The sequence below is a fragment of the Poecile atricapillus genome, chromosome 2, assembly GCF_030490865.1.
Source record: "Poecile atricapillus isolate bPoeAtr1 chromosome 2, bPoeAtr1.hap1, whole genome shotgun sequence".
Taxonomy (NCBI): domain Eukaryota; kingdom Metazoa; phylum Chordata; class Aves; order Passeriformes; family Paridae; genus Poecile; species Poecile atricapillus.
Window position 1 is genome coordinate 16,836,193 of NC_081250.1, and position 202,307 is coordinate 17,038,499.

General features: G+C 39.9%; 2 protein-coding genes across 4 annotated transcripts; both read right to left on the reverse strand.

Annotated features, from left to right (window-relative positions):
- Window positions 1–4,190: 4,190 nt before the first annotated feature.
- GAD2 (glutamate decarboxylase 2) lies at window positions 4,191–45,913 on the reverse strand. Of its 3 annotated transcripts, XM_058833302.1 has the most exons (16): window positions 45,239–45,913; window positions 44,917–44,976; window positions 44,619–44,771; window positions 43,388–43,621; window positions 38,513–38,603; window positions 37,568–37,680; window positions 33,661–33,776; window positions 22,432–22,511; window positions 19,268–19,322; window positions 17,725–17,841; window positions 16,548–16,612; window positions 12,701–12,779; window positions 10,869–11,018; window positions 9,064–9,171; window positions 7,385–7,474; window positions 4,191–6,799 (listed from the first exon to the last, which is right to left on the reverse strand). In XM_058833302.1, the coding sequence occupies exons 1-16, from the start codon at window positions 45,312–45,314 to the stop codon at window positions 6,626–6,628; spliced, it is 1,761 nt and encodes a 586-aa protein (XP_058689285.1). In that variant the 5' UTR covers window positions 45,315–45,913; the 3' UTR covers window positions 4,191–6,625. The 3 variants fall into 3 exon arrangements, with proteins under 3 accessions (XP_058689285.1, XP_058689286.1, XP_058689287.1); XM_058833303.1 differs by lacking the exons at window positions 37,568–37,680; window positions 43,388–43,621; window positions 44,619–44,771; window positions 44,917–44,976; window positions 45,239–45,913 and having other exon boundaries at window positions 38,513–38,606; XM_058833304.1 differs by lacking the exons at window positions 33,661–33,776; window positions 43,388–43,621; window positions 44,619–44,771; window positions 44,917–44,976; window positions 45,239–45,913 and having other exon boundaries at window positions 38,513–38,551.
- Window positions 45,914–46,924: 1,011 nt separating this feature from the next.
- MYO3A (myosin IIIA) lies at window positions 46,925–161,032 on the reverse strand. The gene is made up of 36 exons (XM_058832214.1): window positions 160,811–161,032; window positions 152,730–152,912; window positions 147,721–147,855; window positions 130,288–130,392; window positions 129,442–129,541; window positions 116,176–116,252; window positions 114,794–114,939; window positions 113,005–113,070; window positions 112,452–112,607; window positions 102,700–102,799; window positions 100,292–100,408; window positions 99,411–99,515; window positions 99,247–99,330; window positions 98,286–98,488; window positions 96,412–96,510; window positions 96,197–96,311; window positions 92,745–92,871; window positions 91,781–91,991; window positions 89,805–89,952; window positions 82,396–82,549; window positions 81,042–81,130; window positions 79,230–79,357; window positions 78,955–79,112; window positions 76,800–76,879; window positions 76,103–76,180; window positions 72,991–73,196; window positions 70,778–70,889; window positions 69,963–70,125; window positions 69,237–69,323; window positions 65,987–66,110; window positions 64,271–65,189; window positions 63,487–63,625; window positions 54,632–54,741; window positions 52,062–52,102; window positions 50,174–50,314; window positions 46,925–48,314 (listed from the first exon to the last, which is right to left on the reverse strand). The coding sequence occupies exons 2-36, from the start codon at window positions 152,895–152,897 to the stop codon at window positions 48,200–48,202; spliced, it is 5,106 nt and encodes a 1,701-aa protein (XP_058688197.1). The 5' UTR covers window positions 152,898–152,912; window positions 160,811–161,032; the 3' UTR covers window positions 46,925–48,199.
- Between the last annotated feature and the right edge of the window lie 41,275 nt (window positions 161,033–202,307).

The window sequence follows — 202,307 nt, forward strand, 5'->3', positions numbered from 1 at the left end:
TGGCTCGTTCTAAAAACAAGCCTGGGAGCAAGTGAGGCTGCCTACAATGTGAGCAAAGAGGATGCTTTCTGTGCAGGAAATATGAAGGCTAGTGATCAATAGCTGCAATTTATTTAAGAGTTACTGCCATTAAATTGCTTTCAAGCACTGTAATACATCAGTAATTTCAGCTGTGTTACAACTGAGGCATCTATAATCAGCTCCAATCACTGGAAGGCTTTTTGAGTTTGATTATTTTTATCCCTTCTTTCATAATGACTATAGCTAAACTAGCAGAAGAAAAGAAAGTGATTGCAAATTGTCATCTGTGGAAGACAAAGTCTGTCACAGTGGCCAAAAAAGGCAGGCTGTTTCAGAACCAATGGCAAAGTGGTGAAATGATCCATGCATTCCTCTCGGGTGTCAGTGTCATGTCAACAATACATGATTTCCTTGTAGATCTTTCTGAGACACCAGCTCATAAAAACATGAAATAAGAAAAATGGCAAAGGGAGAAATGAACCAACACAAACTGAACCATGATATGCACAAACAAGGCCCTAAATGTGTGCCTGAACTGACAAGTTTGACCACTACCAAAAATTGTATGTATTTTGTGTATCACTTCAATATGATTATTTCTCTCAACTACTGACTTGTATGGAAATTTTAACAAATGTGAGATGTAATCTTTTTGGTTAAGCAAGGGAAACACTTCTGTAGTAGTCAGTATTGCAACTCAATTGTATTAAAGGTAAAAGGACAGAGTGAGATACAGGCACTTGCACTATATCATAACATTGCCATTTGTCATTTGCTGTTGGATATGAACTCCTGAGGCAGCTTATTGGGTCTATAGTCTTAAAACAGGAAACAATTTTTTTTTTAATCCAAAGTTATTACAGAAAATAACACAATGATAAGCTTCTAGTCTAAAAGCTTCTAGTCTAAAAATTTATTTTAAGGCATCTATTCAGAGCTGCCATGAATCTCATTGAGTAGTAGGATCTTACTTATGGCGCTCTGCATTTTATTAATGCTCTGCTCATTTGCATCACTATTAATACAGTTTAATTTTCAATCTCACAAATTTAATATAGATAGACTTATCTGGAGTAGCAGCCCAAACTGTTGGTGCAAAAGCCAAAAACCATAGGATAAAGGATGTGGATTGATAACTCATTTCTATGTGTTCTGATCCCAGAAGGGACATAGGTGCCTGCTACAGAAGGAAGGTGCACAGTCCCACCTGCCCCAGGAATCCTCTCCGCAGTTGTCCTTGTGTCTCTGAGCTTTCTGCAGCCAGGAGGGTTTATCATGCTGGTGAAATATGCTGGTGGAAGTCATGCATCTGGGAACTGGTGAAAAGAAACTACCTACTTCTGAAAGTCAGCTTCACTGAAAGAGGAATCCAGACAGAGAATTGCCTAAAAGCTTCATAAAAGCTTCATATTTTATTTCCAGCATCTCTCTTGGTCAGATGGAAATACTGGTGAAAGAGAAAAAAATCATCATATGAGACAAACTCCTGAGAAAAGTTCTGTGCCCAAGTCCTTTCCATGCTTCTATTTTCAGTGCAGTACAAGCAGCAGTGGCTCATCTGAATGGTGAAATTAGCTGGAGCTGTTTGGCAGGGACTGCTGTGGAGTCACTTTCCATGGTGGGCATTGTCTCCCAGCAAAGGAGCACCTGGGGAGCTCTGCTGGGCAGTCCTGGTGTGTGCAGTCCCCAACCACATGGCCCCATCCCTCTTTACAGACTGCCTTTAAAGAGCTGTGGGCTGCAGCTAACTCTTTTAACACAAACCATTTCCTTTTGGCTTCTCAGAGCAACAAAACATGTTTGCATTAAATCCCCAGCATCTCTTTTTCCAGAACCACTTTCATTACAGGCAGAGGAGGATGGGTAGGAAAATAGAAGTCCATCATGCAGGGAGTGTGTAAGTGGGAGAAAATGGAAATTTACCGATAAGGATTATATAAAATAATAACATTTTCCAGGGTAATGAGACAAATTAAGTACATCTACTCTTGTACTCCCTGTCCCACTTGTTAGCTTAATGTTTGTGCCTTTCTGTTGCTATATAATTAAAATCTGACATGGTTTTAATGTCCAGTGTAGGTCAGATGTCAGTAACACACTAGATCCTGTTACTTGTAATGCAGAATCTAGTGTTTTAGAGACAATTCCTTTCTATGGAAGGTGTGGAGTCCTTTAGAAATTCACATACTGCAGAGCAGTACATTGAACTTGCCCTTCCTGATCGTTGGTCACAGACCTATGGAAAATTATTCCAAGGAATTACAGGTCACAGGTTAAGAGTGAGTACTCTAGAGGACTGGGATTAAGCAATCTGGGTTAACATCATGGAAGTTAGATATTTGAATGCTTTTGGAATTCTCAGCATCAGGCATCAGCTGGAGTGAGAATGTGCACAGGGAGAGCTGTAGTAGAGTAGTGGGAGAATGGGAGGTTTCCATCTTTGCTTGACGTGTGACTTTTCTGGAGAAAACAGCCTTTGCTCTCTTCATGAAATGGGAATTTATGGAACAGGGTTTTATTCATCTTCATTTGCAATGCAAGAATTTCAGCAGCAAGGCTTTTATTCCATTACAAAAATAGGTAGATATTCCTTTTCTTCTAATCAGACACAATTTCTTGCTCCAAAGTACAGTGTAAAATCTATACACCTGCATCCTACAGTGCTGTAATGAACAGTGCCATGACCTGTAGGTGCTGTGTCTTTTCACTGAAAAGCAAAGTCAGGTCTGTAATTCTTCCAGCTGCAGCACTTTGCTTTCCCTTGATGGCTGAATTAGTCCCAGTAGTTAGGTTGGTCAAGTAGAAACATGATGGTTCAGACAGTGTAGGACTCAGACATTAGCACATTACAGACAGAGTTTTGTGGCTTTGTATGTGGCTTGCTCTCTATCTAGAATTTCTTCTTGGCAGTTAGCTTGGCTAAGTCAGATAAAAGATACACATTTTCTTGAGCTCTGTCTTGCTTTGTTCATTCCTTAGCCATGCTGACACATTAAACCTGCCTTCCTTGGAGATGTAGGCTGTTGGGTAGACAAGGGGTTCTCTCTGGGTACTGCCTGGAGACCATTTGCAGAATGAGCAGCTTCCACAAAGACCCAAAGTCATCAAGAGCCAATGACCACATCAGGCATGTCCTTTGGTGGTCTACCTTGTGTTATCAGATTAAAAACTCAGCTGGGCTGACAACTTCTTCAGCCTCTCATCTGCCCCTCAGCCACTCTCATATATACAGCACCCAGGCCAAGGATATGCAGAAGCTGCATGAGAGCCCACCTACACTGTTTTTTTTTCTGCATTAATACCCTGAAAACCATTAACTACTGGGTACTGAGGCAAGTCAGTCACTTCTACAAGCCCAAGCTTCCTCCACTCCTGTGAGGGGAGTGCTCAAAAAGGCTAAACCAGTGCTCCCCTTCCCAATGCCAAATAGAGAGCTTCACTGGCATAAGGACGGTAATTTATCCCCACAAGTTCTCCCTCTATCTCCTTAGAGATCTCCTAGCTGGGTTCTGTGCAGGTATTCAGCACAGGTGTTAATCTTAAATTCTGCTAGAGACTTAGAGAAATGATAGAAAAAAATCCTATTTCAGGCATGAACTCTCAGACTGCTGTGGCTTTAACAGTGTAGTTTTATTTCTCTGCTGGCTGGTATTGCACTGGGCAGCACTGCAGAGGGTGGAAGCAAAACACAGCAGATTGGTGGCAGATTTTGAAGGGTAGTGGCCTTGGGCCAGGAGAGACGAAAAGATTAAAATTGTAAGTTTTTGTATTGGTTGTTTTGTCTTTTTCACTTCATAGCCATTTTAAATTGTTGCTGTTGTATAGTCTGTGCTGTCCTGGCAAGTGCCCTGACTGCTTTCACTGCTGTCCTAACACTGATTTGGATCTATGGTTAATTCGGGGATAAGTACTTGTGAAATAAAAAGACAAAACAGAGCATAAAAAAACTGAGGCTGTCTGAGGAGAAAAAACAACTAAATCTGACTTGTAAAGGTAGGGTACAGGAATACCAGATGGCAGATTTACCCTTGTATGCTGCATATTGCCTCTAAGAAAGGTCTGGGAGTACTGTCTTAGAAAAGGCCTGGTGGTGGAGTTGGTATTTTTATGATACAGTAGTGAACGGAAAAAATCTTGTAATGAAAAAATCCAGCAGGAGACATAAAATGTTCCAATTAAACATTCTCTTTATTGGGGCCTTGCTCCAAAATGGCACAAGTGATAAACACTTAGAATGCTCATCAGTGCTGCTAATGAAAAGACCCAGAGTCACATGTTACACTTTTATTTGGATTTAGATCAACACCACAGATAAGATACTTTGGTCAAACACAAGAACAGATTGCTATGCCGCTCCTTCCTGGCTGCAATAAGTACAGTAATGTGTAAAAAAAAAATGCTGGTTCTCCTGGAACACCAAATGTGAATCTTGGATTGGCACATACATCTAATAAATATGCTGTTTGCACTTAGCACTTTAAAACGTAATTGCACATGCAAGATGTAACCAGGCTACTGATCACCTTCATCATTGTCCCTGTCCTATTTTTACTTTTTAAGTTCTTTGCTTGCCTTTTTCCCAGCAAGAAAAAAGAATACAATTTGCTGTTCTACTCAGTATTTCAGTGATTAATCTGCTGATTTTGACACGTTTAGCAGAGGTCACATTGAGACCTTCCTGATAGAATTGGTATCTCCTCTACAGCTTGGCTTGAAACACTAGCAGGTAGCAATGGAAATCCACTGAAGTGAGGTGTGGGGCGTGCCCAGAAGCTGACGAGGAGAGGTTAACACCAAGCAAAGATACAGTAGAGGGACAGGCGTGAATGCAGTTCTTACAATATCGAGTCAATACTACTACCACACAAATAATGACATCTCAATAATATATTGTACAAGCTTATACAGCAACACATGTTGATTTGCAACATTGTACAGTTTAAATCTAAAGTGCACAGCCTCAATCTGAGGTGACAAAACAGTACTATCAATATAATAAAGGCAACACAATTACAGACACTATTTATTTCCTTACTTCATGTCCTCATATTACATTGAATCAATACTCCATTAATCTATTTTAGATGAAATTAAACCCACATTGCACTTCATTTTTTGTCTTCAAGTATTTTAGAGACAGCAAAACCATATTGCTTTACAAACACAAGTTGGCCATTTAGGCAAAGTTAAAACCAAAACTTTAGTAGGGTTATAAGTAGACAGGTCTAAGCTGCAGAACTCTTACCAACACTTCCAGATGTTGGGGGGAGAAAGGATAACTTTAAGTTTCCATGCCAGAGACACCTCTAAAGCTAAGGAATGATGCAGCAAATAATTTCTGCAAGAGCTGTGCCCATGGTTTCTAAAAGGGTTGTGAGGCTCTGTAGGGGTTGTTCTTTGGCAGATGTAGCCATATCTTGACTTCACTGTAGACAAGGATGGAGTCCAGCACTGTGAAAATCCTTTTCAAAAACTTTGTACTTCAACTCCATTCCTGTCACTTGGATTACTAGTCACATTTAATTTAGGCCTTGTCTTGAAGACCTGTACATCTGTAAGAAGTCTTCACCTTCCTAATGGAGCTGTGAGGTTTTCAATGTAGTTTGGGACTGCTGAGAGCAGAAATAGTTAGAAGTAAGAAATTATTAATTAATATTACTCAGACATGGCCTTTCTTTTTTTAAAATAGGCTTTTAAAACACAGAACACAGAAACCATCCAAACACAACCTTATTTCAGTCTTGGTTAGCACTGTATATTGATTGTGCGTCTGCTCAGGCCACATGGGAAACATAACTAGGAATAATAGCATCTTATTGTTGTACTGTAATTGATCTTATTAAGTGGTTGTAAGAGCTGCAGTCCTCTTGAGGTTTTTCAGTAACCAAACCTGGAGATGTACAATCCATATGACATAGAGAAAAAATGTATCACGTGGGCTTGTCTTTTAAAATAATCAATAATAATTATTTGAGGCACCTCCATCAAAAGAAAAGGAATCCCAGTTGATTTTCAGCTTCTGTCCTTGCAGTTTTATAACCCATATAAAATAAAAATATATAGTTTACAAAATAGGATTTATTATATATATATATATATTTCCTTTTGTAAAACTATACTTATTTAAATACATTTGAAATGCTGCTATAGGTAAATTAGAAATTCTGTTCTAATACTACGAAAAAGGCAAAATCCTTTCACTTTTAAACATACAGCATGTATATTCTGCATCTCACCACCCCTTCCCACTTCCCCCAATCTGATTTTGTCGTAATTTTGGGCAACTTTGGCATCATTCAGTCTGATTGCTTTTAATTTAAAGTAATTACTGAGTTAAAATTTGGGGTAAAATTTTAAGTATCTTCTGGTCTTCCTTATTTGTTTCAATAAAGCTTTTTTGTGCAGCTAATTATTAAGGAGGCATTCTAAAACTCAGCAAAGGACTTTTAAGGAGCCATGTTTCTTGATTTTAAACTGTACTCTATTCCAACGCCACAATATAGAAATAGATTTACTTTGGAACAAACTACAAATACATTCGCACAGTTTGTGACAACTTAATTGTCTACTTAGAGGTCCAGGAACAGACTTTCACACCCAGTTATTATAAATCTTGTCCCAGGCGCTCTATTTCATCAATCAGGAAATCAATGTCTTGGTGAGTGGCTGCAGGGTTGGAGATGACCATCCGGAAGAAGTTCACTTTGTCTCCCAGGGGCTGATAGCTCACCATGGTTGTGCCATACTCCATCATCCTGGCTTTTATCACTGGTGCCACCTGCAGAGCAACAAAAAGTAGGGGATGATGATAATGAGTATTATTATTGTCATTATTATCATTATTTTCATTACTATCATCACCCTCATTATTATTAAAACAGACTATACTTCCTTTTTTTATAGCGGATGGAGAGCTACAAGCAGCTGAAATGAAATTACATCCAATATTAGTAAAAACATTAACCTCCAGTAAGGAATAAATGTCACATTGAAAAGGCATTCAATTTATCCCCTTTCTCTGTCCTGCTCTTTAAATGACTGTGGAAATTTCCCTCTGCTAGTTCCTCAATATTGCTGACAGGGACACAGTAGCTGTGCTGTAGTCTTGTTGAGCTTTTGCTGCCCTTGCTGGGCTTGGTGACTCTGGTCCATAGTGGCTTCAGTACATAAACACAGAGCAAATACGTGCTCTGGAGATCAGGCAAAGCCAGGGAATACCACACCTGGTGACCAGAGCAAGGTGGTGCCACACTGACTTGCAGTAAAATGACCATGGAAGTATCCTTTGCCAGAACCTCACCCTTCTCTGTGCCCTGGGAGATCATTCTGGGGATTGCCTGCCTGCAAAGGTTTCATTGCTCACCTTCATCAGGCGGCTCGTTCTCTCTTCGCTGTCCTCTATTCCACGCAAGCTGGGAGGTATGTACCAGAAGCAGACATTTGTGTGCTGAGGCTAAGCACAGAATAATAATAGTTTATGTTGTAAGAAATGCTCATAATATCTCAATTACAATTAAGTTCATGCCTTCCCTCCCTCTCATACATCATCTTGTGACAGCAGTCAATGGTTTTCATTATTGTGGTCCACTGAGAGTCATCATCGTTATTAATGCAGAAAAGATAATTTTAAGCGATTTATTCCCAGGGTGTCAGATGCAGAAACACATCATCCAGCTGGGCAAATGCATTTATGCCTTTCTGAAACGCATCTGGATTTTGCACCTCCTGTCCCCTCCAGGGGCTTGAAGGGATCGTGTGGCTAAGGCAAGAGTCTATTACAGATAATTTAGAGGTAAGGACTGTGTCATTTACTTTTATTACATGACAGAATAATATAAAATCTGATTCTGTAAACAGGAGCCACAGGTGGTGCATAAGACAGTCTAAGATTTTCTTATATTTAATGAAATTTATTACTTCTCAGTTTGATTCTGCTAGCTGCTATATTAATATGCATGCACCACAGCATCTTAGCTCATTTAACATCTATGGGAGCACTAAGCAGAAAGGCATAAAGTAAGACCTAGCTGACATGTTGTGCATTTTTCCAATCTCCCAACAACTGCCTGACTTGCTATGTTCTTTGCTGGATGCTAAATGTGTGTTACAGCAACTCCTCCTGCTGCCAGTTCCTTCACTCATCATCAGACCCAGTGGACCAAATTCAGTGATGACATGGGAGGTGGAGGAAATAAATTCCATAGTGGTATGTGGATATGAGCCTGTAATCTCTGAAGAAACATAGGGATGTTCATCCTTGTTCTCTTTTACAGACAGAACAACAGCTAACTTTGTAACAGAGGTTTCTACCAGGCCTGTCCCCAGTCCTCACAGCTGGAGAGGCTGCCCCACAGCAATGGCTGAGCACAGCAGAGGTACAGCCACCCAAACCAGGCTGCACTGCCTTGCCCTGGCCATTGTGCTCCTGCCAAGCTCCTGGTATCCAGGAATCCCATCTCAGCTGGAGTCTCTCCACATAACATGCCTAGTGGTATCTAGACCCCGGACAGAGGTGCTACCTCTGACCCATGAGCCAGCTGGGCTCCCAAGCAACACCAGCCCCTGCCCTGCTGACTGCACCCCATCACAGCAGGGACCTCAGTGCAGATGGTCCCTTAAGGTCACCTTGACTGCCACCTAAGAATGCTGATAAAACAGCTCTGTACAACTGTCCTGTCCTTTCAGTGTCTGGGGTACCATACCCGCACTCCTAACAGACCCTGCTATTTGGAAACTGCAACTTGTTTTTATAACTCAAGAGCCTGGTTTTCATTGTGCCTCGGTGTGTTGTGTTAGGCTGAGAGCCTGGTGTTTTGTTTCAGCAGGGTTAAACTGAGCAAACTGAACACTTATGCACAGCTGCCTCACCTCCATTGTTCCTGCATTCCATGAGGTAGAGAGGAACTGGCACAACAAGAGGTTTTGTTACAAGGATCCCTACTTTCTGTCTCATGCTGTTTGATTTGACCTGATGGTAGCATCCCAATTGGTAATGAACCAGACACTGTTGACCAACTAAGAAAAATATATAGCACTACATACCTTTCCATCAAATACCATTTCATACCCTTCTCTGTTCTTTATTTTATTGTATAGGTATTCAGCAAGTTCCAAGCACTTATCAATTTGTGCTTCAAATCCTGTGGTTCCCTTTACAAAGAGATGAAGAAAAGCAGTTATGTAAATACCTGCTCTGTGAATTAAAAGGGAAAAAGGACCATGCAATACTTGCCAATACATTAGCACAAGTCACCTCTCAAAAGTCTCAGTGAGATCAGTTAAGGATCTGATTCTGTGTGTTGAAGGGCAGTCCGATAAGCAGAGCTCATTTGTCTCTAGCTCTTGCCACTGACATCCCTATAGCCAACTCTGCAAAATAAGCATCAGGTACTTGCTCGGTTCTCAGGAATATTTTGCTGAGAACATGAAAAGCATCTCAAAGGGTGCCTTTGGTAGATTTTGCAGAGAGGCTGAGGATGGTTTTGGATGGCACAGTGTGGGGTCTTCAGGAGGTGTTGAGTTCCACACACAGGGAGTCTCCCACTATTTTCAGGATAGGGGATTTTAATTTACTGGGGAATTTCCAAGAATATTTTTTTCTTTTTTAGTTAGGCACAGAATGGGTAGACACACTTTTAGAGCCCAGGCTTATGCATGTGAAAATGCACACTTTGTTCAGATACTACCTCTGTAGTATTCTCTTTTCTAACAGATACCATACAAACGCAGAAGCTGTGTTTTTAAGGGCTGCAGAAAAGCCCACTTTTTCATCTCTGGCAGAAGTCATAATCCTCTCTGTGACATGATAATTTTTTCTGCAATCACCAACTGTGATGCCTCAGACAAAGGATGCAGCTTCAAGAGGCAGGAAAGGGAATAAACAGCTGGAATAAAATCTTTAAGAAACACACATCCTATTTTGTAATGTTAATATTACAAGCAGAGTGTGAGAAGAGAAAAAGCAGTACAAGGCATATTGAAAAAATGGGCTTTAGCAGAAATGTCTCTGAGTAATGGATGCATGTCCCTGCTAAATCTGTTCTGGCAGTGCAGAACTGACTTAAAAGTCCATGTCATTATCCCTCTGTGTAGAGATTTCAAAACAGAGTAGAGGTAGCCCTGGGAGAAAGGCTTGGAGTAAAAGAGACATGTGGCTAAAATTGCCTGCTCTGCAGAGCCCAGTTAGCACAACAGCTATTGCATCCTCCTTTGCAGACTCCCACACCTCCTCCGAGGTTTAATGAAGCACATGAGAATCTTTAGGCTTTCTGGAAATGAAAACAGTGATGTCATCTCCTGTGAACCAACCTTCGGCAACCTGATATAATAGATTCAATAAATACATGCAAGAACTTATTTAGCAATATAGATAAAGTTATCATTAGAGCTGGTGTTTACAGAATTCCCAGTGAAGAGTTTTTGATGAGTTTTCCTCTACTCCTTCTAAAGATTACTTCATATCTACTGCATGCAATGAAACTAGGTATTCGTCTTGATTTGCCACATATAATTTCTGAATATAATTAAAACATTTGTTTATTTCCAGAAATCTTTGTAACAACATTCCTAGGTATATGATTTATTCTGTTAGCCTCCTACAGTTACACAAGGCAAATGCTATGCAAAGCCATACAGTTCAAGTTTCAAAATCATGTGTGCTGCTTTGAAGCTCTGTCGTTAAAAGTATAAAACCCCCAGAAAATAATAATGTTCTTTCTTTCATGTTATATATGTGGAATTCAGGTCAGGTATTTTCTAAAATTGTGATTACAGAAAAAAACCAAACCCTCAAGTGTATCTGGTGTGCATTATTTTAATACAAACAAATGTGCAGCAGGCAGTCCTACCTTTGCCCTCCACATCAGCCATAGCTTGAAGACATCAACATGCCGTCCACACTGCAAAGCCTTGTCTCCCGTGTCGTAAGACAGGTCGTAGTGCTTGTCTTGTTGAAAGAGGTAGGAAGCATGCATTTGATTGCAACTCTGCATCAATCCCTTATGGACACAAAGACACAAGCACAGGGATGTTGGCACAGATTTGACTACTGCTCTTAGGGTTGCTTTGGGTGAAAAATTACAAACATCCAAAATCAGTCGAATATATGTCTAAGTGCAAAAGGAAGATCAAAAGCACAAAACTAGACTTAGATGCTCAATGGACTAATCCCTATCAGTGCCCAAGATGCCTTGGTACCTGATCCAGCAATGTATAATCCACTCCGACATCCAAATAATTTTTTAAAAAAGCTGTACATTGTGCTTCCTAGCATTCTTAAGCTTAATTTCGTTTCTGGATCTTGCCTTTTATTCTTTGTTCTGGTTCCTTTTCCTCCTTTCCTCTGAAGGCTTCTTTTCTGAGTCACACCAAGACAACTGGTGACTAATCCAAAGAGTATCACAGCACTTTTCAATTGCTTTGGTCTCTAAAATTCTTATTTTTATTGTTTTCTTTCTTTGTAGGAACAGTTCTTTTCTTCAAAGCCCTCAGCCGTAGATTGGATGCTTAAGCTGTATAGAAAGCTTTGAACAGGCAGAAGAGCATATGGCCTTTAAAAACCCAGCTAGAGTTATTTCTGGGCTGCAACATACCGTTCTAAGAGGTAACTTTGTGGGAGGGACAGAAGCCAACAAGGTGACGAAACCTGGCCTCATGAAAGCATGAGGTTTCCTTTTTAGCTTTTTAAGTATAATGCAGAGAGACACATTCTGGCTCTAGTTAAGATCTCAAACAAGTTTATGGTATACCTTAGGGCTGTTGCCTAAAATGGCAATTTCCAGTCCAAGAAGAATCATAACATGACTGTTTATCATCAAATCTAATCTTTATGTGTAACTCAAAACTGAGATAGCAAAATGAAAGGGGGGGAAAAAGAATTGACTTTCTCCTAATCTGAACCATCTGTTCTCACTAGAAGTCAAGGATGGTACTGACTTCAGCCAGGCAGGCTTTGTCTTGGGGAACTGACCCAGAGGGCAAATAAAAGCCAGTTTCTCTCTTCCTAAATGCAATCACTTTGTATACAATCTGTTGTACAGCTGTTAGCAAAACAGCAACCAGCTTTTTGATAGCTGGTCTATTAAGTGGTGGCTGTACGGCAGCTGTCCCAGTAAGTGACGGTTATGTGAAAATTACAGGCTTGAAGGGTAATTCAAATTCTAGCACTAAATGAAATGTCTACTTTTTATTTCAAGAGCATTTACTGTTCCATTTTTACTTCCATGTGCCCCCAAGTGGATATATAGATCAAAGCTGGGTAGGAATATCATGAAAGTCTAGAAAGTGTAATGATGCCTCGATTCTGGACCAAATGTTGTGCTGCATGAAAACCATGACTTTCACCCCAGGAGGACCAGAGTTTGCCTGCAGTTACATCTTACGCTACACAGCAACTAGTGGGGTTACACAGTTATGCAGCCACAACTTAACTATGGACACTTAGAATGGAAAGTCACAAAATTCTACAGATATTGCCATTGATTGCCTCATTTTTGCTAGACATCTGCTTTAATTCCTTTTGCAGTCATGGCTGAAGCACAAAAATAGAGGTCTTTTCTCAGTTCCTGCTATAATCCTCATCACCTTAGCAAATATCACCTACAGCACAGTTATGAAGAAAATATACAGGATTTTCAGAAGTGCCAGAAAGAAGCAGAGAAGCACGTATATTGTGACATACCTCTTCTCTTACTAGCAGGGCTGAACACTGTAGTGGGACGCCCATCATCTTGTGAGGGTTCCAGGTTACTGAGTTAGCTCTGGAACAGAAAACCACATGAAACTCAGACATTGTACTGTGTGATGAAACCCCAGAAGCATTTAGAAATTATTAGAATACTAAACATGTAGCAATATTCACTTTTTTCTTTTTCTGAGCAAGCAAAGCTGAAAATTATCATGGCTGATATTAGGAAAGCAATGCCTTCACAGGGGACCTAATCCAGTCCAGTTGGCTTTTGGATGACAATCCTGGCAATTTACCACAGGGTAATTGCTCTATCCACTAAATTTAATCAGTATTAAACTTTCTGGGGAGTCATCTATACTTACATAGGGCAAACTTCCTAAAAGAACAAACTTGACTGATGAACTTTCTAAAACTGCACAGTCAATTAAAGATGCAGATAGGAAGCTGGCAACCTAGCAGATCTCCCTCCCTCTGATTCCAGTTTCAGCAAGATTTTAATAATTAGCTCACATAGGCATTTAAAATAGTTCCTTGAAATACTTTTGGGTATCACTAGGTCTCTGAGTAACCTGGAAAACACAGCCCAAAGTAATGTTTCTTGTTGCTCTGATGATAGCAAATGTTCATAGCTCCTTAATTTTTGCTTGGTTACAGCAATTCACACAACTACAGTAATAAGCATGGAAATGACCCATCTTGCCAGAAAAGAGTCTGATCGTGCCTCCCTCCAGGACACATGTGCTGGAAAAATTGCTGTCAACCTAGGTTTTGGGAACAAACAGAGAGCTGACACAACATGGTCTAGAGAGGAGGCATTTGGGACCGCAGTAAGGGCTGAATGGAAGATTATCCGGTTGTTTATTATTTCCATTTTGTGTTATATTTGACTGGCTATTTTATAATTACTATTGTTACATATGATGAATTAGTTATAAATGTATATATTTGCATCCTATCTGGCTAGCTGTCAAGGACACATTATGCACACGATTTCAACTAGTGCAGTGATTTGTATTTTGATGGTATAAGTCAGTCAGCTGAGGCATGTGAAAACTTGAAGGACCCAGGACACACTTGCAGGTAACACTGATATCACCAGAGGTGAGAATGTTAGAATCTAGCAGTGTTTTCCTTTCTGAGACTTGGAGACAGTGCTACAGGTTTATGCACCTCCGGCCAAATGGCTTCCACTCTTTCAAAGCAAGCAACTTCAAAATTCACATGGACATCAGGCAGTACTTCTGTGCTTTCTTCTTTGCTATTTAAATGGTACTGTGCAAGTGCCTGATGCAAAATCTGTAGGGAACAGTCTTCCACAGGCAACATCTGGCCACTTGGCTTGGCTTTTTGAGTATCTGGCAGCTTTTAATCAGCTCAGTCAGTCATCTGATTACAACACCAAAGCTAATGGTTCTGAACATCCACTCAGGTCTATGAACTTCCCTTGATATGATACTTCTAAATTTTTTTTGTGCCTATGCAAAATCAGACAGAAATTCTTTAAGAGACCTCTAAAAAACAATAGTGGTATGCATTTTCTCAAGTAAAAAGGTTACTTATTGATGTGAATTATCTGTCTGAAACATTTAATTTGTCCTACAGTCACCTTTTTACCTAATTAGATACCAATTTCACACAGAAAAATAATGAATTATGTAAAATAAAAATCCATACTTTTTCATTTTTTATCATTAATTTTCAACTTCTGTCATTAGTATATGTTTGAAGAAATTGCTGACCAAGACAAACAGTGAGATAAAAAAATCTCTAAGAATTCACAGATGTTTTTTAAAAGCATCTCATATTTGCCCAAATAACTGAGCACCAAGGACCTATGTGATTTTTTGGCTATGGGTCAAAGATAGAAAAAAGAGAAATGTTTTTCCTTTACAGATTTCAAATGGATGACAGGAGAGATTCATGAGTGGCAGAATTTGGTCCTAAGCCAGCATTAAATACAGACTCATGCAATCACTGACCAGCCACAGCCCCTGGAAGGATGCCCAGAGCCTCTAAGGAGCACTCACTCACTGCACACATGCTTTTCTCATGCAGCTGTCACCCCCTGCCTGAGCCTCTGGACGGGGACACCAGGCTGGAACTCCTGATGTTGGCCAGACCTATCTGCTCCACACACTGGGGCTTGTGTTTCCTTCAGAGTGCCTTCCAGCACCTTGGAATCTGCCATGGGAAGACTGGAGGGCATGGTAAGGACAGTCCTGCAACTCGTCCTCCTGTGACAGGAATATTTCTGCTGGACTGACTGTTACCAGAAGGATGTGAGTACTCAGAACAGTGTGCTGCAGTAAATGTTCCCTCTCCTATCAAACAAGAGTAACAGCTTCAGTTTGCTTCTACCCAGACCTGTGATGACTCCGTTATCTACCATGAAACAGAAGGTCCATGAAAGATCTGCTCTAAAAGTTCCCACACTTGAGATCTGGACAAACTGAAACAAGCCACTGTGTCCAGAAAGCAGAGGAACAGCATTCAAAGTAACAGATTTCCTTAATTCACTTCCTAACATACTGAGATGGTGCTTATCAAAACACTTAATAAAATCCAGTGGAGTTCTGGATCTAAAGCATGTTATGCAGAAAATGCTCCAAAGCAAATTTAACCTGAACTTCTCATTCCAGCACAATTTGGACAGTCATTTGGGAGCCAAATCCTTTGTTTCACACTCTGCCCTCACAGGCAACGATGTACATTTTTACTTGCTGGATATTTGGATATATATCCTTTTAATGCATGATATGTAAGTCTGGAGTGCTGTAGGCAGTCTTAAATGAAATTCATAGAATCACTGGCTGCTTTCCAAATTTTGCATGAGAGATGTATGAGAAAAGAACTGAATCATCAAGGTATCCTCCTAATCTCCAGGATCAGGATGAGGAAGTTTGTAATTTTAATTGGCAAGGAACAGCAACTTGATTTAGTGATAAAGAAGGAGGAAGGGAGTAATGATTTACTCTCAAACATGAGCTTTAGTAAGCACAGAAATGCAAGTGACTCCATCTATCCCAGCATACTCCCTCTGGAAAGGGGACTAAATGGGTTACTGGGAAGAACACAAAACAGGGCAAGAACCCATGAACTTTCTCTAAATACCCTCTAAGCTTCCACTCATTTGTGGCTCACAGAAATCCTGAATGTTTTTTGTCTTTCCTTGAATGTAGTTAAACCTCAACATCCTATAGAAAGGATTTCCAGGGCTTAACTAAAACTTACTTTCTGAGTAAGCAGCAATTTTTAAGTTTAAGATCAGTCCTTCCAGCCTGGACTAGCATCACGTATGTTCACCTCCATTATCTGCAAAGTTTAGGAGCTCATGACTACAACTGTGTATATGTCCAGGCACAGATTTACTGAAGACATCAACAACAAAGTGTGGAGAGGGTTAGTCTCTCCAGCAGAGACAGAGCAGGACATCTGTCCTAACTGCAGGTGCACCCATGTTTTATACTTAAAGTTTCATACTTCAGTGTACAAGACCTACAAGATTCACTTCCTAGAGAAATTAAATTGCTAATTCATGTTTGATGCTGAATTAGAAGATGCTGCAGAAACTGCTCTGGACCTGTATATGTAGGCTGTGAGAACAGAGAAACAAGCATGGAATATCTGCTGTTTGTACTTCAAAACAAATTGCCACACTACTGTAACACAAAGGCACTCTGCAATGCTGCTTCAACCGGAAGGGCAGTTTATATGATTTCTCCCAGCTGTATCTCAGAGATAACATTGATCCTTAATTTTTACAGGCATTGCTGTGGTAATCACTCATATGTTAAAATGCATTTAATAAATGTCTTTTATTGATACTAAAAAATCATACCTTTCAATGCCATTTAACTTCCATTTATGTTTCCTCGACATCAGGAGCCCACCACCCCATGCTCCCTGGAAGGCAAGACACATTATCTTAATGAGAGCTCTGCTTTCCTCTGTGATGACATCTGTGCGTTCCCATCAGTTTGGGGCACTTTTTATACCGCTGATGTGACACATTCCAAAATGATCAGGCAGATGAGGCCTGAGGCATGAGCTGTGCTAACAATTTTCTTCCAGTAGTCTGGAAGCAGTGGTTAATAGCCCCTAATCCAGGCACTCACCCTTATCATCTGCAAACCCCTCACTTGTCCCTCTGACACCGGCACATCGCACATTGGGCTGCCCCCCCGCTGTAATTAATGACTTGCAGATCTGCTCCCGGGTCAGCTGCCTTTTCTCTTGGAGTCACTACATTATAATAACAAACCAGACTGGGATCTCAGCTGCTTTGGGGGATTTCCACCATATTTTGGACCTACTACTGCTCGTCCTCTACTCATTTGTCTTCCTCATAGAGATCTGGGACAAGCAGGCATTTCATGCAACTGAGAAGTATTTAAGGTAAATACAAATTCTTCCTTTGAATGGACTGATTTTGGCTGACACAGTAATACAAAATCAAGACTCCCAAACCTATGGGAAGTCAATTACCAAGCCTTTTTGGAGAAAGGATTTGCAAAAATGACACAGAAGATATTCTAGGGCTGAAAGATGATCCTTCAGAAAGATTTCTTGGCAAGAGCCTGGATAAAGCTAAGTAGCCAATCTGATAAATTTCCCTAGCACTTGCATTAACCTGATCAGCAATTTGCAGTACTTTATTCCAGAAAATGTATCCTTTTCCTTATGTATTTATTTTGCAGCTGCTGCTGAAGCTGAGCCAGTGCTCAATACACTTCTTACGTGTTTCTTTATTAATGGCATTTAAAGATAAAGCTGAAAGCCAAAAGCACTCAAACTAGGTCATCTTAAGTGTCCCAGTTGCTACAAGTACAACTACAGTCACGGTTCCTAAAATATCACCCTGACCTGAGCCTCTCAGAGTGGGAAGTCAGTGCTTGGAAGCTAGACTTAATTACAGGCACTAAATACAATGGGTTTTGTAGAAGATGACACTCTCCAAAATGAAAAAATTAATGTTAATACACCTTGTAATCCAGCCCTCCACGTATGATACTTACATCCACATGCATCCAGATTTTGTACTTCTTGCAGATGTCCGCAATAGCTATGAGAGGATCAAACGCCCCATACACTGTTGTCCCAGCTGTGGCACTCACCAGAAAAGGAACAAATCCCTGCAAGAAAGCAGAGAGATGTTATGCATGCTCAGAGTGCTGCAGCCCCCTCATCCCACAGCAGCCCCAGCTCTCCTTGTGCTGCCCCCACAGTGACCCCAGCAAGTGTTCCCCTTGCTATCTTATGCCGGTTTTCTCCACGTTTAGATGCCAGCGATATTATAGTTTCTACCTTAAGGTGGCAGCAAACTTCCAAACCAGTATCCTCCATTTATTAGGGTGCATGAGACAGGTAAGGGTTCAACAGAACAATTCTGCTTCACACCACCTGCTTGAAACAAAAAACGTCTGCACTGCAGGATGTCACATAAACAAACCTGAACCAGGCACCACGGTGAGAGAAGCATTTCTGGTGGACTGTGCCCTGGGCTACACTGAAATTATCCCAGTGAGTGTCTGGTAACGTGGTGCCCCAGTTTTGTCAGTGGGAACATCGTGTCTGAGGGTGTCTCCTGGGGCAGTGTGGGGCTCACCACCAGCCCCATCCCTCACGCAGAGCAGGGAGACAGCCCTTCAAAGGTAGAAGCAGCAGCCTCCACAGAGCCCAGGGACTATTTCTTGGATTCCCTCAGCTAAATGCCGTGCCTCACAGCAGAGCACTCAGCAGCCATCACTTCTGCACTATGACATCTGGGGTCTGCTAGAATTTATACCAGTATTTAATTTTAATTTCATTTTTAGTTACATTGAGTTCATAAGGAGTACTTAGAGGTCAAGAGTGGCTACTTTTTTTTTTGCAGAACTGGGGTTCAAACCATCAAGAAAGTCCAAACTTTCTTCTGCAACATTCAGTAGTTTTGTGTGTCACTCTACTGTCATTTTGCCTTATTTTTTTATCTACTGTATTGCTTTTCTTGGAAAAAATGTGCTTTCAATGAAGATTTGTGTTATTAATCAGGTTTTGTTGCAGTGTGTCTAGTAAACATAAATGCTGAAAGCACAGGGCTGTGTTCATTGCATACTTTAATCTGATGCTTTAATTCTAGCATCTCTTAGTGAACAAATATAATAGCATGTGCACTTTTAGAGATATGTGGATTTTAGTTTACCTTCCATTGATTTGGTGAGTCTATGAAAAGTATTTTCAATGCATTAGAATTAAACAAATTCTCCAAAATTATTACTCTGATTTTGACAATATTTAGCTGAGAAGCTGCATCATACATAGCCTGATAATATAAAAGAGGAGGATGTTATGCAAAACATCATATAAAAAGAAAGCCAAATAACTCATGGATTATAAAGTAGCTCTAAACATATTTTTCTCAGCAATTCTTGCCTCATTAATTGGCAGGCTACATTTCTAAGAAATAAATCAAAACTTAATGGGCAAGCCTGTGTTGTTTTACCAGGGAAAACAAACAACTGGCTTTACCATTCTTTGGGTTTCTGTCTTCTTTGGAAGCAAGAAAGCTGGTAAACTTACTTTCTGTTTGGCTTCAACAATTCTTCTTTCAAGGTCTGATGGGATCATTTTCCCTCTGGAGCAAGAGAGAGTTATATCAGTAATTTGATCTTGAAATCAACTTTTGCTGTTACTTCTTCACTTAATAGGATACCCAAAGGAGCAAAACAACTTTTTTGCCCAAGAGTTATGCTGCACTGAAGGGCATGGAAAGACTCTGTCCATTAGTCTGAGCTGTCAATATATTTGCATCAACATGGTGATGGTAACTGAAGAAGTATGTTGTGGCCACCCCATTAAAGACTGATGCTGCTCCTTGGAGCATCTTGGTCCTGTCTGAAGTTACAGTCCTGGGAATAAGCTTCAGTCTCCCAGGGAGAGGCTCAGCCCAGCATCCCAAGAAATTCACCAGGTTCCAAATCCCATGGTTATCTCTCGGCAGGCACAGAAAACGCCAGCTGAGCTGCATGGCCTTGAGTGGTGCAACTCAGCTGTGCTGTCAGCAGCTGTCTCTGTGTTCCCTTCCCAGGGATGAACTCGTTTCAGGGTGACTTTTCCACAGTTTAGTGAATTACACGTTTGCATTTGCTGGAAACAGGGTGTGAGAAGCTGCCTGTCTAAACTCACTAAATGCACTGTCAGGCTCTTTGCATTGATGGTACTTGCAACACCTCCACTATGAACCATCTACTTCAGGCTCAGATTCAGTTTTGTATGGCTTGAAGGCTAATTTAGGAAATCCTATAAAGTATTTAGGTGCAAGATAAAACAGAGCTGATACTGAATATTAAGGCTATGGTTTTCTTTCCTTTAGACACAATCAAGTCTATAAAAGAAGAGGTACTATGAATACCAGCACTACAAACATGATAGATTCCCATGTTACAGAAATAAAGTCTTCACTGGCTTTGAATATTGGACATTTACCTTGATATAAATTTCTAAAGACTTTTTCAGATTTTTTTTCCACTAGGCCCTCATATCCCACTGTTATAAAAAAAACAACTTTAATTAAAGCTCAAAATGAAGTTACATGGAAACTAATAAACCCACTAGTTTTAGTTTCATTTTGCATAGAAACACTTGAACTGTTTTCATGACATTTGGATGCATGTCCTTTTTAAAAATTATTAATTTATTGTAATAAGATGCTATTGGTTTTTTAAGTTTTCATCCTCACATAGCTTACAATAACACGGTATTTATTTTAGTAGAAACAGGTTTGTTTCTGAAACTGCTGAATTTTTTTGCAAAATCTCTCCTGCATATTCAAAGCACTAAAATACTGAAAGAATAACTAAAAATAAAAAGCTCTAAAAATCTAAAAATTAACCCTGATTTTTCTTGCAGAAGTACAAAGAAGGTCTAGAGAGTATTCAGCTTCTTGTGAGCTCCTCCCAGAGACATGTACATGTTCAGAGAAAAGCAGTAGTAGTCTTATCCTCAAAAACTGTTCCTGGGATCATTAGAGGAATAAAGAAAATAAAACCATGTCAAAAGAGGGCAATGAGTACCTCCTCAAAACATAATTTAGATGCTGATTTTTAATAGTTTCTGATTTAGTGAGCTTGTGCATAGAAACATACACAGAACTGGGCAGATGCTTTCACTGGCCGAATTGTTTTACCAAAGCAAGTGATTATCCAGCCCCAGTCACATCAAGTAGATGCAGGAATTCATGGCCAGGAGAGTGCAATACCCAAGCAATGTCAAGGTTTACCAGCTAAACAAGGCAAACTAGGCAGGTGTGGGTCAGAATGGGAAAGAGCCACCAGGAACTATGCTTGGTCATATTGAAAACTTCAAAGAGATATCAACGTGCTCCTTCACCCTTCCACAGGCCCACATCTTCACAGAGGGTCTTCTCAACCACATCAGCCCACATCCTGAGTAAACAATCTGCTCTGTCCCTGCTCTGTCTGCTATGTCCCCATGGTGTCTGTGAGACACACAGGAATCCTGCTGTTTACTTCAGTGTGGGCAGGCCAGCCATTGTGGTCTTCACAGAAAACCATCATGCTGAACTTGCAGAAGAAGAAAAGGAAGACACGGCTTCATTGATCCACATCCATCTCTAGTGAATAGAAACAACCGGGCATTTGTTTTGATATTTGTTGGTTGTTCTGACGTCATTAAATCCTCTTCAAAGTGTGTTCAGTCTTTTGTTAATAAAGAGATAATAGGTTCATAAGTCAATACACAGGCACTGTGATTAGCACTGTAAATTGCTTACTTGATGCTTGTTTTTTAATGCGGGAGCAGAGTATTTTGATAGCCGCAAAACCTTCCATTTCTGTTAGAGACATAATTAATTCAATACCTTGTAACAATGAGGGACTCAAATAGCATTTGCTATTGGAAAGACTCTCAATAGAAGCAATAAGAATTTTTCTAGTAATTTTTTGTCCCACAAAAAGTGTTTTCCCTAAACCAGGAAATTTTTATCAGAACATGTTGATTTTGTTAATATACATTTTCCTCAAAATGAGTTTTCACAGAGAATCGAACCCTTCTGGTTGGGTGAGTTAAACAGGAAGTTATCTACCACCCTTTTTCAAAGCCTGTGTGAGCTGCAGATTAGTTGCCTCCTGTGCTGTTGGTTTCCAGGGACCACCATCCTCCTTAGCCTATGCTTCCCACAATGCTGCAAAGACCCTTCTCTTCACATCCTATCACAAACATGTCCCTATCAAGGGCACTGACAGCAATGCAATCCAGATGAGAAAGATGGTGGGGGCATAAAGTAATAGAATTATATTAGCAAATGCTCCTAAATATTTTATTCCTATAAAAGGCCCACTTCGGCTCATTTTAATGGATCAAAATGTGAGAGTCTGATTTGATCAAAACAAGCTTCCTCCTGGTTTCTTAGCACAAAATGTAAAGAATGATATTTGTTTGATATCCTGTTTCACATCAGAATGAAAGAAAAAAAAATATCAGAAACCTCTGAGGAAAAGAACTTTTAAGATTTTTTATGAACTCCAAAACCAGACACATAAAAAAGCTACTAACAGTGCCAGTTCCTCAAGTGGGATAAATTAGTGTACAGCTGCTGAAGATGACAGTGCTATGACAAATTATACCAACTGCTGACCACATCCTGCACATTCCCTCTGAGGTGAGCACCTGATGATCCTCTGTTATGCACCACAAAAAAAGCTGTATTTGATGTATTTACTTACCTTTCATCACATCTAATCAAAATCACACTATCTGTACCAATACCCAAAGCCGCAGCTCCTTTCTTCACAGAAAAGTGACTCTGAAAAAATACATTCATTATTATTTATTTGTTTTATTATTTATTATCTAATTTAATATAAAACACTACCCTCTTTCAAACCCTTCAGCAAGAAGTCCCACGAGGCAGTAATTACACTCAGAGCCCTTTTGGAAACTGATCACTGTAATTTGAGGCTTCAAAGCAGGTCACTACCATCAACTAGAGAAACAGCAATCACTCTAATCTGGGTTTACCCTGGAATATTGCATATACAATTGTGGTCAATGCTGGACCTTGATGCATACCTGCAGCTTCTATTGCTTGTACAGATTCAGCTATGAGTTTGTTTTACTGAAACAAAATAGTCTTCCCTAGTGAATTCATTTAGTTTGTGATGTTCAGAGTAATGTGCTACAATGTCTCTTCTGCCCAAATAATATACTGAGAGAAATGAAAATAGGAAGACTAATTGTGATCTCATGCCAGTGAAAGCCAGTAATAACTCCTGCTAACAAACAGAGCTACTAAAGTTTAAAATCATAATAGGGCTATTATTATTATTATTATTATTATTATTAGACTATTAGTTAATCTGTATGTATTCCAAAATAGAATATGGAAGTTACATACTGGAGTGCATGTCGGCCTATTTTTCTCTTGCTCATAGGACTTAACTCCCAAGCCAGTATTGGTGTATAATTCTAAATTAAATCCCAGTGATTATGATAATGCAACAGTTTTATATCAAATTATAGCCCCAATAATCTGATTTTGTATTAACTCAAACCCAGCTGTTAACAATATTGTCCAAAGTAATTTTAACTACAGATTATTAAACATTAAAAAAATGGAAATTCTTTAGCTACTACACTACCATTAGCTTAGGATGTAACACTATAAAAGAGATACAGAAGATAAAAACCTAACAAGGATTTTTAGTGTCCAGAATGCTAAAGAAGAAATGAAGACCTAGTTTTCAGATCACAAAGTAAAGAAGTAATCACTACTGCTTTGTCAAGGGAGTATTTGTGAGCAGCAGAGAGCAGTAGGGAAAGAGACTGGCACAATGGTTACACAGGTGGACTTCACTTGAAGGCCACGAGAGCACAGACTGACTGCATACTGAAGGGTTATATACATAATGAACACATTGAAAGTTACAGTAGTTCTAAACCAACTTGATGAAAGAGAAAGAAGAGTAGAACTGCAATATGTACATCCAACCTCAAAACATCTGTTTTAAAAATTGCTCAGGCAGTAGTTTTCATTGAGTCTTGACTGCTATGGTTAAGATCACTATGCTTAACAGTTTCCAGTACAGATTCCTTTTTTCATATGCCTGGATTCTCACCATTTTGGCTGAAATTCTTAATGGTTTCATGATGTCTGCTGGCTTTTTCAATATCCAGAGATTTTGAAGAAGTTCAGATTGCTCTTAAGTCATGTTTCACTGATGATGTATGGATAATTTGAAAATACTTCCTCAGGTAAATATTAATACTACGTTTAATTTTTAAAAGCACTGGATTAGTACAGCTTTTCCCTGTGGGCTATGGCTGCAGTGTAGGAACAAGGTGTAATTGAGCAGCCACTGAATATGTTGCCTAGATGTAAAATCAGTTTTTGAAGTCCTAGCACAGCAAACCACCCCAGTCCCTGAACTAAGCTCCCTCTGAAATGTAAACATACACACATTGGACTGACTCTTACATAAACTGATGATAAATGAAATGCATGCTCATCACTTAGATAAGCCACAGGGGATTTGTGCCTATGCTTAAGTCTTCTGCTGTCCTTGACTCTGTTCCTTGCAGGTAGCCTAACCAAGCTGACATCATCAAGCATGCTTCCTCTGCATTGTGAAACAGGCACCTCCAGGCAAGATTCATCCAGCATAAGGGTAAATTTGGGGTGAGTGCTAAATGACATCAGGTGAAGTTTCTTCTCTCTGAACCAAGTGCTGTGGTATCTGCTGTGAGACTGGGAAGTGTACAGCACCTGCAGCCACCAGCTCCAGACACTGCAGATGTTTAACACCCAGACATCATCCAGCCCATTAAGGCCACTTCATCTTGGAGTTTGCTCTGTAGTTTTTCTAGCTGGGAGTCACAAGGTACTAGGAAGTGTTTAAACACTGAACATCACAGCTCAGCCATCACACTGACATTTTTCATGGCATGTTACTTATTTCACAAAACTGAATTTTTTAACAAATGTATTTCTTTAAGTTTCACTAAATTCAGTGGACTTTTCCCCAGCACAAATGCATGAAGGCTTGGATTGTGACCAATCCACAAACCTCCAAACATCCAAGATACAAAAGTCTGTTTCCAACCCTGTGGGCCTCCCTGAGCCCCATGGGGCAGCAGTGCAGCTTTGTGAGAGCAGAGAGGAGAAGAGGCTGTGAAATGGCTATTGGCAGGAGGAGGCTTATAAAAAATTCCGAAGTTCAGGAAAGTATCTTGGAGCTTTGCAAAAATTGAAAACAGAGCAAAAATATTGCCAGCATAATGACAGTTCACTGATATGCTATATGAAGACAGAATTGAATTTATATACTTTAGAAAATTTAATGGTATTTACTCATGTATTACACAAACTGATGTGCAAATACTGGGTGGTGTAAATATATAAATACAGGTAGAGATTTAGGAGTGAAGAGTCACAGATACATTTCACTGGGGTTTGAGTCCATGACATTACATTCATTAATTTTGCTCCTTACTCCATACTAGTTAAAATTAAGATTTACTGTTGCAATTTGGTTTTCTACTAGAAAACAGAACTATTCAAAGCACCTTAAAAAAAGAAAAGACAGATTTAAATGGTCTACTATGAGGAAGGAAATTCAACCCATGTGCTCAAAGGCATCTACTGGAATATGGCCAAGCTCAGCTGCCTTGCTAAGAAGTCTCATGGCACTGCTAAAAGGGCACTGGAGGAAAAAAATGAATGTAGTGCTGATAGCTCAGCTGCCTGAAGGCTTTTTAAAGACTGAAGGGAATTCAGTGGTCAGGAACCAAAACTAGTTTACAGATAAATTGGGAAGAAATACAGAAGTCTGTGCACAGAAGACCAAATGCAATTACAATTTCTAAACAAACTCTGAATATGAAATGGTTCAATCTGTGTATACAGTCACACATATATGACTGCTGTCATGTTTTCATGTTTTAGGACAACACCACTGGAATTACTCCAAGCGCTTGAGAGGCTCTGAAAGACCAAGGATGAAAGAAATATAGAAAAAATATAGTTGTAAGACCAAAGAAAACTTTCACAATGATATGTATTAAACTTTGGTTTAATATTCCTAAAATGGTGCCAAAAGTTTGGTTGCTTGTGTAATATAATGGTCAACACAGAGAACTATAAAGGTCAAAGAGATGAAAAGGTTTGCAGAAATAAACCTGATCAGACAGAACTATTCACAGATGATTTAACTGGGCTAACAAGAAAGGACATTAAATGTGACCCCTTTGTAAATACCAGGGCTACAGACTTTTCAGACACACCAAAAAGGGAGCTTGAACACCATCTTTCACAAGTTACACAGATCTGAAGCCTTATGGTGGGAGAACCAGGGAACAAAAGGAGGACAGGTGCAGGCTGCCTGATGCCAGTCCTGAAGGAAACACCAGGCTTGGAGACACTGGAAGGTTCAGAGTTTCATCACTGTCCTGGGCTTGCAGACAGAGGAGGACACACAGGTGGGAATGGGCTGTCACTTTGGCTTCCTGGCTTCCTCCTTCCCTCTCTTCATGCACTGCAAAGGGTGCATGGAAGACTGCAAATACATACCCAAAAGAGAAGAACCTAATTTCTGAATGGAAAGAAATGTGGTAAAATTCAGTGGTGAAGGAGAAGGTATGGATATTAGTGACTAGGAGTGTATTGATGGTCAGAAAAAAAACTGGTGATTCTGAGTCAGGGGAATTTTCCCTTTATCTAAAATTTCAAATGCTGTTAGGTATAGAATTGCTCCCCAGGCAGCCATTTTTACATGGTTAGCTTTGTAAGGTAGACACAGTGTAAATGTACTACATGTGCAATAATGAATAGGCCCTCTGAAAAATGGAAGAATTAGAATAATTAAAAATGCTATGATGCTGAAAAGTACAGCATTGTTATGCAAAGTGCTTCAATATACAGATGCTTCTATTTTGCTAAATTACTTGCTCATCATCTGGCATGGCTGAAGCTGTCATGAAGAACCATCCTAATGCCATGAGCCCCATAGGGCATGGCTGTTTTTTCAGATTGCTGTTTCTCCTTGCTTACATAAATCCAGAATGGAATGAGCTTTTTGTGGAGGTGGCTTATCAGTAACCAGTTCCCAAATGCTGAGCAAGCTAAGACATGCTGCAGCTGAAACTCCCCTGTGGTCAGTCACTGGCAGCCTGGTGCCCAGGAGATCCAGACCCCTAGCCTCACCCCATCATCTCTTCACCAGTAAAGAAGATGAACACACTTTCTTCTTCACCTCTCCTGGGCTTTAAGCATTGTGCAATTCCAGGATGTGTAGGCTGGGCTATTTCTCTCAATAATCTAAAATTGCGTGGCTAGTCCAGGCTTCTTGTTTGGGCTCCCACAAAAGTGGGGAAAAAAAGGTACGTCCAGAAGGCATTGATCTTTAAGGCTTTGGCATCTGCTTTAGACTTGAGTTGTCTTCTGCAGATCTTGATCTTTTTTATTAGCCATAAAAAGTGTATAGACTAACTCAGATTAAATGTTTACACTTTAGGTGATTAACGTTAAGCAACATGAATCCTATCTTTATCATCTAATTTCAAGCTACAGCTTCTCCTTCAATTACCTACAAAAAGAGCATACTGTGTCCTATCCAAATTTTAAATACACTGTAATGAGAGATATATTTGCTATGGTTTCATTTACCTATTGCTGTTCAGTTTTTAAAGTTAATTGTTAGTATCAGGAGAAAAATGAGGATCTTAATGTTTCTGAACATTCTAGTGTGTACATCTTTGGCATTTTTGAAACACACAACTTCATGCTGCTTTTCTAATCAGAAAGCCTAATTTGGTTTTTTTTCTAGTGCAGATAGTTTTGCAGCATTGCATGCGATAAGAATGATGCACAAAGTTCAGGAGTATACTGTGGCAGTGTAAAAGCCACAAGGTATTGACCAGATGAAGGATTAGACCCAAATGAGGATTTTCTCCTTTAGGATACATTGCACTAGAACACTACTTCTCTAGAAAATGCTTTGAATACTGCTACCTGAATTAAGTTTTTCCTCAAATAAGACCAAATTTTCACTGTTTCCCCCTGGCTCCAAATACTATAAAATATAATTTTATAGTTATTATGCAGAAAGTAATTCAAAGAAAAAATGTGAGAACCTGTCAGTTTGATTTTAAGTTTCCTTAGGTGGAAACAAATCTAATTCCTACTTACTCTGTATGCCCAGAGTGTAATTTACAGCTTTGTAATCTATGCTACCAAATACAGAATATGAATTCCAGGCTCCTCAAATCCTTCTCTGGAAGCAGCACCTCACACAACACCCCTTGGACTGCCTCTGGCAGGCAGCACTTCTGCAAAGTGTCTCCTAAATTGCAGGGACAGAGGGCAACATTATGTATCATGGAAATGGTAGACTAGAGATCAGATTTTCATTCATTCTACACATAAACACCCAAAATTTTCCATAGCCTGTGTGAAATGGTCTATCAAGCTACAGACAAGAAGTCACTTTTTAATTTCCTTCTGCATCAGCACCAGGAAGCTTCATAGCAGGCTTCTGAAACTGTTCAGATAAAAACTTCCCAAAGCCACTCTACTCCCACAGATATTGGAATAATTTGATTCCTGCAACTAATGGGGCTTATCCACAAAGGGAAAGCAGCATGCACAAAGCTGAAGAAGTGATTTATTTCTAACTGTCTCCTCTGATCAAGCTGCTGTGTGGATGCTGGATGCACTATTGCTCCCCTACCAGCCCAGACAAGCCACCTCTCACAGTGCTCACCCAGAGGATGAGGCTTCTCCAAGTGTGTCCAGCTGTCTACAATGCTGACACCTGAATAGACAACAGACCTCCCCTTCAGGCAGTACATGCCAGAGCTGCACTGGTAGTGAAGTCTTCAGCAGCAGCTATTTCAACACAAGAGCAGTGCAGATGGAGAAATGCCAGAGGCAAGGAGAGCCTCTTCTGTGTCCTCTGTGGTCTCTAACTCGGTGAAAAGGTCCCTTAGTGCCAGATCAGACTCAATCACCTGCCAGTTCTTAACTCTGCATCTTGTTTTCTAAACCTAAGACAAGGAATAGTGTTGATATTCCTTCACTGAGCATCTGACAAGATATTCCTTCTTAGGGGGCTTCTAGATGAGTGGGAAAGTAAGAAAGCTGTTGTGAACTACATAAGAACAGTCTTGCTGGGTTGGAGAACAGAGTCTAAGATGAAAAAAAAATCTGTCTTTCCAATTATGACCAGCCTTTTTTTTCATTCTCTGAATTGTGGATTAAGCCCACACAGTCCCTAATTAATCAAGTCCACAGAAATTCTGCAATTTTAGCTCTTTCAGGTATTTTCTACTATCAATGAAAAGGGCCAAAGGGTGTTTTGTGACTTGAACCCACCTAGTTGTCTACAGCTAAACTTCCCATTTGCACACTTTTCCTCCTCAGGGCAGCATGACTGTCTTTTTGCCTGCTAGGTGTAATCCCTGCTCCATACTATTTCCAGCTACTATTGGATACTCTTTAAGACAGTGGTGGCTGGGCAGGTCAAAATCGCAATAGGGAATGGATTAAAATTTAACAGGTCTTTCCTCGTAGACAAATGGAACAACTAAAATATTCTGAGAAGGCAGAATATCCCTTTCAGCAGTTTTCTTCATGCTGAAAAAGGGATGGACTCCTCTGAACAGTTACAGCAGCCTAAAGCTGATATGCTGGAACACAGGAGGAGGCCTTCACTTTATATTTTTCATTGTGTTTGAAATGATAGACTGAAATAGGTTTTTACAACTGGCATCCATCACTTTTTCCCCTCTGAATCAAGGTCTCTTGCATCATGCGCAGTCCAGAACAACTGCCCTGAAGGACATCACTGCTCCTGCACCCGTGCAAATGAAAGAAGACTGATGATGTCCTGATGAATAGAGGACTGAATTAAATCCTGAATACAAGTGCATCTCAGTGAAATTAAACCTGAGGAAAACCCACCCAAGTAGTTGCAGGGTATTTCACCACCACTGGTGAAACAGAAACAAACAGAAGCAGAGTGTGCTAAGTTGTGGCTTGGGAAAGATTTGCTGTCTGGGAACGTGCACAGTTGGAATGATCACATAACCGATTTTAGGCACCAAATGTAGGTTGCCTGTATGAGGAAGGTCTTTATGGTCAGTGAACAGAAGTAGGTGAAACCCTCCCAAAGGTGATTTAGAACATTTAAATTAAGGAATATTTAGGTTCCTAATTTGGATGCTCTGAGTTTCTCTCCAGAGGTGCTTCTCTTCACTGGTTGTACAGAGTGAGGCTCCTAATTTTGGAACATGATGCACTCCTAAATTAGGGAGGTAATTACTTAAAAGCTGTGAATTACTCCTCCCTTCCCTTCTCCCCCACTGGCAGCTGAACCTATCATGGCATTAGACTGAGCCAGATTCTGATTACAGTAGTAGTGGTGGCAACTGTGACACAACTTCATTCATTTATAGTACAGGAAGCTCTAGACTGGTAGTAATGAAAACACAGTCTTATCTGGGAGGCTGAAATTCTTTACTGAGAATTGCTGATATTGAAATCTTTGCATCTGACTGAAAATTTCAAAACCAAAATCTCTGAGTTTCTAAACACATACAGTTACTTTAAACTTTGTTTACTCTCACACCATGCATGCAGATCATGGGGCAATGATACTATGGATCTGTTGCTCCAGCTAGATCCCTACAAATCTATTGGGCCTGAATTCTCAAAAAGCCAGCTGAAGTCATCACAAAGCCTCTATCACTGATTTTTGAGTGGTCTTGGGAATCTGGAGAGAGCCCAGCTGACTGGAAGCTGGGGAACGTCATCCCAATTTCCAAGAAGGGCAAGAAGGAGGACCACAGAAACTACAGGCCTGTTAGTTCCACTTCAGTATTCACAGAAAAGATTATTCTGGAAGGTACTGAAACACACGACTCGGACAACAATGCAGTTATTAGTCAGAGCCAGCCTTCATGAGGCAAAGTCCTGCTTGTCAAACCTGATTTCCTTCTACCACAGGGTAACCCACCAAGCTGATCTAGGAAAGCCAGCAGATGTAACCATTTTGAACCTCAGCAAAGCTTTTGATACTGTCTCTCACAGCACCCTGGACAAAGCATCCAGCTCACAGCTGGATAACCCTGTTACACCATGGGTGAGCAACTGGATCCAGGTTGGGCACAAAGGGTTACAGTGAATGGGGTGACATCTAGCTGGTGGCCTGTCACAATCAGGACTCCTACAGGACTCCATCCTTACCTCCATGCTCTTTAACACCTTCATTAATGACATAGACACAGGACTGGAAGGGATACTACGTAAGTTTGCTGATGACACTAAACTGGGGAGAGCGATCAACTCCCTCAAGGGCAGAGAGGACCTGCAGAGAGACCTTGAAAAATTAAGAGGACTGGGCAATCACCAACCATATGAAGTTCTACAAGGGCAAGAACCAGATTCTGCACCTGGAGATGGAGCATGGTTGTATGTAGAGAATGGGGAATGAGAGGCTGGAGAGCAGTGCCATGTAAAGGGACCTGGGGGTCATGGGGGCATCAGACACAGCATGGCCAGCTGGGCAAAGGAGGGGATTGTCCCTCTCTGCTCTGAGCTGGGACAGCCTCACCCTGAGGCCTGTGTGCAGTTTTGGGTGCCACAATATAAAAAAACACTGAGCTGTCAGAGGGTGTCCAAGGAAAGCCCCGAGGATGGTGAAGGGTCTGGAGGGTAAGCTGTATGAGGAGTCACTGAGGTCACTTGGTCTGTTCAGCCTGGATGAGACTGAGGGGAGACCTTGCTGTGGTCTTCAACAGCCTTATCAGGGGAGGCAGAGGGGCAGGTACTGATTTCTTCACTCTTGTGATCAGTGACAGGCCACTACAGAAGGCACAAAGCTGAGTCAAGGGAGGCTCAAGTTTAGTATCTGGAAAAGATCCTTCACCCAGAAAGTGGTTGAGCACTGTAACAGGCTTTCTAGTGAGGTGATCACCAGCACCAAGCCTGACAGTTCAAGAAGCTTTTGGACAATGCTCTCAGGCACATGGTGTGATTATTGATTGGGGTGTCCTGCACAGGGCCAGGAAATGGACTTGATCCTGATTGATCCCTACCAGCTCGGGGTGTTCTATGATTCTACAGTCTGCTTGTTCCATGGCCATTGTCATTCAAGAGCATCCAACTTGACAGAGAGAAACCTCAGTCAGGGCAAGGACTCTAAAAGTAGGTAGCTCATCAGAATGATGTAATAAATGAGACAAAGGACATTTGCATATCTTGAGTCTGTTCAGGTCCTGCATGACACTTCATACCTTAAAAAGGATTGTATTTCTAGGCCTCTGTAATTTCTGTAACAGCTTCTGCTATTTTGAGGGTTAAACCATGATCCCATATCCCTTGGGCAATTAAGGGTTAAAGGGTCCTGTCTTTACATGGTGAAGTTTTTTAACTTCTCTAGAAGATGGGAATATACTTTTTAAAAAGCTTGATTGAGGAAGGGACAAAACTGCAATTTCAAGATACTTTTGAAATTTAATGCATTTCAGATGCTGTCCTATGAATTCTCTAGTATATTTGATTTTTGAATGTTTAATTTGTTAAGGGAACTGCTTCTTCCCTGGCATGAAAACACAATTATTAAAGCTCATTTCATTATTTTGAGACTGATAGCACAATTTGGGTCATTGTTTAACACTCCATCGCTATGAAAACAATGAAATTCTCTAATGATTAATAGGATTTGTTACTTTAAATAATCATGCTGAACCTTATTTGCACGACTTAGGCTTGTTACTTCCATATGAATAATGTATCTCTAGCTGTACATCCAGCTTTGAAAAGTTGTTACTCATCTGCAGACTGTCCTCTTTAACTGCTATGGGGACAATAATTCTGCAATGTGGACCCCAGAGCTGTGTATCACATCTCATCCCATCCTACAGCTATGAAAGGCATCCTCTGAGAGATTTCCTCCTGCACTTTTGTGATCAATTTTTAGGGTGTTTTGTTCTTCACACTTGTACAGAATGGACGCAATTCTATGGTAAGTCAAAATAGGCACCAGGAGGACATTGTTACCTAACACGGACAGTATCCTGCTTAGCCTCAGCCACAAATGAGTCTTTTCTGGCTGAGCCCACACAGCTGGAGAGAAATTTAGAAGTGGACGATGAAGCCTGAGAACAGCTCACAGCCCCTCCTGGGAATAAACATTCCTCTTTCCCTTCCTCCTGCACCCACATTCTCCACTCTAAGATGCAAGGAGTTTTAAATGGTAAAGTCAAAAACAACACCCCAACAGAGACTTCTGTATGGCTGTACAAAGAGCAAAGAACTCTCTCACAAGGACTACTCCTTTTTCTCTTGTGGCCACCTCCCCTCATCTCCAGCACTGCCAGGTCTCAGCAGTGCCTGTGATGAACCCCCCTGTGCTGAAGCTTTTGCTCACAGGCAGAAACTCACAGCGAAGCCCACTTGCCCATCAAATACTGCAGCTGCTCTGCTGTACACACACAGAGAGCATTGCCATATGACTGTCTTCATGTATGTTATCACCTTCTCATTAAATATCAGCAGGAGTGGTTTCAGATGGAAAGATTTTGACTCAAAAGGATTTTCTGTTGCCCCAGAATGACCCAAACAGATGACATTCCTGGCAGAAAGTGCTGAAGCCAAATGACGAGCTCTCCTCCTTTGATGTGGTCCTTACCACTCACATCAACATTTATATAGACACAAGTAAGAGCAAATAAATGGCAGTGGTTTGTAGAGACTGTTCTGCCTGGATTTCAGCCACAGAGAAGTGCAGAGATCATCCCTCTACAGATCAAAAAATCAAGCCTCTTCCCATGTTCTTATTCCCAGTGAAGGAGTAACAAAAATGAAGACAGTTGTCAACAAATTCCTGTTCAGCTATTTTCTTCATCATAAATTCACTCAAGCAGATGTAACAGATAGGAAAAAAACAAACACATACATGTTCTGATGTGAAGGCAACCAGTCTGGGAATAGCTGCCATTCCTTTTTCTTTAACTTCTGGGAACATCTTGAAACGTGCAATCAACATAGCATACATGTTAGATATGGCACCACCTGGAGTCCACAGTAATACACTGTTACTTTTTCTATTCATTGTAGTATCATTTCAGAACAAAGAAATCTTGCTATAGTTTTTCTAACTGTAATTCTAATGCCTCTGCCTCATGGCAGAAACACAGATTTTTCTTCCTGATGCTTCTCACAGCTGGTCTGTGTAATAACAAGATCTACTACACACAAATAACAGTTTATGCAAAAAGTACCACTGCAAAAAATGACTGGTGCTTCCTTTCACCCTCATTCTCACTACCATATCTCCTTCAGTCCCCGGTCTTAGCTTTCCATGTGTCATCAAAACATAATCCCCAAACTATTCCATCTCCTAAGCAGATGCCCCTACAAGGCAACTTCCCAAGGGATTTCCAAGTGCCACATCATTTGTGCTCTCCTTTCCTATATCAGGGTGGTGTTTCATGCCCCAGCTGTGAGCAAACCCACCCACTGAGACCCAAAAGCCATTATCTTCTGCATAACTGGGGTGGAAGGAAGGAAGAGAAAAGAAAAAATGGTCAGTCTAACAAATATTTTTCATTTTAACCATCCTCTGATGGGAACAAGGGGAGAAGGTTAAATGTCCCTAACACCTGCCTTAAAATCACTGGCAAACATTCACTTAAAATAGCCATTTCAAGATGGGTATTTAACCCACTTCAAGATGGGTATCAGATCTACAGCTCTGCAGTGGTCTGTTTTTCCTTTTTGAGATCTTTTACAAACTGAGTCTCTTTGTCTACAGTGGAGCAATGTTTGGCTTTATATTAATGTAGCATGAGCACTATGGGAATATAATGCAATACCTGAGGTAAAAGCTGAGAACTTTTACATTTGTATGTACACAAACACACACACAGACAGACATGAAATCAATCAGGTTTATCCTGTATATATATATAAAATATATATATAATATATATGTATATATATATAATATATACGTATATATATACCACAGAGATTGATTATATATCCATGTTTATGCACATATATTTATGTAAAGCAAAGGTTTCGAATGAACAGGTTGAAATGCTGGTGAGGTAGAGTTCAGCTATTACAACATTCATCCATCTAAAAATGGAGTGAAGAGCTCAAGACGTGCACAAGACGTGCACCTCCAGAGGATGGTTCAGCTCATCCTACAGCAGCTGTCTGTGGTAGGCAGAACTTGCCCTGCAGACGCATCCCCCACTCTCCCTCAAATACACAGGAGCTGCTGTAACTAGCCCAGGGTAGACACCCAATGCTTGGCCAGCCAAAGTGAGATAAGATAAAATCCCCCCTTTGAACAGATGAAGGAAGCGCTGTTGGATATCTCTGCTGGAAAATTTAACACTGTTTTGACTTTTGTAAGATTTGTTTTAATCTCACTGGAGATGTATACTGTTTCACAGCCCACACAAGCTGTGCCCTTCATTTCTAATCAGTATCCTAGCTCTGTTCTTGCAGTGAGGCTGCCCTGCTGTGGGCTTTCCCTGACCTCACTGGCCCTCCTGTGAATCCAAGGGAAAATGCCACAGGAAAACGGCATTGCTGCCACACAGGTCGGTACAGATTGGGGTTTTTCTTCCCCTTTCAACTATCTTGAGAGATACGAACGTATTTCTACACCTCTCTTCAGAAATGACTAAACAAGAAATGGAGAGATTAAGAGGAAATGCTCAGGTATCTGTCCCTAAAAAATGTAGATGCCATGCAAGAACTACTATTGATGATATAGATGACTGATCTATGTTGAAGTAATTTGGCCTATCTTGTCCAAAGTAATTGGCTCAGTGTCAAAAGAATAGACTGAAATGTTAAGTTTCTTCAATACCAGGGTTTCCTATTAGTATTTACTACTCAGTCATTTAACCTTATTAATATGCCTGCATTTTGCTTTTAATTTCGTAATTGTGTTCACATCCACAGTTAATTTCAGCTAAAAAAACACTCCTACAGAATCTGGAGAAAATAATCAGATTTTATGCTTCACATGTATTGATATTTGTTGCACATTTAATTGCAGAGAATGCAGAGAGAAAGAACCTTTTCTTTGCAGCAGTAAGGTCTTCAGCTAAAGCCATGAAGTGAGAAGACAGCACAGAAATTATTTTGATTATCGCCTGAAAAGCAGAACCTGCACACTGAATATTGCTGCCTTAAGAGAGAAAATGACAATGATTCACTTTGCACAGACCAGAAATTGCAGAGAAAGAAAGAATGAGAGGGGGCAGCCCTACAAATGGCAGCGCAGGTAGCTGCCTGCCAGAGACCCTGTCCCCACACAGGTTTCAGCTCGATGAAGTGAGCTCTGACACACCAGCAACACCCTGGTCCCATGCCAAGCAGCACTTCTGCAGCCCCGGCAGGGCCAGCAGTTCCTCCTGAGGCACACACCTTTCCTGACTCACACTATCTCTACCTAGGTTTGCCAAACTCGGGCAGATCTGGCACATGCACTCGAGGCTTTCACCCAGCCCGGTGCCACGCCCAGCCCTGCCCTCCAGAGCTGGCTGGACAGCACTGCTATTGCTCTTCTCTCACCCTGCAGGTCCCTGACCAGCCCAGTGGGAAGGTGAGGAACCAAGAGCAGCTGTACCCACTCAGGTCAGGGTTGGTAACCAACCACTGGTCAGTTGGTCCTGGGCTCATGATACACACTCAGATGCCTGGTGTGATGGAGGCCAAGGTACTCAGGGGGACCTCTAAGGACCACAATAAAAGCTGTCAGAGCTTTTGCTCTCAGTGCTTTTTGAGTAAGAACTCATGAAAAATCAATGTCAATTCTTCTCATTTATTTTTCTAAATCTGTGGAAAGAGCCAGAAAAAAACTCCCACATCACTTCCACCACGTACATTCTGATGTGAGGAGCTGAAGATGAGCCTTGCCTGACCTTCATGGGCCCAGAGAGCTGAATGTCCTAGGCTGTTATCAGTGAGGCCTTTCCTCTACTCAAGAGTGCACTCTTCCTCTCTCCATTAGGTCAATCAACTTCCCCTCCAGAAAGGCTCCTTCTGCAATAGCTAACAGTCTGTTCTCTTTTGACAAGCCAAGATATTGTACCCAATGTAAATTCCTTCAGTATTTCTCAGTTTTGTAAGATAGGCCAAAATTTTTCAGCAATGAAATTACAGTCAGAGAAGAGGTGACAAAGAGTATAAATCAAAAGACTAAGTGGAATGATTAAAAAAATAAAAAAAGTCTTAACAATGTTTGTCAATGATTTTCCTACACTAACTTTTTTGCCTTACTGACTTGCCCTGAAGGAACCAGGTTTCTAAGCCTTTAAGCACTCAGATTAACTAGCCACCCAAGTACCCCACTGAGAAAAACAGGTCAGCTTCACATGGAAAGCTAACAGCATGCTCTAATGCTGGCAGGGTCTTACTGACTCTACTAAAATTGCTGGAAGGGATGCTATGTCTTTCCCTGTTTCCTCCAATTTCCCCTGCGGTGATGGAGAGCTTTGTTGCATTTCTTCCCTCCGTTATTAACACAACAGTCTTTCTATTTCATGGAATCCATAAGAAGTGGGGGCAAAGCAAAACTGCAAGGCAAATGTCTCTTCTCATTATGCTTCCATGTGCCATTACAGCTGCTAATCATGCAGTGCAATTTGCTCAAACAGACCCTCATAATCACATCCCTGAAATTCATAAACATGCAATAGTTTATCTCAAAGAGGCCACTGGTGTTTACTAGCAAGTGTCCTCTCTAACATGCATATTTAATTATATTTACTCTTCAGCTATAGGGGATGTCATATACCACAGTCTGAAAAATAGAGAAAGCTTGAAATGTCATGTACCAGGTGAAAATATCCCATCGCCACAGCCCCCTGGCCAGCCAACCATCTCTCTCATTTTCCTTAGTGTGACATATTCCAAAAGTACAAACACTGGAGCAATTTCATAGGTGAACCTGAAATGTAGTAATGTCCATATTTAATGCTTTCATCTACAACACTAACACATCTTTTTCCAATATTACATTACATTATAGCCACAATATACTGTATGTTATGCTAAGTAGAGTTCTGTTTCACAATACTTTTCACAGTCTTCCTTCTGATTGGACATCAAATGTCTAGAAGGAGAAATGCAGGGAGTGCTTGAGAATCCATTTCCACCCACTTCAGTGAATATAATCTTGTCCACTTCTTCCAGGTTCAAGGCTTTGCCCTTTATCCAAGAGATGCTGGGCACAGCCCCTTTGCCGTGCACAAACCCGTGTACATGTCTAGAGGCACATGTCAGCAGTCCTATCCATAATGGCCAGACAGTGCGTGAAGCTAAGCAAGTACACAAAAATGCTTCCTGATCCCAAAGTGAAAAAACCCCCACACTTTAAATTCTGCATCTCTTTCTTAAAGAAAGCAATGGCTTTGCCTACTCTGGGTATGGATTGTACATAACCCCTCTACATGAATGCAACTGCTCATTCAGCACCCCTTGCATTCTATGTATTTATGCAGGCAAAATGTTAATCTGTATATATTTTTGTATGCTTTTGGGCGGTAGCACAACCAACACCATATCACAATGATGAAATTTTATAAATGACAGCCTACAAGATGACATTGAAAGTGTTTCTATAAATAACTGTTGTAACCATTTAAAAAGCAGGTATTTTTTTGCCTAGCAATTTTAACATAAAATTATTCTTTCACTCAGATACAGCAACTAGTATTTTAGAGTATAACTGTGAAATTATACTAAATATCTATATATTAAATAAAAAATCTTCTACTTACATATTAGTATTTGCTGCTGATGTCAGCCAGTCTGCCGCCAATCCAACCATGTCCAATCCAGTTGAAAGTTGATTAAAATATCTAGGGTGCCCTGCATAGGATGGAAAATGTTATCAAAAGGCTGATGGCTCTGAATGAAACTATTTAGTGCTGAACAGTATATTTACCTCCATATTTCTATAGAGAAGGAAGCTCTTTCAAGGTATGAAACAAAGCAAACGGCAGTAAATACATTTCTTGAAAAAGGCAGGATAATTTCTCTTCTTTCTCATTCCAAAGTCAGTAAAATCAGAGTAATTATACTCAAGGCAGAATAATGAATTCCAACATTCCCTATTATCCTTTCAATATGCCTTGAAAATTAGCACATTGCTGCCTCACAAAAATAGCTGTTTGCTCCCGTTAGTGTGTCACATGTTGTCACTGGATATGGTTTTGCCTGACTAGGTTTGAAAGGCACACATGAGACAGCATCTGAAAAGCTTGCCAGGACATATAACATCAGTGATGAATGGCTAATGATTGTAATAGACAGGGCGAAATGAGAAAATGGAGTATTTTGGTGACTGCTTTGCACATGACTCAATAGATGATGATTGTACGAAGATGGCAGGGAAGGTGGTGGTCCTTGTAATTTCTTCACTGTCAGAGTGCAATTACAAATAGCCTGGCTACTTGCAATTGTGATTTTAATCAAACGCCACGAAAACCAGCACTGCTGCCCCAGCAAAATGATGCACAGGACTACATTCAGTGAACTGTAAGTCTCTTTACTTGGTTAATCTAATTGACTGCTGTTTTTTTTTTTCTAAAATCCTCCTAGAGATTTTCCTTAAAAATGTGCCTAGAGCCATTAAACACGGGAAGCATTAAAATTCCATTTTTTCTAGTTACTTCCCACAAACCCCTGATAAGTGGCATAATTACTGGTACAAATTATGGATGGTCCACAATTACTTAAATGCCATCCAACTCAAAGGAAGGCAGTCTGTGCTTGGAAAACACCTGTCCTGACCCTTAGACGATGTACTGTTATTGCCATCAGAGAAAACAAAAGATAGAGCAAGATGATTGAGGAAATGCAAACCCAGCACTGAGAGAAAACTTATCTTTGGTCTCCTGTGGCCTCTTATCAGGCATGGACACATGGCTGGCAGAGCAGCATGGGGAATTACTCCCCAGCTCCCACCCTGCAGCACACAAAGGCAGAGTAATCAAGCTGAGCAGGCAGACCAGAGCTGAGGATATGGGGCAGGGGAAAAACATGCGAATTCCACTTGCCTGTGCCCTTAACCTGAGACCAGCTCTGTGCAATTGCCATCCAGCCTGATCACATTTTGCATGGAGCTTCCCCCTCTCACTGACAGCAATTGCCACCCTTCCCTGGTCTGTGCTGCCAAAGACAGACAGCCAAAGCCCCTGAGCACTGAGGAACAATGCTCAGACCCAGCAGAATGAACTGGATTTTGCTTCCTGCTCTTCACGTTCTTGAGTGGGGTTGGTGGACCTGAGACACACACACCCCATCACCACCACCACAGCCTCAGCCATCCTGCTCCAGGGCCTCTGCCTGCAGAACACTGCACCTCCCCTGACGGAGGGATTTTGAAGGAGATTTCCATATTTATAGCTTAGGTTCTACATCACAGCTGGATGACAAACTTCACCTGAAAGCAACAGAAAATTAAAGCTAATAGCATTCAGTGAATCACGTCTATAGAAGACTCAAAGAAGGTTACAAAAATTCCTGTTTTGGAAATCCACACTGCAAAGCTGGGGAATACCAGAATTTGTATCTGCAGCTGCAGTGCTTCAGCGGTTCTCTGTCAGCCCGGCACTCCACCCCAGGCGACAGCCCTGTTGTCACTGCTTGTTTCTTCTAGCAAACCTCCCAGCACACCACCTGCTTTGGGAGCCGCCGTAGGAACAGGCCCGGGTGCAAGCGGGGGTCGGGCAGCTGCACCCTGGAGCAGGCGAGGTGGAGGGAGCAGCGCTGCAGCGAGAGATGTCAGGACAGAGAGAGCAGCAGCTGCTGCTGTTGGGAGAGCCCCCAGCACCCACACCTGTGACACAGCCCCCTCCACTCCGGGCCCTTCCTTTCTGCAGCGCGGCCGTAACACGGAGGGGCAGGGAATGTACTGCCCCAACCTGACCCCTGCCCCAGCTGCAGGGGTTTGTTTGTCTGTCCATGTGACACCTCAATACTTGAGCAAGCTCTCTTCCCTTGGCTAGATGGCCGTCAAAAACTGAGGCTTTGCTGGCACCACTGGCCAGGTAAGAAGAGTTTGCGAGAGGTGCTCAAAAAGCTCTACCCGGGTGCCTCCACCTGCAATACACATCCTTTGTCGAAGCTGATCCTGGACAAAGAGGTACTGGAAAAGAGACTGTGACAGGATGAAGAGGTGGTTGAGAGGTGAAAATAGGAGATTATGTCTTGATGGTTTGTTTAGCAAAACACAGAGCATTCACACATATCCCAGAGTAAATCAGGAAATGACAGCCAAGAACCAGGGCCAAGGCACAGGGATACCCGAGGCCTGGCTTTCCCTGCTGAGGGCGTGCCTCTGCCCCACACACCCTCTCAAACACACTCCCACCTGCACCGCTTTGAGGCACGGGCATGCCCAGCCTCAACACCCGGCCTGCACAGCCCCCGCAGGGAAGGGACAAGAAGGCTGGGCTCGGCCAGGCAGCACGGATGGAGGCACGGCTGGCAGCACCGAGGCCGGCCCTGCTCGCAGCCTCCCTGCCTGCACGGCCCGCACCAGGGCCTGCCAGCGAGCAAGGCTGGGCCACAGCCGGCTCCTCGCACCCTTCCTGGAGTTTCCAGGCCGTTTTTAAACGCTCGTATTTCAATTGCCCTGTCCATTTTCAATTGTACAGCACACAGTAACTGAGTTTCAGACCCATCTTTCCCTGCATTCGCAGACACTGCCTTTTACATCCTCTCAGCAAGAATTCCCTCTCTGCTGGTAAGGGGGCAGGAAGCGCGGCTTCCCCGGGCGCCCCAGCGAGCCGTGGCATGCAGGCAACACCTGGGAGCAACCCACACCTGCCCCTCGGCCGGAAAATCAGCCATCTGCCTCCTCGAATCCCTGGACCTGGCTATCCAGCTGTGAGGCTAATCTATGCAACACAATTTATTTTTCAATCAGCCTCCCGGGCCCCTGCAGCCAAACGCCGCCCAGGAGGGGCCGTGTCGGAGGGGCTTCTGCGGCAGGAGCGGAGGCAGACGCTGCCGCCAGAAACCTCACCATACTGTCCTTCCTCGGAGGCAATTCTGGTGTTTTACTCCGAAGCACAAGCCGACGGGCTCCAGGTGGAAATCCCATGCATTTCGTGAACCCCTTCCCAGGGCGCTGAGGAGCAGCAGCAGCCAAGCGGCTCTGCACCCTCTGAGCTGAACCCCGCCATGCCACCACATTTCACAAAACACCCCAGCACCCGTTTTCACACTTCAAAAACATTATTTTCATTAAAACAAACTATACATTTCCAAGACGTGAGCCTCTGATATTTATAGAGAGGAAGAGAAACGGTAACATTGTTTTAAAGGGTCTTTTTTGGATGCAAAAAATTCAATAGGTCTCCGTTATGAAAATAAGCTATAACAAAAAAACTATTAATGAAAATCACCTAAGAAACCCTCTTTTTTGATTTCCCAGAATCAAAGATCCTGGATTCTACATCATTCTGTGCAAACACATTTCCTATGCCCTATCCAGACACATCACGACTGATCGACTTTGTTCGTCTGGGTATCATTTACCTAACTATTTAATCCAATATTTTACAAACATCTTGACAGCACCCTACCCACGCATCAAAGCATGCGGATGGTCATTTCCACCCCTAAACGAGGAAGATCCCTCAGAATCTTTACCGGGATCGGTCTGTTCTGTTCTCAAAACCTGAGATTTTTTTGTTTTCCACTCAACCTCTAGTCACAAAGAGCCTTTTGTCTCTTTCAATAATTTCTTCACAATTATTTTAAAGCAATTTCTCAGTAATTCAAATTCCCACTAAGAGCTCCCCGGACTCGCCATTATTTTCCAATGACAGCCGTAATTGCGGCTCCGCTTTCTGCCTGCTCCGCCGCAGTTTATTTCAGGCGGCCGCGGTGCGGAGCCGGGCTCTTCCCCAGCCTGGGAGAGCCCCATGCTGCCTTCCCTTCACGAAGCCCACAGGGAGGCACAACTAACGGGGTATCCCAGGCAGGCAGGAGTCAACCCATCCCTGCTTTTCCCAGTGAAAAACAACAAATGGCTGTTAAAACAAATCGGACTGTGGTTTTATTGCTTCAGCCTAAAGTTGAAACTAAATCCTCGATATTTCTGTGTAAGGTTCTGCTGAATTCTGTTTAGGTTTTAGTCCTGCAGGCGAAGTGACAGACACGGCAAATGGCCGCTCAGAGCTCGAATTTACAGGCCGTTTACTACGATTTCGGCTGTTAAATGGGCTGGTCCCTGCTGCTCCCACGCGGAGACTCCCCTCTGCTCCGCTCCCACCGCACCCCGCTCTGCAGGGAACAAGAGGCCATCGCCGGGGCATCACATGTGAAATGGATGAAAAGGAAGGGCAGAAAGTGGTGAAGGTGGTGCGAAGTCTGCTCAGTGGCACACTCAGCAACTCCGATGCACAGACGCATTAATTTTAAATCGGAAAGGGTGTGCGAGGCTGCACTGACAACTACAGAGAAGGAGTTGCTGGAATGTTTCATAATTTTGGAAAACGATTTCTGTCTCTGCTAGAAATTGCTTGGAGCTGACAAAATACAGTTGCTGCTTCAACCTTTAACGTTTCAAGCGAAATTGAAATGACACCTTTAATCAATGGATGAGACCATACAAGGTAGAAAATGAGCATTGCTATTACCTGTTTTAATTGCATACTTCAGAGTTGTTCTGCAGTTCAATAAAATTTCTTCCAAGGTCTGTGGCTGGTCTGCCAGCTCCCAGTTATATTCCTGGAGCAGCTCATTTGGATAATGGAAATCAATAACTTTTGTTGATCTATCAAAACTTTTCACCACATACTGAAGTAAAATGTCCACAACGTCTTGTAAGAAAGACATAGTAGTTATTTCTCCATTGCATGTCGGCAGAAGATCTGGGAATGGAGAAATTTAAAAGTTAACTTCGTTTTGTAACCACATGCATAGATTTTGAACAAAGCCTTCTCCCATTTATGTTTACAAAATCTTTACACCACAGCCAATAAAAATAGGTTTTGTTTTCATTTAATAAGCAAATTGGAAAGGTTGTATTTCAAGGAATGTTCTGAGAGATAACAAGATTTAATATCCCATCTAAATTGGCCAATTCTGTCCACAGTATGTTTCAGACCAATTTTTAGGACAGTGAGAGCAGGGAAACAAGAAAAAAGGAAAAACGAATCTCGTAGGAAATAAAGATTGAGCAACAAATGCTACGAGCAGCACCCTAAATGCCGACACAACACCTAAAATCTGTCATTTGCCTTGCAATAAAATACCTTCGTGCTGACTCTCTTATGCAAGCGACTTGTTGATAATTTAATGCCTTTTTCTGAGGCAATGCTGCACGGGCTCTCGGTGTACACAAAGCTTTTGTTTAAGAGCGATGGCTCAGTCAAAGCCAGACTGTATTGGAAGCCCCTAATTTGGGATCCCGGGCTGCAAACGGGAGAGCTCCTGGCTAGCGCACGTCGGCGGGGAGCTGGGATATACTCACCGTCGGAGACGGTACCTCCAAGGTCAGAAAAGATGAAGTGGAAAAATATCTCGAATTAAAGCAAATGAGTAGGAGAGCGCTCTATCTCCCTCCTCCCCTCCAACCTTAATTACACCGCAGATCTTCAATGAGAAGGTCGATGCTGTCAGTGCTCCTTAGAAAGAAAATGCTGCGGGCTCCTGTACGCAGGATTTTTTGTTTGAGTGATTTTTCGGAGATCTGAGAAATGCCCGACGGGGGCCAGGGTTGAGGGCGCAGAGCTCCGCCGCGCACCGCCAGGCACCGCCGGACCCCCCACGCCCCCGCGCAATGCGGGCGGAGGCAATTTCCCGACCGAACCGCTGGTTTTTTCTTGTTAGTTTTAGAGAAGCAGCGTGCCCCGGGTGCGCCGTTACCTGTTGAGTGCAGAAAGGCGTAATTCACATCCGCTTTTTGGCAACCGCAGGGTTTTTTGTCGCAGGTGCAGGTCGGCCTTGGCTCCGCTACCCCCGGGGCTGCTGCCCTGGCGCCAGTTTCCACGGGCTTCTCGGCATCGCCGTAGAGCAGGGCTTGACAGCGACACGAACACACGACCTCATTACTGGGGCACCGACCCTCGTCTCCCGCCCTCCCGGCCCGGGGCAGGTCCCGCGGCGCTCCGCGGGCGCGCAGCCGCGCCCCCGCCGCGGGCTACCGGGGTCTCCCTGCCCTTACCGCAGAGTTTGTTTCCGATCCCTCCCGTGAACTTCTGGGCAACCTGACACCAAGCTCTGGCTGTAAGAGAAAATCGGGCGGAGGGTCCGTGGGGACGGCCGTGGGCTGGGAGCGCCTCGCCCGACCCCCCGGCCCCGCTCCCCAGGAACCCCCTGCCCCGCAGAGCCCCCCGGCGCTGGTCCGGGCTCGCCGTCGGTCCCTGCCGCCCGCACCGCTTCGTCCCGCCGGTCGAGCTGTCACAAAGGGGGCTCCGGCGACCGGGCAGCGCTGTCACGGCGGCTCCGTCGGGCCGGTCCCGTTCGGCCGCTCGGCTTCCCCCTACCTGTGCCGGGAGCCTCGGCGGCTGCGGAGCTCTCCTCGGCTCCGAAGGGCCAGAAGCCGGAGCCGGGGCTTGCCATGGCGGAGGCGAACCGGCGGGGCGGGCGAGGAGCGGCGATCTGCAGCCCAGGCGGCCTGAGCGAGTGTGCGTGAGTGTGAGTGTGCGGTGTGTAAGTGCGCGCGGCTGCGCCAGGCGGCGGCAGGCGAAGGGGCGGGAGCGCCCCGGGCACGCGTGGGTGGGAGCGTCTCCCGTGGGCGCCCCCGGGGCGCGCTCCGCCGAGCTCCGCCGAGCTGCCTCGGCCGGGCCCCGCAGGGGCTGCTGCCCGGGACGGGGCGGGCGGGCGGCTCCGCGGGAAGAGGTGCCCGCTGAGGCGGCCGGCGGCGACGGCGTCTGCTGTTCTAAGGGGCGTCCGCACTCTGCAGCGGAGGAGCGAGGGGTAGCGGTGGGAGGGCGATAACACTCGGGGCAGACCCGAACTATAGGCGCTGCTTGAGCTGGGGCTGCAGCTGCCTTGGGGGAGGGTGAAGACGAGCGACGGTGCCTGTGCCGTCTTCACCCTACCGACGGTCCATTCGGCCGGAGAGCGCTGAGCGGAGTGGAATGGTAGTTTTCCAAGTCTTGGCGCGGGCAGCCGCGGTGGTCCAGCCTGGTACCTCGAGGGGAAGGTTGGCACTACGGGGAAGCGTCCTTAGTCCTTTTAAGATACGAAGGGAAATCCCCCCCACCAGTTTTGCATCGGGGCATCTCCGCACGTGCTAGCAGGGCACTCCTGGGCGGTGGCGCCGAGGACGGGACAGCCCGTGCCGCCGGCGGTCCCGCGGTGGGGAAGAGCCAGCCCCCAGCCCCCGCCGTCCCCTCGGCCCGGCCCACGGCCACCGCCGGGCCGCCGCGGGGAAGGCACTGCTGGAGGGGCCCGAACGGGGCTGGGCTCCCGCTGTCCCTCATGCTCCCGGGCGGCCAAGGGCGTCCTGGCTCGTACGGACGAGCGGGAGGAGCCTTGCGCGACGCCGGGGCTGCCCCCGCGCGTCCCCGGAGCCCCGGGGCGCTTCCGAGGACCTCCCGAAACATTCCGAGTCGGGGACCCTGGTGGAACAGCCATCCTCACTGCAGCCCGGCTGCCAGACGGGAAGAGCACGAGAACAACTGTCCCCATTTTCTTCAAGACGTCTCTGAAAGCTCCCTTTTCCACCCAGCCGGGACTCCGCGGGAGCCTTTCCCTGCCGCGGTTGCCTCTCCTCTGGCACAGGAGGGATTTCAAGCCCTGGCCTTGGAGGAAGGCAGGCGGGACCACATCATGTCAGGATGTGGCTCTGTCGTGACCGCTGGTCATGCAGGGCCCCACGCTGCTCGCAGCCAGGCCCTGAGCTCAGCTCGGGGCACCTCTCTGCTTTCTGCAGACACCCACATGGTTATGAGGAGTGTCCCGCCATGAGACCTCACAGAAATGCTTGAGAACACTGCTGTGGTGGGAAAGCAGAAGAAAACCACTCCAGGCTCCCTTCGTGTGAAATGACAGTCTGTTCCAGTTGCCGCATCACACTGGCTTGCACGTAGACAATAACTCCAGCTTTCCACGGCCAGAGGCTGCTGTGAGCCCTTCCCTGCATTGCTCACTTATGCCCCAGCCCACAGTGTTGTGTCGGTGCTGGGTGTAATTCAGACACAACCAACAGTATTACTGCTTTGTACGTTTTTATTTACTTTACCATTTTAATTAATACATGACAAAGCAACTTTACAACATTTCAAAATTTCGACAATTTATAGCAAATTTTACATTGCAGTACAATTTATTCGGGTGCACAGCCTTGTAACTAGTTACAGATCAGGAAATGGTGGTTATCTGTCTCTGGGGAAAAGGCCGAATGTGCGCGGTGAACGGACAAAACCCAGCCCCTGTGGCTGACTGCTGCCGCCAGTTGTCACATTTAGGAGAGCTGAGGAAGGGAGTAGGATCAGGCCTTTATGCTGGCATCATGAAATTTGCCTTGTCTTGCTTTGCAGCTGGGAACATGCAATTATGAATCCTGAAAAAAAGCGCTGCAATTATCTGTGTGATTTCTGTGAAATAAGGTCTTCTGAATAAGGAATTGGGGAAATTTGACCACTGCGGCTATTGCTTTTATTTTCATTTAATTTCTAGTGGAACTGATTAAGAATGATCATTACATTTCAGCAGCAATCAACCAGAGAGTGTATTTATATTCCTTTCTTGGTACCTCAGAGATTAAAGTTCCTAAAAATCTACTGCAAATGAGAACAAAGCAAACGTGATTTAAAAGTTCATCACTTAGTCACAAAGCTCAGAGGCAGAGAAGAGGGCTGGATATACTTCCAATAAATGGACATCTCCAACATAAAGAATATATACACAATATTGATCTTTAAAACTGGCTACTACCTTTACAGTAAAGTCAATAATGAAATAAACTGCCATAGTATGCTATCCAGTTAATTGTATACATTAATTTTCATTAGAGGGACACTTGCCACAAACAGGTCATCCCAAAATTTAGGCAATGTAAACTAAAATAAGCAGAAATTCCCCCATGATGCTCTTGTAATTTTTTTCCTGTAAAACAATTTATTAGAAACAATAACTAAGGTTTTCTGAAGGTGCAGATGGAAATTTGAAAGCTTAATTAGGGAACTATAAAGTAAACTATTATTTTGATTGGATGAGTGATGGAAAAAAAATAAATATGCTGAGGAAAGTAAACTAGATTTAAGCTGTTTAATAATTTTAGAATGTAGCAATGGTTTTTATATTAGGGTAGAATACTATATGTGACTGACAGTGTCCCTTTGCAATGGTGTTGGGCTGTAAACCACAGTAATTCATATTCACATGAAAACACACATAAAACATTGAAGATTAAAAAAAAAAAAGGAAACACATGGTATAAAATGATAAAAAAAATTATGCTAATAAAAGCCAAATGGCAGCAGGAACAGCAGAAGCAGCTAGAACTGCTGGATAAGGCGCCGGCGCTGTGAGGTCTTCCGCAGCAGTCGTCTGTAGTCATAGGGATTATCTTCGGCTTTGCTCTCTTCCAGGGGTCTTTCTGCAACCCTCGACCTAGGGATTATGCAGAGAAGTGTTTCAGAAATTAAAGTAAAAACATTTACCTTGGCAAACACTCCTAATCGACTGATTAACCTCCACCCTTGTGGTGGAAAACAAAAGGAGAAAGAAAAAAAATCAGCTGACTTTGCTAGGCCTCTTCCTGTGCTGCACAAAACAGGCACCTCGAAACAAACACATTATATGCTAGAAGCAGATGAACACAGAAGAACAACATGTTCTTCTATGAAGGGGACATAATGAAAGGACATAAAAACATTGAGAGCATGAGGATGCATTGCAGTAGCATTTGCCTGATAGTTACTGCATCAGATTTTCAGCTGGCATAAATTTGTTTGCTCTCTATTTAACCTGCCAGTGGTCTTCACTGTAAGCGTCCATCTCATTTTATTTTATTTTCAGATGGAAAGATGCATTTGGATGCCACCTCTGACAGGCTGGAATAGTGACCTGGCATCAGCTGTTACTATGGAGCAAGATTAAACATAAAAGACAGTTAGTTAAAAAGTAAATTACTCTGAAATAATTACAGAAATTTCTAATGTTCTACACTTAAGGTGCCCCCACCACTTGTCCTATACCAATGTCAAAGGTAAACCGCTAAATAAAAAGTGCTCAATGCTTCACTTCCGTAGATTGAAATGGTTGTGCAATCTTTATATCCTGGTGACCCTATTCAAGAGATACTGAAGTGCAGAAATACTCATTAATTGCATTCATCTGCCCTCTGACGTAACTGTAAACTTAGAAGTTAGACATACTTTGTTTCACTATGGCTACTTAGGCTGCAATCAGAACAGCAAACAGTAAAGGGTAAGAAATTCCTTTTAGTAAGCTCAGTAGCAAACTTTTGACTCACCTAAACCAGACCTCAGGGTGACAGATTTGGTGAAATTAGTCACCTTAGAAATGCAATATTTTCTAATGGTTGTAAACTATATGGTGACTGCCTGATATTATTACTTTTAATTACACATCTTCAGTTTCCTGAAACTAATTTAGATCCTGCATGAAAAAAAGGCCAGACATTAAATAGGTAAGGCGCACAAAACATTCTACATAGTAAATGTTCTACAAACATCTCCTCTGTTACTAGAGATACATTTTCAAATTCAGCACTCCTCCCAGGCTTAGAGTTTCCCTTAAGACTTTGACCTAGACAGTATTCCAAGCTTTTCTTACATTTAGGAACATGCAAGAAGATAGAATTATATTAAGATATATAGATGTGTGTTTGCATGTTCAGTGTGTTGAGTGCATTGGCAAGAGTGAGAATATGAATTTCCTTATCCTGGCAGTGGTCACCCTTTATAAAGTCTATGTGGGAAGAGAGGAGGTCGAGCGAACCCTCCCTTTGGGGTTTTTCTCCTGGCTGTCCACCTTGGTGAGGTGCTTGCAGGCTACAGACACCTGTGCTGCCACAGGTCAGCAGGAGAAGGATGCAGTCAAGCTGGAGTTTTACCTGCAGAAAGTCTTAGCACATGTCCACCTTGTTTAAAACCTAACTAATCAGAAATACAGTTTTTAGGTTCTGCTTCAGTTTAATTTTATTTCAGAACCGAGATGCAGAATGTCTGTCCATATGGCCCTTGGGAAACCAAAAACTGGCAGGTAGCTGAACACCAATCACACTGGCATTTGTCCCTCTTGCATGGGGATTAGCTCAGATATTCCCATTTTGAGACGGGAAATTTTAGCTATATGTTTTGCAGGATAATTTGGCAAAATTTTATGTCTAAAATAATAGTTTTATGTGTAATTTGAAAGTGCATTTCTTTACATTTTATTAATATTTTGAATGTGTCAACAAGGATAATATTTATTTTCTCCTATTACTATTTTGTATGAATTACCGCTCAGTAGTTCGTAAAATGGAAGTCCTGCGCTCAACTGGGTATCTCTTCCTTCTTGTGGTAGTACTGCTGTCCTTGGAGGTGGAGTCAGTAGATGAAATTTCTTGGTAGTAGATATCTAAATCTAGCACTTTGCTCAGACTGTAAATAAATAAGAACACTAAGTTAAGAGTTTAACTTTTCAATATTTTTTTCGACATGCAAACCCAAGGCAGCCAAATACCATTATTAGTTCTGTTTATGAGTTGAAGATCTAAGCAGAAATATATATAGGCACAAAAAATCAGTCTCTGAAGTATGACTGCTGTACAGTGTAGATACTGAGAATTTTGAAATGCTAAATACTTTTATATATTCATAAAGGAGACACAGATTACTAAAATTGTTTGGGCTTGCCATTAGACTCAGTGGAGAGGCATTTTTATGGTATAATTAATCTGGTCTATTTCAGATATCTCTTTGAGCAAGAGATGAATCATTTTCCTAAAGATGACTATTTTTTTTTTCTCAAAGTACAAGAAGAGAGTCTAAAGCAACTAGTTCAGATACAGGTGTCAATAATGCAGATATATCTTATTTTGTTAGGTGAATGCTGTCCAAGGTATTACACATACAGAAAAAAATCAATCCCAACATCCATTTTAGTATGGCAAAGGAAAGAAATAATATCCTGAAAAAGAAACTGAATAGACAAGTTCAGAATTCAATCATTGTTAGAAACCAGAATTAATTGCTTTCACTTGCTATGTTCCACTAATACAGAGTCAGCACATGAAAGAAGATGCAGTCAGGGAACAGGTTAACTAAATTTACAAGGAGTGAAACCTAACTGAGGCAAATGAGAAAAAAAACACTAGATTTTGCTGTTAACATTAGATTTTGGTGTTTTAGTTATTTTTTTCCTCCTAGACTGGACTCGTTAGGTGTGAATTTTTTTTAGGATCCAAATAACACAAGAAAAAAAGCTGAAAGAGACCCAACATGGGGGACATGGGCATAAGGTCAATCCTTTAAGCTGCAGTATAATCAAGTGCATTTTAAATTGCGGTTGAATGAAGCTCAATGCTGTGAGCACATTTTATACAGATGTAATGTCATGCAACATCCTCTAAGATACATATTTTAACCATGGAGTTTGTATTCTGCAACTTCAGCCAAGGATAGTGCAGAGATCCCATTCATCTGGCAGCTATGAGCAGGCTGCCATCGCACACATGGTGCCACAGCAGTGCCACTGAGGGGGCAGCAGAAAAGCCTCAGTATAGAAACACAAATAAAACAAAGCTATGATGTATGTCAGGAACTGTGAACCAGGTCTGCAGCACACATAAGGATCTAAGATACAGAAGGACAGAATATACCCATTGCTTCCTTCTTTTCTGCAGAGATCCATCAAAATAGGTTAGTTACATTGGGAAGAAAACACATCTGGTTCAAATTTCAAGGGCTACTCTTCTTTAGCTGTTATTCATAGTTATTGTTTTAATTTTTTATTGTCTATTTCCAGACACTCATATATTTTTAGGAGAAAATTTTGACAGTCTTTGTATTTTTGCTGACTAAAAAAGAACTGGTTGCCCATTTGCTTTGACTAGAATTTTAAGCACCTTCAATTATTTTCTGTGTCAGAACTATCTTTGATGTGAACCTTATCTTATTATAATGCCTGTGTTACCATGGTAAAGGACCATGTTTTAGGAAAACTGAATGGCTGAATTCTATAATGGATTTTAGTCAATGAAAATTGCGTTTTAACTTTGTATACATGTCCCCCTGTGAATCACCGAATTACCATTCTTTTTTCAATGCTTTATTCTCCTGGTTGAAGCACAGCTAAAAACTATTCTAAAATACTGGAGTGACAATAGTGAGATAATGAAAAAATTACCTTTCTTTTCTTGGTTTCCGTTTTTCATCTTGTATTGATTTCTAAGAAAATAAAAAGTAATTAAATACTAAAAGCAAAGCTTATGCAAACACACAATTCATCAGTGTTAGACAGGAGAGTGCTGTATATTCTTCAGTAAAAGAAATTATAGAAAATGAGGAAATGTCCCAGGAAAATGTCTTTTAAGAGCCTTTGAGACTGAGAATGAGATTAGCATTTTTGCTCCCAAATTTGTTGCCATACTGTTAAAAAAAGCCAAAGTAATGATGATCAGAACAGAAAAAGGATATCTAAAACTTCCAAATAGCTATGGCTGTTTTAATAAAGTTGACAACACTGTCTCACTGAGGCAAATTTGCTGTGATGCATGAGAATTTCCATGAATAAAAGCAATGCAATGGGAAGAGGCATAATCCTCATTAATGCCAATGTAGTCTTCACACAGGTTTAGTAGGATAAAATGGACAAAGGCCTCATTTAAAAACAGTATAACAGGTGACAAAAGAGCCTTTAGGATACAAGATTTCTAAAAATGCAGAGGAGAGGAGATTCATAGGGAATGTGAATAATTTCTTATCTCTAATAGAATTCTATCCCTACAGCCAAAACAATGCTATGTTGCAACACCCAATGCATCATACTTTAAAGGCGATGTTTTTTAGTGCAGATTGTGGTCTTAATTGTGTTTCTTGCAAATGTGTGAAAATGTATTAGAACTAGGGACTGTAAAGTCATTGAGAATCAGAAATCCTGGTGGACTTCAGTATGCAGGCAAATGGACATGACTTATAATTCCAAAATGATAGGCTGATTTAAAGAAATATACCCCAAAATAAAATTCTTGTGCCTTATATGAACAATGGGCTATTGTCAGGCTTCATTTATACCTGTATACCCCTTCAGGTCATCTGATATGCAAGGAGATATGTGAGAATGTAAAGTGTCTAATTAATGTCTGTAGCATGATGTGAGAGAAATATCTGATTTTGCAAAAGATAGAGAATTTTTTTTTTTTTAAATGCACTCATATTGTGTTTCTTCACTTTCATCTGATCTGGGCTTCATAATAATCTGTGAATGCCTGAAGGTCACAGATTTTTAATAAGGTAGAAAATCCGTAATAGCTGGGAAAGCCGACTGCCCTCTAAAGCTGACTACTACCTAAAGTTAAAGCTTAATAACTTACCCAGGGTCTAAGAATTTAACAGCTAGTAGGTCTCCTTTCTAAGCTTCAGTGGATAGATATTTACACTGAACCTTTCCCTGACCAGTGAACTTCATGTCAGGAAGACGGGTTTCTGTTTTTCACAACTTCTTGAAAATACAGTTCATTGAAGGTAATATTGATTAATACCTTGAAAAGCTGCTGCTAAAAAAATTGATTAAATATCTCCTGGCACTACTATAGTTTTTGTTTGCACTGATGCCATGGCTGTTTTCTGGTATGGAGCTGGCCATGTAAAAAATTAGCTCTCAGAAAATACTATTTTCATGACCCTATAGTCTTAGTTTCCTAGATAGGCATTTACTTCAGAACTGCCCTTCTCAGACATTTCTGAATACAGATTCTGTGTCATGCCTTTAATTTCAGTCCTTCATCTCACCAAGTTTGCTTTCACAAAACAAATTTTATTTGTACATGCAAATTTATTTTTAAGAGTGTAATTTCTTTTCAGAATATCACCATTCCAAAGCTGTGTTATTTCAAAGCCCCAGAATAAAACATGGCTGTATTTTTATATTTTTTTTTGGTATGCCAGACACAACCATCCCTACAGGCCCTGGTGACACCTTCTGTTGAAAGGAGAAGCAATTGCTACGGTTAGTTTATTAGCTGGGTTCTCACCGGCTGTTAAAATAGGTCACTAAGATACAGGCACCTCGAGCAAATCAGTTTAATTGCTTTTTTTGTTGGAAGTGCTTTCTGAGCTGCTTTTACATTTTCACTCTTTCTGCTTACTTTCTTGCCTTTTTTCCTATATTTAAGGGCACTGAAGTCAAGAGGGGAAAGCAGCACTCTGTATCTGAACTTGGACCAAAGGCTATATATAGAGACACTCAAATCCATTAGTCTCCTGAGCTGTTGGTATTTGCCAATGCCTTCATAATCACAATCTGACACATTTATAAAGGAAGTTACAGTGTGCATACTAATACAACTTATTTTAGTATTTGCTCTCTCTGCAAGATCAAGCACTAATTTAGATGCTCAAAATAGCTCCAAACAAACCTGTGCCTCTCCCTGGTTCTCTCCTGTGACTTACAAAGAAACTATGGAGACAGGGCACTTGATTTGGGTATTGAAAGTGAAAATGCTATTTATGCACATAATGAAAGCATGCATGTTTAGGTAAAAAAAAGTAAATACTGGTCTGACACAGTTCCCCAGTCGGGGTAACACTTCCATTTCAAGTCTCATTTGAAATGTGAAGTTTGTGGCCTGCCTGCTTTCAGGAGGACAAAGGTTTTATGCTGCATTAGAAAAGAATAATGGGAATTGGGCTATTAGAAAAATAGTTTAGGTGTGAATTACCTGACAGTTTTAGCCCAGGAAATCTTTTTAAACTCACATGTATTAGAGTGTAGTAGGTGGAGTCTTCTGGATTATTTAATGTCTTGGGCTTCCGTGGCCTTCTGGGGGGTCTCTGCATTGGGCGAGAGTCTTCTACTTTGGCCACGACTGTAAAAAAGCAGAAGATAACAATGCTTATTTCTTCACAGAGCTGGAGGCTTTTGGAAAAAAAAAGGAGAGAATTTCACCAAAGAGAGAAAAAATCCACATAGCCACTTTTACTGCTTGCAGTAATTCAAGTAAGCAACTTGTTTGAACATTTTCTTCAGCAGAGAATGGATTTATCCACTTGAGTCCTGACTGCCCACAGGGACAAATGCCACATAATGAATGCCAGGCTGGAACAGCCTGGAGGTCTCCCTGGCACAGGTCTCGCCTTCTGAAAAGGGCTGGTGCTCCACATTCAGAAAAGGGCTCTGAAGGGTAATGGCTACTGTGAGGCCACTGCCTCGTAATGGGGACATGTGTGGCAGGCGTGATGCTCTTTTCAGACTCAAGTCTATCTTTAAGGTGGTGAATGAGGGAATTAGCATTATGCCTCTGTTTCAGAGGTTGTCCTCTAATTATCACAGTGAAAATTTTCCCCCAGGTGTCCTGCTGAGGCTTTTCATTTCAAGCCAGATTATGTGCCACTGGGCAACACAGCATAAACACAGCATGGGTGTCCATCACATCCAATGTGTATATGTTAGTGTACTCAAATTCTGGTCTCTATTTCTACAAAAACTTTCTGCAAACATGTGAAAAATGCCTTCACTTTCTAATAGAAATGAAATCAAGATTTTAACACAAAATGGAACTACTGTCCCCTGGCAGTCTCCCAGTTCAGAGTTAGATACTGACTTGCAGATTACATTGGCTGGCACATAAAGAACTAGAAAAATATCTTGGGTATTTGCTTGTTGAAAATCTATATGCCATTCTCACAGTGCTATGATACAGGGCTGCTTGGGTTCATAGGTTGTTTGGCACAGAGACAACACAGAGTGCAGGGTGGCTAAAGACCACAGAACCTGCCCTGGAGGTAAAAGAGACCACAAATGTACAGCCTGATGAGCCTGGTCTCCTTCCCTTCAGCTTCAGCTCTAGGAAAAGTTAATGGTGACAGCAATTCCTTCATGATGAAGGAGAAGGGAGTTGCACAGCTGCAGAACACGAGTGGCAGAGGTGGGTCATAGAGACACATATGGGGTGGTGAATGAAGGCATAGCACAGTGAACCGAGTGTTTAAGGTATCTTGCATTATCCAGTGAGGTTTGATATTGCCTCTGTCCCACCATAGATAATATACTAAGGACCGTGCATAAGAAAAAACATCTCCTTATTCATAAATGAATATAGTGTGAGGTTGGACTGGGGATCTAGATCCCAATGAATGACTAAAGTGTGCTTTGCTGATATAATCCACTTCCACATGAAGTGACTTGAACACCATTTTGCTCCCCTATGACCATCAGAAACCCTTTTACATGATAAAAATAAAAACTTTCCCATGTACAGCAGACATCTTTTTAATTAAGCAGGTAGCACAATAATTTAAAATGAGAAATGATCAGTAATACATCAGTGTTGACTCCTGCAAAATTAGCTGTTTAAGTTTTTTGTTATGCGTGATAAATAAAGGCTTGTAAAGGTCATGGGTATACAGAGGAGCCAGAATGAATAATGTTAATTTAAATTGTAGTTGGATAATGATTACATTTACTGTTTTACTTTCTTATCTGAAATGCAGACTGCTGCTTCTTCTGTAATGAATGAACAAGTATCTTTTTAACATTTTGCACCTAAGAGAACAATGGTGTTTTTCTAAGTGAGGTTACAGAAAATCCATGTAAACAATGAATTTTAGATGCAATAAATTAATTTCAGTAACCTGTGTTAAATATAAGTGACATTCCTTGATTTCAATAGGTACAGCAGGCTTGACTTGGCTCTTAATGTGGGCTGTTGCTACCTTGCTGCATTTCAAATGGGCCACCTGGAGTTATCTGACTTTCCATTTGTTTGAGAGAGAGGCATATCTTCCCTATTCTATTTTTAAACACAACAGGAGTCCAAAGTGGAAACACTACCTTAAAAAAAACCCCTTAAAATTCAGTGCAGTTGAATAGAAACACCTAATGCCCTGTCTGTAGGACATTTTCAAAAATTTCATCTGAGATCCTGACTGCACAAAAATCTGAAAAAAGAAATTAAGCCAGTTTGGGGGGGCTCTAGGAAAATCTCAATGAAAAGGCTGTCATTATGCTTGAGGATTTTTTATTGTCCCCTAAGAATTCATCACTGCATAAGCTGTTACATTATTTAATTCATCAATGTCAAACAGATAAAGCATTATTGTGCTCCAGATTACAATTATTCCAACTGGAATTACTTGTATACTTCTCGTGTGTGTGCTCAGCAAAGAAGACTGCTTCATACATTCAAAAAATACCATTTTGACAATGATAAAAGTTTCAGTAAAAAAATTGCTTTTCATCTCAGCTCTTGTGTTGTACATATGTATAAGCTGTGCAAAAGAATTGAGGGGAAACAAATACCATGTTGGGGCAGCCAGCCTTCTAAGCTTGGACCTCCATCATTCTTTTTTAAAACTGAATTTAGGGCTGAAAATGCATTTCTGAGTTTTGCCTCCAAATTACACAGTAAGGTTTTGCTTTCTTTGTTTCATGAAAAAGTGAAGCTGTGATTTCCTTTTGCACTTAGATTTGCATGTTCACTGCTACCAAAATTCAGCAAATGTGGTAGTTACTTGTATTGGATAATACAAAGTAAAATTTGCTTTTTTATTAGCTTCTGATAAATACAAAAATAACTTAGTAAAATTGAAGGTTGGAGGTGCAAATTAAACACACAAATCTGATAAATGGTGAGTTTGATGTGTTTGTTTTCCAGATGGCCTATACCTTTCTGCAGCAGGCAAGGAAGCAGAAAGGAGGAGTGAAATAATTCACTTATTAACAGGGCAATTATGTTGCTTCTGTTTTCCATTATAAAGAAAAGGTTTTTATTGAAGACCAGTCTCTCCATAGTAAATTCTCTTCTAGCTTATTTTTCCTTAAGACTTCAAGTATCTGTAGCAAGATCTGTCCATGTGCTTTCTATGTGAAAGGAAAACTGATGTTTCCCCTCTAACAGTCATTGACATTTTACAACACTGGTACAAAAACCATTCACACAGCAGCTGTTGACCACTTTGGAAGTGCCAGGTTGGCACTACCATCCCTGTCCTACTAAAAGGGTAAATAAGATGCACAAAGACACATGGAGACTTGCTTAAGGTAACATCCTAGTTAGTCATTAGCAGACCTAAGGACTGTGCTGGGATTCCCATCTCTGCTGCCAGCCCACACCTTGCTGTTGTATCCACCTGAAGAGGGGCTGTCAGAGGTGCTGGGACAATGCCTTAGGAGCAATGCAGAGGAGAAACTGGAAACTTTGACGCAACACAGACATTCCCTAAAGGGTTTACCAGGAGGAAGACAGATTAAATAACAGGTTGAAATGGGGGGGGATTTTCCTCCTCAGACTTCCCAAGTGTATCTAGTCAGTACTTGGTTAGTAAAGGGAAAAAAAAAAAAAAAAGAGGTTAAACCAGTGATTATAGTAAAAGTTCTTCTCCATAGAATAAATGAAATACAAAGCTAATGGCCAGGAAAGGCATGTGAACAGTGTGGCTGCCAGATAACATTCAAGAAGGTTTAATGAATTAAGAAAAATTCTTTATTCATATCAGTATCTCAGCTAGCTCATTTGGCACTACCAGAAAGGTTCCTACCCAAGTTGCAGACACACTCAATTCTACAACAAATTAATACTGTCATACTCAGCCCTCACTGAAAGCTCCAAATAGGCTGAAATGCGTATTCAATATGTATGTGTATCCTGAACACCACCACAAACTACAGGAACTGAGGAGAGCTGCATGTGCTTGAAACGTTCAAGGATGAGCAAGAAATGTTTGAATAAAGATGAGTCAGTATCAACAGCCCTTTAGGTTGAACTGTCTGTACATTCTGACACACAATGATAAGCTTGGAAGACAGCAATCTCGAGGAATCAACATCCGTGGAGGCTAATGTAAATTAACTATGACTTACAACAGATTTTATACTGAAGACTGGAGAAATAGTGTGGTTAAAACTGTGATAAATATCTAAAGGACCAAAGGTCTCTATTTATTAAGCCACCTGGAGAAACAGACAAAGCCATCTTCAGGTCACTTAAGTGAAATGTTACATGCTTGATTTAGAGGTGTTACACATCTTATGGAGACAGAAGTATAAAGCCAGGCTCAGAATTAAGCAGGAAGGAAAACAAGATGAAAAGAAGTAATTTTATAGGTTTTTTAGAGGGAGTTGAAAGTAATCAGTAAAAATGGAAATACAGCAACTGGAATTCCAGGACTTGATAATGAGAAGCTAACAAGTATTACTGCTTACAACATTTATGTGCATACCTTTTTACTGTTCTAATTGTACACAGCATGAGGATGTAACTAAGTTTGGAATTTGCACCAAGAAAAGCACTGCTCTTCTACATTCTGATTAGTAATTTTGAGGTATTTTTAATTCATTGGATGTTTAACATAGCCAGATTTGGGAATTATGACTGATGGCTGCAAATTCTTAGTAATCTGGAAAAAACCCAGAGGGATTACTCTGGCACACATGTAGAAGTAAAAACTGCAAGAGACTGAGAACTTTCAGACTGTGTACAGCAGAGGCTGACAGTGTTTGATCTTTCACACCTAAGTCCCACAGCCCCATTGAATGAAGCAGTTTCAGTCTCTGGCTGACACTAATTCAGAATCACAGAATAATAAACATTGGAATAGACCTCTAAGATCAAGTCCAGACTGGACCATCTTTCCAGATGGACCATGGCATGGTCCTTAAACACCTCCAAGGATGGTGACTCCACCACTTCCTTGAGAAATCCATTCCAACACTTAACTGATGTCCAGCCTGAACCTCCCCTGGTACAGCTTGAGGCCTTGTCCTCTCATCCTGTCGCTGATTCCTGGGAGAAGAGGCCAACTCCCAGCTGGCTGCACCCTCCTGTCAGGCAGTTGTAGAGAGTGATAAGGTCACCCCTGAGCCTCCTTTTCTCCAGACTGAACACCCCCAGCTCCCTCAGCTGCTCCTCATTGGACTTTTGCTCCAGGCCCTTTACCAGCTTTGTTGCCCTTCCCTAGACTTGCTCCAGCACCCCTCACCTTCTCCTAGTCTGGTGACCTGGGATTACTGCTTTTTAAGAGGATATTTAAGGAAAAGGGCTGCATTCATGACCTCCCAGATATTATGCTCTGCCATGGATCTGAGCAACTCCCAACACAGACCTTCTACATCCTGGCTGTGTGGTGCCCAAAGGACCACTCCTGTAGCCCAGAACCACCAGCCAGCACTGCTTGCCTACCCTGTTTTTATTCCAGTCCCATGCCTTAGTGCTCCCTGGCTGACTACTCACTTGCAAAGAAGAAAGTCTGGCTGGTGAATACTGCTCTGCTCACCCAGGGCTACACAAGCTCCCTCCTCCTTGCAAAGGCCTGCCCATTAAATTCCCGTAAATAGTGCCTTGACAGCAGGAGGAATCCTGGATGAAAACCCTGCTTGTCTTATTGCCTCGTTTAGTTGAAAATGTCCTCAGCTGCATCAGGGTTCCTCTGACCAAGTAAATTTCATTCTAAATATAGAAAATTCTCTTCCTGAGATTTTGTACTTGAACTGTCATTTAATAAGTAGAGGGATGAGCACTATGATTCATCTGGGAAAAAAAGAAAAAAAAAATCCTCCCATAATGATCAAATTCCCCTCACTTCAGGCTTTGATCTCAAAAAACTTGACAGCAGTCATTTGTGCATCTGTTCTGACACCACAGCAACCCAAGGCTCACTAGCACTCCAAGGGTGCAGTTCTTGGGTGCAGCTATTACATTTGGCTGAAAGCATGTAAGAAACAAATATAACCTACTCAGACATTCCAGCCACAGAGAATTTTGTTTAATCCAGGAACCTTGTGCAGCTTGCTTTATGCATTTTATAAATACGAAGAAATTAATTTAAGAACAACTTACTTAACCTTGTGGATTTAAGATTAAATTAACCTTTTGCTCAGATGTTCTTTGAACTGCAAGCTTTGAATTTTTATTAAAACCAAACAAACAAGCAAACCATTTTAAAAATGTGAGCATTTGTCACAGTATGCCATCAGCTGTCCCTCAGTTCCTCCCCTTCTGTGAGTAGCAAATGCAATAAAATATTTTATCAGAGGATGTGGTAAGTTGTGTTATTGTACAATGGCCACCTACCCACAGAAAAAGGCAGCCAATCTCTCTTATCTAGTTATAAAATACAATTCACATGCTATAGTTGTAAAACAACATATAAAACTAGTGAAGCTAATGAAAAAGTGTAAATAAATGTAAATGACCGACATAATTACAAATAGGTAAATACCACATGATTTGAAGAACACCTAAAGCTCAACAATCCCTGCCTTCAAAAGAATAGGACAGGAAAAGCAGCCACAGAGGGAAAGCTGCAGTAAAAGCATATCTTCTGTAAATGAGTGTTTATAAATCCTACTGTAACACATAATGCAGGCAGGTAGACAGGAAGGTTCCTCCCTGCTAATAAGGCAGTGGATCACCTCATCTACTTGCTTCACTTTAGCATGACCATCTGCAGGACCTTACCTCAAATCTTTTGGGGGTTGTAGATATTTTACTATATTGCATAGAGAAAGAAAATATGATACCCAGAGTGTTGGCAACTCCTATGTTTTAGACAGTACAGCTTAAGTGAACTGAACACAGGCATATTGTTACTTAAATATTCTCTGCATCTAGTTAGATCATGTTTGCTATAATAAACATCTACTTAAGACAATGAAGCTTTGTGATAAAGCCAGTTTCCAAATTTCTTAAAGGCAGACTGTGGAATTACTGCAGTATACTGTTTTCAGTATCTTGTGCATTGGTCATAGCTGCAAAAGAAACAGTTTTCCTGTCATGTGAATTATGTTAAAGTGTAGAAAAAGAATGTTCACATTCCACACCAAGAAAGGTTTTTCAGTGGACAGGTTAGCACACTTTACCACTGGAAAACTTCACTGTGACACCACAGGGTTTTACAGGAGCATGACATTTTCAGAGATAAAGGGAAGTGAAGTGGCTGACTGGTCATCCCTTTAGGCAGGGTTGGATGCACAGGTGAAAAACCCTGGGAAGCTTTTATCTCCTGTAAAGCTACTTAAATTAGTAGTAGTGTGAAGGGTAGACTTCACTGCATTTTGCACATGGCAGGAACACACTGGTACATTTTCCCCTGGTTCACTCGAGCAAGTGATGAGATCTTTAATAAAACAGGGATTTGTATATTCTCTTTTCCCCTTTATCTACCTCTTTTCTCTAGCTTCTGTTGAAAAATGTGTTAGAACCAAGAGATATTTTCCAAAGCATTTATTTTTAATTGCTCAGGTTTACCTTGTCAAAAAATCAGCAGTATTTAGTGGAGAGCTCAACATGAGACCATTAATGACAATCACAAACCTCTCTCTGTCTTTAACGAAAGGTCATGGCACTTAGTTTTCCATTTCCCATTTCTTTTCTCTTGCAGACTTTGGTATTGGAAACAGTCAGAACTACCCAGATTACCTACCAGCAGCCAGTTTACACTTAGAGGTGTAAACACCAAGCCCTCATTTAAGCAGCCTGCCCATTTGAGAGGACTCCAAAGCAGGATTGAAGTACTTTTAAGATCTTCTCAATGTAGTCATGGGAACAGAAAGAAATTTCATCACACATGACAACTGAATCCACAATGTTATAATGAAAATAGCACAACTAGCTCTGGGCAGTGAGAGACAGTCCTAGATGTTTTCCCAGCTCTTCCCCAGAGGCAGTGCAGTGAGCTCACACAAGTCCTGCCACACAAATGGAGACACAGCCAGTTATCTGCCACATCTGCACTCATCTTCCTCCACATCTGCAGCCCATGACATGAGCTGAGAAAATTCCTTGTTACATCTATTCCAACAGAAGGGGTCTGAGCAGCCCAGTCAGTTCTTCGGGGTCCTTTTGGTGTAGCACAGGTCTTAATGATCTGCATGCTCAGAATCCCATGTCCTCTTTATTCTCCCAGTACTCTTCCCCACTGCCACCCAAGCTGCTCCAAGCATATTTGCATTTTGGCAACCTTCACTGCCCATGTTAACTGGAATATAAATATCTCTGGAGTGTATTTCTAGAGATCATGCCCTTTTAAGTGCGTGAGTTAAATGAATGCTGAGTATTAATAAAACTTTACATGAAAACTTAAGGACAAATCTACCAACATGGGTAGGAATTACAGGTTTTTAATAACCTCAGCTGAATCTGTGGATAGATAAAAATTCACTCAGTGTATATATCATAAACTTTAGTAAATTGTTTGACATATCACTTAAAAAACTGTTTTGTTTTGAAAGCATAGTCCCATAGCCTACCAATAGCACACAGAGTTGAGTGACACCTGAGTTAACAAGAGCCAATATTGAATTTTTACCAAATAAAAGTATTCCTAGAGATTGTGTGTCTAGGTCTCACAAAGGTTCATTCAGCAATCTAAGCAGCAGTGAAACAAAATACCAAGAAAAATGGTAAATACATAAATCCCAACCAGATTTGGGTATTTCTCTGGAAACTGCATTCCAGACATATACTGATATGGAGCTTAGTACAAATATATACAGCCAGAGTAATATGAGCAGCTGGAATGATCTCATCTACTCGTTCCCTGACCTGACCAGGAGTAGTTTCTTGTCAGTCCTGTTTACAAATGAAAATTCTGCCAACAGTAAGGTTAAACATTACCTGACTGACAAACATGAGAAGAAAGCCGGCCATTAGCTTGCTTATCTTTGGACATCATCACAGGTCTCAGCTGATGGGACAATATCATTTCATTCAGTTTTTGCTGCAATGCTAAGTAATCTTCAGATAATTTTGATATCTGAAAAATATATTTTTACATTATTATAGAAATAAGTATACACATTCCAAGGTAATCAAAGGTAAAATAGCAGACTAGAGAATTAATTTAAAAGGTATTGCTCCAATGACTGCAGTGCACACCTCTACCACATTTACTTCCTCATCTCTTGAAAAAAATGAAGATGGGAAAAAGAAGACACATAGGAAACTCAACACTGCAGTCCAGGCCTACAGCTACTTCTTATTCACACACGTGGGCACATGGTGCCTTGCAGATGCAAGATTGATTCTACAGCTGTAGGCATACTTCTCTGCACATGTGCAAGTCTCTGACATTGGCAGAGCAACTTTAGCTTCATTTACAGGGACATTTCACAAGTGTACTGAATTAGGGACCTTGATGGGTAAACAAACATTTGAAAGGAAAAGCTTCTGCATTTAACTTAAATCAGATTAACATTATTTTTGCCAGTGCTCTTTGATTTCTCCTCCTTTCAGAAAGGCTATTTTCTCTTGCAAACCAAAATATGCATTTTTATACACATTACAAAATCTCTGTTTAGAGAGCAAAACCTTGGTGCCATAGAAGTCAGTAAAATAACTTTGCCATTCTGTCATTGCTCAGAGTATTATACTCCACATACATTGCTTACAAGCTTCTTACCTGTCGTGAAAAGGCTGCCAAATCACAGGCCTCTTTCTCTGAATCTCCCTTCAGTGTATTAGAGTCTTCAGCCTCTGTGCTGGTGCTTTCCCTACCTTTTGTTGTTTGGGGATTGTTATTTTGAATGTGTATTGCTTCTGTTAGCTCCTTTACTGTTTTCTCTTGACTTTTGCAAGGTAGTTTCCCTTCTTTTCTGAGCTGTCCCCTCCTTCTGTAACCTCGGTAATTGCTCTGAATTACCACAGCTGCCTTCTCTTTGTCTTCTGAACCTTGTTTTTCTGCCTCAGCTTGCTTCCATGAGCCTCTTCTTAGTGACTCTTTTCTTGTGATTCCTTTACCTCCTGTAGGCATCACTGCTTCATGCTTTAGGTGATTTCTTTCCACATCCCTGTCAGTCCTGGGCTGGACCACAGCAGATTCTTGAGTTTGCCAGTCTGCACCAAGTGTGTCTTGATTATCTTGCTCTTGCTGGAGTCTAGGTTCAGCTGAGGTTTTGACAGAAGATTTGCTGGGTAACTCTTCTAGAGAGTCCTGTTCTTCACCTTCACTAACCTCTTCTACTGCCAGGTTCTGCTTCACAGAAGCTGCCTCTCCTTCAGTAGATGTTTGCTGTTGCTCCTCTACATTCCCCATGTCACTGCACCTACAGCACTTGGTGTCAGTGACAGCATCAGGTTCATCTTGAGTCTCCTCGCTTGCCACTTCTTCCAGTATATCATTTTGAGCTGGCTGCAGTTGTGCTTCAAGGAATTCCACAGCAGATAATTCGTCCTCTGCTATGGCAGCTGCTTCTTCTTCTGTTCTAGGGAGGGCACTCTCCACTTCAGCTGGACTTTCCTCAGGATCTTGAAGTTCTTCATAATTTTCCTTCTTGTTAATGGCTGCTGCATCTTCAATTTCTTGCTTTCTAAGTGATTCCCTGAATGGAACAAAGTTTTTTGCAAAAAATACAGCTGAAGGAGATGAAGAATAGAGACAACTTTACAATTACTTTTGGCAGTCTTTGTGTACTGACTGGAAATTTGATACATTGCAACATGGGAAAGATTTAGTGCATATAGCTGAAACTAAAGATAGCTATTATTATTATTATTATTATTAGTAGTAGTAGTAGTAGTAGTAGTTGTATCTCTTAAAGTGGAAAGGGATGATATTATTATCATCAGCATCACTGTCTCTTAAGTTAAAAGGGACATCCCTTTAATTGCCAGGAAGACAATCTAGGTTGTGTGAGAGTTATTAAAACAGTAAAGAATTAATTTAAATGTTAGCAAAAACATAAGGCATAAACCTTTTAGCATCTCAAATACACACAACCCTAAAGGTATTCTGTGTTTCCTCTGTCATCACTTTTGCTTATCTCAAACAGTGACTTAAAGTGAGAAGTTCCTTGCAGATATCTATCTCACTCTTGTCTGAACATTTTTTATTATGAACTAATTCCAAAAAGGAGACTCTTCTATAGATTACATTTCTATGATTCTATAGATTAACATTACAGGTAGTACAGTATTGTTAATCTTTCTTCTAAATGTGCCTTTATTCCTTGGGCTTGAAAAGCTGAGAAAATAGACTACTGCCATTAAAAACCTTCACATAAATATACATACATATCTAGAATAATCCTAATTTGCTTCACTCTTATAATGTTGTTATTCAGTACTGTAATTACTGGAAAGGGACACATTTGAGTGACGTAAGAGAAAATAACACTACCTTCTGCTTTTGAAGACCTTCCTCTCCTTATATCCCCTGTAGTGAGACTGAATTGTTATTGCTGCTTTGTTTCTTGTTTCAGTTAGTTCTTTTCTCTTCTTCCTGAGTAAGTATCCTCTGGCAACTGATACAAATTGTAATGCAAAATAACCTTAGGCAACAAGCAATGGGTGTCACATACATTTCAGACAGTCAAATACTAACAGCATTAAACAAAAGCTAATAAGGAAATACAGACCAGGGTGCCTATTATGCTGATGTTTCATCTGAAATAATTCCCATAAAACCTTTTTGAGATTTCAGAAAGCTGTACCCATTCTACATGAGGATACAACAAGCTCTTTCTTCATACTTTGTTGGACTAAAGAAAATATAGGAAGATGCAGAATAAAACAGAAGCACAGAGCAATAGAAGTAATTCTAGAACAGCGCTCTGAGGTTAATGTACCTGTTTTGCCTGATTCAGGCAATTGATTTGACTCTGTCTTTCATTTCCATGGCAAATGCCTGATTATCAGTCTGTAGAGATTACCAGGCTGTCAACTGGCACAGGGCTGGAATTAGCTGAACGTTCAATAGATCAGAGAGAAACTGAGAATTTCATAGCCCGGCAGTTACAGAGGACTTAGCTCATGTTCCTTCTGCAAAGACTCATTATTCAAAATGAAAAGGCTCAGCAGGAAAGATGTGCTAAGCTCCACAGTAACCAGGTTCACTGTGGCAGAGAAACTCCCTGCTTGTGCTTTGTGGAAGGCACAAGCTTAATTTTCTGGTCTGAACCAGAAATAAGGACTCAAACATGGGCCTTCCCTGAGCCATGTAGGTGCTGACAGGTCCCTGGGCCTTGATGCAGTTGCCAGCACATTGGTATCTGGTGCCATCTGAAGTGCTCCAGGACAGCGAGGCATGCACATGGAGCTGGCAGAAAGAACAGGACAGATGGGGCTTTCTGGACAGGAAAAGTTGGGTATACCAGGTGAAAGAAAGCTGGAGGCCAGACAAGATAACCAGGGCACCTCGAATGACACTAGATACCAGTATGAGGGCAAATGAGCTGAGCATTTGCTGATTTTGAATAAAATTATTCAAATCCTAGGCTCTACTGACTACTGAGCAGTTTAGATCCCCAGATCACATTTAGGCATCTACACTGAAGTGTCTTACTCAGAAACTGAATTGCATTCAGAATGTTGCTTCAAAAGTTTTTGAACTTGCAAATAATTTTCTAATGGGAACTGGCACAGTCTCCCAGCATAGTGCTGTGATTTGGACAAAACTGCAGTTCCAGGGATTCAGCACAATCTGCTAATCCCTGGCAAAATAAAAAAAACCACAAAAGTGTTTTTTCACAAAGTGTTTTGTCAAAATATTTCTGTTGAACTCTAATTCCAAATGCAGTACCAAGAGTATGGGGACAGTGGATTAAGGTGATTTAAATACCCTGCGGATATGGTAGATATGGGACTCTTTCTTCAACTCTGCTGAGAGTGTTTTGCATCACAGTGAAAAGAGAAAACTCTTGAAAATAAGAAGGGAGCATTAGCAGTCTGTTCCAACACATTCATAAAACTTAGTGCTAAGTTTTATGTGCTTTAGCATTCCCCACTCAGACCAGTTTGGGCTCCACTAGGTGCAGTCAATCAGTGTAAGAAGCACCATATAAAAAGGGCATAAATTACAACTTGATAACTGGATATAAGATAAAGAAACACAAATATTAGGAAGTGGCACAATTGGATTTTATATTGCAGTCTGACAGGGTCTTGGAAAAATGGAAATTGTAAACCACTTGGAATACTTCTTGAGTTTCTTGGATTTCTGAGCCAATTCTCTTTCCATTTTCATATAAACGTAACTCAACGGGAGTTGAAACAAATCAAGTCATCAATGTTATCAATGGACATACCAATATAAGTTGCATCTGGTCTTTTTAGACTGTTTTGGTTCACTTCTGAGGTTTTCTGAGAAGTTTGTTATGAGATAGCTGCTGTCTAAGCTTTGTTTTCAAACTGGAAGAGGAGTTTGTATTGTTTAGAAATAAATGGGGGAAAATGGAGAGAGCTAAGTAAAAATTGACTTAATTTTAGTTTTGGTTTCTTGTGCACTGAAAAAGTTGAAACTGCAGACATGACAGAGAAGTTGGACAAAAAGAAACATTCGGGACATCAACAGAGTGAAGAGGTAAATTTATCCTTTTGCATTTGCTAAACATCCTAATATAATTGACAAGGTTTAGATATGTAATAATTGATGGCACATTATTGGATTTTATGCTGGTTTTAGATTGTTTTCCACATTGATGAAGTTCTACCAACTCCAGTGAAGTGATCTTCAGTACAAACAGTGCAATTAACAGAACATCTGACAATGACTAAAACCAACACTGGTGGTGGTATATACTCAAGAAGGTGCATCTGAGACTGTTTAAATCTAGATAGCCTGGGTACTGGCAACATTAGTTTATATCTGGGTTGCTACCTTTGTAATTACTGAAAATGCTGTGCAGATTTGTGCCAGCTGTTTCTACAGAATCATAAAATCATAGAATGCTTTGTGTTGGAAGGGATCCTAAAGATCATCTACTTCCAACCCCACTGCCATGGGCAGGGACACCTTCCACTAGACCAGGTTGCTCATCCAACCTGGCCTTCAGTCCTGTATCTCTCCAGCTGCACTGCTCCTGATTTCAGAGCTGCCTAGACTGTCTAGCTTGGGGATGTCTCTGCAGGGACAGGAAAGCCCAAAGTACAGGGAGGAAAAAGGGATGTCCCATAGCAACACCTGGGCCTAGGGTCATTATGGCTGCAAAAAGAGAAACAAAGCAATGGCAAAAAAGACAAAGAGATCTGAGTGAATTTACAGCTTGCAGTCTTCCCAAACATGACCATCACTGATACGTAACAAACCTTATTCCTAATTGACCCATACACACATGATATGCAGTGTCATGTGGGCTTCAACAATAGCCATAGCTGGGCAGCTGCAGTACTTCAATATCTGACTAGGAGTGACAAGGTCTGCGATGGCATTTGAGCATCCCACCTCACAGCAGACCAAAATGCCTGAACCACTCTGAGGTACAGGTAACAGAATACACTGACCCATTTCAACCTCTGTGCATAGACATGTAATTGGTAAGTTATACCTCAGAACATGCAAATGAGCATAGCCAATCAGTGTAGTGACAATCTGAGTCAACATACCGTGTAGAGATATCACATTAAAAGCCAAGAAAGCAAACAATTCTTACTTGCTTGAAATTTGGTAATATATTCTTCCACTTTTTTATTGTGCTTTGCATTTTTGTATTCTTTACGAGCAACAAACCCCCTGTAAGCTGAAAAGAGATGTTAAAAACTAGGTAACCTGCTAGGTACAAAAAAGAATAAAAATATTATGGAATTAGAGACCTCTATTAAAATATTCATAAATATTTTGCAGGCTTTATCTTTCAAAAACATGGCAAACAAGCACAAATAGTAAATCTACATAAAAATACATGTTCTGGTAAGTAAAGTTATTATGAAATAAATGAATATAAACCACAAGATAATCGGAAAGCAAAATAAGATTATGTTTGAAAGTATTAAAAAATTCAGTTGATGCCTCCATCAACAGGGTAATTTGCCTTATTATCTAGGACAGTTAATATATTTTATTTTCATTATTATATTATACAACCTTGTCAGTGCATGCCAGAATATTATTAAGAGTATCATCTATGCAATCACACCCTTCTATTCTTAAAATTGCCTTTTAAATGTAACACTGATAAATGTAATTTCAGTAAAGAGATTGTCATAACCTGGTCAAAAGAAATTTTTCTTCATAACAACAGATATGACCAAGTATAAGGTATTTTGTCAAATGTAACAGCAGGAAAGGAGTAAAATCCACATTCAGCATGCACATTCATCTATCAGCTGTACACATGCACTAGCTTTAAGCAAAATGTTAAATGTTTTAAAGCTATTACCTGACTGTATTTTAATAGCACTTTGTTCCCTTTGTTCCTTTATCTTTTTGTACCTCCTTGAACCCAGCCACCCTCTGACATAAGCTTGAATCAAAATAATCATGTCAACTGTCTCCTTCCGCATTAAATTCAGCTGCTCCACGTGATAGTATTTGAGGAATACCTTAAAAAGAGAAACAAAAGTTTTGGTTACCTTCCCAACCCTTTATTCACTCAATCCATTTACCATCAAAAAGAATTACAAGTTGGTTTCAAATGATGAACAGACCCTTCAGCTGTAGTACCCTAAGGGCCATTCTTAGAGATAGTACTTTCATTGTTTGGGATATTAGTTTACCTTACTCTTCTCTTCAGCATCTTTAGTCAGTCCCTGCTTATTAATTTTTTATGGCAAGATTTTTAAAAGTTCCAGTGCAAACTTTCAGTCTGTAATTATAAATCTGTTTTCAAAACTACAAGGCTGACAGTTTTGTTAACCTCACAAATCTCATGTATATTACATAAATGTGATCCAAATCTGGAACCTTCAGTTTCTCAGTTTCCGAATTTTAAACCTAAAGCATGATTAATTTAGTAAATTGCTTCTATCAAGCATGAAACTCACATAAGTCCTGAAAAATCAGTCCAGCACAAGAGTCCCCAAGACATTCCTGTTACAACAGGCAGGACTTTGCTTAAACACTATTAAGGACTTTGCTTTTTAAAAAGAATAGAGACCAAGAGCTACTCCAACCAAATGAGTGAGAAAACAAATTGTTTAATATGGTAACAATGGCATACTGGAATGATGAAGATACAGTATAGTAAAAAATTACTTTAGTTTTTCCAAGAACCCAGTTGTCAAGGTGGGCTTTTTCCAAGATAGCAGCACAGGTCTCTGGGCTGACTGGAGGATCATCATTTGTTTTGTAACAGATGAGGTAATACCTAAAGACAAATGCATGATTATTTATTTGATTAATGGAGGGTAATACATGCAAATACATTTAAACCATTCTTTTAAGTAATAAAAACAATTACATGAAAGAAAACATAGCACTGAAAAAATCTGAACAGCATATGAAAGAAAGTGCAGTTATTTATACACAGTACTCAGAAACTCAATCAAAAGTGGATGAGTGACATATTGCACACCCTGGAGGATTTTTTAATTCTATACCAACACCAGAAGGTTTTTAAAAAGAATTCAACCCAAGTAGAGTAGCACACCATTTCTTTCTACACTCGGAGAAAGGGATTTCAATGTCAATATAAAAATAAAATAAATATATTTTTAAAGTTTTTCTGCTTAAATTATATTATTTCATATTTAGAAATGTCATGAAAATTTCCTGTCTTATCTCATGTGCTGGACCATCTACCTTTGAGATATTTAATATGATCTAAAATGCATCCCAGCTCTTGTTAGCTCCTTGGAATCAGTTTTGCATATCCTTTTGGAACATGTAAGTGCCACTGTGACACATCATCTGTAAGCATTTAATCTGGCAAACTCATTACTCAAAATTAATTCTGACTAGGAAAAGAGGTCACGATGCTCACTCATAAAAATTACCTGTGATACACCAGCTCAGCTGCTGGATAGAAAATACTTGTTTGTTCCAGGACTTTCCAAAATGCTCTATAACAAAATGAACCAGATCTATCTTGGATTTTTTAATTTAAGAAAATTACATGAATTATGTGTGCTTCCTGACAGTACATTCTGCTTTTTTTCTTGTTATTCAGCCTTTAAACACAAAGCCTGGGTTTACCAGCTTTAAATGATGATAACAGTTTGCCCATGGAAAAATAAAAAAAGAGACAATGTCAATTTCTTCATTATCGCCTACAGTTCCTTTTTTTTTTTTTTTTTCTTTTTGTAAAACACAATTGGCTTATTTTTATTATAACCAAATAATGGTGCCATTATCTCAGGTCTACCTGTAACTCTCAACTAGTAAAAAAAACCCAAACTCAAAATAAGATATATATTTAATAAAAATCCTTTTTCCTTTGAGGGCCATCTCCTCAGTGCCAGAGATCTTCACAGCCCCACTGTAATCAGGGCCATGCTCTCTAGAAAGCTACCTCATTGTGTTCACTGCTTTTATCTATCTTACCTGAACAGTTGAGGGTTTTTTAATATAAAAAGCTGCCACCAAAAGCTACAGCACATCTTGTAGTAGTAACTATAATTTCTCATGCTGCACTCTTTCAAAAGCTTTCTTTCAAAACAGCAACAGTTCAGGCATTATTTTTTCAAGAAACAGGGCTATAAAAACATGCCTTTGCTGTTCCCCTCTATCTCATGCACCTGCAGCACTCTGCTGCTAGCTCTCTGTTTCTAGTGCACTATTTCTTTTAAGTACTTCTGTCTGAATAGGTGGTGCTTGCTTCTTCCCAGTTTCCATCTCCATTCCACACATCTTTGTACTGATCGAGGCAAATACTCAGGGTCTTTATTTGTAAGAAAAGTACAGATTTTTTGGGCTGGAGGAAGAAGGTAGTTAAAGGAATAATAAAATCCCAGAGAGTTCATTAGTCTGCTTCTTAACAAGACTAATACTTAGGAATTATATTTTAAACAACACTATGCACTCAATGAACTTTTCAGCTCTAGACTAGGAATCCCAAATTATCTACCCTGCACAAGCAGATGCTGCACAGTGCTGAAGGTTGGGAGCTAAAGGAACTGTGGTGCTCCTTGGATTTGTGGCTGCAAATTCTTGGCTTTAATTTGAAGTAACACATTTCTAAAATTCAAGTCCTTGAAGAAACTTGCAGAGTATAAGCAAGTAAATTTTTACCCAAATGCTCAGAGAGCCTGAAAAACCATTCTGAGATTCATTATCTTTTCCTACTCATTGAAAACAGGTCACTAATCTTGTGCCTGAATAACTCTTGGTCATCCAGTCTATAACCTTCTTTGTCATAGGAAATGTCTTTGTATTTTTTTTCAAAGACCATGCCAAAAACACTGCTAGTGCTTAACAAGGACTGGACAGCAACTGTAGGAGAGAAAAGAGGTTCTTCACATTGATGTTACCGTTTTATGAAGTTAGCAAAGAGTATACGATGTGAATAACCCTGTCTTCGAATCCGTGCTGTCTCCAGAATTCCTGTGTAACGCAGCTGAACCAACACTTTTTCTTTGTCGAACTTGTTTGCCTGCCGGTCATTGTTTGGCTTGATGCACCTGACAAAATGAGGCTGGCCAACGACCATTTTGGATAACAAATCCATCAGAGAATACTGCAAAAAAGTAACAAGAGATCTGTCACCAGGATACTTATGAAAATTGTATATAGGTCCATGTGTAGTTGAAATTTTATTTCATATTATCAGAATCATGTCCAAAACCATTTCTATTTCATTAAGCTGGTACTTTAAGAGTAGATGAAGTAAATTACCCAAATTCTAGCTTTTCTAAACTACTAGTGTATACTACTTGAGAGAAACACTGATTCCAAATAAATGTACCAAATTTCATCCAGGACATTCTCACAGATTTCCATGATGTCCAACAGATGACAGAGCACTTACACTCCTTACATTTATTTGCTTATCTCGGAGCTTTGTTAGGCAATTACAGCCATTTTTCCCTTTATTGAAGACTCTTGTTCACCCAGAGAGTAAATCCTCCATCTATGGATGGAAAGTGGAAGAGAAGGAAGGCAATAAATATTACAATTCCTTCATTAGACTGGAGGAAGCTAAGGCTACCCCAGAAAAAGGGCTGGTTGAACTGCTCTGATCTGGTGTGTCCTGTTCATTGTATAGACTGATGGTGATACAGTAACCACCCTGCCAAGAGCAAACTTCCGAGGCAGGCAAAGCTAGAAGATCACAATTCCAAAGTTGCATTTTTCCCAGCTCACCAGAGTACCAGGCTAGAAGAGGGGATGCAGCCTGTAGCTCCCCATGCCAGCAGAGGGGAATCTGACTGTAAACAACCTTGACTGGTGTTTTGAAAAATTGCTTCATGGGAGGAACTTATTAAAACACAAATGAAGAGGCTCATTCCTCAAGATTCAACCTGACTCAACAGAAAGAAGCAGCCAGGAGGTAATGCAGCTCAGCAGTACGTTGGTTACATGAAACCAGTGCAGGACGTCAAGAGCCATATGTTTCCTATTAAAATGTGCAATTCCATTCTGGACAGAAGCTGCACCACGCAGCAAAGTGCTTAATTAGCTCCATCACCAGTGTGCCAAGTGAACACAAACAAGTAGGACACGCTAATGGATATCTTTTTTTCCATGCAGTCTGAGGTGGCATATGCTTTCCTCAGTCACCCATAGATTTCTGTGTGTGAGCAAACCAGTGGGGCTGAAGGTGAATTGTCATTTAACAGCATTAGCTATCCTGATCTGAGCAAGGATTTCCACTACAGAAAATAGTATCAGAAAAGTGCAAACATAATTAACTTATTTGCAGCCTCGGATGCTAGAAGTGCTGATAATGCACTGAATCATAGACATTAATTTGAATGAGATTCAGTATTTTTTTTTCCATCTAGAATATTCGAACAGTATACAGCTTTGTATCAACCTAAACTGAAATTATCCTTCACAGGATATCAGAATTATCCACAAAGCTGTGCCACAGTATCTAAAAAAGAGAGATCTGGCTCCTCATTGTTCTGAAATAGATGTAAGTGAACTCCCATGGGTTATAAAATCATACAATATACTGACTTGGAAGGAACTCATCGGGATCATCAAGTCTAACTCCTGGCCCTGTGCAGGACACTGCAAGAATCACACCATGTGCCTGAGAGTATTGTCCAAACACTCCTGGAACTCTGTCAGGCTTGGTGCTGTGACCATTTCCCTGGAGAGCCAGTTCCAGGGCCCAATCACCCTCTGGGTGAAGAGTATTTTCTTGATATCCAACATAAACCTCCCCTGACTCAGCTTCATACCCTTCCCTTATGGCCTGGTCATGAGAGTGAAGAGAACAGTGCCTGACCCTCCTCTTCCTGTTGAAGGTCACAATGAGGTCTCTCCTCAGTCTCCTCCAGGCTGGACAGAAGCTGCTTCTCATGTGGCTCCCCTCCAGACCCTTCCCCATCCTCATGGACCTCCTTTGGATGCTCTTCTCTGATTTCATGTCTTTCTTACATTGTGGCACCCAGAACTGCCCTCAACACTCGAGGTGAGGCCGCCCCAGCGCAGAGCGGAGCAGGACAATCCCCTCCTTTGCCCAGCTGGCCATGCTGTGCCTGATGTCCCCCAGGACAGGGCTGGCCCTCCTGGCTGCCAGGGCACTGCTGGCTCATGTGCAACTTGCCATGGAGCAGGACCCCCAGATCCGTTTCCATGGCACTGCTCTCCAGCCTCTCATTACCCATTCTCTGCACACAACCAGGGCTGCCCCACCCCAGGTGCAGGTTTTGGCCATTGACTTTCTGAAATGTCATATGGTCATATGGGTGGTGATTGCCCAGCCCTCTCATTTGTTGAGGTGTCTCTGCAGGGAGCCCTCAAGGGAGTCGACAGCTCCTCCACTTTAGTGTCCTCAGCAAACTTACTCGGTATTCCTTTGAGCTGTGTGCCCAATTCATCATGAACATCTCCTCAGCCACTTTATGGTTTGCTGGGAGAGATGACTAAACAAGAGTTGGAAATTCAGAGCAGAACCAACTCTGCACCACTTCAGAGGAAAGGATGCTCTTCACTGCTATTTTCTATTTTAGGACCAGCAGCACAGGCAGTGCTTGGGAAGGTCCAGAGCACTGCTGAGGGAGCCACAAGGATGAGCTCTGGGCAGCCTCTGTGCAGTGACCATCAAGAACTTCCTCTGCTTCAAATTAACTTTGCCCTCTTTCTTAAACTCTTAAAGAAGTGCTATACCACTAATGTCCAATATCCCTTTATGTCCCTTTATCTTCCTTGGTGGAAAAACAAGCAAGTGAAAGATTAATATTGATCATCATACACCATCACGACATGTGACTATGCAACCAAGTACAGTTAAAGATGAAACATCGCAATCTCCTCAAGATATTTGTACTGCACAGACTGCTGCACCATATATGCAGTTCACAAACTCTAAATGGATCACCATGGACACAACAGCTGCATTTCAAGAAGTAAAAGAATATAAAAAAATTTGTTCTGCTCTAGAAATATTTTTTAAAAGATCTGATATCTTACTCTAAAATAAGAAGCAACTGTCTGTGTTTTCATGCTGGTTGTTTCTCTTGGATGATGTCCAGTATCTCCTGCTTCATTCTATAAAGATGAAGAAAAAAAAAATTATATTTTTCGTCTCTAGTTAGCCTGCAGTGCCCTTTCCAGTGCCCTAAGAAAGCATCCCTCAGAGAACATAAATAATTAAGAAAGTATTCTAAACAGCAAAAGTTACAGCATGATCACAAGCACAAATCAGTTACACCAATACTTTGCTACACAATACACAAACATTCACACACACAAAGGGCACAAGTTGGTAACAGAGCATCTAATAACTGCCACAAATAACTGGACAATGTCTGAGTCCTGTCTATTATTTCATCATCACTGTTAATTTCATAGATCTCTAAGGAACATGGCTATACTCCACACCAATATTTTACTTTCTCTTTTCACTAAAATACAGCTGGGAAATAGTACTTTTCCCCCCTGAAGTTGTTATAAAACTATAGCCAGAAAGAAGGGAAATGTTAGGTTTTACCTCACGGAAGGAATATGAATTGCACAACACAAAGATATCCAGCTAAACAGAAAAGAAAATAGAAGAGGGAGAAAAACCAAGGAAGGGGTTACTTGCTTACTTTCAATACCAAAACAACTACTGCCTATCTAGTTTAAATTAGGCTTCAATGCAGAATCACAAAATCAGTTTTCTTACCTTTGTATGACTGATTGACTTTTGGGAGGTCCACATTTGATAACTGATTGTGGTTTTGCTTTTGGTGTGTGCCAGATTACCTATGGGAAGATGAAAGAAAGTAACCTGCCAAAGTGCTTCCATCTCATCTAAACTAAGAAAAATCCTGAACCACCTTATTCACACCCCAGTGCAACTATATGATTATAAAGGTGACTTTTTCAGAGCATGTCCTCGTTTCCCTTTTAACCCTTGGGTTGGAATCAGCTCTGAAGAAGTTGCATGAACACAGAATGTGATTTTTTTCTCCTTCAGCTCATACATCATCTACTAGATAAAAAAATAAACAAGCAGACTGCTGTAAGAAGATAAGATCTTAGAGCATCCATGTGGTTTTACCCTAAGAATATTATTGTACTCTTCTAGTTCTAATGCTACATATAAGTTAAAGAAAAATGTGCTAATACCCTTCTCTGGCCCTGAGGAAAAGTGATGTGGCATGACTCAAGATTATACACCTAAACTCTACTCTTCACTACTCTTTCACCCCCTGGTGAAAATAAGGTTGTATCTTTCCACAGAACTTGCTGGAAACCATCACTGGCCTGTCCTTTCTCTGAAGTGTGGCTGGGTATTCCTGGGAGGAGAGTAGCTTACGTGGACCAAAACGGTCCCAAAACAGAATGAGCAGCCCTGTGGGAAGGCTTCAGCTACTGTTCACTGGCTATGTTTGGTTTACTAGCACAGACAAAATCTTAAGGCTCTAACTCTGGAATTCTAAGTCAAGAAATACTTTCATTATGATGACTTTGATGGACTAGGTGCATTGGCATGCTTTACACAGACACTGGTCTTTTCAAGGAATAATGAAAATTCTGCTGAGCTTTCCATCATGTCTCTCTGTGTTGATAAACTCTAACCATTGCTGCATGCTGCCACTGCCTCTGCTAATAACATAACACCTCTGGGATCTCCCTCTCCACTGGGAGAGCCTATCTCTCTCTCTCTGTGCTCAGCTACTATCAGAAAGAGGTGGATAAGAGTTGGAATAACAGCTGCAAATATGTGTCATGGTAATGCATCTGGTATTATGTGATGATATCAAGGCCTAAACCTCCCTGGGGTTCAGCTGAATGTCACAGGGGGGAAGGAAAGAGAGGATTACTCACAGCTAACTTCAGCTATCTGATAGTGAGGTGTCTACAGGATCCCTGCTCTATTCAGTGGAGACACCTCCACAGAAGATTTTTCCCATCCCAAGAGAAATAACTGAGATAGGAAAGATGGGCTGGACTTTGGGTAAACCTCTACAATTACTCTGATTTTAGATAAATAACATGATCAGAAACCTAACTTTTAGTTGGCAATAGCTCGATGGTCTGAGTTCGTTTTGAAATGCTACACGCAGTGTTTCACAATATTTAACAAGAAGACTTCAGAGTTATCTTGCAAAACACTAGGACTTGGGATCAGTTCTTGGAACCATCTGGATGCTTACTTGGACTCTATGGAAATTATAGTTTAGTGTATTAGCAGATATCAACAAGTCAAAAAGTTCAGGCAAGGGCATTGAGCTCTGTGCTCTCCCAGGAACACACACTTAAAATTAAGATTCCAAGACCAAATTTTGCATTTTATTAGAAAAGCTTCCTTTGTAAAGAACAGAAGCCTTGCCAAAACCTCAGCTTCTGTAAGTTATGATAACATTTTTATTTCCATTAGGCTCTTCCAATTTAGCTTTTCTGTTCTGCTAGAAATAGGTCTCTCATGTAGTTGTACAAGAAAGTAATGTTGTAAAGTACTTACTGTATGGCATCAATGCCATCACACAGGGAGTACTACAACACAATAACAAACTTGGTTGTAAGGAGACTTACCCATCATCCTGCAGTGGAAGGTAGGACACTTTCCAAGGACATAGTTCAAATAAGGTGCAATTTAGGAGTAATTTCTGTAGAGCCAGTTCTATTCCTCCACCTCTACTTATGAATTTCTTGAGGAGGAGCTTACTACAAGGACCTCATCAGTTACCTACTGTAAAGGACTCTAAGACTGAAAATAGAGGAGTGTCTTCCCAGTCTTTGCAGTAGCCCCACTCTTTGTTCTCTACCACTTAGAGATAAATTGCACTGAGGCAATTTATATATGCCCTGTCCAAAAGAGGCCAGTGACTTACCTGATCCTTCCTGTTCAGTCTTCAACTCAAGAGATGCACACCACTCTCTTCTTGTTCCCCTACCCTGAAAGAAGTCTCTGCCACTTCCCTGGCACTTGACCAGACCAATCCCTCCCCTGCAGCTTGAGATGGCTGCAGCTCCATTCAGTATAGATTCCATGGTTGGAATGTGAAGCCACAAAATGTATAATGTCACCAGTGAGTGGTCATATGAAACCTAGAAGTGGTCATCATGAAGGCTGGAGAAAGCTAAGATCACCACAACAGCAATACCTGTTTTTGTGAGAGGGTGAGTTACCAGCTGTCGCGTCAGGTTGTTTTCAGATGATCGCAGTAGCAGCACAATATCAGCTGGCAGAGTATCTCTATTTTTGGCTAGGAATCCACTTGCATTATACAGAACCTGTTTAAAAAGTGCATTTATACATCTTCTTGGGTTTTGAAAAGTAATTGCAAATTTAAGCTTTCTGGAATAGGGCTTTTATTACATCAAGATCAAGTTTTTCAGCCATCAGGCTCACTCTCATTTCTAGTATTTTTTTTTTTTAATCACTGAAAGTTCTACTTTTTCAATACTGAGATATGATGTAAATCACTAAAAGCAAATCGATCATTCCAAAGTAGCTTGAGACTATTTATTTTTCCTAATGCAGGTAGTATTTTTAACCTGTGTTATCACCAGGACAAGTGTATTGCAGTCCTCCTTTACACCTCTACATGTGCTAATGCACAATTAACAATAAATAACTTGATTTCAACCACATCACACAGGATTACTCATATGATTGTACAATCTTTCTGTGCTATTCATATTATGCTATACTGGACCCAGGAATTAACACTCTTCCTAGGGATCTGTGTATTAATTGTAGAGGAAGTTTACAGAATCACAAACTGCATATTGGCAATTGAAATCTCTAAAAATTCCAAGAATGTTGTACCTAATTCAAAATGTAACTTCAGGGTTCTATCTCGATGGTCTAAGGGATTCACAAAAAAACTTGATCTGTCAAGAAGGGTAGCAGATACTGGGACACATGAATTAGAAAAATCCATCACAAAACAACTCAGCAACAGTCTTAAATTATGAAAAAGACATATAAAGGAAGATTTTTCTCCAGTTCCACAGCAAACTGGACTAGGGGTAATAAATTTACGTGGCAGCAATAGAAACATATGTTAGATAGCAGAAGAAACTTCCTAATGAAAGACTTTGTTGAATACTGATGGGGCATTGGTGTAATTCCCCGTCTTCAGTGGCTGGTAACACGAATGGTAGAGGGAGACCTGGCTTTCCACTCCTTGCAGTGAGTTTTGTTATGCTGGTCATATCAGCTGGATATGAGGTTCAGAGGAGTTACAAGAGGCTCTTTGTAGCTGGCTGTCCTACATAAGGGGTAAGGTATCAGCTGGTAGGCAGTATTTGTCTCTTCTCAGGCCAGCTGCTCCAGCACTGCACAGACCCAAGATGGTTTCCTGTGTGAGACATCAGTGCTCACTCTATACCCTTTAAAAGAGCTCAGGAGGTGGGAGCTCCTGCTTTCCCAAGGCAAGGTGACCAGTGTCATCCTGCTGCAGTGTAGCAGCAGCTCCTCCTGTGTTTGCACAGCACAGGCAGCCAGGCACCCTGTGTGGGAATGAAGGATGCTGCTCACTGAAGGCAGCAGGGCCTGCACTCTCTGCCTGGCTGATGACAAAGTACAGAACCAAGAAAGGCTGATGGTGTGTGGGAGGTAGTAGAAAGAATGGAGCTGGGTCCTGGTTAGAAACAGTGGGAACAAGCATGATGCAGGACTTTGAAGAACTAAGGGGAAGAGCACTGAGGTGCATTATATACCAGTTATGTTTTGGGTCTTCTATAATACAGTCAGTTCATTTACCTGGTGACATTTAAGAAAAAACACACTCCTGGTATTGATTTTTTTTTAAATGAGAGATAATAACTTTTCAATTTACTTTTGATATGTAAGGCACTGCCAACATTCTCACATCTGGACTGAAGAGACAACCGTTGAGAACCAGCCCAGGTGATCTCTTCTACTTCCAACCATTCCACAATCCCCAACAAGTATCATCAGGTGTCTTACCTTTCCTGCATAATGATAAATTCCAAAGGTTAGATCTACTCTTTTGGGTCTCCAAAAATATTTTGATTTCAAATTATCTTCAAATTTTTCTGAAAGGAAACACACAGTTTCTCTTACTGGAATTACTGTACAATCATTTTCTTCTGAAGCTGTATCCCTCCAGGGATATTTCCTGATTTCTCAGCCAATGCAGAGACAAAAAACAAACAAAACAGACACTGATGTTTTCAAGGACAGAGATACCATAATGGTCTTGTAACAAAAGACCATTAGGATAGAGAATATGGGAGCTCTTGGACAAGTTACCTACTTTGTTCCAATTTTTTAATGTGTGACTTCAAAAAATCATGGAATCTTAGAATCATTAAGGTGGGAAAAGATACTTAAGATCATTGAGTCCAACCCTTAACCCAGCACCACTCTGTTCACCACTAAGCCATGTCCCCAGGTGCCACACCCACATGTGTTTTGAACACTTTCAGGGCTTGCCTTTCCAAGATTTTGATCTAAATATATGAAACAATGCAGAAATCTTCCCTAAGGATCCCTTGAGGAGTTGTGAGGAAATATTTCCTGATTGATTCAGTGCTTCTGTACTGTAGACTAGAAAGCATGAGGATAAAAGAACAACAAGCTCATATAATTGCTTTAACATGGCATTGTTACTGGATATTATTATGTTTTCTGATTGGGTGTTGGCTAAAACTCTAATCCGACACTTTGCACATTCAAAAATGAGTAAAACCAGGATTTATTTGCACAGAAGTACCACTGAAATAATGAAGTCCATGGTAATTGCAGGTACTCAACAGCACTGAAATATTCAGGGTCTGAATTACAATGACTTTAGGTGGTTTAATTTTAATTTGTGAATAGAAAACACTCAGAAAGCATAGTTTGCTGAAAGGCACTGAAGCATATTTGCAGTCATTATTCTTAAAAAGTATTAAATTTCTTGCTCAGATACTGCTCATCAAAAATATCAGAGCTGAACACGACTGCACTTTGCAAACAGTGTTCTTGTCTATGAACCTCGAGTTTTAACTCAGCTTGATCTTTACTTTTCATGCTCTGCAGCAAAAAATTCCTGAAGGCAGGAGAACTTGAAACCTGGATCAGAAACTGGTATTATGTGATGCTATCAAGGCCTAAACCTCCCTGGGGTACATAATTTGTACTCTTGATGTTTCCCTATGAACTTGAAGGACACAACCATCCCAGCCTGCATGTCTCCCTCAAACACACTGTGACACTGAAATGGGGGCTCACTAAAAGCAGAACTAGCACATTGTCTGAACTGTACAAGCCAAACACAAGCCAAGCTGTAAAACTGTGGAATGAACCTTATACTTACCCACAAGTGTCTGATCTGTTGCTTGTGGGAATCGACTTTCCTCATCCAGCAGAGACAATAAACCCATTGGCTTCTGCAGGAACATATCTAGGAGGGGCCTGTTGTCCTCATATTCTATAACTCTTGCATCAACACCTTCATAAAGGTATTCATTCTGCAACAAGAACCAGAAGGCATGCTTTGTGTGTATATACAGAAGCACTTCAGGAAATAATTCACAAACTGTCAATTGTAGCAAATTAAAGCTACATGAGAAAGCATGCCTCAGGGCTAAAGACATCAAGGTTTTGCAGAAACAAATGTCAGCTGGGATTTTGGTTCTGAACATGTAAGTTCAATACTCCTATGGCATATTTGGTAAAGTAAGGCACATTACAGGAATAGCAAAAATTAAAGAAACAGAGTTGAAGATGATAAAGTATATTGCTTGCAAATAGAGACCTCAGGGTCGATTTTTCCCTGGTCTGAAATGTAGAAAATTTCTTAACCATTTAGACCTACATTTACATTCCCAATTCATTGCTCAGATCCAAGTGATGGCTAAGATTTGTGACTAACTTGAGTTACAAAAGTGACTAGTACAAAAGGTTCCAGTGGTTTTACTTGTTTGATCACCCTCCTCAAACACCTGGAAAAATTCTTAGGTGGAGAAGAAAGGTGCACATACTTTGTAAAAATTAAAGAATTGTATACATACTTCCGAAGAACTAAATAAATTACCTCAGATTTGCCTCTAACACATTTTCACTCATTTTAAGGAACTAGAGAAAGGTATTCCCCAAGATTTAAAAACAACAGGAAAACTGGAGGGATGGACTTCTTTGTTTGCTTTTTTTGGTTGGTTTGGTCTGGCTGGTTTCCTCCTGAAGACTACAAATATCTCTGGATTCCTCCCAGACTAAGAAAAAACAAATAACAAATGTGTCCACAGTGTGTTGTGATGGTTTTGTCTTGAATATAATTTAGATTATAGCTGGAGAACACAAGAATGACCTTCCTTAATCCTTTAGCAAGGCAGAGGACAGCTGTAGCTTTACCAATAGAAGGTTGCTCTAGGGACTGCCACCCCCCCGTTATTTTTTGCTTGCATTAGGTAAAGCAATAGCAGTTTTCTACCACACAATGCTCCTGGTTGTGCCAGGGCTGTCTCCAGTCCTGTGCAGGCTGTAATGTGAAACACAGACCTTTTGATCTACTTTAAAAAATCATCCCTCTGCCAAAGGAAAGGACTTTATAAGTGTTGTATTCATGTATGGTGTTAACATTACAGTTTTGCTATCCTGAATTCATTGTGAGTGTCACAAAAATGAATGATGGCTAATATTAATGAGTTCAAAGACCTCTAGCCTTGGAAGACCTCTCCTTATGTGTCATTCACTTGAGTCTGAATGAGTGAAGAAGGCAACACATTGAGCATTTAAAAAAGAAACTTCTTTTCTACTTTCACACACAGCAGCAAAGTACCTGTTTCATACCTCTTAATCTCAGAGAAACAGCAAAAGGCATAAAATCAATAAGACTGGTCTAAAAATACAGGCACAAATAAATATCTGCTGATCTATTTGAAAGAGGACACAAAATATGTACCTAAACCCTTCCAGTATCCAGACTGATGTAATTTCCTACAACACTCTTCACTCTAAGGATAGATTATAATTCAGTTTATATGCCATACAAGGGTATAATCAGTAAGAATCTCATCTACAGCCCCATGAGGGCTCCTCATTTGAGACACGTAACATGAACCTCATTCGTGTCTCCCCTGAAGCAGTGGACAGGTGGAGTTTTGCTTTTTATTTTAATCAATGACCTGAGTAGCAGGACAAGACAGAAGAGTAGTAAATGTAACACTGATATAGGTGAGAAGTTAATTATATACCTGTAGGAGCTGGTGGCAGAAAGGGAGTGAATCTGTGTTATCTCCCAGAGATAACATGGGAGTAGAGGCAGTTTAACTGAGGGTTACAGCTGCACTGACACACAGATGTTCCTGGAACTAGCTGTTACTGCTTAGAATTATCTAGAGTACCCTTATCAAGGGGGCAAGGGGAAGAGACTGCTCAGGATGGCTCTATCAGAGGAGAGTGTTACTGTGACACTCCAACATCCTCAAACAAGCTCTCACAACCAACCTGTCTAATCACAAACCTTTTCCAATTTCAAAAGCTTGTGAGAGAGGCTGGTTCAGTGAGAGAGCTGATGAAAGTGTTCTCCTTGACAAAGAAAGGAACTCTCAGTAGCTGCACTACTTCGCTATACCAGCAAGAGCTGCTCCCTGCCCTGGCCAGGCAGCACACAGGGCCTGAGCTCCAGGCCTGCAGTGTATGTGACCACTCAGTCTGTGTCCTTTGTGTCTCAACAACTGAACCAGTGTCAGCCCTGACTGTCTGGGAAGTGCTGCCATCTGCCCAGTAGGACATGAAGGAGTTCATCACTTCCCACGGGCTCCTGAAGGACAGCTGATGACCAAGCCAGGCACCAATGTGACAGATGACTCAGAAATTATACTGTACTGCATTTTCTGATGCAGTGCTGGTTTCAACCACATCATTAGGACACAAGCAGCAAGTATAAAAGCTTTAATGATGGACATCATAAAACTGCAACGAAATAGGTATTATTTGAATTAATAAGATGAATCAGTTACAGGATTTTGTAATCTTCCATGACATTTTGTGACAAGAAAGCTCTGCAAAATAGCTACTTCTTGAAATTCTAAAGCATAATCCATTAGAAAGTATTCCTGTGGATGGGATGTCAAAAGGAAAAATTGAGTTAAACTATTAATGGGGCTCCTATCTCATCTTGGTATTTTGTGGTGTCTTTCCTATGATCAAAAAACTATGTAACATTAGGTATAGCACCTGATTTCAATGGTAACAAAAGAATTACTAAATACATTAGGAAATGATCTTCATGTTTAATGAAGTAATGCCATTTTGTTGTGAACATTTTATGATGACACTTTGGTTTAAATGGGGACACCAGAAACTTATTCCTAAGGAACCTTTTCCAGCTGAAACTACAAGATTAAATTGTCATGAGAATGTAAAATAAACATTGCATACATTTAATGCAAAAAGTATCATCCTTCCAACTGACAGCAAACTTGATACTTTCCAAAACATTTTAGCTATCTGGCATTACACCTTTTACTTCTCATGAGGGAATGACAAATGAAAAAGGAATAGGAAGGCTGTCTTGCTGGACAATGTGAGCTGCAGGTCACGGCACTGACAGAAATTAACTTACAGCAGTATCTAATATGTAAGGGGAATACCTTGAAGGACAGGACTGAAGGTCCAAAAATTCTGCCTTGCTTTATATTAACAAAAAATCCCCTTGTGCTAGCAAAACTAAAAGCAGTGACAAAGTTGAGAGGCCACATTCTCTCCCCAGTCAGTAGAAACAGGGATATATTTATTTGTCTCCATTGACTACGGGGAATCTGCACTATTTTTACCTTAAACTGTATGCCACTTCAGTCATTCTGTCACGTTAGTGGAAGGAGATTGCATTCAGGCCTAAAACCTTTTATTCTCAAATGCAAACAGTAAGTCAACAATAAAGAATAAATTATCTTAATTATGACTGTATTTCTCCATGTTGGCCTACACACACTCCACTCTACCCTGAGCCTCAGGCTGTGTTAGTACCACTGTTCCTTTCTTCGACCCCTGTCACTAAAAAGAATGTGGCCTCTTATTTTTTTTTTTTGGTAGGCCACACTTCAAAGGAAAGCAAAACTGTGAACATTTTTCAGATTCAGATACAGAAAAGAGACCACTGACAACGATAAAACAATATCACCTGCAACATTGAAAGTACAATTCAGCCTTATGAGTGTATTTACTACTTGGCTTCATTGGTCAAGTTGCCAAAATATGATTCACCTTTTCTGATGACATAATCACTACTTACTAGGTAAACATGAGTTAATGACAAACCAAACTATTATCAACTGATTTAGATCTCAATTTCCCATTAGATATGTTAAATTTCATCAAAGTGCATGTGCTATGATATTGAACAGGGAAACACAGGGAAAGGAGTGAAAAAAAAAGCCTCTGTACATTTTACATCTCTTGAGGGAAGTGTAAAAGAATTTAAATTTTTCTGTCTTCCATGGGTAGATCTACAGGGTTCAATGCAGTGTTGTGTTACAGATTTCTGAGGTAGCAGAGGGCAGTCTGACATCTGTCTGTCCATGTGGCACTGCACAGGGCTGTGAAGAACACTAGCCTGGGTCCCTGGGATAGCTCCAGCAGCACAACAGTCAGGGCTAATGGAAAGTCAGCACAAAGGTCTTGGTGACTTCTGGCATCAGCCTTCCCATAAACATAACTTCTGTCTTTTAGAGTCTAAGACACAAACCCTTGCATATAAAGTCATTTGTAAAGTCAGGCAGATACATCAGCAAAGGGCAGAGGTCATCCTAATGTTTGTTTTTTACATCAGTGATATTTTTTATTTTAATTTACAATTAAAGTACATTACTGGTGTCAACACAGGAGAGTTCTTACAGTGAACAGAAAAGAAAGGATTCTGAAGTCACCTGAAGCTTTCTCAAAGGCTGTTTTTGTGATATAAAACTGGGACAACCATGTAATAAATAACTGAAAAGTGATGTCTCATAATGACTGTGAATCATACCACAAATCATTCTGTGCCATTGGGTTGTAATGCAGAATAACACATTTCTGATTTCCCATCTCTGAAAGGGGGAGATTTACATCCACACTTGCGTGAACTTAATCTATATAGCTCCTTCTGCACTGCTGTAGCAGTATCTTTAGAGACTGCTACAAGATAATATAGTGAAGTTTGAAATAATCTGATGTAGTGGTTTGATGTAAATTAAGGTAGATGGTTGGTATTACAGGCTAGATGTGGACACTTGTTATAGAAATATAAGGACTGGTATAAATAAAATATGAATGGGAATGTGTATATAAGCACCAGAAAAAATAGTCTTAAAAGAATAGCCTTGTGATAGCCTGTTATTTGAATGAAGGACATTTGTTCATAACAATAAAACTGAGGAAAGAGATCCCTACATCAAGAACAGGTGGCCTTCACTTACATAAAAACACAGTGCAGAGAGTTAGCGAGTGGAACACCCTCTAAACCTGACAGCAGGTCAGGACTATGAGGTTATAGCACATCACACACAATCTTCTTATGAGGCCACCAAGGAAATTCACTGTAGGCATAAAGATGTATATATTCCCAACAAGTAAAGCCAGATAATGACCTTGCCTAAAGATTATGGATGCTGAAGTAAATAAGGGTTTGATGAAAAGAACCATTGCTAAAGGCTGTAAAAGACATGTCCAAAAGCTATTTCAGCAAGAAGAACCTAACAGACATGATGAAGACTTGGCAGCTGGTGTCAATTATTCTATGTGTCACTCAGAAATTTTCTTGGCCAGACCATATGAACACACACACCCACACCATGGTGCATTCCATTGAATTTTATCTGTGAGTCAATGAATCTATGAGAGAATGAATGGAAGTGGGTAAAATGGATGTACTTAGAGATTCTGTAAATAAAGATTAGCTTCCCCTTCCATAGAGTCCGTAGTTGTACTAATTTCCCGCATCTCATCTGCTGCTCATCAGCTCAGTAGCAGAATAACCACCCTGACCATGGTGCAGCAAGGCACATGCAAGACAGTAAACTGTTCCTACTACATGGTGACACCAGAAACCCCTGCACTAATATAGGTCTGGCCAAAAAGTTCTGTTACAGGATGCCTAGAAACAAGTAAAGGCAGATTACACTGAACTTGACCCTAATTTAAAAAGAGAAGGAACATTATGATGATATTTGGGTGTACAGGAATAGGGCTAGGAAAGCCAAGGCCGGCTCCTCAGCAACAAAAGGCAACTAGGGAGAATGTGGTCCTGCTGCTGAAGAAGTTTGTGGATGACATGGAAAAGGCTGAGATATTCAATGCCTTCTTTGCATCAGTCTTGACTGATAATCCCAGGTCCCTGAGACCAGGGGAAAAGTCTGGAGTAAGGAACACTTAAACTTAGCATGGGAGGATCAAGTTAGTGAACATTAAAGCAAAGCAGACATACTCAAGTGCCTGGGTTTGACAGGAATAAATACTGTTGCTGCAGTCTGTGCTATTTCCATCTCCCAGCTGTTAGGAACAGCTTCTAGTTTCTTCTAGAAGGGCACAAACAAGTGCCCTTCTTTTGTGAACTTGTGTACTTTGGAAAGAAGATGCCTAAGTAATTACAGTAAATCTAGGAAAATTTACTCTGGCTTTTAGATGAAATTAAAACCAAGGAAACACTTATGTTGATAATGTTGCAAATAAATCTATAAAAACAACTACAAGATACAAGAGTGCAAGACAACATTTCCTGAACTAATTGGGAAGAGGATAAAACATTGAGGCATAAAATAATAAATTGTAATATTACACATAAATAGATACATCTCTGTACTGACACATGCATGTACACATCTGCATATGTGGACACATTCCAAACCTGTATCTGTCTCATCCTTAAAACAAATAGTGATTAACACTGACAAAATACTCTGTTTCTACTAACAATTAAAATTACAATTCAGGAGAATTTTCATCCATGTATCATAAACACCAATAATTTCAGTAAAACAACAGAAGTATAATTTCACCTATGGTTTGAATTCTGACTGTTCTGCCATAGAAAATTCTGAAATATTTCATTTTTCAGCAAGATAATTTTTTTTCCCTGAACATGTTATTTCTTCAAATAACAATATTGAATAATGATTTAAAGGTGGTTATTTTAGTTCTCCTGGAATTATTTACAAAGTTGAGATTATTTTTTTGAGGTTTTTCCCTCTCCTCTTCAAATTCATTAAGTTTTATATTTACAATGCTATTCCTTTTCTCTGCTTTAAAATAAATTATTTAAATTAAATCCATCATTATTTAGCTGAGATGATTGAGTTTCTCAAGAAGAACAAAATAATTGTGAGATTTTCAGTTTTTAATAATGGAATTTCAGTGTTCATTAAGCTTATTAGTAAACTATTATGAATACTGAACTTTCAAAATTTTGTTACCACTCATTTACTTTTTTACCAGAGAATCATACATTACAACACTCATTATTATTCCTCAAGAAAACAACATTGCATTTGCATCAATCAGATTATCACAGAGTTATGTTGCTTAGTTACTGTAAATTTCAAGTTTAATGCATTTTATATTGGCATTTTACTTGCAAATAGCAAGCATTGCTCCATGTAAAATGTACTTAAAAAAACATCTTTTATAATCTACTATTTACAGAGAAGGCTCTATCTACTATTATGGAGAAGGAACAATGTAGTTTCTTGAGACAAAGTTCTACATGTTCAGTAATACTAAAGCTGCACCAAAATAACCAATACATACCTGTTCCCAGGCAAAGACATGTTGATTGAAGTAGAACTGAATTTGTTCATTGGCAATGTTGATACACAGCTGTTCAAAAGAATTTTTTTTGAAATTCTCAAAGCCAAAGATGTCAAGAATTCCTATATTCAAGCCATCATCATTTTCACTGCAAAGATGAAATATAATTTTCATTGTTGTATCTTTATTTTACATTAACTACCTTCATTATTATTTCACAAAAGGAAATCATGGGCCAAATCTGCACACCAGTTACACAGGATAAGATTTGCTGGACCAGATATCTCTTAAAATGACAACACTTGTTAGTTTGAAATAGAAAATGCAGATCAATTCGAAGATTACTGCAATACAGACCAGATATAATGAATCACACAACAACCAAGTCAACTGATAAGTGATTAGAAGATTTACAATTTTAATTTTACACTAATATTTGTAAGTGATTATCCTCAAAAGCTGACTATTGTACAGAAAGAACATGCAGTTCTTTTTGCTTCTCTTGTAGTAACACAGGCTTTACTCACCAGCATCCTGAAATTAAAGACTATTATTTCTTCATATTATTTACTCATAACACATAAAATTGCTTAGTTTAACATTAAAGTAGAAAGAATGACTAGTTAGACCTTTTATGCAGTTAAATAACTACTTTATGTACTGGGATGTGGTATGAATTTAAGTTACCAAATAAATTCCAGAGAAGCACTGGAAAAACTTTGGGTTGATATTTTAAACAGGGCATACTGAACATATGTGATCAATTCTGCAACTGGAAAAAAACACTAATGTTTCTGCTGAAGCAAAAAATTAAGAGTATACAATTTTATAACAGTGAGGCTGACATTAGTGTCTTTTCTAGGCAAGTAAAATGTAAATCTCATTCCTTCTATAAAACCTCTTTGAGAGGCCATCTGTAAGCATTTTTATAATAAAGATTTAGGAAATCAGAAATTAGGAATCAGCCTCAAGACACCCATGAATAGTACTTAAACCTCTTTGTGAAGTCCATCTCAAAAAAGAAAGCATTTCATTGTGGAGGGATCTGAATTTGGTGACTATTTCATCTGTCTCAAAATTACATTTTTGATGAATAGACTGCTAAAATTTATCTGCCTCATTCCTTTTTCAGGGCTAATTACATAAAAATAGAAAATTCAAATAATTTTACTGCCACAAAATCAAGCAAATTGTTTGGGTTTTTTTTTTTACAATGAGCATTTCAGGTTGAATTTTCTCCCTCCTCACCAGCATAAGTAAGCATTCAGTTTGAAAAGGGCTCTGTAACAGACAAGTGAGAGAGGGACAAGTGCTGCCCCATCTATCATGGATTTTATCCTATCACTTACTGATTAAAGTTCTGTTTATTGTTGCTCTGGTGTAACCAAATACTTAAAACTTTAGATAAATTTTAGGATTGCAACCTTGACTCTCCTCTGATATTTAAGAAGAAAAAATCCAGGAAATCCAGATCTGCAAACCAAAGCTATTTGTTATTGATACGGTGTTTAAAATGTCACCTGGTAAGTGTAAAGTGGACAATACCTTCAGTAAATGTGTTTGAAAATTATTCCCAAGCATATATGAAACCATGCTGATAATAACAGTGACAAAAGCAACAGCATCAGTGTAAATAAGATCAGAATTTGACCTATGTAATCAACATCATTAATATCAAAAGTTTAGTCTGAAAAAAATACAAAAGAAAAAGGGTTAAAAGTTAAAAGGGTTAAAAATACAAAAGAACAAGAAAGGGTTAAATGAGTAACAATCAACAGGAAAACATGGGATGCTTTTGCCAACCATATTTACTGTATTTTCATTATGTACAATGAACAGGACAAACCATTTTCGACATGGTGGAATCATAAGCAAAAAAAACAGCAGAGAAAAAGAACTACATTAAATGCTCTAGTGTAAGACAATATTATTCCTACAGAAAAAATATCTCTTTATTCTGCAAAATGTCCTTTTACCTTAAATGTTTGTCAGGTTTGAGTAAAGTGTTGATGCGATTGACTATCCAGCTGAAGAGGCGCCCATACAGTGCTTTGGCCATGGCATCTCTGACATCAGTGGCTTTTTCCACAGTGTTGGGACGAATAATTGTTTCTCCTCGAGTCACTACACAGTGAGAGGTGAGGGCCTCTTGCAGTTCATCTGCCTGAATACACAGCAGGGATGCGCCTGGGAAGGAATGTCACAAGCACAACTCAGAGACAGAGTTTGGAAGGTGACTATGTAAGAAGTGCCCAAGTTGTGAGGTGTGAATTCCCCTCTCAGCTATAACCCACTCATACAAGTCACTGCTGTTCTCCTTCTGTCCCAAAAAAGGGGTGCTTCTTTCCCAGTTCTACAATATTTTTCTATGGCAAGAAAACATGCAAGAAGATAGCGTGAAGACTTCATTATCTCCCCAGGTGTAATTACTGAGAAACACTGAGAAAGCATAGCAAATTTCTGGAGGTCTTTGCCCCTTTGTCTCCTCTACCTCCCAGCAGCTTATAACATAAGGTATCCCTTCCAAAGAATTAGTGAGCCACATTTCCACAGGCACATGTGGGGAACAAGTAATGAGCAGCTGAGAAAGAAACTGGGAAAAAACTATTCAATGTGTTAATGAGGTTCTCCATCAAATGTTCAAATAACCTTGGAAAAATTCCAAAGATTTTTTTCAGGCATCTGCAGTATTAGTCATGTTTCCTGCATGCCAGTGAACTGGCTAGTCAATAAGATGCATAACACAGAAATTTTTTTCCTTTTTTGCATTTGAATTCAGGTGGGCTTAGAATTAATCTACCTTCAGTTTTAAATTGTCCTTGCAGAATTTCCATGTGAATGCAGTTTTCATTGATACCTCTCTTACAATAAAATAAATTTGCCATGAAAACACTAAAGAAAAACAATGTTAAATCAAGAGAAAAAAACAAACACACTCACAGTTCTCAAGGGCTACTGGATTGGAAATGTTGCTCTTGTCAATCATATGTTCAGATACTACTGCAGAAAATTCAATGTTACCCACATTTAAAATGGCAGCCAGGACACTGTACACACTTCCAAGTTCCTGAAAAATATATTTAAAAAAATGCAATACTTACAAGCCAGGTAATTTGCCTCTGTGGTCTGTGTGTGGGCATATGCATGTGTGTTGCTTCCTGCTGTCTGCCACGTCCCCACTACTTTTTATTATTTATTAATTATTCCTATTCTGTGCTTAGCAAAGTCTTTCAACAGTAAGACAGTCAAAAATGGCAAGTCAAACCTTAGCTCTCTTCTGTACTTGTAGACAGGATTGACACAAAGTAGGGAAAGCAAAAACAGTGGTGTGCATACCCTCTTACACAGAATTCAGACGTTATTTATATCGACCCTTCACTGTGTCTGCAGATGCAAACATGTCTAAAAATTTAATACCTAGATCAACAAAAATTAAAGAAAGAAAATCTGCGTTGATGTTTCTTGCATCATGACAATAAAGGCACTCCAAATAATAGCTTTATATCATATCCCACCAATGTCATCAGGAAAAGTTTCATTGAGAGAAGAGTGAGGCCTCATACCTCTGATTTGGCAAGGTACTTTACCCTTCAAAATGTCAGTTAGGAACTCACCAAAGCATTTTAATATGGACTTTGCTTAAACAAATTTAGATTTCAAATTATTTAGGAAGTTCTGCTATGGTTTAGTTGATAAGGTGGTGTTAGGCTGGACTTGATGATTTCAAAGGTCTTTTCCAACCTAGTTAATTCTGTGACTGTGAAAAGAGACTCTGTCTTGAAAAAGGCTGTTATTGTTCTGGATAGTGAAGTGATATATACAGTAAATTAAGTGCCTATACATGAATTCCAAATAATATTTGAAATGAGTGAAATAATGCTTTCATTGAAGGTTGTAATTAGATTTTAACTGCAAATTTCCATCTGAATGGTGAATGGTTATTATTATACCTGATGATCTGAGTATCTTTTTCCTCAGAAAATGCTAGGTGTACTTGTAAACCAGACAGGAGTCTTTGACGTATATTTTGAGGCATATAGTAATAGTATGTTTTATAAATAGCAGGTTAAAAACTTAAAAAGCAGTAGTTTTATAAGAAGCAGTTTTGAAAATCTGATTGGTATTTTATAACAATGAACTTTTTATAAGTGCACAGCATTTTATCCATATTATTCAATAGTTTGCTGGTACCATATCAGGCATCATTTGCTCAGTTAAAATCTTTAATTGCTCTAGAATACTTGAGCTTGTTTTCAACACTTTCAGAAGTTAATCTAGCAGTTAATAAATAGTGATTTCAGTGACAGGAAGAAAAACTGGATAAACACACTCTAAAAAATTATGCTGAGGATAATTGGCACACAGTTTACTTAGGATTAAGCACTCATTTTCATTTTAAGCATAGGGACACAGTTGAAATGCAAAGAAATGGATAGCTTAACTTCTGCCATCATGCTGTACAATAGGTATAGCTGCTGACATTTTTCTGCCCTTTTCCAGTGTGTTTGAAATCTGGCTTGATCTTTCTTATACAGTATAATTATTGTTCCCCTCAGGCAGTCCTTTCTTACTAATTTTGCCATGCAGCCTGAAATAAAACAGTGTGATCTTAGGACAGGGAGTACTGACAGTAGTTACTTTTAAAACCTGCCAGCCAGTTAAAAACAAATTTAAAAGAAATAAAGCTTTGTTTACATCTCAATTTTAACTGAAGTTTTGTTTTTTTCTGTGTCTTTTGGCTAATAAAACACTGAACATGTTTATATAGAAATTCCTCTGCAGACTAGGATGTCAAAGTTTAAAGCTGTATTACTAAAAAGTGAACTTAGGAAAGGAATTCAATGTCCTATGGGATATTTTTTTCACTGAAAAAAACCTGTCTTTGCACATGTATCCGATATCAAAGCCCCAGAGGGGGAAGAAGACTCTTCCCTCACTCCTGCAAGCACAGCCTCAGACAGGCTGATCCACCCTGAGGAGGATGCAAGGCGGGCTGACGTGGCTGGTTGCCTATAGCACTCAGCTTCTGAATCTGCGGGGTTCTACAGGTAGATAATTCTTCACAGATTCAGCTCCCAGTGGCTTGCTGAGTTAATCAAGTGAAGATCCATGCTAGAACTGCACAATGCAGCCAGTGACCTGGTTCTAACTGCATCTTCAATGTGAATGGAAGGCTCCTTTTGGATGATCAGGACTATTGTTTCCACCTGTCCAAGTGAACAAAAGAACTGGAAACAAAAACAGACTTGCTGCTTTTCATGCTTTAAATTAGGAATTATCAAGGTCTCTGGTGCTGTGACAAAACTGCTATCAGTGCTGAATCATGAATGTCCTTTCATGCTGCTTCTGGAAAGGTGAAAGCACAAGTGAAAGGATGTGATAGTACAGGTGTGATATTACTAAATACAGTTGTGAATAACATGTAGAGGGGAAAGAGACTGTGAATGCCACTGCTACTACAACCTAATGCAAAGTGACTATGGAGGAACAAAATAGGCGAAAAAATCTGTTCTGCTGGCTATTTCAAATATTTACATCAAGGGCAGCCAGAAATAGTCAATTGAAGTGAGCAGTTTTCTGTGAAAAGCTCCTTACCACATACAGTTTTGTCAGAGAAATTAAAACATACATCCATTTTGCAGCACTAGTGCTGTATTTCACAGGTACTGTATGGATCATACCTCTATTATTTACACTATTTATAAATAAAATCAGAGATATGTGACACCTGTGATGCACAACTTCTCTTATGGTAAAACTACATCATAGGACGGGATTTCTTTCCTTTATAAATCCAGTCCCTTTTTAATTTTAATTCTACTGAAGACAGAGTGAGGAGAGAGGTTTAACAGCTAGCTGAGAAAGGATATGGGATCATAAAGAAAGAATGGGTTCAGTTAATGTTTAGTGATGAGATTAATCTCCAAAGGGATTTAAGAACTTCATTCAACTTTATCCCTGGAGTTGTGAAAATGTATTGAGTTCATCAATACTCAGATCAACTCAATGAATTTTTAGAACTCTCACCATGGACTTCCTCTTAAAACTGAGACGATGCTCATATTCACAGGCCTAGAATTATTGGCCAATAAACACTTACAACATAATTTTCTATGCATTAAATTTGTTAAAATCTTCCCCCCACGCAATTACTCAGCTGTGCTGTGTTCACTGATTTCAAAGTCTTGTTGACTAATACCATCTATCAATGCATTGAAACCCTAAAACTTTAAATGTTACTATACAACAGTAAGTTGACCGTGCAAGATCCTAAAGCATAAACACAATACTGCTAAAGGAAGAAAATAACAAGGGAGATTTGAATACTTTATATAAGTTTTTCCTGAGGTAGCTGGTAAAGTTCACAAAGGAAAAGGGTTATCAGCACTCACCTCCAGTGTAAAACCTATGACTTTGAAGCACTGTTCTATTAATTCAAACTGAGACTTATAAAAGCTATTGTTCATGAAATCTTGCACTATTCTGAAATGATCATTTTGCAGATATCTGGAAAAGTTGATGGATATAGAGTTAGAATGTAAATGAGGCTGAGAATTCAACATTGCATTTCTTAGTAATCAATTTATGCAAAAATAAACTGCATTACCTGGGAGGTCTATATTCTGGCAGTTTATAATGTGCCAGTTTTTTCTTTTCAGCGAGACCAGCATAAATATAATAAAAAATATGGAAATTTTTCTCTCCTCTGAAACAACAGAAACAACAAACTGATTTAGTAATTTAACCATGCTACATTTAACTGATGACACACATACTATTACTAAACGTTATATTAATATCAGGCAAGATTCACACAAACTGACAGAAGACTCTGAGAGAAGCTTTATTATAGAACTTCCTGTGAATACCCTTTTCATGCCACTGTGTGTTTGTCCTGACACTGCCAGGGTGACTGCTTGGTGCTAAAGCAGCTCAGTGCTGCTTTGCCCTTGATGCAATTGGTAGATGCTATGTGAGATCTTGCACATTGCTCACCCACCTACACTGAATGGGCTGCTGACCTCTTTAAAAAATCTTCTGACTGTGGGAGAGGTATGCACTCCTGGTTCACTGAATGCATTCGGTCTGTTGTGTCCTTTAGCCCTGAACCAAGAAGCAGACATTCAGCAAAAGGGCCTCATGACTTGGCAAGCTTTGCTTAGAAGCTTATTGCCCAAACCCAGAACAGAGGTTTATTACACATTCAAGGTTCCTGTGCTCCTAGTGACAAAGAATTAGACGAAAATTTGCAACCACAACTGAGCCCTGAGATGCCCAAGTCAGTCACTACTGAAATGGCAAAAAGGAGTTGTGTTCAAACCCCTGCTGTGTGCATGAGCTTAGGTGTATGTCTCAGGGGCACCATCAGATCATCGAACCATAGAATGTCTTGGGTTGGGAGGGACCTTAAGGATCATCTAGCTTCAACTCCCTGTCATGGGCAGGGACACCTTTCACTAGACCGGGTTGCTCAGAGACCCATCCAGCCTGGCTTGAGCACTGCCAGGGATGGGGCAACTGCAGCTTCTCTGGGCAACCTGTGCCAGTGCCTCACCACCCTCACACTAAAGAATTTCTGTCTAATATCCAATCTAAACCTACTCTCTCTCAGTTTAAATCCATTGCCCTTTGTCCTGCTACTACATGTTCTTGCATAAAGTCTCTCTTCATCTTTCTCACAGGCTCCCTTCAGGTGGAAGGTGGCAATTTGGTCACACCAAAGCCTTCTCCTCTATAGGCTGAACAATCCCAAATTATAAGGAACAAGCTGTTCCTTATAGGAGAGGTGCTTCATGCCTCTAATAATCTTGGTTGCCTTCTCTGGAATTTCTCCAACAAGTGCACATATTTCCTGCAGTGGGGACCCCAGAGCTGGATGCAGCCCTGCAGGTGGGGTCTCACCAAAGCAGGGCAGAGGAGCAGAGCTCCCGCCTTGACCAGCTGTGCACACTGCTTTGGATACAGCCTAGGACACGTTTGGCTTTCTGGCCTGGGAGTGCACGTGGCTGGGTCATGTCCAGCCTCTCATCCACCCCCAAATCCTTCTTGGGAGGGATCTTTGGCCTATAACTCTCTATAAGCAAATTCTACTAGATGCTCCAAAATGGAAAATGAGCAAACAAAGAAATAAACTACATTACTAGGGGAAGTAAATCCAAGTGATATACTTAACACAGTGTTCCAAAATCCCACAAAGAAATGTGTACCTGAACTATGAGAAAGTTTTTAAGTCTTTGCACATTCTTATTTTATATATCACATAGGCATAAGATTCGTTTAAATAACCCAGGGGGCAATGGAAAAGAAAATCTGAAGCTGTTTTCAGCTACCTTACAGATTTATAAGCTATTCATATACAACTTCTAAGAAAAAAGTTCCAGGTACCTTATTCATCTTTGTGTTTTGAACCAAGGTGATTTCCTGTATCATAAGCCTACTCTGTAACCCTCAAATTAGGTCAAATACAATTCTCATACTTACACTGCCTGGTGGACAACTCTGGATTTTTCAAGGAGGTACTCTGAAATCTGAGCTCCTACTACAGTGCCACCACAAGTGAATTTCATTTCCAAATATTTTCCAAATCTACTTGAGTTATCATTGATAATGGTGCCTGCATTCCCGAATGCTTCTACAAGGTTGTTCACCTGGAGAATCTTCTCCTGCAGAGTCCTGTTATTAGCCTGGATATGAAAAAGACATTGCTTCAAATTATGAGTAATTATTCAAATACCAACATTTTTAGGCGTTTCTTTAATCTTCTCATTGGTATTGTGAAGTGTGACATAATCAGGGCAGACATTCCCATGGGAATTATATGGAGAGAAAGGCATATATATACATACATATAAAAAATTAAATCTGTCAGAATATAGCAATCTTCAGAACTAAGGCTGACTGGAAGAGATAACACACATAATGATAACACTACCAATGAATTTCTCTGGTTCTGAAATGGCCAATCTTCTTTTAGGATCCTTGTTAGCATGTGATTACTGCTCCACTGAACCCTACCAATCCATTAATTTTGCTTTCATCTCTCCTGGGGCATGGAAAAAAATGTATTTTATTTGGACAGTTATGGTGGCCACTTCCCAGAATGACGATGTCCCACTGACAGCAATCTGGTTGTGGAAGGATGAGAAGCTAGAAGAGGATTTTATTTGGTACTCCTTGGGTGACTAGGAGGCACTCACTCAAACAGGGGTCTGACTGTCACAGCCCTCCCTGCAGTGGGTACTTTTCCCTGTGGAAAGCACAGCATATTCTCCAGTGACCCTAGTTCAGGGGGGATGAAGGAGTAGATAGATTGGCATCATGTTCCAATGTTCTTTGGAAAATGTGTAACAGTCTTACCCCACCACCAATGCCCTGTTCATAGGTTCAGCCCTTTAGGCCCATGACAGCACAGCCTTACAGGGACATCTCCTCTGTCACTTACCTTGCCCAGGACAGTGAGCTGCTGAACCAGCAGATGGGCACTTTGTGTCTTGCCAGCTCCACTTTCTCCAGAAATAACAATACACTGCAGAGAACAGAGCAAGACTGAGCTCATCACATATCTCTCAGCCTGGCAGAGGAGGTAATTAGGCACCTCATCTATACCTGATCAGAGTTGTATGTCACCATGGACTGGTAGCCTATGTCAGCAACAGCGAAAATGTGAGGAGGGTTGGCAGTCCGTTTGGCTCCAATATACAGTTTGGAATGCTAAGTGTAAGAAGAATAAAAACATTATCACTGTTCTTTAAAAACTTTTTTTTTAAATTGAAGTTTGGCTTTATTTTAGGTTAGTGCACAGCATGCTGAGGTTTCCAGCAGTGATCTTTTCTGAGGGAGCTGTTACTGCACTCACTATACCATGAATCTGTATGCATTTAGGACTATAAGAAATGCTAAAAAAACAGAGGGCAATTTTCCATAATTTTAGTCCTGATTACACTATGAAACTCAATTTATTATGAGAAAATTTATTTTTGTCAGACATCATATTTCCAACTTATTTAAATTTATTTGTGTTTCCTTTCCTATTAGTATCTCTGCATGATATTGATGTTAAAATTTGAGATCTTTTCTGTACCTGTAGTATCTGATAATTAATAACCCCAAATTATTTTATGATCCGACTTTAATATCTTTCCCCTTTTGTATAATAAGGAGACAAATTCCCTTCTGTATAATGAGGAGACAGATTCACAAAAGTTAACATTTTACACAATTGCTTTGTGCGTGATCTACACTATAGACATAAAGACACTAGAAATTAATTCTTTTGGAGTTTCTCATTTCTGTGCTGAAATTCATCAAGTGTTAAGAATGTGTGTCAATGTACACTTGAAAGAACATCTCTACTGGTAATTCTGTTTTTCAGAGTAAGCTAAAATATATCTCAAAAATGGTCTTACTTTATACTTAAAACAAATATTTATATTTTAGTGGAAATTGGTGCTAGTTTAAAATAATGAAACCTAATATAATTTTCATACCTGTGAAGAATAAATATCTATGTTCCGAAATGGATTGACGGCGATGAGAATATCCCCAACATAAGTGTAGATCTGGTCCTTGGCATAACCCTTCTGCAACTGTTCTGTTACTGTATTCTGATGGAGAAGGAAAAGGAACAATGAATCACATGGAGGAAAAAAATTATTAGGAAAACATATAAAATATTTTTATAGTTTCAATGAGGGAGGACGGGGAGGGAAGACATTTATTGTCAGGAGTACGATGGATCATGATCAAAAGTAAGCAATATTTTTCAAACACACTGGCATTTCTAATTTTTTGTGTCCAAACTCACTTTGAACAATATATACTTACTTTTCTAGAGCCTCAAGTGGCTCTAGAAAAAGGAGTTAATAAGTACTGCTTTCATTCAGTTCTTCAGAGGTTTCCATGAGACAGTCTTGTCTACATTTCGACTACTAAAGTTTCATGTAATTTATCAAGAATCATTTGACTCAGTCCATATGATCCATAACTGCCATTACTGATATGAGCTGCTCTAACGTTACTCTGTTATGTTACAACACAGATGTTCAACTGTTTGGTTCCCAGTAATGTAAACAATAAGGCATCCTTCCCTATTAACAAGCAGTCTCTGCTGTGATTGTTCTTTGCTGTTGCAGAGCCAGTTCCCCCTGAACCAAGAAAAAAGAAGGGCCCATTAATGGAATTCAAATTTCTTGATGTAATTTCCCTCAGCTTCTTCTGCATACACAGCTGGGTAGATAAAGTGCCTGCTTAGGTTTCCACTCAAAACAGGCCACAGAGCTGAATGAAGAAATTTAAATCAGTCTTGAGATTAATCTGAGGTACATGTGAAAATATTTAGGCCCCATATTGACTGGAACAGACCAACTGGCAGCAGAGGACTACAGGAGTTGCTTTCCTTTCTCATCTATCTAGTTACAGTGTTGTACACTGTGTACTGTTTAAAACACATAAAAGCTGAATTCTCAACAGCTGTAGAGGTTATACTTCCTTTATGAGAAGACATAAAGAGAAAATCTTGGTTTTCCATTGCCTTGATAAACTGGCTTTGAATGCTGTCTTTTGTTTTGGCCATAACCAGATCCACATTACAGAATTATTTTAGGGGAACTTCTGCCTTTTTGAAATTATTTCTTGCACCAATAGAAGATCTCTTGTCTTGCTCTGATGGTGGGGCTACCTAAACTGGAAGAAAGATCTGAGTGGAAGAAAGAATTTAGTTCTGAGAAGCTGCCATTCATATGTGAAAGTGGTTCCAAAGTGGAGTTGATTTAGTAACACCACACAGTCAAATGATGTGTTTAGACAGAGGCTTCCTGAGGACTTCCATGAGAATGCTCCACCTTTAAGAAGATGGGATATATTCCAGTTTGTCTGGTTTTTTTGTGCAATAAAATCTCTTTAGCTTGGATTGTTTACATATTTCATGGTAAAAGATAAAAAAAACCCCACAACAGTCTTACTCTTTCCAACACTAATAAAATGCTTAAACCTGAAGTAGGTGAAGTTTAGATTAGCTCAATTACAATGAACTAACCATCAAGCTACTATAACAAAGCTCTTGGGAAGCTGGAAGATGTTCTGTGAGCTGTCAGCTTTATGCAGCTTACCAGCTCAAGTGCCACAATGAGTATTCTGGACTGACAAAGATACAATACACCAGAGAAGTTTTACAGATAAGAGAATGTGAATTATAGTCTATGCACAGCCCAGCGGATGAAGACTGACAGTTTGTTTACAACCACTGATGGCCTCCAAGACCTGCAGATAATGTGCTGCAGCCTGATTCTTCTTTCTGGTTTTGAAGCTTAAAGCATAAACACAGCAGACTTCCTCCCTCCCTCCTTTGTGCCATGTTTCCCTGCACCTAGTGGACTAATTTTGAACTTTGACGAACCAGTGGTATTTGTATCAGTAATTTGGTCAAAGGTTCACCAGCAGGCATTGACAGATGAGAGGCTCAGCTGACATAAATTGACCCTCATTCATTTCCACACCAAAATAAGTCTGGGAGAGTATGGTGAGCTAGTTTAAGACAACTCTCAGTGTTCAAGCAACATGAATGGAGGGTCTTGCACATAGACCAATTTCAGGTTAACTCACCATTGCAAACTGGATACTTAACTGTAATAAAATCCATCGATATAAATCCTGTTTAGTCAATGGTGTTACAAACTGTTTGGTCTATAACTCCAGGGATTGTTTTAGCTTTGAGTTGGAACCTTTCTGACGCAGTAAATATTGTTTAGAGTATTTGGCATAAAGTGGTGAAATGTCATTGTACACTTACACAACTGAAGCGTGACAATACAGTTGAATTTGAAAATCAACAGCACACCATTGTGATTTAATATGTGATTACTCCTCTTCAGGAAAATACGAAAAAAGAGGTTCTTACCTCATCCAGTACCTCCAAGGTTGCTAAATCATCTACCTCTTCTTGGTTTGAAACTAGTGACTTACTGTAGTTCCCTTTCTTTGTGTGAATACGTTCAAATCTAGAAAAGAAAGAGATACAATCTCCTGACACAAGGAAACACAGAGCAGATCTTGCATCTGCAATCATTTTGAAGGCAAAAAAATTCCAGCTTTGCATTGTTCTGAATTTAAACATACAAATGTCTGAATAGCAGGACAGGAGTCAACTTCTTGGTACAGCACACCTATACCTGACAGTTAGGCTATGATTTAATCCCAGAACTGCTATCATTAAGAACTTTGTCACTCTATAGATCCCTGCTTTCATCACACCCCTACATCAGCTGCAAGACTGGAGCTTGGCAATACAAGTTAAAAAAAAAAAAGACCATATTTATAAAGGATGTAACAGTGAAACTCTGGCACCAACATGCAAAAAGATCCTGCTAGAAGTTATGTAGAAGACAAAACCAGGGGTGTGTGATGAAATAGTATGGCAAAGATGATGCAGACAAAGCACTCAGGATGGAAACATTTCTAGCTTAGTAATGACAGTGCTCTACAGTCTGGCTGAGATGACCACACTATAGAGCGAAGTGCTACCAAGTGCTGGGGTAAGTGAAATACATCTGGACCAAATTTTCTTGGACTCACTAGAGAAAAAGGAAACAAAATTTCAAGTACCTTTCTTATCAGGGTTAAACTTCAACTTTAAATTTGTCTTAAAGTTAGATTTCTTTTCTCCTTCAATCAAACCATAAACCAAACTTTCTGCAGCCTTATTTTCATTAGCAAGAAAATCTTGAGACTTGGATCATTCTTTATCCAAGAGTAAAGGCATTGCTAAACAGAGCAAACACAGCAGAGAATGCAAGGTTTAATTCATATTAGTTTCACTTGTTTAATGAGATGAGGGAAAATAAGGGCAAGGGAAACTGGATAAGTAACAGTAGAGTTCACAAACTGAATCAAGCTCAGATGTGTAATAAGGCACATCTGATCTCCTGACAGCACCTCACTCCCCTTGATGCCACTGGTGGGAAGGCACACCTCTCAAACACAAGGAACCTTGGTAAACAGCCAGGAAACTGTTGTGTGAAGCACTCACTTTTTACCTTGATCTCAGACAAGATCAGGGACATTCTTTATGTAATTTTGATATTTGGATATATGGTATAGGTAAAAGCAGACAGGTGTTCTCTACGCAGGCGAGAATTTTGATATACAGTGAACAGATGTCAGAAGAGTTTAGTCACACCAAGATGGGAAGTTAGAGTGAACGTCACACTGATGGGGAAAGCTGAACACTCACCCATTTACAGCATATTTAGTTAATAACCTGTTCCATGAGCGTCACCTAGTTCATGACTGCTGCTTCAGGTCATGCTGGCTGTGCACTGATGAGGGATGTGTGCGCAGAAACCCAAGCAGGCACCAACTTGGTGCAATAACTAATTGCCAGGACTGAAAAGGGACTGGAAGAAATGGGAAAATGATGCTCTCCCAAACTAAAAGTGCAATCACAATCTGGATGATGGAAATCCAGACAGGAGAGCACTTCATCTATCACTTCTTTCAATTTCTCTTGTCTCTAACAATAATTCCCTAAGGATGACAGAATGGCCTGTCCTCATCCTAAAGAAGGAATGTTTCTTCCTTCTTTACGCAGGTGCCAGCTACCTCTAGAGTTTTTTTATTGTCAACAATGAAAGGCAGGAGCTTCACACCCATAGCTGACTAATTCTGTGACTTTAATATCAAAACACAAACATGGAAGACTTCCTTTCAAGTCCTACCACAGTTTCACATTTCTGTGTCAAAATTGCAGCACGGTATCCAGTGAGAAGGCTAAGTGACCAGCAGGCACAATGAACCAAAGGATTGACAGGATCTACATTATCCTAGATTTAACCTATTCTTCTTTCCTTTGGAATCCAGTTTTACCATGAAAGCTGCCCTGATAGTACTGTCCTTACAATAACAATATGAGACAATTTTTGGTAGCATGTACCCCCAGGTTGTATTAAAGAGGATGTGGTAATATTAATATTTAAATTCACTCCCCAGTCTTGTATAATCTGCTGCTGTTTGATTTGCATTTAGCAGCTAAAGGACATTACTGAATCCAAAGTCAGAGGTGTAGACAATATCCTACCCTCTCAATAGAAATTCATCCCCTCTATAATTCACACTCCTATTTATACCTCTTTTTAAAAGTTTCATTAAAAAAAAATTAAATTTGGACAGTTGAAACAATTTCTCCTTTGTACCTGTATGAAGGTCATTTTGTGTCCAGAGGGTGCATTTAATATCAGGGTGACTTTAAGAGAGAGCTATCAATATGTACACAAGGGAAAGATGTTGAAATTGCTGGACTATGTCAAGCTCTACTGTTCTATTTTTTCCATTGCTGAAGACAGACCCAAAACAATGCATCTGTTGAAAGCTTTGCTTTCCATTTCTGGTGGAACTGTTATGCATTGAACACATTTTTAAAAAAATGTTAGATCCTTAAATGTAACTGCATATCAGTGAGAGAATGGTATTCCCAGGGTTAGTTTCAATTACCATTTCTCATTTAATGTAAGAAACTAACAATTGCCTTGCAGGAAGGGAGGAAAACGCTCCAGTTGTGAACTCTTTTCCTATTTTTTTTTTTTTTTTTCTTTTAAGGAAACAGATCTCTGTGTATGCCAGGGAAGTTTAATTACATAAAATCGATCCTCCTGTAATTCTCTTCAGCTGACATTATGAGAACACTAGCGCTTGTTGGACTAGATTATATTCTTCATTCTCCAGAGTACATCCGAGTAGTAGATTTGCAGAACACAATATTTTTCCCCTTTGCTGTCAAAGGGCACAGACCCCTCAAGGGCAGTTATACTGCTTCACTCCAACCACTTAAAAAAACACACACATCAGTGCTGTTGACATCAATGCTGAAGTTTCATTAAGATCATGCACATAGACATTGTGAACTGAAATAACCATGTATCTCTGCTCTGCTCAAAAATAGGCATTGGATTTTACAAGCATGCCCAACAAGCAATTCAGGCAGCTAAAGGCCAGAAACATCAATGCAGTAAGGACAAGAAAATAAGCCAAGGCAGCATTGTTTCTGTGCATTCTCTTTCACGCCAATGCTCCCCTCCCTACACTTATCTTTCAAGATTCAGTTAAATCAAAATGAGGCAACCGCAGCTTTTCTTCTTCAAATTGTCAGAATGTATTTAAAAGATTTCTGATAGTTCCAAAAATACCATGAAAAGGAAAGTGTGACTCATGATGCCCTGCTGAACTCTCTGCCTAAACTGGTTGGAGAATCATCTACAGACTAAGAAGTGACAGGAAAAGTGCTGTCCTTAGTACGAGTGCAAAGAATAAACTAAAAATAATGAAGTTTTTGTAAGGTGAAGGTGGGAACAGCTGTACACTTCCCAGCAGTTACAAACAGCAGTAAAATGACAAAGAAACAACACAGAGAAACCTCTACAGGATTTGTCATTGCTGGTGATTCCATTTATCTGGAGGCTGCAAAAAGCAATATTAATTCACACTTAAAATCAGAATTTTTTCTTCACAGATTGATCTTGTGAAATCTGCTTAAATAAAACGACAGTCTGCTATCTATGAGAATACTGTACCTGACTTTAGAAAGTGTAAGACTTCAGTGATAAGCCTGCAGCTGCATCTGCACAATGCTTTGCAGACAAACCTGTGTCCCCCTCTGTATTCAAGTGATTGACAGCACTGAGACTACAGGCTGCAGTCTCAGGGAGCTGTGCTGCAGCTTATGCAATGTTTCTGAGAGCACACTGTTGCCCTGCAGAGCTATGGGGCTTTTGATTCAGAAGTGGCTGTTCCCAGCTCCGCACAATCTGTTTGACAAAGCTTGTGCTGCTTTTCCATGACCTGTGAGCAAAGCAGATTATTATTCCTTCACAACAGCCTCTAGAAACAGCCATATCCCTGACAAATTTCAGGGGGAAGTATGTGTTCTTAAGTGAGCAAATAGGAGATCACTAAAAGGACTCTTTGGGATTAGTTCCTCATGAGTCAGGCCCACACAGTGTGCTCACAGCCATATCAAGACGATAAAGGAGAAGCTCCATGGGTAAGAAATGCCTGCTGAAGTGTCCCACCTTCAGGAGAAAGGAGTTGCTGAGCAGGTGGACTGGCACAACAGTAAAGTACTACTTGCAGAGCATTTCTCCTGAGGAACAGCTTCCTCCTGTTTTCTTCAGAAGGTAAATATTCTTCATTCAGGCATTGCTGTTGTCCATTGACTTATACAGAAGAACATTATTCAGATACAGAGACGTATATTAGCTATGAGACTGGAGATCTGCTTATTCTAAGGCCTTCTAAGAAGTTCCCAGAACTTCCTACTGCTTCTACAGCCTCAGAGAAGTTTGCAGCATGGCCATCCTGCATAGGAATGTCCTCAATGCAGAAGCACACACTCTTGGGATAACAAAGCCCACACTGAGTTCCAGAAAAGAAAGAACTGGCCTGAAGGGATCAAAGATTGAACTGAAATTCTAAAACCTCTCATTTAAGCCACTACTCCCATCCAGATGTCATCTGGAGACCTTGGCCAATACAGTACTGCACTGTCTGTGTATTATCTTGTACTGCTTGCTCCTCACACTGTCTTTGTCAAGCCAGCATGGTGATCTCCCACCCTCTCCTACAGCCTGCCCTGCAGAGTTGAAGGATTGCTGTCAGCTGCTTTCCACTGGCAGAATGAGTCAGAGAGACTGGGACAGAGTGAACACCCAGAAAAAGGGTGACACAAGTCTGTGCAATCAGGGAAAGTCACAAAAAGAAACTTTATGGTATTGCCTGCTTTTAATAGGGGTCAATAAATTGACAACCAATTTGTACATGTTGTACATGAACTTCTATGAAATTATCTCTCTGGCCTTTCCAAATAGTTAAATAGAGCAACTGTTTAGTATTCTGTTACTCATTTCAGTGCCAACCCTATATGGCAAATACAGGAGGACAAACTCCCAAGAAAATAATTCAGCTCACCCAGAACTTTGCATCATTTTGCAGTATAAGAGGTCTCTTCCTCATAATTACTCAGAGAGTATATAAAGATGACTCTTAATCTGAGGACCAGAGTAATTTGCTGAAATCTAGGTGCACTGAATATCCCTCATATGTACAGCTCATTCTGGAATGACTCACGATTCCCAGGAAATACACAATGTACTAATCATTGCGTATTTCTACAGAGATTATTGTAAAAGCAGTCAAGAAGAAGACAGTCAAACAATTCAAGATAAAAGTCATACAAGCCTGACTGTCAGGTGTAGATGCGACAGTTCTGAAGGTTGTTTCAAAGACAGCTATTTCTGTTGCAGAGTAAAATTCTTTACAATGTAGGCATTTTTTCCCACTTTCGGCCTAGCAAGAAGTGTATTTTTAGAACTGTTTTGGGGTATATGCTGCAGTGCTCATTTTTAATAACTACTTTCATCACTAATTATAAATTTCAACAGCTATACTGAAAACCTTTGTCAAGCTCAGGGTCCCTGTCCTGAAAGTGACTCTCCTCACAAAAATCCCACCAAAATTAATTACACTTAGTATGCAACTTTGCCTGCTTCACCTCTTCTCTAATGTGAACTTATCCCATATAGCATATTTAATATATGGCTCATATATAATTCCCAGCAGCAGATTTTAAAGATGTAACAGTCAGGATGCTATAGGAAAATATTCATGCATCAAGGGACATTTTTTCCTGCTATTCCCATTGTCATTTCAGCCTGAGTTCTGAGCTAGGAAAGATTAAGTTGCAAATAGATATTTTTAGCATAAAAAAATGATGATTTTTAGAGAAAAATGTACTGCATTTGCTCAAAGTATAAAAGTGGATTTTTTAATGAAGCTCATTGCTAGTATTCATGCTTTTTTGAGTCTTGAGTAGCACAAGATATTCTAGTGCTGGAACACTATACAAAGGCTACTGGAAAACCACTATTATCTTCTGTCACTTTGTTTAAATCTGGAGCCAGGCTGTGGCACATCGCCATTTAAAGTTTTATCAGTGTTAATTGAGATGTTTTTGGTTAGTCAGGTGGTTGATGGGCTCTCTTCCTCTTGTTGTTTCTCTTGTTTCCAGCCCTTGAGAGGATGCAGTACAATGCAGAAACTAAACCTTGGTTCCTCTTCACTGGAATAACAACACTGGGAAGGTTCTGAGGGCACTCATGACTCGGTGACTCCCCAGTGTTATTAAATATCTCAGGAACGATGGTGCCAACGGGAGAAACTTCAGGGTGGCTCCACTGTGTGCCTAGAGATTACACATCCTTTCTGAGCACATACAGTGCACAAAGATCAGATGTGAGGGCAAAGCCCTCTGCAAAAAAAACTGAGACTGTGACATAATGTGATGAGATTTTCTTTTTGAACTGTACCAACTGCATGTTCAGCAAACAGCAAGGTAAGATCACAAGCACAACAGACTACTGCTACAGAAAGCAGTCAGAACTAAATCCCACCTCACCCAATGGGCTAAGAAGATGACTTAATTTTGAATGAAAACAGAAATAGTGCACACGAAACCTAGCGGCTGAACCTCAGCTATTAATTTTTTCTTTTCTTCTGAAATACAAAACTGCAATTCATGAAGTTAAATTTGATGAGGAGAGTAAACACATACAGAGAAAATAACCAGACTTCTAATTTTCACCTTTAACTCAACATTACCAAACTTACTGACTTTATATACCAATGCCCACTTATACAACACAATACAGGTAGCACAATTTATTCCCTCAGTGGAAGGAAAATATCTTTATCCCTTAAACTACCTGCCTCCCACTGTCAAGAAGAAGGAGAGTTATGCCTTCAAATTAGGGACTGAGAGAGTGTGAGCTCAAAATCAGGTAGAAGTTTTACAAGGAAAGTTGCCAGCAACCGGCGAAGGTTCAGAAATTTCCCAACAGGATCCTAACACATCAGTGTAAAAACAGTGCCAGAATAGCATGAACAAGAAAAGAGCAGCTCTTCCAGGGACTTGTCACAATACAGCTTCTGTCTTGACACTAAATCAGATTTACATGGTACTTCTGTACAGAAGCCACTTTAACGCCATTTGCTTTGTGCAGATTAAAGGTCAGAAGATACATATGATTAGCAATAAAAGACTTTTTAAAAAGCATGACTACTGCATTTAAAGATCTTTGTATAATCTCTTATCATTCACAGCAGAAAAAAACCACAAATGCTGGTCTGTAGTCAGTCTTACAGCGTATTTCACAAAATAACACAATCACAGAATCATTAAGGATGGAAATACTACTTATTAGTATTTTAAACTGCCAAACTGAAATATGGGCTATGCTCAGTTTAACCATGCCATTTAAATTACACTCTGAATTAAATAAGTACATTTTTTGTGCAGATTCAGATTATTAATATTATTATTTTGAAAGAGAAAATTCTGTTTTCCTTTGAGAAATTTGACATACAAGTTACACGTGATCAACTATAAAAGCATAGGTAACTTCATCACACAGTAATATATCTTCTTAAATTCTAGTTCTCATAAAGAGCCATCACCTTATAAAACATAGTCTAAATAGGACAGAAAATACCAGTAAATCATCCTGTTCTTGTGCCACTTGACTGCTCTATGCACATGCAAATTGGGCCACTTTCTTTATGTTTGTATTGTGCAGAAAACAAAAAAAAAATCATGTAGTTTGCTTTATGCAGCATTTACATGAAAAAATAAAGAATTTGGGAAAAATAGGCTATGAAAACAAAAGTGAGTTCTCTAAAATGAGTAAAAAAAGTCACAATATCTAATTGACTGGAAGCTTGATTTTTTTCAGAATTATTTAGGCTTCAAGAAGACTCATATCACAAGTGTTAACAAGATTTCAATTCATATAACCTAGCGGTTTGGACTTATTTTACTGCGTATCATTTCCCTGTGTTTTATAAATAAATGCTATTAAAAGTCTGGATTATGTTGCTGGTTTCGTGCTCAGCACTGACATCCAATAAGCTTATTTGAATTCAAGAATCTTTCTGGATTAAGCAAATGTTAAGTCTGCAATATATAGAGCATATAAATCCAGGCTGAAGCCTAAATTTAAGCCAAATGCATAGTTTAATACTGAGATGTCAGAAAAGAGAAAACACTACTCCTCCCATATCCAGTTAAAGTTGAAAAAACTTCAATATCATAATTATTGAGAAATAAATTTTTACTGTTATCTTCACAGCATAGAGTAAAAAGAAAATTCTCCAGAACTAGAACTGAAGACCTCTGTATATATTGTTACTATAAATGTGTGAAAGGAAATGTGGCAGATTTTCACAAGCTTTTTCCACATAGTTGATAATGCCAAAATGTCTTTTAAATTTCATGTTCCATTAAAAAAAACAAAAGAAAAAGCATTATGCTTTTCCTTGAAACAGGTGCAGTCATACCAGTAGTACTTCAATACTAATCTACAACATTTAACATCTGATCCATGAGTGTACTGTATGGAGCTTTTTTGATTGTAAAACTGAGCCAAGACATTTTCAAGTATTTTAAACAAAAGCCATGAGGTGTTAAGTTACTTGTTCAGAATTGATATCACTTAGATACTAGTGGAAGAAAAAATCTATTCAAGAAGACATAAGATTTGAAGTTTGCAGAACACGGTCTGCTAAGACTATCACTTATTTCAGAGTCAGAAACGGCCAGTTCCAGCAGGAATCTGACTACCTGCTTTTAGCACTGTCCTGGGGTGACTTTATGATACTGGTATCCCCAATCGTCTGGTTTATGTTATATATTAAGTTCTGCACCTTTAAGACTGGCTCTGAGAGCAAGAGAGGGGGAAGAAGAAGCTGCAGTTTGTGTTAAAGAAAAACATCACTCCCACACATCCCGCTCCTGGACTGTGGTGTCTGCAGCACGGACAGACAGCGGGACAGAGCTTCTCTCTGGTTTTTAGTTAGTTTTAGCTAGCTGAGGCAGAGGAGCTCCCTAGACCTTTGTTTTTTTCCTTTTTTCTTGGATCTGTGCAAGCCTGCTCTGGACTGAACACCCAGCCAAACCCCGGGAGCTCACGCCTGTGGCCCACCGGGGCCTGGGCCTCAGCACTTTCCAGTGCCGGAGGGACTGATAAGAAACTGAGCGAGCCGTTCACCACATTAAAAGGACTTTTCTTCCTAGATTTGCCATCCCATCGAACAGCAAGAGGTTTTATTATTTAGTATTATTCAATTTCTGTTAAATAAACAGCTTTTTCCACTTCTCTCCAAGGAATTTTTTCCCTTTCCCAGACCAGTTGGTGAGGAGGGGGCATTTCCCTGGGGAAATCCCCATTTGGAGTTTTCCTCCCTAATTTGCCCTAAACTAGGACAAATACAAGCACACTTACTCAAACTAAACATTAGCTGACCATGAAAATGTAAGAAAATGCCAAACATTAATTTCACCTACCCAGCTTTCTAAAAGCTGGGGTCTAAGACTGTACCTTGAGTCACAGAAGAAAGGGGAGTCACTTCTAAAGACTGTTTCATCCTGCATGTGAATCATGATGCCTCTCCCCTTTCATTGGCACTACAGGGGACCCCAAATATTAAGCATTCTTTTTCTTTTGCTGGATAAAGTTATAAGAGCTGAATCCTTCTCTGAGTGCCAGTCATGCTGAAACAGTGGAAGTATCAAAATTGACCCAACTGGTCTACTTTTGTAGCTACTTTTACCTTGCCTTTTCAGTGACTCCCATTTGTTGATGAACATCAATAAATTCCATGAGTTGCCTTTGTAGCACGTTTTCTTTTCCTTCAATTTGCTTAATAAAATCATGCTGCAAAAGAGTAGATACTGTTGGGCGCTTCTCATAATCTTTAGTCAAGCACCTGTGCTGGCAGAAAAAAACACATGATCATTGAGGGTTCGCAGTTAAGTTTTGAAATGCTTGTCAGGAGTTCATTCATGCCACCATAATAAATACATCCATCTTAATCAAAACAGCTCTGCACTGAAAACTGATACGACTTCACAGAACTGATGAGTTCAAGAAGTTAAATTACTATATTTTAAAACTAAATATTCTTTAAATTAAGAAACATTGAGGGTGTTGAAATGCTGTTTCATGTTTTAAAGACAAAGCCTCACTTGAAAGTCAAACTGAATTTACAAACTAGCCCTTTAAGGAAGAGTACTAGTTACAACAGATTACCACAAAAGATATTTTACACATGACATTTACACATGGTTCCATATTTAACCAGAGTGGTCTCAGTTGTTACTCACTTGTTAATGAAGTCATTGAATTCAGGTGACCACAGCTCAGGCTGCTGTAGCGTTGGAGGAGGATTCCTGCAAAGGTCAGTGTTATGATAAGTTAATAAGCTCCTCACTTGACAAAAACAATGTGTGAAGGCAGGCTGAGTAATGAGCTTTAGAAGGCCACCGAAAAAAGATATTGATTTCCACTGGTAAAAGGAGCATGGGTAGATGATGCAATGCCTCATCAGTTCTCCTGCTTTACATAACTAATAAGGAAAAATAGCATTGAGATGATCTACCAAGTGTAGCTAAGAATCACTGTGATTTTTTCAATCAAATCAATAAAAGGAAATTAAACTAAGGACCCATTAATCACTATTCACTTGTAATGGCAAGTTCCTTTTTTCAAGCCCAAAACAATATACTTTCTTAGGAGAATTTTTTTAAAAAAAATTCTATTTTAAGTTTTCTCAGGAGGACTGAATTAATCAACCTGCTGAACAAAGTGTTGGAAGAAACTGGTTCTTTGTTAATTATTCCTCATTCATCAGAAGATAATCTGATACAAGTGAAGGTCTAAATACAGATCTATTGTAAACAGAGATACTGCTTTCTTTTCTATAGTTAGAGCTGTTTACTGTAGGTGTTAATTTAGTTTAAATGGTCTTGACAGTCTTCTTCCATTCAGAGATGCCATTTTCACTGAGTATGGTCCTTAAGACAAAAGGAATGACCAACCAATACACATGGTGACTTGCTTTTCAATCAACCATAACTGCTTTTCTTTAAGTGCTGCTTAACATTTACTTTATCACTCTCAGGTTTTACTTAATGGGATGAAAGGGTATTGGAATTATACCAATTAATGTAATGAAAGTGTACTGAACTTATATTTGCTTCAGGGCAGAAAGGTCCCCAGTACTTGTAAGAGTATAAGCCAGAAGTTTTTTTGAAGTCCTAGCTGCAGTGACTGACTACAATAGTTTGTAACTGCTTTTCCTACAGCAAGCAAGGGCAGGAAGAGCATTCATACTCTGCTTCAGTGCCGAGTGAGCCAAGATTTCTTAAATCTAAAGGTAATTTAAACTAATTTGGGCATCTTGGCTGAAAAGGACTCTAAGCACATACATATATGGGCTCAGCTGTTGTGGTACTGCTCCTGCTCCCAGGGTAAAATCCACAAACTATTACTGTATGATCATTACCTACAGACTTGGAGACTGATGTTCTTTGAAATGCCAGAAGTGGAACTTTAGGTACTTCTATTTTTCAGCTTCAAAGAAAAACACAAAGGAAGTTGCTATTTGCACTGCCCAAGGACAGCAACACTGGAACTGCCAGAAGCAGCACAAGCTAATGAAAAGCTGAAGCCTAAATGTATGTGAGTGGGGGAACAACCTTTGCTCCAAAGGATAGAAGATAACTCCTGAAAACAAATATGGGACCTGTTCACCACAGTGGCATATTCAGACTCTGTATTTTCCTATCATATCATTCCTATCATATGTCATTCTTTTTAACAGAATACACGAGATTCAAATAAGTCCTGCACTCATGTGGCAGCAGCTCACTCAGGAGAAGGCCCTGAGACTTTTTCTCAAATGTAGCTACAGTCATCTCTGAACTTCTCCATGTGCACACATGGCTGAAGCAGAGCCTGCAGAAAATACAGCTGGGCTAAGTATTTTTAACCTATCTCCTAGTATAAATAAAAAAAATAAATTCCACAAACTTACATGGTCTAAGTTTGAAGAAAGCAACAGTTAAGGAAAAAGTTCAGTCTAACCCGTAAACAAACACATCAAGATATTACCTTGGTATTTTGAAGAGAGCTCTCATGGGGTGCAAATCAGCAAGGGGTGGATCTCCATCTCCCAACTCTATTGCAGTAATACCCAGTGACCATGCATCACATCTAGCATCATAGGAGCTATCTAGCTGCTGCTCACAGGCAATCACCTGTTGGGAGTAAAATACTGGGATGGTTAAATGTCCACATTTAAGAACACACCCACAGTTGGAAGAATCTCTTACAGAATATTCAGTGAAATAAACAGCATCCACCCAATTGCCAAAAAACCTCCAATGTTTAAAGTAGAGAAATCAGGTGCTCATGAGCACCACATTCTCTGGCCAAACGTTCTCTGATTTGAAGAAAGGATAAAAATCCATGGCTTTTTCAGCTGAAGGTGATAAACTGCATCCCACAACAGAGGAAGTAGAAGGAAACTCAGCAACTCTACAACTCTTTATGTGGACTATTCCTTTTAAGTAATTATTGTAACTATACTGCTCTCTCTATGAACTGAAACAACCAGGAAAGCAGAAGCTGAGTTCACTATCTCTTACTGGGTCCTTATTCAACCAAAGCAGCCAATTTCCAGATCAAGTGGATCTGAAAAAAGTTCATTAGATCACAGCCAAGTATTTACCTTCATATACATTTCAGCTCACCCATAATGCTGGATGAATCTAGAATTTTTCATTCCATTAGCTGCAATCTAAACCAACTTGTATGCCATTAGTTATATGGCTAGACCTATGTGTATGAACTGAGTGTGTTGATAAAAATAAAGATGTATAAACAGAGTAGCTGCATGTGCTATAAACAGATGTACTTGCATGTGTTTGTGGGCACACAAATACTCTAAGTAGATAAGCTTATTTATAAGGAATTATTTTTCCTGTCTCAGCTTAAAATGTATCTTTACATGCTTCAATTTCAGTCTGGGAAAACCTCCACAGAGTCATAGTGTTTCTTCTTCATTCATAATAACCCTTTCCATTCTTTGCTGCAGCAAGTATGGATATATAGTATAAAAAACATTCCAGGTGCAGAAGTCAAAAAACAGAAGCTATAATGTGTCACAGTACCAATCTGGGCTCCTTCTATCCATGGGGAGATATCTATAGTTTCAGAGCTAAAAAGGCTAGAAAGTATCAATAGTAGTACTCTATACTCTTCAACACTTGAGTAAGCATTTCAGTGTCTTGTTCCCTGTCTCTAATCTTGTAATTTCAAAAATAAACCTCATTTTAACTTAATTCTTGCAAACATGTAAGACAGAAAGGTATAAACACTCTTTTAAAGGACACTGCTGTTTCATTTGGTGGAAGGACCAGGAAGAAAGACAAAGAGCAGAAATGCAGAATACAGCAGCTCGAGTACAAGCAACAAAATATTTGAAACCTGACCTCTGGAGCCATCCAGAATGGGGTGCCCACGGAGGTGTTCCGACGGAGACGAGTGCTGGTCAGCTGAGCAGACACACCTGGAAGAACGAGGGGAAGCTGTCATCAGAGCAGTGGCTTTTTCCATCCAAGACAGCCCTTCTGAAGGGTGACATCCTCATCTTGTCACACTACAACTTCCTGTGCAGGTGAAACTCAAATATATCTTTCCAGTTCTCTGGAAAGAGAGGCCCAGTCCTGAAAGGTTCTCCGCATCCTTTTTTCCAGAGGCTTCAGCAGGACCGGGACCTTGTCCCAGACGAACATTTGATTAGTAATCTGGATCCATATATTTTGACTGGTTAATTAAAGGTTTTCTATATCCTGTTTCAAGAAAGCAGTAAAACACCTCAGGAAGGGTGGAAAAGTACTGTACCTTCCACGGCTTCTAATGCTCAGTACTGACACTAACCCTTGTTTTCATTATACATATATATATATATATATATACATATATATGTATGCATGCACATATATATGTATTTCATGTTAACACTATAAAAGATACCTATTCTTGTCTCTTAACTGCTCTGCCACAAAAAAGAAACAACAAAACAGTGAAACCTCAAAAAATCTTACAAAAGCAGGAGTCTCTCCATGCTCAAAGCACATTCTCAAAGCAACAATCCTGTAAATCAGCTTTGCAATATGAGCTCCAGTTCACGGAATTAACTATTTCAGGCCAAGAGTTGGAAAGTGAACACTGAAATGAAAAGGTTCCTCGCAGTTTTGAGTTTAAGACACTGAAATATTAGAAATTCAATGGGCTACAGCACAATTCTGAAGAACCTGCCACCAATTTTCTTCCTCAAAAAACAAGGGTGTCCCAGTTGGAAACAGCTCTAGCGCGTGCATTGGGGACAGTACAACACATGGAAAAAACCAGCCCCTCAGCCAGAATGCCCTAAACTATTATGGATTTATGAGTCACAAGTAATGGTGAAGTCCACACATGGAAAAAAAAACAGCCCTTCAGCTACAAAGTCCTAAACTATTATGGATTTGAGTAATAGCCAACACTGAAGTCCACCAGAGGCATATGCTGAACAGCTGATGCCATGGATGGCCAGAAAGGTCCTGTGCTTTACATATACATGCTCCAGCCTCAGTCTGACTGACACTGGAGCTAATTTTGCCTTCATACATGCATCTGCTTTTTCTTTAAAATGTAAAAAGACTCCATTTCACTCTGTGAGTTCCATTTCATTGTTCTGAAACACATGAAGCTCCAGTGAGCACTACTGTTCAGGTTCAACTCTGTATTTTATGGTTTGAAAATTGACCTCTTCCTGAAAAGCCTACAGACAGTTCATAAAAACAATTCACATTAACTATCCAATGGGAATATTAACTAAACCTCTGTCTGGGTAGGGTTTGATTGGTTTGGGTTTTTTTTTTTCAGTGTAGGTAAGAAACCATGGAGAGTTTGATCTGTTTTTTCACTCTAAGCTACATGTTCAGCTCTGATTCACTAAATATCTGCATTTGGCTCTCACAGAAATGTATGCAACATCTGAAAATAAAGGCTGCAAGGAATACCCCACCTGTTCCTTTCAGATAAATGCAACCACTGTGGCTGCCTTCCTCTGGTCAAAACCAGCCTTGAGAAAGCTCAATCTTCTTCTCTCTTTATGTCTGCAGAAAGTCCAATACACAGTGTTATGCATCATGGAAAGCAGGACAATGTGAGTCTTAGCACAAAGTCCATCAATCCTACTTCGACTCAGCTAAGCAGGGGCTTTGTTTTTGCCATCTCAAGGAGTTGTCTGAGGTCCAGCTTCCGGCTCACAGAGACTGTGGCTGTTCTGAGCTCCCAGAAAAACATGTCATTTAGTAAGCACACATCACCCCAGCTCTGAAAGCAGTGCAGGGATGCCAACAGACATTATTATGTGAGATCCTTGATTTTGGAGGGAGCTGAGGCTACTCTCCCTTCCTCTGTGTTGTGGGAGTCTCCTCTGCAAAGCTTTTTTTTTGAAGTCTTGGACAAGAAAATGAGATTCAGATCTGCAGGAAAAGAAGGGTACTGACACTGAAGGGTATATTTTTATGATTCCAGTATCAGATTTTATAAATAATCGTAACTTTCTGTAGAGATAAGGACCAAAATATAAAAGGTACATTAATGTGTTCAATCTTCTCTGTCTATGCACTGTTGGGTTTACTCCCTCTTCAAACTTTAATTATTAAATGAACTGAAAATATTTTCCCTCCTCACCCTTCTTTAATTTCAGTAAAAAACTGATTTAATTTGAATTGTTCACCACTTTCTTTAGGCTCTTGGGGGTTTTATGTGCTTTTTGTTTGGTTGTTTTTTTTAATCCTTTTGCTTTCAGCATTAGAGTGGCATTTTAGATTATGCAGTGTAGGTCTTATGACAAATGATATTTCCTTGGGCTTTTTCTGTGTATAGAGGAAAGATGATGTAATTCCACACTTAGTAACATTTCTTCCAGCATTTCAGTAACCAGTCAAGCATGTATTTGGTCACTTTTTTTAAATTACAAATTTTCAAAAAAACCATCTTGCTCCTCCCCTCCCTATTTACTACTACTTCATTGCAAAATGAGATAAATATTACCCTAAGAAAATCTAGTATACATCCTAAATTTGTGTTTTATTACATATTAATCACATTTTCTTATGAAAGTTAAGCACTTTATAAATATGTGCATTAATAGTACCAAAGCACAACAAAAACAAAATATTGTGCATATAGCTGCATTTGTTCTTATTTTTTCAGGGACCATTTTAGTAATAAAAACTGAAAATCAAGACACACTATGAGTATTATTCAAGGTTTTCATTGTGAAAACAGGCATACTGAAATAACCTTGCAAGTAAAGCCATTTACTTCTGACCTTGGCACTCAATAGTAGAAAAAATGGGGCAGAAATTAGTCCCCTATAATTAGGAAAGACTTGTCTCACAGTGCCCAAGCTAGCAGACAACATTCTGATCTAAACCGGGAGGCTGTACAACATCCTTTCATGATGATGTCCTGTGACAGAAGTATGCCCATTTTAGTGGTTGAGGCTAGGGAGGGAATGGTGAGTAAATTGTACTAATCTCACATCTGACACACAGCAGGGAAACTGGATTGATACGTAACAACCTTGACCTTACCCTTAAAGGTTTACACTCCTTTCATTTCTTCTACCTTTATTTGTGCCTTCAGTGTACACTTCATTACCAAAGCATCCTCATTGTGACCTTCTGTAGATTAAGAACACGTAACTCCATCATTCCTCAAGGTAGTGTCTGAACCAAAACCAGCTCACACCGTTAACACTGCAGATCTAAACAGGCCAAAACACTTTGAATTATTTCCCAATCTTTTTTTAATCTCCTAGGGAAACAGATGTAAATCAGCACTAGTGTTTCACACTGCATTCCCCTTAAGCTCTCTGGCAGGTATGTTTTGTCATTCTTGCTCCATGCTGAATGATGCAAAACGTGGCCTCTCCTTCCTCATCTCTTTGCCCAAGGTGTGAAGTCAATCCTTTATAAATCACTCAATTCCACCTTTTTTAGTAGATCTGGAGGCAACGGTCCTCATGGTCCCAGGTTTTCCTTTAGCACCTTAAGCTTCACTTTGAGAAGCCACTATTCCTGTCAGGATGCAGACAGGGAAGTAGCTGCTTCCCTCACAACAGAGGTGGAGTTACAACTCAATTCCTCTGTAGTTGCTGATGCCCTTAACACTGATTTCTTTATTTGCTTATTTCAGGTTGCACTGATGTAATGACACACATCCAGACAGAGTATTTCAGACAGGTCAGCTGAAATGCATACCAAATGCTAAGGAAAACTTCAATAATGCAATTCCTTCATACTATAAAATCACAAAAGACAACAGGGAAAGAACAGTATTAAACCAAGGCAATTCTGGTAGTCCAAATGGCAAACATCACAATACAGCAGGTATGTAACTACATGCAACCACATATAGTAGCATCCTCTGTAAAAGGAGATCATAGAGCTTCTCCCAGGTTTAATTACTTATCATACAGAATAGAAAGCATAAAGACATTAAATAGAAAATGTTACTAACAGACCATAAGGACACAAATGATTGGTTTGATGACTTTACAAGAGATGTTTCAGAACCTTTTTGAAACAATGTCAATATTCAAAATTCCTCATGGATTATAAACTGACCCCGAAAGTAAACTTTTAAATTAAAATATCACAGAGGATATACAGATTTTTTGCGTGAGCTGTTGTGAGAAAAGCATGCTTGAGAACTTCTGCTCAGTGATAAGGGCTCAAATTAAGTCTAGAACTAAAAATCAGGTTCTGACCTATAAGATGGAAATAAAGAAATAGGAAACAAGATTAAAATGATGAGTCAAAAATATTAGAATTTTCAGCAGCATTTAATATTGAAAGGTGTTATGTTATGAGGAAGCATGACTTGCTTTTCATAATCCATATATTCATATGGATTATATTTCATATATTTCATAAATCCATGCTTCCTCCTTCCTTCTTGTCTGTCATATGTTTAGAAATTATTTCCAGGATTATTGGCTCCATCACCTTTTGTGATGGAGATCATATGTGGGTCTGACCAGACTGTAGTTCTCTGAAATCCCCTTGAAGACTGGAATGAAAATAATTTTTGTCATTGCTTCAGGAATCTCCTCCAATCTCCAAGACATTTCAAAGGTTACTGGCAGTGATCTTGCAATGATTTCAGGCAGTTCCTTCAGCACTCTTGGCTGCATCCTGACAGTGCACCCCATGACTTGTGTCCATTCAATTCTTTTAAATGCTCTCTAAAATGATCCCCCTTTACTGAAGTAAGATTTGCCTTGCTCCAGACTTCCCCCACTCGTCTCAGGGATCTGGGACTACAAGTTAAGACAAAGTGGCAAAGAAGAGATTCAATGCCTGCACCGTTTCCATGTCCTTTGTCCACATTCTCCATCTTCCTGTATTACTTTAATGTACAATGTACAGAGTGTTTTACTGTTGAAAACTAGTGTTTCCCAAACCCTCAGGAAAACACACACTGTAGGTGCAAGTTTTTAACTGAAATTTTTTATCCAAAAAATAACCAAAAGGCCCAGAAGGATCAAAAGCTTAGTATCCAAGAAGACCATATGTATAAACTGCCTGGCAGATGAAAAATACATGGCATTTACCACAAAACCAGGAGACATGGAGTAAAAGGGGATAAAAAGTTAATGTGTACTAACAAATACAGGGTGTATTAAATAGAAATAGAAATAATAGAAATATAAATGAATGTTAAAGAAATGGAAGTCCAGTAGCTTTCACAGTAAACTCACCATAAGGCTTCAAGACAAAGAAAAGATATTTCTAAGCATACAAAAAAAAAATTTAATCCTAAAAAAAATATTTTATCCTAAATCTGATACATAATCATTAAAAGGTACATACTGATAATAAAATAATAAACAGTACCCCCCAAAAAAGGCAGAATGTTCACTACATTTGTGAGGTATATAATTTTTTTTAAACAAAAGGGTTTAATACAACTTCTTTCTTTAATAAATCTGAGATTTTTCATTTTACAGACTGGGCCTCCAGCAGAGCAGGTGACCACAGACTCCCCTCCACATGCTCCTGCCAGTTCAGTGCATCACACCACAACGACTCTAATCAAATCTCACGCTTCGGGGCTTCAGCTGGTTTCCTGAAAGGGATGCACAGGAACATTTGTTGTCCTGTTGCACAATTGGCCAGATGTACTTGGATAGGAGAACTACTCTTCTCTAGAGCCTCAGGGGCTTGTACAGCCACACACAATCTGGTGCAGTATGACAGTGAGGAAATTCCGCCATCTCAGATGCTGCTTTTCTCATACCTTAGATTTCAAACTGACTGCTGCTTTGACACCCAAAAAAGATGGGTTTTCCTCCTGTATGACTGGCAAAACTCTGGAGATTTTTCTCATTGTTCTATGACATGGTTTTCCTGTTATGATAATCTGCTATGATAATGCTGGCAACACCTATGCTGATGGAACAGAATATTTAAAATACCTCAGGACTGGAATACGCCAGTATAACTAAGTCATTGGGTTCAATTTTCAGGTATAAAATGAATGGGGTTTAGTATACACAAATGAGACCAGAGAGTTTCTAATAACCTCAAGAGATGACTGTTCTGTGACCCATGACAAAACCAAGTGGAAGTCTTTGCTGGCCAGAAAGGGCTATTTTCTCACTTCATGTGTCTCCAGCATCTGACAGCAGCTTTCAGTGTCAAGCTTCTTTAATGCTTAAGCCACCAGTGACATCCTTATGTGAATTAACAGAAGAAAATATTTGAAAGACCAAGTGAACAGCTTATCCTGGATATAGCATTTGGCCACATGATTTCTGTTTTTTGTTACTGGACAGCACAAAGGTTTTCATTCAAACATGCCCCCCCCAAAAAATTTTCAGGACTAAGCCTTCAACAAAGAATTAAACATTCAACAATGAAAAAGCTGCAGAGCTCAAGTCAATGCAATCCATCTTATCCCTGCTTATCAACTGCTCTGGGTTGAAAAATTTGGAATTATTACTTCAATTGGGTTCAAAGCAGTTTGACAAGCTGCTCATGAAGAAAGCTTTCTTCAAAGTCTTTTACTTTTACTGGCTTCTGCCATGTCTCCTGGTGGATGCATCTTAGCAGCAACATGTGAATGTCATGCTATATGGTATGCAGAAATGACAACACAATAACAGCCTGGGTTTGATCTGAACCAGTGAAGCAGACAGCTTTATTATGGATGCATGCTAGAATGACTAAGACAAATACAAGTCTTGCTATGACTCATTGCTTAAAGTAAGCTGAGGGCAGAAAGAAAATTATTTTATTTTTGAATACTTTCAAATTAAATTATTTTAATTAATTGTTTCACTTTTGCAGAATGATTCAGACAGCATTTATAGCTAATGCAGGGCAAGCACAAAAGGATACATACTAGGATATTCTGACTACTACAGAATAAGTAATATACGAAAGTTTGGAACACTACTCAAGGTCATGCTGAGCTCCTCTTCAATGTCAGCGGGACGTGCAAAGTTGGGAGTGATGATATATATTAAAAGGGACAGAGACTGAAATGCTCCAACATTCAAACTTGGATCACTCACAACTGACATCTCTGAGCACAAGGTGGCTCTAGACTCCCTCCGTTGCAGGCTGACCTGTGCCACGTGCAGTCTGAACACAGTCCTTGGGAGCCTTCTTGGCCTCTGCAATGCCACATGGCCCAGACACTTGCCAGGCTGAGCTGTGATCAGCCAACAAACTGCATCTAACAAGGCTATCTGTGGTCATTTAGGTCATGTTAGGAATGGCCAAAGCACCATGTCGCAGCAAGACAACATGAGAGCCGGTGAAGTGTCACGGTTAAAGGATGACCCCCAGCGCCGTGGTTCCCTGCCCACCCTCTGACCAGAGATTTCAGATGCTTTTTTCCCCACAAGGGCAGCAGAAAGCTCCCTCAGGCATCAGAAAACCAGGAGGGGTGAACAATGAAAGAGATGGAATTATCAAGATGCAGTTGTACCACGGACTCATTATTCCATGGAGACTGTCCCCATTGTTTTAGCCTTGCTATACAGGGTAACTAATTTTACTTCTTTTGCTTTGTCATTGTAGCAGCTGGCTTATATAGCTGGCTCAGATACACTTCAAAAACTAAACCTGTTTAGCACATTCACAGAATGTTAAACATTTTGGCCTGCATTTCTGTATCAGAATAGGCATAAACATCACTGAACAATACTTACCAGAAACACCTGTGCATGCTAACTAATGTTGATCGATTGCTATTGATCACTAGTAGTGGTAAAGCAATATTAACAATTCATAGATTTCTAAGGAGGAGTGATACACCACTACTGAGACACAAGACAGAATGTTGCCAGAATTACATTTTCTAGGGAAAAAAACCCCAATATATTTATTTTAATGACTCGAAATATGAAATTAATACTTGCATTTAGTATTGCCCAAATGAAATTATGTATACATTTAAAAGTAAACACAGAATGGCTTTAAAAATATACTAGCAAAACAGTGTCTTGCCATTGACTAGTTTCACCAAATTGCAACTTTAAATAATAATAATGCCATCTAGGAATGCCTTAGAGCATTCCTAAATTAAGAGTTCTTTTCTTCTTAACTTTGAAAGACTCAAATAGTTTCAAAGGAAGAATGATCATTCTCTCCATATCAAATTAATAACCCAATTACATTCCAAACACAAAAGCTGACCTCTGTCTACCTGCAGTTTCCAAACTACACAGAAGCAATAGTTTAAGTATTAAACAAAACAATATCATTATGTCTAAACAGAGCAATACATATTCCCTTCCCCAATCCATTTTTTTCACAATGAGCTGTACTCAGGTTAAATCTCCAGCTGACCCTGGCTACTGTCCACAATAAAACGGGGCTAGCTATATGCAAAGTGGGATATCTGAAACTGCATTTGGAATGCCAAGACAATATTCACACACAACTTTTACATCAAACACTGATAGAAAAGCAGAAAAATGCCAACTAGGCATGTTTAAAGCACAAAAATTCACTATATATTCCATTAATATTACAATACATGTTTTAATGATGCAACCTATTTATCCACAGTGCTAAAAGAACACTTGAAGACATTATTCTATTAACTGCAGCAACACAGCTTGTATTTTTCCACCATCTGCCAGCAGCAGTGAGATTGCATTACCTTTTTTCCATGTTTTCCAATGGAACCTGCTTTACATATTAAAAAACATAGATCTTTCCTATGTATTTCTTATCCAGAGCCTCTACTGATTGAGAGTTTTAAGTACTATTAGCAAAATGCCTGAGAAGAAACTGAAAATGGCAGTGCCAACCCTTTTCAATATCCCCTTCCCCACAGTTACATTACTGGGAAAACTATGAGGAATCATGAGATCTCTTGTAGCTAGAAGTAGGCTTGAATTCTAAAGATTTCATGAGTCTGCCCACATTTTCTTTTCCTTATGGGTACTTGAATATTTCTAATATGCCTCCAGATGTCTGACTTTTTTTTCCAGTGACCTTTCCTCATAATAACAGCAGAAGTCTGATTACATGTGGTATGGAAGTATGTTAGATGCATAGATAGGCATGGCCTTCAGAAAGAAATAGTGCTGCTGGAAAAATATACATTTCTTAAGTGGAGGAATATAATTTATATTTTTTTCTGGACATTTCCAAGGCAACAGCTGCTCATCCTGAGATATTTCTAGTCTGGGAGTGAAGGTTTCAGTAGTCCTGAAGAAGTATGAGCTACCTGTACTCTTGGTAAAGACTATCAGCCTAAAGGTCAACCCTCAAAAATACAACTAAAGAGAAATTTTCCATCAGCATTACAGTCTCCTCTTTTTAGCTAAAAGAATCACTTTGCCACTTGACCATAGATGTTTCAGAGCTTTTAGTGGAAAAATGGTTCTTTCCTCCATGGTTTCTGAGGCATCAGCAACTTGTCTAGTTTGCTGATAGGGAGTTGTGTCCTTTAGGATTCTCTTTGATAAAAAAAAAAATATAAGCATGAAAAGCTCTGGCTTTTGAGTTCCCAGAAGCCGGAGAAATGGCAGGAGATTTCAGAAATAATTTCAAATCTTTCAAAATGAAACGCCACTCAGACTTTTTCAAACCAAAGTTAAAGTAATAACAACAACAATAATAAAGTAGCTGAATTTCTCTTCTCCCACTTTGAAACAGCACATTATAGAACTGTGCCTTAGATTGACATTAATAGACAAAAGGCCCTGTGCAGCATCCTGATTTCAAGAAAAGAAACTGAATTGAGAGGGACTATTCAAAGAAGCAAGTATTTTTCAGTAGAATCGGATGTTACAACCTCAGTATCCCATGAAATTGGTTGCACATTATAAGATGCAGATGAATATATGCATTTCTACTATAGATGAGGTGTGCTATGCATTCAAGTGACTTCAGGCCAGTTTTTTAATGGATGAAAAAAGATCAGACAATTATAGATATTTAGGCAGCAAAGGTTGCAGATGAATTTGTCACATGACTTTCAAAAGGTATCCTGGCATTAAATTAATTTCTTTAAATTTCATTACATTAATTTCCTGCACCTTTAAAGGCTAAAATTTCATTTGAAATCAGTCTTTTAAACATCAATGTGTTGTGTGCAACCAGACTTCTGAAACAGATGTAAAAGACTTTCTTCACAGAACAGTAATAAGAAACTGTGAATATAATTAGGAATATTTATCAAAAAGGAATTTAATTCACATCTTACTTGCCTTCAGTTCTTTTTATATAACAGATTACATAGCAGTCACTCTAAAGTGCTACAGGGAATTTAATGTAAATGTATATTTTTCTATCAAATCTCTATCTTATACGGAAAACAAAGCAGCTGAATAAAATGCAACTATATGATGTGGTAGAGGATATTCCTTGCTTGGAGCCTAATTGCTGCAATTCTCAGGCAGAGCATCCTACCCCAAAGCTTTTCTATCAGAACAGCTTAGCAGCTAATTCCCACAAATGTTCAGGTAGTGAAAATGCCTTCAGCCAGCCACCTTCACTTACAAAGAAAATATGGACTACTAATGTATTTAGAAGTTTAATGACTTTATAGACTGAATCTGTTATCAGTGGACATTCTCACAGCAGATTCCCCTTGGCTGCTACTCATTAGCTGTAGAAAATAAAAATTATTTTGTTTATCTCTGCTGATCTAAATTATCATACTGGATGGATGCAAGGCCAGAGGATGCATCCCTGGTAACAGCATTTCAAAATTTTTGTGCCTTGGACAGTTTAAACTAAAACTTTATCTGGAAGTTCCTTGATAAGTATTTGAGCTCCAGAAGCATTGTTGTGGGATGTAATAGAATCACAGAATGGCCTGGGTTGCACGGGACCTTAAAGATCATCCAGTTCAAACTCATCTGCCATGGGCAGCAGCATTGCTCACTAGACCAGGTTTCTCAAAGGCCCATCCAACCTGGCCCTGAACACTTTCAGGGCTGTGGCATCCACAACTTCCCTGGGAAAACTGCTCTAGTGCCTCACCAACCTCACTGCAAAGATTTTGTTTTCTAATATCTAATCTAAACTTACTCTTTTTCAATTTCAAGCCATTCCCCCTTGTCCATGCTAGAAAGGGTGATGTGATTATTTGGGTTGGGGTTTTTTGTGTTTGTTTGGCCCCATGTAATAACTGGTTCAGCCTAAACCAAAAATTTTGCTTCATCTGAGTATTTACTGGGTGAAAAGGACACTGTACCTCCATGTCTATCTTACTCTGAAGGCTGTAAATTTTAGAGGCTTGTATAATAAAAGATGGCTGAGTTTAAGTCCTTGATTCAATAAATGTTTATGTACAACAGTCTGTAGCAATGCCAACATGAGAGATTTTCATCAACTCACATTCCTGGCTAAAAAATGATCTTGGAATCTGATTAATGTGGGATTAAATCCCCTTAAGTAGAAGACACAAATCCCACAAATCCCAGCTGAATACCTTAAGCAGCAGACTGAATGGTGAATGGTACATCTTCCATGATGATTTTATCAAGGCTATAATTTATTCCATATGAAACCACTCATTATTGGCTTTGGACTGTTTTTCTTCCTGGGGAGGTGGGGGAAAGCCAGGGAAAGTATCAATCTACTCCTAAGTTAAAGTGCCATTTGTATATTCCTTTGAGAGGATGGACTGCAGCTATCACAGTCCCCTTTCGAGCCCACATAAATGTGTGTGAATGTATTTTTGTTTCCCGTGCATGTTCTAACCTGAATTTTGGCATCACAATTTCTCCACAAGAATTTAAGATTATTTTTCAATTACAGCCTGATTAGTATATTGCAGTAACTGGAGAATAAAGAATTCAGGTCCTCATCCCTACCTACAGCTTGTAAGTTTTGGTATCTGCGTAAGTGATTTAATTTTTTGGAGGCATTGATCCTCTAATTGCCTTCAGCACCTTATATTTTTTTCCCACAACAAATTAAAAGCCTGTGGGCAAAAATACTGTTTTTCACCATACAATAAACTTCCAGACTATCGGAAAATACTGGTAAGTATATTGCAGACAATTTAGGAAATACAAAGATTTTTCAAAAGATTTTTCAAAAGATTTTATCTGAGGAATATAAAAGAAATATATGACATTTTACAAGAATTACTAACTCTAACAGTTGTGGGGAATTTGTGTGTGAAGTCATAAGAGTTCCATAAATACAATCTACTGGACAGAAGATACTATACTAAAGAGTGTTAAAATCCCATTATTAGTTTAAACAATTGTTATGTATCAATTGAACCAGTATCATTAACAAAATAGGAGGGCAAAGGAAAAACCAAGATTTTCCATCTGCTGAATTAAATATATTTACAGTTGTCTGCTGTTCTGTGACATAGTGACCAATAAATTTAACATAAGAAGGCAGTGTTCTACCTGAAGATAATAGTTTATAACAACAATAACTGCAAATTTTTATACCCCCTCATATGAAACAAGAGTCAATAACTTTTTAGGCAAATGACTGTGGTATGGCTGATAAATAACAGGTTGCATCCACTTACCCATGCCTCTCCTCTTCCCTTTCAGTGGTGACACCAAAGATTCATTCAAGAATCCTTTTAGGCCTAACAGGCTTTAACTGACCCTTTTCATGCCAATTCTTAGATTTATATTTGCCAAGATCTGTCTTCCCAGACTTTAGAAAGTGGGGATTACCTATATCATATTCCCCCCTCTACTGCCTTCAAGTACCTCTTTTGTTTTAAATCAAATAAAGGAAGTTTATACCCCTGAGGTGGAGCTCTCCCATTCTTCACAATATCTAGTAAGTTTCAAATGCTCTCATGTAAAACATGAAGCTTTTTCCTATCAGCTCCTAATTTCACTGAACCAGTGTACAGTTCCTGGAGGAACTAAACACCAATCTTATTTTGAATCCTATTTACTCACTTTGCCATTCCACTTATTTTGTGTCTCAAAGCATTTGAGGCATTATAATTTCTGGGTTTTAGCCATGCTATTGAAACAGCATTACCAAAATTACCAAAATTTCTATCAAGCTAAAAAAATGCTATCCAAATGTTATCCAAATGATTCTTAAAAAAAGAATCCAAAAATTTAACAAAAAATTATCAGAGTTAATATTTTGTGGTGTATGTATTTATTCTATAGAGTATATTCATACTTCAGGTGTAAAACATTGTATACACAAATAATCATAACATACCAAAATCCACAAGCTTGACTCCTCCTTCAGTGGTCAAAAGGATATTATTTCCCTTAATATCACGGTGGATAGTTTTGTTTTCATGCAAGTGCTGAAGTCCCTGGAAGATGAGACATAAACATGAACTTTTAGCAACAACTCTGTCCTCCCTATTGCACTTAAAAGTATGAAAAGTAATTGAATTTTTTTTAATCGAAAACCATAGGGATGTCATTCTTACTGCAAATACACTTGACACATGACAAGGTATAAATATTCTTTAATTGCCCCACTTTATGACAAATAGAAACCTTAAGATGAAAGCAGAAAAATATCACTATAAACCTACACATAATACTTAACAGTATAAACTCAAAGTAAACTACTAAGACCTAAATTCCACCAGAGAAAATAAAATTTCAGTTATAAGAAAATGATAAATAAAAACACTTGATCCTAATGAACAAAACCAAATTCTTGTACCAGGGTTTGAATTTGCTAGATATGTGGATTATTTTACTATAAAAATATTTGGATCCAGACATAGGACGCGGAACAGTATTTTGATGATATTTCTGCTTTTTCTTAAATGAAAAGCAATTTTGATGCTGAACTGTATTTACTGAGAAAATTAATCAATGGTCAGAAATGAATTTTCCTTTTCTTAATAGTGAAATCCACAGATTAGTTGCTATTTACCTTGCTTGCTTAAGAAGAACCATCCTAATTACACATTCCCCTGATTTCATTAAACACTGCTATAATCCAAGATAGTGAGCTGTGTTAGTGGGGACATGATCTTCATTCGTTTAAAGAAAAAAGTATGAGCTAAATATTGGCTGTCGTTTCACTGAAAGCTTATCTTACCATCAGAGCTTCACGTAAAATGTAAGCAATTATAAGTTCATTCATCCTTTCACCTCTCTTCAGAAATCCTTTCACAAGATCTGTCACAGATCCACCATTGCACAGCTACAAAACAAAAGGGGAAAATAAAAAGGAATTATGGAGTGTTGGAGCAGTCACCTGGTTTTTACTTTCAGTATTTTTTTGTATCTGTAGCCAAATGAGATTCTACTCAACTGACAAACCACAAATTTGTCCTCGAGTCTACCATTTATACAAATATACACAGCAATTTTTGCCAATTATTTTTCACCACTTTCTGCATTTAATTCTTGTCCAAACACAACTATAGTAGTGTTTCTCTTTGTTTTCCTATACCCATGATTGCATTTCATTGAAACAGAAGTAGATTACAGTGCAATAAATTAGCTGTGAAGGCATGTTTTGTGGGGCATACTAATTGCTTCTTATATTCATCACGTGGAACACATCACCAATGCAGATTATTACAACATCAATTCTCAGCTATAAAAGCTATGTAGAGTAAAAAATGGACTTGAGGCATCAGAAGACAGGCAGGAGAGAAATTTCCCCAACATGAAATCTACCATGGGTAAAGCTGCCCTTTTTGCCAAGGAGCACCTCATTCCTAGCACAGGGAGATGTGATACACAAGGCATGGGCATCGTAGGATATGAAAAGTCTCCCACTGAAACAAGGTGTGCTGTGGGTGTAAGAATAATTATAGCCCTTGTTGCATCAGCCCTGTCAGCTCCTTGTTCCAGATGCAGAGCCACAGCCTGCCCTGGACAATCCTCTCCCACTCTCCAGAGAGAGCCCAGCCAGATTCCTGTCTCATATATGTGGGAAAAAGAGACTTGGCTTTGCTCTCTAAAAAGGATAGTGAGCACACATTACCAGCAGATTAGTTTAGACTTCATATGTTCATTTTTATAATTCACCATTTTTCTGCTGGAAAAAGCAACAATGTAACTTTAGTGAGAACCTACTACTGTAGGAGTCACATGTCTGCAAAGATGAAATTGGAACTTAAGCCCTTAAACTATCCATAATGCACCTGACAATACTCATTGATTGAAGAGCCATTTGTCTCTTGTAAAGGAGTAGCTGCTTCCAATAAAACAGTAAAATAAACCTTAATTCTTGTACAGTATCATCATCCAGTATCTTTTCACATGAAACTAAATATCCATGTAAGATATTTTAACAATGCAGCAAAAGATAGGAATTCCTTTGCACTACATTTGAAATAAATTCAAATAAAGGGCATAATTTACCAGTAAAACCTTTCAACTGTGGAATTCTAGACATCAGATTCTTTTGTATATGTATATTTTTCACCTGTTCTAAACCCCTACATTTTTTTTCTGTGCTGCAATTAAAAAAAGACGTGCACCTTACAGTAAAGAGCATTTTCTATCCCTTTGTACCCAAAGATAACAATAATTCTCTGTCTACCTTTGAAACTCCTAGGCTGCACTGAACTTGCACCACATGAACGCCTACAGAAATGCCATTCACTCCATAACTCTTGTTGCAAGACGTGTCCCCCATCAGGTCAGCAAGGGCTCTGGTCTGACAGGGGCTGAGCTCTGTTGCAACGGTCTTGGAACTCAGTTAACCTCTCCCTTACCTAAGTGGGCCAATATGCATGCTTAGAGGGGGAAGAACTCATATGCTTAAATGATGGGATTAAATGCTTTGGTGGATAAGGATCAGATTCCCAAGCAGGATTTCATTTACTGTCATCAGCCGTGCTGGTCTGCCTTCCACACTGATGTTTTCAAGTTATTTTTTTACAATGACCTTTTCTTTTCAGGGTTTCTACCATTTTAAGTTTGGCACATCACCGACATATTTAATAAAACCAAATGGATTATGACAACTCTGGTTAATTTAATGCTCTTAAATTCAGGGCACTGAAACTCCCTGACAAATAACAAACCAATTATGAAATACATTACACATATGATATTCTTCAAACTATTTTTCTTCATTATCTCATATTATATTTTGCTTCTTACAGATGGATCTTTTTTTCCTTACAGATCTGTATATCCGTTCAACGTAAAGAAAACCAGAGAAGAAAGGAATATATTCTTTCTGTAGGTAGAAGAGGGGAGAAACTACATCTCAGAAATCACCCTCTTTAATGTTTAGGCAGTAAAGCCAATACTGAATTTATTTGCTTGGTTCAGTAATGTCAATTTCCACTTTCTTTAACATGTTGCCTTAACTATTTTTTCTACTTCTCTCATAAGGTATAAATCCTTATTATGAGATAAATATCTGCATTGTAAGATAAAACTTACTTAAAAAATCAGGTAATGTGAGATACAAAAACTGTGATTATTTTAGACCAAACAAAAACTGAACTTGGGTGTGCAAAAAGTCATCTAAACAGGTCTTGAAATCACCCAGGAGTCAGCTCTACCACAATTGAATCACTACACCAACTCCCAAGGCAGGGTGGCTGCTTAGACAGGGTTCAGCTGAGGATGTTACAGACACAGGTTCTTGCACGCACTGTCAAAGAGCCATACTTTTACTTACATCAGACAATAAATATTTTTCTGAGACCACTAGCATAGAAGGAAGAGGGAGAAAAAGGCTGGGTATTAGAATGCAAGCAGCTATAAGGAGGAAAAGGGATTATTGGAATACAACCACAATTAGAAAAGCAGATTATGGCAGACACTGCATGTGTGAGCTCTACGCTGTGTGGGTGGAACGATGACGACAACGATGACACAGGTTAGTATTAACCTTGTTCTATTTTTACCACCATGGGTAAAATGTTGTATCTGCTCTAATTTCCTGTCTCTATTGTGCATTTTTTGGAGGTGAAGATGCCGCATGTCCCTAAAACCTGCACGTAACTGAAGCTGAAACGGTGATTCTTTCTCCTGACTCAGGTTATCAAACTGCATGTGTACCCAAATCCAGAGGTATCATACATACCTCAAAAAGTCCCTCTCCTAACAAGTCAGGCTCTTCTCTTCCATCTCAAAACAAGAAGCTACAGAAAGTTACAATACTCCTGCCCAGTACAGTGCTGGACCATGCTTGCTTGGGAATTTGAGTAGAAAGGAAATAAATTATCCTTGGGATGTCGACCAAGATCTAGTCCATAGAAACTTATAGGAATAAAAAACTCTAAATTGTTTAAAAAAAAATTGCATAACCTTGATTTATGCAATCCTCTAATGAGAGATTATGGGATAAACATTATTTAGCAGTACTGCTAGACAGAAAGTTTCCTGGGGTGTTGTTAAATATTGCAGCTTATAATTATATCATCTGCTGCTTCTCAGTAGCATGCTGTCCACAGTAAAAACACTGTGTAGCCTCTTAACAAAGCTGCTCAGCTCAAGTTAAGCCAACCAAAATGCCTGGATGACAAGAAAATCATGAAGGCAACCGAGAAAATTTTTTTAGATCTTTCTAGTTTTCAGTGAAGCATCTCGAGAAGGGAGGCGCTGGTAGCTATTACTTTGTTGCAAACATTGTGAGCTCATGGTACCAAGTAGCTGATCAGCCTGTGTCATTTGCTCTACAGCACTTGGCACAACCTCCTCAGAACACCTCGATGATGGGCACTGTAGCAGAGAACAGTAAATGCACAGGGAACTTGGGACAGCTGTACAGCAGGAGCTACATGTCTGCCTCAGCTCTGCCCCAGCACTGCTCCCTGCCCTGAAGGTCAAAGCAACTCACCAAACCAAAGGACCTCTCACCTGTCAGACATGACCTCTTCTGGGAGGAGAGGATTGTAACTCAATCTTTCTCTCCCATGATAGAAACCCCCATAAATTTACACACAATCTCTTGCACACACAGAAGCATTCCTTGTGGTTGTATCAATTGGAAGCCCCCACTTAGCTTTGAATATACTCAGCCTAAAGGGACAGACTCATGGAATGTCCAGCCAGGGAGACTCAGGAAGGGAAGATATTCATGACTGTCCCACAAGGAAGTAATTTAGAAATGTCAGAACTTTGCACATGGGCAATTTTCATCAAATTAGTATTAGTCACTTCTTTTATTGTCCCCTTGTGATTTAAAGGTATTTTCCTTAGCAGCAGTTTTTCAGTGACTGCATTGATAGAATGCAAATATTATCTATTAGCAACTAAAAGGAGGGTGAACTGAAGCCTTGAGGCTACTGAAAATGGGGTAGAGAAGACAGAGACAAAATCTTAGTAGTGTCATACAGCGAAGGATGAGAGGCAAAAACTTGCCACTACAAGACAGAAGATTCCTACTGGACATAAATGAAAAATTTTCCCACTCTGTTAAACACTGGGAGAGATTACACAGTGAGTTTGTGTTACATACATCCTTGGAGATATTAAAATATTTAATTGAAAAGACATATTTGTAACATTTTTGGATAATAGTCTTTAAGCAAGGGGCTGGACCAAATAACTTCCAGAAGTCCCCTCCATGCTGTACTTTTATATGATTCAGAATATATGAATTTTACAATATTTAGTTCCTAGTCTGGATTGTCAGACAGCAGAAAGACTGGGAAAGAACAAAGGAAATCTTGCATATCAAAACCAGTGGAAAGAAAAACTTAATAGAAATCTTGATTTATATAAAAATCTGCCTTCAAGAGCTGTCTCATGGCCACGCATAGCTGTATCAAGAGGGGTGCTTAGGAATCTTCTACAGTGGTAGAAAAGGGCTCCTCCCTTATGATTTTCTGGCGCTCAAAAAGGCAAAGACTCATACTGGGATGACATGCAGTTCTCCACCCACCCATCTGCCACAACCATGTGCTACTGTAATTGAGCTATTAGTATGCTAAGCTATCTTCAGCAAAAAAATTATAGAAAAGCATGATCCCAACACATGAAATGTCACTTAAAATTGCCATCACATCACAGTCATGCAGATGTTCTTTTTAGGTCTTAGTCACTCTTCACCTGACCCAGTTAGACATTTCTCCTCTTCAGCTCTTCTTGATTCTGATGCCCATTGAAGATTCATTGAAGCTCCCCTTCCATGAAAACTATCAGCTGCACTTTTGCTAGGGCCATTAGAGCCTTTGATCATGCAACTGCTCCTGACTTGTGCATCTGTACTAAGCTGTCAGGTACTGTTTGCTTGCATCCTGCAGTTGCCCAGGTGCTTTCATCTTACTTCAGTAGCTTGGATGCAAACAATGGGACAACTACAATTAATTCCTTCCCTATCTTTACAGGCCGCTCAGACATAAATGACTGGGCAGCACATCAAATATGCACAATTCATGTAATGCATGTATTATAGTTATGAAAAACTCCAACCTTGCTTTAATGTTATCACACATACGAATGCTAAAAGCATTACAGGCACTAATCTCTATTTTTTCCCTGTTCTTAGAATAGACCAATAATCTGACCTGCTCTCCTAAGCAGCACTCCCAGTCTCTGAGCTGACTGCACCTTCCTTTCAAGACTGCTGTAAGAACAGAAAATTCTTGTTGCTGTTTTGTAATCACAGAATGACAGAAGCAGAACAGTAAAAGGAATCTCAAGAAATCACTTAGTCCACCATATATGCACTGTGTAGAGAGCTGGTACTTTCAAATATGACAGCTATGTCTAACTTGCTTCTAGAAATCTCCCACTGAGGAAGATTTCAGTCTTTCTAAGTAGCCTGCTTCTGTGTTTCTCTAGCCTGATAGAGCAATTTTCCTGCTATCCAGCCTGAATCCTCTTTGCTTCCAACAAAACTGCATTACTTTTGCTAACATTACTTTTGTCCTTCCTTTCAGCAGTACCTGATAATAAATTATTATTTTCTATTTCCATCTCTGTAAGACTACTGTCATGATATACCATTTTATATTTCAACTGTGAATCTGATGCTATTCCCCAATGTGACTAATTAAACTAGGTATCTGCTTCAACTTTTTATGTGGACTTTTTTTCATCACTCAAGTTACTACTGAACAGAAACAGACCAAAAGCAGATGCCCACTTGAGAACCTCCCAGTGTAAAAGTGACCTAAGCCCAGTTCTGTGAAAAAGAGGTAATTTGCTTTATTGTTTTTGTGAAATTTCTGTATTTCCGCATTTTCCTCACAAAGTCACATGGGACCATATAAAATCCTCACAAAAGAGACATTATCCTGTTAAACCAGTTATCCTGTTAAAAGATGATATTGTATTAATATAATTTGTTCTTGTTCAGTCCAAGTTGACCACTTATAATGTTACTAGGTTCTGCATGTTCTACAGTGGTTTCTGTTAATCTGTTCTGGAACTGTTGTCCGTATCAAAATTTGTCTTTATTTCCCTAGGACATTATTTTTCCTCACTTTGTAAAGAATAATAAGTATTCCTGTATCTCATTTCTCTAGTAACCTTTTCGTTACCATGCTCCACATTAGACCCTCTGAACTTTTCCTTAAATGCTTTAGCTGAGCATTTTTGTTTCTCCTATTTGAAGGCATTCTGAAAATTGCATTCTTACTAGTCTCTTACTGTGCTTCTATTTTTCTCTGCACCAGCTAATTTGTTATTGTGTTTTTAATGTGTTCAAAGAACTGCCAGCTACTCTGGTACTTTCCTGTATTTTTATATTATTTTTTCTAAGTACAGGTACCCACCAGTTCCTGAAGCCAGTTAAAGCATACTCTCCCTAAGACCATTATCTTTACCATCCTTTCTTTTCTTACATGAGTGAAAGCTACTCTTTGGAGGCCTTTTTCACTCAAATTTCGTTCCATCTCTTTTCAAAAGAAATCTGTATTAGAACAGAACAGAACAGAATCTACCTGTTACAGCCATTTCCTGAGTCACTTTCTTTGCCTTCTCTCTCCAAACAAGAACTCCATGGGTTGTCCATCTCACAGTTCAGCTCTGACCAGATAACTCTTATTCTCTGCCTACAGTGTGACACATTTTCACAATTATTACTGCCAAAGAGCACATTCCACTGGCAGCAGTTAACATCACTCATACTATGAAGGTTCTTGTGAAAACTTACAGGGAATTAAATCTGTTTCTTCAATGGGCCAAGTGGTTCAGTACACAGCTCCTGTCTGTGCAGCACAGTTTTAATTTCATCTGAAATGGAAGAAAGTTGTGCACTGTAGCTCCTATTTTTCCTAACAGCTGGACAAGTCGACCCATAACCAAAAAAAACCACAGCAATGGTTTCTCTATGCTTTTAGATAAAGTTGATTGCTTTCAATTTAGCGTGAACAAAATGTATCACTGAAACAGGCATCTTTCCTGAATTATTTTGCTTCAGTGATCAAAAACCATGTGATATTTATGATTTTGCTATCTTATATCATCTAGCACCTACAGGGCTGTTAGTCACAGCCTCATGGGTGTTTGTTGCTTCTCATTTCTTTCCTTTCAGTTTGGTTTTCAACTTCTCATTTTCTTTGCCATGCACATGCACTCACAAGACAGCCAGCCAGAGGAAAAGTTTGCCTGTTTCATCTTATGCAATGCTGGCCTTCACAAAGTCTTATATTTCTCAGTCAGATGATAGATATCTTCACATCATGGCCAAAATGGAAAAGCTGAAACTATGCAATTATTGCCTAAATTTCTCACTTCAAACTCAGCATAATTGAATGAAGCCAAGCAGGCTTTACATAAACAAGAATAAAAATCCAAACCTAATCCCCAAAAGGAGAATTTTTCTATTCTAAAACATTTGAAATATTGTGAAAAAAAGCAAGAAGGTGACGGTGCTGTGACAAAGGTTTAATGGACAGAGGTTTAATTGAGCCCCATTCAATTTTCCTTCTTGATCATCCCAATGCAAACTTTACATTGCACCATCCCATATTTCACAATCTTTATGTTATAATACATTTATATCCCCATCAAGTTGCTAATGAAGAAATCAACATATCACCTGCCCATATCTTCTCAAAAGATTATACAGCTAAAGTGGTACCAAGTTATTACATCAATAATTTTCTGTAAAGCAACTGCAAGCGAAATATATTTAAAACAGAAATTCTAAAGGAGCTTCAACTATAGCTTCATGGCCTGGCAACATCATAGCAAGCACAACTGTAATTTTTTAATAATCAAATAAATGAAAGGGTAATTTTGCAAAATAAGAGCTAACCTAACCACAAAAACTGAGAGGCATTGGTCAGTAAAGAGCCAGGACTTTCTGAGCAAATACAAGAGGCAGCTTAACAAGAAAGAAGGTTTTGATAGAGCAAACTTAGTGCTCTATCAAATTTTATCATACACAAGGAGAAGTGGTAAAAATAACATTTAGAGGGCAAAACCATTCCCTTGGCTAGGGAGAAAAAACAGGGACTAACTTTGGGATCCATAATGACAAGAGTATATCTACTGACTGCTGCAAACCTTAGCTGAGGCTCTAGAAAACACACAGAAACCTCTAAGCAAATAGGGCAGCCTGTGGTAGCAGCAGGTACTTCACAGCTTTTATTTCCTGCTCAGAACTGCATTACTTTTGTTCACTCTTCACCAGCTAAGAAACATCTCAAAGCACCTCTCTTTTCTGTAGCATCATTTCTATATTATTCAGGGTTCAGACAGTAGTTCCAAGTACTGCCATGTCCACACTACTCATAATCCATTTTATGTGTGTGTTTCTACACAAAGACAGTAATTAAGTCTAATTCACTGTAATTTAAATTACTACAATAGAAATCTTCCCTATTGAGTTTGAAATCATGGCTGGGGAAGCACAGATCCAAACAATGGAGCTTGTCTAAAGGCCACTTTTACAAAAGGAGTGAAGCTGAAACCCACTCATCCCTAAGGCAATTTGTCTCCTCATGGGAGTGTGTGGGACACGAAAGGAGCAACAGGACTCTGTAACAGTCACAGGACCCTACTAAGCAAGAACATTCTGAAGGACTTTCTTAAAGATAATTTTATAAGAACAAAATGATGCTAAACTCAAAAGCCATATTTTTCTTCTAATTTTTTTTTGTCATTTTACTCTGGAATTATTAACTCAGAGAGACTAGATTGGACAGAATTCAAATTAAAGTGTTTTGTAAACCAGTCTTTCCCTGCTCACTGCGTGTGTCTAAGGAGGTTTCCTGCTTCCAGGGTTTGATTTCAGCAAAGTCAGCAGCTGTCTGAACAAATGGTGGCATCATTTCTGGAGCCCAGGAAACCTTTCAGCACCACTGACACCTGTCTTGCTTCTGTACCTCCCAGCTCCCTGTTCCTTGCTATAGCACTTTTCTCCTTTAGTCAGAAGCTGTCAGCCACCTCTGGCCAACAAAGAATGAGGAGGAGACCCCTCTCCCTACCATTGGAGTGCCTTCAGTCACTCCCTTTATAAAGAGACCCAGCATGTAAACTGAGTGCAAAAGCAGCAAAATTGTACTACCACACTTGAATTTAAGTGCTTAACCCTCAGGTGTCAGAGAGCAAACCCTCCAGCAAAGAGCAAACAAGTCTTAGTCCAAGCATTCTTTCCGTGAATGATGCTGCTCCCCATTACAGCTAAAGGAGGTCTGGTTATCTTGGATCTAATAAAAAACTACACAATTGTGGGTTTTGGTGTTTTGTTTTGTTTTTAAGTTATCTTACATATTTGGTAAAATTGTGATCGAAAATAAAATGCACAGAAAGCAAAGTGATGTTAAATATTAGAATGTCAGAGGGATATTATTCATATGCTACTGAATTAAATAGTGGCATGGTAAAACTGTTTTCTGGGCTTATTCTTTACTTCATGGTGGAAAAAATGTTAGAGGTTACTAAGAACCAGGTTTTGCATGTGAGTATTCTCCAGCAAGGTAGACCACAACCACTTATTTAAAAGTTTCAAACTGTGCAAACCACAATGTAATATGAAATATTCATATACAGAGAAATTATTAGTATTTAGTAAAACTTTGAAGCATCAAATGATACTTGTAGCCACACTTCTCTGGTCTTGAAAAAATAGGATATGATTCAAGAATGAAAAATTGCTATAATTGGGAAGCAAAGAGGAATACATTAGAAATGGATAAATCAAGCCCAATTCAGACATGTAATGGATCAAAACATTCAGTGTTGGTCTGAATGGAGCAATTATAACCAAAGACATTTCTGAAGAATGACCTGTGTTAAGAAATATGAAAAAGCAATTTTCAATTGTTTAATGTTTCTGCTATATATACCATTTGAAAATAGCTAATAATATTTAGGCAAATGACAACTTCCTGCCCCTCACTCAGCCTTTTATGAAACCTAAATGGACTTGTTATTTTCCACTATACTAATTTCCTGAAACATTACTGTTTTACAGCAAATACCACATACTAGAAAAAGCTGTATATCTGCTTTCTTATTATAACTCTTATTATAGATTCCATTAAACAACACAACTTCCATTCAAAGCTTTTTTTGAACTCCATAAACTTGCCTTTATTCCTGTAGATGGAAACACATCTGCATACAGTAACTCCTGTGTCCAACAAATGCATACTGTAAACATGCCAAAGGAAAATCCTAAATAAATTATTAAACTGTCCATATCACAAGGTTCTCTATTTCATGCAAAAGAGAAGTAACTGATACAGTGAAGACTCTAGTTTATCTCAGGTAGGCTCATCTTTTTAAAAGCCAAAGTGAGACTGTTGGGTCTTGCTTCAAGGCGCTCCCACAAATTCCTGTGGGGCTCACTCCAGCCAGTGCTCGTTACTCAGAGAGGCATCATGGAAAGAATCACGTGACTGAATTTGGATTTTCCCACTCTTGCTAGAACTGTCACAGCAGTAAAACAACTCCAGTTTCCATACTTCTACCCATTCCTTACAGAATCATAGAATACTCTGAGTTGGAAGGGACCCACAAGGATCATTGAGACCAGCTCCTGACCCTCCACAGGGGAACCCCAAGACCTACACCACGTGTCTGAGTGTTGCCTAAATGCTCCTTCATTCATTATAATTGTATGACTTTTTAAAGAAAAAATCTTCAGTCAAATGGAATTCAGCAACTGAAGTCCCAACAGCTTCAATGACATGAATTTGTTTGCTGAATTTCTGCATGATCTGTGACTTCCCAGGCTCTGTGCTTTCCTTGCGGGCCTGCAGGACCTGAAGCTAGAGATATTTTCAGCCAAATATCTTGGCATGTTTAGAACAAGGATTAGCTGCTCTACAACACTGACAGCCACTCCTCTCTTCCATGCACAGAGAGGTGCCGTGTAGAGTGACAAGACCATTAGCTGAGAGAAGAAAAAGATCAAGCTAATGGACAGAAAATGCTTTAGTGCCAGCCATCAGGACCCTTACACAGCGCTGGAAATCTCAGAAAGAGAGAAGGGCAGAACTACTCATCCTGCTCTGAGCTTTGCTTTTTTGTGCCCAGTCTGCTTGGGCATAAACAGCCCCTGAGGAGGTAGCCTGTGCCTGGAAAAGGAGCAGGGGATGGACATGGTTCTGGCAGGGAGAGTGTCCTGCCAGCCCCACATGGCCAACACAACAAGACTCTTCACAAGCCACCACCCCATACGCATTACAGGACTCCTTGCCCTTTTAGACTGGGATATGGGAATGTGGTGAAAGTATCGCAGCTTGGTCAAGGAAAAAAATATTGATCTATTTACCTAGCACACAAAAGTTATTGGTTTCCCTGTATAGCTTAGAAAATAGAAATTAATGTGTCGAAATTAAATGAGTATATGAATATTGTCATCTACTGCAAAAATTGAGACGATTGTAAAAGTCAAAGAATCTGTCATGGTTGGTTTGGGTTTGGGGTTTTTTTTGGTTCATTGGGGTTTTTAGGGAGGGTGGGGAGCAGGTTGTATTTGTTTTTTTACAGTTTCTTGTCTTTCTTTTTATTTTACATCACCTAGACTTCCAGCTCTCAAATAGCTGAAGCCTCACTCAATTTCAGGTATGCAACAGCAGTGAAATATTTTAGCCTTCCTTTTTTTAAAATAAAAATACCAATAACCAGCTCTTTGGACAGTTGTTGCTCCTCTTTTGTAGAAATCACAGTGCAACCTAAAATTGCATATTAACATCTCAGCTCCAAAGTAGGAAAAAAAAATCCTATCCTCTCAGCAGCTGGACTTGCTAAGACTTATTTCTTTACATGAACATACTCCATAGATAGGACATTATATAATAAAGCAGAGGATTTTTGTTGTTGTTTAAGCAAGAAGGATGCATTTCTGTGAGTTTCCCCATCTACTAGAATTACATGCAATGTTTAAAAGGCAACATGAGCAGAAACTCTTTCACATACAGTAGGTCAGTGAAGGATCCAAGGCTATTAACCGCACAAAATTTGGGCATTAATTCTACTCATTTTTCTCTGACATACATGTAAATTGTGCTCTCACTGTTCATTTATGAATCTGTGAGGAAAGTTTATAAATATTTCATGAACTCTAAGGCTCTCTTTGTGACCACAGTTAGATTTGCAACCACCTGGAAGCATCTGATTTGATAAATTTCTCTCTCCAAAGAGCAGATAAAACAGTGCAACAGCACAGCAGACTCACTCCAGGCCAGATGCAGCAGTATGTACATGTACTGTCCAGCATTTTTAATTTTATATTGCAACACCTTCTTCTCTTGGCTTTAGTGAGTACTTATCCCTAACAGCCATCTCCAACCATGCCATTATTCACTTGAACCCTCACACTGGCTGCCCTTTCTCAAACACATCAAACATGAGCTGGATGCTTTTACTGCCAAAGCCCACAGCAGTTCTAATACCATTTCTTATGCAACAGGAGATCCACTTCTATCCTTGATCAGCTCACAGTGCTGGCATCCATTCCTGGGTATCTGTAGGCATAACATGTTTTCCGTTCTGCTTTGAAGGAGCAGCTAAAACAAACCAGAAAACCGTAGCATCATCCTCCTTCAAATCCCCCTTAATAACTCTCCCATACTACAGTGCTGACTACTGCTGACTGGGATCACAACTGACTTCTGTTATCCATTCAGTTCTTTTCCAAAGCCATTTGTTCTGTTGGCTTAAACCTTTGAAGAAAGCTCTCTGCTATGAAGCATCACTTTTCTGACAGGAAAGGAGTGAATAATTGATACTCTACACATTGTGCTGGGCTCTCCAGCCAACTCAAGAATAGTAGCTCTTCTAAAGGATCTCCATAAAACCAGAAAGGAGTTCTATCAGGGATCTCAGCTAGTTACATTTAATTTAATTTAAATACCTCACCAAAGGCAACTGCCCTTGTGATTGGTGACCGGGGAGGGACTGCACTGGTGGGCCACTCTGCACCCATTAACACAGCTTCAGTCTGCTGACTGGCTCTCTCTCAGCTCTTACCCTGCTACCAACAGTTTGGCAAGCCACTGGAAGAAAACTAGTAGTAATGGACCGACACAACCCTGGTATAGCAGCCTGGCAGTTTGATATACGGGGATTTTATTCCTTTTTTTCCATGTGGTGCTACTTTTACAAATGATAAAATGTCTGTACTCTGATTAACCATGGGTTTTCACCTTTTCTGTTTGTAAAAAGAATGGCAGGTGAACTGATGCACTAGTTTTCTATTCTAGTTTAATTTAGACCCCTGAGAGCTTTTGCTTACTGGACTTAAGATTCTTTTTCTTCTTTCTGAAAAAAAACACCAAAAGCTTATCACAAATAAAAGCATCCCAAGGACTTAAAAAGAGAATTTAAACATTTGTACATTCCACGTTTTGCCCTCTTAATGTTAACTTCAAATGATCAAAGGTAAGTAAAAACTCTGAATCACTTCAGGCAAATTTTAAATCAGCTACCAACTGAATCACAATAATCCATCATGACAATATTTCTCTAATTCTTTTGAGTAATCAGTGTCTTGTTAGCAGGTTAAATTAACATCACAAAAAACATGAAAGATGAAACTCGAAGTATAACACTCTGCCTGCAAAAATCCAGAATTAACACAAAGTATCAATTTATTTAATGATTCTTCTGGTGTTAAAAGGTTGAGGGAAAGGCTAAAATGACTCTTCTTCAGAGAAGCAGATTCCAAGCACAAGCTACTCTACACTCCCACATGATTTCTCTGGTGAAGATTACACGCTATCATGAAAAGGTTCTACATGAGAACAAAGATGAATCAGGTTTACTAAGTCTGGACTGTGCATAACCAGCATCTCTACAAATTGCATCAACTACTCTGTGAGTACTTTTTAACAACAGAGCTGATTAGAAAACAGAGCCTGAAATCCACTGGCAACTGTAACATATTCCTCCTTCTCAAATGAACAAGAGTCTAAATTTCTTCACACTGAAGTATAATTAGATTTAGAAACATTTCTGCAATGTTGAAAACATTATATTCTACTATGTGGAATATTGTGCAAATAGAAATCAGCATAAAATAGTGATGCAAAAATTCAACATGTGTGCTTGTAAGGGGAGACTGTAGAGCAGGCCTGTATCATCATCAGGTTTTGGGTGTCCATAAATGGATACTAAACAGAATAGTCTGGGACATCTGTAATACAGCAATCATAGTTGCTGGAAAGCAGGAGGGAAATGGACTGCAAATACTGGACAACAGAGTCTTCCTAAATAGCATCTTCTAGTGCCACCACAGTACACAGAAAGTTGAGCTACATGGACCATTGGCCTAACTCAGCAAGACACTGCAAACGTTCTTGAAATGTTCACGTACACACCTCGGGGGAAAACAAAAACACCTAAAAAGCATATTTTGTCAGTCTTCTTGACATTCAATACAGTGAAAGGGACATATTTCTGTAACTGTTCTTGGCAACTCCCTCTATCTCTCCAGAAATGAGAGGTTCCTACAATATGCTTTGATACTATAAAACTGTATTTGAGTGGAAAGTCATAATCCACTCCAATTCCAAAATCCATTCCCTCCAATTTTTTTCTCCTACCAAGATAATTTTTAACCCATTAAATAAGGGGTCTTTTTACTGCAAAAATAATGCATGTTCCCTCTTTTTCCTATTAAAAAATATTTATGACTATAAAATACACTTATGCAATTCACAAACCCAAATTCATCTCTAACAGGGTATGCAGAACTCTGCAGCTTTTGAAAATGGACTGAGATGCTTCTTAAAGTTCTACCTGATATCTGTAGGAAGTGAACCATAGAAATATGTTGCATTATGATTCTTGTTTACAGCAGCAAGTAAAAGCTGTATAATATCTACCATTTACCTTGCAGTGGCTTTTCAGCCTTCACTCTTTCTTGCCCAGGTTGCTCTTTGCACCAGGCAAGGCCTGTGCCATTTGTTCTCCCCACATGTCCAGACCTACATGCTCAACTGTAGGGGCCTGATGCGATTCCTCTCTGCTTGTCTTCCATCAGATAATTTCCAGCTATCTCAAATATTTTCCCTTCTGAACTAACATCCAGAGCAGAAAGAAATGGCCTACAGCACACTCTGCCTCAGCTGTGTCATCCTGCTGCTGTCTGCTGACATCAAACCACTAAGCTGATTCGTTCCAAGTATGGGATTTCTTTCCAACACAGACTCACTGGGACAGTTTCTCCTGCCTGTGTCTCTGGACACACACAGCAAAGCTTAATGCACCTGGCAGAATCCTCCCTCCTGCAATGCTCTGTATTACAAACATGGGTAGAACAACATCCAAGGAGGAGATGTTCAGCTTATCTGAATGGCAGCCTACAAAGAGAAAGGCATTTCTGAACTGACAGTCCAGAGTTCTGTCATTCTGTATGGATGTTTTCTTGTTTCACTTTCATTCCCATAGATTGTTTTCTTAAAAATACATTGCATAGGACAGCTGAAGATTTTTTCCTCTAGGAAAAAACCCCAAACCCAAACATCTACATATATGTATTCAAACACTCCAGTGAATAACTTTGTTGGTAACCTGCAGTGGTGATTCTAATGCATTACTAAATGCTGAGTTTTACCATCTATCACAACCCATTCATAGTGGAATTTGAGAAACTTTCTCTCTGAATCATCCTGCCCATGGATCCCATCAAAGAACACAAAATAGAGATGATGAAAAGATATTCATTCTTATAAACTGTGGGACAGCTTAATAGCTGCTGTGAAAAGCAAACTGCAACAGCCCTGTAAAGCTGTACACAAGCTGATAAGAAGGTGCCACTGGAACAGACAAATCTGTTTTATGACAGTTTTCTTTCCCATACACTATTATTAACAGGAAAGCTTCACCAAAGGCAATACTGAAAATTATTTTTGTACTTACGCATATCTACACATACCAGCTGACAACCATTTCATTCATAATCTACATGTGCAGTGACAGAAAGCATCCAAGACTGTTCCACACACTCCATACTTGCACATGTACAGCTTGGCATAAAAAATATAAAACATACTCCATATGTAGGCTCATGTTTTTGACATAAAGAATATTGTTCCTAGTGAAATACAAAAGTTAAAATATAAACACTTGGCTGTTTTCCTCCCAGTCTGTTTCATTCTGGCTGTTTGGCATCCATCCTTTCCAAGCCAGAAGTTTCACAGATGGGAGTTTCCAATGCTCAGCAGACACAACGGAAGCCGGATTTTCCAAGACGATCACGTCACAAAGACCTGACACCTTTTGATGTCAGTCTAACCTAGTAATTTGTTATGATTTGCCATGCAAACCATTCTTAAAAACATCTTCCAATGGAACAAGAATTTGGAATGGAATATGCATTACTGATAGCTTGTTTCTAGAATTTGATATCATTGTATCAGTGAGATATTTGGTAGGAGATTTGTATTTACTTAGCTGGCAAGTCATAAAATAAAACAAATTCTTCAATCTCAATCTTTATCAACCCTGATCAAATGACAGCAAAAGTCTTGATTCTTAGGAAAAGCACACTATTCCTGTCAGAGATATTCTTCATTTTCCTCTGGATACAAGAGTAAGTTTTTACAAAACAGGTTGTGAATCTATAGAAACTGTAATGATCAAGCTCTTTGCCCACAGATTACTCAAAACTAAAGACAAACACACCTTGCCCTGAACTTAATTTGAGGAAATCCTGCTGCTGTCAACAGCCTTCAGGCAGTAGCTGCTTTTATTGGCTTATTTATCTACTTGTACATTTATCTCCCCCAGAAAAAAAGGAATTCAGTTATATAATTTCTATAATTTCATTTGGAAAAAAAAAATATCACCATATTGTGTTCTTTAACTGCTATGTCATATGTTAGTGATATTTAAAGAGATGCTACTACAAGAAGATTCCCATGGCAAGCCTTCCACCAAAGAGAGATTTTAGGTAGCAAATTCTATGAGTTCTTAGAATTTATATCCTAATTCTGAAGGCACAGGACTAGCAGTGTAATACCAAGATAAAATAATTGCTGAACAATTTAATCAGAACAGGAAAAAGACTAAACAACAGCATTTATCACTTTGCATTCAACCACTCTTAAAAAAAATAAAAATTACTTGCATCTCATTCAGTGAGTTTATACAAAACAATGGGATACCAAGTGGAATAAACTTCCTATTTTTCTGTATTATTTACCTCAAGAACTAGCCAAAGCTGGTCTCCATTTTTCACATCCTTCTTATAATACATGCCGTAAAATTTGACTACATTGGGATGATCAGAGAGAGCTTTCAAAATGTTGTACTCAGCTTCAATTTCTTCATCAATATCCTAGTGTCACAAATGAGAAATACATAGCAGTTAACAAATAAATAATAATAGCCATTAAAAAAAACCAACCAAACAAAACCTCACAAAGTATTTTCTGTCAATTCAAATGTAGTTTGAAATGATACAAAGAAAAAAACCAAATAGAACATGAATATACCATTCAGAGAATTGCAAAACCTGCTTCTGTTTAGTGAATACAAAACAGTCATTTTTTTTTAAATTTTATTTTGACTTTATCAATTTTAACTAATGAACACATGGGATATGACAGAGCAGCCCTCAGGACACAGGGGAAGGTGTAATGGTCCTGGAGGACAACAAGCAATCCATGAGCCATCAGTGTGCCCTGGGGTCCAAGAAGACCAATGGGATCCTGGGCATGCATTAGGAAGAGCATCACCAACAGCTTGAGGGAGGTGATCCTGCCCCTCCACTCAGCCCTGGTGAGGCACATCTGGAGTGCTGTGTCCAGTTCTGGGCTTCTCAGGACAAGAAAGACATGGAGCTAATGGAATGGGTCCAGAGGAGAGCTACAGAGATGATTAAGGGATTGGAACATCTCTCTTATGAGGAAAGGCTGAGGAAGCTGGGCCTGTTCAGTTTCAAGAAGACAAAACTGAGAGAGGACCTCAACAATATCTACAGGTGTCTGAAGGGAAGGTGTCAAGAAGATGGATTCAGGCACTTCTCAGTAGTTCCAAGCAACAGAGGATGAGAGGCAACAGGCAGAAACTGATGCACAGAAGTTCCATCTGAATACAAGGAAGAAATTCTTTACTGCATGGGTGACAGAACACTGGAACAGGTTGCCCAGAGAGGTGAAGTGTTCCTCTCCGGAGAGATTCAAGAACTCTCTGAATAGAATCCTCTGCCATGTGCTCTAGAAAGACCCTGCCTGAGCAGGGAGGTTAAATCATATGACCCCAGTACTGGTCCCTTCCAACCTGAACTATTCTGTGATGTCAAGGCAAAGCCAGTGCAATCCACAAATAGGGAGGTGTGCAGATGCCTTGGGAAATTATCTGTTATTGCTTTAGTCTTAATGGTAACCCCAGCTAGAAATACTGCAGTTGGAACTACCTCTCTATCTCTCTGTTCATGAACAAGTATGACTGCAGCCACATCTTATTCATCTGCCATCCCACCTTCTGGAAGTACCTAGAAATTGTCATTCTCTACTGCCATAGAAGCTGGTGACATCCATGGTCTCTCTGGGTTCTGCTACTGAACCATAATAATTGTGGCTTTTTGTCACACTCTCATTACAGACCTTGCCTTTCTTAGACAGTGAGGGAAATCCTTTTGGAGGTGAGATACGAGGATCAGTTTTGCCAACAGATGCACTGGGAGCTGTGCAAATCCCTTCAGACCAAAGAGGATGCAGGCACTGGCAGGCTTTAGCAGGCATTGGATGACTCAGGTAAACCTTTCCCACCTGTGCACTGGAATTGCTCATTGAGGGATGATGATTACACTGCATTTGAGTCATGCTGACAAAATATTCAATCCCTCCTGACAACAGATAAAGGCAAAATATCTGCAGCCATTTTCCTCTCATTGTTTAGATTTAAAAAAAAAAAAAAAAGTTAGCATACTCATTTCAGATTTAAAACATTTTTAAATACTATTTACAGCTACACAAAAAGAAGTGAAAATCTGTTTGAGAAGAAGGCTCCCTTATGAACTGCACTATCCATATGAATGCATTCTTATCAGTGAAAAGCATCTATTCAATGCCAAAAACCTGTCTCAGCATCAAAAACCTGTCTCAGCAAAGCCAAATAGAAGTGACCGTGGCAGAAAAAGGGCTTGTTTTGTATTCCCAATGAACGATGCTTCTTCTCATTCTGTTCAACGCTCCTGCCCCAAGAGCACTTTGCTCACTTTGCATATGCAGGTCTCTCCAATATCCTATTCAAGTTTCTCTCACAAGCCTTTTGTCTTGAGACCAGCTTGACTGGTCTCCAAGATCTTCCTCTGTCACCAGTATCTTCATGAATCAGGCCATTAAACTTTTATATTAAGATTACTAAGATAAGTCTTCTCACAAGGAAGGATTTTAGAGATCTTGTTATTGGAACAACTGAAAAACAGTAGGAATTTTCCTCTTTCTAAAAAAGGAGGAAGTTGCTTTAAGGTAATTTTCCCATAAGCACAACAGAGAATACAGAAAAAAAATACAAGGAACGAAGAAAGAACCAAAGTATGGAAGGTGGCAGAGAATGAAAAGAGGAAGAGTGAAAGGAGAGATGAAGACAGAATACACCTCTGGCAAAAATAAAAAAAAGAAAAAAAATTTCAGTCAAAAGCCAAGAAATTAAAAACCAAGCATACAATAGCTTTGACTGCCTTGGGGAAATTGGAAGAGAATTATCCCACTGTCCTACTGTGAATTAATAGTGGTTTCTGTCTCCAGAGGGGTACTCAGATTTTATGAGATTTTTACAATTATAAGGAGAAATTAAATGAATAGAATATTCATTCTGTGCCTACTAAAAAGAAAAATATTCCTCAATATTTTATGAGGAAAAAAATTTGAAATATTTGGCTGAATTTAGCATATTTACCTTAATAAAAGAGCTGCATTAGAAATGGTAGACTGAAAATTCTCATCCTATATATAGGATAATTTTGCTAAGAGTACTAAAATACAACATTTACTTATAGTCCTGAGGACAAGAGTAAGCATTCTCAGTTCCATCTTCATATATTCTCATTTCAATACCTTTGCTTTTCTGTTTCAATTTCAAAAAGCTGAGCTGTTATCCACCAAAAAGAGTCTGTACTTTAAAGGATTAAACATTAAATGCTTATTTCAATCTTGTATGACCCACGATAATGTAGGTTCCCAGCTTAATTTCAAAATATCAGTTAAAACAAACCACATTTTTTCTGCTTTGTTTCCAGTCTACCTCTCAAGAGGCACAATTCTGAAACAATCTCCAAAGAAAAAAACTGTAAAATGTAAAGAAAATACATAAAGCATCTTTTTCTTCATTGCAATGGCTCCCTCTGCAGCCATTAATAATACTTTCAGTTTAAATAAAAAGAACCCATTTATTGCTTTTACTTTATTTCCAATACAGGACTGTCACTTTAGCAGTAACATGGAGGTACAGCAGCAACTCCACACATCCTGTAAATAGGAGAGGGCAAAGAAGAACAGTGTTCTTAGAATAAAAAGTGTAAAACATTTAGTTAAGAGTCAAGTCTTGAAAGAGTGATGTTGACTATGCTACTGCCATTTTTTTCTTAAAATAAGGAACCTGTTTTCATCAGTTATACATTTGTTTGTCTTCAATTTCTTAAATTGCATCTTTATCCATTCTATTTCTTCTGTCTCCTTTACATTCTATTCCTTTTTCCTACTAAATCTATTTCTCTTTCCTCTAGCATCAGATTTACTAATTTTTTTTTCTTCCTATCATCATCCTTTAATCTTTTTCTGCAACCTCCAAAGTGTACAGAAGAGTGAAAGTTTCACTGATTCCTTCTGGAATTCCTGCCATAGCCAGCTGCCACTTAAGAATCACTCCTGAGCACTTCTGAAGCATAGGAAAGCAAAAGCATTTCCTGCCAAGCAGGCATTTAGATGAACACCAATGGCAAGGAAGTCATGCCTCTTTATTGTAAGCACAAGAGCCTTGTTTACAGAAAGCAAGAGAGTCAAAAATAGTATCCAATACATTTGAACTCATCAAGATGCTTATCACTTGGCAAGTTATGTTTACTTTGGAAGAGGTTGTGGTATTGAATTGAGATGAGCATCCTTTTGTTGCTTTGAAAGCATACTGACATAAAAAGCAGATCAGCAAGAAACACAGCAAAGATAATCGAAGACACTACATTTTCGCCAACATATTTCATAGACTTCTGTATCTATGGGATCATAATCTGTGATGTGCAGAGGTAGAAGAGACCTGTGTGGCTGTGCAGCTCCAGAGCTGGAGGGTCCACACAGCACAGCATGCTCGCCCATTCCTGCCCAGAGGTCAGGCCATGGAAGGGCACACCTCACAAACCTATCCTGGGAGTGCAGAGGATGAACCTAAAAGAGCCTCCGAAATAGGAACAGCTGCTTTCCCACGTTTGGTTCTCAAGAAAAGTCCCAAGCTACATGCAGCACCACTGAAGTCAGTGGGGTGTACCTTTACAAATCAGACTAGTGTTCTTCCTTACTCTGTGAGCATTAATCTACCACCTAACAAATGTCAGTTTTTGGGAACAAAACCATGCTTTACAACTTCATAATTCCACCTCCCAGTTGCCTGGTGCTTTGTGTGTAGAGCTAATCCCTTTGCATTTTCCATTTGAAAAGATGGATTCCTCTGTGAGGCCTACATATACTGGCACATTCTAAAAACACAGAATGAACAATAACAATATAGTATGCTATTTTATTTTTGAAGTATCACTCATAGCACGTAACTCAGCTACAAGCATATACTCAGATGCTTGAAGGTACAGCTTAAATACTCAGAAATACGTAACTTCCTTACTGGCCAGTATGTCAAATACTTAAAAAAAGGAAAGGGAACAATGGTAAAAATAGAATAAGCTAGGGCTCCTCATACTGAAAAGGAAAATAATCAGCTCTGCTTCTGAAAACAAGACAAGAGCGATAACAAAGTAAAAATAACAAAGTTTAAGTATATTTCTGACTTTTACCATAAGCAACCACTTCCAAGAGCACTTATGATAAGTGCTAGCACTATCATATCATATCAATGCAATTCATTGATAGCTAGCCTGATATGAAGCAGGCTGAAATAGTTTATTTCACTGTCACTCCTAAAACAAATTATCTACAAAGATTAAGAGAAAAAAAAATACTACATAAACCCACAATTAATGAAGTAACTTAAATAACTTACATGAACGGGATCCAAAATTTTGACTGCTGCTTTGCTGCCATTTTTCTTATTTAACACCTTGAAAACTTTTCCATAAGTTCCTTTGCCAATAGTCTCAATTATTTCCCAGGTATCTGAAGGATCAGGAAAGCTATCAAATATTATTGTTTTCCCAGTCAGCGGAAGCATCTCAAATGATGGCTCCTAGGAAAAAGAGATGTCAGTGTTCACACAACAAATGGCTAATAGCAATTAGCTTCCTAGAAATGGTAAGAGAAATACACATTCCAGCCTCAAACACTAGAAATGTTTTTGCATATAGTGTGCATGCACAGATAGCATAATGAATAAGAACTTCTGCACTTGAATTTCCCTTCATTTGATATCATGTTGACTGCACAATATCAAATAAAGGTATGTGCAGTCAACACAGTATCAAATGAAGGGAAATTCAAATGATAATTTGAACCAAATTCAGGTTTGAGTGAAGCCAGTGGAAGTTTGCCCATGCACTTCAATGAATATATATTGTCACTCCAGAATCTTTGGAGGGACAGAGGAATGAGAGTGAAGTTCATAAAAACCCAAAGAATTTAGGTCCATTACCAAGAATCAGGCAAGAAGTGGAAAGAAACGCACACAAAACATCCTAAATAGTAGCAGTAGGTTCATTCAAACTCTTCCAGGGAACTATCATTTTTACAAGCCTACTCTTAGGATTTGAATTATGACATAGATCTCAAAAGGCCAAGCAGGTCAAAGTGACAGATCTTTTCACAATGCTACGGTCTTCTTACAGTCAAGCACTCAGTCATGGAAAATGGGTTTACCAATGTACATCCTTTAACAACTGGTTTACATACTGCAAAGGAAACACCTTTTACAATGATTGAATTGTATCCATCACTGACCAGATTACACCAACACCCTGGTCCATGACAGATACAACTCACCAGGAAATCTGCAGCAGACTGTTGTGTACTTGGTACTGCAGCCAGTACTGGCCCAGCTCCTTGATTCCAAACAGAGGGAACAAAATGATTCTGTTTCACCAGATACAATGAAATCCCCTTAATACTATTCCAGGTTAAGGTCAAAGTAAAGATCAAGATCCAGAGACATACAACTGCAGTAAGTATATCCTCAATTTTCCATTCCAGATTCGAAATTTGCTTCTTTTTTCTGTCCCACAGGATTTACAAAGACTCAGCTCAGTTAGGATACTGATGGTAGTCTCTCCCTAAGGCATCACCTTATGCCTAGTCTTAATCCATGCCTTGGGAATTTCACCACATTCAGGCAAACCCTTTTCTTTCCCCAAAAAAGAACACAAATGAGTCACAACTTCGTTTTTATTTGTCTTTAAAGCAGTGCTCAAATACAGTTATTCTGTCGGGGGTTTTTTAATCACTTTGTAGATAAATGCTTTGTAATTAGCTTCTGCACTCTTGTAATTAGGGGACTACACAAAACAATAACTAAACTTGGGATGATAAAGGGATGAGGATTCATAATTTCAAACCTTTGCTTTGATGGTTTCAATAATGGTAGAATTTCAAAATTTATCTAAGCTTTAGTTGTTTTAATTGAGGCTAACTTGTTTAAGATCTTACTGGATAATAAACCTGTAACTACTGGATTTTTTTTATTTTTGTAAGAGGAAAAAAAGTTAAAAGGTATCAATGGTTGCCTTTATAAGAACTAAGGCATCCAAACCATATTGAAGCCTGTCTACATACAGGCTATTTTCTACACAATATGTTATTTTCCATCAAAATCTAGAGCCTGCTATGTCTCACATTACAAGAAAACACAGGAGCTTCTGACCCAGGCAGTAGGAGAGAGGCAGCACTGAAGAAAGGAAGATTTAATTCCTCCTTTTCAAAGATGAAAACTTCTGGCACGGGAACTCAAAGAACAGCTTCACATATTTAGACTGTGCCAGAGCCAAGCAGGGAACCTTGAATCTCCAAATAAGCAAAGGCCCACCCTGCTACAGGGAAGTTTTAAATGAAGCAGAGCACTCTAAGCAGTAAGGTTCCAAGCTGGTGCTTCAGACAGCCTCCCAGGCCTCATTAACTCCCTATACATTGACAGAATGAAGCTGAAATTCATTGACTCCCAGTATCAATTGCTTATTTGTCTGCAGAGACGGGTACAATGAGAACTGTTAAAGGGCTAAGGAAACATGATCCTGCAGGTGCTATTTAGCTACCAGAGAAAAAGTGCTACAGAAATTGTCATGTGCTTTTGTTTTCTTTAGAAAATCATACCAGTTGCACATCTAGTCTTAAGAAAAGTCACCACATACTTAAACAATATGAATTCAGTATCTATTGTACTTAGTTCAATAATTTAAGAGTGCTATTCCAGAAAAAAATTATTCACTTTAGTTCTTTCTTTTGATTTACACCTTCAAAATAATAAATTTAATAAATTACACTGAATACCATGTTTCCTCACTTTCACCAAGTTTAAGAACAAGTCCCTGGAGATAAATTGTTTAGTTTCCACTTCAAGTATTAAAAATATATTAAATAGAATGACTTCAAGTGTTCTATTCTGGATGATGGATAATGTTTTATTACATCTCAGTGAAGTTGTGAAAGCTGATAATGATTTAACCTCATATTTCAGCAATAAATTGGACTGCTCCTGGAATATGTCTGGATGCACAACCAACTGGATAATTTATCATATCCTTCACCATTAAAAATTTACTTAAAAGCCACCACAATTTATAACTTGATCCAAACCTCTAAGCTGGGAATGTAGCCTTGAATCACTAGGAAAAAAAGAACTTTTAAAAATACTTTTGGTGTGTCCAGTGTGACAATTCACTCAGCTTCTGCTCAGATTTTGGCTACCTTGCTGGTGAGGCCTGATGGATGCTGGGCACAGCACCAGTAAACCAAAGCAAGAGCACCAAGTAGGCAGACAGCTGGCCTGAAAGAGCTCAAGAGCCATTATGAGCATTACGCACCATTATCACCAGCAAATCTCTGTCTCCTTGTCATCTTTCCCTTTTCTTCCCCAGAATCTGCTCACTTACAAAAAATGGTATAGGCCCAATCTCCAAGCTGAAAGGTATAAAATCCAAAAAGCTTTAGAAACAAATCTAGCAGGACCTGGACTGCTGAGGCCTTCTTGCTGCTTGGTGTGTTACAGGGAACGCTTGCACTGTGACAGAGGAGAACGGATAAGCAATTTCTTACCCCACAGCTAGGTTTCATTTTTTTGGATTTGCTTGAAGGTGTATATATTAAGAGTTACAGGTTCTAAATTACGAAACCTTATGGCTTGAATGGTGAATAAATTAATTCCTGTGATAGACCGACATAGGCAAAAGGGGATTGAGCCCCTCTTTGTCGTGTTTCTTATCATTTTTAATGATCTCATGAAACACAGTTTAAATCACAGAGTACACTGTCCTGTAAGTTTGAGAGAACTTAGGATAATTCAGGATATTCAAGGCAAGGAAAAAGTAGATTTGGAATTCCAAGAAACCAAGGTTTAGTGTTTTTTCGGTTGGGTGGTTGGTTGGTGGGTTTTTTTTTATCTGAGAGGAGGATTTGGTGCCAGTTTTAAGAACAAACTGGGTGAGAATTCTTATAAGCCATTCCTATGTGACTTTTTGTTTCATATCAATCATATGCACCCTATACAGGAGACTTCAGGCCAAATATTAGAGAGATGCCCTGTTCAGCTGCTGTGCTGGCAGACCACTGCCAGCACTCTATCATTTTCAGTATCAAGTCAGTTTGGAGAGGGAAGGGAAAGCCTGCTGAAGAACATGGTATGTCTCCTCTCAACTATTTTACTGCTGCCAAGGCAACTCAGTAAAGTACATTTACCACACCCAAAGCATCAGACACAAACCAGTTGCCCCATGGAGGGCTTTTTAGTCAAGGCCACAGAGCACAGAGCATTAGAGTCAACATCGTCACGTGGGAATAAGCAATTGGTTTTGCTCCTGCCAGCTGGGTTAAAAGAACAATGGAGCCTGAATTTCACATAAAATATTATGGGTTAATCCAATATTTTCACCACTGTTTCATACCACCTAATCATGCAACTTTCTTATAAACCTTCCCCCACAATAGTTTCTGACTGGACCTTCATCTCACTTGGATGAAAACACACCCATTTCCTCCATAAAGAGCTAATAAAATGAGAGCCCCTTGCGTCAGGTCATTCATCTTCCTCCACACAGGACTAGCAAAACAGACATGGATTCACATTCAACTGCAATGAATGCAGCCCTCAGGTTCCCATCAGCATCTTGTCTCCTGGCTACCACAACTTTCTGGCCTTGAAAACTGGAACCAGGATCCCATCAGTTCAGTTTGAAACACCCCTACTGAGGTTGTCTTCTGTTTTGTTTGTCCACACCACCCTCTCCTTCACATCACAAACATCACTTCAGCAGACAGCTCCTGCACACATCCTACCCTGGAACGTGCCAGACATCTTCCTGTGTGTCACGACTGGCAGATGTCAGGCGCCAAGAACAGGCACACATGGCAAATCAGGTCTGTTACCACTCTGAAGGTGACACAATGCATTCCTTCAGATTGTGAAACCTAAACCTCTTGCCTAATGGATGCCAGAAAAAGTAATCAACCTAACAAAAACAAAGCAAACAAAAATAGACAGCTTGTTATATCAAATAAAAAACTCCATCTCACCCCACTTTTTCACACCCTTTATTGCTTTATTCAATATCTAATTTGGAAGTTCTTCTGTCTGTCACTGATCACAAGGCACAGCGGGCCCTTCAAATACTTAATGCAATGGCACAATCAAATCCCAAACCACATTTCTTCTTATTTCTTGAGTTATGCCACACTGACAAGTACTTAATAAGAAAGTTAAAGGCTGCCACATGGAATTCTCAAAACAAGCCAAAAAGCATGAGGCTACAATATGCCCTTCATCGTTCTAGCACCTAGCAATTTCTGGATAAATGTCCAAATAATTTGATTATTCAACTAAAAGCATGGACTGCAGCTCAGATTCTGAGCTAGAGCTATAATGACTCATTTATGCAGTATATTATCTTAGCCATCATTTAAAGAGTATGTTTTGCTCTGGAAATTGAAATATCACCCCCATTCAATTCTGGGAGAATATGTGGCCTCTGATTTCAATGGTGATGCAACCTATATCTGAATGGGAACGATACTCAATCTAAGCTCGGTGTGAGCAGATTACCTAGTTTGACCATTAGTTAAAAACAAGTGTTTGGAGGTTTGCAAGCTGGTTTTTCTTTTACTTCATTTGTCAAAAGCTGAACACACTTAGCATTATAATTTCACTCTAAAACAACAACAAATTTGCATAATTACATAATTTTTGTACTCTCCATATGTCTAGACAAATTACCCTCTTCAACTGCACATCAATTTGCTTACTACTTTCTACTCCATATATTCCCCATTGCTTTCAATTGTCCTTCCTGTCTGCAAGAAACCTTCCAGAGGGAAAAAGGATCTCTGTGGTCCCAGCTATGGTAGATGAAGAATAAAAATCAACAACCTTCTCTAACAGTCAGTCCATGTCTTTTGCTGTTTTGTGCTTACATGAGTAAGAAAGGAACAAGACATCAATTCAGGTAGGCTTCACCTAAGCTGATGCATAGAATACACCGACTGGAAACTAAGTTAGACGTTATAATTCCATTTCAGTCAAAGCAATAAAAAAATGATTCACCTCACCTGGTTAGCATTTATCTTAGCATAAGACAGCTTAGTCTCCAGACACTGTTGATTCTACTGGCTGAGTCTGCATTGCCTACAACAGGAACCCAGTTACACTGCTTCAGATGCAGACATGCTAAGGTAAATTAATTCTATCTACTTAAACGCTGGAAATGAAGAATTTTAGCTTGACAACTGACAAAATGAGTATCAGCTCCATACTACAGCCAGGAAAACTGCAAGCCAGCCATATCTCATCACCTGAAAGCTGTCAGGCAACTTGGACGTTGTCTGATGATGCACAAACAAGGCAAGCATCATGCAATGACACTGCTAAGCAAACTTCGAACCCAGCAACCAAACCCTAAATTAATGTAAATGTAGGAATAAATGGTTATGTAAAGCATTTGGAGGCAAGGAGTGGTGATCAATTTAGGGAGGTATCATACAATATACCTCCTGGTCACAATTCAAAATACATGCATCAATCTTAGGGCTCTTCATGGAAGAAACTGATCTGACTTTGAGGCCACTTCTTAATGTTTACTCCCTGAAAGGCTGGGTTTCTAAAAACACTTCTTCTGTTTCTAGAAACACTTTTTTTCTTCGGTGACTGTTATCCAGTGACAACTTTCCCAACAAAGCAAGACAGCTTTCAGAGACATTTGATGCCTCTGGACTCCTTGACCTTTGTAAAACTTCTACACACAGCAGAGAGGCAGTACTGTGCGGTATCAGTACCTGATCTCCTTCAATTGATAAATGCATATTGGGTGTCCACACTGACATTTCATCTGCAGATTATTATTCAGCTGATCTTGACATTTTGACTTGCTGCAGACTGAACTGGCCAGCCCTGCTCAAGGGAGGCTCCAGCTCTTCACTCTCTGAATGCTCTCAGATGGCACAGATGCAAGGGATCTACTTCAGTGCTAGGTTCCACCTTGGTTTCCATCCATCCCCTGCCATGCCCCACAACAGTCAAAGTCACACTGAGGTTTACAGTTCTAAGGTAACTCCATTGGACAAGGGGATCTTTTTAAGCAACAGGTTAAAGAATCAGCGAGGCCTGTAAGCCCAATCTATTCTCATGCATAGGGGCTACCCACTAGATTGCAATCCTTCAGTGTTTAAACATGACACCAGTACAGAACCCAAACCTTTTTTAAAGCCAACCTTTAGTTAAAGAAAGAGGGTATGAAAAGACCAAGGAAACAAAATGCTAAATTTAATTACTGTCATCAATTTTAAGAGCTCTGATGTTTTGAAAACAAATGATAGCTGAAGATTTCTGTAGCAATTGTCGTCCAACAGACAATATTTATGCAGGGGCATTGCAATCATGAAACAAGATTAATAATGGAAGGGGGAATGGTTCATTATCAAACTGTATTTGGACTTTGTGCCACCAGAAGTAATGAACTGACATTAGCAATGCATAAACTGAATTATATCCAGCTAATTTTATGGCTCCCAGAAGAGAGGCACTGCAAGTGATGAGCATAATTTTTCAATGACTAAACACTAGATCAATATATTAGCAAATAACTTGGTTTTCAAAGCTAAAGCATCACTTAATTTTCCTATTTTAACACAGTAAAACTTTATAAAGCCATAAAAATCAATATGGTGTGACCTCACTCACTCCGCGTTTCTCAGAACTTCTAACAACAGAAAAGCGGCAACTCAAAATTAATTTAGCTGCCGTATCAATGAGCTTTGTCAGGGCTTGAAATTAAGGCCATACCGTAACTTGATAGCAAGATAAGGAAGGCGCTGCAGACAACAAGTAAACTCGCTAGCACTCAGCACTAGCCGACAAGAAGTGTCGGGGTGCGAGTGTACGGTGGGCACGGTACGGCTGCACGCGTGTCCCGCCGAGCCCCCGGGCATTCCCGCCGCATTCCCGCCTGTGCGTCCCGCTCTGCCCCGCTCCCGGAGCGCCCGGCTGCCCCACCGCGGGCACCACGCGGGCCAGGCTTCTCTCCCGACTACTCCGCACGCGTTTCTTATCCAGAAACTCACACGGGGAAATAAAAAAAATAAAAAAAAAAAAAAAAAAAAAAAAAAGGAAAAAGAGAAAGTAGAAAGAAGCAGGATTCATCTGATCGAGAGACCGCAAGAGCCAGCTCGCACATGTCCCGGTGACGGGAGCTCCCGGCTCCGAGCAGCCCCTCCGCACCCCGCGGCTGCCGGGCGCGCCCGTCCCGTCCGGCCCGGGGCTGCGGCGGGGGGCACCGGCACAGCCCGGCCCGGCCCGCACCACCCCGGGGGCCGGGCCACCATCCCGCGGGGGCCGCCCCGAAGCCCCTCGGCGAGGCGTGGCCGCCGGGCAGCGCAGCTCCCTGGCGAGCCCCCGCTCAGGCACCGGGTGCCCTGCCCGCCGCTCCCGGCCGGGATTACCCGCAGCGAAACCTCCGGTCCCCGCAGAGCCAGCCCCGCCGAGGGCGCAGGGGCCGCGCCACCTCCGGCCACCGTGCCGCGGCTTCGCCCTCCTCCTCCTCGTCCTGCTGACGGCCCCGGCCCGGCTGCGGTCCCGCCTCGGGGTCAGCGGCGGATGAGCGCTTTGCCCCGCTAATCCCCCGCAGGCGCCGGCAAAGCCGGGAGGGCTCGGCCCGCCCCGGGCAGGGCGCGGCGGGGGCGCCGGGGCGGCCCGGGCTCCCTCCCGGCGGGACAGCGGCGGCAGCCGGGCCGGCCCCGGCCCCTGGGGATCCCGGGCCGGCCGCCTGCAGAGCCGGGTCACAGCCCCCGCACCCTGAGCCGCCCCGCGGGGATTACACGGCGCCGGGCGGCCGCCGAGCCCGGGGAGGCTGCTGGCCTGGCACCGGAGAGCTGCGGCTCCTGGCCTTGGGGCTGCCCATGGCTGCGCTGCCCTGGGGAAACCTAATGGACCTACCTGGCCCTCTAAAAATAGTTCACCTCTGGAGCACGCCCCGAGCTCACTTCAGTGCCTGTTGCAGAGAGGTGACTACGCCGCAGCACCACATCATAAGTGTTACAATAGCAGGGTGAAGTTGCAAGACAAAGTACTCAAAAGTTGGAAATGGATGAATTTTATAAATACAGCTATGTGGTACATGAACCAGGCTTTAATTATGCTGGTTAGGTTTTCTTTGCGAGATTCCTGACAAATTCACTGCAAAGAAGCAGCCGAACTCTGTCAGCACTAGAGACCATGTACCTCCATCAGAGACTTCATTGTGTTGAGTTTGTCTCCTTTCATTTTTCTGATAATATTTGAACCTGCATTTTGTTTTCAAACAGGTGTGACATAAGGGAAACTGTTTCAGAGCTATCTATGTTCTACATCTTTCTCAAAAGCAGAGTAGATACCAAGCAGTTCATGGATGGCCTCTCTATGTGAATATATCTGTAGCAGGTACGGCTACTCATCCCATCCCAGCCATCGAAGTAATCACAGAAGAAACCTTATGAAATTCCTCCCTGTGGGAAAACCAAAAAATCAGAAAAACAAACTTCTGAAACCCCAAAGCTAAACAGCCATGAGTCAGATATGCGTAAGGACAAGAGGCCTTTTTGATTTCCTTCATCCAAGTACTACTACTTTATTGTATAAAAGTTGTTGACAATTTTAGACTGCATGCATTATGCATGTAGAAATTTATGAGGGATAGTTTAATATCCCATATAGACTTTATTAACTCCTTTTGCTGTTGGCTGCTCTGTCCCTTCATAATGGTCCCTCTTTGCCCGGTTGAGACCCTATAAAAATACAAACTAAGCTTCCTAGGTTTATGATCCCATTTTACTAATTAGAATTGGAAGCACTAGCATAATAGGGCCTCAGCTGTAAAAATATCCATATCTTTTAGACTCAAATCACTACAGGAGCAATACTCAGTGAGAGCTTCCCCCTCTCTGAGCAAAGTTCTCCTTGCTTTCAGTTGTGCTTTGAGAGTGCCTGGCACCCCACTGCCTTACTGATGCATGTCTAGTGGATGGCAAGTCACATGCAGAAGCATGGCAGTCTAATCCTCTGATGGTGCAGAAGCTTGGCCAGAGTGCACCATCAGGAAAAGGTTAGAAGCCTCTCAGTGGAAATTCAAGTGCAAAAAGGAGTGATGGGTACTCATAGCTCTTTTCCCAGGAAGAGTTTGCATGCGTCCAAGACCTGGAGCAAGGAGCTGGGAAGTGTTTAGACACAATCATAGGAATGAGAAAAGATATTAACATCAGTGTTTGGCTGATGTGTTCCTTTCCACTTCTAGCAGTGCTGTCCTAAAACCACTGCTGCCCACCTCATCTAACTCTCGCTTTGTGCCGATGTTACCATCCCTTAACTGAAGACCTAAAATTCCCTATGAGTGCTCCCTCTGTCAAGGGACAAAGACAAAATCCCATGAGAGGGCTCAGATAAGCCACTTGGACTATTGAACACACTTATGTCTTCTGCATGAATTAATTTTTCAGGTGAACTGGTTTGTGAAACTCCAAAAAACTCGTATCTGTTTCATTTAGGTATTCCTGAACAATATGTAAGTAATGGCAGCCTATCACTGCAGAAAGGGTCCTAGTTTAAACCAGTTAGAAGTCATAACCAATGTTCAAGGCCTGTAGAGCTAGGCACTGTTCAAACAAACAGGGAATTTATTCCCCTAAGTAATGACAATCTAAGTGTCAGATGGACATTGACTGTGCTGGAAAATTTAGTCAAGAAATGATTATGTGACATTCAGTGTCATGCAGCCTAGCCACATTCCTCCTTTGTCTTTATTTTCACTCCTTCATGTTCCTTTGCCATCTCAACCTGCCTTGGCTGTTGCCCTTCTTTTTCCCAAAAAATTACTGCTTTGCTTTTATCCAGAAAGTCTTTCAGATGAGATTTCGAAGTTCTAGAGTAAATAGGGTATATGCTTTCTCTGCCCCAAAATAAATTTGATGAAATTAAGGACAAATGTTATGTACTGACAATTCCATATATATATTGAAAGATAAATGAAGTGTGACCATTTTCAGCTGTACTTGATATGAGGTTAAGTTGTGCTTAATGCCACAAGACAGCATTTATACTACACTATCTTTTTAACAGATTTTGATTAGATTAGTTTCAGACTTTCTCTTTGCCTTTCAACACAGTTTCTACCTTCATTAGAACCATTGTGGGTGCAAGTCTGGAAACTATTTTTAAATTACTATGTGACAAATACGAAAGCAGTATGAACAGACAACCTTTCCAAGCATCTTCAACATTAGATCACATTAGGGAGTTGCTTTTAGAATGTCTTGCTCTTCATTATTAAAATATAATGGACCCAAAACATACATAAGTAGAATAGACTTCCATTACTCCAGAACCGATACATTCAGACTTCTACATTTTTAGAAGCTTCTAATAACAAAAAAAAAAAAAAAAAAAAAAAGGGGGGGGGGAGGGAGGAAGTGCCCTTGTGATTAAGGCACCAAATTAAGGCTATAATTTACTTAAAATATTATTTTCTATATTGTGAATATTTTCTATATCATGCTATATCCAAATAAAGTCAGGATGCAGATAAGCAGGACACAGTGGACCCTCCCTACAAAAGGAGGTCCTTGGCTTCTAGGCTCCAAATCTTGGGCAGAGCTCAGCCATAAAGAGTTTATGCATATATTCCTGCTTTTCATCTATTTTTCTCTTTACAATTGATCTTTTAATAGTATTCTACTCAAGGGGAGTTGTTTTGATGGCTAACAAGGTACATATACAAATAACAAGTGACACACAAAAACATCAGGAGACACATAAACGATAACTTAAGAAAATAAACAAGCATGCTTAACTAGCAGAAGACCACCACTATAAGAGTCAAAGAACTTACCTCTCTGAGGAAGTGCTTTTTAACCTCTCTGGCTGCTCAAGTGAGCACAGCCTGTAGCAAATATAAGGAACTCCTCCCCTTTGGTGTTTATTACAGAGGAGCAGTACTTCCTGCAACACCTGAGTAAATATCCTCTAGGAAAGCCACCACAGAGTTTGTCTACCTCCAGCCCAGTATTCTTTTGATCATAAATACCATCTACCATAATGAATTATTAAGGATGTCCAAAAGCATAAGTCATTTATTGAATGCGTATTTTTCTCTAAAGCAACCTTGAGCTTTGCCAGATATTTTCTTTAGTTGATCAAAAGAGCTCCGTAACCCCTTTTGAAGGTCTTAGATGCGTGATCCTTGTAATCACATTTAAGGGGCTGGTTAGCTCAGGAGATTGTTAATAGGATACAAAACCTTTAACATATAACCCAGATCATTGCAGATGAAAAGCTGTGACTATTCAACAGCTTTTTCATGTCCCATGACCTAACTTAGTTCCTAAAGGAGAAATGTTTATATTTCTTCAAAATTACATAATGTGCTTTTCAGACTTTTTTTTTTTTTAACTGCACATGTAATACAGAACATTTGAGAAACAGGAAAATAATTTAAAAGCTTAGTGGTAACTAATGAATCCAATTACATCTGCATTTAAAAGAATTTTGAAATTTCCCACTCGAAAACTGTCTCCACGGTCTCAACAAGCCCCTAAGCACAGAAATTGCCAGAAAGTAAGAGCAGTTTTGGAAGCTGAAAGTTCTTCACTAAAATGTGCCTCTATAGGTCCTTGTCATTAGACCCAGGAGCTGCACATCTAGCACAGAAGTTTTACCTTTGAATAGTGAAAGCCTAATTAATGCATATTGATTCATATACAGTAGGGAAAAAGTAAAAGTAGGGAAAGTAAAATGTGCAAGGCATTGTATTGAAATTTCACAGCTCTTTCTATTTCACTGGGTCTGAGGTAGCAAAGTTTTAAGGTTTTGCAGGTGTTGTTTTCCACCTAAGAAAGTCCTAAGGCACAGTTTGAACTCATGCCTCAAATTCAGTTTTTTAAAAAGTGCTCTTAATTTTTTCAAACAAAATATTGGGAAAAGATGCATTGGGAGATTTGGGATGTAAGTGTTTCTACAGTTCTAAAAAATTGCAGTAGAGCAGCTCAGGGACCAAGTGATAACTGCAGGAAACTGTGCTGCAAAGTGTGTCCTGGCCTGGTGTCAGCACTTATTTAGAGAGTACCCTTATCCCTTTCTTGGAACACACTGATCACTAAAATAACATTAAAGGATTTTACTTACGTGCAGTGATGTCAACCAGTAAGAAGGTGTTGTGACATCAGAGGATTGCTGCTTTCTGCACACCTGGGGTGAATGGAAAGTGCCAATCTTGAAAATGTGCAGGTAAATATCTGGGGTTGTGGTACTGCCATTTCCAAGTGTGCGCAACATATCCCTCAGTCATAGAGGATGATTAATTTGTCTTAAAAATTAAAAATCTAAACAAGTGATTAAGATTAAAGATTAAAAATCTAAACAAAGTGATAAACAACATGAGTAACATGGCAATATTGGTGATGTGAGTCATTTTGTTAGCTGTCTTGTTAGTAAAGCAGTTCCCCAACTAACTACTTAGAGATTTCAGGTTTTGTACTTGATAGTTGTTTGCAACATCTTTTTAAATCAGTTGTATGGAGGGTCTCTCACTTGTATCCTGGAGTAGCAGTGCTTGTCTGAGAAGGTGTTATATGTATTTCTTTACTGTTGTTGTTCTGCCCAGCCCTTGAAGGTTTAGGTGATCGGCAGTCTGACATTAAGTAAAATACCTATTAAACAAACACCACTATTGACACTACTAAACACAAGTTTACTTCGGTACATAAATAGGACTGTGAAGTATAAGCAGAATCAGAGTATTGATAAGTGAAGCATTTATACTGATTTTTGATATGTGCATCTAATTGGCATCTAGCATTCAGTCTCTTCAATTCATTGCATTCCAGGTCCTGCTATTTAACCATTTTTTTAATGGGGCAAATAGAGGTCTTTTCATATCAGGTGATAAAAGAAGACTCAGTGTTGAGCAAGTGTATTTTTTCTTCTGCCTCTGAAGGGGTCACAGTGCACAAATGGAAGTGTCAGCCAGCAATGATAGACGTCATTTTGTACAAATGAGATGGAGAGACAATTTTGATTGTTCAGTAGCCAGAGCACACACGTTTCTGTACAGGCACTAAAGACATTATAGTTTATCTAAAACCGACTTCTCTCATGACTGTAGCAGTTCCAGTAGTCCTGGCAAGGGTCACAGATCCTTAGCCTGTGGATTCAGTGGATGTTGTGGTTACCATTTGGAAAAATTGTACTACTAATCCTCATAATATGTAAGGAACTTTAAAATATATACTTAATAATTTAAGTATTCAGGGACAAGATGGAAAAGAATGGTAACCTAAGCAATTTCATGAGCTTTATTTAGGTATACCTTTTTTTAAAATAACTTCTTTTAAAGCAACTACCTTGATTTTGAATGGAAATTACTTGTGAAGTTTGCTAATTTGAGGCTCAAACTACTATTTGTGGACAATTTGAAGTTTGGAACATCAGAGAACGTCCAAAATACTTCCAATGAATAAACAGAATGTGTCTGACATTCTTTGTTTTACACACTTTTTCCCCTGTTTCAGACATACCAGGAGCTTGCTGTCAGTCTGCTCCTTCCCTTGGAGCCAGATGTAACAATCACATTGCCAGACTTCACACACTTCACACATACACACTTCATTAATCCCAAACAGTGGCAAAGAAATGAATAAAACCTAGAAAATTCCTCTTATTTCAAGAGAAAGAAGAAGCAGACACAAGAATGACAAAAGAGAATGACAACATAATCTGAGAATAACCTGGAAATCTTGCTCTGGAGTTTTTGTTCATTATTCTACTCGTACTATTTTGAATTCCTCAGCCTCCTAATCCAGAGGCACACCTCAAATGAGTTTTATAAACAGTTTCCTGTTCGTGAGCCTGTCATTAATCTCTGAGGATGTTCCAAAGATAGCCCTTGGAGGATTTGGATTTGTCTTCTTTTTCTTTTTAATCCAGTTAGGGAGTATAGCAAACAGTGACACAAACAGGATTACATTTGGAAGGGTTCTGTGCCTGGGTATGCGAGTGGCACACAGACACAGACCTGGTGAGAGCTCTGCTTTCCTGCTCTGCAGTTTGCTGTCTTCCCAGCTGCTCCTCCTCTTCTTTTCTGGTCAATTTAAACACATTTGAAAAAAAACACATTTATTTTGAAGAAAAAAATCAGATTAAAAAAAGAAGAAAGGAAGCTGTGTGCCATCCTGTTTTTAAACTTCTTATTTGTCTTTGTTACCACACCTGTGTCCCAGTGCTCTACTGTTAGCTCAATGTGCATTTCCAACACTCCTTTCTCCTGAATGATGTGGCAGCCTTGTAATCTCATCTGGTAGCAGGAGCAAAACCAAATGTCCTCTAGCCCTTTAGAGTACTTCCTACATTTCTGTGGTGATATAGCTTTAAAAACACTTTTTGAAATAAAAACATGGATTTTCAAACACTGAGGGAAACTTAAAACACTGAAATGAAATACAGAAGGTACCAGTATATTGCCCATTTCAAATTATCTTCAAATCAAGGAAAATAATTTAAAGCAATGAAAATCAATTAATGCATCAATAATTCTGTGTTCCTGAAAGTAATAATTGCATATTGATTATGGCAGCTGGTGTGCTAAATGGTCTCAATTGATCTTCTCTCTCCATTTGTAACTCCCTCAATTTCTGCCATTAGCTGCAAACTGTATCAGAAAATAATTTTGCTTCCCAGCTATTGTCAGGAATAAAATTCTTTAGGAGAAAGACAGATTGATACAGACTTCCATTAAAAACATGCCTGGTTTTGAATGGTTTTTAATCTCTTAAGATTTTGAAGCCTACAGGCAGGCAGACTCTAGTCTGTCAAATAGTGATGGACTGACTACAGATTCTTAGGACTAGTAAAAGATATTTAGAGTGACTGGCTTTGCTATTTCATGTAAGTTAATATAGGCAGCAAGGGTTCATATTTAAGAAGATATCTGATAACGTATTTTGTCAAAAACACTCATAAGATAATCAAGATAAACTTAATAACCTCCCCTGTTTTTCTGAGTAGAGGCCTAGTTTTCAAATGTACCTTATCTGTACTATGTTATGATTTGCATTAAAATTAAAAATAAGTCACAGGATGCATTTTCTAAGTTTATGCATAATCTCTACATTAGGTAGTATTGATTTTGCTGCTGTACACATATCTCAGATGTATCTGACATGATTCAATATGAATTGTAAGTCACAGCAAAATGTCAGTGTAAATCGTCCAGATTAGCTCTGATGTTTTCAATAAACAAGTTCTAAACTAAATGAAAAAGCCAACATTCAAAACCCCAAAAGCCAATGGTAAAAAAAAAAGTCAAGTAAAAAATTTCTCCTACACATTTTCTAGATAAGAAAGAAGACTGTACTCTGTGTGTTTGTTAAATAATACACCTTTGCAAAGCTGAGGTAAACTTATCTGGCTGTTCTTTAAAACATTTAAGTTGCAATTAGTGTAATGGTCCGGCAGTTTCTGTGTCTAGCTGCCTTCCAGTGCCAGAGTTAGATCTTCAGCTTGCCTTTTAAAATGTCTTTTTAAAAGGGATTGTTAAGAAAACCTGCAGAGAAGCTGTAATGGATCTAACACTGTGGAAGTTTTCAGTCTTGAAGTTGAAACTGGTCTTTATGAAAGTGCCGTAATGTACAGGCTGAGTGGCATAAACTCTATTCCTCAAACTCAGCAGCTTTTGCAGCTGCTAATTCTGAAAAGTCACAGAGGAATGGATCAGGCAAAGTGAAAATTAATTTTAATCCACCCTAAATGATGAGCATTGTGTAGGTGATGGATTTTCCCTTACAGAGCCCTGTGTGACCTGGACTTTGAACTGGTTTTCACACCAGAGCACCGTGTCTCAAAGGGTGAGAGAGTGGGGCTGAGTGTGTGTTGCTGGAAGTAGAGGTAGGGCTGTTACAAAGGTAACACGGAAAAGAACAGCTGCTTTTAAGATATGATCTGCCCTCACTTGCAGGCAGTCTGAAGCACAGCCTGTTCTTGACTGTGACCATAGTAATATTCTCTTCATCTAAGCTCTATATATAAAATATATAAAATGTATAAAAATAATAAAGATATATAATAATTTATAATAACTAATGCTCTTTTCACATTTCTAACCTGTTCTTACACATCTGTGAATCCACAAACACACTATTTGGGAAGACCAGATCATAAATTCTAATTTCAGATATCAAGCCAGTCCCAAATGAAGAATTAGGAGGAGGCATTTCATATGGGGTTGTCTTATCCCATCTCTGCCTGTTACAGTGCTGCATGCAAATGTTAGAGAGCTTCATGCACCTCTGATGGAGCTGAAATTGCTCACTGTTGGAGGCCCAACCCTAGACTGGGTAGGCCACAGGTTTGGTTCACAGCTGTGAAAATTTGGTGTTCCTGCTGCAGCCTCTTGGCCTCAGGATTAGAGTGTTTCCCTACCCTGTTGTTGCCTGACACAATCTCCTGTGGAGAGCATCCTCAGCACAAGCCAAGACTGTCTGCTTTATCCCTTTTAGCTAAAACATACTAGTCAGTCATTGTTTTCACACAGAAATGAGACAACAATGTTATTTTTTGACTTGTGATTAGCCATGCAGAGGTCAGGGCTGCTGCTGCTATCCTGCATGCACTGCCATCTTCAATCAGCCTGTCTAGAGCAGAAGGGTTGTTCTGAGAGATGTTTTTGTGTCCTGAGGTTCTGGCTTTGATTGTGGCAGCTGCCTTACTTAGCAGGCACGGCGGGACACAGAGGGAAAGCAAATCAGAGCAGCGAGGGAGGCTTGTGCTCCCCACCAAAGCACAGCCAAGAGCAGGGCCACGCACCGCTCCCCTGCTGTCAGCTGACAATTGAGCTCGGATTTCTTCCTTCAGGTCTGCTTGAATCCAAAGAAAGGAGCCGTGTGTAGCAGAAAATTGCTTACAAACTTTCCGTAATACAAATTTTTTTTGTTTGGTTTTGATTGCTTTTGTTAAAAAGGGACTTCATCTTAGGAGAAATTCCCAATCTCACCTGGGAGAGCTTTGCGTGCATTTCCCATGCAGTGCAAACCAGTGAGCCTGATTCTATGCTCCTGGGCCTGTCTGACTCGAGAAGAAACTCCCAAATTTGTTACGTCCTCTAGTTCAGTGTTCAGAATGCAGCTGCGTGCAAGCACAATGTGAATTACTATGGTTGTATGAGGGAGTTCACTATGGCACTGTTTTCTGGTTGGGGAAGCACACATCTGTTTCTTATTATCAGATGCACCTATTAAGATTTGCATTCCCAACCCCAATGTCATTCAAGGTAACAGTAAAACTTGTGCTGGTTTGGAACTGGCTGGGGACTGACCCTTGGCAAGCAATACTTTCGAAAGAAAATTAATTTTTTCCCTTGTTGCCTTTTTAGATATAAGACAACAACAAGGAGCAATGCTTTACACTTTCTGGCACTGTTTATTCCTAGGATTTATGAATATGCTGCAGTCCACATGCACATCATCAGCCCATTGCCAAAGGTATTGCAGTAGGCAGTAGAGATCTCCATGCTCACAGAGAGCAGGCAAGATTTTGCTTTTGAAATTGGATACAGAAGACCCACTGCACAGAAAGCATCAGAGCATCTCAGATGGCTGTCTCAGAAGGAGCAAGGTGCAGGATATGATGTGTTTTGCACCTGTTATGCAACAGAGAACAATTTGCCAATTAATTCAGGTAGAAGAGATAACATGTCTTGGATTTCCTGCTCTTAATTTATTGAACAGCTAAGCCCTTGGGACTAATAAAAAGTATTTCGTCTGCCTGTAGGAAGTCTACAGTTTCTGATATAATAGAAAAATACCAGCTCTCAGAATGGCAAAGTATCATTAACTGATGCAGACGTTGCATGAAGAGCATTTATGGTGGACTATTTAAATAAATGTTCTACCTTACCTTCAAACTGTACTCCCTGATGGGCAAAATGATAAACAACAAGGTACATGGGTGAACATTTCCTCATTTTTTTACCACTGCTTCTTGACCAGCCATGGGAAAACAAGGTAGGAAATAGCCTTTCCATCTTCCACTTTTTTCTGGCATGTAGGTGACAGGACACTTTAATTTCTTAGGCATTTGTTACAAAGTATTTCATCCTAGGACCTAGGTGACAAGCTCAAGTGTCTTAGGACATGAATATAAATACAGAATATGAAGGAATATGAATACAGAGGATTCTATGTGTTTACTTAGGAAATAATTGAAAATATTTCATAAAATACTAGTTCAGTTTCTAGTTTCTTCTTCTCTGCAGCTTCATTATACAAATTGACAGAACAGGTAATAGAATAGAAAGTCTTCTGGCTTGACAACAAATTCCCAGAATCTTCTCACTTTCCAACTAATAAATAAATCAAATGTTCCTTATTCATGAAGATGGCAGTACCATCTTACAATGCTTGCTCTGATGCCAAGTGCAGTTTAACTAAAACATAGGCCCTTTTTGTTTTTCACTTGGGGACAGAGGGCTTATTGAGGTCACCAACTACTCTAAAAGTAACAACATTTTTCTGCAAAAGGCCATTAAAAAATCAATGTTGAGTTAATATTCTTCAAAGAATTGGGTTTTTTTAATCTAGTTCTAGTTTACCACATTTATTTATCTTCTTCTGGAGGGCCTGTACCAAATCTCAGATGATTATGCATCTCCTGATTTGTGGTCTCTGTGCACAGTTATGATAAGATTTATTTATCAAGGTACCAGTGGAGTTATGATCAGATAGACCAATGAACCACTGTCTTGCCACTTCTTAGCAGATGCATTATCTCTTTTTCTCACTTTTCAAAATAGGCATCTCTGTCTTCAGTAGTTTTGAGGACACAGTTTGTAAAGTTTGTTTCACAATGTAGTGAGGTTCATTCTCAGTTTTATCATGAGATTCTTGACTGAAAGCTTCAAACCAAACTGCAGACATGTCTGGTTTTTAGTTGAAATCGTTGTGATTTCTTCCACTGACAGGAGGCTGTACTCACTAAGATGTGAGATGTGTCACACGTGAGATTCATCCTACAGAAAACTCAGAACTAAACAAAACCTGTTTAGTTTGCAAAGCAGCTGAGGTCACAGTCTGTAAAAACCATCCACACTGAAATGCCTGGTGGTGATGTCCCCCAACACAGAATGGAGTGCTTGCAGTCAAAGACACAGGAGGTTTATGTCCCACCTCCAGCTTTCAAAGAGCTTCTGAGAATCCAAGGTGATTCATGTGGCTTCCAGGCAAACCTCACTGGCAGCGCCTTTCTTACGATTCTGGCTGGAGCTGCTCAAAAAATTAATTTCAGCTTCTTTCAGGCTTCTTTGAGTCTCCATTATGTTGGTCACCCTAGGTCAGCTTTGTTGTCATCCAAGTTGGTTGTCTTGGATTTCCTTGCCAGCACCTCAAAGGCTGCTCACAGGATAAGGGCCTCTGCTTTTGTTCTCTAGATAGTTTTAAATAATTTTTCTTTTCATGTATCATACATTCTGCAGATTCTAAATCTAACTAGGTAAAGTGGGATGATCAGTCACTTTAATTATTATTTATAACTTTGCCTCTACAACTTTATTTGAGCAGATTCCTCTTCAAGTAGAGAAACAAGAAAGTTACATTAGATACATAGCAGAAATCTTTGTCCAGTTATACATAACACTGAAATTATTTTTTTTAATGTCTTTTTATGTTCCCTTCAAAGGGAAAAGTGGTAATGGAATGTTTTTCTTTACTATTTTCTTCGTGTTTGCTGGTTTTTTCCATGTTTACTCTGTGCTATTCTCTGTATGTGCTATTTTCCGTATCTCTGGATCTCTCGGTTGAGGTGTTGCTTGTTTTGCTGTTTTTTAAAGAGACAAAGACAAAAATGTGGAGGACAAAATTCAAGTCTTATGTTAGAGAATGTTCCTCAGTGCCAATACAGCTTCACTCTCAGTTCTTCAACAGGGTGACTTGCAAGGAATCCAACACAGCACACTGAGTCTGCAACACCATTTTTATTCATTTCATACAGATCTGTAGAGAGCATCCAGCTTCCTCCAGAGCAGAATTAGGTCTGCATTGCTACTGAATGACCTGGCTCAGCATCATCAAAAGATTTTTTGCAAGCAGCTCCCATTAATGCTATTAGGAATGTGACATATTAATCTCTCATGTGCAGAGGAGAGAACAAATCCATTCTGTTGCAGAATAAAAATACTGTTAGTGTTTGAGGAACTGTAGAAACCTGAACCATTTAACAACAGCAACAGTCAACAGAACAATACTTTTAGTTAGTTAGTACCATGCAGTACAGTACAAATTAGTATAGGTACAAAGATAGTGCAGTGTGTCCCTCCACTCTTCCAGCTCTGCTGGGAATTTTTTGTTGTTCTGTCATATTGTTAAATTGAAACAGCATTATTCCAGCTTCTAAGAAAACCACGGAATGCATAATATAATTATTTAGCCCATTGTAGGGGCAGAACTGAAGAGAAGACAATTAAAAAAACCCTAAGGTAAAAAAGTAGGTCATGATTACCTTTATTTGGGTAAAACAAATAAATTTTGCATTCACTTGTTTAAGCGGGTACTTCCATCCTATACTCATATGTTTAGCTGTAGTAATCAGCAAGTCACTCTTCAGCTATTTTCTGTTTTTATAGTGTGATTTCATACTTTCTTCCCAATAAATATTATTTTTTTATGGGAGCTCAACTATGATTCAGATAAAGCAAAGATTCTTCTGAAATCCTGTGTCTTTACTTTTGTCTCAGAATCAGTCTTACCAGTACATCTTTTAAATTTCTAGCTCCACAGTTTAAAAATGGTAACTCTAAAAGGGAACATTATAGGGACACCTGTGAGGAAGATGCAAATCTATTAACTGCTTAAGAGAGGACATGTAGGTATCTAAACCAGAAAAAAAGAGAGTAAAATCAAATATTGGGAGACATCTGAAGATGCTGCAAGGATAGATGAAATTTAGGGTCAGGGATGTTTAAATGTTTTATATGTGCCTGTAAGAGACAAATGGTTTTTGTCCTATTCTGCCACTTGTATATTCATGAGTAAACTGCCACATTATGAGAACATGTTTGGTGCACGTTGTGAGCCAACACAAACCTCTCAGAGGCACGTTGGGTGGTTTTAGAATGCCACCCTCTCCTGGATATATCTGCCCAGCAAAGGGGACTAGGATGTCTTGCCAGGAGTGTCCCTAGAAATTCCTTGCTGTTTATTGGTGAGACATGGAGTTGAACAGGCTCACAGGGGAGTCAGACTGGCTGGGGGCACTGCAAGGACCAGCTGCTCCTCAGGTTTCTGCCTGCCAGTGCAGTGGGAGCACTTCTGAAACACCCCAGAGGCATCCTATGAACCGAACAGGGGGTCTTGGGAAGGCCCTTCAAGGGCCCTGTTTCCTTCCAGTGGACATGTAGACACAATTCTTACTGGGAATGGGGAGCAAACCAACTCAGCCAGTTTTTCTGCATACATTTGGATGCCAAATATAGTGCTGATTGCAACAGCATTGGCTAAATGTGTAAAATATAACTTACTGCTGTGGCCTAATTCAAAGCCAATCAAAAGGACACCACAAAAGACACCAGCTAAGACAGATCTCCTCTGGTGTGCTGAAATAAGTCACCCCTATGCAAAGCAGTGGGTTCCTTGGTGGTCTGCTTTGATGCTGGCTGGTGTTGAGTCCAGAGGCGCATCTGAAGAGCTCTGTCCTATTGTCTGAACTAAGAACATTGCCAATGGGGGTGAAGTTCAATGTTTGAAGACCTATCTTATGCAGCCTGTGGATGCCTTGGAGGTCCTCCAAGATGCTGAGGATCCCAGACAACAAAAACAAGGCATTTCTTGAGGAAATGAAAGGAGAGATAGCTCATAAGGGAACTCACTCCTGAAGAACCACACTCTTCAGGCACTAAAATAAGGTAACCATCATACTTCATTCTTGTCACTGCTACAGCTGTATGAAATTTACTTCTGTTTACACATTTTAACATACAAGCATGGCATGGTTCTTGGTAGTGGGGGGATGGGTAGTGCTAGGCACAGAAGTTGATTCATTTACCAAAAAATGTCAAGTCTGGCCCCACTAGAGGAAGTAAACACTTGTGAACTCTTTCCAAAAATTAGTTTCAAAATGACAGTTCATCTTTCACCTACATCAAGTTCACTTACTGTAGTTATCAAACCTGTAAATTATATTTTTCTTGTGATTTATACTGAACTTTTTGTTTGGCCCCTCTAATTTGTCTTCTGGCCTGCAATTCAAGCAGCATCCATCATGCAGTTTTTTGGCTAGACCTGAATCCTTCTGGCCAAGTAAAATCTCAGGACTCTGGGGGTTTTGTGGTTTACCACAACCCCGTGTTTTGCCCATTCTAGAACCAAGAGCAGGGTAGCTTCTGGGACTAAGTTCACAGACTACCTTCTTGGTTTAAAACATCCAAAATGGAATTTCTAGATTTTGGCTACATGTATTTACCCATCAGCTCCCACCTGTCTTTCTGGATGTGATCTGATGCCCCACAAATGATTTTTTTTTTTACTATAAAAGAATAAGTGGTCATGCACATGGATTCAATACCACGTCTGAGAGTTAGCTGTATCATTTCTGTTAGCCTAACTAATTCTCCTTATAAAGGTCTCAGCTAATCTCACGTGTGCAGAAGAGACAGGCATTTGCAACTAACTGCAGGCTGCTGTGGGGTGCTTTCTCTGTGGCTTTGATCTCACCAGCATCTCAGACTGCAGGCAGGATCAGGGCCTCCACTTTAGGAAGAAGGAAGGAAGCTGCTGCAAGGTGCTTCATCTGTCACTCCGGCTGGTAATTTATTTCAGTAATTTATTTTCTTCCCCTTTAATTTATGCCCTATAGAAGGTCTAGAATCTTCATGTTCTGGCTTCTTGGAGCTGCACTCTGACACCATGAGCTGCTAAGATAATTTCTTTCAAACTGCAGAAATGGAAAGGGAACTTCATAATCATCTCACATCTATTTTGTCACATTAGCCATGGATTTATATTTGCATTTGAGGCCAACTTCCCAATTTTTCCTGCTGCTTCAGTTTTGGCACTCTGTCTTGAGTATGAAGTAAGCTAGGTAAGTCAAGAAACAGCAAAGCATTGGATTGGATCACTTAGCTGAAGCTCAGCCTGTCTTGACAGGGCCCATGGCCATAACCATCTTCAACAAAGTCCTGTGAGGTTCTCTACTCAACACTGGATTAAAAGGAAATAGCAATTTATCCACTTAAAAATACCAAAACAAAACTGATGGAAATGGTTATATCTGGGTGAAGAATGTTGTGCTTAGGAGTCCCAAGACAGCGCAGTTTTACAGCCAGAGACCTGGCCTAGGGAACGAGTCTGGAACATTCATGGTGTCTGTTTGTTGTCAAGTAAGAAATGTCATCAGCTGCCAGAGATTGAGATATCCATGAATGAAATCCAGAGGAAATACAGAGAGCAAAGTATTTAAGGATTGTCCAGGCATACCTACATTTCTGTTTGTATTACCAGAAACTTCCCTTGAGTGGAGGCTAACTGATCATGTGGGTTTAGACAGTCACACACCACAGACCAGCAGTGCTGTGATGGAGCTCGAGCTGCAGTGTGCTCACTCAGCATGACTTGCCAGATCACTGAAAAACTCAGAACAGCCATGGCCATGGCTCTAATCATTATTACAATTTCCTTTGCTGCATCAGCTGACAACATATATCTACAGCTGCCCGTGTGCAGTCACACAGGATGGCAGGAAGTCCAGACCAAAGCAGTAAAGTGTATTTAACAACCAAGGCAGCCCACCAGATATGAGATCCATGTATTGAGAAATGTGAAAAATATGCATGGCAACTTTTGATGGAAATCATCAGAGGAAAAGGGCCAAGCTTTTACATGTTTGTTGGGTGAGAGACCAATAGGCCCTGAAGTAGTTAAAAGAGCCATGATATGTCAATAAACTAGGACAGCAGAAACTGCTATGAGAGTGCCTAACAGACATCCTGCTACCACCAAGAAAGAAAATTGGGCTGTGGAGACAAATAGAGAACTGCACTAATGCTACAAACAGGAGAGAGTGCTGAGCCTGCAGGAAAACCAGAAAATATCTTTTTGATGCTTCCATCTTTACAGGAGCAGTGCAGACTTAGCCAGCTGGGCTAGGACTGTGAAACAGCCAGCAGAGTAATAGGCTCAGTGAGACAGAATGAGATCTTTGGTCTTTCTGTTTTGTGAATAAAAACAAGCATTTAAGATTGATCTTGACATCCAGTGTTTGTACCTACCATGTTCAATGTCCCCTCTTTTACAGTAGCTCTGCACAGTATTTCCCCTTTACTCCATGATGTTGGATTCTTGGACAATTAAATAATAGATTTCAGGCAAATTACTTTTACCAAATTAAAAAAATACATATTTTAATTGCTGTGTTAAAGAGTCATAAGTCAAGGCTACTAACGAACATTTGATGAAAATATAGGGCAGTCCCTCATCTACAAAGGATAAAACCATCTACCTGTGGTGTCCATTCCCACATCCACACAGCTAACCAGCTGGCAAACTAAACCTAGGGGTTTATCAGCACTGCTGTGTACATTGTGTACATCCTGCTTTCTCTGCAGAAAGGAGTCAAGTACTATTTATTTCAACATCCCAAGTATAACAAAAGAGGGTTTTAAAACCAAATTTTGTATTCAAATGTACAGATGTGTACATATACTGCAGGTGGATAGGAGGTGGTTTGTAACTCAGGATGGCATTAAGAGAAGCAGTACCTTCTCTCCAGGAAAAATCATACACAGTGAACTGTAGGAAGAAATATTCAAAAGCAATAGAGTACCACAGAGTGCTTTGAGTAAGTCTCTCTAGAACACCAAAGAAAAGCCAAACATCAGCTTTTCATCAATTAATTAATATGTTATCGAAGGTCTGACCACTGCTGACATGTCTTTGTATGGAAGAGAAACCTCAGCAGCTTTTATCTCACTCCATGAGCACTGACTCATCTTTTCTGCCTACATTAAATAGCTGCTGAACTAATCTAAACCTTCTGTAAATGTCTCTCTTCCTTAAAAGAAAGGGGATTTCTGTATTAGTTCTGGCTGCATTTTTATGAACCAAGATAAATGAGGGTTGTTAACACACTCTTCAAGCACTTATTCAGGTTTTCAGGCTTGAAAAATCAAGCTGAGTACATCAGTAAGAAGTCTGCATTCAGCACACACAGTGCCTCTGTCACTGGATTGTAATTCCTCCACTCTGGGATTAAATTCCAATGGACCTTGTCCTGCAAGTCTTACAGAAAGTAATTAATGAAGAGAGGCTATATGAAAAGATAGAATCTGGTATAAGAATGAAAGATCACATACAAGGGACCAACATCTCTCTTGATTCCTCTCATACTTAGCTTGTAATTACTTGCTGAAGTGTTAGGATATGAAGAAGTCCAGGTGGTCTGTTAGCTCTGCCTTTTCTCTAAGTGCTCAACTAAACTTTTTCTTCAATCTGCTCAAACCTCTTTCTGGAATCAAAATTCTATGACTTTAAGGAACTTTGTAAGGCTATCAAAACTTTAACTACTGCTTGTGAAGAAAATTCTAATTTTCCTATGAACAAGAGATTTAGCTTTCCAAATTATATCTGTATATATATATATAGATGTTTTCTGATACTGTATTGGATTTGTGTGGCCAGGTGTTGGTAGCAGTAGGGAGAGAAAGGGACAGACTACAGGAGTGGCTTCTTTGAGAGTCTGTGAAAAGCTTCCTCCATGTCCTGCAGAGTCCATTCCACCTGGCTCCAGGACACACCCCACGCTGGCCAAGGCTGAGCCCATCAGCCATGGTGGCAGCACCTCTTCAATCACATGTTTAAGAAAGAAAAAAAAGGTTTTGCACAGGAGAAATTGTAGCCAGAGAAGAGAGGAGTGAGAATATGGGACACTATTGCTTCTGCAGACACCAAGGTCAGTGGAGGAGGAGGGGAAGGAAGTGCTTCAGGCACCAGAGCTGAGCTTCCACTATGGCACATGGTGGAGGACATGGTGAGTCAGCTGTGCCCCTGCAGCCCATGGAGGACCCCCACACTGGCGCAGGTGGGTGCCCAAATGGCTGTGAGCCTGTGGGAAGCCCATGCTGGAGGAGGTTTGCTGGCAGGACTTGTGGCCCCTTGGGGGGCCCATGCTGGAGCGACCTGTTCCTGAGGGACCGCAACCCATGGAATGGACCCACCCTGGAGCAGGGCAAGAAGAACTGGTGCATGTGGGAAGGAGTCATGTTGGAGAATTCCATGGACAACTGTCCTGTGGTAAGCACCGCTTTCCCCAGATTGGAGGAGGAGAAGAACTGCTCTCCCAGCAGAGGAAGCAGAGACAAAACCAATGTGATGAACTGACTGTAAATCCCATTCCTTATCTCCCTGCACTGCTGGAGGGGAGAGGCAGAGAATCAGGAGTAAAAGTCAAGCCTAGGAAGGAGAGAGGTGGGGGGAGAAGGATCTGTTTTACTTCTCATTGTCATACTATGATTTTGGTTAGCAATTAATTCAACTAACTTTCCCAAGTCATATCTGTTTTGCCCTTGATGACCACTGGCAGGTGATCTCTTCCTGTTCTTATCTCAATTTATGAGCCTTTTGTTAAATCTCTCTCCTGTTCAGTTGTGGAGGGGAGTGATAGAGTGGCTTTGGTGAGGCCCTGGCCAACAGTCAGGGTCAAAGGACCACAGATACATAGGCAGATTGTCCCTCAGAACAGTCATTGGGTTGATTTGGACATTGCTTGACTACTTATGAGTCTTGTGGTTCATGCCTGGCACAGAGTACACATTTGTTCAGTGAGTGATTAATTTTCCCCTATTAAGGTTCACCTTGAAATTTCAGTCAATAATACAGTAAAGCAGAACTGCAAATGCTCTGATCAGCTCTATCAGCTCTATCAGCACCAATATTTGCAAAGAGTATTGTAAGGGACTTAATCGTACCGCTCTGTGCTGTAAACTGCTCCAGTAAAATGCTCTGCATTAGGGGCAGTTTACAGCTAACACCTGGCAAATGGTGTGAAACAAGCTGGGAACTGTAATGATCATACAGTAGCATGTGTCTTGTATTTCAAGAAATTACTTCTGTCCACCCACAATATTGTTTTAAGTGAAGTACTAAATGAACCCATAGTTCAATACGTCTGTGTGAAATACTTTAACAGTCTGAATGTTCCAGATGAGGCAAGGCTAATGGCAAGTTGCAATGCACATATGTGCAAGAAAAATTGCTTTAGCCACATCTGAAATAGAGTGTGTAACTCCTGGAGGTTGATTACAGTTCATACTCAGATACACAGTGGATTACCGTGACCACGTGAAATTGCAGGGGGCATTTCACTACAGTAGGACACAATCATGCAAAGACAAAATGGGAAGTTGAGCCTAATGATCCTTTCATATGCCAAAGGTATATGTGGTGAGAAATCACAGACAGACAACCCCAAATTTCTTCAGTGCCTAAAGTATCTCTCCTTGTTTTGTGAAACTAGGGGACAGTAACATGATGTTCCTAAACCATTCTGAGGTGCCAAATCAGACAGACAGAGAAGGAAGGATGCTACCTGCGGATTTTTTGAAGGATCCAGGTCTCCTTCACTCAGTCAATTATCTAGGCTGATCATATATATATTTGAATTGATACAGTCACAACCTATGCAGGCAAGTCTGGAGAACCAGCCAGGGCAGCTAGAGATAATGCCGCAGATATAAAACTCTGAAGACGCCTGAAGCTAAAAAGTGGCTATGACCATTTAGTGACTACACAGGTTTTGTCATCACCAGGGACATATGATTTTATTTGTATGTTCCCTGTTTCCTTTTGTAGCTGTGTTATTCTCCATAACTGTGAAGTACTTATTGATCACACTATCATTTCTATAATTTCAAACTCATTTTCTACACAGTGGTCTCAGGTCACTTTTCACTTCTTGTTTCCTGTCAGTTATGGCCCTTTATGTTCAACCACAGTGAAAGGAAGGAAGGTCTTGATGCATCCAGGACAGCAGTTATCAGCCTGAGCATTTAAGTGCCTAAACTAAAAGTGACAGACAACATTTGACTTAGCCCTCCCCTCTGGAGAAAATACTCTTAACCTCAAATGTGGACAGCAGAAGCTGGGTCTGACAGCATCTCACTGTCCAACAACATTTCAGTGGTTCCTTGTAGTGCAGAATCCTACTTTTCTCAATACTTGGCTTTGCTTACAGGACTTTTGCATTGTCCTCAGCCTTTATTCCCCCATGCCCTGCCTGCAGGTGTCTGAGAAACACCTCTATCCCCTAGCTGGCCACGTGGCCCCAAGGGATGGCACGGTCTCCTCTTCCCCTATAGGTTTCCTCAGACCAGGAGGGGAGCCATCAGGACGAAGGGCAGCCTTCTACCCTGCTGCCCTTTCTCTCAGGCCTTTCCACAGAAACATGTTAACACAAAATACGCAAGAAAGCATTTTAAACAGCTCTGCCACCCATTCACCCATTAAAGCCAGAGTTTCCTAGATGAAGTCTGCCCTGGGTAGTGTGAAGTGCACTGAAAGGGCTGCAGTGACAGCTGGCTACCACAAGACATTATCTACTGAATCAGTAGCATTTCCAGACCCATGAGACATGGGTGCAGTTTCAGCCCTGCAACCTCTAGAAATTAAACCAACAAAACTCCTGCTCATGTTCAGCCAGAGGTCTGCCCAAGGGGCCAAAAGGCCAATGGCATCTGAGACTATATAAAAAATAGTGTGGCCAGCAGGACCAAGGAAATGTTTGTCCCTCTGCACTCAGCACTTCTGGGGCTGCAGCTCGAATCCTGGGTTCAGTTCTGGGCCCCTCAGCACAAGGAAGACATTGAGGTGCTGGAGCGTGTCCGGAGATGGGCAATGAAGCTGGTAGGAGTCTAGAGAGTGAGTTATATGAGGAGAACCTGAGGGAGCTGGGGGTGTTTAGCCTGGTGAAAAGGAGGCTCAAGGAATTTTACTGCTCTCTAAAACTGCATGAAAGGAGGGTATAACCACATGGGGTCAGCGCCTTCTCCCAGGCAACCAGTGACAGGACAAGAGGACATGGCCTCAAGTTGTGCCAGGGGAGGTTTGTGTTGGACATCAGGAAGAATTTTTTCATGTAAAGGGTGGCTAAGCATTGGAATGGGATCTTCAGGGAGGTGACTGAATCATCATCCCTGGAAGCGTTCAAGAAACATCTGGATGTGGCTCTTAGTGCTTTGGCTTAATTGACATGGGGGTGGTTGGTCAAAGGTTGGACTCGATGATCCAGGAGATCTTTTCCAACCTTAATGATTTTATGATTCTCAGGGGCATGGCAGGCTGTGATGTGCCTGGGCTTACCCTATAAAACTATCTCTGCTTTTTTTCCACTGAACGGAAGAAGGAAGACTCAAGACCTAAAGAGCCTTTCCTACAATGAAAGGCAGTCCTGCTTTGGAAATCCCTGGTGCCATTAGGAATAATTTTTTAGACAAGGACCATCAAGACGGCAAGGGCATTGATGGCCAGTGGTGAGCAGGGAGCAGTGATGTTTCTGGCTCCTTGGTGCCTGCAGCACTGTGCCCTGGCCCAGCAGAGGGCAATCCCAGCAAACAGGAATCAGTGCTGCTGCTGGGGCTCTATTTCTCTGCAAAAGTGAAAAGCTGAAAAAGTAATAGAGCCACAGCTACCCAGCTGCTTGTGCCTCCCATGACCCCTGTCACTCAGCCTGAGTGTGAGGTAGGAGATGGGAGCATGAAATGTGAGGAAATGGCCCCATTTATGCCAATTTTATGTCAGCTTGTGACCTCAGGAACTTTGCCCCTTTCAAAGATTAGATGGGAACAAGCCCTGCTGGAAAGAATAATTCTGAAAACCAGCCAAAAATTGCAGACATAGGTATATGGAAAGATCCTGGAAGAACCGTGTTACACCTTGTTTATGCCTCTCTTCATTTTGTACACCTCACTTGTACAACATCAAAACATTTCGAGGCCTGCCTGGAAGAATATTTGCAAGTCAAAGAAAATCAGAGCAGCTTAGTAGTCAGACAGTTTCTGGGTGCTTATTTCTGCAAATAAATGAAGTGACTCACTTCTAAGCCTCCAAGTACATGGAGTTTACTTTCCCACGCACTGGCATCAGCAAACATTTTTACCATAAAGCATATTAGCTAGTTATAAGCTTTTTTGCCTATAATTTGATGCAGAGTGTGCAAACCCCTGCTCATCTACATAGGTATTTGTTTGTTATTCTAGGCAGTTGATTAGGACTGAAAGCCAGAGATGCCACAGAAATCATGCAATACCAAGAGTCCACTTTTCTATATAGAAGGGAACTTAATAGTTCTTAGCAGTATACATGTACATGAGAGATCATGGAAAAAACCACATACCTATTTGAGGTAATGTTGCAAGAAGGCTTTTGACGGTTCCTCCATCAGCAGCACTGCTCAGTGAACGACCTAAAACAGTTGCACTACAGTAGACAAACCTGGCAGAGACAGAGTCATGGATGAATGCTGTAAGGTCTGCAGTCTCTTGGCCAGCCAAAGGTGATTAACAGCAGGCCAGACTTGTGTGCTGCTCCTAAAAAGCTGCTGCAGGAAGGCAGGCTGGACAGGGCAGAGATACCTCCAGGAAGCACCATTAAGTGGTGATCTGTAGCATTTGGAGAGGGGTCTCTTCTAGGGCCACCTCTTGTTCCATGGGAGGAAGAAGAAATTGCCTGGGATGTCTTGTGATTTTCATACAGGCTGTCATTCATCCCACACTACCAATGGGTTTAGGAGGGAATATTCAATGGCCTTTGAGGTACAGCTTCTGATATTTTCTCTGACTTTCAGTCACAAGATAAGATACACAAAAGCCCTCAACAAAGGAATACAGTTGCTGAACTCATCTCTTCACCCCATCTTTGGAGAAAAATCTACTAACATGCAAATCTTCAAGTAATGATTTACCCCAACCCTCCTAAAAATATATATTTATATTATGTATGCATGCAAATATAGATATAAATATGTACATATATAAATATATTATACACATAGAAAAATTATGCATACACATGTACATATATATATACATACATACATATATACACACACACATATATATATCTATATATATAAATATAAAAAATGTATGTATTCCATACCATTTCCCTAAGCATCTTGATGCACTATGTCTTATCTATGCTCATCAATGCACAGTCAATTCAAATGTTAATGAGATTTAAGAATTGCTTAAAACTTGGCTGGCTCATTCAGCAATACTCCTTCTTGTCATAGTCAGCCTAATGTGGGTTATAAAATCATATCAAATCATCAAGCTCAAACCCTGTAGAGAAGGAAATAATCACCAGAGAATCTATTTGATATCTGCTGGCTATTGAATTAATTAGTAGAACAAGAAAGATGAGTATAAAATTTCTACTAGAAATAATTTTTACAGAAATCAATAATATTCCAAATTGATAATAAAAAGAAGCTTGGTTTTATAAACTCCTGCATTGCACAGTTTTATTTGAAAACTTCTTCAAAACATTTTTTCAAGCAATTAAACAAATATTTTTGCTCCATGTCACAGTGTGTCATTAGGAAACACAAAGAAAAATCTAATGCTGTCAATGATGCAGTGAAATGACTGCATCATTTTGAAATATGAATATAATACAAGCATGCCCTTTTAAACCATTTTAGTTAGGCCCTGTGTATGCCATCTTGCTGAGTGCAGTGACTATTGCTGAGGACTTTGAACTCGGCAAGAGAATATTTTGGCCACATATATAGGCATGGAAATTTGTACCAATATTTTGGTAGTTTCTATCATTCTCTACTGAAACAAGAAGAAAGGAAAATCCTGTCATTTTCTCATTTGAAGGAAAGGGATGGAAAGAACAGACCAGAACAGACCAGAAACTGACAGATTATTGAAAGTGTGATGATAAGAAGGTTCACGGAGAACTGCAGAGATGGATGATTTCTACTGTCACATTTAAAAATCAGATATTAGAATTATAATTGTGTAAATAAATTGATGTTATTCTGATAGCAATGCAAAAGTGAAGACGTAAATAAAATCCCCACCACTTTGAGTCAATCTGTTGGGGTTTTTTTCAGGCTAATATTTGTTTCTTAAAAAAAAATTGTACAAATGTACTGGGTTGCAGCCAGCCATTAGATATATTCACAGAACTGAAGGCTGGCACCTGCCTGCCCCCTTCTCATGTAGAATTGCCCATTCCCCAGGCCAGTGTACTCATAATGATCTTTTTCTCTGATATGTTCCCAAGTCCTTCACATTAATCACAATGGAGCATGTCACAGCAGTTGTTGTCACACCAGGCCAGAAGAATCTTCTTGCCATCAAATCCTGTATGTCTTGTGCAATACAGAGGTCTGGTGGATGTTCTGACCTGTGGAGATGGGCTGTGTCTGAGGCTCTGCCAGTGGAGGTCAGCTGCTTTAATGCACATGGACATCTGAGGCTGAGGGGTGGGCCCTGAAGTGCTTCATGTTATTGCACAAAATGGGCTTTAGAAGAAAAAGAAAGATTGAATCTGCATTTATGCCTGCCTTTGATTTCTCAGTTTGCCACTCTGTATATCCTGGACAGACAGGCCCCACAGCAAATATGGCCTGCAGCAATAGCCCACACTATTGGCAAAGTGTGTACAACGTGGCAGATCAAAGAACAAAGTTAATGTATGGACTGCAGTTGTAATCGGCTGCTGAGAATATCTGCTCATAGCATTTGCAACTTAAAGATATCCTGGTTTCTGAGAGCTTTTCTCTTCACACTCTTGAGTGTCCTCTCTTTCCACAAACTTTGGTCATTACCCTCTGTTTTGTTCTCTTCCTCTGAACTGTCAAATTGCCTTCAAACAAAGAAATATTAAGAAAAGTTCCTCAAGGGATTCAGCTCAGGAGAATTCAGTCCCTTATGTTTAGGGCAGAACACGTCAGTCCCAGCATTTCCATCCTCCTCTCTGGGCATCCTGTGTCCATTTGAAAGCTCTGCACCTCTTCATGTAGTGTCTATTGGGGTTCTTCCTGGTGCTGAGAGAGTGATCATTAGACTTTAATTTCCAAGTATGACCTGCTCTGGTAGGTGTACATCCCCTCAAAAACCCAGCAAATCAGATACTCCACCCCAGTTAGCTGGGGACACATCCAATGGGGAATGTGAACGTCTCTCCCACAAGGGCATTCTCTGCCCTCAGAGCAGTCACCAGACAGGCAACAGACTCATGACACAGCTCAGGTGCTGTGTACTGTGCCAGCGAGATACTCAGAGTCAAGAAGAAAAGGTCCAAACCTGGTGAGGATGGCTGCTCAGAAGGGACAATGCGAACAACATAGGAATGGTGAGTTTGGTGCATTGTAGGGAGAAAGGAGGGGCAAAAAAGGTGAGTGAAATGGCATGAGTGAAAACACTGACTTTCCCATGGAATATGGAAATGTGATGGCTGATCCAGATAAAAGTTAGAAATAATAATAACTTAAGAAATAATCTGGGAAGCAATTTTGTGCAGAGTAGGAGGTTCCAATGCTTTGGATCAGGTGATGATGTCACTCTTGTTATGAACATCTTTTTTACTTGGAAGGAAACAAAGAGTATTTCATACTGCCACTAAGCCTGAGAACTGTTACTGCTGTATACTGGAACAAGCACAGAAACATTTAGGCAGAAACCTCTGTTAGTTTTATACAGTCAAATACTTAAAGTCTCTACTAGAAGCTGGTTGACTCCCTGGTTTTCACACAGGGCTTACCCACAGGCAGTGAATCAAGCTCAGTGTTTTGCAGTTGCATTCTACCTTTGAACTTGGTAATTCTCTCATCTCTTAATCTTCTTTCCTGTAGGAACTGGCAGCCTGCCTGGCTTTAAGCAGAAGCTCAGGCAATGATTTTGCATTTTTTGTGTGTGTGGCTTTTCTTTCTTTTTTTTTTCTTTTTTTTTTTTTTAATTTTTAGGGCACTGCTTAATCTTGAATTATGGATCTCCCTACTGATATTCTGTTGCAATGACAGATACAGGGAAGAAAACAAGTTACAGTTAGTCCAGTCTGTCTCACAGACACAGTCATTCCTCAGATTTCCTATGAATTGCATGATTTCTTTGATTGGCATTTGGGAAAAACAACAGTGACAGCTATATATCCCAGCTATCTATTGTGGCGTGATGAACTGGTATTTCCAAGTATCAGAGCTGATCCCTGGGACATTGCATTCAAGATTCAAGGTATCTGTCCTCTGATTAGATGTTGTGCTCTGCTTCCTCCTGCACAGGGGTGGCAGACACAGGTCAGATATGTCCATCTCACATTTGGGCCGCTCTTCAGGTTCTCACTCCATGTTAGGTTTTTGGTGGCAGGTTTTTAAGTGCATGTTTTGAGATGTAAGAGAAAATCTAGAAAATCTGTGAGTTAAATCAGAATTGAGATCTTCCTTACTGAAGCCACCAGTTTTTGAATGCTAAAGCCATAGGTTTTGTTAAGGAAGTTAATTTTTTTTCCCCTTACACATCTGGGCTCACTTTCCCCAGACTATTAAAAAAGAGGAAGAAATCACTCTTCCAGTGTGGCCTCTAAAGGACTTTGGCTTATTGCTGCCAGATTAAATCTGTCTGCTTCCTGAAATGCATCCTGTCTCTGATGTGGTTCCTGATTCCATCCATCCAGTAAGGTACCTGATCCTCTTCCAAGCAGTGCAGAGGAGAGTTTCAAGGGTATGAAGAACATCTACATCACTCCTGCAGCATCACATGAAGTACATTCTTAACAGAAATACTGTGGATGAAAATAGCATTGACTGTATGATGACAACAGTGCTTTTGACCTTGGGATTTACTTTCCTAGTCTTTAATGTTCCTGCTCCTTTAAAGTGACAAAACTATACAAAATCCTTCACTATTTTTTGTTTCTCTTTTTTAACAGAATCAGTCACATATTAGTGGTGGGCATGAAAGACATGGACTTGAAAGGCATGAAAGGCTCACAGGAACTGGAACATCAGCCTCATAGGAAGTATTTTTATTGCTAACTCATCATTTATATGCATTATTAATCAACAACTTGGGGCTAAGAAGTTGCTTAGTAAGAAGTAGGTTGGATCCTTGTCCACTTGGAAACCTGTACTTTTCACTGTGATTGATGAAGATGTTGAACAAAACTAGTCCCAGAACTGGTTCATACTTCTCATCTTAAAAAGGGATTGTTAAACATTTGCTCTTGCTTCTTGCTCCTTATTCAGCTTTCAATCTTTCAATCTTCACTCCAATCCTTTCTTTAATGTTTTTGTGGAACAAACCCAGGCAATACAAAATGTCCAGATGCTGGGACTGACAGCTGGAAGCCTGTGCCTTGGTGTGGCTGGATCCTTGAATAAATTTGTGTCATGTGGTGATGCACGTCTTGCCAAGTGCCAGGTAACCCCAGCACAGCTGGCACAGTAACAGCTGTTATTTCTGTGAAGATATGAAAGAGGGCCAGTACACAACAGAGGGGACCACCATTGAGAAGAAGAAAACTTTAGCTGCCATCCAGAAAATGAAGGAAATGGGCAAAGAAAACTGTGGGATTGGACGATGCAGCATGTAAAGTGAGTTAGAAAAGCAGCTGCCATCAATTGCCAGTGACTGATGTACAGGTACCAGTCAGCTATGAGCTTTGAGATGTCCTGTCAGCCCCTCTGGCACTGTCTGAGGAGCCATAGGATCAGCAGATCAGCAGGATTTGTACACCCTATAATAAACAAAATAGTTATTAACAGCATTTTTCCTTTGAAATTTTCAAAACCTTGATGCTGTGTCAGCTGCAATAGGACATCACCTTCATATTGAGACATATCTTACCAACAAAGCAAACAATCCTCCAAAATCCCTAACTCCAAATATAAGATCTTCAATTTTTTTCTTTCTTGGCTATGCTAATTGCAGCCAACATAAAGCAGGTCATCAGTGAGAGATGGCCTGAATACCCCTTCTCTGAAAAGGGGAAGCAGAGATCCAGCCAAATAGAGTGATTTTTTTGAAAGAAGCAGATGTAGAAGGATCTGACACTGATAGGTCTTTATCACACACATCTTCATAGAATCATAAAATATGAAAAATGGTGAAAAAAGAAGTTAAAGGCAAAAGTCTATGAGATTCATTAATCAATGATAAGGAATGGAAGGATATAAGACAAATGAAAAAGCACAGAATAATGACTTTGACACTTTATCACATAGGATGTGTATATTATTTCATAGTAAGCAAAAGAAACCAAAAAACCCACAAAAAACCCAAACAAACAAAAACCCAGACAACAACAAAAAAACAAACAAAGAGAAGGTTCATCTTAGCACGGTTGACTCCTGTCATAAACAGTGAGGAGTGAAATAACTGTACCTACAACAGAAAAGGGGTTGTTACTGGTGGCTGAGTGGGCAACAGTGGAAAGCTCTCAGCATGTGCAGTTTTCATCAGTGATGTGATAGCCAAGGCAGAGGTATAGAAATCCATAAGAGTAAATGTTGTTCTGTAGTTTTCCATTGGGTAATTGTTGCCACCCTAGAGATGAAACTGAAATTAAGTGTGGCTCAAAAGATCGGTGTTTCAAGAAAAAATGTTAGTCAAGGCTTTGAAAAGTGCAAGAGAAATAAAATGAACAAAAGATGTGTATTAGAATCCTCCTATACCTGTGAAGAAGTTTCCAATGGATTGGTATTTCTGCCCAGATGGCAGATTGCAAAGGGAATTGTGTTTTAAAGGTAGAAAGAGACCACCATCTTCCTTTGGTTATGACTTCTTGCATAATGTAGTTGCAGACATTCATTCAAGAGAACTTTTTTAGAAAAACTAGTAGTCTTAAGATCTCAAATAATTGAGAAATTGAGAATTGAAAATTGAAATTTTTTCATTAACTTGAATTATGAACTGGCACATACCCTGAAGGACACATACACAAAAAGGACATGGATCATGGAACAAGTCCAGAGAAGGGCCACAGAGGTGGTCAGAGGCTAGAAGCACCTCTCCTAGGAGGACAAGCTGAGAGAGCTGGAGATGTTGAGCCTTGAGAAGAGAAGGGTCCCAGGATATTATATAGCAGTCAGCAAGTACCTAGGAAGGCCTGTAAGAAAGCTGGAGAAGCACCTTTTACAAGGGCATGTAGTAAGAGGACAATGAGGAAAGGCTTTAAACTGAAGGACAGCAGGTTTAGATTAGCTATGAGGAAGAAATTCTGTACTGTAATGGTGGTGAAACATGACCAGGCTGTGGGTGCTCCATCCCTGGAAGTGTTCAAGGCCAGGCTGGATGAGGTTTTGAAAACCTGGTTTAGTGGGAAGTGTCTCTGATTGTTGCAGGGGGGTTGAGTTAGATACCTATGAGGTCTTTTCCAATGTAAACCATTCTATGATTCTTATCAAGCTGACAATGTCCAGTTCTAATATCTCACTAATAGGTTGTATTGCCTGTGTGTAATATGACATTTTGACTGAATACTTTCATTTCCTGAAAAAAAATGAACCTGTGCTCATCCCCTCCAGATGCTTACTGACAGGAGGCAAGTCATATTCAGTGGTATATAAAAATTAACAAAAACATTTCTAAAATATTACTGTTCTACATTGTTGTATCTGATAACTTAGTTGACAGTGTTCAGTTCCTGTAGATAAAATAGCTTTTCTTTTTTCTTTTTCTCTTATACAAGTTCTCTCTTGGCCTCCTATCCAGACTTTCCTTATAAAAGAAAAAAAAAAAGAAAAAAAAAGAAAGAAAAGAAAAAACAGACCAAAAATAGTTTATTAGTGCATCATCTTGTCAATATATAGTGAAAATTGCCTTTTGTCAACATGTTTCTGGGCGACACCTCTCTCTCAGTCTGTAACAGTGCACCAGCAAAACCTTCCTAGCTAGGATGCATGTTATACTTTCTATGCAGAGAGGGTAAAGAGAGGGATGTCTGAAGTGAAGTAAACTAGGTTTCTAGATCTCTAATACTACTTTTTTTGCTTTTTCTAGAAACATCTTCTCCCCAGCTTAATGCATCCATTAGAGCCACAAGCAAACAAGTCAGCAAACATCTTTGCTCATTGATTATCTTCTCTGACTTTTTAGAAACATCAATCACATAAATATACTATACTATACTATACTATACTATACTATACTATACTATACTATACTATACTATACTATACTATACTATACTATACTATACTATACTATACTATACTATACTATTACTCTGTACCAACCTTCTCTGCCTGCCCTGTCTTGCACAGGGCACAAGTGACATGCCTCTCAAATACACCTGCCCTGCCATCACACCCTCCCACTGGTACCTAAGTGCTGAAACACACCTTCTTTCTCAGCCAGTGCCACCCTTCTCCTTCCCTCTTCCTCCCCCATCTTCCTCTGCCCTGCACCACAGCTAACTCTGGCCCCAACCCTTTCACACCTTGGTGCCTTGCTACTGAAATTGCTCTTGAAACTACAGGCTCTGGAACCAAAGAGAAATTTAGTCAGTTAATAGTACCTATGTAGCTAAGTGGATTAAAGTAATATCTTATTCCTATTGATGTTGTCTTATGTATATTTGAAAAATACCTAGACCAATCAGAAAAGAAAACCTACCAGTGATATGCCCTTTTCTGGCAAGGCTATTCCTCTGCATATCCTCAGGGATTGAAGGCAATTCCATAGAGGGTGAGTTCAGACAAATCCTGTCCCTCAAATAGGAATCACCTTGAAGGTCTAAATACTAAACAGATTCTTTAGAGGACAGTCACAGAATACAAAAGGAAGACTTTCCAAAAAGTGTATTAGAAGGAAAATATCTGTATCTGGATTGCAGGTTAAGAATGGAGTTTATTATTCAGTGTAATTTAATTGCTTTGTTACTAGGGGACGCCCAGTCATACAAATGCCCCAAAGCAGCTTTTTACAGGGGGAAGGTATAAATATGATCATGCAGCTGAACCCTTCCATTTGCTGCTGGATGCCCAGGAAATAGGAGAGAGAACCACAAGCCTTACTTAACACACAAGCCCCTTCTGGTAAAGGAAAGACCTTGTTTATGTAAATACCCCTTTCTAGTAATTTGGCAGCAGCTGCTAACCACAAGTGTTTTAATTGCCACTGCACTATTTCAATTAGTAATTTTTGAATTGTTCCCATCTCTCTATGGACATGTTGCAAATTATTATAATTTTCTATGATGGACAGCATTAGAATGACATCTATTAGCACTTCTATAGATGAAAGACCCTCATAATGTCTATTAGCAACCCTTGCAGGTGATGGCAATGATGGAGGGGAGGTACATCATCCTACATCTACTGTGAGCAGTAATTCAGCCGCTGAGTTCTGAATAATTACTCCTTTTTTTATTTGTCTGTTTTTTTCCTTTTATTTGTCTCTCTTCCAGACATAAATATTGAAATGTGTAAGTAAACTCAGTCATTCTAAAATTCCAGTAGAAAGATTCTGCAGTGTTTTACTGCATTCAAAATTATTTTAAAATCAAGCATTTTAGAGACAATGAGCTCCTGTTATACTCAATGCTAATTTTTGACAATTTGTTTTGAATATTGAGAGAGAGCAAGTTAGGATTCTAAAAGGTAGCAGAAGGCCTATTGCACAGTGGGTGGCAACACAGACAGGCATAGGAGACAGCTTCTCTACAACCTTAGTGACCCCTGCAAGCTGTAAAAATCAATAAGAGAATCCAGCCAATTAAGTGGTACTGAGAAGTTTACAGAGGCTGAAAATGGAACTGAGGGATACAGCCATTGATTTATTGTCATAGCGTGTTCCCAAATAATAGATTTATAATTCCATTGTTTGCTGGATTCTTTTTCTTCTTTAAAGTAATCAAATATGAGGCCCTCTTCTGATGCAGGTGCATTAGGTAATTATCCTTGTGAAAGGTGCTTTTGTCCTCCTCGCTCTTTAAGATACTTGAAAATTCACTTAGACAAAAAACAAATGACTGAAAATTGCATATTGCTCAGTAGATGAGAGCATCATTCTCACTCAATTTCTGTGTGGGTGGAGGAAATGTAGATGCTTTTTAAGGAAAAAGAATGCAAGAAATGGGTTTCCTGCTGTCACTCCTTTACTAGTGATAAATACTTTGGAGAGTATTCTCCTGAAAGTTGTTATGGTCTTGGATCCAAGCACAGGAGGGCACCAAACCTTGCTCACTTCCACAAATGTCCGTTCTCCTAATGACCCAGCAAGTGCCACACCTCTTCCCTCAGCTGCTCTGTGCTCCTGCTCCCTCACAAGACTCCTTTTTTCTTCTTTGTACCCAAACAAGATGGTTTCACTCTGAGCCAAAGGGAACATCCTGCAGCAAAGCAGGCGTGAGGCTTTCGGGACTCTCTAATTACAGCGGTACAGGACCAGTGATTTACTGCGGGTGTACTGGTCCAGGGCACTGGCTGGCTGATGCTCAGCTCAGTAGCACTGATACTGGGCTCCCCCTTCTCCGTGTGTTTGGCTTCACACTGCAGAAATCTGACTGCTTCAATTTTGATGTTAAATAGATATACACTTGAATGAAGAGGTCCTTCCTTTGGTGTCACAGCTGTGCTATGCAGGAGCGATAGATACTTGCAATCAGGGAATCACAGCCAGTACACAAGGCAGCTGCCTCAGTTTATTTTGAAATACCACCAGCTTCTGGGGAAATGTTCCAGAATTATCTCATGTTTCAACCTCTCTGGCATCCCTCCTGGCTGCCCTATCTCATTTCTTGGACAATGGAATGCTCCAGCCCAGTGCAGGTACTTTTCTTAGATGGGAATTTCTTATGTGCAGCCCTCCTTGTATCTCCAGACTTGAAGATGCTATGGGATACAGCTGAGTAATTCAAGATCACTTTGGGAAATGAATGGCTCTCTCATCTGCAAAAATCCCTTTCTCCACTTTGTATTTCATTAGAAGTGTCTAGTTCCACCAGAGGTAAGACACAATTGTGTGATCCATGTCTCACTGCCCTCTTTACTCTGGTTTACGATCAGGGGACTCTGAATTTACACCAAAATGCAATTTCTAATCTGAACTTTTTCTGAACTCTGTTCCTTCTGCTGCCCTGCTTGTGTTCTTTTTCTTCCAGAACAAGATCTATTTGTGGAATGTAATTTCCCTGTCTTGCTAACACAAGCACAGGGTGCATCTAGGATGAAATACAAAATAGCTGCCAATCTCAGTACAGGAAAATTTATTTATTTAATCCTCCTTTAAGGGAGAGGGGCTATGAAGGTATTGGAGAAGCAACAGAACAAGGATAAAGGTAAGGCTGGATTTTAGAATGAGGGAAGAGGAACAGCAAAACGTCCTTAGCACAACTGCTCTGCTGCTGCTGCTGTGTGGAAGAGGGCAGTATGCGCTTCTGGGAAAATGTATCACAGATCTTTTGAAAGCAGCTGCTTCCCTGCCTGCCTTCACATCTTCCTTCCTCAGTGCCAGCAGCTGCCATGCAGGGCTCTAGGGCTCGGTACAGTCAGAGCAGGGCCAGGGCTGGGTGACAGCCTCACACCGACACAGGCAATTGTTCACCTTGTCTTTGTGGGTCCTGGAAGTCACTCCTGAGGATGCAGAAAGTTCACAAAATCAAATCAGAATTTGTGTGTGTGGAGATATCACTGTCCTTAATACAGTTTTCTCTAAAAATCAACCTGAGCTGCTTGCAGACCCTTCAATTTTTCCAAATGCATGCAAATTCTCTTTTAAGGATCTAGGAATCACTTTAAATTACTTTAGATATGCGTGATAGAAAGTGGTGAAGATTGCGTAGTTAATCTTTGCAAACTCTTTAAAGATAAAAAGTGTCAAGTGTATGTTACTAGTAGCAATAAATACACCCTTATATTTTCCATTTCAGTAGAGATACCTGCACTTCAGTTAAAGCTGAAAAAATAAGGAGGGGGGGAGCACCGCTGGACCAATTGCTGTCAATTGCATTCCACTACTTTGCATTTAATTTGTTTATTCATCTGTTTGCTGATTTAACTGTGTGACTCCCCCAAAGCCAGGCATCATCACAATAAAACTCTGATGCATTTCCCTGATAAACTTCTCCTTAAATTACTTCCTCATCATTTACTAAAATACAGCCATTCATAGAATCAGTTCACTGATCCCAGTGACACTGAGGAGTTTCAGCCTTGCTAGCAGCTAAGTGGCACTAATGTTACACTGAATTTAGGAAACAATTTATTTGCATGGAAGAGCTCATTGCTCAGCTATAGTCTGTAGTATGTGGAAATTCAGCAGCATCTACTGAATGTAGAGACTTATGAGCTTTGTATTTTTAAAGTTTTCACAAAAGAGTTTAAATAGTTGTCATATGCTGAGTGGTTTCACAAAACCTTTGTCCAGCATTGGCATAATCCTTTTTATAAAAAGACAAATATATTTGGTCTTTTGCAACATACAAATGAACAGAAAAAAGTAAAATATCCCACATTCTCCCAAACACACAGAAAGTATTAAAACCACCTCTTGAAATACAAATCTATTACAAAAATGGAGCTACTTCTTGTTAAAGCAGTTCAGAGTTATTACTTAGTTCAATGATCTAAAAATTCAACAGGCATAGCATATTCCTTGTGATGAACTATTTACATTTTTTGCTAGATACTAATAATGGTATGCATTTTTTCCAATTAAAATGATAATAGCTCTTAATTTAAAACTGTCTTAACATGACTGATGCAGTTTCATGTTGGCTGATAATATCCCTCCATTTGTTTCTCACCTATTTATATACTACCACTTAGTGTCAGTGAAGCGTGACCCTGCCAGATGTGCCTGCAGAACTGAAATGAGTGCACAGCAGCAGTGAAAGCCTTGCAAGCCCTTCAGCTAACTGACATTATTATGTGTACAGGAGGATGCAGGCAGAACAGCAGTTTGTTTCTTCACCAGACTTCCACTGCAAAGCCACAGTCACGGCATCCTGCCTAACTGAAACACCTTTGTCAGGAGATATTCCCACTGGTATAGTGTGAACTTTTAAAGATTCAAATTCTTTATTGACAAGAGGATCTTACTCTTTAGCATATTTACATGTTTTATTAGAATCCAAGCAATTGTCCTGGGTGGGATTATGCAATTTAACCTTATTTGGATACAAGTTTTGAAAGACAGGGCATAGGAACAACGCATTCCTCCCTACACGCACCCCTCCTCATTCAAAGGCCACTTTATGGGAGAAAATATCAAGTAAGACACAATTTTTTAAAACCAGTATAACACCCAATTGTCTAATTTATGTTTTGGGGATTTTAATCTCTTATATACAGAGCTGACCTTTACTTTACGTTACAAATACCTGTGGATTCTGAAGCTAAAGCCCAAAGGCATTATTCACTTTAGGCAGCAGATCCTCACTGAGGCAGTCCTCAGTTCCAAGGCTGAGATGCGTCTGAGTCTATGCCCATGTCTCAGAACTTGGTGGTAGCACCTGGAAAACAAATTTCTTCGGCACATGCATTGCTTTGCTCCAGATATCTAGACCAACAATGCCTCAAGGATACCCCACTGGTGAACCAGCTGGGAAATCATCTAGTCACCTGCAGAGATAACACATTGCCTTTGCTCTTGCTGTGGTGCTCAGGGAAAGGAGCTTAATCCTCAGACTACTTCCTTTCTCCTCAAAAACTTTGTGTGTTGCACATGTCAGGGACAGCAAAGGCCAGGAGTACAGCACCAACCTATGTACAAACATGGCTGGGACCATGGAGGGGAGTTGGATGAGGTGCTGGTTGGACACAGATGGAGCAGCCTCAGCAAGACAGTCCTGCAGCAATCCAGGATAAGCTGACTGCTACACAGATGTAAAGGTGAGCAGCTGAAGCTCAGCAAAGTGAGCAGTTTTGAAATCAAACATGTTTTAGTAGGGAGAGTAATAAGCCATGGAACAAATCTTTACATATAAAGTGTCCTTGCTGCCACCAGTTGAAAATGTAAAATCTTAGGTTTCTTTTTGAAATATTTGCCCTGCTTCCTCCAGCTTTTGCAGGTGTTGTGACTGGGTAGTTCAGATTCTAATGATGGGAAGGATCCTTCTCCTTTGCAATATCCAGCAGTGAACACAGCAGCGTCTTTCTGCCTTTAGAATAGACTGCTCTGTTAGTCCTGTGACTCCTGTTGGAGTCTGGAATACAGAGTGTGTGCCCTTGTTTCTGATACTTAGTTATAAGATCTAGAAAAACACTGAATTTCATATAATACGAAATTCATGAGCATGTTTTCATGGTGATACATGAAAACAAATGTTAAAGTTAGATAGAAAAAGCTAAAAGTGTAAGTGTGTAGATTAGAGAGTTTTCTTAAATCACTGGGTGAAAAAGTTAGTTTAGAGAACAGGAGACAAGATGGAGGATTTAAGGTGTTGTCCCTTGTCCCTTCTTCTTTCTTCTTCATGTTCTTCTCCTAGAGGTTTTTGGGTAATAGTGAGTGATTGGATAGAAAATGCCGCAGTGCATCACAGAGGTGATGGGTCATTGGGTCATTAAGAAAAATAATATACGTGTCTATTGTTAATTGGGTAAAAATAGGTATAAAGATAAAAGAACTGCGTATTTCAGGGCCATTTTGTGTATCAGACATGAAGTGTGCCACAAGGCCTTGTTTGTACCATCAGAAGAAAGAAATGTACCAAATTGCAAAGATTAACTTTGTGTAGCCAGCCTGGAAAGACCTGTTAAGTTTTGTGATCATCTGTTAATAAATACGAGAAACAAGATTCTAACGAGCTCAGGAGTTTTCTTCAAATCATAAGAACTGAGATAAGCAGGGCTTCCCATGAGGGAGGATCCCAAAAGAATTCAGTCCAAAGGAGGCTGAGAAATCCAAGAATAAAAAGAAAAATACAGAAGAGATGCAGCAGAAACAGAGAAACAGAAAAAGGACTTTTTAGAGAAAAGTTACAACTCCTACCAGTGACATCTCAAAATACCTTCAGTTTCTCATCTAACATAATTTTCCTGACATGAGGAATGAGTAGATAACTTCTGTCTTTGTTGGCAGGAAGAGAGGCACAACAGAAGCAGTGGGTGCTGAGGGTCAGATTTCCAGCTGGTGTCCACTTTGGGCAGTTTCCAAATACCCGGGGCTGATCAAAGTATCTGAGATGTTCCTGCAGAGCTCAGCTTCTGCTCTGTTTCACCCAAAAGGGAGACACTTTGCAGGCTCTTGGATTACCATGCATGATAGGTGCTGATGATTTGCTTAAACTGCAGTCTCATGCTCAAACCAAGTGGTGATGTGGACAGAAATGTCCCAGTCCAGGAGAAGCCTTGACTCTGATAATAATCAACATTGGGTCCTCAAGAATCCAGAAAAATCACATCTTGTGATCCCCATGGCCAATAGTGTGACACTTTGATATGGACTTTGACTTAATCAGTTTTGAGATGATAGCAGGATCTGGCTAATCTCTAGGACATATGGTTTAAGTCAGTTATGTAAAAAAAAATATTTACAACACTAGAAATGCTGAAACATACAGAATATTATTCCTAACAACCTGAAAGAAATGTTGCTAAATAGCAGTTCTTGTCTTCTCTTTAGCAAGGCTATTCTTAGTCTTCATTTGTTTTCCAAATGTCATTATTATTCAGTAAATAGAATATGAAGCCAAGGAATTGAAATTGCTCAGTTCCTGGCAAACTTTATTCTCGTCTTGCTCAATAATCATGATTATAATGATTTTATTCATAAGTCACATTAAGTTTTTCCCTATGGTAAAATTAAATGCAATGAGAATTGAATGATCTGTTCCCTAAATGCAAAGCTAAAAGCAATACATCTTGCTCCTACATGAAGCAACTATATTTATGCTCTGGATAGTCAATGACTGAATCAGAAATAACTATTCTGATGAACACTGGCTTTCAATTCTTCCTTTTCTTTTTGTTTCATAGCAGAAGAAAATGTCAGTCTAATAAATTAGACCATGGATATATATATATCTACGGAGACCCCAGTATGTCAGGAAGATTGATACTAAATTGCTGGATGCAGGGTAATCAATGCCATCTGGGAGATCAGAATCCAGAAGTCAAAACTGACATTGAACAGATTGATTTTTGTCATGTTTTATTATAAAACATGTGCCAACAGCTCTTTACATTTCCATCAGACTGAAGGGGACCAACTTTAGGACTAAATTTGGTGTGAACATTTTGTTGAATTGGGGTATCCAATAAAACCAAAGGCTGGATATAATTTGCCAAGATTTTGTTTTAGTAGAAAGTAATTTCTTACAGTTGGAGAGAATCTCTGAAAACCATACACCCAAAGAAAGTACCTGGGTCTGAGGTTAGCATGCAAAAGGAAAGAAGTAGCATCCTCTTAGCTCACTGTTGCCTAGTGAAGGGAAATTGTGATGTACCAGGACACCTTCTGAAGGAAACAGGAAATCGGCATGAAAGCCAAATAGTCCTTTCACATTGAAGAGAAGCAGATGATTTCTGGAGGAGAAGGGCAAGCAGAGCACACTCACTTGGAGTTTGACACAATCCTAAACCTGGCAAAGGAGACAGAGAACAAGAAGTAGGAAAGTACGAAAGGCTGCAATAACTTAAACCAAAAACTTGCAGCCTTGGGAGATGAGTGACTGATGTGTTTGCAAAAGGCATTGCAATGTTTTTTATATTTGCTTGGCATTTATGAAGGGTCAGTCTTCCAGGTTTATATTTGTCACATACATTAACTGAGAAGATTTGAGGGAAGAAAACTTAATAATAAATCTGCTAATGCTCTATGAGTATAAAAGATTCTGTCATAACAGTGGCAGCATTGACCTGAGATATCTGCATTATTCTAGAGAAATGTTCCCATAAAATTTATGGTTATGATGTTCAGCACTCACTAAACTTAAAACAAGTTTGATAATGGTTGAATATTGTATATTGCTTTAATTGAGGCTATGGCATGTCCATGACACAAGTCTTGGAGAACAGATGTCCCCACCAGTATTTTGAAAGAAAAATTAGTTAGATGCATGGGATCACTGAGCATAAAAAGGTTGTATTGTCCTATCCAGGTGTTGTGGTTTAACCCCAGTCAGCAACCATGCACACACAGCTGCTCACTCACTCCCCCACCAGGAATCAGGGTGAGAATTGAGAGGGTAAAACCTGCAAAACTCAGGGGTTGGCATAAAGACAGTTTAATAGGAAAAGCAAAAGAGGTGCACACAAACAAAGAAAACAAGGAATTAATTCACTTCTTCCCATGGGCAAGCAGGTGTTCAGCCATCTCCACAGCAGGGCCCCTTCATGTGCACTGGTAACTTGGGAAGAAAAATGCCATAATTTCAAATGTCCCCCCTTTCCTCCTTCTTTCCAACAGCTTTATATACTAAGCATGATGTCATATGGTTTGGAACATCCCTTTGGTCAGTTTGGGTCACCTGTCCCAGCTGTGTCTTCTCCCATCTTCCCATTCACCCCCAACTTCCTTGTCATTGTGCTCTTAGGAAAAGCAGAAAAGGCCTTGGCTCTGTGTAAGGCCTGCTCAGCAATAACAGAAACATCTCTCTGTTATCAACTCTGTGTTCAGCACTAATCTAAAACACAGCCCTGTACCAGTTGTTGTGAAGAAAATCCACCCCATCCCAAACCCGCACACCAGGTTAGATAACACAATAGTAAAAGTTTAGAGGAGAGCAAAGCAGTATAGCTAGACTTGCTGCATTGTGTCTGCCTCACAAAGCACATTTTCTGGTGTATGCTGAATTTTCTCAAGTTTTGCGACAGAGGTCCTTTTTAGGATTACCTTTTGACACTTGGGAAAATTGATGCCAGTTTCCTTGGGTAGATTGAGACGGGGGGACTTATTAGGCAGCACAGGAACACACCACCATGTCACCTGAGTCTCCTATCAGGGAACACAGTGGACAAAAGCAGCTCTGGCAAGGCAGATGTAGGCCAGCCCCATCTGAAATGTGTGGGGCTAGGAGGCCACAGTTAACCCCTAGGAGCTGAAATGCCCAGGGTAGTAACTGAGGAAAATGAGTAGTAAAAGGAAATGAGGGGCCAAAACCATCAAAACCACACTGGGCACTGAGCAGCCCTCCAAAAACAATAGTTTGGTTTGCTCAGGACTCTGTCTTTTGAATATAAACCTAAGCAAATAGTGACACCTATTTCTTTATTAATTTCTCTCTCTTGTTTAAAGTTCACTAGATATCAAGAATCTATGTCTGTCTAGTTAATGCTGAACTTATGGCAAAGGGAAAATGTGGCCAGTGTTGAAACCATTTGTTCCCCCAAATAACAGAATTAATACCCTAATTTGACAAAAACACCATGGAAGCATCACATTTAAAAGAAAAACAAGGTTTTGATTAACTTATTTTCATGTATTTGCATGCATATATGTACGTAGTATGTGTAAATGTGCTTATGTTTATTTACACCCGGCATGCCTGTGGAGTGCCAGATACTCCCTTGCAGGAAAGAGTATGTCCTCTTTTTTGCCATGAATTTACCTCTTGAACTACAGATGGAGGAACATTAAGATTTACAAAGCTATTACAACTGACATATTAAATTTCACGGGAATATGTATTTTAATTAATAGTCATAAAAGCAGTGCAGGAAAGGTTATCTTGCAACTATATTTGGAAATCACTTTCATAACATCACTTAATTCCTTTGGAAGATATATTTAATCAAAGAAAATCTGTGCTGATATTATTACATATATTTTATCTGAAAGTGACCCCATTTTGTCTTGCTATGACCTAATCTTATGCATGCGTCAACAAGAATGGGAACTCATTTACTTCCCACAGATCCTTTTTACTTCATATATCCTGCATAGATTTTCTATTTCCAAATAGACTAATGCAGGAATCTAACTTGCAATGCAAGAAACACTGATCAAAATCCCTTCTCAAAACAGGGCTGGCATGTAATGGTGTCCTCAAG

Bases quoted from the DNA above. Each gene is read 5' to 3' on its own strand.
- GAD2 (XM_058833302.1), bottom strand. From the start codon at position 45,314: ATGGCAAGCCCCGGCTCCGGCTTCTGGCCCTTCGGAGCCGAGGAGAGC. The intron at 43,622-44,618 runs GTAACGGCGCAC...CTCCATTCCCAG, and splicing joins CGCCTTTCTGCACTCAACAG to ATCTTCTGCCGACATGCAAT. The intron at 11,019-12,700 runs GTATGTCACAAT...TGTGTCCATAAG, and splicing joins CCCTGCTAGTAAGAGAAGAG to GGATTGATGCAGAGTTGCAA.
- MYO3A (XM_058832214.1), bottom strand. From the start codon at position 152,897: ATGCTTCCGCTGACTGGGAAAACAATAATATTTGATAGCTTTCCTGAT. The intron at 116,253-129,441 runs GTATGTTATGAT...TCGTTCTTCCAG, and splicing joins AGTCAAGCTTGTGGATTTTG to GTGTGTCTGCTCAGCTGACC. The intron at 65,190-65,986 runs GTAGTGTTATTT...TGTTCCATTCAG, and splicing joins AAGGTCTTCAAAAGCAGAAG to GGAATCACTTAGAAAGCAAG.